The 288,358-nt window shown below is 43.3% G+C and overlaps 3 protein-coding genes and 1 non-coding gene across 8 annotated transcripts; all 4 read right to left on the reverse strand.

Annotated features, from left to right (window-relative positions):
- Nucleotides 1-12,160: 12,160 nt before the first annotated feature.
- Nucleotides 12,161-138,530, reverse strand: FBXW11 (F-box and WD repeat domain containing 11). 4 transcript variants are annotated; one of them, XM_054986807.1, is made up of 15 exons: nt 138,229-138,530; nt 123,992-124,071; nt 99,606-99,707; nt 59,614-59,676; nt 57,415-57,640; nt 36,156-36,342; nt 35,664-35,754; nt 28,000-28,137; nt 25,650-25,768; nt 21,477-21,726; nt 20,335-20,453; nt 18,687-18,797; nt 18,505-18,583; nt 16,610-16,797; nt 12,161-14,622 (listed from the first exon to the last, which is right to left on the reverse strand). In XM_054986807.1, exons 3-14 carry the CDS (start codon nt 99,654-99,656, stop codon nt 16,636-16,638), a joined length of 1,596 nt encoding a protein of 531 aa, XP_054842782.1. In that variant the 5' UTR covers nt 99,657-99,707; nt 123,992-124,071; nt 138,229-138,530; the 3' UTR covers nt 12,161-14,622; nt 16,610-16,635. The 4 variants fall into 4 exon arrangements, with proteins under 4 accessions (XP_054842782.1, XP_054842800.1, XP_054842792.1 ...); XM_054986825.1 differs by lacking the exon at nt 99,606-99,707; XM_054986817.1 differs by lacking the exons at nt 99,606-99,707; nt 123,992-124,071.
- Nucleotides 138,531-154,219: 15,689 nt separating this feature from the next.
- ETF1 (eukaryotic translation termination factor 1) lies at nt 154,220-191,552 on the reverse strand. Of its 2 annotated transcripts, none has more exons than XM_054981088.1 (11): nt 191,430-191,552; nt 191,052-191,175; nt 167,742-167,917; nt 167,520-167,659; nt 165,114-165,252; nt 163,920-164,110; nt 162,320-162,449; nt 161,095-161,250; nt 159,106-159,170; nt 158,346-158,493; nt 154,220-156,201 (listed from the first exon to the last, which is right to left on the reverse strand). In XM_054981088.1, exons 2-11 carry the CDS (start codon nt 191,135-191,137, stop codon nt 156,119-156,121), a joined length of 1,314 nt encoding a protein of 437 aa, XP_054837063.1. In that variant the 5' UTR covers nt 191,138-191,175; nt 191,430-191,552; the 3' UTR covers nt 154,220-156,118. The 2 variants fall into 2 exon arrangements, with proteins under 2 accessions (XP_054837063.1, XP_054837055.1); XM_054981080.1 differs by having other exon boundaries at nt 191,380-191,552.
- A 6,934-nt stretch (nt 191,553-198,486) lies between these two features.
- On the reverse strand, nt 198,487-218,701 carry HSPA9 (heat shock protein family A (Hsp70) member 9). The gene is made up of 17 exons (XM_054975011.1): nt 218,586-218,701; nt 215,724-215,782; nt 214,305-214,392; nt 213,875-214,056; nt 213,388-213,512; nt 212,340-212,413; nt 211,982-212,088; nt 211,133-211,295; nt 209,934-210,026; nt 208,943-209,152; nt 207,747-207,974; nt 206,742-206,846; nt 204,520-204,637; nt 203,739-203,833; nt 202,028-202,120; nt 200,681-200,821; nt 198,487-198,988 (listed from the first exon to the last, which is right to left on the reverse strand). Exons 1-17 carry the CDS (start codon nt 218,631-218,633, stop codon nt 198,929-198,931), a joined length of 1,989 nt encoding a protein of 662 aa, XP_054830986.1. The 5' UTR covers nt 218,634-218,701; the 3' UTR covers nt 198,487-198,928.
- Nucleotides 204,138-204,204, reverse strand: LOC129345968 (small nucleolar RNA SNORD63). Its single transcript, XR_008598665.1, has one exon. It is a non-coding gene; the product is annotated as a small nucleolar RNA SNORD63 (small nucleolar RNA).
- Nucleotides 218,702-288,358: the final 69,657 nt, after the last annotated feature.

Raw genomic sequence — 288,358 nt, forward strand, 5'->3', positions numbered from 1 at the left:
GAGCCTTGAGAGGGCAGAGTTTGGGGAGGGGTGGGACATCAGCTGGGTATAATGCCATACAGTCCACCTTCCAAGGCAGCCATTTTCTCCAGAGGAACGGATCTCTGTTGCCTGGAGACCAGTTGTAATTCCGGAAGATCTCCAGCCACCACCTGGAGGCTGAAACATTAGGCCAGCTTCATCTGTTCCTTTTTTTCTGTTCTTTTGGGAACTCAGTGCTTTACTCTCTTGAAAAACTTACTTTGTCAAACAAAGGAAATGTGGTTTCCTTCAGCTGTAGGTGACAAGTGCCTTGCTTGGAACCCCACCCCAGTTAACAAATGCCACTGAACAAATAAATCTTTAGTCAACAAAAAATTACACTGTGAATTTCACTGCCCTTGAATGTACTGATGGCCGTGAGTATAGGTGCCTTTAAATGGGGATTAAACAGATTCATGGAGGAGAGCCAGTTTGGTGTAGTGGTTAAGAGTGGCAGGACTCTAATCTGGAGAACCAGGTTTGATCCCCACTCCTCCACTTGAAGCCAGCTGGGGGACCTTGTGTCAGTCACAGCTCTCTCAGAGCTCTCTCAGCCCCACCCACCTCACAGGATGATTATTGTGCAGATAATAATAACACACTCTGTAAACTCCTCTGAATGGGTGTTAAGTTGCCCTGAAGGGTGATATATAACTTATTATTATCAATGGCTGCTAGCCATAGTGACTAAAGGAAACCTCCAGAAACAGCAAACCTCTGAAGACTAGTGCTGGGAGGCAGCACACAGGGCCAAGCTATAAGTGATGAATGACACAGGTTGGACCCTTGTCAGCTTCCCTCAAGTTTTGATGGGAAATGTAGGCATCCTGGTCCTGCAGCTTGGCTCTCCGACTGCTGTCCAATGGACTTTTCAACTGTCACTTGTCCAACATTCCACCCAGCTGCCTACATTTCCCATCAAAACATGAGGGAAGCTGACAAGTGTCCAACCTGTGTCATTCGTCACTTGTAGCTTGGCTCTCAGAGGAAGGCCTCGACACTCTGTTTGTTCACCCTCCAAGGTAACAGGCTGGCCACTGCGTGAAACAGAATGCTGGATTAGATGGATCCAGCAGGGCTCTTATTATGTTCTTAACAAGGGTTGCAGCCTCATGTACTGCGTAACTGTAAATGTTCCAGGGCTAGTTACAAAACACCTTCTAATGGTGAGTTATTGTACACTCTGGGTCTTCCTTAAAGACAAGATCCTGACAGCCCACCTCATACACACACTATATCAAATCACAGGATGGCATCACCACTAGGTGGTCTTTCACTGCACTGTGACATCATAGCAGCTTTGTAGTACAGTAACAAAACAGCTGATGGATTTTGCTGTCCAGGCTGGACAGCAGGAGCCGTATGGTTACAAGAGCATAATATCCAAGAATGTGTGTGATTCAGCCCTGGCATCTTCAAATGCGCTAGAATGTGAACACTCCGCTCCATTTCCTGTATTTCTTGGTCCTTAAAAAAAAAAAGCCAAAAAGCTCTGGTACAAAAAGGGGATGGTGGTAGCAGATTTCAAACATAGCCATTAATATGCAAATGAACAATTAGCTTACATAATACCATTGTGTTGTAATGGAACGTTGTTTTTGCATCACAAGTTTAGCTTTGAGAATTACAATTATTATTTTTATGGCGCCATCAGTGTCCGTAATTAAAAAGAGAGATCCTCGCCCTGAATCTCCAAGGAGCGTCAGGCAGTGATGATAATGATGCTGGGAGATCCATTAACAGAAGCAGGAACACATGAGGTTCAGTCCGGGTTTGTAGTGAGGGTTAGGCTAACCCTTTGCTGCATTTGGACTCGCCGACTGAAACTCACATCTCACACTATTTATTAGCTCTGGGATGGAAAAAGACTGGCATTAATGAGGGACATCGCAGGCTAATGAATAGTCAAGCTGGACTATTGCTCGGTCCTTTGATGCTCACAAGGCAAAAAAGTTCTAGTTGTTTTTTTCTTTTGTGATCCTTGAAAGAGCTGGATCCTGTAATCTGTTCTGCTGGTGCATGCAAGGAACAGAAACGATGAACTCACCGGCTTCCTCCTCTTTACTGCAGTCATCCATGTTACACAGCTTTTTCTTGCGGGTGGAAGGAAAGGGAAAGCCATTGGATACTCACCGTGAAGGGTCCTTCTCCTCTGAGGAAAGGACATTTTGCCCCTCCTGAAGTCATTGTCTTTTCACTCTCTTCCGCCTGACAAATTTACTTCTTGTCCTTAACATGTTTGTTCTCACCTTTCTCCTTGTTACTCAATTCTAGAGTGTTGTATTCATAATTATGACGCTATAACTGCTTTTGGAGTTGCCAAAACTGAAAGGGTGACTCCCGCTAGGAAGACAGGAAGTAGACAACTTGTTCCTGCCTCCCTGACTAGAGGGTGGGAATGTTAAACTATGTTTTTTTATCAATCTATTCATGGTTTTTAACTGTATAAACTGATGTGTTTTAATATGTTGTAATCCGCCCTGAGCCCTTCGTGGGGAGGGCGGAACAGAAATCCAAAGAAAATAAATAAATAATAATAAAGCTCTGCCAGCACCTCCCCCTCCTACTGCATAGGAGCTGACACAATATTTTTTAAAGACTGTCATTTTAATAATCTGTGTTTGTATAGTGTTTCTTTGAAGGTGTTTTTATATCGACATCTGTATTGTTTAGGTTTGTAAACTGCCTGGGGAAATATTTTTAGGCTAAATATGCAGGGTTTTTATAAATTAATAAACAGCTATGGGGGGAGGGATCCCAAAGTATCAAAGATCCAATCCTAATATCATTGTAAACAATGGCGCTGTCCTGAATAATAACTTCTCTTATATACCACTCTTCCAAACAGATTAGTGCCCTGCTCAGAACACTGAACAAGGCCAGTGTTATTATTATCCCCACAAGACAGCTGGAGGGCTGGGGGTGAGAGGCCACCTGCTGAGCTCAAGGAAGTAGTGGGATTCGAACCAGCAGAGTCCTGATTCACAACCACTTCTCTCCGAAACCACCTTTTTGCACTGTTCCTGCTCTGTTTGTGATTCATTATGATCTGGATTATATCAAGTGCCACAAAACTCAGAAACTCTTCCCTTAAAATGCCTGCGCAGCCAAACCCTTAGCATAAAGTCAGCCTCAGGCTCGTCGTGAGTGCCTGGAAAGCCTGTGACGTGTACTGGTCGGAGCGTCAAACCGAAGTCCCGATCCCCATTTTTGACATGAAGCTCCCTTGGGAGAACTTGGCCAATCACATTATCCCCACCTAACTTATCTGAGAGGCTGTAGTGAGGAAAAATGAAGGAGGGGAAAGTCACTTCTATTGCCCCTGACAGAAGTGCAAGATAAAAACGAAAGTGTGATACAAACAAATGCAATAAATGACTGTGGGAACTGGAAACAATAAAGGAGTGTGAGAACGGTTCTTGGGCAACACAAGTAATTTCTGCTGCCAAGGCAGCTTCCAGTGGATGTCTATTTTATTTCTGTTGTAGGATTTACAGCCACTGGGTCAAAACCTGTATGTATATGAGGTTGGATCCAGCCTGTTTTTCCACCCAACGTCACTCAATTTCGTCTTTACTACATTGTCCATCTCATGTGGTTTTTGTCTACTCATGGCAATGTTGAAGACAAAAGAGGCAATCAGTAAGGAACTTCACAGAAGAACACTCCTGTGGTTATCAAGTGTAATATTTCCAACAGCGGCCAGGTTTTTTCCCGTACCCCAGTAGGGGCTTTAAACTCTTGACAATCAGAGTATAGGTCTGAAATTCTACTGATGGAAATATCCAGGTACAAACATTGCCCCACCCACTAGTGCGCAGACACCCACCCTTTAGGTTATGTTCAGAATGGTTTTGAAAGGGGATTAGACAAACTAATGGAGGATCGGTTTCTCAACATCCAATAGTAGTTGAATAGAGCCTCCAGGTTCAGAGGCAGTGGATCTCTAGAGACCGGTTATGGGTATGGGAAGGAAAACGACAAGCAGGGGAGGGCTGTTATTACCTTCATGCTCCGCTTGCGGGCTTCCTTGAAATATCTGGTTGACCGCTACTGAATACAGAATGCTCTTATGTTTTTTGGTGTGATCCAGCCCAGCTCTTCTTCATTACAAAATACCTTTTGTTTATTAATTTCAACTGCATAGTAACACTTCAAAAATGGTAGCCCATCATTATAAAACACAGAGATGTTTGGAGGGTTAATTTTTAAAAAGAAAGGGGGGAAAAAACTACACATAAAAATACTGTATGCACATTTGTTAATTTGTTGGAGCGTTTCATTTTTAAGACTGAAAGCCTGGTATGTGTTCATAAAAATATTTCCATATGCTAAAGGTATGCAATTCTTTGCCAAAAAAACTGGCTATTAGAGCAGCAGGCCAGAGTGGGCTTTTTTTTTAAGGTGGGGGGAACTGCTGGAGAGACTAGGTATTCACAGAGGAACTAAACCAACCCTAACTACAGTCACCTCGCGATGACCTACAACTCCTCAAATTACAAAAATGAAAAGGTTGTTAGTAAATCTGAGGCCAATTAGGGGTTCTTTTTCCTGGAGACATGATGAAATTTCCTGAAACAAAAACTTTCACAAACTCTATAAAATATTTCTAACTTTGGTGGAAAAATAAATAACCTCCTTTTTATCTTCTCATTCCTGAGGTGCAAAGCGGGCCCATTCCTGTTTATGCAGATGGAGGGGAAACACCCCAAGAAAGAGCCAAACTGCAAGATTCTTGGCACCAGTGAACTGCAGGGAGAAGTTATTTTCAGGGCTGCCGATTTTGTTTTCTGAAGGCGGAATCGCTGCATGGGTGCAGGGGAGAAAGGGACAGGAAGAAACCATTGGGTGGAAAGATCACATAAACCGAGCTTTGATCGCAGAGCCTTAGGTTGGAGGGTCAACATGCTCGCTGCTCCATCAGAATCCATTGCACATCATTTCTCCAGGCCTCATATAAGAGGGGCAAAGGAAAAATGTGACCACAAAGCTTTCTAAGCAGATTTCCTCACATAAAACAGGGTTGCACCTACCTGTAACTGTTGCTTATCAAGCAACTGCGCATGCGCAGTTCCCATGTGGAACTGCACAGAAGACACGACGATGAACTGATCTTCTTGGAATGAAACACAAGCAAAAGTCCCAAGACTCACCATGAACAGCAGCATCTTGTCCCATATAGGGCTGCTTTAAAAGACAGAGGGTGACATACAAAATGCCAAAGAAATGCCAAGAGGATAGCCTAATAGATGCACGTTCTTCACACTATTCCCCAAACCACTTAACTAGGATTTGGGATTTTAATCTTAGTATATGTATTCACCCTGACTCGGCAGGTTTAGGTAGCCTGATCTCATCATATCTCCAAAGCTAAGCAGGGTCGGTCCTGTTTAGTATTTGGATGGGAGACCACCAAGGAAGGCGAGGATTGCTATTAGAGGTGTGTGATTCATCTCTATACCCAAAAAATACCTATTCAGTATTATATCTGGATATATCTGGCTTATTTCTGTACATTCAGGTACACCAGTATTTACATACCTGAATAATCCAGTGGCTATATTCGGGAATATCTGGTTGCAGCAGCTCACACACTCCTTTGCAGGCTTCCCAGGTAACAAGAGGAGGGAAGGAGGCAGCATTACAATGTTTGTGTATTGCTTGCTTGCCATGTGTCATTGCTAGGTATTGCTGCTGCCTTGGCATTACTAGCTTGCTTGGTCGGAGTCTGGGATTCTCTGGTTTGATATTGTCCTGATAGGATTCTCTGTTGGGCTTGCGTTGACCCTGGGTTCTGCCTGGCATCTTTGTGCCACAGGTTCTGTTGGGCTTGTAACAGTGTCCCTTGCCTTGGTTCTGGTGGGATTCTCGTTTGACATTGGTTCTAGTGGGATTCCCTGGATTGATCTTGGTTCTGTTGGACTTTGTTGATTGTTTGCATTGGTAGGCTTTTGGTCATTGGTTGCTACTGTGTGTTTGGCTAACGCTTCCTGTGTACTGGAGAAAGCCTTGGATTTCCCCCCACCCACCCTAGGAAACAATGGAGAGTGGCTGAGGGCAGCTTGTTTTAAGGGCCGGTAGAATTGGACCCTTTGGTCCAACTCACTTAGAACCTGGGGAAGGGGGTCTTTAGTGAACAGGCAGAACTAGGCTCCTGGCTTGAAAAATGCTTGAAAAATGGCCCCTCCATCCCCTCGGAAAGATTTCCGCATAGGGAATAACTGAGTTGAATATAATCAGAATTCACAATAAAACCTGAATCAAAATACTATTCCAGTATTTTAGGATCCGAATATCAGGAATACCAAATATATATGGTATTCTGGCTGCCCAAATCTGAGTAATACAGATTTTTTTAGTGCACACCCCTAGATGCCATACACAGGCAGGCAATGGCACACCACCTCTGAACAGCTCTTTGCCTTGAAAGGCCTGCTGGTTCACTATGTCAGCTGCAACTTGATGGTACACACACACACACACACACACACACACACACACACTCTGTATCAGGCATCTGACGAAGAGAACTTGATTCTCGAAAGCTTATGCTACAATAAAATTGGTTAGTCTTAAAGGTGCTACTGGACTCTTTTTGATTTTGCTAACACACACAAAGTATTCACTACTTTAGCAACTGCTGGGATCCCCCACCTGTTACAGCTGTTAACTTGCTTAAGCGTAACTATGGAATGCCTCCTGTATTTTTCTTGATTTGCATGTTGTATTATTGCATGTACTTCCTGAATTTCATAGCCCCTTGACCCTGCTTGCTGTTATCCTCCCATGCTACATAAAATGACTGCCTAACAAAGACCCACTCACTGCATCTGATAACATAGGCTCTAGTCTACCAAAGCTGGAATAAAGTCTTATTACTCCAAGGTGCCTTTATTTTTGTTCTTCACTTGAATAGGCAAGAGATCTTGAAGGACTTCACATTAACATTATCTTGGAATCTTTACAAATCAAGACTATAAGGCAGAATTATTAAACCTGTATTGCAAGCTGGGTTGGAGTCTACTGGAGATTAATTCAGATCTCTCCTTTGCTGTGATAACCCAAGATTCCCTCAGAACTGCCAGTGGTCAACCATATGCCCTAATTCCAACATGGGTGATGATACCCATCTGTTATCTCTTGACTATTCAGAGATATGATTTCACTGTTATTGTATTAATTAATATTAATATATTTGCTGATCCTTTGTCCATGAGGTTCGGGGCAATCATACATGCTTTAGGCTTCATTCTTATTCTCCCAAATGCCTTGTGTGTGTCACCCACAGTTTCATAGCCACACCAGAATTTAAACCTGGGTCCCCCTTAGCCAAAGTCAAACACACAATTGTATCCGACGCCTCCTCTTTTAAAAAGCATTGGTGTTAAAGGTTGTTGCATAACACTGCAACTATTCATTCTGTTCATTCATTGGTCAAAGTAGTATTTCGGGCTATTATGAGAGATTCAGCATTATCCGCTTCTACGCTACTGTTTGTCTTACATGAAATAAGCTAAAAAGTATCAATCAGGTTATGAATTCTTTCCACTGTGAAATTCATCTCTATTATATAACTTGAAATCAGTCATCAATCCATAAAAATACCTATTCTCACAGCTGTAGTTTCTATCCACAACTCCTTTGGCCCTTTAGAAAGCTGGAAAAAAAAGAAATATTGGTTAACTTCCAAATGTCTAGAAAGCAAATTTCTTAATATATTTCATTTATCAATGCTTTAAAAATCTCTTCATCTCCTCTATTTTTATATCCTGGTTATATCTTTCTGTTGTGAATATAAAAGCCTCAACCTAACAAATGTACATTTCAATACATCTGATTATGCTGAAATATGTTTGGTTAGTCTTTAAGATGTCACTGGACTTTTACAGTTCTGAAGTATTCCCTAAGTTAAGAAAAACATGGCTATTAGAAGTGGACGTCCTGGGGTATGTTTGGGGCACACTAAGTCCAAAATTTTGCCTGAAGAGTCTTACAGCTTGAGCGAATATTATTTGATTCTTGCAAATGAGTTGTTTGAAAAATTGGAGGGTGGATACAAGAAAGTACCACATGCTAACAGAACATGCAGATGTCCACATAAGAAGACTGAAACCACTGAACATATGATTATAGTGTCCCATACTTAATGAGTTGAGGGCTAGCTTAATCATCCCTCTACTTAAAAATATGAAAGTACCTAATATGAGAGCGCAGGTGACATGGTTATTATCAGATACAAATGACTCCGTTACTTTCTGTGGCAAAATATATAATTAAACAGCTGAAAAACAACATTAAGTAAGGTTCTTCGCATTTTAATTTCTGCTTAAGGCAATAGCCATATGAGCAGCGATAGATAGATAGATAGATAGATAGATAGATAGATAGATAGATAGATAGATAGATAGATAGATAGATAGATAGATAGATAGATAGATAGATAGATAGATGAGGGATTTTTTTCAGCGGGAACGCAGTGGAATGGAGTTCCGGCACTGCTTAAAAATGGTCACATGGCCAGTGGCCCCGCCCCCTGATCTCCAGACAGAGGGGAGTTTAGATTGCCCTCTGTGCCGCTCAGTGCAGAGGGCAATCTAAACTCCGGCGGGGCCACCAGCCATGTGACCATTTTTGCTGAGGGCAGTTTAAACTTAAAAAACTCCCCCCTTGTTCCAGCTGACACAAAGTGACATCATTGTGCGGTCTTGAGTTCCACCACTGAGTTCCACCACCTCTTTTCCCAGAAAAAAAGCCCTGGATGGATAGAACTAACCTTGCACCAATACCCATTTCCTCCCAAACTGAGGACACAGATAATTTACTTGTGATTTTAAGGGGCAGAATTTTGAGTAGCTTTGGTATCTGCACAGCAGGTGGCATAAAACATGGAAGCTGCTGTTTGTAGGTGGCCATACGCAGATCATGCATCGTTTAGAATCAGCAGCATTTGGAATGAATGACTCCTGTTTCATCTGCGCAGTCTCTGACATTCATCACAAGGGAACAGAACTTACTGGATCAAACTATAGCTCTCTTGTGGCAATATGAGACTGTGCAACATGTTTATGATCCAAATTACAACGCTCAGTTAAACACAAACAACTTGGTTTTGGGCAAGGCTGGAATGCTAGAGAAAAAAGCCATGTAGGCTCCACCATTTGGAAAGCGTCCTTAAAGATTTTTTCTTTTTACAAGCAGTCATCATTGCCAACTAAAGATCTTCATGTACTAGAATATAATTTTTCTAAGATTAACAATAAAGATGGAAAGATGTCGTCTTCAAAGGTTAGAATGAATACATCAAGTATCTCCTTTTTTAAATCATAAAATACTTTGATCACATGTATATTTCAATGAAAAATCTTTAGTTCACTGCAGACCATTGACTGCCAGGTACTTAGTTTTAAGGAGACCGTCACATTTTCAGGGAGCAGCGTGGGTAGCTTAGATCATGGTGTTCCAAAACCTGGCTTTCTAAATCCCATTCTGAATTTATATTGGATTGAATCCATCAGTCTGCTTCTATGGGCAGAAGAATTTCCCCTTGTACAGCACAACTTGCTCCACTCTCTCCTCCCACTATAGCCTAAAATGGCCCCTCAAATGCTGCATTTCAAAGGACTTTATTTATTTATAGTCTGCCTTTCTCACTGGCGCTCTAGGCAACTACACTATGCAGGTCAACATGATTAACAGCGAGAATATTCAGTGAACAATACAAGAGGGTACAGGGTTGCAGAAATGTGAAAACATGCACAAATTGGAATAGAGATGAAATATTGCTGAAATAAAGCAAAAGCAATTAAATAGGGTATATTTAACAACATGGAAACTACCTAGTAGGAGTATAACCACATCAGCAGACTGTACCCAGTAGTATACTCTACAGTCCCTTTCCCTAAGGATCTCTTTGAGCCATTTCTTACGGCACATCCTATTACTTAAGTAAAAAGCCCTCCTGAATAATGGGAGGATGCGGTGAGAGCTGGGTTCCACAGACAGAAATCCAGTGGATCCAAGCTATTCCCTGCCAGTCTTTCCTAGGCTCTTCTTACCTCTCATACCATGCAGGAATCCAATCTCTCTCTCTCTCTCTCACACACACACACTCATTGTCCCGATGATTGAGTGCCAGTGTATGAAATCTAGGGCTACATTCATATATCATGATGAACCATGGTTAATACATTTTGATAGATCCAACCTGGTAGTGCAATCTGAATGCAAATGGTGGGCACCAAAGCAGGATTGCAAACTAGGATTTTTAAACCACAGATCTAGGGGTACTTACCAGAGAACACTGGCCCTCAGAGCTACCTCACCATAGCAGTTTGGGGAAGATGTCTGCCCTGATGGGAAGTGGAAGACTTGAAAATGCTGAGGTAAATATAGAAAAGGTAACGGCTTAGAATTAGCAAAGTTGTGAGGTAAACACAATTCAAGTTTACTTCAAGATTGGAAACTAGCAGGCAGTGGAGATGCCTCATTGTTACTGTTACCAAGAAGAAAGTTCTCAAGAGAGTCCATCTAATTTATATTGGGCTGAAGGGTCAAGCTGGAGGGAATAAAACCATAGCCTGTTTTTAGTCAGCACAGTTGAAATTGCGACAGCAATTTTTTGAGAGGGCAAAAAAAAAAACCGCAGTGAAGAAGAAAGCAGGAGAAAAACTGAGAAACTTGTGATGTGGCAGGGGGAAGAGACACGCAGGAGTGTTAGCCGAGGAAGCCGTGGAGTCTCCTAGGAGCAGCACCTGGATGCCCTAGTTTTAGCAAGCCAAGGAAAAATCACCAGGTCCAGAAATGGTGCCTTTATTTTCAAGACACGTAACAGCTGAGCAAGAGTCTGACAAACTTTAAGGGATTCCCAACCTTCCTGAGCCCAGGGACACCTTTAGAATTTTGAGAGAGGGTATCGAGTGCCACCACAATGTGGTTGCTGCGGGAGAAAACCTCCCTCCTCACTTCGCAAAGAATCATATGGCAGCCATGCTGAACACAGCAAGTTGCCTTAATCAGAAGTGTGGTCCAGCCCCTGGGAGGGCAGCAAAACCTGGAAGATGGGTGGGATTCTACTCCTGAATACTTATCACTGCCTGTGCAACCACCCAGCTCCCTGGACCGCAACACTGGAACAAAGCTACCCTCTCCTTTGCAAAAGCAGTCCATGACGACAATTAGCAAGGTCACGAACTCCATCACTTTCAGCCCCTTGCCTCGTTTTGTTCTGATGCACACACAAAAGAGCCATCTATTATAAAACCTGTGGTCTATGGCTCTACTCTGGCATGCATTCCTGGCAACATTTAAATTATGTTAATTTCTGTCCTCGTATTTGTGCAGGAGCCTTTTGGGGAAGGAGGGGCTATGACTACTTTCGGAGGTGGGGGAGGGCACTAGCTTGTTTCTCAAAGAACAGAAAGAAATGAAGGAGACTCATGGAGGGGGGAGAGAAAGAGAAGGAAAGCCTGGGGAGAGGGGAAGTAGAATCACACAGTAAGGTCTGACTGCCTTTATTGCCCTGATCCTCCAGGGCCCATAGCTGCTACTGCAGTTGTGGAAAACCCTCTCATTTGAATGAAGGCAGCCAGTCACAAACGCTGCCTTACAATGGCCTCACCCACTTTCCGCAAAGCAGGGAGGGCACCGGGGGAAGTATTGGTGGGAGCCACAGCATCTGCAGGTGCCATGTTAGGAAACTAGAGCAAAGCAAACAGGGCCTCTCTGTAAGTGCTAACTTGTGGTGGAAGCTAGAGAAAGGGAAACTGCATAGCTGGATCATTCAGGAAGCCATTATTACATAGGTAACTGGGCGATACTATAATGGAATGGTTCAGAAAGATGCTTTAATACAAGGACTGTCGGCTATATTACTGCATATAGTATATACTGTCTGTTGAAGTATTATCCTACTACGTAATGTCTGCATCATTTAATATGCTGTGTTAATACTTATACTTTGTTTCAGCTTTCAGACTTCCGCAATCCCAATCCTATTACATTGCTTATCGGATGTCTCAACCTGTTGATTGCATTGATTTACACTGTGTAAATTTTGTTCAAAGAATTAGTTCAGAATCAAGACCAGTCCATTTCGTTTGTACAATTTAATAATGCTTCCGTTTGGTTAGAGATGTTGAAGTAAAATGAAGTTTAGAATTTTTTTATTAAGCACATTCCACAGTACAAAGCCTTATATCATGAACAATATCTGTACAATTCAACAGTTGTCAAATAAGCTGTTCATACACAAACTTTCCAAACAGGTAACTGGCAAACATAATTACAAGTTAGAATAAGACTATCCCAGTGCTTTGAAACATTAATCTAGCAGGAACATACAGCTGCTCAGTTATGATTAGCGAAACAAAGTCCAGAGTACAGCCAGGATCACTATCCTTAATCCCAGGGGCCGAGGTCCTCGGGGTGCCAGTCACAAACTCCACAGCTATGTTACACCAAGCACAATCAAAAGTAGTTTCGGCTGCATCTTCAAATACCATTATTTCCCATGGAAAAACATGAATTTCATCTTACACATGCATTAAAAAAGGACAGTTTTCCATAAATACCTTTGTCTTCAGAGCTGCAACAGAAAGTCTTTCATATCGCAGCTTGCATGGAGAAACAGGGAAGGGGAGAGAGAGAAGAAATCATTTCCGTAACTGTCAACCATGTTAAAATCTGAGAACATGGGAATGTGCCCTCTTGTGGATTCTATGACATTTGATCATATCCAGGTAACTCATCTTTCTTGCAATGTTCAAAAAGAGAATTTACAAACTCGATTCATAACACCTAGGAAGGCAAAGAGTAGAATACCAGAAGCAGCTCACATTACGTCTTTTAAACCTCTGACGTGTGCTTTCATTGTTAATCTGACTTGACAAGCTGGTAGGTGTGCGAGTGAAGTATCCAGCCACAGCTGTTGCACTAAATAAGCAATATTCATTCATTGGTCATTTTAAATTGGTTATCAACATTCCTTGACCCCTCAAAGGGGGAGTTGGAGAGAGAGAGAGAGAGAGAGAGAGAGAGAGAGAGAGAGAGAGAGAGAGAATGAACAAAAGAGAAGACAGGAGTGGCAGCAAAGGAGAAACACAAAACCATATGACTGAAGAAAGACAGCATCCATTCCAACTAGTGCTCCTAGATCAATCAACGTTACATTTCATTAATCAGTAATTACCAAACGAGCATTAGAAGAAGCCAAGAAATGCTGCTGCCCAGCAATAACAAAAAAAATGCAGAGATAGCATTTGTAGAGTTCATTTTTTTTTTTTTGTAGGCAAGCGTATGACTAACTTGCCATGGCTAGTCATACTTCCACAGGGGAGAAGTCCCAACCACGTGCCCCTTGGCTACCAGTTTCTCTGCATCAATGGCAAGGAACATGAATCATCTCCCAGAAGGTCACAGTGGAACAGCCATTCATCTCAAAGTCCTTATAAGCATGGCAACCCAAGGGGTTTATTTGAATGAACTTTCCAAGATATTTATATAGGCAACTTTGGCCAAAGGGTTTCTTTTTCAAGATGCTTTGCAGCTACTGCAGTGCAGAAAAATAAAAACAGAATTCATTTTTTTTTAAAGAATGGGTTTAAGAGATATTTCATCCTTTTTTTTTTTTAAAGAGCAGGGGAAATCCTAACGAATACCCTCCTTTGCACAGGAGTATTTCCGAAGTAATACATCCCAACCCCATACTGTGCCAGTAGCTAGAGTGCCTTGATGCATAAACGCTTATGCCTTGGCATCGATGTACAGTATCAGGAGATCCTGACTCCCAGCACTTGGAGGTTATGTTATGTACATTATATCTACATGCTTATACAGTTACGGTATTGAAAATGAGGCAAGCACATAGGAAGGATCTAACTATATCAAACATTAGGTGGAGGAGGACGGTTGTAGTTCAGAGTACAGTTAAAAAGAAAAAAAAACAGTGCTGTACACCTAGTTTAGATCATCTAGCCCAATTTACAATCTCTTTAAATTAAAGCAAGTTACTGGAGCAGAAATAAACTGTCATCCAAAATATTACTGAGGCATTCAGAAATATTTCTAATCAGTCCAAATGATATTCCTAGACCAAAAAAAAAAGGAAACAAAAAACAGGGTCTGAATCGGTCATGAAATGTAAAAGTCTACAGGAGGCGGATGACCTTGAAAGCAAAGCCCTGTACATTCGGGTATGTGTTTGGCACCCACATTTCACTGAGAATGTTTTTCTTCTTCGGAGTCAGATCAAAAGTGCAAAGCAAATATAAATTAGGCCAAGTCCTTCCTTGACATCTGATTCACTCCTGGAAAAACAAGCCATCAGTTCAGTGTATATGGGCAATTTTACTCATGAAGCTTTGGATCTTGCATCGCGGTAAAGGACAGACTGGATTTCTTCTACCCGGACTCAGTGAATTCCTAGTCAGTTCCCTCAGAGGGTATCACTGAGTGACTAAAGACTGGAAAAAGAGACAAGTTGAGATACAGAGTTGTGCTGCTTCGCATCTACACAGCATCTAGAACCACTTCTGACTGTAGCTGTGGCTAATGTCTTCAGGTGTGTAATAGCCAAATATCCAGTAGTTCAAAGACTGTGGAATCCTGCAAGAAGAAATGAGAAGCCTGAACTACATTCTGACTGGTATTGGCAGGTATCAGGCATTGGAGAACACAGCTACAAACTGGATGATCAAAATTCTCATTTATAAGGAGGCAAAAAGATATAACATTTATTTCAGTCCAGTACATTTTTATTCTCCCCTTTCTCCAAATAGCTCAGCACAGAATATGTGACTTTTCTTTCTCCTTTTTATCCTCACAACAATTCTGTGAGGTAGGTTAGGTGAGAGATTCTCTAAGGTTGGATGAGGCCCCAAACACAATTTATGTTTCCCTTAATTCCATAACATGCAAAAATATACAGTTGTAATCCCTTCTACAGCTACTGAATTGACTCAGGGAACAACTGATTTTTTAAAAAAACAAAAGGTCTTCCCCTTGTAGCCCTTTTATATTTGCAACTAAGTAACACATACCACTGTAAAGAAAAATTAAACATTTGTAGTTTTTTCTTTTATGTTCAAATAAAGGGATTATGTTAGATTATCATACAGTAACAATTCTTTTTATCGCTACAATAAAAAAGGAATTCAATGGAAGGCAGTAACATTTTCTTATAGCTGAGTCTGCCAGGCTTGTCAGAAGGCAGACTCATTTGGGATACTGTAAAATAAAAAAAGGTGCAGGTTACAATAATAATAGCATTCGATTTAAATTCCGCAGCAGTGGAAAACAGTGCAGAACACAGGAAGACCGATGCATGAATCTGCCTTATGCGAAGTCAAACAACAGGTCCAGCCAGAGCAAGGCTCTTTATTCCAATTGGCCGTTCTCTTCAAGGTCTTGGGCAGAGAGAAGTCATTCTGTTCCCAACTCCTGGAATCCCTTTGCAGATGTCAGGAACGGAGCCTGATATATTAGGCACGCAGAGCCCATGGTTTACTAATGAGCTATATTCCCTCCCCACTAACATATAACAACCTGCCTTATAAGGAATCACACCATCTAGGTCTACATTTATGGGTCTTCAGAAATTTTTCCTACCTGTTTGCCCAAGTTCCTTTACGTGGAGATGCTTAGTATCTTAAGCTTACATAACAGCTGCTCTACAACTATGGGAGCTCACAGAGGTTCACCTCCCAGTTAATAGTTTAGTGATGTAAGGAGGTTTCATAAAACGTGAGCATAAGCTGCAGTTTGGAAAATGTCCCCTTCTAGCTAGCAGCAAAGCGATGTGACCCTCATTCAAGACCGCCTGTTGTTGCAATTGTTTTTCTCCTCCTTGCTCCTTGAACTTCAGGCTTAAAAAGATTATCTGCACACAGGGGACAGGGCAGATGCCCAGCAATAGGTCTTACGCAGCTGGCTGGTGTCCCAACTCAAACTGCCGATCTCAGTAATGGGGGGGGGGGGGGCGGCACACAAGCAGGACTGACTTACCAGCCAAGGTAACTGAGTCCCCCACTAACACCGCTGGTGTCAATTTGGCGTAGAGGTTAAGAGCAGCAGGACTCTAATCTGGAGAACTGGGTTTGATTCCCCACTCCTGCTCTTGAAGCCAACTGGGTGACCTTGGGTCAGTCACAGCTCTCTCAGAGCTCTCTCAGCCCCAGCCACCGCATGGGGTGATTGTCATGGGGATAATAATAGTACACTTTGTAAACTGCTCTGAGTGTGCCATTAAGTTGTCTTGAAGGGAAGTATATAAATTGAATGTGTTGTTGTTGTTGTCTGGATTAAACTTCACATTAACTGTCATTCAGCCCACTTGCCTTTAGATACTGATTCAGCATCAAAATGTGATGAAAAAAAGATTTGGGTATCACCAGTATATTGATGACAATGCAGCCCAAGCCAATCAATCAGTTAAAATGCCAGAGGCTCTACACAGTTCGACACTTACCATGCTGGAAAACCTCAAAAAAAAAGCCTCAAAGAGAAGTCGCCTTATCACTGACAAGTCTGTTTTGCCAAGAACAGAAGTAGCAGCAGCAACAAAGAAGACATCCTTAGAATAATAAAGGTTTACCTTGGAGAGCAGTAAATTGCAGACTGTTATCTGGAGATGTATGTGTATGTTCTAGATGGAGAACGTGTCTCGTTTTGTGCATTGGGGGGCACATTTAAAAAATCCCAAATCAAAATGGTATCATCATGGGAGCTACTGATGATCTGAAATTCATCAAATTGGAGTCTAAAAACACGTCCTGAGTGTTCCTGGAAAATTGCAAATACTAACCATTAATGGGGCCAGAAGATTCCTCTCACAAAGTTCATACTCCAGTATTCATTTTTACACATGAACGAAATCACAGATTTAGGAGAGGCTTCTCTCTGCGACAACCACATTTGTTCCAGATACACACACACACACAAACCCGCAGCACATATATTAAAGATTAATTATAGGCCGGCATCCCTAAATGTGATGGTGTACCGAGATAGAACTGGGCTTGGATATACAGATCAGAGAGAGCCCCTTCAATATTTTATTTATAGGGCTGACAAAACAGATCTGGTGTCAGATACTAGGGACCTCAAGGACACTGAAACCATCTTAGGAAGTCCATCTCCAAGAACTGCAGGGACAAATCTGGCAATCTTGAAATAGGTAAAGAGGGGTGGGTGCAGCAGCCTATGACAGGGAAAAAACCTTACGTGGTGTGCACCTACTCCTCACTGTAAGCAATGGAAAAGCTACCGTACCAGAAATGCAATGCACAGGTGAAGTCATTTCTGCTTTTGGAAGTTCAGAGAAAAGGGGTCTTTAGTTAGAACCCCTCACAAAAATGTTTACAAATATATAGGAAGGTGCCCATCTGAAAACACCCTGCAGAAAACAAGTAGCTATGGAATTCAAAACTCTTGTAATACATTCCTATTCAGCTCAATGGGAAAACAGATTTAAGTTTACGTCTATTCATACTTCATTTTTTTTTCATCACCCCCCCCATTCAAATTGCCATTGTTATGCACAGAACAAGTCGCAACTGTGCCCGGCCACTAGAAGCTGCATTTACAGCCCGTAGCCCCAGCCCCCGATGGCTTCTCTTTTCAAAATGGTGAGCACCTCCAAGATGCGGAAGGGAAGGCAAGGGAGCAGTTTTGAAAACATGGAGCAATCTGTGGGTTCAAGTTAAAAGTGAGCACAGAGGCAAAGCCAATGTTGCTGCTGCCTCCCGTTTCCCTCCAGGAAAGAATATGATGCATTGGAAGTACTGGAGAGAGTGGTGGGAGAAGGTGAAAAAATCTTAGCTGCTGTTTGAATTCTTGCACATTTGCACTCATTCACCACAGTCTGTAATAATATGATGTATACAGCCAGAATAAAAGTATTATTAAAGCTCAAATAAGTTTCTGTACCGGCTCATTTAATACCCTCACATGAATACCTAAAATAACAAATACATGCTCTTGCTGCCCAATCCGATGCCAATGTGCATAGCTTGGCATATATCCCTTTAAAATATTTGGAGGCTAACTAAACATTAATTCTTAGCATCTGGACAAAAGGAACACATGTCCAATTCTAACTCTACACATTTTTCAAAGGCAAGGTAGCCACAACATGCAAAAACTCCCGCACGTCCTTTTTAATTATCAGAAGCCATTTCTTTCATGGTGATACCTTTAGAAGGCAGGATTAGGGATATAAAATTGGGAAATATAAAAGATTTTCTTAAAGTGGGGATGGGCGGCATACAGCATGCAGGACAATTAGAACAATCTACCACTCTGACAATGTTTCAGTGCGTTCTGAATCTAATCCTGAAGGCCCGATGCCCGCCGATTCTTCACCTTCAGTTTCATGTTGCGCCAATGTGCAAAGAATGTTGACTTTCAGTTCCACTGCCGGGTACCAAAAATAAACTCAATATTAAAACATCAACACACACAATTACGAAGTCGTCGCTGTCTACATACCACTAACGTGCGTAAGCACAGCGTACTTGCTGGGGCACGAGGGTCAAGAGCAGCTTGCAAGTCCCAAACTTTGATTTTACTGTGGAGAGCGAGTGGTGAAAAGAAAATTATTAAGATATACAAACACTAATCATCTAAGAAAGCATCAGAAATTGGAAACGGAGATCATTGCCAGCACGTACCCATCATAGGCTCCGCTTACAATCCTCTTGTTATCGAATCTGATGCATCGAACCAGTTCTTCGTGTCCTTCTAGTACTCTTAAACAGGCTCCACATTCAATGTCCCAGAGCCTTAAAGAAACATCACATATAGCTGTTCAAAGACATTCAACGGACATCTGCTTTGTACATGTTTTGCCAATTTTACCGCCATCCCAACAGATTCGGAATTCAGCCTGCGCGAATCGTTGGTTGGTTTCCTTCACTCGAAATTAAAAAGCATCTTCTGAAAACTGCTAATTGAAGCGCCGTGCAGCCTTGCAAGCAATTATCCAAGAGGCATCCTTCAGCCCTAGCTACTTCCCCTTGCTTTTCTCTCCAACAGACACAACAGCATGTCAGCACCTTCATCCTTCTCCTAAACCCAGTGGGCTTTTGAACTAAGTGCAGGTACAAGAGCATCAGCCTCTTTGAGAAGAGGAAAGCGCTGTTTGTCACCCCACTGCTCATCCGCAGCCAACTGCTACTTGTTCCAGGCAAGCAGACTTGTAGCAAATGGAAAGTCTATTTATAATGGCTGAGAAAGCCACACAGATTGCGTGTCTGTGCAAGAAACAGGAAAAACAAAATTGTAAATTGATCCCAGCTTTCTCAGTCATCTTCAGGTCAAAAGCTGCCTAAACAGTTAAGATGTTAAGTCTGCGACTGGTCAGTGTTATGTTAGAAATTTAGCTTGATAGCCTTGATTTTTTACCTTCAGATGTACATGCATCTGATATTTTTGTAGTCCACATGGTTGCTAAGTGGAACTTGCTTGGTACTCCCTCGCTTGCTCGCTTCCCTCCAGCAATGGTTAGTTCTGGCCTCTGACCTCCTTTTGTTCAGTTTCTGGGAAAGGTGAAATCCCATTCCTTCCATTTACAGGAGGGCCAGTGAATGGAAGTAAAAGGATTTCCCCATTCCCAGAAACAGCTTGAACTCACATGACCCTCCTGTAACCACTGAGACCATCATGATATATACGCACCCTATGGCAGATGGAAAAGGGCCAAGCCTCATCCAAGAATAGGTGATAGCCCAGTTCCCTTAGGTTGAACTGGCAAGGACTTTCATATAGAGTCAAAGTTCTACAAAAGGGGGTGTGACGGTCGAGGATGGACACCTGTAGCACAGTGCCACTAAAGGCAGAAGTTTTGACGACGACTGAGAAGCAGTTAGAGGAATTTTGTTCACGTGGACAGGGACACTGCAAATTGCAAAGCACAGGAATCTTCCTTCAGTACTGCAGGGGCTTCCGACTGCTCCCCATCCACCCAGGTGGATTGGTTTGCAACTGCCTAGTCTTGGGCTTTATGGTGGCTGCCTCATCAGTATGGAACAGTCTGCCAGACATCAAACAAATTCCTGCCTTGAGAGCTTTCTAAAAAATTCTGTGATGTAGAACTTGGGAATAACAGGCAGGATCTAGTGACAGCCTTCAGCTAAGACTTCCTCTGCTGGAGGAACATTAAGTGGGAGAGGATCACTGGACCCAACCAATGGGAAGTCAACCAATGGGAAGGGGATCATTGGACCCAACCAATGGGAGGGGGGATGACTGGATGACAGAGAATGTCCTTGCCCTCGGCGTTCACAGCTTTTCCCAAAGACAAACACATCTGCTACCTACCTAATAGTATTATCTGATGATCCACTCACAACAAGTCGATCCCTGTACTGGAGGCAAGCAATGCCTCGCTTGTGCCCATTAAGTGTGCGAACAAATTCACATGTGCTGGTGCTCCAGACCTGGGGGGGTATACACACATGCAGGAAAGTTTTGAAATTCTGCATAAATTTAGAAGCATTACAAATGTACTGAAGAAGAAAAAAAGAAATTTTACTGCCAGAGGTCTACCTCTTATTGTATTATGAATAGCTTATTAATGTTTTTCAGATGCAATGCTGTCACATCTGGTATAGCTTGAAATGTTTCAACACAGATCAAGACTGCCTCACAATATGCATTTTTAAAGCTGTCATCGCCATGTATTCATTCGGCTAGTTTCCATAACAGGAGGCAGTACACCGGGAATGCTAGGACATAGCTCTGGGGGAGCAGGCCAAGAACAGCTTTGTTAGAGTTACGTCCCAACATTTCCAAAGTACTGTCTTCCTGTCTTTGAGCAAGGCTATGCGTATGCCATTCCGCTTTATTCGACCCCAGGCATACCGCATCCACTGTCCAGAAAAAAAAAGGACTACTTTGCCAAATGGTTCTCTTTCTGGAATGCAGGTGCTTATGTTTTCGGACAAAGGCAATAAGACTAAACGTTGGCATTTATTTCCATATGAGCTTTTTGTCACTGCCCCCTTTATCAGTCATGTCTGAGGAAGAGAGTGATGACTCACAAAAAATTCATAATGAAATACTGTTAGTCTTTAAGGTGGAGTTTTGTTTTGCTTTGCTACAAGAGACTAACATGGCTACTCCTTTGAAATAAAAAAGTTAATACTAAGATAGACAGACAACTACATGTCTACTGCACTTCAAATTGGAGTTAATGTCTACTGTACTTCAAATTGAAGTTTTAAAAAATCATCTGGAGAGAAAAAATATAGAATGGTATCTTATGGAAATATTTAGGAGACAACAGCAATAGACCTACCCAAATGTCCTTGGATGTTATTTATTTCGGAGATGTTTATGCCACACCTCTCCAGAATCCTCACACTAACAGCAAACTTTTCATCATTTAAGAAATGCACTCGACAGTGTTTTCATAATTCCATTAGAAACGTTCAATTTTGAGGAACTTATTGTTAACTTACTTTAATGGTCCTGTCCCCAGAAGCTGATACGATATACTTGTCATCAAAGTCCACCACATTAACCGCCGCCCGATGGCCCACCAATACACGGCGTAGAGTGATATCCGTTGGTGACGCCATATCCCAAACAGCGATCGATCTGTCCTTCGAGCAGGTCACCATTAAACCGTTACTGAAGCGCAAGTGAAGCACGGCCTCGTTGTGATGGATCAGTGTGTTCAGGACTTCACCGGTGTTCACATCCCACACCCTGCCAACAATAATTGAATTCTGGATGAAGTGAAATGAAACCAAGTAGGGAACAGTCCAGGCAGCTCTTAATCTCAAGGTCACACAACCGTTCTAAAAACACATACAGACACACATGTAACATTTCACCAGGTAAATATTTTCGCGTGTTTTGTTTCAGCTAAGTAATGAGGGGTTTGGAATGTATGTTTACTGTGGTTAAAAAACTGCTGGCCTCTAAAGCAGGAAGGCGAAGAGCTGAATGGGTGAGTGAAGCCTGCTGTGCTTGGACAGTAGCTGTACCTTGGGAAGCAGTGAACTGCAGTTTTAGTTAGAGTGCCAAGGGAAAGGGGTCAGTCTGTATACTGGAGGCAGTCTGTGTGGATGTCTGTGTCTTTGTGGGTGAGAGGAGAGAGTTATTCTGTGAGTGAAGTTCTGAGAGAAGACGTCTTTTTACTTTGTGGATGAAATCAGTCTATGTGGCAAGTGCTGGAAATTTAGGGAATTCCACGTTCTTCTCTTTTGGCGGTATTTTTAGCCTACATGGCCACAGGGCAGAAAATTAGTCTTTGTGACTGGCTCTGTGGAGAAGCATTTAAAAATATATATCTCTGTTGAATCCACCTTGCTTATGAACCATTCTGAAACTAATATGCTTATAAATTGCTCTGAAACTGTTATGAATATGAACATAAATAAACTCTACTTCCCGTTAAGCAAAACGCCCGTATCTCCAATAATAAAAGATCTCTTTTTTACTTCACAGCCAACCCCACATGCTGTCTGTTCCATCACTCAACCCAATATAGCAAAGCCCTCCTTCCACAGGTCAGAATGAGACAGCTTTTGGTAGGTGTCCTTTTAGGACACCAAGGAAATCAGACAGGCAGCAACATACAGGTGTCATAAAGGGGGCAAAATGCCATAACATAAATGCCACATTTAAAAAATTAAACCAGTGAATTTAGTCAGGCAAAGAAGCGCATGCAGCCATGATGACAGCAGCTGCCATACGTCTGGGGACTGCAGATAAACTTATCCAGTAGGGTTTAAGACCTTATCTATAAAATTAGTCAATATCTGCTGGGGGGGGGGGGTGTAGACTAGTAAATTACTGGGGGGAAAGGGCAGCTGATTTTAGCTTTAGCTATATCTGACATTCTGCAAATTAAAACGTGTTCCTAACAATCATTCCTGGAGAAGAAGGGACAAGGTATCCTTGGAAGGTGGAACCTGCTGCCTTACCTCTACTTGAATGCTGAAAAACGTGAACACAGTTGACCAATACTGTGGCAACCACAGCTGTGGCAGATTTACTCCTGGGCCTAACCCCATGGTGCTGAGGCTTACATCTTAAAAGCCCAGGAGCCATATACTTTTAGAGACCACCTTGCTTTACTTAAATCACTCTCTACATTTGGTGCATAAGGCCCTGCTCTGCATATCTCCACTTCAGCTACAAGCAGGGCCTGTTGCAGTGCTGCCCAGAAGCTACGGAGTGAGTATACCACTGAGGTTAGGCAATACTCCCCTCTCCTTGTCTTTTGTAAGGGCGCCAAGATTGCCCCACAGCTGCTTCTGGCATGTTTCAATTGACATTAGGCTGATCTTTGGGACATTTTTTTAAAAAAAATTCTCTTTTCCTAGCTGGAAAATTGTTTTAGAATGCAGTGTTGCAAGTTATTGCTTTATTTTAATTTCAAAAAATTGCTTTTACTTCACTTTTTAATCTCCTGTGGAGAAAGGAATACTCCTATCCACCCTGGAAATTATGGTGCTCTTTGCAGTTTGTGCATATGAAGTGTTGCACTTGTGAGTAAGGCACTCCCAGCCTCCCAAGTAAAAGGGTTAGGGTGGGCTGCTTCCTGGGAATAGCAGGTACTTGTACCATGATGTTTGAAAAAGAGCCCTTTCCCAGCCAGATCTGCACCAACAAGAGCAGATCCAATGTTCCTTGCAACGTCCAAACATTATATGGAACATCAGAGGGCAGGGAGTTTCTTTAATGGCAGATTTGCTTTCCTGAGCCAAAACCCACAAGGCACAGCACAAATCAGCACATCGACTCAGGATGTGGTATGAAGTGTACCAGCAGTTCCCAAGAAATAGTCCAAGAACAAACCTGGTGAATACATGATGGAGAAAAAGCCTAATGAGTTCTTGAAGTCAGTATGGCCAAGACTAGCCAGTCAGAGGGACAGATTAGAGAAAATGCCATCCTAGATTCAAAACTCTTTCAGCCTTCTCTGTTTACAGAAACACTGCACCCAGATACAGTACAGTGGAAGCTGGTCCATTAAGGCAAACAAGGAAGTGCCCCACCAACTCACTAACCCCCATCCACTCACCTTTCTACTGTTCTTACCAGATGTTCAGGGGATGGCAGATTTCCAGCAATATAGCCAGTCTCTGTCTTGTTGAATGCAGCACTGAAGGCAAGGAAGTGCTGCCCTACAGAGGTAGAAGAATGCCCCCTCTCCCTTAAATCAGGCCTATCCACATCTGTACACTGAGTCCCTGATTAGTTATCGACAAGGCCTGTCAATCATTTTTTCCCCCAGAGAAGAGAGGGAAGAAAATAGTGACCAATCAGTGACACTCTTCAAAGGAGAAATTGTATGGCTACCGAAGCCTACATGAACAAGTGCACTCTCTTTTTAAATCGTCCATTACCACCACCACCCTTTCAAAATGAGTCTCAGGTGATTTTTTAAAAACACTCAATTCCCTCTAGTCATTTAGCAAAATATTCTGCTTCAACCTTTTCCCTGGCTCTGAGAAGAAGGGTGCTGGAATTCAGTTGCTGAACTAAAAGCTGGAACCTCTCCCCCCACCAGTAAGCTCCTTTGCCCAGAGAACATCCAACTCTTCAGTCTGCAAACCTATACAAGTTTACTTGAGAGTGAATCCTATTGAATACAGAAGGACTTATTTCTGATTCAACACGTGTAGGATTACACATGCTCTCAAAAACTTTTTGTTACTAGAGCATTTGAAAAAGGTTAACTCTCGAAAGCTGAAGTTCTTAAAGCCCTTTTTTTCTGGAACCAGTAACCTTTGATCCAGTTAAGGGTGGGTGTATACCCAAGGGTGAGGGAATGCCTTAGACCTCCATGTGGACAAAGGCCTCCTTGCTACATGTTGCTTTACAACATGAAAAATACGTTCTTGAGCTAGGGGGTTGGGAAGTTCTGGGCCAAAATGAGACCTGCAGTGCTCATATCCTCCTTTGTCCTACAAACCTTACTCTTCTGATTAGTGTGCAGAGTAGGTTTTGGAGGGGCATATGGCAAGATTTCTTTACTGCATTGGACAGGGCTTTTTTTTCAGCAGGCATGTGGTAGAATGAAGTTCCGGCACCTCTTGAAAATGGTCACATGGCTGGTGGCCCTGCCCCCTGATCTCCAGACAGAGGGGAGCTTAGATTGCCCTCCGCACAGCAGCGTGGAAGGCAATCTAAACTCCCCTCTGTCTGGAGATCAGGGGGCAGGGCCACCGGCCACGTGACCATTTTTGCAAAGGGCGATTTAAACTTTTAAAAACTCCCCCCTTGTTCCAGCTGACCCAAAGTGACATCATTGTGCGGTCCTGAGTTCCATCACTGAGTTCCACCACCTCTTTTCCCAGAAAAAAAAGCCCTGGCATTGGACATACTGTTGTTGCAAACGGTAGCAAAAGGAAAGGTTGCTTTAGGTTGGCGCTTTCATAAGGATCAATTGTTAGAGAACTATACAGCTGTGTTTAAATGTTTTTAGTATCACTGCACAGAACCAGACATTGTTGGCTCTGCCTATCATTATCTCTGACTCCGCCTACCACTGACTGCCATGACTGCTGCCCCATCAGCCCAATGGGTACCAGAGGCCACTGCCCAGATAGCTTTTGCTGTGCATTTCCATTACCTCAGCCTGCTTCTCACCAAACCTGAAGGTACAAAATGCTTACCTCACAGTGGAATCTGAAGATCCAGTTACAATGACTCTTTCATCATACTGCAGGCAGAGAACGGAGCCAGTATGTCCCGTTAATACTTTCAAACATTCCAGTCCTGTTTTATCCCAAACCTGCCAAACACAAAAATCCAGGTGAATTAATGAGTTAAACGGGGAGTCAACTTCTTTCTCTCAGCCATAAAGCTATGAATGCTTCTATCAGGAGAGTTGGTTTCCCTGAATTGTTTCAATGTAATGCAAAACTATGCCTTATTTCAGCTGTGGCTAGTAACGGAAATCAGGATCGAGCCTGCTGATGAACTTGGATCAGTGAATTCTGGCTGATCTTTGCCAATCCTGACTTCAGCGTCGTAATTCGATGCATCACTTCCCTCACGAAAGGCCTGACTGCTATCTTAGCCTGCCCTGTGGCATCCAACGGATGGAAAAGCCTTCCATCACCAACTCGCTTATCACTGAAACCAAATAAACCCAACCCAACAGTCCTGTCTCTGCGCCATGCCATATATGTCACTTGCAGCAGATACTGCATTCCCCCACCCCTCACTCATGTGCCTTGGTGGGTTTTTTATTCTCTGCAAGCCCTACCCATAATCCATACACTTAATTGTGTTCACACACAAAACCCCAAACCCAGCCCTGCAAGAGTCCACAGGCCCCAATACCGGTTGCCACTTTCCTAACAACCCATAAGTAAATTGGTTTAAATGCATTTTACTGAACATAAAAAGTGCTAAGCAGTAACAGATGAGAATAACAAAGACTGGATATAGGAAGAGAATTTTGCTGTGGGAAACAATGAAGTAGGAAGTTTACTTCTCCTCTACCCCTCATCCCACGACACGAGCCTGGTGTAATAAATGAATAGGGTGCTTGTGTATGGCCCTGGGAAGGGGGCACAGACAATTAAAATAGCTGGACCTCCACTGGAATTGCTTTTTTCCTATTAGTGATGCATGGAAGTTGCTTGCCTTTCAATAAGTCAAGGCAGGGATGCAGCGAGGAGTCTACAACAAGACAGACTCTGAGCTGAGGAGGGACTCTGAGCTGAAGGTAGCGTCCTTTCTGAGCTGCTCTTTCCAGGCAAATCTGAAGATGGGGCAGACATGGAGTGTCGGCAGGAAAACAAACCAGGCTTAAGCTGAGCTGCCACAGTCGCATGTCTTAACCACAGTTAAGACTAACAGAGGTTAATAAACCAGCTTCAGATCATAAGAACAGCCCTGCTGGATCAGACTGTGAACCATGTAGCTCAATATCCTGCATCACACAATGGCTCAATACCTAAATACTTCAGTATTTCAGCCTCCTCCCTTTTTTAAAGCAATTTCTAATACCCTTGGCAATATATGTGTAGTTTCTGTAGCAGTGTCAAAGCTAGATTGGAACGAGGCCGGTAGTGACAAAAAGATGACACACTTCAGGCTGCACAACTGTGTTTTTCAGCTCCCTTGCTCAGACCCCCAAATGTTTCATGCTAACATCTCAAGGACCCAATCTTCTCTTTTTTCCTTCCCTGCTATAGTCCTCCCGCCCTGCCATTTAGAAGGATACGAACTAGAGATGGGCACAAACCGAAATACGAACCAAAGTTCGTGACAAACCAGGCCGGTTCATGGTTCACCAGAGTCCATTTCTGAAGAACCACCACGAACTTTAGGCTGGTTCGTTTGGTTCATTTTTTGGTTCGTCACTGCAGACAGCCTGGCACCGATCAATCAGTTTCCTAGGCAACAGGGGATGGACCTCCTGCAGACCTTCTGCTGACCCGGAAGTGGCCTTCTGCTGTCCTGGGAATGGCCTTCTGCTGACACAGAAGTGATGATTTGCTGACCTGGATGTGACGTTTTCACGAACCAAAATGAACTGGTTTGCGAACCAGGGCAGGTTCGTGAAAGTTTGCGGTTCATGAAATGTGATGAACCACGAACCAAACGGTTCGGGTTTTTTCCAGTTCGTGCCCATCTTTAATATGAACTAAGTACATGAGGCGGGTTCTAAGTGTCAAGATTTAAATCTGTGGGACAATCTGACAGCTGTGAAAATTATATCAGTTTCTTAATCATTTGCTTTTCAAGTCTGATAAAAGCAGAACGTAACTAAGATTCAATAGCCAGGATTTTGCATTCCAAGTTGCTTGCAAGACCTTAAGTGTTCCTCTGTGGCAAGCAGGGAGATGTTCTGCTCTCGTACAATGACAGACAAGTAATCTTTCCAGAGGGAAAACAAGATAGGAAAATTCCCTCAGAAACTGCAGCCAGTTATGCCAACACCAAGTCAGACTGAGTGAGTTTGGATGGTTTTCCTTCTAGACAAAACAGAGGGACAAGAAAGTCCTTTACCTTAATAGAGTTATCTCGAAGGCCACTGATGATCTTCTCATCATCGTACTGTAAGCAATAAACACCTTTACTGTTTTCAGATCGGCACTGAATTCTTTGCAAGTTGTGCCTTCCACATCGCCAGTTAGACTCTATAGTCTGCAACAGAACAAAACAAGTAGGTGTGATGCAGAAAGACAGTCTTTCTAGAAAAATTGTTTAATTTCAGCTTTCAAAAACAGCAGAAGGCAAATGCTCAACAATAATGAACAAAACTCAGGTGAGGAAGAAATCTACTAAATAATGAACTTCTCAGCCATGGGGGGCGGGGAAAAGAGGCGAATGAATAATCTTAGCTAAGAATGCATTGTGCAGTGGCCTGTGTTATTTGGTAATCAAACAGTTTAACTTCTTGCCACTAATATTCTAAAAACACTTTAATCTGCTGTCTCAAAGAACATCCAAAACTCTGTTCATGTATTGCATCAGAGACTGCAAACCTTTTGGAGCGTGTGGATGTTTCTGGAATTTTGAGAACACTGAGTAGGAACAGCTGCCAAGGAGCGGGCACTCGAAAAATATTGGGAAGTTTCAAATAAGCGTTGTTGTCCTATAATGGAGACAGCTGTTTCTGAATGGGTGCTTCTGGCAGACACTGTCCTGGGATCTCCTGAAGCACCTCCTGCTCAAATGTGTTTATGTGTGTTTGTTTATATCTCTGTATGTTTTCAATTGTATTTATATATGATTTTAAGTGTTATTTTAATGCTTTAATTATCAGTTGTTCACTGCCTTGGGAACCGTAAGTGGGTGGAAAAGTGGTATATAAATGTTTTAAATACAAACAGCTTCTATAGTTTAGAAAACTGATATGCTCCCTTCTCCAGAGGACTTCTCACGTTGGTTCCCAAGGTAAAAACAATGCAACAATAAAATCATAAGAGCAAAAACATGTCATCATCAATACTGAAACCAGCAATAAAAAATGGAGAGTCCCTGAGGACATACAAATGAGATAAAATCCAGACGCAGCAGCCTAATATTCACTATACAGCCCCTTAGGTGAGAAACAGGCCATAAAAACAGCAGCTAAAAATGACAGAATCCTTCACCTAAAGTCGGGCTGAGGAAAATGTTTTTGTCTGGTTCTTAAAATACAATAAAGTAGGTGGCCAGACAAGCCTCCAAGTGGAGGGCATTCAAAAGGTGAGGGGGTTTCCCCTGAAAAACCCCACCTGTAGCTGTCACTTGTCTCACCTATGCACAGGCGGCAAGGGCTTGAGAAGAGGATCTCTTCAAATAGAGCTAAGTTGTGGAGAGTGCTGGGCACCACTTTTTCTTGCCTTTGTAAGAAGCGACTGAAAGAGTCTTCCTCTTTTCCAACTGACTTGTACCATTCCTGGCATTATTGTCTTTTCCACTAAGTCTCGTCTTTTCATGATGTGACTGAAGTATGATATAGCTTGGCAGAACAGCACTCTGAAATCTGCAGCTTTCTCCTACACAGCCATAAAGCTGGAATCAACCTACGGCTGGAATCAACGACTCATAAGCAGCTTTGTGTTCTAACCTTGACGGATTAGGCTCTTGGGTAGCATAAAAGTTTTATTCAGTTGCAAATGACTTCCTTTTAATTTTTAAGGTAATTAGCATGTATTCCAGAAAAGGCATAGTTTACAAAACATGAAACTTTATTTAAATATTTGTTTCCTAATGATTTAAATCACTCAAGAAAAACACCTTATACTTGATCCACTATGCATTTAATCGGTTTTAAACAGCCCTGACAGATTCTGTTGTACTCAATAGATGAATTCACCTTAACTGGTCTTTGGTTATGCATTCTGTGGCTTTCTCTACCACCCCCATCCAAATGTTTCTGACTGCCACTAATTCTGGAGGTATTGTACGCAGCAGCCAGTTCACCAAATAAAATACTAGTCAAAACAATTCTACCTATGTGTTTAGGGAGAAACTTGCTTCCCATTCGGTGCAATTTTCACATTTTTAAGCTCCTTTTATAAAGTTACCAGAAGCAAATGTGGGCTGCAAATCAAAGCAACCGGAGCGTGTTATTCATTGCTAGACCAGAGTGCTGTGAATCAGTAATACCCATGCAGGTGCACAGTTTAATTCTATGAGTAGATGCAATTTCAGAGAGACATTATGTGGTGTTGCTACTGTGGGAAAATATTTCATATTTTGGAGAATTTGTAAAATCCTCTCTAGTGTGTCAATTGCCAGTATACTGGGAAAGTAGCCACAATACACAAAAAAATATACAGCTGCACAAAAATTGGCAGGAGTAAAAACAGATGGGAGTACAAAGAAATAAGAATTTAAAGAACTAAATATAGCTGAGTGGGTAGGCGCTTTGGAGGACCATCAGAAAAGGGGGTCTGCCAAACGCAGCCTTCGTAAACACGTATCCAGTTGTTTACTATATGAAATTTCCCATAATTTATGCAGCCCCAGTGCATAGATAACATTGCCCAAATGCCAAACCAACTAGCATGCTTGCCTAACTAGCATGCTTGCTTTCCTTTTGTGCAGGTATTCCCACTGCTTGCTGCTGTGAAGTTTTGTTGTGTGACAGACAGTAGGACACTAAGATCCGAGGCAAGATTTAAAACAAAAGATGGTTTATTCGTATTACGAAAGTTTAAAGGAACATTTCAGCAGCCACAGTCAAGGAATACCCTGGCTGAGGCACTTATTCACTAGTTACCACTTGAAATATGCTTTTGCTTTACAGTTCACAGACTTTCAGCTCTTAACTGCCACTGACAGATATACAGTCTGCTATCAATCAGGGCCTTCCCTTAAAAACAGACTATTTCTGACAGGATTCTCAGCCTGAACACAGCCAGACCTTCTCATATTCAACTGTTCTAACCATGTCAGTCTACTTCATTCCTCAGACTAAACTTCATTCCTCAGACTCCTCAGCTCCAGAGACAGGCCCACAATGGTCATTCTGTCCTCTTCCTCAGGCAGAGCTCACCCCACCCTGCATGCCTTCCAAGGAAGAGCCACAACTCTGTCCATCTGCTGTCTCGCTGAGACAGGCAAGACTTGGCAGCTGCCACTACCACCTCTTCCCAAATTAGGTCTCTAAAAAGTGACTGGGTGTTACAGCAGCATTAAAACAGGCTCAGGCACTAAAAGATGCCTGGCTCTCTCTCCCTGAGGGCCTCCAGTCCATCATAGCAGCCACTCCAGCATATGCACAAGGCCTCAAATCCATTGTAGGAGATAATGCTTCTATTTCTTTAACTATTCAAACCCAGTAGTACTGGAATGGAAAGTTTCCATTGTTCATCATGCCTTCTTTTGAAGCAAGCAAATTAGAACAAAACCCTTTAAAACCCTTCCTCCTTCTTGGGACTGAAAACATGCAGTCCACGATGGCTCATAGCCTTGCTCCCTCCCACCCCCACAAGAAAACTTTAGGGGGGAAAATATTAATTAAAAGGAAACCAGAAAGCATTTCCATAGGAAAAAGAAGGAGGCACCTACCATAGATTTTCAGATATGAAAGTAGAAAATATTCTTCCTAACTGCTCACAAGGAATAAATTACGTCTGTACTAATTCAAAAGGAATAGCTAAGGAGTTGGCCCAGAATCTATGGATAATGTGGAAAAGGCCCAGAGATTTGGAGTTGAGGGGGGAGGGGGGACTGTAGTCCACCTGGCAATCTGCCTGTTCACACAGTCTGCTAATAAGAGTCAAATTGTACTACAATATTTTGGGACTGTGTCCAAGCACATGATTAACTGAACCAAAAGTCAGATTTCCACAAAAACAAGTTTTGCATACCTAAATTAAATTTCCTGGGACAAACCCAAAACTAGTCTTGCCTTTACAGGAGTTCCTAAAGCAGATAAATCTGGTGGGTCAGCACAATGGATCCAGGCGGTATCTAAAACTACTTGACCACCTTGAATGTAAAAAAGGGCTCTTGTTACAAACGATGGCTCTCCGTTATTTGCCCTTCTGAAAGCAGAGAGCAAATTATCCATTTCCAAAAGCCCCTTTGCCATAATTTGAAGCTCTAATTTCTTTCTTGAGAAGCTTGTTATCTGTCAGATTTACAAATTTGCATCAATATGCCTTGAAGGAAACACTAACCAGTAGTAGCATATATTCCCAGCCCTGTTAGTGGGCTTTAGCTTACAGAAATGCCTTGTACTTTATTGTTTTCTTTAACTGATATTCTAAGTTTGGGCAAGCTGTTTCAGACTCCATTTTAAAGTCAGGCCAAAACGTCTCCCCTCTGTTAGAAATCAATTTACTAGCAAGTGAATGTAGAAACTTCTCTTTGACTCTAGTACCGTATTGCTGGGTTTCAAATTCCTTGTTTTGTTAACTGTTTTGCAAATTATCCAAACGTCCCTCCGGCCTACTCTTGAGAGAAGTACTAATGGTCAATATTCAGTCTCCTTCAGTGGTTCCAGTCGTAACAGCTGCTTGGTGCAGATTACCTTCCTATGCATTAGTCATGGCGATTGTTACAGGCTCCTTTTTTACTCACTGGCTAAAACTACTTGTTTGCTGGCCAGTCTGGAAAGTAAGAATTCAGTCGGCTGGAAAGCTTAAATTGATCTCTTGCTAGAAGACGACTGAGGGATCTGCTGTGTTTTGCATGTGGAGCTTTTTAGGGAAGGCAGTCAATATGGCTGAACCTCCTGGCTTCTTCTCCAAGTTGGAAAAAGCCAACGAGGGTATTTTGTACAAAATGATGCAGGGCAAAGGAGAGTTCCTGTAAATAAGTCAATAAACTGTTCCTGTTGATTGGTGTCTGGCAGTTTGTCTTTTCCTATGTTTCTATACATTTTCTGCTTTCCACCCTTTTAAAATACTCATACACGTTTCTGATCTCTGTTATAATTTTTATATATCTATATAAAACTCTTTTATAAGAGTGCTGAGCCTTTGGAAGCCTTTAATACTCAAAAGTGGTAAAAAATACTTGCCATTTTTTATCTGAAAAGGTGGTGGTAGAAGGGAAAGGGGGTGTTTGTTTAGCTTTTTCAAGAATTTGGATCCTTGACTGGGTCAAATGGAAAGCTCTCTGCATGCTCCCAGAGGCTGGGACCTCCAACACAGGTCCCAAATGTTAATTTTTTTTAATGCCTCTAAGAAATTTAAAGAAGTGTATAAATTACCAATCAGACTTCTTTAGTTGTACTCCTGAATTATAAACACAAATCCACAGTTCTTTACATTAACTTAGGGTAGCTATCAAATTCCCACCCCACCTCCCCATTTATATCATAATTGAGGTCTGACCCCAGTATCTTTTTATAATCTGAGGACTGAAGGATTAAAAGACATTGCTAGAGAAGGAGTGCAAGTTACTAGTATTCAATATATCCTCAAGAATTTGCCCCACGAGAACCTTCTGGCAAGATTTAGGAAGAGGTCGCAGCAAAACACACATAGCTCTAAATAGAAAGGAAAACAGGTCTTTCAGAAGAGACCTGCAAACACAACAGGAAGGATTATTACTGGACGTATTACCCCACCAATCGATACCATCATGTCTTAATCCAGCCTTGTAGCCTGTGTGGTAGGATTAGGATCTGGGAGACCTGGGTTCGAAAGCTCACTCTGACATGAAAAGAATGATGCTGTTGTGGGTCTCCATCGGAGAGAAAAGCAGAGTATAAATGAAACAAAGTAATTTAACATTCACATGTGGCCGGTAACGGCCATCTCTGGGACAGTAGCGAAAGACCTGTTTCCTGGGCTGAAAACATATATGCAACATCTCTCTCTCTAGCATCTTTAATCTTCTCTCTCCTCTGAAGACCTTATGGGGTGGTGCATCTTATTCGCCCATCTCCTTTTTTATAATGACAACATGAGGAGGCATATTTATTGACTTTATTTATACCATGACTTTCTCCCCAATGCGGACTCAAAGAGGCATAAGGGAGCTTTGACTCTCAAGAGCGTATACTCTGAAAAACTTGTTCGTCTCTAAGCTGCCACTGGACTCAAATCCTTCTGTGAGCAGCTTAAGTTGCGAGTGTGTGGCTGGCCCAAGGTCACCCAGCGAGCTTCCACGGCACAGCAGACATTTGAACCTGTGCTTCCCAGAGCCTAATCCAACACTATAAGCAATACATCACACTGGTTCTCAGGTTAGGTTGGGGTCACCACCAAGCTTCATGGTGTTTGAACCTGGATCTCCCAAGCCCCAGTCTGACCTTCTATCCTCTACTCCAGGGGTGGGCAATTGTTTTGGTTCGGGGGCCACTTTGTGGGAGCGGAGGTTAGCGGAGGGCCGCACCTTTTAAAATGATTGCATTAATTAGTTAACTTTGCATTTCAGAAAAGGTATAAATTGTATCATAAAAATCAATAAATATAAATTAAATAAAATAGCGGTCATTTTATTCAATTTATTTATTGTGCTAATTTCATATCATCTATAGCTGCAAGCACATTTAATTTTAGAATCAGTTTAATGAGACAAATGTAGGAATGAAGGAAATGAAGGAAATCTCGGTTCAAGGTGGATTTTTCTGACTGTCTTGGCGGGCCACAAAAAACTCTGTAGCGGGCCGCATGTGGCCCGCGGGCCGCAATTTGCCCACCCCTGCTCTACTCAATCCTTCTGACATTCTATCCTCGGCACAATGTTTCCCCCTCTCCTTTGCAGTTTAAATATACTTTGGGGGGCTGTACAAGAATGGTGGGAAAAAATAACTACTCCATCAGTTTTTCTCACCAGCGCTTTTTACCTCCAGAGAAGCAAAGACGCGAACAGAAATTCTCATAATTTTAAATTATGTGAGCTCCACATACTCAGATTAAGAACAGATCTGCAATAAGTAATGTGATGGGATTGTTTTAATGTTATTTTAATAAAACCCCCAAGGAGAAGTCCGATGGTGTGGAGTATAGTGCTTTTAACATTTTTTTAAAAAAATGTTAGCAGAGCAGGTTCAAATGATTAAAGTAAGTTCTTCTGTGCTCTACATAACTATAACCAAGGAAGGGATTTGTGAACGTCAAAGCCTGCTTTGTTCTTCTTATAATAAGGCTAAGCGGAGACAGATCTTTGCTGGACAAACAACGCTCCCATGGACATGCTGGAAGGCAAAGCAATGGATATATGGGTCTTAGTTCCCCTGTAATAAATAGAAGAGACACTAAGTCCAAAACCCCGTTCAATGTACACAACTGAGGCTGGCTCTGAATTGGAGCTACAACATCTAGTCTCTTCTGCAATTCCATTATTTTGTATTTTATGACATATGCCTTGATCTCTTTTGCATTCTCTCATTTCTGAGCTTTACAGTACTGTTGCTTAAACTCAGACTGTTTGAGACTTAAATTCGAACACAGCTCATACTCAGAATTCTGTTTAAATAATTCCACAGAAACCTTCCTGAATCAGCAGTATTTGAGTCCAGTGGCACCTTAGAAATCCACAAGGTTTTCAGGATATAAGCTTATATCTTGAAATTCTTGTGGGTCTCTAAAGTGCTCTAATCCTGCTGTTCTACTGCAGACCAACACAGCTACCTACCTGAAACTTCCTGAATCAGGTGTCACTTCCTCATTTAATGTCAGTTTCCTGTCATTAAATTAAATGTTTTACAAAACCGTACCAAAGTGTTACAGTTCCATGAAAATGGACACATAAAAAAGGTGGCTGTCAAAACATACCTCTATATCTTGAATTATTTTGGGGTACAGTGATCTGTAAAATGAATTGGGAGGGCCATCTGTAGGTCTATTTTTAAACAGGTACTGATCCCTGAAAAAGAGAAGAGAGAGAGAAAAGAAATTAAAAGGTTACATTTTGCGTTCAGAAATACTGCAAAATGCATTGAAGCCAAAAATAAAACCCACAAAAAGTATGTACTGTTAAATTCCCTTTCCCATTGTAGTTCACTGAACCTCCATTCTGCTGCTGGGGGGTGGGGGTGGTGGTCAGGGGACTGCTCATAAACTGCAAGGGACTGAGGGGCCTATTGGAGAAGGGGGCTGAAAAAACTTCTGCCAGCTATGCATTTCTACTGGAGAACAGCACTATTGGGTCCAATTCCAAGAGTTTAAGCTGATAACCAGTATTGCCCAATCTAAATGTTCTGAGTGTATTTTGGGATGATCCTCTGAAAAAAAGATTGTATGCAGATTTGTTACATGGATACATACCAGCCCCTTCTTTCGGACAGTCCTTTCCAGAGTGGATCAGTTCGTACCATTCTCTCAATAAGCTTCTTCCATAGCATGCCCTCGGAAATAACTCGTTGCCATTCCTTACAAACAAGCTCTGCTGCACAGAGTGACCTGGCGTCAAGGTAGGATAGGATGTTTTCTGCTATGTGATCTAAGCCTTGCTCTTAAAAAAAGAAAGAAAGAATAGAATTGTCAGGTTGTTTTTCAAAGCAAGCTCTTCCCTGATCTGCACAACTATATTAATAAAGTTATACTACCTCTGAAGGAAAAAAAGAAGAAGAAGAAAACCCACAGCCTAAACTTTTTAAATATTTAGGTTACTAATATGCTGCCATGGATAAGAATCACCACTCAGTACATAAAATTTAGTATACAGTACTATGATAGGATACTTATGTAAAATTAAAGATATTTAAAATTAAGAGCTCTTAATTAAAAAGCACCAAGAGCCTACAGATCCAAATGATACTATCTTATATCTGGGCCTGATCCAGACAGCTACTTTCATTGCGTATAAAGCCTTGCTTGCACCAACTGAGCCTCCCCTAGAACAACAGGTCCCACATCCCTACCCATATGTCGTATCATAAACTGCTTCTGAAATCCCACTCGTTTCCAAAAGTGTTTTGCCTCATGTTACGGGAGACTGCTGCTTGGATCCAAAGCACTCAAGTGCCTCCCCATTCTATACATCACACCCTTCGTTCTTAATGCAAAAGAAATTCATCCATAGAAACTACTCTAGCAGAGGCTGGATCAGTTCAGAATCCACCTTCAACATTAAGCACCAACCCCTTCAAGCAGAAGGAATGGAAGGAACCTCAGACTTGCCATTTTTTTCTTACATGCCTAAGCTTCATTTGAAACTTCAGTAGAGGTGGGCATGATCCAAAAAAAAATACCGATCAAGCTGTTTGTGGATCCGCGCTGGCGATGACCCCAGATCACTGATCCACACCGAACAAGTCCCGTTTCCGATTGGGGATCGGGGAGGCCAAAGTGGAGGGGCGCCCACCCACCCACACACTTAGAGCAGAGGGGGGGAGTTTTTAACCCGACGATGAGCCACCTCCCCTCAGGGAGGGGACATTTAACCCGTCCCTGCCTCTCCAAATAGAGAGAGACACCCTGTTAACATTGTTTCAGCCAGCTTTTAAAAAAAAGCAGGGATAGAATCCTCCATTCCTCCCCACCCGATTTTAAAAGCAAGCAGCCAGTCTTCCAAAAGCATATTTTAAACAGGAAGCAAGTAAAACCAGGATCCACACGGATCCTCGCGGATCCTATGGTTTTTTAAATAGGAAAAACACAAATGAAACATCAAATCACATATCACAGCCAGGTCCACAGACTGAAATATAAAAAACACACATCCAAAAATATTTGGCGCTGCCACGGTGAAAAAACATGAATCTGAGACACGGATCCTCATGAATTCATATGGTTTTTACATTGAAACAAAACAAAAAGGCTGTCATATTTTAGATCTTTTGGTCCTGTTTGTGGCACTGGACATGATCTGGGACAGTATACTGGATTTTGGGTGGCCCCACTTAAAAATCAAGAGGATCCATGCGGATCCGTCCTTTTTTAGCATGTTTTTGTGCCGTGGCAGCACCACAGATTAGTGGATGCATGATTGTTTTGTTGCTGTCTGTAGACTAGGACATGATCTATAATATGACAGCCTTTTTGTTTTGTTTTGTTTCAATATAAAAATCATATGAATTCATGAGGATCCATTTAAAAGCATCTGGATGCAGCTTTTACCCACTCCCTTTTAAACACACACACAGAGCCATGAATGAGGTTTCCCCACAAAATACAGTGTTTTAAAAGCAGGTTAAAAACAGAGAGTGACAGACAGAAAAACAGCCATTCCTCCTACAAAGCCCCGTTTTTTTTAAAAGCAAAAAACATTTGGGGTGCCTGTGGTGGCTACAGAACACCCCCTTCCCCCTCCCTCCCCTCTCTTCTCCCAAATGGTGATGCGTTTGCTGGCTGCTCCGTGGTTGGAAGGAAGCCCTACTGATCAAGGAAAGCTGGGCTTCCATTCACGTTTCCAGGGCGACAGAAGGAGGGCAAACACAGCTCAGGCATTCCCCTGGCTCCGTTGCCCCGGGAATAGATTACTGGCGCCTGAGTGTCTGGATCACGATCAGATACCGATCGATCCGATCAAACCCCGCACAAGCAAACCTCCGACTGCTGGATCGGTTGCCGTGGACAGCACCGATTAGCCGGGTCCCGATGGCGCGAACACCATTATCGGGTTTTTTTTTCCAGATTGTAATGCTGATCGTGCCCATCTCTAAACTTCAGTAGATGAATACTTTTGTATTAATATGAATTCCCTGAAAGTATTAAAGTTGAATTGGCTATAAAAAGGTTATCAAGATTTGATTTTTAAAAATCCCTTCTCCATATAGGAAGGCTATGGACTTCATTTTCTAAAAAGAAATTTTCCAGGCTTTTAACTTAGCCTGCCGTAACTCTTTAGGCATATCTTTTATAACATTTTGATCAGCTGGGCTCCTCTAAGGAAAAAAAGTTTTAGACTGCTGCAGCTATATATTTTTTACTCTCCTGGCGCTTCTAGTGCTGCTACTAGTATTATTTTTTATAGTTTATTGATGATGTTTTTATTTGTTTTGATGTTAATAATTTTGTAAGCTGTTTCAGTGCACCTACAAGTTGACTGACTGATGGACAGAACTTGGTTGAATCATGATTTCCTTGGTTTGTCTGACCCTAATTCCTGTAGAAACAATTTTTTAAAAGTCAGATCCATAAAATTCTACTTGGATAGCAAGTTGAAATACCACCTTTGTTATAACCACACTGATTCAGGTGTTTTAAAAAGGTTCTCAAATGTCTTATGCATAACTAGAATGAATCTTGGTAGTAGCTAAAGCTCTGCTCCAGAGATTTGTCTATTACTATTTTACATTCACACGCCGCTTGCCTAATATAAACATCTATAAGGCAACTTACAAATAATAAAAATTCTAAACACAGTAAAACAATGAACACAAAAACCAAACAGAAAAAATATATTAAAACTATTTAAAACAAACATCAGTTGGGAATTTAGGAAACTCTTAAAAGCCTAGCACAACCACGATAAAACCAGGAGAAGCTTATTAAAAGAACCATGGGATAATTCCAGGAGATGTAATAAAACTCCAAAGGGGAGAAAGGCCCAAAAGGTCTGAGGGAATACAAACTTCTTAACCTAGAGCAAGGGTTCCCAAATTTTTTGAACTGGTAGGAACCTTTGAAATTGTGACATGAAGTGGCTGTCACAGGAGACAGAGCCATCCACAAAATATCAAAGTGTGAGGTTAGGCATAACTAATAGTAATTCTTCAACATTTCAAGCCAAAGCTTTGTTTAACCAGAAAGCCCTTTAAAATGAAAACATTGTTTAAATATATTTTCTTGCATACACAGAGTTTACCTTCCATCATTCAGGAAAGATCCATGTGCTGTGGCAGTTGCTGCTGCTGAAGCAACTTTTTAAAAATCTGCACTGCCAGTCGATCTTCAATGACCAAAGCCCTGCCTGCTTTCTAAAAACACTTGGCAGGTGCCAGGAAAGGTGTCAGTGGGTGCCATGGCGCACACAGGCACCACACTGGGGATCCGACCTAGAGCCTAAAGGCTTGTATGTTTGGTACCAGGTGAGCTTCTGTAGGAAGCGAGTTCCAGGGTTTGGGTGCCACTACCGCAAAGGCCTTGAATCTGGTGTTCAACAGCTTAGCCCATGAAAATAGTGGCATAAAAAAAGAGTTCTGATGAACACAGTTGGTGGGCAGGCTCACACTTTATCTATACCTAATTAAAGCATCTGAACAGTCCAGTATGCAAATTTGTTTTTTGTAAAACTGGGTAGTATTAAAGAGATTCAGAAGGATATCTTTAAAGAACTTGCTTCTCAGTACAACTTATTTGTCAGTGGATTTTTATTAACTTTCCCATCAAAAGTACACAGAAACTTCTCTTAGAGTTTATATCTTTCTATTTTATTGAAATAAACCCTAATCCTTTTAATTAAGTAAGATATTAGACTATAGGCATATGTTAAACTAAATCCAACTAGCGATTAACATAAGCATGCAATAAAAATTAAATCTCCTACCATTTCTCGAACGTAACTAAATATAAATGATTTACAACCAGATAATACAAACAGTGCAATCCTAAGTGGCAGGGTGGAAAGCGCATAGGGAGCAAACTAAGGCTTGCGTGGGCGTAAACGGCACTTATGTGGATGTAACTCCCCCTCTGCCGGTGCCCGCCCAAGGCGCACTACTGCAGATGGGTTGCTGCCAGCAGACACACTTGGCGGCCAGGTGGAGGTGTAACTGCAGTGCCAGGTCCTGTGCCGGCGCTGGAGGAGGCAGGGTGGGGGGCAGGCCGTGAGTTAGTCAGCATCCAAAGCCACTCCAGGCCCAGGAACATCGCCTGCAGTGGCAGAAAGTTACGCCACGAAAAAAGGAGGCATAGCCCATAGGCTGCGATTGAATGGGAAAACTCAGGCCCCTCTCCCTGCGCCCAGCCCTGCCCCTATGGCTTGAAGGAGCAAAGGATGGGAACCACCATAGGGGCCAATTCGTGTGTGCTTCCGAGATGGATGAGTCCTCCCTCCACGCACCCAATTGGCTGCCCATGCACTCCGGCTGTGCTGCTCATGAACTCAGGTAGGTGAGCACGCGGTCAGAGGCTCTGCCCGTAAGCCTCCTGCTGGGGAGACATTGCGTGCGAGGCAGGAGAGTGAGTACTCATGGTGGCAAGGCCATGAGTGCACTGGGGGGACCTGGCAGAAAATTGGGAGCACTTTACACTCACTCAAGGGAAGAAGGGCAAAGTCCAGAATGTCTGACCAAATAACGATGACCACCCAAGTCCCCTTGCAGGTTAACTGACTCTGGAGAAATGAGGCAACACTGACAGGTAAGAAGGAGCTAGGGCGGCGGTTAACCCGGCTCGCTGATTTGTGCCAGCTGCCCCCCTCACAGGAACTCCCCTGGCCGCCAGCCTCTTCAGGCAAGGTTCAGTGGGGGGGGGGGGGCGCTGGCTACCCAGTTGGGGGCTCTGGTCAGATTCCCTCAGGCGGGGGCCCTCCTGGCAGAGGATGAAGTGCAGCCGCAGGAGAGGTTGCCTGGGTATTTGTAACACCCTGTTGCTGGAGGGTGCTCAGCCCGTTGATTTTCTCCCTCACAGGCTAAGACCATCCCGAGGCAGAGCGCTTTCTCGCCAGAGGGTCATGCATCATTTGGTCACAAGCTGCACCTGTGGAGCTGCTACTGCTGCTCCCAGATGCTGCAGATTGGGTTTGGCGTTGGCTGTGTACTGGGCTGGTTCACTTGCAACACGTGTCTCTTTCTCTTACAGGCAGGTCGCAACTCGTCCGGGAGATCACGGAGCATGGCTGTTTCAGCCCCGTAATCCTCCATGAGTGCAATTCAGGTCCAGCCCAGGGAGCCATTTCCCAAGGCAGCCCGCTCCAGCTGAGGGACATTGGCAGGAAACACATCCAGATAGCCTCTGCACCTTTTCTAGTTTAATAAAATATGTGGTGAAAAACAACAAACTGCCTGTCTTTTGCTTGCTTCCCTGACATTGACAGTAGCCGCGTCCCTCCCACCCAACTCCCAGTCTTCTCACACATCCCCACAAATGTTTCCTGGTTTGGGGCTGGGATGGATGGGGTGGGCTCTGCTGCCAGGAGGAGCAGGTGTCAAGTGGTGCCCTGTCCAGCTTCCCTGCCCCTTCCTCCCCTCAATGTAACTTCAGGCAGGGGGGTGGAAAATGAAGTTTGGCCTGTGAATGTTTGGCAGGGCGGGGGGAGGCTCCACTGAGGACTTTCATTCTGAGCTACTGGCATCTGATAAGCCAAGAAGATGGTCGCTTCATGCGGGAAAAGGAGTAAGTTGCTGCCAGGAGGTGGGGGATGTGGAGCGGTATCTTCGTATCTCCAGGGCTCCTCCTTTTCACTGTTTGCAGAAGCAGGGATGGACTTGGGAAATCTGGCCTGGGGAGGGGGTGGACGATGGCCCCCGGAGCAGCTTCTCTGCTCCTGTGGACTTCAATCCACTCTGGGGGGCATTACTCCTGGACCGGGGCATGGCTCTCGAGGTCCAACCAGTGTTCTCGCATCATCATGATGCAGTGATATGTTCAAATGGTACCGCTGCAAGTCAGTGGGTGCTTTTCACTCCTTCTGGCCTCTCATGTGGTTTCCAAAGGGCATTCCTTTCACTCACTGAAGAACACACACACCCGTCTCTCTGGAATCTGAGGGCTTATCCAAAGAGCTAAATGCTGCGAGTGCAACTCTCACAGGGTCCTGGCACCTTTCTGGTTCCACTTTTCAGGGAGGGAGGACCTGTTTCTCGTGGCGGCAAGGGGGATTTGGTCTAGTCCGCAATGGAAATGGCGGCTGGACGGGCAAGAGAGTAGGTGCCCAATCCGCACCTTCAGTGTTATCTCTGCCCCCCCTCCCCGCCCCAGCAGGGAGGCCTGCTCCCTGACGAGGGGGTTGTTGGTGAACAGCGGGGATTGCGGCCTCCCCATTTGCTGTGCCCCTTGCCCCTTGCCTGCCTGTCAGAGGAGTGATGCAGCCATTGGCTGCTGTGGGCGGGGTTGTCAGGGAAACAGCAGGCTGGTGCTCTTGGCAGTGGCCACGCCTCGCCTTGCCAAGCTCCTGCACCGGCGGGACTCTCCTGCAAAAGTCCATAGGGAGCGGTGGAGGGGCGTCGCATTTACGTCGCCGCGTAGGTGGTGGCGCAGACTCATGGCTTGGGATTGGGCTGCACATCTATTATGTACTTTAATTTCCACAGACACTCAGACATACACATTTCTCACATAAATTCTTCTGCATAAGATTTCCTTAGCTAAAACCTCAGTTTTTTTATCTTGGTGACATTCTTTTATACTGAATATTTGCTAACTATAGAGACAGCTCTCAGATCTTTCACATGTGACAATAACATAAAAATGTAACTGATCATACATTTTGTATTTTTCTTCGTATTTTTTATCATGTAATGTTTTACTAGAGTTGACTTATGATGCCATTGAGGACTAGCACAGACAATATTCTTATAAAGCTTTGAAGATATTAAAAGACTACTACAAGTTAGATTATCCAATTATACTTAGTCTTGTCTAGCAATTAAAAAAACATTTGTCTACTCTTTCCCAACTACTTTTAAATAGTTGTCAAAGATAAAAAGAAGCCCTGTATTTTTCCACAACCTGCTAATGAACTGCATTAAACGTCATACAAAGTTTACAAAAATATATGTTTATAACTTGAGTAAATATATGATGATAATTAAATATCTATCATGCTTTGTTGGGTACTCTAGTCTTGAGCTGAGAGGAGCTTAACAATGAACCAGTGTTTTGAACTGCACATGGACGTGAACTGAAAGCAAGTTACAACAGTTTTAAAACTGGTGAGATACGATCCTTATACATGTGAATAGCCTAGCCATTGTATTTTAAAGTAAATTCCTGAGGCCGAGAAGGAACTGAGAGGCACAAGATCCCTGAGAATTTGAATTGTTAACGCTATTTTATTACATGGCTAGCACAGCATACAAAGTCGACAAATCCCTACAAACACAACTTGTAATTCAAAAATTCTACTGCAATTTATTATAATTTCCTTTTTGATGTTCTGAAACGGCAGTATTTACTATCTTTGTTTTTGGGTTATGTCACCAGAGACATTTATCTAGACATCTATCAATGCTACTGTTACATTTTTTTCCGAAAGACCTGCATAGTTTTTGCATTGTACTAATCAGACAAGAATACTCTTAATAGAAACTTTGCTGTCTATATCTCTATTCTAAAACTGTTCCGAGTGGATAGTCATGTTAGTCCGTAGTAGTAGAACAAAATTCAAGTCCAGAAGCACTTTTAATAGCAATAAAATTTTCCAAGGTATAAGTTTTCATGAGGCAAAGCTCATTTTGTGAGATACCTTTAAGGTGCCACTAGACTCTCATTCAACTAACGTATCACAGGGTCACTTTCGATCTTATTGGAATACATAGTACTGGACTGGAATTTTGTTCTTCCTCAGAGTGTTCCACCAACCATGAAATTGTGGTTAAACTTAAAAACTGTTTCACCTTTTCAAATACTGGGTTTAAGATTACTAGAATTGCTCTCTCTCCATCAGATGCATATCCTCCATGGCACAAGGTCTGATGTCTCTGGAGGTATGTTTACATTCCTATTCACCCAAGGAGCCAGCACAATTGATTACATAACAGTTTCATCCTTGCTCCTGTTCTACACCCTTTGTTTTGAGGCTGGCAGTAGAACAGAGAGTGATCATTGCCCATTAAGGCTCTTGCTTGGATTAGGGGGCAATATCTTGTTCTAGCCTGCCCATGATCCCTTAGATGGATCGTGGCCTGGTGTAAGGAGAATCAAATGGTCTACAGTTACACTCCGCCGTAGCTCAATCCTTGGTGAAGGATGACATTTGGTCTCTGCACCAAGAACTAATGAGGAATGGCTCTGATGTCATCAAGTGCTTTGAAGGCATAATCCAACTCCTCAAACCTCTACTCTCTTAACAGGCCTTCAAAAAGTACAATAGATTTTGGCAGAGGGTGGTTTGATCAGGACTGTAGAACAGCTGGGAAAGAAGTAGTACACTATAACTGACAGATAAGTCACCTTAAGAAAGGAACAACATCTATCAGTTGTCTCATTTCTTTAAGGCTAGCCTACAAAAAGCTCCTTGGGAGAAGTTTTACAACATTAAATTGCAATGGCTGGATTTAAGAATGGCAGTCCAAGAAAAGAGGGAGTTCCAGTTATGGAAATTTGCTTCCTTCAGTCTAGGCAGATCCCCACCCCCGCCCAATTGGAAGTTCAGATCTTTGCAAAAGACTGGCATGTTCATTACAGCCAGGTATTCAGTGCCCCCTCCATTCTGGAGAACAAGGCAGTGAGACAGACACTTGTAGAGCTAAAACACAGGAGACAGTAAAAGACAGTAACCTTCACAGTGACCTTTCGGTTTGCTTTGCAGAGGCATTTGGCTGATCACTGTCAGAGACAAGAGTGCATGCCCGCTTCATGTGAATTCATTTTGATCTAACTTCTTTTTTTGGAACTTGTATATGCTCTGATTTATATTATATTGTTTTTATCGTGCATGTTGTAAATTGCCTCAGGGACTGGAATAATCATTAAAAGCAGGATATAAGAACAGTAACGAATATTTTAATGTTTGTTGAGGTATTCAATTTTAAATTATAATAAAACATTTTAAACATAAAAAAGACAGATAGGCTTTGTCAATTTCCCCTCTCTACAGAGCCACCGAGATCGCTCCTCAGAGATTTTATTCTACCTTTGCCTCCCTGAAGGCTCTGTCAGTTTCACCTCCCCTTCTGGGAGGCAAAGATGAAATAAATAAACCCTCTAAGGAACAATCTCCATGTCTCTGTAGAGAGGGGAAATTGACAAGGCTTCCGATCTGTCTTTTAAAACTTGTCTTCCCAACTAACATTGTGTCTCCTTTCACTTGAGCGTCTTCGTGTAATACGTCTTGTGTGTTTTAGCTCGTAGATCCATCTGTCTTACCACAATGGCCTCTTGTCAGGGTGCCCAAGGTAAGAGCTCTTATCTCCTCTCTCTTCTCTGGCAAGTCCCCTGGCAAGGACCTGATCCCTCTTAAGATGTTTAAATCCTTTCCTAACTGGTTGGTCCCCATACTAGCGAAGCTGTTTACTGTTTATCCTAATTGGTGTTTTTCCCTCTGGGTGGGAACTGAGTATTGTAGTTTCAGTGAAGTAAATTGGTCCATCATAACTACTGCCCAATAGGTTTGCTGGGTATATCCTCCAAATTGTATAGTAAATATCTCTTGCAGAGGTTGGAAGATTGGGAGGCTTCTAACCATGTTAATCACCCTGAGAAAGCAGGCTTTAGAAAAGGACACGGCCAACTGACACAAAACTGACCACTGCCTAACTCTTTACCACCTTGCCCCACAAACCACCAAGGATCCCAATCAAATCTCTGTATGTGACTTGTAGAGCCAAACAGCTGCTTTTGATTCAATTGATAGAAAACATCTTTGGCAGAAATTGGCAGATACAAACATCGACAAATGCCTACTGTTTCTATTACAGGAACTTCACACTAACATCTTTGCCAAAAGAAGAGTGGGCACCCTCAGGCTCTCTAACTGAGATCCCAATTACCAGAGGGGTAAAACAAGGGTGTGTTTAGGATCCACTGCTCTGTTTGTTTGTTCCACCTTCTTTAGGCCCCTGTAAAATATCGATTCTTTTATATGCTGACAATATGGTTCTAGTGTCTCTTACATGCACCAGCCTCAAAGGTTGATACAAAAGCTAGGCAACTTCTGTAGAGAGACCATCACTTTGGTCTTAACATACTTTATATTTAAGGCAAATATAAATAAAAACTATGTTAAGACCAAAGTGATGGTCTTAGGAAAAGACCTTGTAAATTTAAGTAAACTACAGATGGCATCTCAATAGATCAATGCAGTAATTTAAAATATCTTGGGTTAACCTTTAGCAAAACTTTGTCTTGAGGGGCTCACTTGGCAGTCACTAGATCCACAGTTTGAAGAACCATAGGTGCTATTATGAAATTTTATTGTACTAAGGGGTAGTTTCTTGATTGATCCAGGTCTGAAAATAACCAGAGTAAGGCCGTCCCACAACTTTTGTATGGAGTATAGGTTTGGGGCTGGACTGATCATCTGGTCACAAAACTGGAATTCATTCCAAAAAAAAAAAATTAAGAGAATTTTGGTCCTAACCAGAGGTACCCTAGCGACCCTGATGCAGGCAGAACTTGGCTTGCCTTCAATCAGGGTACATGTCACCATGCTCAGATTCGGCAGGGGGGGGGGGGGACAAGGAATGACACTACTGGTCTACTTTGCAACAGCAACGTCTCATGAACATGTAGCAAGAGACTGCCTGGACAGTTTATTATAACCGTATTTTCCACTGCTATTCCATCTCAAATGATTCTCACAGCACTAATATTCATAACTGGGTGTCCAAGAACAATGCTTGGACAGACAAGCAATCTCTAGCTCCAAATTTTCACCTTGGCACAAACTATTTAAAAGGGACCATGCCAGAGGCTCCCATCTAACCAGCATCACTCTTCATAATCTCAGAATAGCATTTACATCTTCTCAGTTTCAGACCATGCCAACTGCTTGGCTTCATGGCTGCTATTCCTGTGAACTGTTTGCTTTGTGCTTTTGTATATGAAGTACCTCGTTTCTGGAGGATTTATCACGTTATATTCTGTCCTATCCTCTACACAGAGCCTAGAACCAAATTTCTTGCAGTGCTTTTGAAGGGCTTAAGCCCTTCCTCAGAAGCAGAGCAGCTGATTTTCCTTCATTCAGATCCCGACCCATTTGTACCATACAGAGTGTTGTTGTTTGTTTTGGCAGCTAGGACAATACGAGCAACAGTCGCTTCCAAAGGGTGTCATATTTTAACGTGAGAATTTTTAGACTTGGTTATTTTAGCACTGATATTTATTATTTATGTCTTTTTCCTTTTAATTCATTGTGCTGATAGTAATGTCCTTTGGCTATGCACAATAAACACTTTTGTACCTTTGTGCAGATGTATTAGTCACAGTTTAATTCTGTAAAAACACTCACTGAAAGACCCGCCTGTTTCAGAGAGCCATCCATTTGGACCAAGGGGCTGCTATGGTGGGCTATACTGGTGCTGCTGGGGGGAAAGCAATTTCCCTTTTAGATATCATGAACTGCTTTAAAGGTTTCCAACTCTGTTTTGTTTTTTAAAACTGTATTGTGAACTATCTTGGTGACCAGATATGCTCAGAGGGTGGTTAAAAATTAAAGTGGACAACATTTCCCCAAATAAATAATTGCTGGAAAGCCACTGCTGGGACTAGGATCATCCTGTCCTCTCTTAGAGTGACATTTCCTAAACGGAGAGTGATTTACCTGCGTGGATCTGCAAAACGAATGAAATCATAACACAGGAAGTGGCCTACAGCTAGCAGCAGTGAGACCTGGTTTTCTAAGTTCCAAACGTCACGGCATTGTGCAAGAGAAGCATATAGGTCAAAGCTTCCCTCCTCAACATCAATGGAAGCAGAACGTTAAAGTACCCACCACAAAAGCTAAGTGCCAGCAGCATGTAACCAGTACAAGTTTCCATGGTGACTTTATTAGACGGAAAGACGGAAGTGGCAATAAGCTTTTGAGAGATGACAGAAAAATTTTAAAAATGTTAACAGCTTGTGCGTTTCAAAAACAGTCTAATTTCCTTCAGACTTCACAAGCATCCTTTCTCTTGTGGTCAAGCAAAATTGGCACTGAACAGGTCAAAACAATTCAATAATCCAAAGTTAATAGCTGAAACTAAGACTTTATAATGGAAGCTAGTAGAAGCCTGCTTTCCAACAGCAACACAAAAAAGTCCGGGCACTCGGTTGCTTATACAGACTGAGATTGCGGCTTATGAGTAAGCAGACCTCAAATTAAAAACTTTTAACATCTTAGTTTCTACAGTAAATTACATTTACAGTGATTCAAGGTATCCCAATCCATCTACAACTAATGTTGGCTACTAGTACTATAATATAGGATGTTGCCCTCTCTGGCCAGTAGAAGGCACGCTAGCAAGAATTCTGATAACCCAATACAATGAATGGAGTGTTCTTCATCTCCAGTAAATTCTTTCAATCTGGAAAGACACAAACACTAGTGAAAGCAGACAAGAGGGTGGGTCCAACCAGCTTTTCTGCTGATGAAAAGAGGGAAGGGTCCCCTTCCAATTTTGGCATTACCCTAATCATGACACCTGAATAGACAAAAGCCATATGAGACAGGAGCTGTAGTAAGGAGGAGAGTTGGGCACAACTGAGTCGAGAAGCTGGCTGGATCCACCTCAACATGAACACATTGGTGTGGATCCAAAAGATCCACACAATTAGTTCTCAAATGTATTCTGGTGTTTGAACAGCTCAGAGTATTAGCAATTTATCACCGCGTAACAGATGGGGTTGTCTAGTGTAAGAGTCAGGGTTCCCACTGGGCTCTACTTTAGGAGTAGTTCTCCAGATTCAGGATTTTTAGTTGGCTGTTGCCCTCTAGCCCCATCAAAAGCCTCTTACAAATCATAGTGTTCATGAGTGTTGAGTTCCTAGCTCCAGCGTTAATAAACTTGATGAAGGACAAGAAGGTAAATAGTTTGACAAAGGGAGCTCTGACTCTCAAAAGCTCATACTCTGGAAATCTTGATGGTCTTTAAGGTCCTATGGGACCCCATTCTTGCTCTTCCATTATAGACCAACATGGCTGCCACCTGAAACTAGTATTCATACTGTAACAGTTAAAAAAAATGTTGTAACATGGTCACATGGAGGTACTTGGAAGCAGAACAATGGTCTAGAGCAATCACATTAACTTGGGAGTGTACGCCACCTTGGCCAGGGTGCTTATGGGCCAGAATCCCTCCACATTTTCGCATCCCTGGTTCCTTCCTGTCAGCAAGAAGAGATGCACCATGCACTGTTTTTGTCCTCAGTAGCCCTGTCCAAGCAATGTTACTTGGAACAGCAAAAGCAGCATAACAGCCGTGTTTCTTCCACACATGCGCAACCATTCCCTGGAAGACCATCTCTTTTCATTGGTTAAACTCTGCTGTCCTAGCTTTAAACCTGGGTAGGACTGCTGCCTGAGCAACTTTATCCAGGGAGCCCCATTTAGGCCAAAAGCAATGCATAAAAATCTATTACTATTTTTGGACCTTCTAGTTCTATCTTTTTTAGCAAACCAGTTCAAAGTCTTTTGAGCTGTTTGTTGGAAACAGGCAGGCAGTTATTGCTGCTTGTAAGTTAGAATTAATGTCTGTATTTATCTTGGCTTAACAAATCAGCAACTGATCGAGAGGTTATGTTTTCCTGCAATATTTTTTTTAGCAATATTTATGTAGAGACCTGCAACCCCTCTGCAGATGGCCCACTGAACTTCTATCTACCCTTCTGCTAAGATGTCAAAATCACCGTAGACTTGGTTGATTGACCCTGTGGTCTGGGAAGTCATGGGCTGGGGGGAGGGGGGTTACATTCTCCTGCAAAGGATCAAATTTGTACAGGAGTGCTCTCGCACCTAGACCTCCTCGAGGGTTCCCTCATACAGACAGCGATCAGGAGCTTTGACTGATAGACTAGCAACATCCCTGACTGGAAAAGATACGGTGCATTATTGTGGATCCTTCTGACTTCTTAATCAATTTAAAGAAAAGAGACTGGAAACTTTAGTTTGGCCACAACACAGCTGCCGGAATTATGAGTGGCATCAGCCACACGGAGCACAACATACCAAAATTTTTATGAGTTCCACTGCTTCTGACTTTATTTCTGGACAAAAATCAAGGCACTGGTTTAATCCTTAAAGCCCTTATACACCTTGGCTCCTGGATAAATTAGGAAGTAGACAGTCCTGTATGAATCTCTCTGTTCTATGGAGACCAGCAATAAATCCTGGTGGCCTGTGTCCCATCCAAAGATGAGGCAAACCTCTGAAGAGCTTTTCCAGTGATGATTCCACATTCACGCAATTCCATCAGAAATCTGCCAGACATGACAGCCGGGCGCTTTAGGAATGCAGCACATCTTTTTAAAACAGGCATTTACCTTTTGGACTGCTAGAGAGTCTCTAGCTGTATTTCAATTGACCTGTTTTTAGCTATTTAGATTAACAATTTAGCATTTATATAGTGTTTTTAGTGTTCAGAGTGCTTACTATATGTTGTTACAGTAATTTTACAACAGCTGTTAGTCTTAAGGTGGGCCAAAATTATCCCCATATTACAGATGAGGGATTGAGGCTAAAAGAACGGCTTGCCTTTGGCAAGATGCACACCTGTGTTGGAGAGGACAGTTGAATTGGCAGCCTCCCGACCACAGTCCATTCTTTCAACCGCTATGCCACCCTGGCTCTTAATTATGATTTAATTTTGTTTTTGGATTGTGGTCGTGTGGTTGTGAGAATTTAGAAAAAAAATTAAGAGTGAGTATTACACATCTCTACACAAAATATAGTACTAACCAGATTTTGATTAGTGATTTTTCCCCCTGCCTCCCTCTCCATGTTTCATCTTAACTTCCAAGTAGTTGACTGTTAACTGCAGCATTAAAAGCAAGGTAATGTAGAGCCAGCGTTTTGTAGTGGGTAGAGTACAGGACTAGGATATGGGGGACCCAGATTCAAATCCCCACTCTGCCATGGAAGCTCACTGGGTGACCTTGGAACGGTGACACACTGTCAGCCTAACTTTCCTCCAGGGTTGCTGTGAGGAGACTGATATAAGCTGCTTTTGGTCCCACAAGGTGGGTTTAAATGAAGTAAATAAATAAGTAGAAATGCTAGTGACTAGAGATGGGCACGAACTGAAATAAGAACTGAAGTTCGTCACAAACCAAGCCCATTTTTCGTTCGCGAACCAGTGGCTCATCAAAGTTCATTTCTGACGAACCGCAATAAACTGCTATGATTTTTAGAGCAGTTTGTTATGGTTCATTTTTCGGTTCGTCACTGCAGACAGCCTGGCGCCCATCAATCTGTTACCTAGGCAATGGGGGAGTGGGGTGGGCTTTCTGCAGACCTTCTGCAGCCCCAGAAGTGGCATATCCACAAACCAAACAAACCTGTTTGCAAACCAGGCAAGTTCATGGCGGTTCATAAAATGTGACGAACCACGAACCGCAATGAACTGCCATTTTCCTGGTTCATGCCAACCTCTACTGGTGACTGGTTCTCTCTCATAAGGGATATTTCACCATAAAAATTTCCACAGAGATCTATAATGTGATTATAGATCTTAGGAAATATAAATGTTCAGAAAGTCTTGCCTACCTGCACTAAAGTTCCCTGGAATAAGTTACTTAATACAATAGGAATGACAGCTAAAAAGTGCAGTTGGCAGGACACCAGTTAATTATTAAAATGATATAGTCCTAAGTCAACTCGGACCCCTTAGCATTGATTTGTCCAGAAATTCCTATTTTTCTATTCCCAAGGACTGGGTGGTGATAGATGGCATACATATGGTTTCAGAAACTTATGGTGTATGAAAAGCAGCTTGCAGAATTGTTCCATGGTAACAGTTGCATTATCCAGAGAAATCTCCAGAACCATGACACCCACCTCCAAAGCAGAAAAACTAACCCACTGAGCCAAATGGATGTTTTCCTGGCACCCACTTGGTTCTTGGAGGTAAGATCTGAATGATCTGGACCGGTACAGGGAAAAATAATGCAGTTGGTTGCGTTCTGGGAGCTCACTGTCTAACAAAGCGCCGAGATAATTGCAGGCAGGCACATCACAACTGTGCGACCTCAGATTGTCTATAGACATACCTGTTAGATCTCTGGGCTTGGTAGCTTCTTCCTATGTCCACACAGGAAGCAAACTATCTCCATTCTTTTAAAATGAAGCAATCTCTCTTCCCCCAAACAATGAGACGATTTCCCCCACAGCAACCATGTTGTGACTGACCCCTCTCAGGACAGCCATTTCGTGGTGGAGCTATCTATCCAGTCTCAAAATTTCAGCAGTTCCTTTGGGCTCAACAAGGTTCAGAACCCCTGAGCTAAGCAATCTCTTTGTGTCTGGCTTGGTATCCCCAGAATGGTTGAGGCAAAAAAAAAAAAAAAAGACCCATGACAAAGCATTCTGCAGAGTATGACGGGAAAAAAAGGCTTCACCACACCCTCTACTTTCTAACCTAGTTCTTTTCTGATGTTCCACAACAAAGAACACTGGAATGGAATTTACAAAAACTAACCCAGCCCTGGATTTGAGGCCATCTTAACCTAACACCTGCAATTCCAGACTCAACTTCAACAATATCTTATTATCAATGTTACACTACATCTTGTCCCAAATGTGAAGGCTACGCCTTTCATCAGAACATGCTAACCACAAAACTAACTTGACAAGAACAGACTATGCAGACTAAACATTCTACCACCATTTTTTTAAAAGTTCATATCATAATTATCACTTTTTCCACTAACAGGAAGCCAGGGACCACAACTATTTTCCATCTTCTGTGCATGTGGACAGGTGCAAAATTCAGAACGTATGGCAGCAAGTGAAAGCTACTTGAGTATAGATATAACTATCTTTTTCAGAATGTTATATTTTTATGCAGCATTAGCCAATTATGGTATTCCTTCTGGACAGCTGACAGAACAAACTGCCAAGGCCACTTATGTGTCATAATCAGACTACACAAACATATCAATTTCTTTCTTGATTTATACGACTTTAAGAGACTGCACAGGAACATAAATCTTTCTATGCCAATTAGTACTTGCTGTCAGAACTCGTAACCCAATACCGCCCTTAAGATTGCAAAACTAACCAACCATGTCACAGAAAGTGGAAACAGCTCTTTTATACATAATGCGCAATTTGCGCTGCATCCCAAAGGATCAGACAGCCCTTTAATTGCTCAGTGAGAATGAGCCTAACAAAATCTTCATAGGTTGTCATGCAGAATGTCCACTAAGAGGTCTGCAAGACAGCGGCGTGAAGCCCTGATGGTTCCCTCCCCTCCAATAGCAACACGTGACGCATTAAAGGAACTTTTCATTATTCCAGATTCTAAACACTTTATGTTAATCAAGGCAACGAAGGATAAGGCGATAAAGAGGAAATACAGCACACATATTCCTCACATTTATTTGGAAACCGGCAATCTGAAGCCTAACACATCTGAATCATGGTTTAACAAAATAAAAGTGTTAAACCATGATTCAGATGTGTTAGGCTCCAGAGGTCTTGGACTAGGGAGATATGGGGGGGGGGGGGGGGAAGAACAGGGCCGTTTCCACATGGCTTACCTGAAGCCGCGCCATGCCGCAACGTTGCGGATCGTGCCGGGGAAAACGCGTAATATCGCGTTTTCCCCGGCACGATCCGCAACGTTGCGGCATGGCGCAGCTTCAGGTAAGCCATGTGGAAACAGCCCAGGTCTGCTGATGTCTGGTGTTAGCACTACTGAGCTGGAGAGGCCCATATATTTAAGGCACATACGGCTATAGTAGAGTCTTAGACAAGAACTCATCCCCCACCAGCAGCAGCTGGAATTCACTGATGTGGCGCTTTTTTATTGTTGGACTGATTGCTTGAACCTGCAGGTTTGGAATATGGAAGGGGGAGAGTTTCTTATTTGTTGCTGCTTGAGCTGTTCCGAGTATGCAGCAGGGAATGGTTGTGGTGGCTTGCAAGAACAATAAACACGAGCAGGGCATTAATGGTTCTAGCAACAACTGCCATCACAACAGCAGAAAAGAATGCCCCCCTCCCAAATCACAGAGGTTGCTACCAACCACCCTAAGTTACAAATTTGTACTTGTAAGAACATACCTAGGGACAGGTGAAATAGACAAAGCATAATATCTGAAACAATCCTAAACTCTAGGATGCTACAAAAGATGTTCTTACACTACTTGGGATAACAGCAAATAGTCTATTGGGTGGAACACAGAATGTTTATTTTAGGTGTCCTAGATTAAACAATGAAACAGGTAACTTCTTCCTTTAAGACAAACGGTTCTATTGTGCAATATACACAAACCAGTTTACAATCTCAGGAGCTTTTAAGAAGAAAGCTCAATTTTATTTTTAGAAGAATCGCTCAATCTCCATGGCTAGGAAAAAACTGGGGTAACTCATGCCAACCATAAAACATTTGAAAGACTGAAATAAACAGAAAGGCCAGGGATTAAGAAACGAGTAGTAAGGGGTGGGCAGTGGAAAGTTAAGCAGCAGCAGAGATGGTTCAGGAAATTACAGAAAAGGAAAGACTAAGGAATTGAGTCGTGGGCAGCGCCTTGAAAGGGGAAAAGGGTAGCTTAGTAGTGGGAAAGAGATAAGGGCTCAGAAGTCTGGAAAACAGCAGTGAGAACAGAGGAAACCAATAGCAGGTAAGCTAATGCAAGACAGTGATAATAAGGGAGAAGACGGTCACCTCATGGGGTACCACTTCATGAGGAGGAGATGGGGCAGAATAACAGAGAGGTTTAGAATAACAGAATGCATTGTATCTCCTAGTCACAGTCTGTCTCAGTCTTAATTTTTAAATTTTATTTTACATTATTAACAGTCTGTCTTTCTCATTGAGATCCAAGGCAGATTACACAATATAAGTCTATATGATCAACAGCTGGGACATCCAATAAACAATACAACAGGAATGCTCTCTAAGTCCCAGGTGCATGGCTCCATAGTTATGGAAAGCCTACTGGATCCTGGTAGAAACAGTGACTTAATACCTTTGTTGGAGAGTATTCCTGGGGTTGGGGTCAAGCCCACTTGCAACAGCTGAACCTTGATGCTGGCAGTCACCAGACACCAGTGTGAAACTAGTCAGTTTACATGTGGAATGGTCTCTTACTACAGCACATCATCTCATTGCTGCTCCTACAGATCATATTTTAGAAAGAAACATTGGGCAAATACGTTGTTCTTTACTGAACCTTCTGGGAAAACACAGTACATGAAAAATCCTCTCATTTAAGAGCATCTCTGTAGGTAGTAAGTGTCCCAATGACTAGGGGTAGATAAAGCAAATCAACTCGCACAAAATATCGGCAAACTCAACTACGCGCTGCATAAATCGAGCACTAAAACACTGGAGAACCTGCTGGTGCCGGTCAAGTCCATCAAACTGCCAACTCTGATGAACTTCATTTTCCAGGCTCACAGACTGAATTTCCAAGACCCATCATCTTTTTTACCTCAGACTCTAGGCTATGAAGTGGGTACGGAGGCATTTATTCTTTTCCCCCATCTCGCTTGAGTCATTCAAAAGAATGATATATCACCCCTCCATAAAGCTCAGGGTGGCTCATAATGTAACAGAAAGAGACCACGTTTACTCAAGAAACCATTCAGCAACAACCAGCCTCTTCATATTCCCTAATCAGACAGATACATTAACCAAGAGCATATGGTCCTCAGCAAGACACTTTGGTACCAAGCCCTCAAGAGAAAAGCCTTACTTACTGGCCTTCAGGAAGACTGGTAAAGGCAGGGCCTTCCGCCACTCTGGACATCCACTACAGATGGTGGGAGAAACAGAGAATGCACTTGTACGGGCAGCAGCAGATGCAGCTCACTGCAGTGAGGGCAAAAGAGGAACGGCTGAACTGAACAAAGTTATACTGTGCTGTATTCCATGGTCCACTGTAGTTCCAAGTCCACGTCAGTAGGAAGTTCTTATTATATTAGGTATGAAATACTGAAGAAGACACCTTCTTTGCATCTTTTAATTAATTTGTGGAATACGAACCTGTGTGTGTGTGTGTGTGTGTGTGTGTACATATACACACACACGCACACCCCTACCTAAAACTAACAGTAGGAAAGGAAAAAGAACTATACCTAAATTCCCAAACTCAATAAGCTTAATCCAATCAAATTTCAGGTGGTAAAAAGAAAGGAGGAACCCCCTTTTATTATCCAATCAGGTTATGCTGGGGACTGGGGACAAATACTGTGTGGGACAGGGATTGAAGTAAGGAGAGGAACTGAACAAGACTGAGTGAAAAAGCTGGCTGAAGCCAACCAATTAACCTATCAACCTCAGGAGGCTTACTTCCAAGTAAGCTGTCTGGGAACAGGGAACTGGTCTATTTACAACAGTGGAGTCAAATCCCATGTATATTTTGAAACACACGAAGTATTTCCTTTAAACAGCCCTTCAGTTATGAGGCAAGAAACCCAGAAAAGAAATATACCTAGACTAATCTATCACAAACCAAGAGCACGAAAACTAAAACACCTAGAATAGCTGAAACAGCAGACAGCTCATTTTACTTATCCACTAGCTTTCAAAGGCAGCAAAGAGGCCATTAACAGAATGCGGCACAAGAAATCAAACATTACAGATACATGAAAACATCTAAGACACAGTTCACACTTCAGCTACAACCATCTCTCTCTCTCTCTCTCTAAAGCCTAAGCTTCAAAGGAACAATACTGGCATCCAGTGGCCACAGCAATGATTCAGACATATATGACATCAGATGACACAGAAGTATTGAAACATATAAAATCTATTGACTATGAACAGTCAGTTTACAACAAAGCCCAAATCATGTTTGCTGTATTTATTCTGCTGCATAAAATGAGACATACCTGGTAAAGCAGTGATGAAGTCCCTTTGCAGCATGGGCTTCAAGTAAGAATTAATATGTCCATGCTGATAGTGACACATTCGTGAAATAAGGTGTTCCACAAATTCAACCTGATCCGATTCAGACCACTGGTCAAAATATTTAATACATAAGTCTTTTTCCTTCTCGTAGTTTCCTTCCGATGGTCGCTTTCTTGAGACTATCACAGATGAAGTTCCATTGCTTATCTGTTTTTTTCCCCCGGAACATGAACAGAAAAATTAGGCAATAGTATCAATTCAAGTTTTACTTGAATTTTACAATGTTTTGCAAAGATTTTAATGACATTATACTATATATTCAACTAAAGAGCTTATTTATCCAACATTCATCTTTATACTGCTTTATCCATTCTTTATGTATCCCCTTTCCATATGGATGCTCTTGCTATTTTAATTAGGATGCCCCCCTCAGTTCAAGAACAAAAGACTGCATTCAACCTTATCAATAGTTTAAGATCAGGATTTCATTAAAAAGCCCTGCTTATTCATTGTTATTACATGCACTGTGCATAGTTAAGCAGTAAAATAAACTTGCTACAATTTATATTTACCACAAGAGCAAGGTACCAATACTCTGCAACCACCTGAGCTGATTTCATATGAACAAACTGCTGTGCAAGCTGTAGTTTTTTTACACAGCTAACTACACCCTGAACAGATTAAATCAATATCTGAAGAGCGTACATAGAAATTTTTGCAGACATTTGTGAATTCCATACAAATTGTTTTAAAAGATAACTAGACAACAAAATGTGATTCAGCAAAGAGAAATGAGGAGCAAAGGACAATTTCCCTTCTATTTATCTTAGCCTGCTAAAACTCTGCATGTCAGTGAGATTTGTACTCTCTAAAGAGAATTTCAATCAGTGCACCCACAGCACCACCTAGTGGCCATACAGAACTGCAAGCACCTGCCGAAGCACCATGCAATACTCTCTACAGCAATAATTAACTCAACTGTCAGCCCAAAAAAATGAAAGCGGAGTTTTGAACTTAGGTTTACAGGGCTGAAGTTAATCCACCACCCCTCCACTGTGCCATCATGCCTGGATCCCACTCCAGCTGAGAGCTCCTCTTCCTCTGATTTTTCAACTACCACTGATGGGGTCATTGGAGGGGAGGCAAGGAGCAAGCCAGGCACCCTTCCACCATGCCTGAAACTGCCATTTGTTTTTTTCCTTTGTACTACTTTGGATGAAAAGTGTGATAAAAGCACAACAAAGGAATGACGCATCAAGGCACTAGACAGTGCTATCAATTCATGACAACCCACAATTACTGTGGCTACTTTAGATCTCTCTGAAAAATCATCCTCAAACTTAATATGAACCTTGCAGCTGCTCAGCTTTATTAAAAGGTTGCACAATAAGGTAATTCAGCGTGGGTGGGAAAACTGGTCATACGGTAACCAGCCAATTCACACTGGGCTGGGATGAGTAGCAATGCCTGTCATCTCCAGAGGCCTGACACAAAGCCAAAGAGCAAGCGGTACCCACCCACTTTCCCCTGCCCTGACAGCACTATGCTATATTGCGTGACCAAGGTAACTGAAGCCACCTACTTGCAAACTTGTCTTTTGGCCTTCAGGGGTTAAGGGTGAAGCACTAAAAGTGCAGCTGCCATAAGAGTGCACTTCCACTGTTGACGTGCCTTCCAGCCAAGACAGCCAACACACCACAACCTAGCGCTGCACAACGATTGACGTGGCATGGTGTTTCATCTGCCCACTGGGTAACGGCAGGTGGCAGTATCTGTAGCTGAGCAAATGCCACTGAAGGCATGGAAACCAAAACACAATAGAAACAAGTAGCTCACCCATCTCGGATACTGATAATTGGATTACCGAAAGCCAGAAATGGCAAACTCTTTAAAACTTAAGATGAATTTTTTTTTTAAAAAAATAGCTGTTTGCAGTTCCCTAACCCCATCCTGCAGACTACTGAGAAAACTCAGCTTTGTTGGGTACACTTGTGCAATGCTAGAACTTCGGTGAGCCACTGCTGAAACGTATGGACAGGACACAAATCTAGGGAAGTTATCTGGCAGCTACTGCTCATGCAAACTGCAGAACACACCAAGAGCATCCAAAGGCATTTATGTCAACCTTTAAAAGTTTCAAAGGAGACAAAGGAAAAGAAAGGGGAAAGAAGAGGGCTTACCTGCCACAGTGTGTTTTTCTTTGGAGACTCTTCTTCATTCTGATCCTCCATTACTGAAGTGTTCTAAGAAGAGAAAGGAATATCAGTTGAATTTTCTTCTGAATATGGTTTTCAAGATCAAAGTAAATTGAAGTTAGAAAAGCAGATCAGAACTCTACTCTTTCCTTATTTTTAAGCTATATCTAAAAGAGCAGCGCCTAATTATTGACACTTGGCTATTTAGTTTCAGGTTCACCGTTAATTGTTTTAACTAATAAAAGCAAGGAGCAAAGAGACCAGAAAGAGAATTCTCTCCAACAAACAGTAGGGTCCATTTTGGACTGGATTTTCATATATCAGGATTGCAAAACTATCAGAGAGATTTCTTGTACAAACATTTAGACAGTATTTTCTTTTTAAGGCTAACTTGTAACAGAAGTCACTGAGCTCTAAACTGGGGTCTCTAAAGGATAGAGTTTATTGAGATCCTTTCTTTATACCAGAGGAGTTAGCCGTGTTAGTCTGTAGTAGCAAAATCAAAAAGAGTCCAGTAGCACCTTTAAGACTAACCAATTTTATTTTATTGTAGCATAAGCTTTCGAGAATCAAGTTCTCTTCATCAGATGCCTGATCCGAACTGGTTCCAGTTCGGATCAGGCATCTGATGAAGAGAACTTGATTCTCGAAAGCTTATGCTACAATAAAATAAAATTGGTTAGTCTTAAAGGTGCTACTGGACTCTTTTTGATTTTGATTTCTTTATACCACATCCATCTGTTTTGTGACTGGCAAACCAACCCAAAAGAATAAATTTGGAACCATTAATAATTTACAGAAACAAACAAAACAGCAAACAAAAACCGATCAACCAATTTGACAAAGGATGATGCCTGCTATTCTAGAGAACAGCAAAGACTGTAGCGGTGGTAAAACATCCCCCACCACACACACGCATCACTTTTTCAGGCATCACTTTGCCTCAGTGGGCTCTAATTTCATAGCAGATGCAGACCAGTGCCAAATCATCTGACCATCTCAAAACGTTCAGGAGGTTCTTGTACCGAAGACGAGTCACAAACCCAACCAAAGATTGTCTGGGTCTTGGGAATTATGATGGTGGAGTTTGTATTATACTCTTCCCTCCCTTTTGCAAATACGGGGAGCTGCAAGATATGAGAGCTCTGGACTGCTGAACTAACTCAGCTTTGCAATCGCCCAAGGTTGCCAATAGGCTCACATATAGCTTATGCACACGGTCATTTGGATTCTGTGGTCCAAATATTATTCTGCCATCTAAAATAAGCAAACCTTGCAACTTGTACAGCTATCCACATTAAATATATTAACTTCTGTCTGGGTATGGGACACTGCTCACAGTCACCAGAAATCCTACCCAAACCACAGGGCCTCAGATTCCACCCAGACATTGTCCACAGAGGTCTAACCTCACAGCCCTAACAGATACAACCACATGTTTTAAAAAGGAAAAGCTGGCAGGATGCTGTATTCAGAGCACAGTAATCAAATACATTTCTTCTATAATTATCATTTTCTACATAAAACCTCTTTGCGTTTGTATCAAGAACAGTTCACACATTGGTTAAGAGGTTTGGCTGCGACTCAGCACTCTACTGGTTCGAATCTCACTACTGCCATAAGCTCAGTAGGTGGCCTTGGGTCAGCCATTACTCTCAGCCTCAGCTCCCTAGCTGTATTGTGGGGATAATAACAACACTGACTTTGTTCCCAGCTCTGGTTAAGGCACTAATCTGTCTAGAAGAATGGTATATAAGTGCAGTTGTTGTTGTTATCATTATAGTAAATATAATATGTAAAAACAATCCCAAAACAACTCTAAAACCAACCTCCATCAAATAAGCGACAGCAACAAGAACAAAAAAAAAGCCAGAGGAAAAGATATACACAACAGAACTGAAGGGACAACCACAAAAGGGAAACTACTATACTTATAACTCTGCTGAAATAAAGTCTTAGCCTGGCACTAGGTGGCAGTTGAAAGCATCAGCTGAAGATAGAAGGGAGTATACTCCACAGCCCTACCTTCATGGCCCCCGACTTAGCGGGGTGGGGGGTGGGGAATGAAATAGGGCCTGTGAAGACCAAGATCTGAGCAAGTATATACAGGAGAAACCTAAAGCCAGCTTCCTGAATTGGGCCTGGAAACAAGCATGTAACTGATGTTGAACTTAGACAGACCTCACCTATGCATGAAGGACATCCCACTCCATAACTCTAGCTAACCACTAAATAAAGCAGCTGGAGGAAGTTAAACAGGGTATGGGAAGGAATTTATCTGTAAGGAACTCCACAACACAATTGTCATGAAGCTGAACAATGCTTTCTCCCCAAACTAACCTTCTGGAAACAGTTGACCAGACATGATCTGCACTGCTGGAGAACAGGGAGCCCAATACCTATCCTAGCCTGCCGATCCAGAAAGATACCACAGCCTACAATTCCTCGGGAGTATTCACTGACCTTCAATACTAATAGGAATCCACTCCTCCTGGAACATTCCTGGCATAGGTCATCCCACCAGAGTGACCTAGACTCTGTGTCCCAAGTATCAGGCTTGAAACCCAACAGAAAGGTGTCAAAGGTAGTTAATCTGCTTGTACATGACCAGAGAATATAGAAAAACTACTCTATGTAAAGCAGCTTGATTGGAGGGTATGGCAACCTATTTGCTTAAAAGGAATTGTTATTTGTGTGCTGGGGAGGGCAGGTAGCTAACATCCTACATGATACAGAACCATGTATGGAATCCCAGCTCTGGTCTGACCTGCTCTATTTCTAGATTTAACTATCATGGCTGAAGGTGGCAGCTTTTTCTACGGCAGCATCTTGGGTCATGTGAAACAATAAACTACTAGCAACAATGCCCATTGTGTGAAAAAAATACGAACTGGCTCTAGCAAACTGATTCGGCAGGCCCCCTCCCAGCGGTAAGTGGACGCTTCGCAGCGGCTTCAAGACCACAGTTGTCAGCAATGCGTCTGCGCGAGGATAAAAGATAAGTCGTCACCAATATGGTTTGCCTTTTATATAGGATTGTTCGTCATAATGAGAACTAGCCTGGGATATTCTAATGCTTGACCGTGCTCTCTCTCTCTGCACAGCTCATTAATGAAAGACTTTTGCAAGAAGCTAGTTGGTGATTACATCTCTTTCCTATGAATCAGAATGAAACTAGAGTTTGAAATTCTTGTTCGTAGGGAAGAGAGATCATAACCTGTGGTTTAGACACAGCCACAACAGTATTGTTTCCCATGGAGGGCCTTCATTATAGAGCTATACAAGGGCAGCGGGGGTGGGGGTGGGGGAATGGGTTCAAGGATTCCCCCTCTCCACAAACAGACCTGTACCTGTAACAAACCATATTTTCTACTATATATCAACTACATCACTGTGTCATCAAGTGAGTTACTGGTGTCAATTATTAAAAGCCCGAAAATTTAGGATCTCTTTTTAGAATCTATTTTTTATTTTTAAAACAGATAAAGAGGCACAGAAAACAAAGATTTTAAAAGAAAAGATTACAAACTATGCATTACAAGGACTATCAAAATATAATAATCATATAACATTTAAAATGTGTTTTCAAAAAAACAACAAACAATACTCAAGTATACTTCCTCTCCTCGTCCTAGAGAACCTCATTATTAAATCAACCTTTATTATTAAACCTCATTATTAAATCAATATATAATATATATATATTTTAAAAATACTATTCCACCAATGTTGGTTCTTGCAACAAGTTTTCAGTATTGGCTATAATAATTTAGGATCTTTTAAACTGTATCTATGCCTACTCATAACATAGTTTATATATAACGATGAAACGTTCATAAGAGGCCACTAAAGTACATTGCCTGGAAGAAGTTTCGGAGTGGATGCTAAACTGAAGCTTAACCTCAAAAAGATGGAAGGGTTACTGATGAGCAGAAGGTCTGACCCTGGGATTTAAGGCGTTATCTGTCCTGGATGGGGTTCTACTCATCTTGAAGAAACAGGTCCAAAGTTTGGTGGATGTGTTATAATTGATCCCTGCACTGCCTGACTTTGGTTCTCCTTCAAGCACCAAACAGTCAGTGCTTCCTGAGAGACTGCTTACCAAATTCTTTCTAGCTATTATGCAAATACCCTAACCTCCAGCATGGATCAATTTATATCTCACAGAAACACGTTTAAAATCTGCTTTACCATTTACTCAGCAATTCAGATTCAGCAAGGTTTTTTAAAAATCCCTTCACTTGAATTAAAAAATAATCCACTAAATTTGTATTATTTTGATATGCTACAAATCCTGATGCATTGTTTATTGGAGGTCTTTACTATCTAACTGAATTGCTTTTCATATTTTGTAATCTGCCTTTTCAGTGAGAAAGGCAGGTTATAAATGAAGATGTTAATACCAAAAATAAAGTAGATAACTCAGGTTACAGCTACATGAATTAAGTGTGACCAGGTCAGCGGAGACCAGACAGGAAGCTAACTTACAAACAAGATGAAACTGAAAGAAGATTAAAGCAGGGCCAGATCTAGGGTTGCCGGTGCCCAAGGCAACCCAAGTCCGGCCCCTCGCACTCGCTCCCAGCACTGTGTGATGATGTCACTTCCGTGACATCATCACGCAGGGCGGAGTGTGCCCCAGCGCGCCGTGGAGTTGGCTGAGGCAGCATGGGGGGCTGGGAAGCTGCCCGCGCCATTCCCCTTTCCCGCAGAACAGGGGGCAGCCGGCCGCCCACTATCCTGTGGGGCAGGCGAATGGTGCGGGCAGCCTCCCAGCCCCCTGCACTGCCTTTTGCCTACCCTGCAGGACAGAGGGCGTGCGGCAACCCACGCCATTCACCTGCCCCATAAGACGGGGGGCATCCAGCCACCCCATCCTGCGGGGCAAGCGAATGGTGCGGGCGGCCTCCCATCCCCCCGCACTGCCTTTTGCCTGCCCCACAGGGCAGGGGGTGCACAGCAAGCCGGCCGCCCCCTGTCCTGCAGGGCAGGCTAATGGTGCAGGCGGCCTCCCATCCCCCCGCACTGCCTTTTGCCTGCCCCACAGGGCAGGGGTGTGCAGCAAGCCAGCCACCCCCTGTCCTGCAGGGCAGGTAAAAGGCAGCGCAGGGGGCTGGGAGGCTGCCCGCACGTTCCCAGCGGCTGGCAGCTGCGCCCGGCGCCCCCTCCTTGGCAGCGCCGGGGGCAGACTACCCTCCTGCTCCTCCCTCGATCCGGCCCTGGATTAAAGTCATACTACTGAATCCAGTTTAGAAATGTCTACCCAACCAGATAACACACTTAGTATGAGGGCAAGATTCATTCAGTTAAGAGTGTAATTTAAGAAATACGTGTAATGTACTTTCTTGCAGAACTCTTCATGTTCTCTATACATCAGTTTGGGAAACTGTACTATGTCTAAATGTAACATTCTGTGTAAACAGGATTTCCCCCAGATAATTTCTTAGGGACTGGGCATTTTGTGAAGATAAAGGATCTAGCAAAGAATGAAAATTTTTGCCAACTCTCAAGTTCAAAGGTAAGAGATAATCAAAGTAGGCCAAATTTATACCTGGTTGATAAGGTTGAGGATACACATTCTCCTTATATTTTCAATGTCCACCCTATCTACTGCCTTCATGGCTCCTTTAAGCAGCACTTAAGTATTCAATGTATCGTTACTTTGACAATCTAATGATCCAAACTGGATATTTGAGAGGAATATTATCTGATTTTCTTTGTATGGTGTGAGATGCCTTAAAACAAGCGTTGTAAAAAATCATCCATTACAAAAACAAAGTAAAGTTGTACATATTATCAATGTTACTGAGCTGAATAATTTAAAAGATTTAATCTTGCTTCTTTTGAGAGGCTTGCAGTTTATACACATAGATTGAGCAGCAATATGCTGAAGTATTCCCTTAAAAACCTAAAGGAAGATACCAATTATCTCTGATGAACAATCATATGATATAGCAGGGATCCCTGACCTTTCTGAGCCTGCAGGCATCTTTTGGATTCTGACACAGCCTAGAAGGTAGAGCCACAAAATGGTCTGATGCAGCTTACCTTCAATCCCATAGTGAAAACCCTTGTGCAGTGGCGGCAGCTGCCGCCGAAGCAACATTTCTAAAAACCTGCACAGCCAATCAAATTTCTAATGTCCAATCAGAAGACGTGTTGGGCAAAAGCCCACCCACTGTCTAAAATCACTTTGTAGGCACCAGGAAAGGTGTCAGTGGGTACCATGTTGAGGACCCGTTATGACCTTTACTTTTTGGGGGTAGATTTTTCTTTTAATCTTCCCCTTACACCCTCTGGGTAGTTAGCTGCCACCAGGAATATTATATTCCAATATGTTTTAATTAAGTTTTCCCTTTGGTAACATTCCTAAGCGTCAGGCTTCTTCGTGGTTCTACGTGGCCCTGAGGATAGGAATGGGATATAACACTGACAGCTACTCTGGGATATAACAAAACAAAATAAATGTTTATTTTTCAAGAAGCGTATTGGTTTCATAAAAGTAGTTCTTAGTTCTTAATGTTACTTCATTTAAACTCTTTCACACAGATCTCTTGTAAGGCTTCACACACAGTTAGCCTCTTTCTCTAGGCTCTATATTTCTCTCACAGAAAACTCCTCAGGCAGCACACAGCTAGCCTCTCTTTCTCTTATTCACAGAAATATGAAACCTGCTCAGGCAGCACACAGCTGGCCTCTCTTTCCCTGACTGAGTGTCCTTCCACAAACATGCTCAGCTCAGGTTCCACACAGGTTATATTTCTCTCATAAACACTTCAACATATTCAGGCAGCACACAGCTAGCCTGCTTTCTTCTGACTGCCAACCTTTCTCTCTCCTCTCAGTCTCCAACTGCATTCACTCCGCCCACCCTCTCAGTCATCAACCAATCATATCACTCACTCATCCATCTCTTTCAACCCCCACTCTTCACCTATCTCACACCAAGCATTTAAAGACACATGCACACATTTACTTGGAATCATTACAACCCGTGATACAGCACGTGGAAGCTGGGCCCTTTTGTCTTTGATTCTGGGGTAGGAGTGAATTTTTAATACACTGCAGGCCAGACTCAAGTTCAGCCCCTCCACGGCAGTGAGAGAACGTAACTCAAAAGCTCAGCCTCTACTCCCAATCCTAATTTATTTTTTCCTAGGCATTGTTCAGATATAGTGCTTGCATGCTCCCTCTTGCCTTCTTCCTCACATACTCTTATCCCTTTTCCCCACACCCTGGTTTGCAGCAAACCACAATTTGCCGTTACATCCAAACCAGTGTCCTATGATTTGAACTTGCCCTGTAAACTAGAACTGCAAGCTACTCTTTGGGCTCTGCATTCCCAGCTTGGCTGGTTTGGATGTAATAGCAAATTATGGCTTGCGCTAAAGCTGAAAAGTCACTGACGGACTCCAGTCGCATAAGGGGAGGGAGGGAGCATGGAAGCACATGACTCATTTATTGAGAAACAGTTTGCTGATAAGGAGGAAGCGTGTCTCTGACCGGTTCCCAAAAATTAGTAGACAGGACAATTCAAGAAAAGGTTCAACTTAACTTGTGGATTTTCAAGCACAAAGCACTATGTAGAATAGTGCCAAGCTACTGTTTTCCCTCACTAAGCTTACTCTTTTTTTTTCTATATAATTTGCCTTAGGTGTTTCACTGGCATTCATATTGCCATATTCTTTCCCCTACCCTCATTTAGACTTTCCTCGTGAACTTGCCAAGAGCTGCTAACCAAACCCACACAACCAATTAAATCTACATCCTAATTGTGTAGAGATGTAAAATTCTCAGAACTTTTGAAACCACAGGGGAAGCCTCCCCCAAGTAGAAATGGGGGGGGGGGGCTGAAATATGTGCAAAACTTACTTTTCTATCAATCCTAAACTTACTGTGCTGCTTTAACATGTATAATTTAGCATAAAAATTGTACAATGGCATATTTTATTTACTGCGCATTTTTATCCAGCCTTTTCACCAAGGTGCTCAACACAGCGTGCATCACTCTCTCTTCTTCCATTTTATTTTCATCACCACCCAAGATCACACCCGGCAAGCTTCATGGCAGAGTGAGGATTTCAACCAGGGCCCCTCAGATTTAAAAGGCCTATAAGCAAAATTGCAAATAGGATCAGCACTTTAGACAGAACTGCAAACTTAGCACCCATACCTTAATTTTTTTGCCATCTGAGAGGTAGGGAAAAATAGAAGTTGAAAACAAAAATTCTTTAGTAAAGAAAAATATTTGGAGAAAAGCAGTCTTAGTCACAAATTTGAATACCAAATTAAACTTCTTAACACCAGGGCTTTTTTTCAGCAGGAACGCGGTGGAACGGAGTTCTGGCACCTCTTGAAAATGGTCACATGGCCGGTGGCCCCGCCCCCTGATCTCCAGACAGAGGGGAGTTTAGATTGCCCTCTGCGCCAGTGGCATGGAGGGCAATCTAAACTCCCCTCTGTCTGGAGATCAGGCGGTGGGGCCACCAGCCATGTGACCATTTTCACCAAGGGCGATTTAAACTTTAAAAAACTCCCCCCTTGTTCCAAGTGACCCAAAGTGACATCATTGTGCAGTCTTGAGCTTCACCACTGAGTTCCACCACCTCTTTTCCCAGAAAAAAAGCCCTGCTTAACACTAAAAACAGTAAACTCTAATTGTTGCAGACACATTATAGCATATTAACTGTTGCCAAAACTATTCACATTTCTAAACAAGACACATTCTTGAAACTCTATTCTATATGTCTACAGTACATACACACATTATCCAATGCTGTAGATAGTCTTATATTTAAAAAATTAACACTATACACTGAGTAAAATCTCATCTGGTATTTCACTCATTCCAAAAGGGGGGAAAATACTTCATAGCAGGTTTTCCATTTGAAAAACGGAAGGAGGAAGTCCTCAGAAAGAAACAATGCTTTTCTTATTTTTCTGTTTCTCCTCATAAGTCTTCACATTACTACCCTGACCTGGATAGCTCAGGCAATACTGATCTAATCAGATCTCAAAACGGAAGCAGGGTTGGTCTTGGTTAGTAATTGGATGGGAGATCTCCAAAGATGACCAGGGTTGCAGAAGCAGGCAATGGCAAACCACCTCTGTTAGTCCTCTTGCCTTGAAAACCCCACAGGGGTTACCACGTTAGCTATGGCTTGACTGCACTTTTCATCACCCACTTCATAATACTCTTGTGCTGGGCCCCTCAACACCTAGTAAATTTTCTCACCATTTCTTTAATGAGAGCTACTTATGAGCATTGGAATAATATCCTGAGCTACTCCCATCCCTCCCCACCAATGTTGTCAAATTAGTTTAGTCCTAGAAACAGAACATGGACTAAGAAGAGCACCAGATATGAAGCAATCAGCTAAGCAGCACAGAGAAAAAAATTTTTTACAAACCTTTCCTGGGTCTTTCAGGAAAGACTGCATTATGACAGCTGGACAAAGCTTCACAAGGTGTTGTGCTAGAACCAAGACTACATTTGGGAAGCACGGATTTAAAGTCTTCAAAGCCGATTATCTCCACCATGTTTTTCCTGATTTCCTTCCTGAGACTGAAGTGCTGTCCTACATCTCCTCCCACTTCAGAACATCTTTACAAAACTAGGCTTGAATTATTCTGAGCCACTCTAAATATCAGAACAGGAAACCACTAGCATGAATTAACGGACACAGTGAGACAATGCAGACCAACATGAGTCAGCCCTTAACAGTGGGATTAAGAGATTGTGCAACCTCTTTGCAGTCAAGCAGTCCTTGATGTCCTTCGCGCCCCCAGGCAGACTTTACTGAAGCTTGGTGTTACAAATGCATTTTAGCCACGATTAATGCACGGCAGGATTAGCTCAGGATCTCGGATTTGAACCTGTGTACAAATCTTAAATTAGAAGCAATGGCTTAAATTGTAACTGCATCGTCAACTGCAAATGGCATGTTAGAATGCTTTAAATGGCTTTTTACTGAGAGTAATAAGGTGGCTCTCGTTTTAAAAACAGCATATGTGCATTCTTGTACAGCCACCTGGAAACGGCAAGGAAGGTGTGGGGGAAGGCTACATGTGTGGCACATTGTGGGGTCTCCCAAGTATCATGCGCCATGTTCGTCAGCATGGAGCCCCTCATGAAGATGAGAGTAGCTGTTCTGTAAGCTATGCTCCCATATACAAAAAAATCCAAAACGACGACTGCATTTGGATGCCACTTCTAAGGGATATTAAGCCAGGATTTACACCAGCCTGGCTAGTTGCTAGGCTTGTGCACAAGCATCCCTCTTTTTAAATTCATAACAAGTGAGGCTATTAAACTACACAATGGTTGGGAAAGCACTGCAAGGGGGGGATGGGCAACACCCATACCTATCACCCCTCCTCCCCACAGATTGCTGGATCCACACAAAGGCTGCAGCATTCCGTAAACTGTGGCTGCTCCCCTAACCATTTTTAATGTTTGACAATTGTGCAAGAAGCCGATCTAATTTTAAACCTTCACCAATCCACAGGTCACAAATGCTTGTTAAATTCCTCTCTTTTCTCAGGTTATCCTTCAGCACAAAAGTTTAACCTTGGTGCTTTCATTTAAACTTTCAATAGGTCTTTGCAGATTTGTATCTCAGCAGCCTTCACTCCAGGCTATCTATTACACATCACATGCTGTGGCACAACCACTCAGAGCAGCTTTTGGCTTTCCTTCTTCCCTCCATCCCCAAAATTACTTTAGAGACTTGCTAGGCAGCATAGACGGATTGCAGTTCACAGAACACAATACAAAACCCTTAGGGAACCAGCATGGTGTGGTCGTACGAGTGTCAGACTAGGGCATCCAGATTGGAATCCCTGCTCTGCCACGGATGACCTTGGACCATCACAGTCTCTCAGCTGAACCTACCTCACAGGGTTGTTGTGAGGATAAAATGGAGGAGGAGGAGAATGATGATGATGATAATGATGTTGATGTATGCAAGTCCTTAAATAAAGAAGCAGAACAGCCAGAAGAACCTAACTAGTTCTAAAAGACCCAAATAAATATACTTTTCATTTTTAACGAAGTGCAAGTGCTGTAAGTGCAAGAACTTATAACATTATATTACTACCATTTCAAATATTACAGATCCTCCTATATATATATACCAATGCTATAAATACAGTGATAGAAAATCACAATCCATCTATACATTCAAGAAGTCTATTTGAATCCTAACACAATATAAGTATCCATGTCCAAAATTCAGAATGAGAGCAGCTTGTTTTTTCTTCTCCTTTACAGGCAGAACATTCCAGGAGGAAAGCAGACGAGGCAAAATCTCCTGGGCAGTTGGCAACGGGTACACCAGCCTTGGTTATATCCCGTTGTGCATTGCTTTTTCAAGCCAATAATGAAACTGACTTCTTATTTTGATGGTGAAATTGTGATACACATTTGGACAACGTCTCTTTAAGCCATCTGTGAATGCTTTAATGGGGAATGGTGTATATAACGTGTCGACCTCTAATTACTGTATGACCATAGGAAGATACTCACCAATGCTTGTTAGGGTTTTGTTAAGAAGGAACGTGTAAGTAATTTCTGTACTTTTAACTTTTATATTATATTTATTAACTTTGTATGGGGTTTATTGCTTGAAAATATGTATAAATATAAATTTGTGCCTCCAGGCAGTAAATAATTTGGCTTGAAAAAACAACGCAAAACGGGATATAACCAAGGCTGGGGTACCCGTTGCCAACTGCCCAGGAGATTTTGCCTCCTCTGCTTTCCTCCTGGAATGTTCTGCCTGTAAAGGAGAAGAAAAAACAAGCTGCTCTCATTCTGGATTTTGGACATGGATACTTACCTTGTGTTAGGATTCAAATAGACTTCTTGAATGTATAGATGGATTGTGATTTTCTATCACTGTATTTATAGCACTGGTATATATAGGAGGATCTGTAATATTTGAAATGGTAGTAATATAACGTTATAAGTTCTTGCACTTACAGCACTTGCACTTTTGTTAAAAAATAAAGAAGTATATTTATTTGGGTCTCTTAGAACTAGTTAGGTCCTTCTGGTTGTTTTGCTCTAGCAAGGGACTCTCTCCTTTTTGTTTGCCTTAAATAAAGAAGCTCTGTAGACTGCGGTCATGGTTGGTTCTTTTAAAAAAAAGAACACAGAACAAAAAGCCTGTCAAGAAGGAAGTTTTACAGAAACTCAGTTTCACAGAAATTTTACAGAAACCTCTAGTTTGGAGGATCTTGCTTGTGCAAAATGTGTGAGGAAATTAGAGACTTCCAATATGACTAGAAAGACTTCTCAGGGGTTTCATACATCCCTATTATACTAAGAATGCTCTATCACTGACCCCTTGTCACCAAAAGCAGACACTAACAAATATACTGATAAAAACATTTATTTCACTTAAATGTATGGTGAGGAGATAAAAAGCTGTGCAGTGACATTTATTTAATCCAAATTTTTAATCCTCCAGAATGTTCAAAGTAGTGTTCATTATTGGTGCCAACCAACAGAAATGCCAATCATGATCAGTGAAAGTTTTCGAGGCAAATCAGATGAGATCCACTTGCAAAACCAATCTGAACTAGGAAAAGGTTACAGCAAACGGATCCAGAACTAGAATATACTTAGTGGGATATTTTCATTACAAGCCAAATAATTTTAGCTTGCAAAGTTGCCTTATCGTGAACGACTGAGAAGCTCTGTTCTTACTAGGAGTGTGCGCTTTGGGTTCCCGGTTCGGAAAAAAACCCCAAACTGGGCCCGATTAGTAAAGATTTGGTATTTCTGAATCGGGGCCAGTATGATGGCCTTGATTTGAAAATGCTGAATCAAAGCTTCCCGAAGCAATTTCAGATTGCTGCAGGAAGCTTCGGGGGCTTTTTAAAGGGTGCCCGGCTGCCCGCCCTTCCACCACCATCCTACTTACCTGGGGCATCCTTTTGGTGGTGGTGGCGTTCACTGCCGCCCTGCCAGCTGCAGAGGCCGAAGCGGTGGCGTGGGTGGTGGCATTTTGGTGCTGCCTTGCCGGCTGCCAGAGAGACCGAAACGGCGGCGCCGGCGTTTTACTGCCGCCTGCCGCAGAGGCCAAAGTGGCAGCATGGGTGGTGCAGGCGCTGGCGGTTGCTGCTGCCCTGCCGGCCGCCGCAGAGGCCAAAGCGGCGGCAGCGCAGGCGGTGGCGTTCGCTTCCGCTTTGCCGGCCGCCAGAGGCTGAAGCGGCAGTGCTTGCCACTTTGGGTTTTGGGTTATTCCAGATCGTTTTGGGTTATTCCGGAAACTGAATATTTCCCCACTGCACACCCCTAGTTCCTACAGGCACAAGAGAACTTTTATTGCTCCATCTCACTGGCTGGACATTGTTTGTCCCACTAAAAAGCTGTCTGCCAATTGTTCAGGAGACACATATTTACTATGCCAAATATTTTAAATGGCAATTATCAAGACCCATAGCAGCCTGTATAACTAGAGGCAGAAAGGAAACAAGAAAACAGTGAAAATATCATGGAAAACAGGTTACAGAGTCAAAGGCAAGAGTTTATTCTAAGGTAGGAGCAATTAAAACAATCACTTATCCCAACATTTACCGAGATCTCACTCTGAAGATTCTTAGCTATAGTACAGTCATTCACGCTGATTCCTTTTGAAGACAAATGATATTTTGCTGAAATATTTGTGCATATTCTGCTTTATCTAGAATCATGATTGCTTTGCCTGAATTGATTAAGCACTTAGGGACAACCTTCAGGGACAAAGGAAAGTTAAATTACAATGAATGACATCTACATGATGATTTCCTTTAGGATAGGATGTTACAAAATCAGCAGTGCTGCTCATTCATAAAGGCTTATTCTCCTGAACAAAATGAAAACTTAGTTCTGATGCAATACAAAATCATGAGTTTTGCACTGTGTGAATGAGCCTAGAAAGAGCCCTGTGTTCACAAGCCCCCTCTTCCCATTCCCTCCTCCCCTTGTGCTCTGTGGCTCTCATCCTCTATGGCTTGCATCGAATCATCTGAACCAGGAAGCCATGGTTTGGCCCTGACAATTCAGAACTGCAAACCGCTGAACTTGCTAGGATTTTTTAAAATTGGAATATTAAGTTATCTGGCCTCCAACATGAGCCACCTAATTTCATACTGCTATGCAAATGAATGAAACTCGTGAAATTGAGGCTACTGTGTAGCTCAAGGTAAGATGCTGGATTCTTTGGAAAACCTCACCTTACAGAAGAAGGGATTTCAGTCAGCAGGGCATGACTTCCTTGCACCTCCCCTCCCAATGCAGCCAAAAATGACCCCCAATATGGTTTCTGGGAGATAGGGGCCCACTAGAGACATAAGGTAAAGTGGCAAAAGTCATGTCTATTCTATCAGCAGAAATTTCTGCTAGATCCAATCCTGAAATGGGATTCTGAGTTTGAGTACCAGAGACACATGTCTGAAAAGCACTGGGTCTCAAGACTAAATGACAGATTCTGCTCCTAAAAAATTATCTACCATCCATTTTTCTGCCTCAACATCCATCCACCAGATCCAGTTCTTTGTCCCTGCTCTCCCTCTCTCCATAGAAAACCCATCTTCCCCAGGCGGTAGTTCTTTGTCTCCCACCTGATTTTATCCCGGATTTGAAGAAGTTTCACAAGGGCTATAGAGACTCATGGAGGATTACACAGTGAATGTCCATACAATCAATAGCTGGCACATTCAATAATCAATACAACAGGTGAACGGAGCGGAAATTTGAAAAGAAGCATAAAATTCAAATACAGGAATACGGAGATGAAAGATTTCTGAAAAAAATAATAATCTGAAGGGACCCATTAAACAACATGGGAACTACCAAGAAGGAGAGTATGCGCCTTCAAAGTCAGCACTCATTAGTAATAATCCCTGTCCCATTACCAAAACATCTCTTTGAATCATTTCCTTACAGCACAGCCCTACTGCCTGAGTAAAAAAGACCTCCTGAATAATTCAGTTGTGCATAGTTTGCAGAAAGCCAAGACAGTGGGAGCTTTCCTGATTAGAGATGGGCATGAACCAGGAAAAAAAAGAACCATGCGGTTCGTGGTTCGTCATATTTAACGGACCACAAACGTTCACGAATCTGCCCGTTTGCGAACCAGTTCATTTGGTTTGTGAAAATGTCACTTCTGGGCTAGCAAATCACCACTTCTGGGTCAGCAGAAGGTCTGCAGGTCCCCCATTGCCTAGGAAACTGATTGATCGGCGCCAAGCTGTCTGCAATGATGAACTGAAAAATGAACCGCCTTAAAGTTCATGATGGTTTGTCAGAAATGGGCTCTAACGAACCACCAGTTCACGAACCACGAGCTGGCCTGGTTTGTGCCAAACTTTGGTTCGTATTTCGGTTCGTGCCCATCTCGATTCCTGATCCCTTAAGGAAGGCTATTCCATAAGGTGGGGGCCATCACAGAGAACGTGCGTATACAGGCAGCTGTTGATTTTGCCCAACTGCAAGGTGGTACTTGCTGAAGGCCCTGTTCAGATGGGCGATGTTGTCATGGCAGATCATAAAGGAAGAGGTGGTCCTGCAGATATGAGGGGCCAAGTTCATGAAGGACCTTGTATGTGATGGTCAAAACTTTGAATTGAGCCCAGTAACTGATGGAGAAATATGCATACGCCAGCTAGCTCCTGATAATAATCGTCACAATAAACAGAAGCTCCCTTAGCAACAATAATAATTGAACTACAGCATTCTGCACCAGCTGGAGTCTCTGAGTTGACTTTGAAGGAAGACCTATGTAGTGTGTATCCTAATAGTAGCCTAATCTCGATGCTACTGTGGCATGAATCCAGGTATTTTACTATTTTTCTATTTTTTCCCCCACCTTTCTCTCCAAAGATTTCAGGGTGATATATATAATTTCCTTCCCTCGTACTATCAGCAAAGCACTTTCTTAGCTTGTTAAATTTAGCTTTAGAAGGAAAATGCCATGATTTCAGTCAGCAGATTTAGGTGCAATTCTAAGCACGCCTCAGGAGCTGATCCCACTGATTTCAAAGGGACTTACTTCGAAGTATGTGTCCTAACCAGATTAACTCAGAAGCAAGTCCCATTAATTTCAAATGGAATTACTTCCCCAAGTTCACTTAATACTGCAGCTGTACATACTGCAGAGCCCCTGAGGATGGGCGGTATATAAATTGAAATATAAATAAATAAAATAAAAATAAAATATTCAGTTTCCAACACTAGGGAATATCGTGACTCTCTGCCAAGAGGCTCTCTGCCAACATTTAGAAATTGAACACAATGTAGACAGATTCTAGGTTTCTAATATATCACCTTGAAAATCTCTGAGAATCAACTATTTAATAAGGAGAGCTATCACAGCTGCTAACTGTTTCTGCCCCACTCCTCTTAATTCAGTTTGTAGTAACTGAATATACTCTTTATACCTTAAGGTCTGCCTGCTCTCATATGACCCTGCCCATTTACTCTGGTCATCTTTGGAGGCCCTGCTTCAGCTGCCCCCACCATCTGAGGCTAGATGGGTGGCAACCAGGGAAAGGGTCTCTGTTGTGGTGCCAAAACTTTGGAACTCCCACCCAGGGGAGATTTGTTCCTCTCCCTCTTTCACGGTCTTCCACGAGTGGGCAAATACTTTGTTTTGTTTAGCATTCCCCTACTAACTGTTACTGACCCTCCCCTCTGGTTATGTTGTGTTTTTATTGATTTAAATATTTTATACACACTTATATTTTAAATGCTGCTTTAATGTCTTAATGTTTTAACATTGAAATGTTTTAATGTTTGCCACCTTGGGAACCCTATTTGGATGGAAAGATGGCACAAAGATCTTTTAAACAAATAAACACTTTACTGGCAATTTTACCTTGTTAAAACTTATGCTGAAAATCTGTAAGTGGGATACACAGTTCAAATACTGTTCCTTTCCCTGCCTTAGAAATTTTGGGAAAGTCACTCTTTCAGACTCAAGAGCACATCTGTCAATGAACTAACAATGACAATTATACAAGTGACGACTGTAATAGCCACTAACAGTGACTGACTACTACTATACAAGGATGCTGGGAGAAAGAAATACATTTTGTGAGGTGCACCCTATAGAATCCAACAGAAAAGCACATCACAGCACAGATTAGGATGCGCAGCTCTTCTGATTATTACACCCAGAAGAGTCACAGCACAAAGTTAAAAGCAAACAAACCCCACTAGAAATAGATCTGGTTGGAGGACTTGGTATCATGTGCATGTTGTAACAATAACATGTTGAAAATAAAATGTAGAAATACTTCTTCCATAGATGTAGGTGGGTGTTTGTGTGAGAGAGTAGATGACAAGTTTCAGCACCAATTTATTTTCCAGCGTTTCATACCACCTTCCTAACACAGGAACAGGGCAAGAAGCAGTTTAAATACAACAGAAACCTCTGCAGTAATACAGAACTGAAATTCGAATATGGGTTTAAAAAGAAGTCAGTACCAGAAGTTTCAACTCTCTAGAAAGTGTCTTGTAACAAATTACACCTGGGGGAGGTTGATCTGTTAGACTCACTGATTTAGATTTAATCTGGTTTTTCTTCATCCTATTGAAGGAGTCCTCTGACTTTACACTAAAGAGTTCCTTTGCCCTCAAAAGGATCAGAGGCAGCATCAGATTCAAACTCTGAATGGAGGGTGACATCTTCCTCAGAGTTGGAGATCAGTTCCTGCCCTATGGTGGAATGTTGGCCCATCCTCAACACTGATAGCCCAGGAAGTGGCTTGGTGTTGACAGAAACTGGCATCGGACCAAAGGGTTAAAACTGGGTACATCACTGACTGCTGGTTCCATATGCCCCACTGCAGGCACAACACTGAGGAAGGAGCCAAAGGATAAGGAAACCACTGAGGTTGATTCAGATCTCATTTGAATGGAGACACAAGCACGGATCCAAGCTCTGACACTGATTGCTGCAGTAGCTTCTGACGCTATTGCTGGTGTAGAGGAGAGGGAGGAGGCATCCCCACTAATTCATTGTCCAAAGACTGATCGTTGCCCAACGGCCTCTGTGATGGTGTTGGTGTGTGAGGTGGAGAGATGCAGTCAGCTACTGGCATCTTGTTGGAGCCATGCTTAGATGGCGAAGAATGGCGCTGGAGTGAGACATTAGATAGTTTAGATTTCACCTTTGCTTTGGGAGAGGGAGGTGGATGTTCTGAAACACTTCTCAGAACCAATGCTGATTTCGACATTGAGATCTAATGGTGAAGCCAGGGGCATAGTTGATGGTGCATAGGCCCCTTTTTCTGTCAGTCGACCACTTTGGGAGCTGAGGGTCAGTGCCCCCAAAGCCTTCTACTAAAGGGTTGCCTTTAGACATGGGCACGAATCGAAATACGAATCAAATTTCGTGACAAATTGGGCCAATTCATGTTTCGCAAAACACATTTCGTGGGGGCCACTGTTTTCAAAAATTCATGACTTTTGGGGATGATTTGTTCAATTCGTGATGCCAGACAGGCTGGCGCCGATCCATTAATTCCCTAGGCAACATAGGCCCAGAATGTCTGCAGACTTTTTGTTGCCATTGGAAACCCCAATCTTAACCCACATAACCTTGATAGGCAGCTCTCCCTGGCAACTAGAGAGCTTCCATTCTGCCCTATACAGCAAGGAGCAGGGGGGTTTAATCCCCTAGGTAACTGAGGAGATGGGCCTTCTGTAGCATGGAAACATCAATCTCATCCCTCCAAACCCTGTTAGGCAGGTCTGCCAGCCAGTCAGAGACCTCCTGTTCTGCTCTATGTGAGCATTTCTTATATAAGGCACTGCTCTCTGCCTCGTGGTTTTCAGTTCTAGCAGATACAGGGAGAGGGAGGTCCTGTTGCTGGGATTTGGAGTGAGAGAGTGGAATTTAGAGCTTTTGGCTGGATTTGCTGATGCTTTAAAAGAGACTGAAAAGCCTCTTTCTTATTTTCAGCTCTTGGCCTTGCTGGGAAGGTCGTTGGGTGAGGGTGCCTTCTTTCTTCCACCCCACCCAACCCCAGTCTCAGGGCATTGTCTGGCTCTGGGGCCTAGCTTGACTGAGGCCTACTTTTTTTTGTTTTAAATTTCTTTGCTTATATTATTATTATTTAGAGCATTTGTTCTTGCTGGCTTGTTGGGTGAGGGTGGCTGGAGGAGAGCCTGCTGAAGTCTCCCTGCAAGTTTGGCATCTCTGGGTATGAAGGAGGCCACTGAAGTGCCCTGGGTTCTGACAAATCACGAAATTAATGAATCGTTTCGTGAAACGGGACAATTTCATGAAAGTTCATGATTCATGGAATGCGACGAAACACGAAACACTCGTTTCAGTTTTTTCGTATTTTGTGCCCATCTCTAGTTGCCTTTATTGAGCTGCTCTCTCACGGCAAAGCCTTGGGTACGAGTTCTTGGCACATTTTACAGTCTCCAACATTAAGGTCTTCTCCTAAACAGATTAGGTACAGATCATGTCTGTCAGGTTTCACCATGTTGGTACTGCATTTGGTATACTACATGAAAAGAGCCATAATCACCAAGAAATAGTTTTCAACAACACTGGGGTAAAAATTGACATAAGGCAAAGGTTCTCCCTCCATGGAGGCAAAGGATGAAATGAGGGAGGAAAATGTCTTTTCCCTCATCACGTGCTGTTTGGGTGGGGAAATGATGGCTTGCGCTGAGAGGGGAGGTGCTAGATTCTTACGAACTTTCATCTATACAACTGACCAGTACATGCATAGTCTCATGCAGGACTGCACAAAAGCCACAGAAATGAATCAGAAGTTACAACTCTTTCAAATATGCTATGTAACAAATTATGAAGATTTTGGACACATTTAATCTCATTTTCTTCCTTTGGACACATTTTGCTTGATACAAAACTGAGAATCAGAGCTCAAAGGACCACAGACCCAATCCTCGGGCCCAGATGCCCTTTGTAACCCCTACATACCTGAATTTTCTCCATAATCCATCCTGCCATTCCCTATAACTGGCTAAGTGGTCAGGCTGAAAACCAGCACTCTGCTGGTTTGAATCCCATGACTGCTATTAACTCAGCAGGTGGCCTTGGGCAAGCCACTCCTCTCAGCCTTAGCTGTATTGTGTGGATAACAACAACACTGATGTTGTTCACTGCTCTGAGGCACTAATCAGTCTAGAAGAATGGTATATAAGCACATTATTATAAACATGGAGTTCATGTAGTACAGGAAGGTGCCTGAAGAACAAATTCTACATTAGTCAGCCAGCTGTGAGAGATGTATAGGGAACAGCTTTAGCTGACCTATCTATGCAAGAATACCATAAATCTTGATGACATAACCCCCCCAGGGCTCAGCCCCAGAACCCACTTTCATTGTCAACACACAGGCTCCTGAAGCACATGAACAAGATGAAAACATGAAGAGAAAGCTTTCCTTTCACCAATGCGTAATCATACCTACCTAAATGGGCCATGGCTTCCCGAGAGTCTCCTTGCCTCTCTCTTTTTCTTTTTTTTAAAAAAGCCCTGCATTCAGCATCCTGGAAAAGGCAGGGTGTGATGGAGAATACCCTTAAGTCATAGCTGACTTATGGCGACCCCTGGTGGGAGACTATCAGAGGTGGTTTGTCATTGCCTGATTTAATAACACAACAAACCAGGGCTCAATACAATCAAAACCCAAAAGGTGTAATTCAATTTTACATATTACAAAGTGCAAAAGTGCTGCAATTTCATATAGTTGTACAAAAAAGTCATAGAATTACAAAAGTGCATCAATACAGCGTCCGTTCATTAATCAATGTACACTAATTACAAAATACACAAATCTACATATGTCCGGAAACAGTCCAATGAATTAAAGTGCAAATGCTACAATAAATGAAGGAGAAATCGGTAGGTAGGAGATCGTGCCGCCAGAATGTTGCAATGACAGTCCATACAAAAATCAATTGTGTATACAAAAAGAGCGCCGACGGGGGTTTGCAGGCAAATGTAATTAACCCGTTTCGTGAGGACCACTCCTCACTTCCTCCTGGGCGTAAGATCTTTTCGGACTGAACATAAGCGTGTCGCAGGCACAAAAAACAAGATCTCCCGCCGTTCCTCCACCAGCGTGATTCACGGACCAATTGCCTGATTTAAGGCAGGGTAGCTAAATCTATTTCAAATTGGACAAAGAGTGGAAAGAGAAGCAGGTAAGGGACGAGAGACAGACTAGCAGGGAAAATACAGGAGGCTGTTCCACAAGGTGGGAGCCACAACAGAGAATGCAAGTGTTCAGGCAACTGCTGACTGTACCCATTTGCAGGGTGGCACCTTCATGAGACTTCACACAGATGAGCAAAACTGTTGGAGTAGAGCATATCAGGAGTAACCGCCTAGCTTTAAGGTCACTGTGCCATGGATCCACATGGCCAAGCAGCCAAATCAAGGGAGAGAGCTATCTTCTGGCCTAAAAAAAGATGGAAGAGAGCATTTTTTGTGGCTTGCTACTTGAGCAGTAATGCTGCGTCCTCTCAACCAAGCCAGTGAAGGGTCCAGCAAGACCCCATCAAATGTGGGAAGCACGTTTCAAGACACCAGCCTACCCAGTCAGCATTATCTTCATCTTGCCAGGATTCAGTTATCAGTTTGTTCACCAGTAGCCATTTAACCACATCTGTCAGGAAATGGTTCTGGCCCACAGGACAAGTCTCATTTCCACCAAATGAGAGTCTATATTTTAAATTGAAGGTATATTGCCATCTATCTGACTTACAGAGGAAGGAGATTGAAGGAGACCCACTCTACCCTGGACACACCCTACAAGCGAAGAAGGAAAGACACTTTTTCTCTTCCTGTAGCAGCTTTTCCCCATCCTCTCAAAAAAGCTTCCCCTTCATCTAGGATAAGGGGTGCAAAATTTGCAGAAAGTTTTAAACCATGGGGGGGGGCATGGGGGGAGAGGGGTAGTGCTGGGGGAAAATGGCAATTTTAAGAATACAAGCGTACAACATAAATGATTTCACTCTGGTATACCTATGAAATTTGAAGGTATAAATACAAGGCTACTATTTTTCAAACAATGTTTACAAATGACTCAATATATGAAATGGAGCAGCAAGCTGCCACACCAAAAAAAGGGGGGGGGTTAAAAATAGAAACCATCAACACTGAACAAAAGGAAGCTTTTATTACCTAGGCTTACAAACAGTCTCCATTGATACAACTAACCTTATCCAGAAACAATACAAAAATGTGCAACACCTGCGTACTAGAGGCAGAAGCGGGATCGAAGTGCAAGCAATCCTGCATCTTTCAGATCACTTTCGACTGTCAGAGGAAAAAAATATACTAGTGTTTGCCTCTAGCCTAACAGACTCTTTAACAGATCACGATACTGACTTAATCTCAGTAAGTGAAACTTTTGCAGTGGTGTTTAAATCAAAATACACGGTGTCACAAACTGTTGGGAAAATTACCCACATGAATCACTCATAACGCAATACTAACACCACAACGTTAGCGGAGTGCACTGTAAAGAGTTTCTCTCTCAAAATACTGTCATCTCAAATTTCACATTGAACCACTTTTTAACAAATGCCTGGCTTCAGATACAGAACTCTTTTTCTTTCATCTCTCGTGGACGGCAGAAAACTGAAGATCTGCACAAACTGAAACAAGCTTCTGCAGCTTTTGCGCGTGAGCATGTTTCTTTCGTTGGTGCGTGTATTTTCAGGGGTCCTTCAGAGCAGCACCCCAGGAGGAGGGAGAGACTGCCCCTGAAAAGTGATGACTGCCCCCTCCCCTTCTTCCACAAGAGATAGAGGTGGTGTTTCCCTGCAAAATAACTCACTTTCATATTGTTAATGTAAATTTAGAAACAACAGGTTCTTTGGAAAAACAAGGATTAGTTTTGAAAGGGTTTCTGCTTTGCTATTCTTGTTACATTGCAACACCTGGATGCACTTCTCCAAGAATCCCTGGTGGTTGGAGTTGCAGATTTCAATAGATGGTAGTCTTTGTGGACCACAAGAAAATGCTGAGGACCAGTCTCTCTTTAATCTTTTGAGTTCTGCTCCTTGAAATTCTGTGAACTTTTGACAGAAAAATATTGGGGAAACCCTGCTGTGTCAAAGATGGAACAAACCATAAGCAAGGCGCATGCTCATTTCTATTAAAAATGTTGGAAAACTTCAGGAAAATGGAATAGATTTCCAAAAACACAAGAATACGGAGCTCTATTTCAGCAGCTCCCTTGCAAACTTTATGTTAACTGAATTCAGTCCTCCTAGACCTGGAATCTATGTGTCAGCAGCAAGGGACCTACTGAGCTACAAGCACATGGCAGGAAGAGAAGAGCCTGAATTATGACATACTGGGGGGCGGGGCCCTCCAAATTCACATGGAGTGTTGGTGAACCAACTGGGAGGGGTGGCCGGGGTGGATCTACTATGAAACTAACAAAGCTTAAGCTTCAGGGCCCCTAATCCTGGAGGCGCCCTGAAGCAACTTTTTTTTTAATAAGTGAATTTTTCAACAACATTGATGGAGGTTTTTTTAAGTGTTTGTTATTAAAACAAGCCTATTTTAGTGACAGAATCATAAGCCAATGGGCTGAAGTACTTAATACTACTGACCTTAGAATAAGCTCTAATATCCATTTCACAAGTCCTCAAAACGTCCCTGTAATTGGTCAAATTTCAAAATTCTCAGGGGCTTGCAGCACCCAACCCCCCAGCTGTTGCCCTATTGTTGCTGGCTGAGAAGGGGCTGCCATAACAATTCAAGCTTCAGAGTCCTAAAAATGTAGGTCCGCCACTGAGGGGCGGGGTGGGGGGTGGGAAGCTAGACCAGACTATGCTTGGAGGGGGAAGGGAGAGGAGGTCTCTGAACCCTCATTAAATTAAGCATAAGAACATAAGCAAAGCCATGTTGGATCAGGCCAGTGGCCCATCCAGTCCAACATTCTGTCACACACAGTGGCTAGAAATCCAGTGCCATCTAAAGGACTGTCAGTGAGGCCAGGACACCAGAAGCCCTCCCACTGCCTTCCTTCCAGCACCAAGACAACAGAGCACCACCTCCCCACAAAGAGAATACCATCTATCTCCTGTGGCTAATAGCCACTGATGGACCTCTGCTCCATATATTTGTCCAGTCCCCTCTTGAAGCTGGCAATGCTTGTAGCTGCCACCACCTCCTGTGGCAACGAATTCCATGTGTTTATCACCCTTTGTGTAAAGTAGTATTTTCTTCTATCTGTTCTAACCCGACTGCTCAATAATTTCATAGAGTGCCCACGAGTTCTTGTATTGTGAGAAAGGGAGAAAAACACATCTTTCTCTACCTTCTCTAACCCGTGCATTATCTTGTAAACCTCTATCATGTCTCCCCTCAGTCGTCTTTTCTCCAGGCTAAAGAGCCCCAAGCGCCTCAATCTTTCCTCATAGGGAAAGTGTTCCAACCCTTTAATCATTTTAGTTGCCCTTCTCTGTACTTTTTCCAGTGCTATGATATCTTTTTTAAGGTGTGGCGACCAGAACTGTACACAGTACTCCAAATGAGGCCTCACCATCGATTTATACAGAGGCATTATGATACTGGCTGATTTGTTTTCAATCCCTTTCCTAATAACCCCTAGCATAGCATTAGCTTTTTTTATGGCAGTCGCACACTGTGCTGACGTTTTTAGTGAGTTATCTATCATGACTCCAAGATCTCTCTCTTGGTCAGTCTCCGCCAGTTCAGACCCCATCAACTTGTATTTATATTTTGGATTTTTGGTTCCAATGTGCATTACTTTGCACTTGGCTACATTGAACCTCATTTGCCACATGGATGCCCACTCTTCTAGCCTCGACAGATCCCTTTGGAGTGCCTCACAATCCTCTCTGGCTTTCACCACCCTGAACAATTTCGTGTCATCTGCAAATTTAGCCACTTCACTGCTTAATCCCAATTCCAAATCATTAATAAACAAGTTAAAAAGCATTGGACCCAATACCGACCCCTGTGGCACCCCACTGCTCACCACCCTCCACTGTGAGAAGTGCCCGTTTATACTCACTCTCTGTTTCCTATTAATTAGCCAGTTTTCGATCCACAAGAGGACTTGGCCCTTTATCCCATAGCTACTGAGCTTACTTAGGAGCCTTTGATGAGGAACTTTGTCAAAAGCTTTCTGGAAGTCAAGATAAACAATATCTATCGGGTCTCCCTTGTCCACTTGTTTGTTCACTCCCTCAAAGAACTCTAACAGATTGGTGAGACAAGATCTTCCCTTACAGAACCCATGCTGAGTTTTCCTCATCAGCTTTTGGTCATCAATGTGCCCACTAATTTTATTTTTGATAATAGTTTCCACCAACTTACCCGGTATTGACGTCAGGCTGACTGGCCTGTAATTTCCCGGATCTCCCCTGGAACCTTTTTTAAAGATGGGGACAACATTAGCTACCTTCCAGTCCTCAGGAACAGATGCAGAGTTTAATGACAGATTACATATTTTTGTGAGGAGATCTACAAGTTCACACTTGAGTTCTTTCAGAACTCTTGGATGTATGCCATCTGGGCCCGGTGATTTATCAGTTTTTAAATTATCTAGCAGTCGCATAACCTCCTCTCTCGTCACCTCAATGTGACTCAGGTCTTTCAAAACCCCTCCCAAAGTCAGTGCTTCCGGAGTGGGCATGCACTTCTTATCTTCCACAGTGAAGACAGAAGCAAAGAACGCATTCAGCTTCTCGGCCATTTCCCTATCACCCTTTAGTAATCCTTTTACGCCTTGGTCATCCAAGGGCCCCACTGCCTCCCTAGCTGGTTTCCTACTTCTAATATATTTAAAGAATTGTTTATTGTTTTTCTTTATGTTCTTTGCAATATGCTCCTCATATTCCCTTTTTGCCTGTCTGATCACAGACTTGCACTTTTTTTGCCACAGCTTATGCTCCTTTTTATCAACCTCACTCCGACTAGTTTTCCACTGCCTAAAAGAATCCTTTTTACCTTTTACAGCTTCTATTACATTGCTTGTTAACCATGCTGGCCTTTTCCTAAACCTATTTGTGCCTTTCCTAACCAGCGGTATATATTTAATTTGAGCTTCCAGGATTGTAGTTTTAAATAGTCTCCAAGATTCCCCAAGTGTTTTGACCTTTTTTACTTTCCCTTTCAGTTTCTTCTTCACGTACCCCCTCATCTCAGAAAAGTTACCCCTTTTGAAGTTAAACATGGCTGTGTTGGTCTTATTTGGCAATTTCCTATTTATACATATGTTGTACTCAATAACATTATGGTCACTGTTCCCAAGTGGTGCAATCACATTTACATCTCTCACCAGGTCTTCAGCATTACTGAGGACCAAATCCAGGATCACCTCTCCCCTAGTAGGTTCTGTAACCATCTGTTCCATAGCACAGTCATTGAGACAGTCTAGAAACTCACTTTCTCTCCCCCGATTTGAACACCCATTGGCCCAGTCAATGTGTGGGTAGTTAAAATCACCCATTACAACACAGTTTTTTTGTTTAGCAGCCATCTTTAATCCTGTCATCATTTTATAATCCTCCTCTATTTTCTGATCTGGAGGGCGATAAACTCCCACAGTTAAGTTTCCATTTGGGCCCGTAATTTCAACCCATAGCATTTCCAGAAGCGAATCTAATTCAGTTACCTTCTCAATCTTCTCAATGGTGGCCTCACCATTCTATGTATCACCAACCTAAGCAGCAAACAGGGAGAGACAATTCTGCCCTCTCTCTATACGAATGAGAACTAAAAGCAGACACGGCTACTGCTAAAATGTTTACACATCAGTCTTGGAAATCAGTTCCTTCACCTCGTGTAGAGAAATGGATGAAAGATCTTTTGGACCTTGCTGCAAAAGAAAAGACAACATTTGCCCGGTGAGCCAGAGAAGATGAATTCCAGAGTAAATGGAGACCTTTTCTAGAACTTAGGAATACTAAAGCAGCAGAAAACTACTAACATCACTCACTCTCTTTTTATGAACCTAATGTTTAAAAACATAATAAAACATTTAAAAATGGAGCTGTTTAGGAATTTGCAATCCACCTGAAGTTCTGACCCAGGCATGGAAGACCACTTGCTTTAAAGTGACTATGGATTTGCTAACCTTAAGTTGGGAGCCCAAGCTAGTCATACACTCTGAGTCTAGCCTACCTCACAGGGCTGTTGTGATAATAAAATGGTGGAGAGGAGAACGATGTAACCCACTTTGGGTCCACATTGTGGAGGAAGAAGGCTATAAATGAATCAAATAAATAAATATCCACTTCCCTGAATTTTACAAGGTCGTTTTACTTCGGTACTAAAAAATTCATACTAAAAACATCCATTTATGTCCTATCAGTGATACTGAAAAAGATGCCGCTGCCATGATTTAAGGGGGTCATTTAAGAAAAAAAGACACAGTAACCCATGATTCTTTAAATGTTTCCAATATACAGGAAAACAAGGATGTCATAGCCGTTTCAGATCCAACTTTCCTGTTGTTAAAGTGATGTAAGTGCTGAATAATGTTAATTACGCGACTGCTATTATAAGGCTAAGAGTGATGTGAAAGTACCTTACCCTGCAAATTTCACTCACAAGCTGGAAACTCGCTACACACAGCAAAGTCCTTCCCAGCAGCAGTCATGAGGAAAAGGTCTCTTGAGAGAGTTACAAATAGTGTCTCATTAAAGCAACAAAAAAAAACCCAAAAGCAGAAGTAACAATTTTAGCCATCTGTGTTAAACAAAACAGATTCTGCTTAATGCTCTAACAAATATGAATGTCTGAGCAAGTCTCCAAAGCACAGAAGAATGTTACAACTCCAGGCCTGTTGTGTTAACTGAGCACTGTTTTCTTACACAGAAAAGGGGGCTAATATCAGGTTTCCAATCCAAGCTAGACTGAAGTTTAACCTTTCCAATATGCCATACTTTTTTTTTTGTTTTGGCAAACTATCAGTAAAATGAAACATTCCTGCACTATCCCTCTTTCTCAGCTGTAAAGACCAAGTGCCTCTTAAAATGCACAACTGCAAAGACTGTAAACCTCTTAAAAGGTTTAATAAACTATTTTCAACAAGAGGTTCTCTATTCGATTTATCACTTGTATCTTTCCTTAAAGGAGCTCAGAGCAGCCTGCCTGGGACTCATTTCATTTTGTCCTGAGGCTAAAAAAGTAATCTCTACCCCACAATTTCAATCCAGATTTCCCTTCCTATGGCCAACACTCTTGTCAAGCACACCACAGTGGCTCAGTCTGGTACAAACACAGAAAGAAAGCCAGCATGGTGTATGGTAAGTGTTGGACTGATTGAGGAGACCCAGGTTCGAATTCTTATGTTGCCATGGAAGCTTGCTGGGTGGACCTTGGGCCTGTCACACACTCCGAGCCTAACTGATCTCACATATCTGTGGTGAGCCTAAAAGAAAGAAGAAAATGTAAATCCACTTTGGGTTGCCATTTGGAGTAAGAGTGTTATAAATGAAGTAAATAAACAGTGCATCATAAAAAGCTCGTCTTGATTGTAAGTAGATCTGTTCAGATTATTTTAAATCAGCTCTTAGTTAACTTCATCATTCTAACTTTTACACACCCTGTTTCCTAAATTTATAGTGAAATGCAAGATCCTAGGCAACACAAAAAACCTTTTTATATATAAAAGCATCCAGCTGTGGGAAGCTTCTCAGCCTTGACAACGTTATCTTGCAAGTACAAATCACAGCAGGAGAGTTTTGCTCAGCAGCGGAACTGACTCCTCACCACTATCTCCACAGCCCAGTTACTCAGAGTTTCAGTTTGGACATCTTCCCTATCATTTAAAGTTAGAGACTCTCCCTGCCATTGCCAGAAAACCAAGTGCAAGTGTAGCTGTTCAAAAAACCACGCACAAAAAAACCCCTTATGTTTTTTTTAATTTCTGCAATGCACTATACAAGGCATGGTTCTGCATGTGTTAAACGTCTTGCATAAGTATCACTGGAGAACACTAATACCTGATCAGCAAAAGAATGTCATGTTTTCTACTGTCGGTAACAATACGGACTTAAATTTCTCCAGATAAATAGTTTTTAAGAAAAACTCCGGTATGGCTTACACAGCCCAGTCCTCTTGCATGCTACTAACTAAAAAGAACAACACATCGTAAGAAATGAAACAGAAGCTGACCTAGTTGTGTCATGCAATGGCTATGGCAAATGTAGGTCAGTAGAACACCAAACAACCCGATGTTTTACCTTACAGCTCACCACCACCTGTCACATATTCCGAAACCGAGGATAAGAGCAACTCCCTTCACTGGAAAGAGCTTTAACTTTCAAGGCACACCAGATTGCTATTTAAAAGTTTACTGTTTAAAGCAGTCATTTAAGACCAAGGTGTCAAATTACGTTCAACAGCAAAAGAAAAAAATCAACATGGTTCCTGTTTTAGAGGACCTTGAATCTAAACTAGCAAGAAGAAAAAAGGGGGAATGGACACACATTGATTAGAATAAGTAGGGTACATGGGCTAAAGAATAAAGAATGATAAAGGTTTTATGGAAGGAAACAAGGTTTCCAAGACTGAAACCACATACACACTTTATAAATAGTTCTCACACAGCATATTTATTCACTACTTTTCTCTTGAAGTGGCTTACAGCAGTAAAAAAAAAACAATCAAAAGACAGCAGAAGAAATCACACAATTTCACTAAAAGAAAACAAAAAGCAGCCAACTGCATCTTGGGACTTGCTTTGTGAATGTGTATAACCTCTATCCTTCCCCAGCTTTAAAATGTCACCACCACCCCTCTAGGCAGTCCAGGGTAGAGACACTCCCAAACCACCTACTGCTGACTCTCTGAAGAATCCTTCTATTGTGCCCCATCAACATTTCCTTCACTGTCCTCAGTTCCGCTCCCTAGTGAAACTGACAAGGAGAAGGCAAAATTGGTGTCAGTTTCCCTCTAATATCACTGAGTGTATCAGGGCTGGTGCACCTCCATGCCCTTTTGGGAAAAAAGCTCTCTCCTCCTTGGATTAGCAGCAAGGGCGGGGAAGGGAGGTGGATATTGAAGTTCCCTGCCCTCAATGAAACTGACACAGCTTCCCTGTGACCTTTATTAGTTTCACCAGAGAAAGCAAAGGAAACCAGCGCTGGTGAAACTGACATGGCTTTCCAGCTACATGAACCTGTAATACAGAGAGCTCAAGAATATGAAAAGGCATTTGCAAACAGGTATGGGCCTGTGAGGAAAAAATGGTGGATGGAGGACTCGTCGTGTGCTGCAGATAGAACACGTCTATTCACAAACAATATATCAATCACAGGAAAGTTAAAATGCAATTGTAAACCTTCTCCTTGCATGTCATCAATCTATTTAAAATCCTTCTACAAGCACTTTATAACTCTATTTCTGGCTTGTGCAAATGCAGGAGAGGAGATGGGAGGCACTTTAAGCAGTACATGTGGAATCTGTCAAAGAAGAATTTAAATCAAGTGAGAATATTGGCTTAATGGAGAGAGGCTGAGACTGAACTCGAGCATCAGGGGACAACAGGTGATGAATTTTGCACCAAGTTAGCAAGGCAAAAAAAAAGTAAGATTGAGTCATTTGAAATGTGGTGCTGGAGAAGAGATCCATGGATGGGCAAAAAAGACAAGTTCCAGATCAAATTAAGCCTAAATTCTTCCTAGAAGATAAAAGGACAAAACTGAAGCTATAATACTTTGGTCACATCATGAGAAGACAAGACTTGGTGGAAAAATCAATAATGTTAGGAAGAGGGGAAGGCAGCAGTAAAAGAGGAAGACCCAAAACGAGATTGCTTGGCTCAAAGGAAGCCACGTCCTCAGTATGCAAGATCTGAGCAAGGCTGTTAATGATAGGACATTTTGGAGGTCTTTCATTCAGAGGGTCACCATAAGTTGGAATGACTTGATGGCACATCACACACACAGAGCCCGAAAAGACGCTGAAAAGAGCAACCAATATTATCAGAGGATTAGAGCAACTGCTCTATAAGGATTGGTTAAAACTCATAGGGCTGTTCAGCTTGGATAAAAGGAGAGTTAAGGGGAGACACGATAGAAATCTATAAAATAACACATGGTGTAGAGAGAATATACAAGGAGAAGCTTTTCTCCTTCTCTCATAATACTAGAACCTGAGGGCATCCGCTGAAGCTAAGGAGTGGGAGATTCAGGGCTGATAGAAGGTAGTACTTCTTCACACAACACATAGTTAAATTGTGCAACTCGCTGCCACAGGATGAGGTGACGGCTGCCAACTTGGAAGGCTTTAATAAGGGAGTGGAGAAATTCATGGAGGATGAGGCTATCAATGGCCACTAGTCATGATGACTATCTACTCTCTCCAGTACCAGAGGCAAAATGTTTTTTTGCATCAGTTGCTGGGGAACATGGGCAGGAGGAGGCTGCTGTTGCAGCAACATCTTGCTTGTGGGCTTCCTAGAGACAGCTAGTCAGCCACTGTGTGAACAGAGTGCTGGACTACGTGGGCCTTCGGTCTGATCCAGCATGGCTCCTGCTATGTTATGTTCTGGTATCAATCTGGCCTACCTTCTGCCTTCCCATATTGAACCCACAGGGCAGCCAAGACAGCACAGGGGCACCCCACGTTCATGCTGTATGTATCCCCGACTACCGTAGTATAGCAACTGCCTACCCTGGCTGAATCAATCTTAACGGGAATTGATAAAAACTCATTTGGCCAAGATACGGAAAGCTTCCTTAGCCATCTTTCATAGTAGTTTAAATAAGTGGTAGAAAAATCAGAAAAGCTCTGAAAAAAATCCTTTGGCAAATGAGAATCTGGCAGATTACAGGCTAGTCTCGGGTGTCGTTTCTTTCTGTGGGCAAGGTGACCAGGAAAATAGTGGCAGAGCAACTCCCAGGCATGCCAGAATGATGCTTCTTCCCTGGACTTTATTTGGACTGGTTACAGGACAGAGATTGCTTTAGCAACTTTAACAACACTGGTGGATGATTTACAGCTTCACACTGACAGGGAAAATCCACTCCTTTTCATTTTTGTAAGATCTGTTTTTGACAAATCATGCCACATTCTGTTGAAGTGTCTAGAGCATCAGGGGTGACCCTGTGTGGGTTTCAGCCTTTTCTACGGAAAAGCATGGCTGAGAATTTCCTTCAAAAAGGATGATTCAGCACTGTGGGAATGCAAAAAGTCAGTAAGGAAGAACACTTTCTTTGCCACTGGTTCCCATTGTCCCACAGTTCTGCCTGGCTTGGCTTGGGCCTTCTACCAATGACTCACCAGCTGTCTCCCAACCTACTCCCATTTTAAATTAAGTACATTTAGGGAGGCTTGAGTTTTCTTTTAACACATTGTTTGAGAGATTCTGCCATACAACATCCTTTGACATTGCTGCATATTAGATTATTAATACGTAAGAAGGCTAATATAGAATTAATGGCATATTTACAGGAATGAGAGGCTCATTTCATACGAAAAAGGCAATTAGATAAAGCATCTTTACTTCCAACCTGACAAAGCCAGTTAACAGAAGTGAATATGAGAAGGGAGGGAGCTCAGGAGGCTGATTTTCCTTTCTTGTTGAAGAACGGAGGGAAGGGAGTGAACTAGAAGAAAGTGCATATTGCTACAACTCTTTTGGGAGAAAAGGGAAATAGTAAAAAAGAATGAGTGGAAATAAATTGTACTTTGCCCTCCTTGGTTTCTTTGGCTTTGCTAAACCTTAATACTTAGACCCAGCTCTTTGAAGATAGAAACATATATTGAAAAAGTTGTAAACTGCCCTTGAAGCAGGTTTTGAAAAATTATTATATCCTACCCTGAGAAATACCTCCACATACAAAAAACACAAGTTTTTAGACTACAGATATTTTAAAAATATTTTTGAATAGAATAGGTAATCATTATGCTTGCATGAGTATTAGCTCTCAGAAACAGCAGTTAACGTCAAAGGTCCAGAAACTGTGGGAGGCTCAGTAGTAAAGTCCACCCCACCACAACAGCACCGGTAATAATAAGGTAATTCCTAGGCTACTTAATGTTAACAGGTGGGGGAAGGATGAAGGCATAAAAAGCAAGACACAATGGGAGCCAGAAGTTGTGGAGAAGCAGCAGATAAGATACCCTAAACTGCAATACAATGTTTAAAAAAAAAAACAGGACGATGAAATGAAATGAAAGAAAATGAAATGAAAAGGGGAGGGCAAGGAGAATCTCAGAAAAAAAGCAAATTAGACCCCAAGCACAGGATAGTGAAAGCTAACTCAGGATGGGAGTAGAGATGTGAAAGCCTGGAAAACAACCAGAAAAAATCAGGGGACCAGTTTCTCTCCCCTTCCCACTGAGGACTCCCCCCCCCCTCATATGCACAGAGGAAAAATTAGGAAATTTGTTGAAGTAGTGAGGGGGGAAATCCTGTGAAATATTTTTTCTTTGAAAGATGAAGTTTTGTTCACTTAAGGTGCATGGCATTCAATTTTTCCAATGGATTTTGGAAGCAGTAAAATGTGCAGAGGGCATAGGATGCAACTCTTCCTTGTTTTAGCATTGGGTGTATGATTACTTTTGCTTGTAGAAAACTGAAGTGTTTATAATTTTAAATTCCATAAATATGCCGATTGAGACAATTTTATAAGCTATGTGACACCTGGTGCAATTATGATAAAGCAGCAAAACAGGTTTAGGTTTAATGGAAAATTATATATTGTCAATATTATAATGTCCATCCCAATTTCAAGGTTTTCGCCTCAAAAAACACCGTTCCCTCAGCAGCTTCACAATTTCCAGAAATTCCACATCACTTTTAAAGCCACATCTCACGTCTTAGTAAAAAGAGAACCACTCCTTCCTCCCCTCTACATAAAAAGGAGCAAAGACCACAGATAGTAGAGGAAGGGCTGTTTCCAGTTTTCTAGATAAGAAAAAAGAAGGAAGGAAGATAAAGAGACTCTGTCTACAAGATTGCACAAGAAAGGAACTGTAGGCTTCTGGTGGCGCTCTCATGAGTCTCCCGCCCCTCACCAGGGAAAAGACCTTCCTGCCACTGCAAGGGTGACAAGGCCAGCATTTGTGGAACCTGGCCCCGTCTAGTTCTCACTCTTTTACCATACACTGACACCAAAATCAAGTGTATATACTTATCAAAAATAAAGTGTATTCAAAAGCAGTGTGTATGTAACAATCATCAACAACAATCAAAGCAACGAAAACACAGTAAATATGAGCATCATCCCCCGGTGAGTCGCAGTGTAACAAAAAGTCCTTTCTCCTGTTTAAACGCTGCCAGATGACTAATTCTCTCAACTCATACACTGTGGCTCCGCCAAACTCGTGGCACTGGAGTTCCGGGGGTCTGGATGACAACAAACTCTTGGCTGCCAGTTACAGATCCAAGTGCAGCGGGTAGTTAAATGAAGAATGCAGGTGGCAACAGGCAGGGTCCAAGGGTGGAAGGAGACCCCCACCGGGGTCTCTAACACCCTACAAGCTTCCGGTGAACTACGCTTGTTTCGTGTTGACCACTTCTTCCAGGGGCGACATGGACCATCCTGAACAATATTTCTCCCACTGTCAAAGTAGCAAAAGCCCAATTCTCGTGCCTACATTCAGCGCACTGGCTAGAAGCAGCATCAGTAAAAAAGCATATTTTTTATATAAATATAGTTCGTTGTACTGATTGCCATTGATTGCCTTAAAACAAATGAAGGTTTGGGGGAAGGGAAGTTACAGTCCTCTCAGCATAGCTCCCCCTGTTTTATAGCTCTACCTTTTTTGGGGGGTGGTTTAAGTAGTGTACCCAAAATTGGTGTGTTAAGTAACACACTAATTCAGTGGCGCTATACATATAGCTAACAGATATTAATATATTAAGATTATATACTTTAATTATCAATCAAGATGCAAGATTTACTTTTATGCAAAGGGGTAGTAAGGGTTAGGGAGGGGGAGGGGAGGTGGTTTAGGAAGTACATAATTAGTATTATAATTCAATCAATAAACATCTGAATAAAATATTCACAAGTTAAGTGGTTAAAGTAGATTTAAAAGAGTAAAGAGGTAAAAAGATTGGCTTAAATATAAATCATTGTTGGTATTGTTAACAGTCAAAGAAAACATTGAAATTTAATTTTGGAAAAATAAACAATCATCTGTATAATAAGGAATATTTTTTTTTAAATATGCCATTCATCTATTTGTTAAATCTATCTTCAGATGTAATGTGGAAAATTTCTCTCATCATTGTTATGGTTATAATACTATTGTTAAATGTTAGTTTATTTGCTTAATACTAATAAAATTATTTTTAATAATAATAATAATAATAATGGTGCATCTGATATTGCATCGGCATCAAGGAACCAAAATCCGTTCCTGTGACACCACAGAGAGTATCAACAGAAACATTCTAATTCTACAGATTTCTCTCTCTCAGTCAAATGATACCTCTTTTGCCTTTCCATCAGCAGCTTGCCCAAGGAACTACAGTTGCCCCCAGGCTACCGTGCATTTCTCAACACAACTGTCACATCAGCTCACAGACATGAGTGATGATGAAAGCTAAAGGCTTGCTTTCAAAACAAATGGAATGAGATAATGGAAATTTGTTTCTATGCAATCTCTTTGCTAATCAATTCTAAATGGTCATTAACATCTCTAAACTAGAAGGTAGGTAAGTAAAACTGGCTAGCAACAGACTCCAGCTCATTACCATACCCACATATATTTAAAGACAGACTGGAGTATTTATAGTTAGTGATCAAGCGTAGATTCTACCTACAGCAAGATTTCTATGGAACTAGAGTAACTAGGATGCTGGGTCTCATTTCTCCAGATGCCCTGTACTTAAAAGCTTGCTGAACTCAGGGTGGTCAAGGAAGCCACATACATGTTGAATTTAAGGCCTCAAATATTATCCATGGCCATGAGTGAAAAGCAGTAATGGAAGAAACTATTGTGCAATAGTCAACTCCAAAATTTGATCATCTCAGAATATCATCTACACTGGTTCAATTAAGACATCACACCCTACAAGAAGTTTACCTTAGTTTCAACATGTTGTCTAAAATGACACCCATGGTTTGTGAAGAGTTTGGAAACTTGGATTGCAATAACTATGGTTTGCCGGGATGAATAAATTGATAAAGCATAGTTAAACGGTTGTCACTCCATTTCTGGGAGCCTTTACACAACAAAACTGGGAACAGTGAACAAACGGAAAATGAAAGCAGTCAAGTGTCAGGTGGGCAGCTGTGTTGGTATGTAGTAGAAGAGCAAGATTCAGGTCCAACAGCACCTTAAAGATCAACCAGATTTCCAGGGTATGAGCTTTCGAGAGTCAGAAATGAGATCCTTTTGGACCCAAATCTTGCTCTGAATGCAGTCGAGCAGTTCAAAATCATCGTTTGTGTGTATGGAGGTTCAACCATGGGGTACTCCATTAAAGCAAGCGCAAACGACAGTTTAGTTGGTATGATGTCTGAACTGAATCATTACTGTTATTTAAAAAAATGAAAAACTGCCATCTAGAGATCAAAAATCATTTCTAAAATGGTTCCAAGGTATGGAAGGGGGGAGGGGAGAGTTGAAATTACAGAATAATGCTTCAAATTTTAATATATTGTCTTTTCTAATTAAGTTAGGCAGGACATGACTAATTTGAGTATGCTGAAAAATATGTAATACCATTGATTGTCTGAACTGGATACTATATTCCTGGTGATCTCTTCTGAAGGCTACTGTTGAGAATATGATCTGGGACTACTGACAGCCTAATGTGTAGCTCCTAGGTAAAGCGCTGTTGTTTATGGGAAATAAAAACATTCCATCTATTTTAAAATGATTTTTATTGATATTTGAAAAATAATTTGTCTGAACTCTCAAATTCCTGGATATATAATTTATTTAAGGACCTTAGGATCCTCCCTAATAAAGCTGTAGAAAAGTTATTTCTTTTCATAACTTTATGGAATGTTAAATACTGTGAAGGAAATTTTTTTACTGCACTGTAATTTTCTACAACTCTAATTTTCTAATGTTTTAGTTATTTATTTTATTTTTTTATTTTATTTTATTTTATTTTTTTATTTTATTTTATTTTTATTTTATTTTATTTTATTTTATTATTTTATTTTATTTTTTTATTTTATTTTTTATTTTATTTAATTTTTTAATTTTATTTTATTTTATTTTATTTTATTTTATTTTATTAGGCTTCTATTTTTCCTCCCTGCAAGTGGACTCAGGGCGGATCACATCATTTAAAACACAACACATAATTAACATTATATAGGTTGGATGCAGACTAGACGTTTCAGCAGGCACAAGGATCCCTCCTGCTCCTTCCAATGGCAGTCCAAAATGTCCCCGAGATCCTGTTCTTGAAGACCAGGGAACCCCTCCCTCAGGAACAAGATGGGGGGAGGCATTCCCTGGGATTTTGAGAGGGGAAGAGGCAGGAAAAGCCTGCTCCATTAACTGAAACCTTTGTGCACGCGGAAACTATAATCTGGATCCAACCCACTAAAGTTCAAAAAAACATCTACACAGCAAACAACTCCATTAGGAGATGTTGGACACAGATGAAAGGATTCGTATCAAGGATACAATACAAATTTCTGATCAAATCACTATGATGCAGATTTCATCTCATACATATTTTCAACTCTGCTATAAAATGATAGTACAGGGAACTATTTAGCTTAGATATGGTCAAGGTAGTAGATAAAACAATTCCTTTGTATTTCAAGAGAAAAAAGCAGTAATGTGAAAAACTACATAAAACATACAGTAAAGATTTGACAAAAAGCCCAAGCTGAACTTCTGGCTGTTCTTCATGGAAAGGCAATTTCAGATCTGGGGAGAAACCAGCAAGAAATACCAACATGGGGCAGAGGAGGTAGTGAAGGTAAGGCTGTTGTGATACCTCACTCTTACTATATCACATACAAATGAAATGGCTTGTGTGCTGAATCATAATTGTTATAAAATATTCACCTCCCATTCTTTGATATTGTGACATGACTTTCTAAACAGAAGGTAGGCATTTCTGTAACAATTATAACACGATCACACATTGTATACATGGAGCTCTTATTTTGTAATACTATACAGAAAGAGTGTAACCAAAAAAGTATCATTTTATTAACATCCATGGCTGGGTTGCTTTACAGTTTTCATAAATCTTATTTCAGAAGAGCAAGATTAATTTGAAACAAAACTCCACAAAAGGAAATATACTGTATTTGTAAATAACATCAAGAATAATTGGAATTAAATGCTGATAGCTATGTGTCATAAAGGTTTTCTTTCTACCAACGTGTAAGAAAATCATGTAACAGGCTCTCTTTTGGGCCCCCAAGACAACATTGCCAAGCAAGACTGTACAAGAAGGAGGATGCCCATAATGTCATAGGGGAGGGGATCTGTATTTGTTTCCATTTTTAAAAATATAAGTCAGTCCCAAAAGTATGTCAACACCTGGGGAAGCAAACAAACTACCGAGTTAGAAGAATCATTACCTCCTTACTATGCGGCAACTTTAACAACCTGTTATGTTGGCAACTAACTTCTTCTTACTGTATAACAAAGGTAAAGATTAAGGTGTTAAACGACCCACCTGTACTTCTAAAAAGCCTCATACAGCAGAACCAATAAACTTGTCAAATCTAGCACGTCCCACGCATTTTGCTGCCAACAGAGAATTACGGCTTTACACCATGGGGCACATTTCTCAATTCTCTACAAATGCTGAGGGCTGACATTTCAGAGGACTGGCATAAGCAATCACTGATGGGATTTAGAGGGCAAAGAAGCCTAAGAAACCCTATTATTTGGGGGGAAGGGGGAGTGCAGCCAGAGCAAAAAGAGAAACTCCACCCATAGTTCTTTGGCTAAAGCCCCAGATTGAACAGCAGTGCTCACATGCAGCCCACAGTTCCACAACTGATAGCACATGGACAAATTTACAGGTTGCACAGCATGCAGTCTGTGTTATTCTGCTAGTTGTAATGTTCCCCCGTGCTATTGCTAGACCCATTCATTTCATGCTGTGATGCCGCGACAAAAGTAATGAAAATACACTTAGCTTGGCCATCAAAGACATTTTCAAATGGCTCAATGCCCCAAAGAAGTTATCAACCCCTAAGCACAGCTATTCAAAACACATTTTGAGCTGCCCTTTGTTTCATTCATAAAATTAATTACATATTCAGAAGTTTATGCATAAGAACTCTGGTGTACGCTAATAATTAAAATGGCTATGTAGTTTACTCACTTAAGGATTTACTGACAAACGTACTACCAAGGAGCACTTTTAAATATGAAGAAAGAATGCCAGTCTATAGTTCTTTCCCAAGCAATAGAGAGCAGATTCTAAAGTATTCATACCAAGAATACAGAGCTCACCATGTTTAGCTCTGCTATTTTGTCAAATCTAGCCTTCTGGAGTTAAGAAAATAACTGCCACAAACACACTGCCTACACAAAGCTTTTTACAATTGTCAGAAGAGTCAGAGGTCATAATCTTGTTATTTACACCACGTTCCCACCATTCTCAATTAAAGTTCTTTCATGTTAAAAGGAACTCAAGTCAATAGGGTTCTATGCCACTTCACTGTAACAATTTAACGCTGGCAAGAAAGAGCAGCTCTCCTTTCACATCTAAGCGTTACATTCTTGGGCACATAGAGGAGTGCGTGTGGGAATGCTGAGAACTCACTGGAGGAAAATTAAAGCGATATATAAATGTATACAAATCAAAATGGAAACAGGCAACATGCAACCATTACATGTGCTAAAACTTCAGGAAAACAGATAAAGCAGAATACTAACCACTTCCCCAAAGAATATACGGTCCTCTTAAGGAGGACTCCTACAGAAACCAGGAGGGGTCAATACAGAAAACATTCAGGAGACTTAACAGTTTAAATTGCACCCAGAGAGATTTTAACAATGACCACAGAATACGTATAACACATTTACAACAAGAAAGAAGAAAGGCACCTGGAGACATCTGACACTGGGCATGCTCTGCAGGCATCTCAGTGCGCACATGCTCTCTACCAGGTTGGAGCAGCCTAGCCACAAAGACCTTGGCACAGAACACTGCAGGATGACAAAAAGGAAGGAAGAGAAGAAGCAGTTAGATGCCACAAGTTACTGAACGCAGGTCACTTATTAGTATGTTGAAGTGGGTATGTATTTAGTAACCAGTGGAAAGCAACCAACAGTAGCTAACCCCACTCTTAACTGCTTAGCAAGATCATCAATCAAGGGCACAATCCGCCAAGTGCTGCTATTGCAGACAATATTATTTTAAAACCCCACAACACTGGGGCTCCCTTTTTTAAAAAATAAACTCAAGGAAATGATAACACAGTAGCAATGCTTGGTGGACTGCTCTCCAGCTTACCTAATAACTTTCATTGGTGTAACCATCTCGGTATTTATGAGCTCAGTGAGGAAATGAGCCCTTGACACTGCAGCTCGTAATGAAGGCTAATTGGCTAGATGTATAAAGACATCTCCATCACCACCACAGTAACACCGCCCACCCCGCAAAAGTTGTGTCTGGTTTCAATACGTAGGTTATGGACATGAATATTAAATTTCTTACTGCCATTGTAAAATTACACACAGTACAACAGCACATTATTTTTATTGCAGCTCAGCATAAAACCAATTAGTTTCTCCACAGCTGACTCTGATACATTCAGAGTTTCATATTCTTTCCCCAAAATGAAACCAGGCTGAATATTTGTAAGCATTTATGAACAGCCTGTTACATAGGGCTTCTGCCTGGGCAAAAAAGTGAGCCCTTTAAGAAACCCTTCCAGGAGTGAAACACGCATGCTTAAATTTAAGGAAATGCTATCAACAGGGGTTAGTTTACAACAGGCAATGAGGACTGAGAGTAATGTGTGCAGCACAAACTGTAAATGGGGAATAAAGCAGTTTAATATAATCAACAGGATATAGTTGACTGGACGTATAAACTTTACGAGGCCGCATCCCTATTACTGGTACCTACATGAAACATAAGGCATATGGTAAGTCTTGTACCATCCCTCACCGTGCTAAAATGAGATGAGTTCAACATCCATTAATGACTCATCAAAATCAGGCACTAAAGCTTAAAAATGGATCATGGGTTTACAAACTCATCTAAATAGCTTAGAAGCCCATTTCAAATTTTATTCCGCGATTTGCTAGCATGCAGCAGGTGAATTTCAACTGTAGTTCTGCCCAAACCTCCCATTTGAGTGCTGCCAACTTTCGCCCACACTACACTTCAACTGAAATTCAAACATATATAGAAGTTAAAAGGGCCATAATCCAGAGAGTTACTTGAAGCTTACCCCCAAAGCAACTGCACATGCTCAGTGGGATATTCAACTTGTCCCTGGTAAATGTCACCCTGTCAGAGAAGCTACTTTTGGGACTCCCCCAAGTTTCAAAAAGCAGACTGCTATGCTGGAAGGGGCAGGAGGAGTGGAGAAGTGGTCACAACGAGAAACACAAGACTGCTCTCTGCAGCCAAAGAGGGCCCAGCAGCAATCCATGGTGCCCACACGGCAGACTGCTGATCTCTTACTTTTTCTGCAGTTTTTTTTTCAACAACATCCCTGCACACATGCACAAAAATGGCCATAACCAAATTTTAGAGGATGCCAAGTTTAAAGGCAGGCTGAAAAGGCAACAAGGAGTTGTTGAGGGAAGGTTTACAGAACGTCTAGGCAGCTTCTCTGCACTAAAGCAATGGTGACACTCTGGCACAGGTGGTGAACTCGAGCCTCTGTTTTGTTTTTAATATTGCTTATTTTGAAGTTTCCAGGATAATGCCCAGGGGGTAAGAGGCAGCTATCAAGTTACTCAGATTCTGTGTGCACATAGGTACACATGCAGACAAAGCTGGAAGTCTCAGATGCTTGGTCAGTTGGGTTCCTAAAACACTGACTCCTAGAAATAATTTTCCAATTATATATCATGTTCACTGAAATGCTGAGATTCAGCAGCTTGTAGCTCAGAGCCCGAAGCTCAGTTAGTACAGCACTAGCTTTGCATGCGAAAGGTTCCAGGTTCAATTCCTGGCACCTACAATTAAACAGAGTAGACGATACTGGGCTACAGCGGCCAGGAGTCTGAACCACTACTACTACAAGCCACTTTGGTATAGTGGTTAAAGCATCAAATTAGGATCTGGGAGACTCAGGTTTGAAACCACATTCAGCCAAGAAAGCTTGTTAAGTGACCTTGGGCCAGTCACACACTCTCAGACTAGCCTAACTCACAGGGTTGTTGTGAGGATAAAATGCCGGACAGGAGAATGATCTAAGATGCTTTTGGATCCTCATAAACTACGCTATATACATATTTATACTTTCCATAAAATCTTCCAAGGTGGCTGCAACTTTTTTTACTTAAGGCACCCCTCCACAAAGTATTATTTTCTCCATTTTTTAAAAATGCTGATCTACCTACGGAGATGCTTCCACTGTTAAAAAAGCAAATTCCTGAATTAAATAGTCAACCGTATTGCCTTATTTTACTTTTTACTTTACTTATACCCCACCATTCTCGTCAACAGGCCCCAAGGTGGCTTACATTGTTCTCTCCTCCACTGTACCCACAGAACCACCTGCTGAGATAAGCTCGGTTGAGAGTGTGATTGGCCTAGTCAAGCAAGCTTCGTGGCGGGTGGGGGTTTGAATATTCTGGACTACTTCTAAAACACTAAGCCTTGTTATCCTGCCATTGTGATTGAGATGTGATTCACACTGAGATCTGATTGACAGCTGCCATTTATCGGGAGACCTAAGTAGGAGGAGAGAGAAGTGACTTCAGGAACAAAGCCCAGTTCTGAGTCTGCTCTCAAAAAAGAGAATTCCTAAGAAATGCCATAACCTAAATATGTTACTCTTAGAAAAGCTCTGGCTTCTACTTATCTACTTATTTTGTTAACTAGATCCTACCCCCTGCCCCATTAAACCTGATTACAGTGAGTCACAATGATGGTGAATGCACAGATGTTCCAAGGCAATAAAAGTCAAACAGTGGAAAGGAAAAGAACACATACACACTTCCTGTATCACTGGTCATCTGACCTGGGAGAAAATTCCTTCCCAGACCAAAATATGCCAGCCACCTAGTCCCTGGGTATAAACAAACTGCTCCCACTCACTATTCAGCAAGCAAATATTTATTCAAGCTATGGCTGGAACACAATTCACTATGTTGTGCAACACAGTGAGGTGGTGCTTCAGAGTGCCCTCGTCAACACCCTCAAAGACTTTCATTCTCATGGCTTCATTCCTTTTGGAAAGGAAAAATAGGCCAGGTCACCATTTGGTGATTCAGAGGTGAACAGCAGGAATCAAAATACTAAAAGGAGACTAGCACAAATCAACAGGAAGAGAACAAACTGAGCTCTGAAACATCAAATATTATTTAACCATGTGACATTTAAGAAATATGCAAAGTTTCTGAACATTAATATAAAGGCCTGGTTATATTACTCAAGGAATTCACAGCGCACTTCTATGAGAAGTTATTCCAGTCCAAACCCATTGGTTTTAATTAGCTTAGATTGTAGCGGGAGGGAGTGGATGAATGATTTAATCCCACCTCAGATGTTTACCACCACCCTGTTTTAACATTTAATTACACCTGGAAATTGCACCAGTGTTGCCTACAAGTTTTTTATCCAAGTGAAGCTAAATAAATACTTATATCGTGGTCACTGCCATCTTGATATTTATTCTATTATGTTAATTAACTAAGATCTTTATGATGCTTTATGAATTTTATGGAGCATTGTATTTATTGTTGTTATTGTGTTTTAAATGATGTAATCCACCCTGAGCCTGCTTGTGGGGAGGGCGGAACATAAATTTAATGAAACAAACAAACAAATAATAAATACTATACCTAGGACCTGGATAGGCTAGGAGAGCCTGATCTCGTCAGATCAGGCTAAGCAGGGTCGGCCTTGGTTAGTAATTGGGGTTAGTAATTGGATGGGAGACATCCGACAAAGACCATGAAAACCCCACCAGTGGTCGCTGTAAGTCAACTCTGACTTGAGGGCCGGATTTCATTCATTTTCAGGACCACTGTAAGTAACTGTTCTATCCAAACCAACTGATGAGCTTAATTTTTTAAAAACAATAAATTAATGATGATGTTATGCCACGCACTTTAATTAGAAAGCTATTCCCTAAATAATCGCATTCCCTATTTCCTTCTGGATCCTTTTAGATTGCAAGTCTTCCCAGATAATGAGTTGGCTTTTGTTTTGGCTAATGTAGGCAGTTCATGCTGGCACAAAAAAAAATTTGGATCAAGCTTTACAGACCATTTTAGTATTTCAACTCTACACACTCTTCATATAGCTAAACTGCCACATGAAGGTGCAATAAAACAAGTCAGGCCGTTAGTCCACCTAATTCTGTAGCATCTACTGTAAAGTGGCTCTTCAAGATCACAAACAGGGTTCTTTCCCAGCCCTGCTAGGAGAAACTCTCAGGGAGCTTGGGATTGTGTGTAAACAGAACAGGTTCTACACCGCTGACCTGTGGCCATTTCACCTCACAAATGAAAAAATGAGACCAAGTGGTTACAAGCCTGTAAATCCCATCACCTCCAAGTACTATTGTTGAACCATTTGTGATCTAGGAATTTTCATCCACAAAGTAAAAACAAGCTAGAAACAAAGTCAATCTTTTAAAGCTAATTAAACTCCGGCCTGTTCGGATATTCTCTCTTTAAATGCTCGGGATAACATATTCTGGGTAAGAAAATGGCTACATCCAAATGACCGATCTCCTGGCCCTGTCGTTCACTTCATGTCAACACAAGAAAAACAGGGAATGGAACAGATGGGCCCAGGGGCCGCTCAATTCCTGCGTGCAGAAAAATCAGAGAGGGAATAATCATGTCTGAAGTTATCTTCAGACATTACTTGCACAGATTTCTATTACTCTGTTTTATTTTAAATATTTATATGCCAGTTCTTAATTTTAAAAACTTCCACAGCAGGTAACAAACAATAATGGAGGACAAAATTCAAAAAGCATTTTTTAGAGAAAAGAATGGTATTTCTGCATTAGCAAGGAGCCCCAGCTCTTCGGGGACCATACAGGGCTGCAGCAGAAAGGGGGAAGCACGAAAAATCTGTTCCGTGAGCAGAACTCCACTTATAGTCCTTTGGATCCAACCCAACGTCTTGTTTAAAGTTGTGAAGGAATAAATTTTATGAGTCTAAGAAGAACCAACCTCTCAAATAATGGATGACATTTTAAAGGTTGGTGAAATACACAGATGGCAGTTCATTTCATATCTTTGGGATAAGTCACATTGAAAATATATGCAAATTGTGATTCACAGTACGATTATCTGTATATCACAAGTGATCATAGTGCTTTACAAAGCAATATACATTTTGATATTGGAAAAGAGGAGAGATTAATATTAGCATTTTCAACACAGTTTTTTAAATTAAAGATTAAATCAAAGAATCGGGGTGGGGTGTGAGGTATAACACCACCATGTAGGATAGGGGTTCTCAACGTGGTGCCTGTGGGCATCATTCCACCCATCGACACCTTTCCTGGTGCCCATTAAGAGTTTTTAGAATGTGGGTAGGGCTTTTGCCAACCATGGCTTCTGATTGGCCATTGGAGATATTATTAGCTGCAAAGATTTTTAAACATTGCTTTGGCATAAGATGCTTCCACAGGACAAGTATCAGTGTGTGACTGAAGGTAAGCTGTAGCAGCCATTTTGGGGCTAACTTCCATCCCTGTTGCAGTCATTTGGGGGCTGTACCTGTCACACTGTCAGAATTCCAAATGTGCCCGCAGGCTCAAAAAGGCTAGGGACCCCGACGTAAGAGATCTAGAAGGGATATAGAAAGGAGAATCCAGCCACATGGGGAGGGAGACTGAGCAAGTTTAAACGTAAGAAAACTTGACAATTGAGTGTGAAATCGAGTGTCATGCATATATAAAACAAACTCGGTGAGAGTGCAAAAGTACATCTAGAACACTTACCAGTATCCCAGTCAAATGAGATTCTGACTGGTACTGGAAAGATTACCATCTGCCCGGGCCTCATGTGGCCCTCATGAGAAAATCACCTGGAGCACAAAACAAAACAAAAAAAGTGGACAGATTGCATCTACCTTGGATAATAAATTCTGAATCCTCACCATACAGACACTTTACGTCGGTTCTATCAGTGCAAAGAAGAACACTTCTGGTTAATCAGTTTACAAGTAGCTCAATGCAGTTATTTTGCCTGGTATATTGGTTAAGGTACTTTAGATAAATATTAAGTCTCACAGTAGGAAAATGGCTTCTGAAACTTTAAATTTTAGAAGGTACTAGAGTATTTATGCTAGAGCAGGAGTCTCCAGTCTTTTTGAGACGGTAGGCACCTCTGTACTTCTGACACAGGCTGGTGGGCGCAACTATAATATGGATGCTATAGGAGGTGGAACTAGTCACAAGAAGCAGAGCCAACCACAGCATGTCAGGGAATGAGGTCATGCATATCTTCAATAGAAACTCTCGACATTTTAGGCAGAAGCTCTGCTTAACAGGATGACTTTCAAAATGAATGTATCTGTTAAAAAATGTTTCTTGCATATACACAGCTTACCAGAGGTCATTTCGTAGGAAAAGATCTGGAGGAACTCATTAGCATATGCCACACCCCTTAACATCACCAGAAGCGTGTCATTAGCATAACTGATTTGCATATGTCACACCCCCTGACATCACCTATCCTGGCTGTTTTGGAACCAATCCTGGCTACTCAGGGTCGAAATTGGGCCCAAAATGGCTGGAAATGGCCAAAAAGGGGCCCAAAATGGTCAGGATTGGGCCGCTGCTGAGCAGGAGAGTGATCCACCACCCGTCAGAGGCCTAATCCGGGCCATTTTGGCCCCAATCTAGGCCAAAACGGGCCCAAATGGCCGAGAGTCAGGTGGGCAGGGCCACCTGACATGTGACCTCTTTGGGGAACTGCCGGAACTGTGTTCCTGTGCATTCCCCCTCAAAATGAGCCCTGCAGCTTACCATCACACCGTGAATATCCTTGAGCGGTGGAAACTGCTGCCACTTTTTAAAAATCTGCACGACTGATCAGATCTTCAATGACGAATCAAAAGCCTTGCTGTGAAAAAGCTCCATCTGGCCCTGCCCACTTGCTGTAAACACTTGCCACTGCCAGCATCACAGTGCCCACTGGCACCACATTGGAGACCTCTGTGCCAGATCATTAATGACTGCATTAGGAAATCCTACCAGATAAACCAAGCAATCACCATCTTAATATTACACCAATAATAACTTCTTTAGACAATATAAGGCACGGTACTAAAGGGTGACAATAGGTTTAAACAATATCCACGTTTCCATCAATTTGAACAACTGCACCAGGCACCTCAACTCCACGCACAGTTTGACCCATCCCTCGGCAGCAACTACAATGACTTAAGCTCACACAAAGAGCCTGTGCAAGTCCAGTTAAATGTTTTGCTCCCTCCTGCACCATTTGTAGAGCTGACTCCTTCCCCATGTCATATGACACTGTGCTTTTGAACCCAACCACCACAACTCCAGTTCCTGGACAGTTTGCCATGCAGAATCACAGACTGCTGGTGGAGAAAGGAACATTGGCACTTACCAGGAGGGTTCCTTCTGCTCTGGGGAAGGGACGGCATCTTGACATGGGTAATTCTCATCTGTCCATCAAGGAGGCAGGACTAAAATTCTTCCAGACTTCCTGACACCTGGGAGGAGTCACCCATTTCCTCAGTTTGGTAATTCCCGAAGCAGTATCTACGCCAAAGAACTACATTAACCATTTTAGTAAACGTATTAAGACAGGAAGCAAGAAGGTAATGACACAGAAAAGCACTTTTTAAAAACCCCTCTTAAATCAGGGTGGGACAAGATGCCCTCCTTTCCTCAGAGCAGAAGAAAGCCTCACAGGGAGTGCGGATGTTCCTTTTTTGCTCTGAGGGGGAGGGCATCATGACATGGGACATCCAAAAGCAGTTGTATCCCATGTCAGATGGGGAAACCAGTCTACCTGCACCACTTGCTCGAATATCCTCCTACCAAAGGCTGCATCAGCTGAGGCAAGAGTATTCATTTTGTAATATCTGACAAAGGTCAACAGAGATGACGATGTGGCAGTTTTACAGATCTCTTCAACTGAAGCTTCCATGTCCAATGCCACATTAGTCTCAGCGCTATGAATGGAGTCGGATGTAATGCCAGGTGATACCTGACTCCAACTAGAGCTTGATAAGCATGTGAGATGCACAGCCTCACGGTCTTGTTTGTTGTTGCTCTGGACACTTTTGAGCCTTGTTGGGCAGACTCATCTTTTGGTTGGAACAGTTTTGGGTAGGATGAAGGCAATAATATTCACTGAAAGCAGCAGAAGGATGTATTGATTTTTGGACTGAATGCTGGATCCATTCTTAGGACCACTTTGTCCCCATGAAACACAAGACTTTTCCAGGAGGTAGGGCTCCTGATTCCAAGACTCTTCTGGAAGAAACAGCAGCTGTCAGGAACATTCTTAATCATTCTAATTGACCCTCTCTGAGATCAGAACAGAGGTTCTGTATAAGAGCTGACAGGAGTACATGTAGTATTTCATGTATTTTTTTTAATAAGAATTAAAAATTTTTAAAAACGAGTCACCTTCTTGTAGTCACCAAGAAGGAAATCTATGGATGATCAAAGGGTTGACATGGGCTATTTTTAAAGCAATCATATTATGTGACCGTGTCTGGATATCAAGCATCCATTAACCTTTAAATGATTGCAGCCAAGGCTGCCCCAATTTGCCTTCAATTTTGGGTCGACATCCTCTTGCCGGAGCACTGGGATTTGGTATAACATTGGGACAAACAGAACTAGGTGTTTGTATCACCTGTCAAATGCCTCTCAAGAAGAGTTATAAGTTCTCAACGTAGAGGCTCTTCTAGAGCCTAGTATGCTGCTTGTGACTCTGGTAGAACGGCCTATTCTCAAGAGTACTCCCCCTTCAATTTCCATGCAGTCAAGTGTAGCCAAGCTGGGTCTGGATGCCACAGTGGCTCCTGTTGAAGCATGCCTGGGTGAGTTGGAATCTGCTAAGAGTCTTCTATTGATAACTCTACTAACGCTGAAAACTGCAGTCTGAATGGCCGTTTGTGGCTATGCAGATCAGGGTTGCCTTTAGTTTGGTCTGTTTTATCAGCATCTTTGGTATTAGCAGAATAGATGAAAAGGCACAGATGAGACTCAGTGACTAAGGAGACACCAAAGCATTTGTTTGCTCTGCTCCCACCTTCTAGAATCTGGAGAACGACCTGGAAATGCAGTGATTGAGGCCAAAGGCAAAGGAGTCCACCTTGAGAGAATATTTACTGTTGTCCACTTGTTGCCTGCTTAGCCAGTCTGATAGCACATTCTGCTAACCCTTGATGTGCTCAACTGATATGGACTTGAGGTTCTGTTCTGAACAACACACGTATCATCTATGTGTAGGCTCAAAGGCTTGTACCAGCCTAGTTTGTTTATATGGACATTTGCTGAGACATCGCCTGTGATTGCTCTTGTTCATATCCCAGAATCTGACTAGAATCAGTCTTATTGCTCAAGAAAATTGATGCTCATCATCCTCTCTGCACGGCCCCAGGTTACTTGTGCTTGTCTTCTCTGATTGCTGCTTGCCAGCTGCTCAGCATCTTCATACGTAAATATCTGGATTATGCTGGGCTCGATGTATTCTTGTCTTTGGTCAGGTTGGAACACGGAGTTCACCAGATGAAGCCCTGTTGTAATGGGTACTTCAGAGCTAAAGGGCCTGTAGCTGGAAGGATCTTAGGAGCCACTGCAGAGGACAGGAATTAAATCTTGTGCAAGGACCCGGACCAGTCAAACAATCAGCCTCGCCAGAGTAATTAGTGTTAATGACATGGAATTTATCGGCTGCCTTGCCATGCCACAGATTTCCTAGATCTTATCCTCTAACAGGTATAGCCTGTTTCTAGGGGAGTCTATTATGACCCCAGGCGTTCTACCCATTGTGATGGATTCAGGTTGCTCTTGGTGAAGTTGATAAGAAACGCACGGCAGGCAAGGCTCTGAGGGATGAAGAGAATGCTCGTGTGTGCTTGTTATAAGTTTAGAGATCTGATCAATGGGTTGTCCAGGATGAACACAGATTCCCCTGCTGATGAAGAAGTACTACCAAGGCCACATCACCTTGATGAAAAACACTTGGTGCCATGGCTGACTTGAAAGGTGGGGCTTTGAATTGGAAACATAGGCCACTGTAGGCAGATACCTGTGGGTCTCAAATAATTCTGGGGGGAAATTCTTTATTCTCTTTGGGTTTGGCTTCCAGATTGGTCTCTTATTTCCTGCTTTCTGAGAGATCCAATGCCAACACAGATTTGGCTAGTAACTCAGTAGTCCTCTTGCTTAAAGAGCTGTTTCGGGTTGCTCAGGGGTTATTATCTCTTTCACAGAAATTTTCTGTTCTTCCTTATTGGAAGAGCTGTCTGATTCCCGAGTTGAAGTAGAAGGGACTTTCAGCAGGTCTGAGTCTCCTTGACTGCACTGGGGAGAAATCCCTTCCATTTATAAGAAGAGAAGGGAGTCCCCATCCACCTTGGAGATGAAGCCATCCGAAGTTTCATTGAATTCTCTATGTCCTCAATTGCTTCAACCACGCCACCATCAGGAGTGGGGTGGGGAGAAGTGTAAGCAAAAAGGAGGAAAGGAGATAGGCCATTTTATGTATCACCTTAGTCAACCAGGGCTGGTGCTTCAGAAAACGGTGACTGGAAGGGAGGGGAAGTATCTTTACTTTTTTCCATGGTTGTGCTCCATCTCCCTAACTGCTCCGCCATGCCCAAAAGCTCCGGGCCCAAGAGTCTGCCATCATTAATGCCTCAAAAGATCTTTCCATCGCAACTGTCCAAAGAGGCATTCTCCAAGGTGCAGTCAATTTGTGCAGCATGATCTTGTCACAGCCTCTGCTCATTCACCACTGGCCACTCTTCACTAGGTCTGCTCAATCACACCAGGGAATAGTCCCTCCCATTTTGGGGTGGACAAAACGGGTCCCCATCCTCCTAGGAATAAAGCCATCCAACGCTTCATCAAAATTCTCTATCCTCTCCATTGTCTCAACCACACCACCCTCAAAGGGGATGGGGGATTAGGCAAAAAACAGAGGAAAGGGGTATAAGGAGGAGGAAAGGAGTAGAAATAAGTAGAAAGAGAGGTATGAACATTCTTCTATTGCAGGAGCTTGCTGAGCAGTTCCTACCAACAGCCTGCTCTCCCTGACAAGGCAGGAAACAAACTGAGGAAATAGGTGACTCTTCCAAGGAGACAGGAAGTCTGGAAGAAGTTTAGTCCTGCCTTCTTGATGGGTGGATGGGACGTCAAGATACCTCCCTGTTCAGAATGAGAATATCAAGGTCGGGATTCTCTATTTTCTTTCCACTTTTGCTCTTATAATTTTCCATAGCTGAGGAGCATCTCCACAACAGATTAAAAGAGGTGCAAGCAAAAAGAAGACACAGCTTCTTTGGAAATGTGGAACTGGCTTTATGAGTCTTTGGATTGTGGACAGCGTCCCTTGCCAAGCTTTTCAGACATAAGGAAGTCCTCCCTTCCCCAACTCACCCTGCAGCAAGCCTAACTAAGCGGAAGTTGGAGGTGGGGAAGAAATGCATCTGCAAACATATAACCCTAGAAAACATGTTGTCCTTTCTGTATACTGCTTACAGTACATGGGGTCCAGTATGTGTTCATTCCTAGAACATGGATGGTCATAGGCAGCCCCTCAGAATTTTATCTCAACCCTGGTAGTTTATCAAATTTTTGTCATTTTCTGTTTTTAAGTGCCTTTCCCTTTTAGAACTAGGAGACATTTGGGTTCATTAGCATACTTGAGGGCAAATGCTTCACAACTGTAAAGCCCTTACTATTGATTGATGCTAGTGTTATTATGGAGTCTGACCATTCAAGAGGGAGGCTGTATCTCTTCTGCACTGAGACTACAATTAACATTTTTTAAAAATTATGAAGCCGTTTAAAGAACATTAGTTAAAAATGTGAAACAATCAATAAACAGCACACTTAACAAGAGCAATACTTTACATTATGTGACTATACATATTTCTGGATCCAAGAGAACACAAGAATACAGAAGAGTAGCTCCACTTCAGAGCGTAGCAGGACAATGCATTGGAAACCAAGCACTGCCAGCAGTACCAAAACATCCAGTTATATACAATAAATGTATTCTCTTTTATGAAACACATTGAAGGATTTTTTTTCTGTTATGTGTTCATCTATTGAAATGTCACAGGAGAGCTGAAGGTTGTTATGACACTTACGCACACTGTTTTCCAACCATGAAGGATAGTTTTGTTCTTCAAAGCAAGGCTATCATTTAATGAACAAGAACATTTAACGTTCGAATAGGGGAGAACTGCAGAAAATAAAAGAGACATAACGAGCTTAGTTTTTCTCATTTCTTTCCAGCCCATCTACACTCAACACACAGGATGGGATAGGTTTCACTTCTAGGATATTTTACTATTTAATTACCATTAATTTTAAATTTTAGATGCCATAACGTTGGATCACACCCAAGCATTTACCACCTGAAGACTTCTGAAAACCTGGTGATGCAGAACTATCAAATAAAAAGATATGGAAAATTGGTGGGAGGGACTCCAGCAAAAAGGGAAATTGTGTGCATATCCATCTCTTGCCTCTGTATCCACGGAACGCTAGTCGGATTAATCTCAGCGTATCTATTTCTTAATCTTCTGTTGTAGTAATGAATTAACTGATCAGCACAAAATAAGGAAAAAACATATTTTCTGTCTTTCTTACTTGGGTTCCAGCCCCCACCCCCAAGCTTTGTATGGACAAATAGCAAATCTATATTCTACTGCAGTTTTGTTCAATCTGATTAATTTACCATTCAAACTAGAGCTAATTACCAGATGAGCAAACCCCATTCGTCTCAAATCGTAACAGAATTACGAACCACAAGCACAAAACAAAATACATCTCACTTTTCCAGAGTTCCAAATTAGGTCACAATACAAAACAAGACTCTGCACATGCTTAGAATGGAACACTGGCTTGCCATGAAGGTTCCTTCTGCTTGAGAAGAAGGGAACAACACACCCTTAGAACATTTGGGGTACTCTCTTCCCATCAGCCCTTAAACATATATGTTTGTATGAGGCATTCTATTTTCCACCCCGTTCTGCACTCCCAGCCCAACTATTTTGTTTTACTAGGAATCTTTGCTGTTAGATTCAAATGTTACACTTTGTAACCTGCTTACTAGAGGTGGGCACGAACAGCAATAAGAACCAAAAAAAGCCACAAACAGGCCAATCAGATGTTCGCAAGCAAGCTGTTCGTGAGGCCCCATTCCCAGTGAACATGTGTTCGTTCCAAGCCCTCTTTGTGGCATTCCTCAGCCCTTCATAAAGCCAGACAGTCTGGCGCCTTTTAATCAATTCCCTTGGCAACATAGGCATGGGCTCTCTAAACTCTGTCTGAACTCCTTCTGGCTTGTAACCCCTCAAAGTAGGTTCCATCAGACAGTCCAGTTTTTGCCACTATGAGGATAAAGTGACATTAAAGGGGGAGACCCATGGATCATGCCTTTCCTGGCTCAAGTTCAGCTAAGTCCCAATGGGGCTGTTCTGACTCCCACAAACCTCCAACTACAATCATGTTTGTGAACATGTCATGTCTGTCGATGTTCATGAATCCCTGTTCGTGGATGGCAACGAACAACAAACATTGTGCTTGTTTTTTTCCCCCTGTTCATGCGCACCTCTACTGCTTACTGATGGTCTGATGTTACCATATTTTGTAATTCATTTATTGATGCAACATACTTGCAAACCACTTTGAACCTAGTGAGAAAGGTGAACTATAAAGGAAAATAATAATCAATATTATCCTAATCAGCCCTGGAGACAGAAAATAGATGGCTTTTCCCATCTTTGATGTGGGGAGGAATATCCCCCCTTCAAATTTGAAGACTTCTGCTGGTGTCTGATGACCCTGCCACGTGTACCAACAGAACAATCTGACTCCATTTAATAATGGGGAGAGAGATTGACATATCTAGAAAAAGAAAAAAATTCTTATAGATGGTAAAATGGATGTCGCTGCTACTTCTCTAAAGAGAATATTTCATTTCTATCCATGAGACAAACCATACTGATTGTAAAGCAATCTCTGAGCAAGACTGAGCATCAGGGTGAAGATGCTTTCTTCTGCACCATTTCACATATGCTTTCTAGATACAGTCAAAAAGTTTGGATGTTGAAGCTTAAGAGGCAGCAGCATGGTATACTTAATTGGCACAGAGAAACCTTATACTGCTAGTCCTTGCCATTCACTCTCCACGCAGTTAAGTGAATCAGCCTGGGTCTGGATGAGATATTAGTCCCCGAGTTAGCTTGCTGTGGACCACGGGAAGCTCCCATGGAGACTGAATTAACAGCACCATTAGGCTGGAAAACCATGGCCTCCTGGGCCATTGAAGAGGGGAGCAGTGTCTATCAACTCCAACTTCTTTGAGTTTATCATTTTTGGTAAGTAGGACTGGAGGGGGTGGGGCATAGAGGACTACTGTCAGCCACACCAACACACACATGCCTTCTGCTTGAGGGCATAAAGAATGAGGGATAAAAAACGCTATCCTGGCTTTCTTCTGAGATGCAAAGTCTACCTGAGGCTGACCAAAACATCATAATAGTTCAGACATATTAAGATGCTCAGTAATCATTTTCCCGATCCAGATAGCTCCAGCTGCACCAGTCTACCTGAATGTTCGAAGTGCCACTGATACATTTCATCTTCAGGGAGGAGAGGTATTTCTCTTCCCAACTCATCAGAATTGCTGCTTCCTCCTGCAGTCTTTTAGAACTTGTCCCCAACTCCTCCCCACGCATTCACATGAGTTTTTGCTGATATAGACATTCAGATGAATTTTAATCTGGAAGTACTGTAAAGCCAAGAGATCAACCCTGAACTCTAGACAGCTGATACTCTGGGTGACCTCCATCTGAGGCCAGCTCCACTGGACATGGTCTAATAGGCTATCCAACTGGAGAGGATGGCATCTGTTGTGACGTGCAGGTGGCTTATCACCTGCACAGGTTTGCCTTTGAGCAGATGATACCTTGACAGTTTAGTTTACCACTTAACATCCTGTTTCAAGTGTTGATCTAGCTTCACTCAAGTATGCTGAGTGCAGTAAGTTTCTTATCAGTGATACGAGACATAATGATTTCCGACGGTGTATTTTTCTTTGGAAAATTTTCTGCCCCACATATGTAAATATAGGTTGTTTATCTACAGCTGTTAGGACTGTTGTGCTGCAGATCAATCATGTTAAATGGGCTAAATATGGGATATGAAGCATGGACAAAAAGCACCAGTGCTTGTACCCGGTCCAGGCTTGTACATGGTGTATTTGTCATCTTTTACTAACATTAAAATCTTGCTAATATTTAAATTGCAAAATTTTCTAATTCAAACTTTTTCCAGAAAACCAGAAAACACACACCACTGCAAAGACAATAGTTTCCATTTAGCATTCGAGACTGTGCCCAGGGCACTGCGGTGATGGTTACCATCAAGGAGCCAGAAACATGTCTGCTGTCCTGGATGAAACGGCCAGTTTCACTGCTTCAATTAGCTTCCTTGCTTTGCTCGGGGGAAGAAAAAGCTTGCCTCTGATAGAATCTGTGATGGCTCAATGGTGACAAACCATCTGAGATGCTGTAAGAAGGATCTTCAGATGGTTTATGAGGAAGTCATGCTTGGACAAGCACTGGGTGATATCTTCCAGATCCCTGAGAGCCTTTTGCTTGTTTCAAGTCCTGATTAAGAAGTCGCCATATGGACAGATGGATGCCCTCACTCCATAGACCTGACACGACAGAGGCTGATCAGTTTGGTAAAGATGTGTGGTTTGTTTTGATCAGAAGTCAAAGGTATTCTGAAATAGCTTACCCTTAAGGAAAGGACAGGATGCTACACTAGGTTTAGATAGTTCTTTAGCCACAGGTGTTTGCATATGACCACAGCTGAGACCATTGCTCTAGCAAATAACTTCATAGAGCACAGGCAGGCATCTGACATGAAAGCTGCTATGCTTTCTAATCTCTGGAGGTGGTCTGGCATGCTCCTGTTCAGGTTTGGAGCACTCCTTAAAGGGTTTCCCTAAGTCATCAAAGAAATCTTGCAGCCAGAGAAATGACAGCAGACGCTTTCATAGAGAGATCCACAACTTCATGTGATTTTCAGAGGGCTGAGCCATCAGCATCTTCACTTGCTTTAAGGAAGCCGTTCCAAGATCAGAGCCAGGACATCAACCAATAGAATTGTATGTAAATTAGAAACTGGGTGGGGGAAGGATATATAATTGTTCAGCACACCCCTCATGGAAGCACAGTGAACTAGGAGCTGCTCACATTTCCTTTCTTTCTTCAGTAAAGGTAAGTGAGAAAGGAAACAGAGAACCCAGTTCCTTCATCCTGGAAACAACTTTAGGAGCTTCATCCATACTCTGTTGGGATTCCAGAAGATGGTCTCCTTTGGGGGAAGAAAGCTGCAGAATTTGACACTCTGCATAGCATGGGCAGGAACTCCTCCTGCCTGGACTGTCGGCCCTGCTGAGGGAGACCACATTCTGAAACTACTTCACTATCAGACTCAGTTCCAGAGTCTTGGGAGCATATGATGGAATCCCCTCCTCCAATCTATATGCTGAAGAAATTCAGTTATCTACTTGGAGGGATAAGACAGCCTTTACAAGAAGCTGTCACAAGTCAAGACAAGGTCTTGAATTACACCTTGGCTCTCCAGCAGTTGAGTCTTTCTGCATTGCCTGCTGTTTTAATGGGGAATGCTGGTGGTGGTGGTAGAGGAGATTCTGGCTGGCTCACTGGGCCTCTTCATAGAGGCTTGTTGGGCTTTCTTGCTGTTTTTATCGATTTTCCGGGAAACAAAATGATCTAACCAGGCTTAGAACCCCAAAGGGTGTAGGGGGAGATAAATGCTCTCCCTTCCCCTATGGAGAATAATCACTGGGAGCCACTGTTTCACTACTGTACATCACGGGTGTGGCTCTGTTAATCTTCTCTGAGCAGGGTTCAGCACTTTGCAAGGTACGTTAGAGGGCGCTGACGATATGGCACCAAGCCCCACCTTGGGCTTTTCCTCAACCATTTGTGCAGTTCAGCAGGGCCCTCCAGTTCCGTGGCTGGGAAATTATTGTTCCACATCCCCTTCTGAAGATGCTGCAGCATCGGAGCCTTCTTCCACTGATTGTGCATTGAACATTGCCACAGATGATGCTGGCAAGATAGAACAAGGGAGAAGGGCCAAAGAAACTTTAAAAAAACAACACATGCAAGACGAAGGACAACTGGAGAACAGGCACAGGAGGAAAGGAGGAGATCCTAGCCATTTAAGATATTTACGGGGAGGGGTCAACTCCCAGAACCTTTTCTAATCCATGCTCTTGGAGAAGAGACATGAAAAGAAGGGGATGGGCAATCTCTCTGCATTAGAGAGTGAAAGGGCCATCTATTCTCTGCCTTTAGGCATTAGAGTACCATAATAGTAGCAGGGTGCCCTCGTCTTTTCAAGTGAGAGGGCGCTGTTGAGTCAAGTCAGTTTTTAGCCCGGTGATGATGACTGTTCCATGAGACAGCCATAAAATACTTCTACAGTTCCACAAAACAGCAGGGCGTGCCCAGGATTCTTTGCAGACTTGCAAACAAAGGGAGTTACCCAATTCTGCAACTGAACTGTTTGAATTCTAGCAAACTTCAGAAGTCACTGGTTTGTAGCCAGGCTTTGCATTTGATTCCATCTTAGTTGTTCCCTGTAAGTCCTATTTTCTTGCTTTTTTTGGTTACGTTGAAGAAAAATTGTTTAAAAATTAAAACTAGCTCCCTAAAGCTTCCATGTGAAATGTATCTGCAGAACGTAAATGCAGTTTACATCGAGGCTTTCAGAAGCGTTTTTTAGATGATCCATAAGAATTGCTTCCAACAGCCTCAGAATGACATATTTTCCTTATGTAAATGCATTTCACACTAAGGCTTTTGGATGCAATATTTCTTGGCTCATCATAGCTAAAAAGAGCAAGAAAACAGAGGGGCTTTTAGTGGGATGGCAGACAACAGAATCTATACAAAGCCTTGATATAAGAGAATAGTTGCACAGTTGAGGAATTGCCTTACCAAATTTCAGCACTTCATAGCTGTTGCTTTTATTGTCTAAGATGCTCTGGAGTACCAAAGGCTTTGTACAGCCGTGAAAATCTCAGTGCTTTGCGCTCTCTGCATAGCTGTAACTATTAACTTATCATAAATATTCTCTCTTATAAGAAAAACAGAACTAACAGCGCATCCTAAACTTGGGCCATGCCTCATTTTAGGCTAGAGCTAAAATATAGTTTTGCCATATAGGTGAGTATTACAACTGAGGCATGTTTGTATTTTGAGCTAGACAATGACAACTTTTATCAGCATCACTACTCCCAATCAGTCTAATGCATTCATCTTTCTTCAAAGGTCATGAGCAGCTTCATTGCAGAGTAAATCTTTAACATAACTTCCTTATGCTATCCATTTTAGGTGCAATTCACGCTGGCTGGAAAGCATGGATAATGCCAACAAGGCTTAACACAGCCTTGTATGCTCCCCCACGCTTTTATGCAGTCTAAGCCTCCCATTTAGCTCTCTCTTTCCATGCCTTGCAGAGACAGGTATAGAGATCACCCCACAAAGCCCCCCAATTCCACCCTCCCCTACTGCAAACAAACAAATACAGGCTGGGAGGGAGGAGAGAAATGGAAGGCAAATAGAAATTCTCCATGCATAGTACTGAAAGCAGTTCGCACAGACTTTATAAGCAAACACAACTGCAAATATTATGTATTCTAAATGAGTAGTAAAGCAAGATGTATCACAGAACTTATGCTTTGCGTGGCTTGAGCTGAAACTAAGTGCAGTGGAGACATACAAAGTGGAAAACATGCATTTCACAAACAAGTGCAATTAACCTGACTGATGTAGTCATTTCTAGCTTATTAAGCCCATAGAAGTCTAAAGGCACCTGAAATATACTCATTTATTTGTTAAACCAATCATCTCTTTATAGCCTTCTTAATTCCATTAACACTCAAACCCAGCTGTCAGAAGGGGACATACATTCTACAGAGCACCACTTAGTTCTGCTACATCAAAACCAGCCTAATAGCCTTACTGCATGCTGCAAGAAGCCTGAGTGTATTATTTCCAAGCTCCTTACAACAAAAGACACCTACACAGCAAGCGACAGCAGTCAAAATCTTTTGCAAAGACATTATTTGCTTTAGCTACTTTGGAAATCAAGAGGAACCTGTCAGAAATCCGCTCTTGATGCAGCAAACAGGTCACTGTAAAAGGTTCTAGAATATTTCTTCAACCGACTATTTTAAGAAGCATATCTCAGGATTTGTCTTCAGAGTGTTAAGTAGAAATTTAAGAAGCAAGAGCCCACCAGACCCCAAATTTAACTGAAATCCAAGGTTATTAAGTTTGGGCTTCTACTTTTGGAATACTTGATCATAGCTAGATTTAGAGGCACTGTCATGTTTTTAAGTTCTTAAGAAAAATTTCCCCATTACTAGGCAAAGTAGACAATACTTCAATTCCATTCAATTCACAATTTTTTTTTTTGTTAATGAAGACAAAACATAAGGACTGTTCCCAACGATTTCCACTGCTATCTCCCTCCCACTTTGCCCCAATGGCTCCCCAGGAACAGACATTTGGGCAACAGCAGGAAGCAAGGAAGTCTGCTCCACTCCACTAGCAGATCCTGCCGATTACATGCCAAGAAGTTGTACAGCAATTAATCACTATTCCATTATTTGTTAATCAAGACTCATGAAATGGAATGTGAATCCAAGAGAACGAAGAGCGGTTAAATCCCAGGCTTCTATAGACAAAATGGTTTTACCGTCTTCACCCAGCAGCCCAGCTGCAGGGCTGGCATCAGCATACCCTAAGGTGGGACAGGTGCCAGGGCTCAGGGTTTCTGCTAGGGTCACTGCCACTGCTCCCCCTGTCCCAGGTACCAAGCAATGGAAGGGTTTGCAAGCGGACGCATGCACAGGAAGGTAGGAGCATGGGAAGCAAGAGGGGGGCATGGTCATGGACAGAAAGGGGTCCCAGAATACTGTCTACCAAAGTCCCCACCCCAAACTCTGAAAGTGGCCCTGCTCACCTACTAATAACAATAAAGCCAGATCATAATGAGGATTTATATAATTGATTTATTTTATTTATGTCATTTATATTCCGCCTTTCTCACTGAGACTCAAGGCAGATTACAGAGTGTGAGATTAGTAAAATCAGTAGCAAGGAAAAGGGCAGGCATCTTCACACAGTGTCAAGGACATTTCCATAAATAATGTCATAGGGTAAATGAATACAAGTTTTAAAGACATAGCATTAGCAAGGATCCAATATGGGATTGAAGAACTGCTGAAACAGAATATAAATCAGTTCTAGGACTTACATTAAACAACATGAAGCACAGGTAGTATATAGGAGTACATATTTAAAGCTACAGATAATATGTAAAGCAACATAATGGTGAAGTCTATGGTTCCTAACTCATTAGTGAAACATCTGGGACCCCTTTCTTACAATACTGCCCTCCAAGCTGAGAAAAAAGCCTTCTTGAATAATTCGGTTTTGCACCATTTGCAGAAAGCCAGGAGTGTGGGGGCTCTGACCTCCTCAGACAGTCCGTTCCATAGGGTAGGAGCCACCACAGATAAAGCTCGTATATGGGCTGCTGTTGATTTCGCCCATGTACAGGCTGACACCTGCAAGAGACCCTGTTCAGATGAGCAAAGCTGCCGTGGAGGCACATAGGGAGGGAGGTGGTCTGCAAGGGTCAAACGAACTCCATTGAAAGTGGGGAGTACAGTGTTTTTCAAGATCTCTGACTCCCCAACAAGCATCACTTCAGTCTTGTCTGGGTTCAATTTTAATTTATTTTTCAGCCATTTCACTACAGCTGTCAGGCAGCAATCTAAGATTTCTACTGCATCCTGTGGGGATCTGGATAGCGAGATACAGAGCTGGGTATCAGCTGCTTTCTAAACATTCATGCACATCACATAAATTATGCTGTTGCGACTGCAGCAAAAGGCAAGCCAGTATTGTCTTCCCCCACACTGGTGGGAGAAGGACTTTGCCTAAGACACGAAGTCAGTTTATGGCAGAAGCATGGTTCAAAACCAGGGGCTCCCCGAGTTGTAGCTCAGTCCTTCAGCTACCACTCTGTGCCAACTCCAGCCCACTAAGCAGCGAAAAGAAAAATCTTCATATGCTGAATTCAGCAGTGTGTGCATTTTTCCAAAAAATCAAGTCTGCACATTGAAAGATTCCATGTTTCAAGAATTCACAAATATTCACTCCTTGTGAACATGAACTTTGAATATCACACACAAGTCCAAGTCCATTTTCCCAGTGACTTTAAAATGAGAACTAGTCAATAGCTGCTTGTTTGTGTGTTTTAAAAACCCTGAAAACTAATGTCTTTACCAAGAATTAGATGCCACAAGCTGCAGGGCAAATATCTGCTTTTGTAGAAAAACTTGGCATGTGATAAAAGCAGACACCAGGGCAAAACGTTGAAAAAAACATTAGAAGACGTGCGTGAGTACGTTCTCCCTCTTCAGCAAATGTGGGGACATGTCCCATAACGCCCAGTCCTCCTTCTAGGCAAGGACATTCTAAAGGGATGCATCTGATGATGTGTCATTGTCACAACACTGCTATAAATTGTTTGTTCTGCTCTCCTGCAACTTCTGCCATTATAATGTCAATTTACATTTTTTTAAATTAAAAAAAGCCCATCTCAGCCAGCTTATTGCGTTTGATTCCCAGAAACGCAAATGAATTCCAAATGCAAATAAACTCCAAGCTCGAAAATTAACTTCAAGCGAAGCAGTCAATATTTAGAGAGTTTTCCAGGTCCAGGAATTTCACAAAATTCAAGGCCAAAAGGATAGGAGCAGGACTTGCTGCAAATGCTGGTGGTCGTTCAAGACAAGGGGCTTCTGTGCAATAACATGATCCAGACGGACTCAGGCTACAAGCGTCTGAAACTCACCAACAAGAGCTGGGGACTGAACAACATTCATAGGGTTTCAAAGGCTATGGAAGTGTGGTCAGTAAGTGACAAGCTGGAGGAAGCCTCACGATTCCGGGTAGAGAATGGGGAGCTGCCTGAAAAAGCAATTTCAACAGAACCAGCTCGAAGCACCAAGCCTGGAATGGAAGAACTCTAGAAAAAGCTATTAACATATAATCTAACAACTGTTAGTGTTGTTAGAATATATATCCGGGGAAACCACAGCTCTGATGGACTACTATGCTCTCTGATGACTACCATGCTCTCAACTGATAAGGGGAAATAATACTTAATCTCTAAAATGCAAGATACAGAGTAAAATCTCCAAACAGCTTTATAAAAATGTTTGCAGTCAATTTCTATCACCCTCTTTTGGATTTCTGTCTTTCACAGAGCAGACCCGAGTGGCTTCATCGTGCTCCAAAGAAATACACAATTATCCTAGATTGTGTTCTGCGCACATGTACACGCTACAAAGGCTTTTCAAAAAATCCCCCAGGTGTCAGAGCACACGGGGCAGTTTTCCAAACACTTTGAATTGACACCACCATCAAATCTCTACAAGTGTTTGGGAAAACAATTTCTCCCTTTGGCAAAAGAATAACTTGTACTTAAAATGCACTGGTGTTCCCAAGACTCAAATGGAGACTATTATAAAATTCATACACAGTAGAGAACAAGAGCAGGGAAACTACAGTAAACTGGAAGGAGTTCTCAATCACTTTCATTAAGCTAAAACATTTATTATGAAGCTGTTCCCTATGGATTTTAAAAAAAGGATTTAACCAGAAGGCAGGAGGAATGTAGGCTTGGTAGTGTGACTTTGATTTAATGCAGAGCAAAATTAATAATCAAATCTAAATTCGGAGTTCAGGAGAGCTAACTGCATGCGTCTTGCATGAAATAGGACCACATTTCAAACACAAATGAAAACACATGCGCACACAAAGTTCACAACAGGGCTAAAAATAGTTTCAAGGCAAAAAAGTGTTTCAAGGTAACATTTTTGTGGGCTAGCAAATTTGTGGACTCACAAGGCTACGTTAAAGGAAACATGTTAGTTAACAGATTCGGTGACTTCTATTAAGCAGATCAACATCTTCTGACTTTGTTCAATCCTCGCTAGAGACTCTTGCAGCATTAACTTCTGAATTTTTAAAAAAAGCTTACACAGAACCTCTTGCTAACGGAAAACAAGTACAAATGGTTAAACCTCTTCCTCAACACTTTAAAAAACTCAATTTAATTACTACAGGCATTTCAAACACGTTCTCACACTCCTTCGTTGAGCACCACCACAAACTGGTGTAATGTGAAACTATGGTTTGGCACCAAATGAATGAGCCACTTGCTTCCTCATCCCCTCTTGGGCAGCAATTTAATTAGCTGCTTTTGCTTTAGCACATACCCTACTTTGAAGTTACGTCCAACCCAGTACACTATGCTTTATACACAACCTCCGAACCAAAATGGCAACCCAGTTTGAAGCAAATGTGCAATACTTGCTTGGAGAGGGCAATTCACAGTTTTCTGCTTAGATAAAATAGCAAACTATGGTGTGGATAGAACTAACAAATTGAACCTCAGTGTAAGAAGGTGATGAGGGAGGGGGAGTGCACAAGACTCGTCTCCACTGAGCTAAGCCATGGCATGGCATTATAATGTGAACCAATCTCAAGCGTCACATTGCTGTATGTCAGAATCAAACTATTTTAGATGGTCACGTGTTTTTCCTAAAAACCAAGAACTACCTATTTGTTTATGAGCTGATCCAAACTGTGCAAATGTAAAACCTGGCCCACCCATTGCAAAGCCACAGCGCTGTCTTGTTTTCCTTTCTCTATGTAAGAAGAAAATGAGATGCTTGCAGCTACTGTCCTTGGAATTCACAATTTATTTTTCATTTTGTCAGGATATAAGATTGCTAAATTGTTTAAGCATGTGGAAAAGATGCCCAGTGAATTACACAAACTGAACAGTTCTTTCCTAGACCACGGATCGGGTTTGCTAACTTTTTATCTTTAATGTTTGGGGGAACATTATGCAGTAAAAATTTTAGTGAACTGAACTATGCGTTAGTAACACTACTTAGTACAGGGAATTTCTTACCTGAAACTCTGTTTCTGTGCTTCAGATCCACCAATCCAGAATGAATAGGGATTCGAATGGGGTTTCCTTTTCACACTTGTCTGTCAAAAGAGAGCAGCCAATCATCTTCAGCTTGGTGTATCTACTTCTTTCCTGAACGAAATTCCAATATGCACTCCTAATGTTGTTAGAAAGACAAGGAAACCTATACAGCTAGCAGGGTTCCAATAGCCATTAAATCAGATGAATCACCGGATTGGTGGATCTAAGACAAGAAACTAAATTAAAGACAAGAAATTGCACTTTCCCATACCTTGGTCAACCAATCCAGAGCAAACGATTTTACAATCATTAAAAAACATAAGCTTAAAAATAGGTAACAAACAACCACGATATATCAAATGTCCATTCAGGCCTAAGGAAGGCATTGGCTTCATCTCCAACAAGTATCAACAGTTGATCAATTGAAGCAGGCTTCATAATAGGACCAGTAGCCTAAGAGATATTTTGGCTATGTCAAAGACCTTGGTGTGCCCAGTAGGATTTTTTTTTCCTTCTGAACACCGCTCATCTCAAACTACATCTGAATTTGTCCTCATTTCCAAAAGCGATTGGGTGTCTGGAAGAAACAAGGGATTGGGTGTGCTCATGAAACACAAATGCAAAGGCTCTTTGGGTGTGCAGAACTAGTTGTCCCATGCCTAAGAGGGAAGCCTGTGGACAACTTTGTCCTCCTTTCTAGTCGTGCTATGAAGTACATTTCTGATGGGCCTGTAGAGCCAGTACAGTCTAGGCCTTCAAATTAAGTGACAACACCACTGCTGTTATCTTCTGAAAAATCTAATCACAATGACGAAGTAAGCATCTTTCTTAGTCATACTGACTAATGGCACCTTCAACAGATAATACAATGCTCCATCCTGATTCATGCTGCCAGACGGTAATGCCCCTGGCTTGAAGTAAACCAGTTCCATTTCAGAAAAGAAAATATCCTGATTTACCCTCTTGCACACATGTTTATTTAAAATGTATTTATTTAAAATTGATTTATTAACCCACATTCTTCCTGATAATTAGGACTGCCTGGTACTTAATTGTACCTTGATAAAAAAATGATCGTTTTTTTCTTATTGCCAGTATGAACTTATATTGGGAGCAAGAAGAGAACAGGAACATTAAAGCTCTATTCTGATACAGCCACATGAACAGTCCAATGACTCCCAAGTCCCCACTATTAGTGTACTAGGATAGTGGTTATCAACCAGTGAGCTGCACACCCCTGGTAGGATGCAGGATTTCTATAACACTTACGAAGAATTTGCTCTCCCTCATTCTCCATATGTCCACCTGGAAGTGTGACATGCTGTCTGCTATCTCCTGCCAAAGGTACCTGCCACAGATTATTTATCTGTGAACTTCTGGTATGCTACTAGTAATAACAGAATCCTTGTAAACATATAAATGTCCTCCTTAGATGAAAATGTGTATTCCGTTTTTATCATGATGAACCCAGGTTCTTTGATATAGTGATCGGATTTGTAGAGACTTTCATTACGTGAATGCTTGCAATGATGCTGCCTGACGAGTCTATACCACAAAGTAGACCTTCAATTGGTTTGAAGCATATTGAATCAATGCTATACACGGTCACAAGAAAGTAGTAAGACGTAGCTAACATACAAGGCAGTGCAGATGCTGGATCACTACAGACAGCTTTTAAAGGAATAGTACCTATAGTACCATCAGGTACCCGTAACCGTTTATAATTAAAAAGCCAAATTATGTTAAAATTCAGAGCAAGGGATGAACAAAGAGCTGGTAGAAGAAAGTCATTTGTATAACAGAAAATATGTAACTTAACATTACTAATAACTGACATTTTAATTAATAATCCATAAAGTTTCTGCAGCCCAAACACTAACTGTTGCAGAACCTTTATTAGAAAGTGACTCACAAGGTCCTACATTAAGTAATAAATATACTAACAGCACCCTGTGCAGTTATTTTAGGGTGCTGGCATAAATCTGTCCATGGTTCATACCAGCCACTGTTCCCAGTATCGTTTCCCCTTCTGTAAGAAGTCTTAAAAGAAACCCATTAATCCCAATAAAACTCTTTGCCTGTCTTTCACTTCACATGCTACTTACTCTAGCATTCCACTTACCCCTCCAATATACCTTAAGATAAAGATTTCATTTTCCGTTTCAAAGAAAAGCACATGTGGTCCTGCACTATGGCACATTTGGCTCTAGAGCCATAGCCTGCAGATCCCTATTATAAATAATAACTATAGTTAGATAAGTGTGTTTTTCTTCTTACTGGTTCTTCTCCAGTAATTTGTAGAAAGCCAAGAAAGCAAAAACGTCAGAACTCTTTTCAGAAGAAAAAGGTAAACAAGCTTCAATACGCAGAAGAAACAGCTTCCTACACATTTGTTGGGGTTGGAGAACGGAAAATGCTAGCACTTTTTATTTATTCCCTCCCCCCATGTTTTTAGCTGCAGTGTCTTCCCACGTGCACGCAGATAAAAGAACAAAATTTAACCTGTACAGAAAGATGCAATTAAATTATACAACTGAAGCTTCTACATTTTACAGTTTCTTCCCCCAGTGAGTTTTGTGCACTAGATTGATGCGTCCTGACACAGCAAGCAGTAGCGATAAGAGAATAAAGGAAAAGGTTATGTACTCAGCCCTCCTGCAGGCTGTCTTCAAACTTCATCAGTAAATTTGAACAGCCTTCCTTTGAAAGAGAGAGGGACGCCATTAAGTGACAATAGCCTCATTTCTATTTATTTAGATTTCTAATCGGTCCTATTTCTTTGACTGACACCAGGTAGCAATAGTTCAAGATTACTAGATGCCTGCTGCAAGAGATTTGGCTGCCAATATAAATTAATATGCAATTTCCTATTTGAGCTCACGGCCGTGCCATGTGAAACTCACCTCCCTTCAGCATTCTCCTGTGCACGTCTCATATTTCTCCGGGCTACACTCTCTCCCTAAAACCTTGTTTCCTAAAACCTCCCTCCCTGAACCCTTCCACTAAAATCTAAGCAGCTCATCCAATTGTAGTCAAAACACCGCCACATAATTCCTTATTGCATTTAAATATAAGTTATTGAAAGAGAATGAGAAATGAAGAATAAAATGTTATGTTAATACTGTCCTGGAAAGAAGAAGAATTTGTCTTTCAGTTATATAGGTGATTATAAAAACATGCATAAGCAGAGCCCAACTTATAAACCTCTTATTCCTCAGCATAAATTCCTGCTAAAATGAAAAGGGCAGAAGATGCATCCACAATGACCCGGGGTATGATTCACATCCCAGCTGTGGAAGAAGGCAGCTCTGATTCTCGAGAATCTTGTTGCTCTCTAAGGTGCCACTCATCTCAAATCCTGCTCTCCCAATCCTAAACACAAACCTCCACATGCTTTAAAATAACCATACTTGTATTGCAGGCTAAGGTAACACTGGATAGCTTGAACACTTCTACAAATCCCATGGGATGGAACCAGCCAGCCTTTTCAACCATTTTCACCCCATTCCTCTCCGTACTAAGAGCCCCCATCCCACATGGGCTTTGTATACACAGGTCCCCTGATGCTCAGCACTGTTTCTTTCGGGAGTTAGAGGGGTATCTCCTTCCTTTCTCATCAGCTTGCTTACAATCCCATAACTAGAGCAGCCATTGTGATGGCACAATGCAGTTCACAAGGTACAACGTACCACATGATCTGTGCCAATTTTGCATAAGAATACTGGTGAAACCAGTACTGTGGCCTGTCCATTGTGAGGGGGAAAGGAGGTGCAAAAGCACAAGGCTTACCAGAGGATGGGGAAAAACAGGAGAGGACTCTTGTCTTTGTGCCCTGCTTGTGGACTTCTCCAAGCATCTGGATAGCCGCTGTTGCATAGAGAACACTGGATTACACTGACCTTCGGGACAATTCAGCAAGGTTCTTCTTATGTTTGAGATATAACAATCACACAGACACACATCTGTTCATCAAATACAGCAAAACTATCCCATTCACCAGACCTTGAATTATTGCTATAATACTCAAACCAGATGCAGCCTCAGTCACAAAAGCTTATTGCACAAAGAGCAGCTTTGACAAGTGATCAACTCATAAGAATCACAAAATTGACTACTTCTATACATTTAATCCTTGATTTCTCCAATTTCATCACATATGTAGCTACTATTGGTCAAAGTAATCATCAATCAATCGCCTTGCCCTCTAAATACTCCCCAGAATATTTCCATATCAAACTGTTCTGTCCATTCCAGTATTCTCTTCCTTTTAAAATATCCCAGATGTTCATTCTTGTTTATTCTTCATACTAATATGTATTACCCATAACTGAAAGTTATTTTGTGCCGTAATAAGAGTTAAACTGGATTCTTTAACTGCACACTGAATAAGATGTCATACTGCACACTAATCTACCAGCAACACAATGATCAGAATACAAAAGTTGAATTCAGACCTTATGCTAGGATACCCTGACTCAAAACAAATTTAAAATTTTAACTTTGGTATATCTGAGAAAACAAACCCACTCAATGATAAACATTTTCTAATACTGAAAATAGTGTTTTGTTGCCATCTACTTCTGGACTTTCGAGTAACAGAATTTCATATCTATATATGTGAAAGGCAGACAGCAATGAGTAAAAATAATCTTCTCTCAGATGCACATATCACGATTAACAGCAATTATCTTGAAAAATGGCTACCTGCTAATTCCAACATGAAATCAGACATTACAACCAATAATTAGGAATAAGTTATAGAATGCTGCAGCCAGCATTTTGCCAGAAACACAGCACTAGTCACTAGCCTGAGAAACCTACAAAATGGCAGACCTGCTGCAAAATGCCTGTGAAAATTCTTTTTAAAAACCTACCATCGGGTAGTTACCAGCTATCTCTGTTTGCTGTTATCTAACAGCAGCTATCCATTGACATACAATATAGAGAAACAAGGTATTCTATATAGTGCTTGCCTTTTGAATTCTTCTGTTTACCTCTGGGCTTCAATTACTTTACTACACATGGAAAAATATTTTCTTAGATTTCTGGTAGACAGATGGAAGATAACCCATATGAGATAAAGGCATTTCAATTATTTTTCTCCATTTGTTTACACTGAGACCTTTCCATATTTCTGCTCATTTTGCTTTTGCTGAGCAACAATTCTTCATTTAAGGACACAAGTGATGAGTTTAATGGGACCCACAGGAAAGGAAAACAAAGCTTCCAGAGCCCTCCTGGCTCTACTATGTATTTCACACAGGTAAAAGGATGGTTGTTCAGGGCAATGGACACTGTCAATCATAAAATTCTGACCTGAAACAATGCAGGGTGAGTGGCTTCCAAGGTCTGTACTGTTGTGTTTATGTATTTTATTTATTTATTGTTCGCCCTTCTCACTGAGATCCAAAGCAGATTATACACCGCAAGTGAATACAATATAATCGATTGCTAGGACATTCACAGAGCAAAACTACAATATGATCAAGTTAGGACATTCAATGGAAACAGATACAATAGGATATGGTGGCAACAAATTTGAAAACTAGCATAAAGCCAAACACAGAGATGAAACCTTTCTGAATTAAAGTGCAATTAATTGACATCTTTAGTAACGTAAAACTATCCAGTAGGAGCGTATCGACATCAGCAGATCATACCCAATAGCATAGTCTATTGTCCCTTTCCCTTAGCAAGGTATCTCTTTGAGCTATATCTTATGACACAGCCCCACAATCGGAGCAGAAAGCCCTCCTAAATAATTAAGTTTTGCATAGTTTGTGGAAAGCCAGGACCACTTCAGGCACACCATTCCACAAGGTGTAGGCTAGCACAAAGAGAGTGTTTTATGGGCAGCTGTTAAGGGGCAGCCTAGGGTGGTATCTGCAGAAGTCCCTGTCCAGATAAGCGAAGCTGCCATGACAGAGCACAGGGAGAGAGGCAGTTTCACAGACAAAAGGAGCCTATGCCATGAAGGGTTTTAAATGTAACAGTCATGACCTTGAACTAAGCCCTATAATTGATGATGTGCTCCTCAGATATAAATTAATACAAATGACGAAATTTCTAGAAATGTTTCTGATGGGATTAGAGAGTCTTGGAGCTGAGAAAACTACAGCTTGGCAGAATAAGACAGGGAAAACTTAGGAGAACATACAAGTTGTCATAAACCACGAGAAGCAGCAAGTGGCACTTCACAGATTTTGCTGTACAACTGCGGAATGGGACTAAACCACTGCTTTAACGTAATTCAGAATAAGAAATCTAGATATTTACCAGAATCTAAGGCAACTCCCCAATCCCATCTCGAATATACTAATCAAACACTTGAAAAAGTTTCTTTTCAATAAGACTTTACATGCAAAAATGTGGATAAAATGAGCTGTTCGTTTAATTTTAGTCTACATCACAATCGCTAGTTGCAGTTCTAACAGAGCTCAGCAAATACTTTCAAAAGCTAATTTTAAGGGCAGAACAGAAGGCTAAGAGCACTCCACAGCCTCAGGACAAAAAAAGATGCTGTGCTTGCCTGGCCAAACTGTAGGAAGCTCCTCAGACTAACAATGTATGGTTATAATACAAAGGAATTATTTTCTGATTTGCTTCTTCCTGCTTGCCCCTATTCCTGAATCTTTAAACATATGAGCATGGGAAGCTACCTTATACCAAGGCAGGCCACTAATCCGTACTGGCAGAGGCTTTCCGGGGTCTCTGGCAGAGGAAGGTCTTTCCCAAAACTCACCTTGGATCTCAGTGAGAAAGGGAGATTAATAACAACAACAAAAATAATACCACCTGAGATCCTTCTAGTAGACATGCCAGGGACTGAATCTGGATCCTTCTCTATGCAAAGCAGCTGTTCAACCACTAAGCCATGGTCACTTCCTCTACTGTTTATGAAAAAAACGTTGCTCAGAACCTCAGGGGGTTAGATTCAGTGATCTTTCAGCAGAAGGCATTGACAGTCTCCCTGCCCACCCAGTAGTTTTTAACTCCAGGAGAGTTGATTCAGAGGACTTGCATGGAGCAATAGCCATATGGGCTGCAGTGGGGAAAGGAGCTGAAATAGCTTTCTTGCCACTTTTGCTGGTAGGTCTTGCTCTTCCGTCAGTTGGGCTACACTTCTGGAAGAAGGGAAAAATGTCATCCCCGTCTCTCTCCTCCCCAAACCCCATCGACCAGCTTGGCTATTATTCCATCTGGGTTCCAAGACACTGGAAATCAACTTTCCCGGGGTTGGAAATGGCTTCTGAGGAGAAGGGAAAGTGGGAAGAGCCATAATATTTTTTTATTTATTTTATTTACAGTCCACCTTTCTGACTGATATTCAAGGCAGATTACACAGTATGAGTCTGTACGGTCAACTTCAAAGACATTTCAATAAACAATGTAATAGGGTATATAAATGCCAATTTGCAAAGGTTTAAAATTAGCAAAAACCGAACAGAGTTGAAGAAATAATCAAACAGAGCACAAATAATTCTAATACTGACATATTAAGCAAAGGAACTACCCCGTTTACAGCAAAAGACAGTACATAGTAGTAAAGTCTATAGTCCCTTTCCCTTTACTGATGCATCTCTCTGAGTACAGCCCTCCTATCTGAGTAAAAAGCCCTCTTGAACAATTCAGTTTTGCATAGGTTGCAGAAAGACAGAAGAGCGAAAGCTTTCCTGACCTCTTCAGGTAAGCTGTTCCGTAAGGTGGGGACCGCCACAGAGAAGGCATGCACATCAGCAGATTAATGGATTCAATCCATTATGGAGTAGTGCAAATTCGGTTTATGCTGGTGATTTTGGAAGTTATTCTTTCTCCTCTAGCCAAACAAGAAATACTCCTTTTACTCCCAAAAACTTCAATGTTGCTTAAGGTGAAGGAAAGATAGAAACACCAAAAAATAATGCCATATATCACCAAACTAGCTGTGAGCATTATAAAAGAGACAAATTTATATTCTTAAGCACAAAGTTGTGAAATTTATCATTCTCACAACATCATTTAGCCCATTTAATTAATTCTCTTTCAAACCCTAGATCACTTTACTTTTTAGTACTTTCTCTTGCCCCAAACCTATAAGGCTCATCTGCATGTGAATGAAAGCAGGCTATCACACAGACACTGACATCTAGGGCAGATGCCACGTGTGCAAAAAAGTATTAAAAATAAATCCCACATCCTGGGCTTCTTATGCATTTATAACTGCAATATTGGCTCTACATTCATACCCATGAAGCAGGAGCAGCAGCTTTATATCAAAAATCCCTGATTGGAAGAGTAAGGAAACTGAATACAGGCCTTTCCCTGGTGGACTGGTGTTGTCCAAGCCAACTGACTGTTTGGCTCTGTGTACAGACAGAGATCCAGAGGAATCTATGGGCTTTGCAAGCATGTGTATTATATATGCAAATACTTTCAATCAAAAATCGGCACCTATTAAATTAAACATACATCAAGACTCTGAAGGTCACAGCTATCGTGTCAGATTAATTTTGCGTTACCCTTTTGCACAATGTACTGTAGTCCACAGATCTATTAAAATAACTCAATTGCTTCACTGGGGGGATTGTACAAGGTAAATTGCTGAAAGATAGTACATAGAATACTTACATTTAACTGTTATACTAATCAGAGAAGGAAGTCTGGATTCCAGGAGCACATAATTGAAGGCCCAATCACTGCTCTTGTCACTAAGGGTACAAGTTAGGTAGCATTACATTCAACGGCCTCCTCATTTATTTTAATGCATACTGACTACAGTAGAGAACACCAAGCACAGGGAAACAAAACAAATTGCCTTCATAGGATTCTTTAAAAGTCTGTACAATAGATGAACAAGGGTTTACACCACCCGTAAGACTGCACATTTGCAGCTCAAGTTTTAACAACAGCTCTATGGGGAGGTGGAGAGTGCCATCAAGTCACAGCTAATTTATGGTGATCCCTCCAGGGGTTTCAAGGCAAGAGGCTGTCAGAGGTGGTTTGCCATTGCCTGCCTCTGCACAGCTACCCTGATCTTCCTTGTAGGTCTCCCATCCAATTACTAACCAAGGCCGATCCTTGGGAGCTAAGATCTGATGAAATCAGGCTTACCTGGGCTAAAGATTAAAACAACACCAAACAGAAACAGCCCTGGAATATATTTTGAACTCTACGCAACAGGCTGATGTTGTCAGTCAGCACACTAGGATGCAATTCTGATAAAGAGCTGATCATATATGGAATGAGACACATTATGAGTTGTGAGAAGTGATAGCTTTGACTACAGCACTTGCTGCAGTACGCTTTGGGGGCATGCGGAAGGCATGCATCAATTTCCACCACATCTTCAAAGCACTGCTCCTGTAAAACTTGTTGTTGAGCAGGTAACAATACCTTCTAGAAGAAACTATTAGAACATACTTTCATTCATCCTTGGAGAAAGTCACAGTAAGGTACTGAACATCTACTACCATGCCAAATTACTAGACCGGGAGAAACTTGGGTTCAGAATTTATGGTTTGCCTTTTTCATGAAAAAGCCTGCAAGTTTCTTGGAGGAACACTGGTGTGAAAAACAAAAAGAGAAAGAGAAACAAAGCTCAACTTGGCTGCAAGTTTAGCATCTGTACATCAACGCCTGATTAGCAATGGTAAAAAAAATGCCTGTGGAGGCTGGCTGCTCAATTTATTATACAGGATTAGGCCTATTTTGTAGCAAAGATTTCCAGAGTGCTGTGAAATCTAGCATTTTAAAGCATACTAAGGCACTCTGAAAATTGTGGCGTGCAGTGCTCAGTTTATACATATTATGCAGACATACTGCCATATTCCAAAGCCTTCCACAGATTCATGCTCATATTTACTGATTACCTAAAGCAACAATTCCATCTAACAGACCACATTCATTGCATTTCCTGTGAGTACTAGGGGTGAAAAGGCCTTGAAAAACAGCATCACATTTGTATGATTAAAAGAGTGTCTGCAATCTAAGAGAATCAGATTAAGAACATTGTGAATGGCAATATTTTAATTGTTATGAATGAGTGCTATAAGACAAAAGACCCCAAACTAATACTGCAAGCAATTTCACCACTGTGAAGGAATGATAAAAAAGAGGTCTATCCAAACTTACTCACAAAAATGCAGCTATTCTTATAAGCAACTGGCCTACCTGGCTTAATTGAACTGTTAAACTACTGGAAATTCAATCCAATGATTTTCAATAATATTATTTGTGAGAGCTTCTTTGCACAATCTTTGAGTTCTCATTATGCAGCAGGCAATCTCCAAGAAGACCATGACAGCTCCCAGCGTTTTCTAGAAACTTCCTCCTCCTCATACCAATTTCATGACTGGGTTTTCCCCATTCTTGTAACATTTAAAAATACACCTGGGCTTTTGCCAGTACAGAACTACATGGGACTGAGGTAAAGCCATTACCGAGATATGACCCTCCCAATTCATACAACCATACTGGGGATTGAAGGAACCTTCATTCCAGTCAAGAGAGTAGAATGGCAGAAAGAACGGCTATTGGAGATCAGATATAAATGGCTTGTCCCCTTTGGAGTGGTTGCACAGAGCTCCTGAAAGGAAAAAAGCATCAAAAGCCAGCCAGTGCCCCTATGATTCAGCAAACTAGGAAGAACAACTCACATGCCAATCCTTCAACATCTGTGCTATAACTGTGGCTCTCACTGCCCAATACACAGAAATATGGCACCCTGAGAACAGACTTCCGGAAGGAAAAAGAGTCTAACGCTATTCCTCACTGTTCAACTAGAGCGTTTGACTGTGGTTCTCCGGGGCTCCAAGCAAAAGACTTTTCTACTATTCCAAGATCCAGACAGCAGTGATTTTATGCATGCAAATCCTATGCTCTAACCATTGAGCACAGTGGTCTCCAACCTTTTAGAACATAAAGACCCTTTTTTCATGGACACCCCACATGATGGTAGTTAGTACTATCAGACAGCACTACTATAGTCATTGTACTATTCCTACCCATTAACTGAGAAAGTACAGAATGACAGATCAAAATGACAATCCTTAACACACGCACGGGTTTGCATGCTGCTTGTAAAAAGTCCTCAGCTCTCCCCTCGGGTCCCCAGTGCCCAGGCTGGGAATCACTGCTATATTGGTAAAGAAATGATCGATGTTGTGAAACCTGCAGTATGAAATAACCAACAAAGCTCACAAGGAACATTGACAGTGGACAGAAAAAATAAATGCATGTAATTTTATGACCAGGCATAGGACAGAATGACTAATTTTCACAATGGTGTAAGGTATTATAATGCTGAGCCAAAATAAGTATTCTATTTTCCTCAATACAGCAGTTTGCTTGAGTGTCATTTTCCAGCTGTCAATCAGCATTTTTTTAAACATAGAAGGCTACATAGAACATGACAGTACATGTAATTCCTCTCCATCATTGGACCATTACCCACCGTGCAAACCTTTGCAGAGTTATTCCAATCTACAGCCATTAAAATCACATTAACCTACCATCTATTAAGTCAGACCATTAGTCTTTCAAGGTCAGTCTTGTCTACTCTGACTGGCAGTGGCTCTCTAGGGTCTTTCACAGCACCTACTACCTGACCCTTTCTACTGGAAATGCTGGGGCGTTCGGCATGCAAACTAGATGCTCTACCGCGTAACCACATTTCTATGAATCAATGGGTTTAGGCTGAGGTCACTCTGCACAAGATTACTGTAAGGCACTTAGCCTCATTTTTTAAAAAAATCTACATTGAGTTAATTTACAGCGATTATTACTAAATTAATTTACTTCTTATTTGCTGTAACAAGCCCTCCTTTTCATTTACCCTGTGGCCATTTTGTCTGTGTGGTTTTTCAGCAAAGTGGAATTCAGCAGCACTGCACTTGGATGTCACTAAATTATACCAAGTATGGAAAAATATTGCATTGTCTAAAATACAGCCATTCATGTAAACTAAGCCATGCTGATTTAACATTCTACGTTAATTCTACACAATTCTGAGGTGCCAAAAAAAAAAAAAGATGCGATGTATAGAAGTCGTCTCAATACACACACAGAAACAAAATTATGAAGCAAACCTAACCAAAGCAAATATTGGCTCTTCAGAGTCTTGACAATATAAATGACGCTTGTACGAATGACAACAAACTTTGGAAATGCAACTAAAGAAGAGATTCTCCCAAGCCAAAACTGAAACACAAACATGGAGAGAGGGCCTGCTCCACTAATTCAAATGGGATGGATCCCCTCACGCACTATCCCCTACAAAAATCCACTGCACCTGGGCACTTCCTTTTATTGCAATTCATCCTTTAACAGAATACACATGAAGCTGAAGCTCAAGATGATCTCCCCAAGTAAGAAAAGGGCTTTGCTGTAAAAGTAACACAACTCCAGGATTTATCAATGCTGTCTTGGGGGAGATTTCTGGTACTAAAGATTAACATTTAAAAGAATTTGAGTTGGATTGACCAGTTTGGGGACACGTCACTTGACACAGAAATACTATATAACATTAGATGAATTATTGACTTTTATATCGTAGCAGATTCATATGAAATGCATGTCATTTAAAAATCAACCACATATCTGTAACGCACTCAAACATCGCAGCTTCACAACACCTTATGAAAATAGTTTCCCTCTAGCAGCTAACTTAATTGTTCCTGGCCAGTCTTAGGTTTTAAAAAAATCCTACACTGCTATCCTTCCATAACTGCAGGCTCCGTTTACGTGTGGCTCTTATCAGAACTTACTATAACCCAAAAGAACAAGGCATCCGATTGACTCTAACAAACTGAATAACCAATTAAACATCTCCAGCTTGGTGTTTAGGTGATGATTATCAATGCAATTTCATTTAATTGTGCCTACATATTTCAACATTCAGTAGACGTTCTAATGAGAGGAGTTTCTTTGATTTTGAAATCTTAAACGTGGCCCTCCTTACAAGAAGGAAATGGCATTTGGGCAAGCGTGCACAGCAAGGTGGCCCATTCACCAACGGCCCCAGAAATCCAATACCATCAGCTTGCTGTTCACCCCAGAGAAAACTGAAGAGATCATTTCAACCTACTAGTTAAAATCAAACTGCTGAATCACCTTGATTGATTGATCAAAGCTTGCAGTCTTAAAGACTATCACTGAGTCCCCCCCCCCAAATCCCTTGCTGAGGGGGAGGCAGAAAGATTCATTCCAAAGGGGTAGGCGTGTGACGCTGTTGCCAGAACAACAAAAAAGAGTATGGTGGCATCTTTTTAAAAACCTGCAAGATTTTATTCTAGGATAAACATTAGAAGACACCAGAGTATCCAAAGATGACAGTTTCAGGTGTTGGTCTGCAGTAAAAGAGCAGGATGTGGGTCCAGTAGCGCCACACCAATTATATTTCCACCTTATGCGTTTTCAAGAGTCAAAGCTCCCTTTGTCAGACACCATCAGATGCCATATTTGTCTGGCAAATGATACTGACTCTCGAAAGCGGATACCCTGGCAATCTAGTTGGCCTATAAAGTGCTACTGGACCCAAAATTTGCTCTTCAGGAGCATCCAAAGGAGAGCGCTAATTCGCAAAAGGTTAAAACTAGACTAATTTCCCAAAACGCACAAGCCTGTATCCCAGCTTTCGCCAACCCCAGAGCACCTTGGAGGGGGGAAAAACCTAGCCTGGAAAAGCATACCCCGGGACACCAAAAGTGCCTCCCAATATCGCCCTGCTGGCTCAGAGCATCCTCCAAAGCAAGTTCGGAAACACAGGCAAATGTCACCTTCCTTCTCTTGGGGGGGGGGGACACCAAAAGGAGGGGGAGGGAAGAAGAGGCACACGTCCGTCCACCCACAGAAGCCAGCCTCGCACCTGCGCTGCCCACCACACCTGCCAGGCTTTGTCCTGGTGGCTTGGGATGCGGCCAGGCGAGGGGAAGGGAGAAGGCGGGCAGCAGCAGGAGGGGGGCGAGGCAGGCTTCCCCCCCCCCCGCCGCCGCCCCCTCAGAGCCCAGAGTTGCATGGAAGGGGCAAGGGGGGGCCTCCTTGAGAGAAAAGGGCCTCGCCTCGGGGATGCTGTGCGGAGAAGGGCGAGGGAGCCCAAGACCCGCCCCCTCGCCCCTCACTGCGGGGAAAGGAGCGCGGGCGAAGCCAGGCCTGCGCCTGCCTCCCTCGCCTGGTCCTGGCGTCTCCTCTTCTCCGCCTCTCCCTCCTGCCTTCGGGGCCGAGGCGGCTCCTCGACTCACCATGAGCTCGATGGTCTTGTCCTCGATCACCGACTCCGGCTCCATGGCGGCTGGGGCGGCGGCGGCTGGGCGGGGGGGAGGCGGCCCCGTCTTGACCCTCGCGCTCCTTTTTTGTCCCCCTTCGGCCCTGGGAGGCGGGGGAGGCGAGGAGGAGGAGGCCGCCGCCGGCGCCGACAGACCGACCGACTGACTGACTCACCTCCGCCTCCTTCTCGGCCGGAAGAGGAAGTGAGGCGGCGGCGACGGAGGCTCTGGCGGCGGCCCCACCAACGGCGACGTCGCCTCCCCTCAGCCGCAGCGGAACGGCAGCGCCGCCACAGAAGGGGAGGGGGGACTACCACTCCCGAAATGCTCTGCGGCGGCGGCGGCGGCGGAGGACTACCACGGCCGGCACGCACCGCGGCGGAGAAAGAGGGATTCGCTACCCGAAAGCCTTTGCGGTGTGTAGGGGGGGGCGGGGGTGCTTCTCTTGAAGTCTCTTTCCCGGCATGCCGCTCCCTTTTAGAACCCCCGGGAGCGGCAAAAATTAATCCGTTGTAGTTAACGGTGGCCAACTCCGAGTAGGGAAATTCTTGGAGATTTCGGGGTGGAGCCTAGGGAGGGTGAGGTCTGGGTGTCACGCCCCCTTCCAACGTTGCCATCTCCTCCAGGGGAGCTGATTTCTGTAGCCTGGAGATCAGCTGAAATTCCTGGAGATACCGGGTCCCACCTGGAGGATGGCAACCCTAGAAAGGTTTTTTTTAAAAAAATCAGGCCAGCATAAGTCCTCTTGAGTGAGAGTTCATCTACCATCTTTCTATAGCTGAACCAAGATTTAGGATTTTTATCAATGTAAGTCGAACAAAATTCGAGTCCGGTGGCATCTTTCAGGCCCAACGAAGTTTTCAAGGGTTAGTCAAAGCTCACTTCAGCAGAGCTTTATGCTGCTACTGGACCTGGATTTTGTTCTCCTACTGCAGACTAACACAGCTACCCCACCTGAAACTATCTCCCAAAGTGTATGCATCTTAAAGTCCTGTCATTAACTCAGCAAATTTGAGGCCAGTGGCACCTTACAGACTAACAAGATTTTCAGGATATAAGCTTTCGAAAGTGGATGAACACCATGGCATGAGGGAAGGAGGCTGTAAGTCTTTCCCTCACACCATTTTCCCAATCTAAAATGGCTGCTATCTGCCCCTCCTGGGGCAATTATATATTTCTCCAATGGGGCAACTAACAACTTACTGGGGCTGTTTTATATTGTAAGAATGATGGAGGGAAGAAGGCTTAAAGCCCTCCTGCTGTGGTCACAATCCAGTTTGGGCCCCCAAATGTTGCATTATTGAATGTAAAAAAATGCTGTGAATTCTAGACACGGTACTCCCGACATCGCATCTGGTTCAGCCCTCTGCCTGTCTCTTTGGATGTGATGGGTGATAGTGGATCTGCTCCCTGTAGGTGTGCCTGTTTGCCTTCACTTGCATATTCATAAAGAGACCAAATACTGCAAAGATACCATAAGTCTGTATGCGGTGTTTTCTCCTCCAAGAGGACCCATTGCAGATAATGCTGCATATAACATTCCAAAAGGAACCAATGGAGATAGTATCTAGCCGATCAAAGAAATAGGACAAATGTAACGCTACCATGATTTTACACATTAAATACTAATTAAAATATGGTGTCTAGAACAGCAAGATTCTAGTCCAGTAGCACCTTCAACGCCAACAAGATTTTCAGAGTATAGATTTTTGAGAGTCAAAGTTCCCTTCTTCAAATATGGAGGTATCTGACAAAGGGAGCTTTGACTCTTGAAAGCTTAGACCCTGAAAATGTTGTTCTTTAAGGTGCTATTGGACTAGAATCTTGCTGTTCTACTTTGGACCAACACGGCTACCCACCTGAAACTATCTACCTAGGTAGATGAAATACCTCTGGAAGGAAAGGTAGGAGATCTGTGGAATGTGCACTCACCTGGAAAGGCTGAAACACAGCTGGACAACAGGATGGTGTCAGGTGAGCCCTCGTCCCATCTCAATAGCTGCAAAGCACATGGTGAGTAGACAGCTGTCTTTCCAAACTCCCATCAGCTTCGATAGCTTTTGTTCTCAGGAGGCTAGGTTGGGTCCTTTATCAGTCCCATCATCGCGATGCAGGCTGACAGGTGCAGCTTGCTCTTCTGTGTATCCCAGCAGAGAGAGAAGCTGTCAGAAGTGCTGGAAAGGAGACATAGGCAGTTTTATGAATGTAAATACCGACATAGGTGGTGTTTAGTCCATTTGAACTCTAGGAGGCGCTGTAGTGCATTTTGTCTACTGTTCAGCTCTTATTGAATGCTTTTCTTTTCCCCTTGCCTCTTGTGCTTCATCTCTGCATGTAAATTCTTGTATTAGTCCCTGGGCCAAGAACCAAAAATTGATATATTGATATCAAGTAAGGTGGCAAAACTTCTTTGGTTTTTTTTCTGAAAGATGTATATCTATGTTATGTTGATGTAATAAATCTGATTGGTACCTTAAGCTTTTTATGATGTTATCAAGATGGGTGAAGCCAATTTTCCTACCTTTTCTAATTTTAGCTATAACTAGAGTTGCCAGCTCCAGGTTGGAGAATTCCTGGAGACAGTGGGGTTTAGGGAGAGAATGGGCCTCAACGGTGTATAGTGCTATAGAGTCCACCCTCCATAGCATCTATTTTCTCCAGAGGAACTGCTCTCTATGGCCTGAAGATCAGTTGCAATTCTAGGAGATCTCCACCCACCACCTGGAGGTTGGCAACTCTAACTTGTGAACCATGACTAATTTCAAATTTTAAAAGCACTGTTGGAAAGCTAATAAATCACCCTACAAACAGAAATAAGTAAAGCCTCTCTCTATTACCCTTTTTGTGATATAAGGTATCAGTCAATGAAAAATGAAAGATCTATGTTTATTATACGACTGCGAGTCTCCCGGTAGGGGCGGGGATCCCTTGTTCCCAGCCTTTAACTCCCCCCACAACTCACCTAGTCAGTGGAGGGAAGCGGCACAGGGATCAAGCCCAGGAGCATGTGGCGGAGCCCAATGACGTCACTTCCAGGAGTGATGTCATCACAGTGGCCACAGGAATGCTCCCAAACAGGCTGATGCTTAAAGAACTCAGTGACTCAAACCATAGGCTGCCCTTGTTTGGATTAACTCTGGGAAATCCATCGGTTTAAAACAGCAGTTTGGGCCCATGGGGAAGGCCGCAAGATTCCCTATTATCCAGTTACTGTCAGTCCTTGGCAGGTAGAATCCCCAAGTTCTCCACAGCAAACACACAGGTGTATTGGTTGAAGTAACTTTATTAGAGATCCATCAAGTTCAAGGTGCTCAGACAGCTGAATTGGCAGAAGTGACATAAATGGGGCTGGTGATGTTAGTTATAGGGAAAGTTCCCGCCATCAGGATAAGGGCCATTAAAGTTTTGGGCACCAAAGAGCCGGGGGGCGGGGAGTGAAAGGGAGAAGCTAGGTTTAGGCTAGGCAGAACAAAGAATGAAATCATCTCAGTTCCCAAGAAGGATACATTTTGAGCTGGCCACAGTCAGCCTTCAAGGACACATGCTGGAGGCACCGGGAAAGAGAAAGTAAATACTTGTGAGATAACCTACTGTCTTAACATCAATAAGAAACTTCTCATGCCCTTAGAGGGCCAGTACATAACACAGAATACATCCATGGCAGATATGCAGACAGGTATATATGATAGTTACATTGAATAAAAAACAACATGTCGATCTGTTCTCATGTACCAAACTGTGGCATATCAAAATCAATTTGTTCGTGCTATGGCTCATTTGAAAGGCAAAAAATAAGCTACAATTTTCTAATATACTTTAGTGACTGTCTGGGTCAGGTAAAGCGCCATATACCATAAACTTTTTAACGTGTAGAAAATTTGACTACATCTCTTATGCAGAGATGGGAGATTGGGGGCCACATGCCATGCAATCCTAAATGGAATCAGACATAACTGAGTCTATTGACTTCAAGGGACTTAGGAGGGTGTAAATCTGTTTAAAATTGTACTGCTTATTGTGCTTGCTGAGATACTTGTGAAAACTTCACAGGCCAGCCAAGTTCTCCTTCTTAATGATATTTAGCAAGAGTGCATATGCAGGACTGCAAGTCAGATTTGTTATCTGGGAGCCATTCAGGCATGCTGAATATGCTGTCTGCCTGTGTAAAACCACTAGCGGACTACAGATGCTAGTAGAAAAATGAAGTGGACCATGCAAGACTACCGGAGCAATCCTAAACTGGTCTGCTCACGAGTTGGTTCCATTGTATTCAGTGGGGATCCCTCTAGGGTTGCCAGCCTCCCAGTGGTAAGACAAGAACAATAATATTACCCGCGTACTTACTAACGCCTTCAAAATTTATTTTCCTATATATAACACATATATTCCTCTCAAATATATAATTAATTATTGAACCACACACACCAATAATACCCCTATTATCTGGTCAAAAACACATTCATACAGGCGTCCTTAAACTTCTTTTCACAGTTAATAAAGTGCTTTAGTGCCCAAAGTGCTTCCATAATTATTATTGCACCAGATAATAAAGTGCAAATGCAACATTAGCACCATACATACACCAGTCCTTATGACGTTATTCAAAATCCGGAGCGCCTTGTATTCCGGCCATGGGGTTTGATGCGATTTCAAAAGTTATTCCAGCCGACCATGAAGATCACAGAGTATAAGTAGTCCTTTGATATAAACCAATTTGTCTGTGATAACAAATCTTCTAACGGGTGGTCTAGATCCTTATCAAGCCTGTTTCAAGAATATCTTTTTCAAATAATACAGTCACTGGGAAAGAATACAATAAAACAATAAATATTATACAGCATGTGGTCGTAATAAATACAATACATCCAATAATACAATAGTAACAAACATAGGAACATTTACTTGAATCACATTCAATCGTATCTCTTGAGTACCCAATAATACATCCATTTCGTATGCCGTTCACTATAATTACCCTACTCACTGGGCTTTAAAGATGAAAACACCCAACCACGCCTTCCTGCTGCGGAGAGTTTCCGTTTAAAGTGATCACTGCAAGATTGTTGAATTACCCCAAAAAGCACGAAAAATCATTAGTTATATTTAAGCCTTTGGGTATCAGACTATTCAGTTTATAGATCCAGAAGGTCTCCTTCCTCCGGAGTTCCCTCAGGGCAATTGCCAGAGTCCTTGTATTTACCTTGAATAATACAGTGAATCGCATGTCCATTTCACTGTACTTTTTTTCTAGATAATGTGGCACTAATGGAGCTTCTAGTACACGATTATTTATTCGAGACTGATGTTCACTTAACCTAGTCCTAATGGAACGAATAGTACTGCCCACATATAATAGCCCACACCGACACTTTAAGAGATATACTACACCTTCCGTGCTGCAATTAACAAAATCACGTGTGGTCCAAATGTCAAGTTGTTCTATTTCATCCTTTGTCATAATCAGGGAACACTGTTTACACCTTCCACATTTGCGTAAGCCTATGGGTAGACCTGTATCATGATTCTTATTACTATGGTGTAAATCTGAATGAATGATAACATCCTTAATATTACGTGTTCTTCTGAAGGCTATTCATGGAGGAGCCTGGCAACCAGGAATATCATTAATCATGGGCCAATATTTTAAAATAGCTCTTCTGATGGAATTAGCCCTATTACTATAGTCAAAGACTCCTACCAAACGTTCCGTTTTTGCACGTTCCCTAGACGTTAAATGGTCCCTCCTATTTGTTTTAATTGCATATTGTTTTGCCATATTCAAAACTCTGTCTGGATAGCCCCATTTCTTAAAGTCCTCCTGCATTCTATTACTTTCATTATCAAAGTCAGTTTCATTGGTTGAATTTCTTTTAACCCGAAGGAATTGGCCAAATGGCAAGTTAGTTCTTAAATGCCCAGGATGAAAAGATCTATAGCGCAAGACAGAATTTTTATCAGTTTTTTTCTTATAGGGACACACTGCCAATGTGCCATAGTCTGCCCAGTAAACTGTTACATCTAAATAGTTCACCATTTCTTCGCTTGCTTGCCAGGAAAATTTTATATTTGGATGAATGCCATTCATCCAGTCCCCAAGTTCAGTAATATTTATAGTATCATCCACTACCAAAAATAAATCATCAATTAAACGAACAAAGACAAGGATGCATTCCAATAAGGGTTATTGTCAGGATTACAAAAGTAATCATGTTCTAATCTGCCCATAAATAAGTTGCTGACGCTAGGGGCCGCAAAGCAGCCCATAGTGACGCCCCTTACCTGGAGAAAAAAATCTATCCTCAACTCGAAAGTAGTTATTTTCCAGTACTATCTCCAAAAGTGATATTAAAAAAAAGGTGGGCGGATTTGGATTTTCCCTTTGTTCTAATGTTTCCATAACTACTGTTTGTGCCTCCTCATGAGGAATATTCGTGTACAATGAGGGCAGGGGAGACCTGGCACTTACCTTGAGTTCAAATGCTGCACATGCGCTCCTGGCGCGGGTGCAATGACATCACTTCCGGGAGTGACATCATCGCGCCCAGCAGCAGGTATGCTCCCACCCTTCACAGGAGCCAATATTGGCCACAATATTGGCCCTGTGAAGGGTGGGAGCATGCTTCCTGGAAGAGACATCATTGTGCCCGGTGGGAGCGCTCCTGCTGCGTTCTGGCCTGGGAAGCTTCTTGCCTCCCAGTCCCATCCCCTGGGGCCTTTTCCCCCTGTTGGTCAGATGAGTGGTGGCAGGGGCAAAGCCTGGAAGCGGGAGATCCCCCATCCCCATCAGGGGACTGGTAGCCCTATGGCTTTAGACTCTGCTGAACAACTTTCTCTCCCCAAACTCTGCCTTCCCCTGTCTCTGCCTCCCCCAAATTTCCAGGAATTTCCCAACCCTCAACTAGAGGCCTCGACTAGAGCCAGAGCTTTCTCAGTCCTGGTGGAACGCTCTGTCTACAGAGACCAGGACCTGGCAGGATCTATTCTCTTTCCACCGGGCCTGTAAGACAGAGTTGTTCCGCCAGGCTTATGGCTGAGACTGGGCCTCTGCTGGCTGGAGGATACAACATCTACCCCCCTCCCTATGAGAGCTGCCCACCACTGTTCTTAAGCTGCTGCTTCTATGTTCAATTGTACTGTTGCACTATTTGTTATTAACTGTATTTCCGCCATCAAGAAAAAGAGTGCTGCTATTTTTATATTTTTGTATGCTTTTACATGTTTTATATGGAATGTTTTAAATGTTCTTAATGCTGTTATCCACCCTGAGCCTGGTCGCGGGGAGGGCAGAATACAAATACGATAAAATAAACAAATAAAAACCCAAAGCTGGCAAACCTATAACACTCTCAGGAAAGCCATCTTAAAATTGCTCTCAAGTCAGCTCACCCCCGCTCTAAAGCACTGCAAGTGACCAGTGGCAGAAATGGATGACTCTTCTTCGCCATCTGGCCTTAGTACGGCAGCAGTTAAGCAACGGGCAGGGCCTATCTCTGTCTTTACCTCCGAAGCATCCAGATTTTGAATAAATCTAGACACAAATAAAACAAAATACATTCTAAGGCTTGATTAATTATCTTCATCATTGTTTCCTGATTCCGTTTGAGAAAAACTTGTCTCCTTTCACTACCTTTTTTCATTCTACCCTTCCATCAAGAAGTTCAGGGCGGCATTCGGGAAATGTTAGGAGAGAGGAGATACCATCTTTGCGGTGCCAAAGTACATTCCAGTGTGTTCTCGCTTAAGCCTTTCCACTCTTATCTGTTAAATTCCTTGTTTCAGTTTTAGATTCACCATGCCCTTTTTACAAGTATTGAAACTGACCATGAGCTTTTCATGGAATAAGTTCCTAAAATTACTAGGCGTCTCACAATAAAGTTTTTAAAAGATTTGTTGCCTATAGTCACACAACCGAAAATCGACAACTGCAGGAGAAAAGGCTAAGGGGGTGGACGAGGAAAATGGAGGAGGGAAGCAAAGGAAAGGGAGTATGGACAAATAGACTCAGATCCAAAAACTAGGAACAGCTTTCAGGTCAGTTCATAAACATGCTGGAAAGAACAGGGTTTTTTAAAAGAAGGAAAAGGAAAGATTACAATGAAGAGAGGCAGTTCCAAGCACAGGGAGAAGTCAAAATAAATAATTGAAGATGACAATGCTGAGGAAACAGGATATGGGATTTATGCAGAACACAAACCATCTTCCTCATCAGATTATTATCTCGCCCTTCATCAAAATTGCTCAGGGCAGCGTCCATGGTTCCCTCCATTTCATCATCTCAAGGTTAGGCTGAGAGAGAGAGACTGTGACAGGCCTAAGGTGACCCAGAGAGCTTCTGTGACAGAGGAGAGATTCAAACCTGAGTCTCATAGCCTCTGTTCCAGTGTGCTAACCTCCAGATCACTATGTCTGTTTGGTGTAGTGGTTAAGAGCGGCAAGACTGTTATCTGGAGAACCAGGTTTGATTCCCCACTCCTCCGCTTGAAGCCAGCTGGGTGACCTTGAGTCAGTCACAGCTTCTTGGAGCTCTCTCAGCCTCACTCACCTCACAGGGTGATTGTTGTGAGGATAATTATATCATACTTTGTAAACCACTGAGTGGGCGTTAAGTTGTCCCTGAAGGGCGGTATATAAATCGAATGTTGTTGTTATTATTTATTATTTAGAAGTGCAACATAACAGGCATCAGTGAGGAGAGACAAGATGGAGCGATTACATGAACTGGCTTAAAAGAAAAATAAAATTTATAATAATGGCAGGAACATGTACACAGTGAAAGGGAAACATAAAGAGCGCTATGCTATCAGAATGACGAAGTGGGAAAATGGTAAGCAAAATTTGTAACTGAAGGAAGAGAAACAGAGAAGCCATTGAGAAGAATATTTAGCAGAATCAAACATAGTAACTGCTCTGAAATGTGAGACATTTTAATCCATTCCCTCCAAACTGGCCTGATGGGAGCTTTCTGCCTGAGTTCCCAAATTTTGCTTTTCTTTATTTATCTATTTACTTTATTTAGACCCTGCCTTTCTTTCCCATGAAGACTCAAAGAGGCTTACATTGTCTTTCTGTCTTCAGTTTTATCCTAAACTTGTGATAATATATGACTGGATCAAGGTTACCCAGTGAACTTCCATGGCAGAGTAGGATTTGAACTCTGGTCTCCTAGACTCAACACTCTAACCGCTACATCACACTGGGTGTTTGGCTGATAAACCACACACACACATATACATTGTTGGCCACAAGCCACTTGTTTGTATCCCCAGAGATGGTGGGGTTTGGGGAGGGGAGGGGCCTCAGCAGGGAATAATGCCATAGAGTTACCTTCCAAAGCAGCCTTTTTCTCCTGGAGAACTGATCTCTGTTGGCTAGAGATCAGTTCTAATTCTGGGAGATCTCCAGCCACCACCTGTAGACTGGCAACTGTATTCTGTCCTAATGAACCAAGTGGAGTTAACAAATACAATTCTGTCTTGGGGTAGGGGTGGGGGGTTGCCTATAATCACTACACTGGGAATAGGGTTCGCAACCTTCAGGATGCTTTGGAGGGTGAATACTATGCCATTATACCCCACTGCTGTCCCTGCCCTCCCCAGGCTCCGCCCTGAAATATTCAGGAATTTCCCTAACCACAATCCACCTCAAAGGGGGGGGGGACCAGCTTCAAATGGTCAAATGATGACAACTGTCACTTAGAGGTCACTTCCCTGACCTCTAAGCTCAAGAAAAATGTGTTTCCTTGCTTTTCTTCAAAAATGACATCAGGTGTGATATTTTAAAAGACTTTGTACATTCACAAATCCCAAAGTCTTGTTGAATTTATTGTAGTGTATTGAATCTGTAAAAGTGCAATTCGACATTCGGTTAGCAGAGCACTATCAGTCCCGAAGTCTCTCCTCTGAACCTTGCTGTGGGCAGGAACTGTGCACAGGCAGAATCAAGTGTACCGCAAACATGCAGGTTCCTCTGATGGGCCACAGACCGCTATGCCACCAGCCCTTCCAGAACAGTATTCTTCGTTGCTTTTGGTAACAATGTGCTCCGAGTGCACTTGGGCGGCCAACTTCCAGGAGGCCTGAAGATCTCCTGGAATCACAACTGATCTCCAGACGACAGAGATCAGGAAATGGCTGCTTTGGAGGTTAGACTCTATGGCATTATATCCCACTGAGGTCCCACCCCAGGATCTACCCACAGATCTCCTGCAATTGCCTAACCCAGGGATGGCAACCCTGCACTGCACGTACGTAGAACATGAGAGAGCCGCACCTGCGTTCTTTCCAAGCGCACTTAGAGAAGCATAGGGGTGCCATTTCCCTGATTCATTAGAAATTGGCCCCAAACTTAGTGTAAGTGACCGGCTGCCTGCCCTCCCCACCATCACTCTGTCCCATGGGTAGGTCCATGCAGGTCCCTAGAGTAGCAGCAGGATACTGAGATGAAGTTCCCTTCGTGGCTCTGACCAGTGGCTTGTTCCACAGTATAGCATACCTCCTACTGCTCTATTTGTGTTTTCTGGCCCCAGATCTTTTGATCTGCTGGCCCATAGTCCTGTTGACACCAGTGAAATCTGGCTCTTCATCCTCCTGCCCTATGAGTGTGATGGCATGTGACTTCCTGTCAGGCGCTCAAAGGATCCCATACTGCCACCTAGGGGTTGACCACTGCACCTGAAAGCCAGTTCAGTGTAATGGTTAAGAGCGGCAGGACTCTAGTCTGGAGAGCTGGGTTTGATCCCCCCCACCTCCGCTGGAAGCCAGCTGGGTGACCTTGGGCCAGTCACAGCTCTTTGGAGCTCCCTCATCCCCACCCACCTCACAGGGTGATTGTCATGAGGATAATAATAACACTTTATAAACCGCTCTGAATGTGGCATTAAGGCTGATTCCGCACACATTGGATAATGCACTTTCAATGCACTTTATCAATCGTTTGAGGTGGATTTTTTGGTCCGCACACCAAAAAAATCCGTTCCAAATGATCTATAAAGAGGATTGGAAGTGCATTATCCAACATGTGCGGAATCACTCTTAAGTTGACCTGAAGGGCAATATATAAATAGAAAGCTATTATAAGGTTATTAAATGTTGTTGTTGTTGTTGTAATTATGGTTAGATCTTTGGTCTGGAAAGGATGAAGATCGCTCAACTAGATGGCCTTGGCAAGCTCTGAAACTGCCATCCTCCACCCCTCTCCCCATCTGCAACATGGGGATTATACTCCCCTACAATACAGGGCTATTGCAAGAATAAGAACTTAACGTATGTGAAGTGTTTCAAATAAACAGAAGTGTTACACAAGCTAAATTATTATTATTAACAAGAACCCTTAGAAAGTATATAAACGCAGCTCTGTTGGTGACATACTTGACTCACGTCATTCAACTGTATGCCCATGCCGGATTCCAACCATATTTTTTCAAAGGAGTTTTGCACCACTTGCCATTCCTGCAGCATTCAGCCCTAAAAATGTACACCAAGGGCCCAGCCCAGCCTTCCTAGCAGTGGTTGCCGTATGGCTCTGAGTGGTAGATGGTCTCTACATGAGCCCTGGGACAGGATTCTATGTTTTCCTTGTTGCTGATGTGGCTGCCAGAACAGCAGTCTCAATGGGGCTTCCACGTGGCAGGTTTCACTGCCCCAGCCCCCCAGTAGCAGCTATCTCCCCTTCCTCTGGGCCACAGTTTTTTTTTCACTTATTTAAACATCTGCAATTGAAAAATATCATCATACCATTAAAACCAGGGCTTTTTTTCAGTGGGAATGCGGTGGAACGGAGTTCCGGCACCTCTTAAAAATGGTCACATGGCCAGTGGCCCCGCCCCCTGATCTCCAGACAGAGGGGAGTTTAGATTGCCCTCCGTGCCTCCGAGCGGTGCGGAGGGCAATCTAAACTCCCCTCTGTCTGGAGATCAGGGGGCGGGGCCACCAGCCATGTGACCATTTTTGTCAAGGGCAATTTAATCTTTAAAAAACTCCCCCCTTGTTCCAGCTGACCCAAAGTGACGTCATTGTGCGGTCTTGAGTTCCACCACCTCTTTTCCCAGAAAAAAAGCCCTGCATTAAAACAATATGTATAACAGGTTCTTTGAATTCTCAACTTTCATTTTTTTTAAAAAAAAGTCTCTAGCTCCATTGTGGAGATAAACCTTCTCCTTTATATTGCCTCAACAAAAGGGGCTAGACTTGCTTTTTTTAAAAAGAAAGCCAGAAATTCAGAGAACCTGTCACACATATTGATATAATGGTATATCAATATAATAATATTCAATTGCCTTGTTTTTTTAAAGAAAACAAGGCCACCCCGGAGGCAGGGGGAGGAAATGGTCTGCACAGGGAATGTCATGGAAAATGGCTGTTACATAAGCAGTCTTTTACCAGTACTTTTGGGGGAAATAATTTCATACATGGCTTCTTATTCAAAAAAATGTGTTAGACTCAGAAATCTACCATGACCCCCACCCTGGACAAACATTTTTAAACTCATCCTCAAACCACCAAATCCCTACCTGAGAGCCACCTCTGCAGTCTGGCCCTTTCACTCCGAAAGCCCTCTGAGTACACCAATGAGCATAAGGGCCCTCTTCCATCATAAACCCACCACTATGACATCATGGTCCCCAGCCTGACTGTCAAGTCCCCAAAGGGGAGGTGAAATTGACATAGCCTTCGGGGAGGTGGAGAGAAAACTAACAAACCCTCTGAGGAGCAATCTTTGCGGGCTCTGTAGAAAGGTGAAATTGACTACGCTTAAACTACACTTCCCAGCTAGCATTGCATCTCCCTACACTTGATCATTCTCGTGTAAGATGTCTCATCTAGAGAGACTCTAAATATCACCCCAATTCTACAGCAATTACCCTGGCGACCAATTCACTCCCAAGCCCAGTTCAAGGTGTTGATTTTGTCTTATAAAGGCCTACATGGTTTGGAACTGGAATACCTGAAGGATTGTCTTCTTCCATGTTCCTGTACAGGAATTAAGATCACAGGGAGAGGCTCACATGATGAACCTGTTGACCAGAGAAGCTTGTCTGGTCGGGGCTTTTGAGGGCCAGCCCCATGATTAGGGAGCAACCTCCCCTAAGGAGGTGTGCTTGGCCCCCCCTCTCTGGATCTTTAGGAGGGAACTGAAGACAATTTTGTTCAGGATGGCATTTAATTAGTTATCCTACTTATTGACAGCTTCTGCATTTTTATGTTTTTTGTGCTGTTTACATTGTAAGCTGCCTTGGGCTCCCTAAGGTAGAAAGGCGATTAATAAATGATTTTTAAATAATAAATGCACATTTGGCTAGTGAATGGATGTTGTGCTTAAAATTCTTCCTCCTTTTCAGTGTGCCTGATGAAGGGTTCTGTGAAATTCAAAAGCTGGCACATTGTTACATCAGCCACCCAAGAAACAAGTGTTCATTAAGGGCAGTGCATCTTTGAAATTAATTAAAAATGGAAAACTGAAGCAGCAGCAGCAGAGCTTCTTTAGTTAAACGTGGTTAGGGAGAAGGCAGACTGTTAAATCGAGTTACCAGCTTCCCAGGAAAGAGCTTCTGAGAAAGGCTCGCATGTACAAACAACCCCACAGCCATTTGGGAACATCTCCTCCCAGAGGAAGTCCATTAGCGCTAAGTGCTTTGAGTTTTCAAATGATACTGAAGCATCACTTTTGCACACCTGCTTTGGTAATCAAGAGCTCCCTTCTCTGCACACATTCAGTTCCCGCATATGGCAGTGCCCTTTACAAGGTACAACCCATTATTTGAGAGTCAGGAAGGCTTATGACCTTGAGAAGTCAGTTACGAGCTCCATGCATCTGCAAAGGAAAAGCGTCGCATCGCCTTTTGCCTCAAATATTTAACAGCTATTCATGCCTCACAGAGGAGCTCGTGTGTTGTATTCTTTTCCCTTCTTGCAAGTTTTAAAAATTAAAATGGTGAATAAACATTGTCCCTGGAAAAGAATCATGGCTGCATATCACTTGGATGTCATTGATGTGGCGTGTTGGATGTCATTGATGTGGTGGGGAGAGGGGGGCAGGAATTGCCGGTAGCCATGGTAGTATGCAAGGAAAACGCCAAGCATCACTGTAGTGCAATAAGCACCCGCTGAAAAATATGAGTCATAATTTCATGTCAGCAAGACACCACAGTGTTGCCGCTTGTTGGAGGATACAGAGAATAGAGGCAGCATAAAGGTCAGGCCGCTTATGCAGTCACAAGTTTTTAGGTTGAAATTCTGATTACAATTAAAAGCAGTGTACAAATTCAAACAAATCTGTGCTGCCGGCTTACAGCACAACAGAAAAAGCCAGAAAATGTATTTTTAAAAACTGTCATTAATGCAGATTGAAAATTTTACTGACAGATGAGTAGGAAAGACCGTTTAGTTGCTATGAGGGCAGTGTGCAACAGTACAAGCAAGTCAGTTACGCAGAAGGCTCCACCTTGGCTTTTAGAACGGTTTTGAATTGGTGATACTTTCCTCAATCGCCTGCCTCACCACCTTTTTCCCTCCCCGCCTTTGGCTTATTCCCCAAACTTTTCCCAGCACTGTTCGCAAGTACTTCCCTCTGCCAAGTACCCTGGATTCAGGGTACTGCTTGCTCAGTGCCCTACCTACTGTCATTTATTTATTTTCGATTTTTATTTCGCTCTCCCCACATTTCCAGCAGGCTCAGGGCGGATTTTTATCCAAGCTTCCTAACACCTGACATCCTAATAATAGTATTATTAAATGACACTGTGGTTATGTATTATTTAAAAACTGGAATTAAGGCGTCGTGCTTATTTTATTGGTTGCATGTATTGTGATGATTTTACTGTTTTATTGCATCAGTGGCTATGGCTCATAGACAAATACACTCAGTGAACAAATGGACTCTTTCCCTACCACCTACACACAGCATCGTACCCTCAGGACCTTGAAAATGCAGTGCTAAAGGAAAATCTTACAGAAGGGCTAAGCAAGCATATCTGTGAATGCATCTCTCTAACTCTTAATAACTGATCTCAGGAGTAGGTAAGTATGGCATCTATTACCAGTCAGGGACCCAGATCTTACTATCTATGGATATTTCTGGTACAGACTTCGGCAGCCAGGAATGAAAAGAGAACGACAAACCATGCGAGATGGACTGTGCTGTCTTCCCAGTCCAGTTTATCTATTTCACTGTTTGTGCTCTTGGGCTAATAACAGTTCTCATTCAAACTGCTATCAGAGCGTCTGAAAAGAATGTGTCAATGTGACCTAGAAGCACCACAGTGACTAAAAGAATTAGTGAAAAGCACTGCGGCACAGCCTGCAGGCCCCATCCTTGAGAATAACTGTGGAGGGACTAGCATGCTTGTACTGCATTAAAGTCTAGATTCTTTAACAGGCCAACAAATTTATTATAGCGTAAGATTTCATGGGCGAGAGCCCAATTTATCCTTTCTGTGTGTAGAATTGTTGTCCCACTAGGAAAACTAAGGAAACCACATACTACCTAGGGAAGTGTTTGTTCCTGAGATTAAATCCAGTCCTCTTTGCGTGGCTGTGGTACCAAAGCCATTCACCAGAACTGCTTGGCACCCTTTTTCTTGCTGGGGAGAAGGTACTTATCACTGGCAAAGTGGCTTTTCCCCCCAGTATAGCCATTGAGATAAGATTCTGGATGTCAAAAGAACTCTGTCGTGCATGTTCACAATTGTTATAATTTGTTTTAAAAATCACTGAAAAGTCATTTGACCGCATAATCCACTTTGATCGTAGGCAGTCTCCAGCAATGTGAGGCTCAGCACAAAGGAATATCCTGGCGTTTTCAAGCATCGTGGACTTACAAGGCAGAGGGCCAGCGCAGTATCTTGAATCAGGTGCTGATTAACAGTCAGAGACCGCAGCATAAACCTGAGAAAAATCTGAAGCAATTAGACCAGCAGCAGCCAATGCTGCAACCCTCCCAGAAGGCAAAATAAAATCAGGAATCCAGGCTATATTCTTAAATATGGTTTAATACTCTTCTCCATTTCTGTACATCACAACACCAAGATATCACTGCTGGGAGCTCTCTGAAGAGGCTACGTAGTATGCAAAAAGGCTAGGATTTTCACCCTTGTAATGTGTTTGTGTAAGTGTAATACATATCAGTATATATTGATATACACATCAATATATAATGCAATATATATCACCAGAGATAACACATTGATTAAAGAGATACAAAAATTTGGCATCATTTCCAAACTTAAATAGTAAAAATAAAACTACAAAAAAGGAAAAAAAGGAGCTGCATACCCTAAATGTGAAACAAGCAGTATATTTTAAAAAATGTAAATTTACACCCAATTTTTTTTTCCTGCTCTTGTCATGTCACAGCAGACCCATTTACCATGGCAAAATCGAAGTGTACTGCTTCGAAGAGCACAAGAATGCTTGTGATCAGGCGTTCTGCAAACCCAATTGCACATCCAGACCCACAAAGGGCCTCTGTTAAAAGACTCTGCCCAACGTGAACACTTCTTGTGGACGATGGCAAACACTGCCTGCTTGCTGAGTTATAAAAAGATACAAATTCTATTGCTCACACTGACAGAAAGTCATTTTGGACCTCTTTAGGAATACACTGTGATGGGAAGGTATAGTTTTAAAGACAAACTCTCCCTTTGATTCAAGTGAGACAGGATTATTGGTATGATGCGCAATGTCTGCAAGTTGGGGAGCTTCTGAGCATTACAAGAGACACAAGAGTTGGAAGTGAACAGAGCTAGGCACTAAAATATCAGAGTATCCTTTAGAAAACCAGGGGAATAAAGGCAGGTCTGCTTCCTGCCTTCCACGTGCTGTGCTATGCCACAGTGTTGAAAGTGAACCTTTGGCGCCAAGCTTCTAAAAAAAAAACTTACCAATATTCTTTAAAAAACACCAAATGCTTCACAGCCACCTCTGCCAAGGATTAAGTCAGTCACATTGTGCTAGCTACTCGTATTGAAAGCCGTTTGGGAATTCTTTTTTTTAAACTTGTTGATCCATCAAGACATCTTATGCAGTCCCCAAAGCAAAAAGGGGGGGGGGAAGTATTTAAAAAGTCCCAAAACCCTAATAAAGAATAGAATCAAGCATAAGAAGCGTTAGCTTGCTTGTGGAAACTTGTTTATTGACTGACAAGAGGGAAGAGTGAAGGCCACACAACTCGCATCCCCAATCAAGCCTGCCGAGACCCTGGCACGTCAATTGCCATGAATAAAACATTCTGATTTATACAAGCAGTGCTGTTGCAATCTTATGAATAAAAATGGGTGGACTTCCCAGACCATCTGAATTTGCAAGTCACACCTGTCAAGCTGGCATGTCACTGTTTTTAATTCCTCATGCCTCCACCATCGCAGAGTGAGAATAACGGGAACAATTTCTCCCTAAGATTCTTCTGCCGCAGTCTAAGCCAAGAACGCCATGTAAATGGGTCATGTCACTGCAAAACGCAGCAATAAATTGTCTCCAATCAAAATAAGAAACAAACCAGTATAATCTTTCTATTAATTCCACCCCCCCATGAAGGTTTACAGCAGTTAATGTAGCATGAAGGTTGAAAAAATCATTTTCTTAAAATACAAGAGCAACCAATTTCACCATTAAGTAAAAGTAAAAATTGGGATTTCTTTTTTTTTTTAAATTAGTCCAAAATGGCATTATAGAAACTTAGTAGATTGCTGCTGTACTGACACTATGACAAATCAGTAGGGTTTCCTTTTGTTTTAAACCCGGTGTTTCTGGATAAAGTTCTGGAAATACTCCAATTCTAAGGCAGGGATCTGTTTTGTTTTCCATCACGAGTTTGCTCCTTGGGTTGGATGCTGGAGGGGTGAGGCACATTTTGCCAGACCCAGGTCGACTACCTAGTAGTCATCGAGGTCAAAAAATTCATCGTCTGTTCCTTGGTATTCCATGCCCTGGAAGTCCACTCGGTACCGCAAGATACCTGAAGAAATACATGTCAAAATGAGGATGTTAGAATTTATTTAAAAGAACCTGACCAAAAACCTCTCTCCACATTCATATGCTGGACTTGAGAATCTCCCTCTTCTGCTTCTACTGCGTAGCTTTAAACTGGATTAAGAACTGCAGTGGGGAGGGGGGGGGCATGGCAGAGGCACGACTTTTTAAAATTTACTGCAAGCTGTAAGGTAGAAACTGCTGCATGCAATGAATTGCAAAGTTGGCTAGGTCGCCAACCTGGCCTGAACTGGCAAGGGAGTGATCATCATCCAAGGCAACTGGAGCTGCACTTCCAGGTTCCAAATGGAGAAAATGAGAGAGCAGGGAAAGATGCAGCCGTTCACGGCAACCTAGATATGCAAACAATCCACGGAGAGGAATATAACTGACAGACCACTAGCTATATGCATTCATTAAACCCCCTCCATGCTGACCAGTAGGTGTGTATTTATTAAAGGATGTCCCTTAGAGAAAGAGCCCCGTGGCACAGAGTGGTCAGCTGCAGTACTGCAGCCCAAGCTCTGCTCACGACCTGAGTTTGATCCTCGCGGAAGCTGGGATCAGGTAGCCGGCTCAAGGTTGACTCAGCCTTCCATCCTTCCTAGGTCAGTAAAATGAGTACCCAGTTTCCTGGGGGTAAAGTGTAGATGACTGGGGAAGGCAATGGCAAACCACCCTGTAAAAAGTCTGCCAAGAAAACGTCGTGATGCGACGTCTCCCCATGGGTCAGTAATGACTCAGTGCTTGCACAGGGGACTACCTTTACCTACCCTTAGAGAATCTCACATAAGCTGCACATGCATGCAACAGGGGAGAAGTCCCTTCACACTTTGACCTTTGCATAAAAAAAAATCATGCTTGTATTTTTATTTTGTCTTTTTATTCTGGTTGGCATGTTTGCTATTTGTTACCAGTATGTTTTTTGTTTTTATTATAACCTGTCATGTGACACCTTTGGGAGAGAGGCAGGATAGAAATGTTTTGAATAAACGGGGCCCTCCTCTCCCCAGAACCAAATTTTCTAATCCTGTCTATGCTGCGCGGAATGTGCAGAGTGTGCCACTCAGTGGCCGAGTATGCAACAGCTGGGCTGCACTGCCCCAAAGTGCACTGTTAAAGAGTTTAAGTGCCTTCCTTGTCTCCGCTGTATGGATGTTCTTAACAATGACAGCCCGTTCTCCACCCTGTTTCCCTTGAGGGTTTTTTGGAAGACCATTTTAATCTCTTATGATACTGTTTAGGGTGTCAAAACATTGGATGCATCAATTAAAGACCTCTTCCTTCAATGGGAACAGGAAGACTATAGAATCTAGGCACTGCCTGCCAGCACCACCAACCATAGCCATATTTCTCTGTAAGGAATTCTCACCGATTTCAAAGCAACCCACTTCCCAGCATGCTTTCCGGGCCACAGCTTGACAGCTGTCTTAGTACAGCAACTCCGACCTGACCTCTAGATAAGAATGGTTGAAACGCTGGGGCAGTTAACAGATATGTCACTCATACACTTCTATAAGTCTGTTTTGGCCACACTCCTTTTTAAGGATTCTTTTTTTTTTTGGTGTGTGTGTGTGTGGGGGGGGGGGGGTTCCTGCATTGGCTGTCTCAAATTGCCACTTTAAACTCCTGCACGTTTCACTCAAACAAAAGCAGAGGGTGCTGCAGGACTCTTGCATTTTCCTGCTGTCTCTGCAAAATAAGCTCGGTGGTGGGTGGCACTTTCTCTTAAGAGCATCCTGAAAAGGCTGGTGGCATTTTGGGACTTTTTAAAAAATTTATAGAACAAGATGCGTCTTTTTATTTTGTTTTACACAGTTCTATTTGTTAAACAAATGTTGCAAATACATTTTAAAATGTAAAAGAAAGACTGACCAATGTTAATAAGACATTTGCCCAGCTTACATGTTCCACAAAGAAGAATGTTTTCCAGTTCAAGTGGGCTACTTTGTAAAAATGCAAGGCTGCATATATGGGGGAGCAACTTTCAAAGAATTATAAAATGGACAAGGGAAGTCAAATGGGACGTGCAGCGTATGCCACAGAGGCCACGGCCACACACAATTAGTGCTCATAACCACAAAGAGCGAAAAAACCCAATTCAGGTATGCCACTTTCTCTTTTTTTTACCTCCAATTCCACCAAATCCTTTCACAAACTGGGATCCTTCCTGTGACTTGTCCGTCACAATTTCCAACGTGGCTCCAAATTTCTTGTAGTTATTAGCAAACCACTCAAGGAGGGGCATGCTTTCTATCAGCTCGTGTTCTTGTCCAGTCTACAAAAATTGAAAATTGAAGACAAATTTGTAAGCAATGCTGTTTTCTGTAGCTTAAACTCCTAGTTGCTATGCCAACGCTCCGCCAAGTACAGAGAGACCTGCCACCAATAAAAAATACGGCAATGTGCCTGAAAAGTGGTCACAGTGATCATGTCCTCTCAACACATGCGCACACACCTGTCGACAACAAATATAAAAAGCTGAAAGATCATCAAGACAAAGTTACAGTTCCATCTTGACAAGGCCATTGTGTGCTCGCTCCATCTTTGACCTATCATGACTTCTGTGCAGTTGAAGACCATTAAATACTCAAGTAGCAAAAAGAAGAGTCACAACAATCTCCTCTGCAAGAAACCCAGCCTACTTCCCCTTGTTTGATACACTGGCATGCTTCTCCCCTGCTACACAGGTGACATGATTAGGGAATGGAGCGTAGGGCACTCCCCCCCCCTTCTGCTGGCAGCGTCCAAAACAGTTGTGTCAAACGTGATCTGCTCCATGCTCACTAGCGTGAGCCTTTAAGAAGAGCTCTCAGGCAGAGACACTGAACCTCACATCGCCAGCACCCTCCATGGCTAGTGTAGGAAATGTAGCTTTTGAAAAAAATACCTCTTTGTCTGTGAAGTGGGATTTATCCTTTTCTTGCTCTGGTGTCAAATAGAGAATCTTCTCCTCTGGTTTGGGGAGAGAAAAAAATTCAGAAAAACTTCACAAAGCAGATTACGTTGCACAAAATTCCTAACTAGAGTAAAATCCAAATGTGACTAGCACTAGGGAACAGAAACACTTTTTACGAGGAGGCATGCATTCTAGCTCAAACAAAAAAGGTCAGGCAATGCGGGCAAATACAAGCAGCTATGTCAGAAGTGTATGCAGTCTCATAACCCTTCACTTGTTTTGGAACTCAGGGACAGCCACGTTCTTTGCTACCAACAGGTAGCAGGGGAGGAGGCTGGAGAGGTTTGCAGAATAGCTCCTTGTTAACATCTGTACCTTTCCCCTTCTTCCAAGGAAGGAAGCTGGGGCTTCTGGTTTTTCCTGAGATGGTCATCCAAGTCCCGGGGTTACCCAGTGAGCTTCAAGAACAAGCTTAGTTTGCCCCGTGCTCCTGAAAAGGGAGCAAGGCCAGCCTCAGCCATGGCCCCGCCCACCCTGATACACCTTTTGCAGCAGCAGCTCTCCTGAGCCAACAACAGAGAAGAAAAGCTATCAGCACAATGAGTGACGCATTACTGACTTTAAGAGAGGAATGCTGCTGCTCAAGACAGGCCTCATTCTTGCAGTGGCTCTTCTTTCCTCCTGCCTTGCTCCTGGGAGCTGCAGCTACAGTTGAGACAGCAGCTCCTACCTGGGAATTGGGAGGGGGGTAAATCTCTCTGCTGCCATTGCTGGGTGGAAGATGAGCCAGCTCCATAGAACATATCAGCACATGTGAAAGGAGACATGATTTCCATCCCCTTTGAAAAGAAGCAGGAACCCCCCCCCCTTTTCCTACCTGTATAGCGCACAAGGACTACACATTTACTTTCTCGTGAAGATTACAAAACTGCTCAGCCAGCATGACAAGCACAGGGACCCACAGCCTACAGAGTCAGATTAAAAACTCACAGCTTTCTGGGAAGCCTTGGACATGATGCCCTTCCAGTGGGTGAATTCCTCTCTCCCACCACTCTAGCTGAACACCTCTAGCAGGAAGTAGCAGAGAGCAGCTTTTTCTAGCTCTGCCAGCCCAAAGGGGCTTAAGAATGCAAATAAGCCCCACTCCACTGGTAGGAGAGCTGCCGTTCTCAGAAGTTCTACCTCTAACTGATACAGCACTTGCAAGAGAGCAAAGAAGGCATCCTCTGCTGCCTTCCAAGGTGCCCTTCCCAAAGGAAATGGGAGAATGCCCCTGTAATAGCACTGCCTCCCCAGGCACCTCTTCCAGCAACTGAAGGGAGGGAAATACAACTAATTCAGTCCCCTAAGCCCTGCTTATGTTCACCAGAGCTATAGGGAATATAAAGAAGATACGCAGGTCTCCCTCCAGCTGCTGGGGAGAGGCAACATTTCTTCCATGCTCATACAAGACTCATCTGTGCCAGTGCTTGGAGAAGCCGAAGAGCCATGGTCCGCTCCCAGCAGAAAATGAAGGACTGCCCATTTCCTAGTGGGAGAGGATGTACCGATCAAGAGACAGGTAGGTGATGGGGCCTTGGAAGCTGCCCAACTAGGCTGACTCTTGGCGTGAGCCCCAAAACCCGGCTTACCTCTACAGTCGGGGCTACTTGCATGCATCACACTGCTTTTACGAGCATAAAATGCAAGCCACATTCAAACATCACTTAATGGTTGGACACTAATATTGAGAGCTTTCCCGAACATTGGTGAAACAAATACATATATAACCAACTGTGATAAGCGCCTTAAGACACGTGTCTTCAGGATCTGTGTTCATAAACATTTCAGGAGATGCCCTGGTGATGACGCGTATGGCTTCAAATGAACTATGGCAGCAGAAGAGAATACCCAAGATCAAAAGCAACTTAAAAGGCAATCTACATCATTATAAGAAGAGAGGTAAATGCTAACCCCATCCATACCTAACCCCATCCATACCTTCTGTGCCTTGGCAATGGAGAACATATCTCATTATATCCAGGTTCTCATAAACTATCAGGATCTCTACTGCTCCCATTTCTAAGGCTTTTAGAGTGTCTTCAACACCAAAACAGTACTTTCCCGTGTCCTGGCTGATTTCATCAAAATATCGGCCTAGTGAAAGCCAAAAAAAGGAGGGGAACAAACATTCCATGTGTATTATGAATCGGCACGGTTTGGAACAGAAGCAGTTTAATTTAGCCAACACGAATAAATTACTCTGAGACACACTGCTGATTATGCACAATATGATGGGATGGATCCTCCTACTCTTAAGCCTGAAGCCTTTTTCCTAAGGAAGAGCTGCTTAAGTTGGAGGAAGGCATCAAGCTTAGGTCAACAGAAGGATTCACAGCAATAATCACCTGGTTCATTGGCAATAAAAAGCCCTATCAGGTTCACTTGTAGTGTATATGATGGGGGAAGGCTCTCACTCCTAAAAATCACATTATTGTTTCTGATAGGTCTACTTCATGGGAACCAAGGAAGCAGTGCCCAATTAGATTCTATTTTTCTGTCCACTGAGGACAAACTGGTCGCAAGTGAATCACTGGTACCTTTCAGGAACCAAATCAAAGGTCTGCCCAGATGAAAGAGCAGCCCAGCATAGGAAAAACTATGTTCTTATTCACTTGACATTTTTGAAAGGCTCTTGTCTTTTCCTAGAACCCAATTTAGAATGACTCAGTTTCCCAAATCTAAGCCGAAACACTCACTAGGTAACTCTGCAGTTTTTCATGCTCAATATACATATGCAATAATACTGAAATTTATACAAGCTTGAATGTGTGACTAAGTATTCACTCCACTTCAATCTTGTACTGAGCCGTTTCTTTTCAACAACTTTTACATGTTCTGCTTCAAAAGCATCTGCCCATTGTACACTGAGCCACGTCCTGCTCTTAAAACCAAAGCTCCGATGAACATATTAGCCAACGCTGCGTATTTATCTGTAAGATCAATAGCAATGACACTACAACCTTGCTAATACTATACGGCAGAAGTAACATCCCCATGCCTTAAAATCACAGAATCACAGAGTGGGAAGGGGCCATACGGACCTTCTAGTCCAACCCCCTGCCCAATGCAGGATAAGCCTAAATACTCATCCATAAGTACTTCTACTGACTATCTGAGTTCATGTGTGCTGCATAAGAGGGTTAAAAGGGTAATGTGTTCATACCTATTAGTTTCTTTTCTTGAATGAATTTCACATTAGACAGGACCTCAGTGGACAATTCAATGGCTTGATTGAATCCATTTTCACCACCGTATGAGATGTCAACTAACTTTAGTACTTTGGACTGCAATCGCTATAAAAAACCCACACAAAACGCAATGTTAGAAGAGCTGCTCTAAAAGACAAAGAACGTTTCAGCACTGAGTAAATCAGAACCTCTGGACTCAAATGCTGGCATTTTGTATGGAGACAACCAACCCCCTCCCATACCTAATTCAAAGGGACTAAGATACCTGGCTTTTTCACTTTAAAATAAAATAAAATTGAAATCCAGTCTCTAAAGAAGGATAGATAGATAACTGTTTGATATCTGGGCTCCGATTCTTCTGCTTATGCAGTTCCATCCTCCACTGCGCAGTGCGGTCCTCTGGCACTGTGTGCTTTTGGCTCATGCAAGACCCTGGACTTGCATCAGCAGAAAGCGCCAGGACATACTCTGCCACCAAGGACAGCTGTGCAGGTGGGAGGTGTAAGAACTGAACTGTTACTTCTAAATAAGCTAGATCCAAATAGACTATACTGTCCGCTATATGAAAGGGTGGGGTAATTGTTAAGGAAAAAATTTCTTAAAGGTACTCTGCGGTCAGATTATGATTCCCAATAGCCATCACCATAAGTAATCAAGACACCAAAGATTGTGATCCACAAAGAATTAATGAGTTTTATTTACATAAAACCCAGATGCGGTGCCATGTTCCTACACATGCCTAAAGATCAGCCATAGTAGAGAATCTTATATACTTTCCAAAGTTAATTGTTTACAGAAGAGATAAAATTGTTATACAAAACTAGAAACAAACAATTCTTCCGAATCAAATTCTTCAGGAGACATGGCACTGGAACAGGTTGACAAGATAGTAAACTCTTGCTGTAATATAAACATGCTACATGTCTGGTGCCTTCCCAAGAGGGTGCTTATCCAAGGTAAATCCTCAAGTACAAAGACAAAACAAGAGGTCTTCCTGACTTGCAGTGTTCAGTTTTAAACTGTGTGAGAAGGAATCTGCTTACAGGCAAAAGCTTTTGCCTTCTGTGTGAAATGTCAACTCCAATAAATGCTCATACATAGGTCTTTTAGAATAGGGGTCATAGAAATTCCCTAACAGTAATTTCCACCAATTTCCTGCTGCTAACCTCCCTTCCTCCAATTTGTCTCTCGTATTGCCCCCAAAGGTCTTCTGTTCCCCCAAGAGCATCATTTTGGGAAGATTAGCAGGCTGCAGAGGGGAGGCAACGACGTTCTGTTCCACTGACAGAAGGGCCCCGAACGAGTAGAAAACTTAGCCTGGATCCTAAAAGTTTTAAGCCGCCAATCACTGCCTCAATACAAATGTGAGCAATATTTTATGAATGCAAGGAATCCAGAGGAAACGTTCCCATTGTTTTTGATGGTCAGTGCCTGCACAGTGCCTTCTCTATCCCACCCCCAGAATTATTGTACTTGTAAAATCTGATGCCAAACTACCTGCACTGGAGCATACAAATAATCAGGCATGCAAGTTCAACTCAACCAAACACTGCTGACCAAAGACACTCCACTTACCTGATCAAACATGTCTGACTGGCTCAGTTCAGTTTTGAAGTCAGCCGATCCTGCTAACACGAGACCAGCCACGTTCACTTTGTCGCCAGAAATGAACAGCTGCACGGCCGTCTCAGCTACTTTCCTAACATAGTTGTGCCGCTTCTCCATCCTCAAGCGAGCAAAACGCAAGGCAGACTGACCTCCTCTTCCTTTGAGAGAGCAGAGGTTAAAAAGACTATTTCAACAAAAGTGGGGTTTTCTAACCCCCCCCCCCAAGTGCCTGGAGCACGTACATATTTGTTAACTCACAACTAAGTCCATTCAAAACAGATCCCATGTTAAAATCTACAGGCAGCTGTTTCAAGGCAGGTTCGCGATTTACAATTCCATCTGCAATTAGCATGACCACACTGTTGTGTGAATTAGCATGAATGTGGCTAAGCTTCTTTACTGGTCATTGCATGTTAATTTAGCACCAACAGATCTCTGTCAATCTTAGAACTCCACTTAAACTTTGGTAACCCACTTCCAAGTTAAAAAGGGCTACCTCTTAGATTTCAGGGGGCCTAACCTAACTGGAGTGTGGCTATTCATAGTAATCAAGTTATTTTCAGGCCAGGACACCACTTCTTACGTATGTTGTCATGAAAATCTTAAAAGAAGAATTGTAACAATATGACTGCTGCCTGGTATATAATACAAAATTAAGCATTATAAAAATGAAGCTCCCTGACTTGTTTGGCCTCTTCAGCCCAAAGCTACAGATTCTCATCTAACTGTTCACCGATGGGTTTGATCCTATGAATCCTCCTCATTTCTGGCACTAAAAGCCTCTTATTGAGGGAAGAAGCAGAAAGCACAGCAATGTTACCTCCCTCCCTCCCTCCCCCTCCTCACTGCAGTCGCCCATTTTGCATTGTTTTTTTGTCCACAATGCCCAACACCACCCTTTGGGCACTCGTGGGGCATGCTGGGAGAAGGGACAGGCAGGAAAGATCCGCCTCTGCCTTCCGCCGGCAATTCATAGGACCCATCCCACTGTTCCTACTGGAATTCAACTGCATTCCGTTCTAACATCTCTTTTTATTTGCAAACAATAAAACAGTATCTCCACTCATCCCCTGTCATGAAGCTTCCCCTCCCTAGAAATACATTGACCAGCATCATCTCATCTTTAAAATACTCGGGGGGGGGGGGCATTCTATACATTACCATGCTTCTTTGGGAGATCCACTGTGAATTTATGCAGCACTTCTCTGGTGTTTCCTTGAAGAGTGCCAAAGAGGGCTCCACTACCATCTATTACAATAAAGCCAAACTTGCTGTCATCTGACAGTAGTGCTGTAAGAGCCTGCAAGTCAACAAAGGAAAAAAACACACAAAAAGAGGTGTTGAAATGAACCCCCGACATTCAATGCTTACAGGAATTCTGAATGCGGTGAACTGTGCTGGAATCGGCCAGGTAGCGCATTCTCTTGAAGGGATACACTTCAAACCGGGTGAACCTATTATTGTCTCATGTCATGCCTGCTGAAAGGACTAGCTAAAGCCTATTATCACTGCCCTCTTTTAATGCATGAGGTGCCTTCTACATGCAACGCACCTTTAAGCTTGCCAGTGAGAGTTGCTGCCAAGTTGGTTTAGATAACGATGTGCAAAGTAGATAAGGAGAAAGCAGACTTGATTAAAAGTGAAAGGATAAGCTCTCAAGGAGAAAAAAGCGCTTCTACTCGAAGCTCAGTCAAGCTCAAATAAAAAGGCACACACTCCTGTGAAAAGGGAAGGACCAGAAGTGATCAGTACAGTGAGGCAGGCAAACTATAAACTGGAGCCCAATGAAGACTGCATTAGTAAATGCAAAGTCTAAATTTTGCATGCTGTGCGATTTTTGCAATTAGCAACAGATGTGAAACGAGCAGCAATTGTCATTGTTGTCTTTGAACAAAAGGTGAGTAACAGAAAGATGCGCCATTAAAGTTCACAAGTTGGCACACGAGCACATTCTTGTTGCCGGCTCAGAGCTCCAATTAGGGAGATCAAGCCAGAAACATTGTTAGGAGGGTGCGACAGTCTAAGCAGTTAGGGGGTTTTGTATGCATTCACTGCTTCATCAACCACCCTGACAATTCAGACTCACAAGTGGGCTTTATGTAGCTTCAAAACAAGCTTGTCAAGCCCAGCTATCAGAAAAGCAAGAGAAATACCCGTGAGGGACCACAGACAAGGACAATGGTCTAGCAAAGCGTGCAGTCATTCTGGTGCAGTGGGTGTGTTGCATGATCATCTGGAGACACAGGTTCAGATCCCCGCTCTGCCATGAAGTTAGCTGGGTAACCCTGGGCCCTAGCGACTGCTGCCTAACCCAAAACACTCAGTTAAACCAGATGCCAGCGGCACACCCAGAGAAACAATCCACTGCATCTAAATTATTCCCTGATCAAAATGAACACGTTCATCTTTAGTAGTTACAAACGCCAATGTCACTGCTTTTGGAATTCTTTTAAATCAAAAAATCTTGATCCGTTGGTGTGGAATTAAAATTAAACTCCGAAACATTATTTTGGTCAGTGGTTTATCAAATTGTGCTTAAAATGCAAGATGCTTTTTAAAAGGACCAGGCACCTTGGAGAGATAAATAAAAGTGACAATCCTACCCGAAGGGTTTACAATCTAACAGACATGAAATAAGAAAAGGGAAGGGGGTAAAAACAGACAATCAGGAAAAGTTTGAGCAAAGAGATGAGTCTCTAAGCATTTTGTGAAGACGATGATGGATGGAATGAGGCAGATGTCAGGAGGAGGACGCTCCAATGACAAGGGGCAGCTAAGGAAAACGGCAAGCCGGGAGTAGAGAGAGCTCAAAGAATGCGTGATAGCAGCCAAGTGAGAAAACGGAATGCAAAGAAAGGGCCCGAGAACACAGCCCTTGGAAACCAGATGCTTTAACTTCATACTCTTAAGGGTGCATGTCTTTTCTTTTTAAAGGTATGGAAATCATCATCTTGCAGCTTCCACATTACAGTGCTCACCCAAGCATGCAGCTCATATGAGCCAAAATTAACTTAAAAGTTGGTTTGCCTATTTTTGCTTAAGGATCACATTTCATTACAGATTTCCATGAAAATGTCTTGCCTTCCAAAATCAAGCTTCAAAGACCTGACGGTATGAATCATGTGTTCTGTCTATAATGATGGGCTTGATATTGGAGGGCAGGCAGTGGGACTGAATTCCAGTTTCCAGTGCCGCTACCCTGCGTCACACCAGGAGAGTCCATGGAGCCCCATTTGGGTATTCTTGTCTAGTTTATGCTCTTGAACACAAGGGGTTGCGCTGGAGAGGACGCATCAGCAGAAATTCACTAAGAAAATCAGTCACACCAGGAAATCAGCAGAAGGGCACCTGTTCATGGCAGGTGGTGAAGTTAGGTCCAACCCTTGAATTGCGAGTAAATGGGGTGGCTCGCTATCACTGCATGCAAACACCAATGAAACAAAGTATGTAGTGTTGTGTGCATGCAGTTAAGAACGATACCCAGACAGAAATCACGAGCAACCAACTGAATGAGCAATGTTATGTCGGAAACCTACAATTTGTACAAAAATGCAGAATGCCTCTTACCTCTGTATGGAATTTATTATCGCACAAATACAAGGATGTATTAATTGGTTTGAAAGGTTCAAAGTCGATGTTCACTTTCTTCTCTTTTCCTTCTTCCGTCACAATTGTTCCACAGTAAACCACCAGACCATTCGGAGGTACTGTAAAGAACACAGGGGGCGACCTTAGATGATGCCAAAGGAGGCGCCAGATTACCCAAAGCGTAACCCGCAGAACTTTTACCTTTGTTATAAAGTTTTAGTCGTTGCTGTACAGATGTAATGGCGCCAAGGACCGAAAGGCGATTCACTCGCGATTTAATGTTGGATGCTGTACCAAACTCATCGGCTAACATTTTTGCCACTCGTGAAATCTGGTCTTTGGGGGGAATGATCAATGATATCATGCTGGTGCCATTGCTGAGGGGGAAGAAAAGGAAACGAAGGTTAGGCAAACAAATTCACAGGGCATGGAAACTAAAGCATGCAAGAGAACATGTATCTCAAACCTATCACACAATGCCTGGGACTCCCTTTCATCCTGCTTCACACACACACCATGCATCCTTTCTGACACACATCTCAGAGCCAGAATATGCTCCGTAAACTAGTAACCTGTGTATGTCAGGGACTGGATTTGTGCCCTCCACCAACTGACGCTAACTGCTGCACAATGTGTAAGCAGTTTCTGCTTTGACACTGTTGTGGACTGGCTCCAGGTTAAAACAGAATCATTGCTTAAAACAGGAGCAGAGAGATTTCAAACATGAGTCACAATCTCCACCCGCCCCTTGCCTACCCACTGCAGGGACAGGGCAGGAGGAGCAACTGTTGGTCCTGCACAGAAATACTGGACTTCAGACATTTTGAAGGTGGGGGAGGAAAGCATTTTCCCTCCAGAAACACAACAGATACTTGGGAGGAAACTGAAAGAGATGCGATTGTTGTATACAATATTCTTAAAAGATCTATGTTTCCAACTATGTTCTGAACAGGCGTTATCTGTCCTATTCTCATGGATTGTGGCTCTGAATACACGTACGCACTTTGCACATGCTCAGTATGTACTGTCTTTAATCATACTTCTTAATTCTGTTTTTAATGGCATAGATTTCATCGTGTTTTTATATATATTCTTATCGACCCCCCTGAAGAAGCACAGGCAAATCATGTAAGGGAAATATAACTGAATTAAATATAACTGATTTCTCTCACTGCCTTTTTTATTTTGGTTGTTGTTCTTTTGCTCCATTTTTGGCGTGGTTCTCTTCTCCTGCAATGTCAGAAAGGGCATTCTCGATTATGGCACCAAAAGTCTGGAACTCCATCTTCAGGAAGATCCATCTGTCTTCCTCTATCACTGTCTTCTCCCAACAGATGAAGACTTTTGTTTCATTTGGCATACCCCCGATATTAGCTCTCCTCCTAATTTTTTGTGTTACATTTCATTTATGCGTTGATATGTTTTCAACTGCATTATTTTATACATTATTTTAAATGCAGTTTTAATGTTCAAGTGTTTTTACGTTCCCCGCCTTGAAAAAATAATAAAAACCTACCCAATACTAGAGACAGCTGCAAAATGCTGCACTCTGTGCTACATAAGCACACACCTTAAAGGTCACTAAAGGAAGGCAGGGGAAGAGATCCGGCTCAGTGGTAGAGCATCTGTCTGGCATGCAGAAGGTCTCAGGTTCAATTCCTGGCATCTCCAGTTTAAAGGATCGGGCAGTAGGTGCTGTGAAAGACCCTGAAGAGCCACTGCCAGTCAGAGCAGACAACACTGACCTTGATGGACCAGTGGTCTGATTCAGTATAAGGAAAGTTTATATATTCAAGCAGCAATCCACAAGCCAAGATGACCCTGTACAGTTTCCGCACCAAGATGGGAGTGCCCGCAAGGTGCAAAAATGCACCTTCAATCTGAGCGTTCTATGTCTCCAGAGGAATTATTTTCACTTATTTTTTCAATGCTCACAATTTTTTTAAAAAAAAGACTTTGGGGGAAACCCAGCTCCCATCAGAAGGATGCACTGGCTGAACAGAAAAGAGACAAAGGTAAATGCAGGCACTGTTAACTACTTGCAAAGTTGATCAATTCCACCATTCCGTATTCTAGGAGAGTGTTCCTTGTTAAACTCTCTCATGACGACAGCAACTGTGCTTCACTGGACGTCATCAGAGAGGCTCTATCAGCAGCAGAGCAGTTTGCACACTCCTAATACAGAGACCTGCAGCTGATTTAGCTGTGTCAGACATACTATAAGTATAAATAGGCAAGACATATTATCGATACCTGTTTGTTATTCAACCTCTATGTAAAGCCTTTAGGAGAACTCATTCGCAGCTATGGAGTTGGATATTATCAATATGCAGATGACACCCAACTCTGTATCTCGTTATCCAGGTCCCCACAGGATGCAGTAGAAATCTTAGATTGCTGCCTGACAGCTGTGGTGAAATGGTTGAAAAACAACAAACTGAAATTGAACCCAGACAAGACTGAAGTGATTCTTGTTGGAAGGCAGAGATCTTGAAGGACATGGTACTCCCCACTTTTAATGGAGTTCATTTGACCCTTGCAGACTCAGATAAGTGCCTTGGGGTTATACTGGATCCAGCGTTATTACTAGAAAAACAAGTTAAGGCAGCGGCAAAAAATGCTTTCTACAACCTCACTCTAGCCTGGAAGATGGCTTCTTATCTTGACATGGCCGACCTGGCCACTTGGATCCATGCAATGGCAACATCAAGGCTTGACTATTATAATGCTCTATACATAGGTTTCCCATCTAAATTAACTAGGAGGCTCCAATTAGTGCAAAATGCTGCAGCTCGACAGGAGCGAGCAGGAGCATGAACATCACTCCCATCCTACAGTCGCTCCATTGGCTACCATCAGTTACCATGCTCAGTTCAAGGTATTAGTTATTATATACAAAGTTCTTCACGGCTTTGGTCCGGCATACCTATAGGACTGCCTCTCTCCCTATGTTCCTCCACGGCAGCTTCGCTCATCTGAACAGGGGCTCCTGCAGGTGCCAGGCTGCACACGGGTGAAGTCAGCAGCAGCCTGTACACAGGCCTTCTCTGTGGTGGCCCCTATTCTGTGGAATGATCTGCCTGAGGAAGTCAGAAGAGCCCCCTCTCTCCTGGCTTTTTGTAAACGATGCAAAACCGAACTATTCAAAAAGGCTTTATACTCAAATGAGAGGGCTGTATTGTAGGGATGGGGTCTCAGATGCTTCACTAATGAGTTAGGGACCATAGACGTCATCACTATATTGCCTTACATATTATTTGCTGCTTTAAATATGTATTCCTATGTATCACCAGTGCTCTATGTTGTCTAATGTTAGTCCTAGAACTGATTATGTTCTGCTTTAGTATTTTTTCTAATCTGTATTGGATTCTTTCTAATACTACGTCTTTTAAACTTGTATCTATTTTCCCTATGGTATTGTTTATGAAATGTCCTTGATACTGTACTGAAATGTACTGGATACTGATTGTACTAATTTCATACTGTGTAATCCACCTTGAGTCTCAGTAAGAAAGGCAGACTACAAATGACACAAATAAATAAATAAAACATTCCTACCTATACAATCTAACCAATATGGCACATACTACTGAGTGCTGGTAAGTATTTTGCAGTTCACGTAGTGCACACGAGACATTAAATATCAAATGGTAATGAACCATCAATCAATCCACAAAAAGAAGTTTCAGCATCTTTCAGGGCTGGCAATAGTTAGTACGAGGTTTTTCAAAAATTCCGTATCCCCATCGCTAGTTCACATGAAATAATTCTGTATGCAACCATTTAGACCTAGCACATTTAACTACCATGCAGCAAGTTAAGGCAGTTTCAGACAAAAGTCCATTACATCGGGTTGGATCCTGCACAAAGTATCTCTTCGGCAGCCTTTTCACCTTTCCCTCCAGTCAAAATGGTCCCCAGAAATTCTCCTCCTGGAAAGCAGAGGACCTTCAAGGACAATATGATGGAATCACAGATCTGCAGCCAGAAGACGACCACCTGACAGCAACGATGAATCTATGATTCAATATGAATGTATGCAGATTGGATGAGGGAGGGCATGAAGGGATTGGCCGGGTACCCTGGAAGTATTTTGCCTTCCTCTGAGAACAGAACAGGGGTCACTGGAGGAGGGAGGGAGCAGCTGTGAATGTCCTGCACTGTGCAGAGGGTTAGACTAGATGACCCTTGTGGTTCCTTCCAGCTCTGTGTTTTTAAGAAACTGAGCAAAAATTACCCCCCACTCCCTCCGTAAAAGGAAATCCTACATCAGATCCAAGCCAGCATCATTAACTGCTCAAGAATGCAATGCAAATCACACCAATGCCAGAGAAAACCTACTCAATTGCTTAGTTTTTAGAAATACTCATGACGGAGCACACTGCTGCCACCTGCTGGTTAAATAAGCAAACAGGATAACCAAAATAAAATGCAACCAAGAGGACAGGTAGTAGATCTGTATTATCTTAATCAAGATTCAGATTAACTTTCAGTGTTCTGTTGTTTCACTCCTCTAGAAATTGATCTCAGGATACTGTCAATTATTCAGAAGATTCTGGATCTTCCACTACCTTCAGTAATTGGACACTATGTGCAGAAAATTAGACCTTAGAGCACGTGGATGTGCCCATGCTAAAAAGATGCAGAAATTTAACACTGGCTGTAATTTTTGCCATGTAAATAAGTTTGGGTGTTTTATTTCTGTGTATTAAGATGGGGGGGGGGGTTGAATATTTGTTAAAAATGCAGGCTCTGAAGTAAAAAGGAGAGTGGATGGATGGGTGAGTGAAGCATGCTGTAAATAGGATGGTAGCTGTACCTTATGGGGCAGAGCGAACTGCCATTTTTAGTCAGTGCTGAGAGAAAGCATGAATTCTGTCTAGTTCTGAGAAATTCTGTCTAAGTCAAGCAGACTGTGTAGCAGCTGAGAGAGTCTAATTCCGTCTAGTACAATCATTTCTTTATGGTGAGAGAAGATTTATTGTGTTAATTCTTTGAGTGAAGAACTGAGGAAAATAGGTCTTGTTGACTGAATATGTTTGTTATTTCTCACCTCAGTGGCAACTGTGTGGAAAATTAGACTTTGCAACTTAGTCCGTGAACAAATTTAAGAATACGTAACTATTTTGAAACCACCAAGCTTATGAACCTATTCTGAAACCATCACTCTTATCAATACACGGCAACCATCAAAAATATGTACTTATAAATAAATTCTACTTCTGATTAAGCATCTGGAATGTAAGATCGCTTTTTTAAACTCACAGCCACCCCCAAATGCTGATCTAGGGTTGCCATCTCCAAGTTGGGAAATTCCTGGAGATTTGGGGGGTACAGATGGGAGCCTGGGAGATGGCAGGGTTTGGGGAGGGAAAGGACCTCAGCACGGTATAATTCCATAGAGTCCACCCTCAAAAGCAGCCATTTTCTCCAGAGGAACTGATCTCTGGGGCCTGGAGATCAACTGTAATTCCGGGAGATCTCCAGCTATCACCTGGAGGCTGGCAGCCCTATGTTGACCATTCTGCCATACTACTATCTAGAAAAAGTGTTGCACTTACCTGTAACTGTTGTTCGTCCCCACTTGTTGCACAAGCGAAGCGGCGTTCCTGCCAAACTGCGGTATTAGGACGAGCGCCCCCAGATTCCCTCAGTTCTCCTGAGTTGCTGGAGAAGCAATACAGTTAAACAACACTCACAGCAGGGCAGGAGGGAGGGAATGTGTGTCTGCACAGAAGATACATGACGAACAACAGTTACAGGTAAGTGCAACACTATTTTTCGTCATCGTCCTTCTGTGCAGCCCCACACTGGGAGTATAGTGAGCTACTCACCAATGGAGGAGGGTGTGAGTGATCAGCCAAACAGCGACTGGAGTACAGCCATTCCTACTGCTGAGTCACATCTTGCATTTATGTCCACAGAGCACGATAAACATATTGGGAGAAGACCAAGTCGCATCCTGCAGTGGTACACCTCGGAGGAATGCAGCTGAAGCAGCTTGGGCTCTTGTAGCATGTGCTTTAACCAGGAATGGACAATTTATTCTAGCTTTGCAGTAACAGAGTTTAATGGTGGAAACAATCCATCTGGACAGAGTTTGTACACTTTGTGAACACACGAGGGGCTGAGGCCAAACCGAAGGGTAGTACCGTGTACTCAAAGGCCTCACCCCAACACATGAAGTGGAGGTAATTCCTATGGCCTGAGAGGATTGAGATATGGAAGATATGGAAGTATGCATCCTTCAAATCAATGATGGCAAACCACACATTTGCTTCTAAAAGCTGGATGACCTTGGTCAGAGTAAGGATCCTGAACTTTTGTATTTTTATAAACCTGTTGAGACCTCTCAAGTCTAGAATTGGACTAGAACCGCCATCCTTTTTATCAACCAGAAAATATCTGGAATAAAAACCATAAAGAGATACTTGTAAGTCAACTTTGTGTATTGCACATTTTCTCAACAACTCAGAAACTTGAAGAGTAAGAGAACAATGTGAAGAGGAAACAAGAGGTAAGGTAACGGGGGTTGTCAATAAACAACAACTTGTAACCATTAGTAACAATTGAAAGAACCCAAGAGTCATTAGTAACAGACTCCCAAGCAACAGAGTATGGGTGCAGCCTGTCCAAGAAAGGAACAGAAGCAGAGGTGCAGGTATAGTCAGAACAATGATTTCTGTCCTTGAGATGATGGCTTGGGCGATTGTGGCTTACTCTGCTTCCCCCTCAGCCTAAAAGACCTCTTAGAGGAGTGTCGTTGAAAGGAAGAAAAAGGACGTTGACCATACGAGTGATGGTAAGAATACCTTTCTTGCCTTTGCTGGTAAGGTTGCTGATAGGCATGTTGGTACAGCTGCACCCTCTGGAAACAACTTCTAGGGTTGAAGGAGTGTTGCGGAACAATGACTCCAAGAGACTTAGCTATCTAATTGTTCTTTTTCAACTGAGAGAGTGAATCATCCGTTTTCTCAGAAATTAGGAGACCCCCCTCGAACGGGAAGTCTTCGATTTTAGCTCTTCTATCTAGGGGAAGAGCAGTGGACCGAAGCCACGTGTGACGCCTCATAACGATCGCAGATGCCATGGAGCCAGCAGTCAGCAGCATCCTTTACGGCTGTCATTTGCTGCTTATCTAATTTGATGGCTTCAGTCTGAAGCGCCTTCAACAAAGAACGTCTTTCTTCAGGGAGATCCTGAAGGTAGGTAGACATGTGCTGTCACGGAAAAAGATTATACGACCCCATAATGGTCTGCAAGTGTGCGATCCTAAAATTCAAGGATGCAGAGTAGACTTACCTCCCTACAGCGTCTAGCTTCCAGCCTTCCCAATCTGCCAGGACTGAAAGTGAACCACCTATGGCATACCTGGGCTACTTCTGCTACCAAAGAAGATGGGCAAGGGTGGTTAAAGAGGTACAGGCAATTCTGTTGCTTGAGCTCATAATACCTCTCTATTTTATGAGAAGTGGCCGGTGCTGATGATAGTGACTGCCAAATTGTCTGAGCCATATCCGGCAAGTCCTCCACCAGGGGAAAAGCCACTGATGCAGGGGATTCAGAGTACAACACCTGCAGAACTTTGATCTTGGGTTTCGACGTCGAGGTGGAAATGTCCAACTCCATGGCTCTGCACCATTTCCTCTGAAAACAGGCGGTAATCATCATTTGGCGATGTCGAGCCAGTGTCCCCAACCAATTCATCAGGGGAAGGCACAGAAGCTAAGTCAGAGGTCACATCCAACTGCGAAGCAACGTCCTCCTCATCCTGGGGGCCAGAAAATTCCGCCAAGGGATGATGGGTTCTATGATGTGGAACCATTCTAGGAACTGCAAAGGTCAGGTCTGAAGACGTTGCGAGAACCAAAGGAAAAGGCGGAGCTTTGCGGGAAGGCGTTGGTGGCACCGAGGCAGAAAGTTGGCATGAAAGAAAACCAGGTGCCGACAGGAGCCAGGCAACGAAGTCCTACCAATCAATAATGTTATCCTCTCCTGGGACTGAATGCCAGGTAGGAGGGTTGGAGGGAAACCCATCGTAGAGTGCTGGGGCCACTGTGATGGTAAAAATGGTGTTGAGAAGAGTCCAGGGTAGGTTGGTGTGGCCACTGCTGGGTTGGTTCCAGGGTGGGTTGTTGTTGCAACCACTGAGCTGGTATGGAATCATGGATCAGTTCCGAAGCAGGTTGCTGTTGAGGCTATTGCACTGGCACAGAGTGCTGCTGGATCAGTTCCGAGAAGCGTGGCAGGAATGGATCCAAAGTTAAATGTTGGTTGAGTGACAGGACCGGTTCCGTCAAGGACTGCACAAACGGAAACTCTTCATCCCCTTCATGAAGCGAAGGAGTTCAAGGAGGTGACGGAGTGTGAAGCAATTCTATAATATCCTCCTCCGGAATCACAGGTGGCGGAGAGGATCTGCCCCGTCTGCTCCAAGAAGTCAAAACTGAACTTTTCTTGTGCTTGGTCTTGACTTTAGCCTTTTTGGGAGGGGGATCCGAAGTAGCATGACCCATTTCCCTCAGATCCAGAAAGTGCTGTTTCCTAGTGTCAGGGGTCTTTCTGCTCACCAGATCACTGGCCATGGAATGGACATTCGATGGGGATTTGCCCGGAATTGAGGGCTATTTCTTCGGATCTGCGCGTTTCGGAACAGCTGATCCTGATAGTGACCAAGGAGATTGCTTTGCCAGCTTGTCGGGGCTCAACAGGGATTTCTCCCACAGAGCAGCTTTTAAGCGGGAGGCCCTATCGCTCCTGGCCTTGGGGGGTGGAACTCTGACAGAGTTTACAATTAGAGACATTATGTCCTTCCTTCAAACATAAAAGACAGAGATCATGGCTGTCAGTTTGAGTCATCTTTGTCCCACAATGCTGACATTTCTTGAATAGAGAAGACGGAGACATATCAGATGAAGAACGAGTGACGTTAGAAATTAACCTTTCTCGATGGCAGCAAAAGAAGAACTGAGGGAATCTGGGGGTGCTCACCCTAACGACTGCAATGTGGTGGGAACGCCACTGCGCTTGCGCAGTGGGGATAGCGCCCCCCTTAACAGACTTTAAGCTAGAAAAATCTCTCTCCACGGCAGGCCTGCGCGTGCACAGTCCCAGTGTGGGGCTGCATAGAAGGAAGACAACGAACTAAACCTTCCTCAAATACCTGTTAAACTGAAGAGATCTAAGGTGGAAGCCTTAGGTGGCAGCAAAAGTCTTCTAGAAATACAGAAGTCAGAGAGGCAACAATATGTGGGGGCATCACAGGAGGTGTTGGTGGGATTTGAACCCCAAAGGGAAGGTGTTCTTGAGGTAAAAATTAGAGAAAATCTGAAGATCTGTGAGGGTGGGAGAAAGAAGTGTGTTGGCTGTGACCAGGACCTTTCTGAAGTAAAGGTTCAAGCTACACTGGCTAATGGCAAAAACATCTTTGGAGACTACTGCTAACAAATTTTGTCTAGGCCCCATACAAACATGTATTTGTTCAGCGATTTACTATCATTTCCTTAGAACTTCTAAAAAATGTATGAAGTGCTTTACATTTTCTGGTATAATATAGTGAAATGAAAGGACAAACCACACCAGGCCCACCATACAGGGCCACTGTATAGCTTATCAAAATCTGTTCACCAAGTGCTCTCAAGCACGTCACTATTTTTACCACTTCACAATGGACAGTGTGCCCATGTCTACCCTGAGGAGCTTCATAATGGGTATCCGGAACAACGTTCCCCATTCTTAAGCCCAAGACCCTTCTGGTACAGCACACAGATGTTATTGTCCATAAAGTACAAGAGAGTTTAGAAAAAATTCTTATGCGTAAGAATGGTAGTATTATACCAGCTGACCACTCAATCTATGCCACCTGGGTGCCAATTCCTTGTCAAAACAAAAAAGCCTGCTTGCACAGCAGATGAAACTTGGGTAACTAGGCCACAATCAATAGGCCATGGCTGTCGCCAAGCTGCAGAAAACAGAAACTCAGATGTTTTGCACTCCACCCAAGTGCAACGTTATGTGAATTATGCCTTGTCAAAGTACAGTTTAAATCAGGAAAGGGCCAATTTCTATATTGGGGGGAGGGGTCAGCTCTGGTCTCTGGAAGCAGGATGGGAGAAGGTAGCAAATTGTGTGGACCCCTGCACAACTGAGCAGTCCCCAAAATAAATCAGCATCTAGCAACATGGCTTCAGATACAGACTGAGAATGTTCAAGAGCAAATACATATATTTACATGATGTACCTTCCTTGGAGTTTGGATGTCATGTGCAAATGTTGAATTTATTTCTCACAATTCGAAATGTTTTTTTTTTCTTCTGAGAAAAAAATTTGGGCAACTTTTACACCGTAACTTAATTAAAATTTAGTAAGGATTCTAGAAACGAGAAACAGCCCACAAGGCAGTCAGTCCAGTAGGGTAGTAGCAGTCATAGAGGCACAGTGCATACAACAGGTGCTATGCTTTGTAATCTGCTGTGAGCGTTCCCTTGAACTTGGTCCAGTATGTGTCCTGGAACAGCATCCTAAAGAGTCTTCCCTTCTAAGAGAAGTCTTGTAGTGGAAAAATTCAAATTATATTCTTCATGCCATAGAGTATAGACAAACAAGGTGCAATTCTACCACAGGCTTCTGTAAGACAAAGAACATGTCTGAAGGAAGATAAACACAAGTACCTGAAAACTAAATGGCACTATAAACTATACAGGTTTTTTAAAACCCCAGGGCAACCAGCCACTGAGAGTGTGCAGGAGGGACCCATCAGTTGCAGTACCATAGGAAAAAAAAATTCTCAGTATTCTAGCTCTGGCTGATCTCATCTAAGGCACCTAAATTCAGGCATGGTTTAGCTATTTATTAAAACATTTATACACCGCCTTTCCCTTGGGGCTCACAATTCCAAATTAAAACCATATACAGTAAAATCTTGTTAAGTCTTCCCTCAAGCCAATGCCTGCAGCCTAGGCAGCATCTCCTCCAAACTCTTCAAAAACAACAACAACGAGGACTAGAGGAATCCCACCCAAGCCTAACAGACTATTAAATCAATAGATTGTCATAAATTAGATGAAACTCAGCACTTCCAGACCCAGGGGTGGGAAGAGACAGCACTAACCATCACCTTCATTTTATGTTGTATACTATCAATAAGTACAGTGAATGTCATGCTTTCTACTCAAGCACGTATTTTTTTTCTGAATCAGTGCAAGAACATCGATCTAACACTTTTTTTCTTACAAACACTATCTAATTGTGCATACACCTAAGAAACCAATATATATATATGAAATACCATTCCAGACAACAAAATAAATTAAATGTTGTACAGACTACAACTTTTGAAGGCATGTTTTAACAGATGCCTAAATATCCTGGAGAGGCCCTATACCATTTAAGTTTTCCAGCGATTCAAGACAGCAAAATGCAAAGCATCGTACTGCTTGCATGCAACATTTTTAGTTAACACTTTGAATCTGCGATATACAGATGTCAGTCGACAGTACCTAGGGCACCATGAACACAGGACTGCGCTCAAATCCATCAACCGAGATATCCTGGCCATTCACATTATCCCACCATATGCACCTAGCAAAGAAGAGCTCCTTTATCGTTAAATGCACAGCAAACAATTTCAAAAACTGTTGCATTGAGCGCATACAGCAGTTAGTAGAGAGGAAGGAATGTATTTTAAAGTGCAGAGAAAGGGAGCAAGGAGCAGATAACCATGAAAGGTTAACACACAAAAAAGAGACCAGGGAATGCAACTTGCCAATGAAGACTGAGACATGAAGTCACCATCTAAAAGGCCCTTGGGAAACACCGAGGCTGAAGCATACTTACACAACTGTTGTCACAAATGGAATGTTGTGTGGAGACTTGCCTCTCCAATTAAAAATGAACCACACAGCCACATACATGGGGCCTGTCTCTGAAGCGGCTCTTATACCAAATGCCCTCGAAAAATGAAGCCAATTTTCCCACCATCATAATCTGTGTGTTGTGTAACACAGTCGTACTAAAACTTAAAAGACATTCTGTTTTCTAGCTTACTGGCCCAGGAGACAGAGAAGCAAAAACTGCGAATGTAAAAGAAAATGTGTTAAGTTAGCGCATTAAAAAAAGGCCAGGAAAGAAAATCATCACTTCAGAAACTGGATTCTGAAAGAGTTGCTAGCTTCATGATAGATGCCCATGCCGCCTGCCTTGACTGGAAGGGTTAAAATCGCCAGAAAGAGCAAGGAAACCGTGACTCGTATCTCAGAAAGGAAAGAACAGCAGTCTGCAGCCCTTATCAAGGGAGTTCAAAAGTAGTGATTTCATGGGGAAGAACAAAATCAAAAAGAGTCCAGTAGCACCTTTAAGACTAACCAATTTTATTATAGCATAAGCTTTCGAGAATCAAGTTCTCTTCGTCAGAAGAACAGCGCCCCCAAATATGGCAGGAAATGCTTAGAGATACAGATCATCAGCACATCTTCCCACCCCTTATTCATATGACTCATTTCTGAACACTGATTTCAAATTCCCACTCTCAATCCACTGTAGGGGCAAACCCCCCCGATTATAGCACTGACTGGCCTTGTCACAGTGAACTCACCCTGGAGGGACTCTTGGTTCTTTCCAACTGCAATGCGTTCTTCCACTCCAAACAGCCATATAGCAGACTGACGAGCCTTCAGGGCCAGGGGCTGCTTCCCTAACAGGGTATCCCTTCTTCTACCAGTCTCACCAGTGACAATCTGACAATGTTGGGTCTAAATGTATAAATGGTAAAAGCCAACTCCAGGCGAAAGGGGCTTAACTCACCAGGCATCACAATTAAGGCTTCCCAAGCACAGGCTGCTCCCAAGGTCCCGTGGATGCTTCCGGCCAGCTAGTGCACCATACTAGCCCTGAGCTAGCTGGGCCCCCAATGCGTGATGCAGCCAGCTACGTTCCCAGCCAGGGATGCTGCCTTCCTGATCCTAGGCAAGATCTAGTCCCTCCAGACTACACCCCCCCCACCCCCGCAGACTAGCCGGCTGTACCTTTTCCCAGCCAGCCATTCTCCCCACCAGCACTTCCTCCTTAGCAGGATTCCCAAGGCAAGATTTACACCAGAGGAGACCAATGCTGGTAGTCACTCCTGCCTGCCCTTTAGTGAGCCTTGGGAACCAGACCTGCCCCTCTCTTTTCTCAGCTGCTGAGTTGCCGTCTCTTTGTCTGCCCCCTGCTTCCCCCCCCCCCCCGATTTGTGGTCCTGGGAGAGTTAACACTGACTTTAACACAGAGTTTTTGTACACTATCACATGCTGTCCAGTATATTCATCTCCACCAATCGCTATAAACGTGGCAAGAGATAAACGTGGCCACACACTGTCCCTCTTCCTCTCACCAGGGCCGATTTGTTCAACCTGTTCTGCTAGCAGCAACAATTTCTCCCTGAGCAAGGAGCATTCTCCCTCATGCAGGTAGCTCTTCTGCCAGCAGAATGTGTTTTATTGTATTTTTGTCCAGGGAACATGTGCTTGATAAGCTTGCAATGCAGTACAGCTGTCCTTCTATGGCTACGGCACCTGAACTCTTAATGTTTTTCAACACAGTTAATCAAAATTACCACACACAACATCTCAGTCAAATAATGTAATTTTACATCAATGCAGAGTCTAGGAAACTATTTTCCGAAAACTGGGCTGAAATGCAGAAACAGTCATATAGCATGGTTAGTTCTTGCCTCAGAAAAAAACAAATTATTTTATTTATGTCATTTATGGTCCGCCTTTCTCACTGAGACTCAAGGCGGATTACACAGTGTGAGAGTAGTACAGTCGGTATCACACAGAGAGTAGTACAGTCAGTATCAAAGACAATTTCATAAACAATGCTATAGGCAAAGACATAACATTTGCAAGAATCCAATACAGAGTTGAAGAAATGCTGAAACAGAACATAAGAAAATCTAGGGCTGACATAGCAGCACATATTTAAAGCAACAGATAGTAAGGACGGCAACATAGTGGTGAAGTCTATGGGTGAAGTCTATGGACTCTAACTTATTAGCGGAGCATCCCTACAATACCATACCCTTTTTGAATCATTCAGTTTTGCATTGTTTGCAGAAAACTAAGAGAGTGTGGGCTCTCCTGACCTCCTTAGGCAGGCTGTTCCACAGGGTAGGGGCCAGCACAGAGAAAGCCCTTGTGCGGGCTGCTGCTGACTTCACCCATGTTCAGGAGGGCACCTGCAGGAGACCCTGTTCAGACGAGTGGGCGTCTCCTCTCTAAACAAGGTAAGATCTGTATCAGCATTCTCAAAAAGATTCATTTATTGAAGGATGAAATGAAACAGGATTTGATGTGGTTAGTGAAAAATAAGGACCCTGATTAGATAAATCCAGAGGAGTTAGCCGCATTAGTCTGGAGTAGCAAGGACTTAAAGGTCACTGTAGTTCAACAGAAACCTTTCAAAAACAGAATCCAAGGGGAAGCTGCTGAATTGGAATTCATATGTAAATTTGACTCAAGTCGGGCTTGGATTGAATAGAGACTATGAATGGTAACTGATTTCATTATCAGAAGCAAACTGATCTCATTATCAGAAGCCACAGATTGCATCTACTCCCCCCTCCCTTCTCCACCTATAGATCTGACCAGTTTCTTCATACCCTCCATGCATCTGACGAAGAGAACTGTGATTCTCGAAAGCTTATGCTACAGTAAAGTTGGTTAGTCTTGAAGGTGCTACTGGACTCTTTTCGATGAGATAAAAGAAACAAGTACCTTGATTTGGCTTTTGGCTTTAGGTCCTGTAATAATACTCTGGAAGATTATAGTGAAGAGTCTGGAAGAGTCCAGTTGAACATAATATTGAAACAGCTAGCATATACATGAAATAAGTTTTAATAACAAGATTGTTTGAGGTTGTACTGTGGATGGCTCAGAGAGCTAAGCAGCAGCGCATTTGGCTTTATAAGTGCATACAGTCCAAGGTTCAACTCCCGGCACAGTAGGATTAAAAAAGGCCCAAGACCCCGGAGAGCTGCTGCCAGTAAGGGGAGGTAACGCTGGACTGCACAAGCCAAATAGTATTTTCCTACATATGTTGTAACTTGGAAAAATCTTTCCACATGTCCTATTCATCTACTTTTTGAAAACTACTACTGCTTTATAGATTTGTTTTCTGTAAAATATTGTGTCTAATCCTCTCAAGTTGCAGTTAACATCAAACTTGTTGATATTTCATTTTTTTCATATTCCCTCTACTGATCCTCACAACAGTCTTGCAGGATTTGTTAGGATGAGAGCATGCAACTGGGCCAAGGTGATTCGGAAAGGTTCCATGAGAGCGCTAGCTCTGGGTTTTTCAGATCCTAGTCCAACACTTTAACCACTACATACTTTGTCCAGGAGTCAATATTTAAAGAGACGCTTTATTAAGCAACAAGCACTCCCCCAAATCCTCATAAATGTATTGGAACGGGAACTGTTATATTTTTACAATATGTATGCTACTATAAAATGCATTCAGTTACAGAATTTTGGCCAACTGCGAAACTTCAATGTGCACAGTGACAAATTGAACTATGAAATATGGGATTCTCAGATCTTTTAAATAATTTTTTTAGCTGTTTCAATAAACGATTAACTGCTTATTCAGAGCTCCAAGAGTCCAAGTGCCTGATCACTAGAGATTCACTTAAAATACAGCTTCTGATTGGCAGCCAGTTGTAATTACAGTCTCTAAACAGGTATCGTGGGTAGCTCATCAGAAATTAAGTATTTTTGCTGTTGCAGTACATTTTGAACTTGAGCAACAAGAAAACAGGTTTGGGTCATAATGATTTAAAGACGTTCTCTTTGGGTTTTAATAATAAATTAGAAAAAGACTGGGTTGGTACATTAGGGTGCTTATAGAAATGAATCTACGGCCGCTCCTTCACTCATGAATTTAAACGAATATCGGTGTCAAAAGCAGAGCTGTATATTTTCTTGGAACATCCCATGTTAGAGCGCTTTCGAGAGCTTTAAATCAACTGATCCAGAGGAGTTAGTCTGCAGTAGCAAAATAGCAAAGAGTCCAGTAGTGCCTTTAAGGCTAACCAACTTTGCGATTAACATCAGACGTATTCATATTTCATTTTTTCATATTCCCTCTACTGATCCTCACAACAACCAACTTGCATCTGACGAAGAGAGCTGTGGCTCTCGAAAGCTTATGCTACAATAAAGTTGGTTAGTCTTAAAGGTGCTACCAGACTCTTTGCTATTTTATGAAATCAACTGGTATCTGATTTGAGTTATATTTAGGAAACAATACTAAGTACAGTATGTTAATTTCATATGCTATATAAATCTCATCCCTTTCCAACCAAAAGTAGTTAATTAAAATTTCTGATCAGAAAAAGATTCAAAGCACATTTAACATAGTTTAATGGGGGGGGGGTGCTTGTGAGAGAGATGTTTTGAACACTTACTGGAACAGTCACCAGGGAAAAAAAATTAAGTTTGCAACTGCCTAATTTGAACAGTATTGCATAAGCATGTTATTAATTTATAAGACAATGTATTTTTAGAAATTGAGACTTCTCTGTGAAAATGTTAAGCATTGGAAAAATTTCCATTATGGAATTTTTTTTTCTGCATAGCACCTACTCAGAATGCAACAGACTGGTAATTTTCCTTGCTGTTTAAAAAAATGTAAGCTTGCATGGGGGAGGGAACATACAAAGCAGCAGACTTTTAAAACTTTTCAAGTGGCAAGTTTCACTAAAGACAACAGAACAACTCCAAGAAATGTGTGAATCAGTTCCCATGAAGTGTGATTCAAATCATTCAACTGCCAGATTCAGGTTTATGAAGCCAGAGATGATAAAAGGAGGTTCACAGAAGGAGAGAGACGACTCGATGGATTAAATGATGTTGAAAAATGTGTTAGTGCAGGAGGGGCACAGACCTCCTGTTATTAACAGATTAAAATTTCACTTAAGAGCTACAGGATTGGAAGGATCAGACTGGAACAAAGGTCACTTATTCTAACCACCGGCAGGGCGCACAGGAGTAAGAAACTCCCCAAGGATTACTCTGGACTTCCTTGAGGCAAACACAGCATATAGCTCAATGGCTCTGACAGTTCTCAAAAGATTTTGTGTTCAGACTGTTAATTATGGCTCAGGGAAGCTGTACAAAATGCATTGTTTGTAAGGTCAGGCTTCATTTTGAATGTTAAAACTGCAGGAAGCGTCAGTCTTCCCCTTGGAAAAAGGCCTCTAGGTTCTAAGTATCCAAATCAAGTGGGAAGTCTCCAAACATCTCAAGAAAACTGAGCATTTATAGGGCGGTTGGGAGGAACTTCTCCACACCAGAATCATTACTCTTGTATAGCACAACTGCGTTAGGGGGCAAGATAAGGAAGCATTTGCTGGTATAGGAACTGTTTCAGCGCTGTGGCGAGGTTAGTCTCGTTGCCTGGCCATGCCTTATAAAATGCTGAGCCTGAAGGGAATGGCCCATCAGACTTTTGGTTCCTTGTACATTATATAGTCTCTCTCTCTCTCGGCAAATGGAGCCCTAACACCAAGAACATACCTCTGGACACAGGGACCTGAACCCTAACACTCCTCTAAACAAAGTCTGAAGCCTTCCACCAACTGAAGTGACTTTTCCATTGGAAAAAGAAACACTAAAGTTGGAGAAAGGTTCCTCAGGATACCTACCTCCCAGTACAAAGACGCCAATGCTTCTAAAGGAAAAGGTCAGAAAGTGCACGCCCCAACTAACTGGATGCTCTGCAGTGCGAACACAGCTGTAAATGGTAACTTTCCTGTCTCCGCCTGAGGTAGTTTATGACCCTGAGGTTTTATCTCCATAGGTCAGTGGATCAACAGATCACAATGGAGATCAAAGTCGGGGTTGCAATGAGAAGGGGGAATTGGTGAAAACTGTCCTCCCATTTCATGACCAGGCGTGCCTATCACAAGCACAAAGAGAACTGGGGATACGAGTCAAAATAATTAATAGATCACAGAAACAAATTTGGATACGTCACTAAGTTCTAAAACCTGGCATCTCACAGTAAAAAATGTGTTGCAATACTAGTAGATAAAATGAGCTTAAAACAGAATAACGTTACTTTAAAAGTTAATTTTTTTAAAAAAATACTCTACACCGTTAATGTAATTTTCCATAGCTTATGCAAAATTTCACTTTTAAAATTGCCCTTTGGGGCAAAATTGATTTTTTTCTGAACAGGGCAGGGGAAGACGTGGAAAGAAAATGTTTGTTTAAATTTGCTTTTTCTTCCAAACGCTTCTTCATTTAGTTCCTATTTTGTCTGAACACACTTATTTCAAAGAAATCTACAATACTCTTGCAGTCAGACAAGTTAAGCCAATAGAAGTATAAGTGCCAGCACAATATGATAATTATCTGATGCTTCACACACAACATGACAACATTTGCCCCATTGCTGTGAGGTGCCTGGGGTGGAGAGGAGGACTTTATAAAGCAGATTAGCAGGAATCGCTGCTCACCAGCAATGTTCTGAAATGTCTATTTAATCTAAACCTGTGTTTAAGACACTAAGAAAATGAATTATATTGCGTGACTATTATGCATTCTGTAGCTTCACACAAATTATCCAACACTGGAAAACACCAAAGGTAAGGAAACAGAGAAATGCTTTCATTTGAACTGTGCTTTTTTGTTGTACAAGGGGCCATTTCACAATGTTTTCGTGGGTAAGCTTTAAACACTCCAGGCGAACACACTTATTTTCACCATCACTTTCTTATACATGATTTAAAGAGAGAGAGAGTGAGAGAAAGAAAAAAAGAGTGTAATGCCCTGGTCAAAAGGGCTGCTGCTCACACACTAGCTTAAACTTGCCAAAAGTTTGGTTGAAACAAAGAGTTGAACTATACTGTTAGAACAAAGGGGAGGGCACAGCTATAAAGGTTATGCAACCAGAACATTTGCTATGATGAAACAATCATGCATACCATTTGCGAGTAGACAGGGCCGAAAAGATTCAGCCTTCAAACTTTTCTCCTAGTTTGCTCTCTACACTAATAGTAGATTCTCACTTTGTACATTACTGGAAGGCAACATGTATTTATCAAAGCAATCTTGGCACAATAGAAGTGGGCCACAGGAAGTTAAGCACCACTACATCCAACATCATGGATTCATGGATGGACATGGTATCTTGGAAGCTGTTCTTACTTTAAATATGCCACAACCGTTGTGTGAAATCCCAGTTGTGGAATACTCTCGTCTACTAAAAATGTCACCTCTGATTAACTGCTTCCTGACTTACTACTTTTCAGCACGCACGCAAACACTAAATTTCATTTCAAGTGTTGGCATCACATTTTAGGAAATTCGGCCTGAAGCCAAAGCAACACAAAAGGAACTGTATGTCAACCATTATCAATAATAATCAGAGCTTCCTAGTTGCTTTCTGACAGCTATCAATGTAGTATCCAGTAAAGGTTATCAATCAATGGCAACCCATGAATTCTCATGTTAGCAATTAAAGTGTTTGGGATCCAGACAGCTTGATGTATGCATGCAGAGTGTTTGCACATGTGAAGTAGGGGAAAAACTGATTCTGCCCTCCTTCAAGAGCGCTAAACCAGAGGGGGGGGCATGCTTCAAGGAGTTTACTATCAGGGTAATGCCTCTATGCGGAAGAATTCCTGCCTCTTTCACTGTCTAACAGGACATACATTTGAACTTACAATGTGCTGCACAGACCCAAACTTCTAAACGGTTGAAATTTCCTAAGCAGCCAGTAGAAATCTAGAAATCTTTTTCTGGCGTGGGTTTAAAGTATCACATGAATACACCACTGGAGGGCAAGAAGAGCTGCTTAAACATCCCTCTGACAGACAGGTCCAGTCCCACCTCTCTCTGAAGGCTCCCAATGAGAACTGACAGAATGTCGGGAGAGGTTACAGCTGAGTTGGAGTTTCAAGCCAGTTAAGGGAAACAGCATGAGCCAGAAACTGGCTGTAAGAGAGATAAATTTGTAACTGAGAGGACTTGAAGAATGCAGAGAATTAGGGAGAAAAAGTTCCAACTGTTAAGAAGCATAGATCCAGAGGAGTTAGCTGTGTTAATCTGTAGTTGCAAAATAGTAAAGAGACCAGTAGCACCTTTAAGACTAACCAACTTTATTGTAGCACAAGCTTTCGAGAACCACAGCTCTCTTTGTCAGATGCAGCTACAAGAAAGTTGGTTAGTTTTAAAGGTGCTTCCTGTTAAGAAGCAGTGTCTTTACATATCTGAATAACTCCAATGCTGGTCAGAGTTTTAAATAAAACTCCTTTTCTAATCATCCTCTTTGGCTGACAGTGGATTGTCACAGGGAAAGGAACACATACACAAATCAATCGGGCCTCATCCCACAACACGCAGAGAGACACAAGTTGTGGCAGCGTGAAACAGAAGCAGTGTTTAGTTCCCTAACCCAACAGCTCACGGAAAGAACTGAGCTCCCTTGCCTGGTAGTGTCGATGGGAAAGAGAGCAGAGACCTGGTATGTAAAAGGGTCACAGCTCTTGTTAAATTAAATAGAGACAAGAGGAACAGTGAACTGGTGCCTACCTAACCTATCTGCACCTCAGAATCAGAAAGAAATTGTGTTTAAGGGTGAAGGGTGGGGGATCATAATCCTCTTTTCTCATTCCCAGGGTGAGGTAACAGGGCTCTGCTGTATGAAACGGCTCAGAGAGAAGCCTTGATAAAGGGGCAGGGACTGTAGATTATTTTACTGGGCACTGTCTGTTGATGTAGATATGCTCCTTCTAGGTAGTTCCATGTTTAATTGTTTATGCTTTGCTTTAGCAATGTTTAATCTCAATGTTTGGATTTATGCTGTTTTTCAAACTTCTACAACCCATACCCTACTGTATTTGTACAGTGAACGTCACAACTGGTGATCATATTGATTTGTACAGTGTAACCTGCCTTGGACCTCAGTGAGAAACGAGAAATATAAATAAATCCCTGCATGATAAATAAATGCTGGCATACTGGAAACCATCACAACTAAACTTTAATTAAATATAATAAGTTGCTAGTGAAGCATACCATTGCCTCATCTATACTACTGGGATTTAACTACAGACTTCAGAGAAGTCACAGGAAACCCTTGATGAAGGGGTATAGAATTACCAGCTCCCTTGGCAAATATTCTGCTGACCTGTCTCAAAAGCTGTGAGAGTGGACATGCACTAAACAGGATACCAAGGAAACATGAAACTAAGACTGCTTAATAATGAGCAGAGATAGTTTTTAGCAAGTGTCCACTAGAATTAGTCAATCCCAATGCTGAATGTCTATCTGACCAAGCACCAGCTAGCAGACAAGGAAGTTTTGACAAATAAAGCACCCAAGCATGGATTGCTTCCTGTTCCTTTTCCAAATTCAGGTTTGTGAGCCACATTAAATGCTTTCAGCTTACAGAATGCAAATCAGCAAGGGAAAGGCAACCAAAGTGGCAAACGCAACATTTCCACACAAAGTGGTCAGTCAACAGCTTCGCCGGGGTGCTGAAGCATGTAAAGGACAGTAATCTGGCAAGCTTTGCTAACCAGTCATCTATAATGGCCGCTGACCCCATAACTACCACCCTTCCCAAACCGCTCTAGCACATAATGAGGAGTAAGTCCTTCATTTCATGCCATGTTTTAGAGACCCTCAAAAGCAATGAGAATATCTTGCTCATTCCAAGGATATCCAAGACTCAGATAACAGAGGACTGCTCCAAACATTCTTCTCAAAATGCAAAGAGGGGGAGAAAGGTGAGATCTGTTTAACTCAGCATGAAGTGGAAGATCCTTCCTGAATACAAGACTTGAGGAAGAATCTCTCACTGTGTGCTGGGAAAGCAAAGGAAGATGGCTATGATAAAGGTATGTGGTTGTCTCTAACTGATTGGGCCTCTATTTCCAGTTACTGTCCTCTAAAACCTTGATAGTAGGCCACACCTGCCTTTAAAGGGAAACGAAAACAGTCCCAAGTAGAAAAGAAATTACTTTGGAAGGAAAAGTCCCAGTTCTTTGGAGCAAGGGGAGTACACTACTACAATAAAAAAATGCCAGTATATGGGGTTCAACTATGATCTTTAGGCAGACAAGAGAAATAGCTGTTGCCAAGCAAGCCACATCACATGACACAATGAAGGCACTGACTCAGTCACTGACATTACAAGACTAAGGAGGGCTGCCTCACCTAAGCAACTTGTACTGTAACTATCAACATCTGAGTCCAAAGAAAGGGATGGCAATGGAAAACACCAGCTTCATATGGAAAAATACAAGAGGGGAGGGGAAGGCTACACATCTACGGGTGACAGGAACTATACAGCCTTTTATATATTATGAACCCATACTTGATGTTAGTTCTATATTCACCCAACTGTTGGGTACCCACTCATGAGAAGGGAAAAAATAGCCCAGCTGAAGGTTGTGTGTGTGTGTGTGGCCACAAAGGTAGCTCTCAGAGAGCAGTTCAGGGACTAAAAATGTGGCAGGTCGTGCCTGAGTCCCATACAGAACGCCCCTCCATATTAAAAATACACAGAAATGAGGGAGAACAGAAGATTTTCTGTTCTCCATGATAGGACTCATACGCTTATGTCTCCATGTGGACACTACATCCCAAGCGATATTACAGTACAAGTCTACGCAATCTATGTCTACTAACTTCAACAGAGTAACTCTACAGAGGAATGCATTGTTAATTGTTGTGATCTTGTGCCTCGTTCTCACCGGGAAGGACAGCAACGCCAACCGACTCAAATCCTGCACTTCAGGCTTATAAAGTCCCAGTTTTCCCTCCCTCATGGTATAACCAACGAGCATACTGGGGAAAAGTTAAGTTAGAGAAAGAAAAAGGGAGATGGGATTCGGTGAATGAAAGAGGAGTTGCCTCCATTTATCTCGCTCATTCCAATGTTGCTTAAAGCTTTAAATAAAAGTTAAATCCGTTTCGATCATCCCTGATGACTAAGACCGAATTGTCTCAGGGAAAGAAACTACACACACCACACTATGACCTACATACGTGTATCCATATGCTCACAAGTGTGGAAGGGAAGCAATATTTCACTCCCTCGCTCAGGGGAATGTCTGGGCAAGGGTGGCGGAGAAGAGCACTGGGCTGAGTAAAAGGGTCAGGCTTTTTGCCAAAATAAGCAGAGACAAGACAGGTGGCAAACCTGTGACTGTCTAACCAACCTAAGAAGAGGAGAGAGGTTGTGAGCGATGGCAGCATGGGGGGTACAAGGGGGCATCTCTTTTATAATTATTAAAAAATGGTCCCCCCTGTTGGGAGGAAAAGTCCTTGGCTCGCCTCCTTCCCATTATGCATTTCCCCCTCAGCCCCAAGCAGACAGCTGTGCCCCCGAATGGAGTTCGAGTGAGAACGAGGCCTTTGGAAAAAGATTATTTCGAAATTACGGAAAGGGGGGGGTGGGTGTTGAGGGCCCGGCCGAGCCGCAATCCCCGCGCCCCGGGGCGGCCCCGTCCCTTACCCGCGCGCCGCCTCGAGGCTCTTGATGAGCTTCTTGATCTTCCAGATCTCCACGTTCCTGTCGGCAGCGCTGGGATCGTCCGCCATCTTCTCCCTCCTCCTCCTCCACCGCCCCTCCTGCGCGGCTGCGGTAAGCCAGGCAAGGCCGCCGCACGGGGAGAGAAGGCGAAAGGGGAAGGCCCGTTAAAAAGGGGGGAGAAGCCGGGGCTGCCCCGCGCCCTCCTTCCCTCGCCGCCCCGCCGCCTCCCCTTGCTCGCCTCCCTCCGGCCGGCCAGACGCCTGGCGGCTCCCGGGGAGGCCGGCCCGCTCTGCCTTCCGCGCTCCCTCACCTCAGGCCCGGCCGCCGCCTCCGCCTCCTCCCGCGCTCCGGCTCCCCTACCCGGAGGGCGGCGAAAGGGCTCCTCGCGGCGGCGCTTGTGACGTCGCTCACCGGCTTCTTCCTTCCTTCCTTCCCCCTCCGCCTCTCCTGCTCGGCCCCCTCCCTCGCCTCGCCTCTCCTCCGCGCTGCATGTGTTGCAATCACCTCACATGGGGGGATTGTGAGGTCACTTCCGGTCCTGAGACATTAAAAAAAAGGCAGCCGCCTGCCTCGGCGTGCGTGAGGCGGCGCTTTCCGGACACTTCTCCTTCTCTCATTGGTTAGATCTCCTCCCGCCCACGTTCTACGGAGGGCCGGAAACGCAGCGCGGGGCGCGGCGGGAGTTGTAGTCTCTTCGCCCCAGCCTGGGCGGATGTGCGGGACTCTCGCGTGGCGCTGCCCGGAGCGGCGCGAGTTGCGTCTGGTTGCGTCTGCTTTTAAAAGGGACACGCACACCTTTTTTGGAATGCGTGCAGATCCCACGAGTCGAAGGGTTTACCGTAGGGCGGGGTGCGAGCCTGAGCAATCCGGGAGTGCGCTTGGTTGCACGGCATTCCTGGTGTCTGAGTTCCATTAGTGCAATCCTAAAAAGAGTTACTAAACCCATTGAAATGAATGGGCTCAGACAGGAGTAATCCTAAAAAGAGTCTTAGGGCTTAGACAGGAGTAACTTTTTTTAGGATGGCACTATTTATGTAAAGTGACACACGTGGCTCGAGTTGCGCTGCGATCCTGACCACTTAGAAGCAAATCTCATTGAGTTTCAAAAGATTTACTCTCTAGGGAGTCTATATAGGGTTGCAACCGTAGGACTTTTTGAAACTTCTATCAAATGGTTTAGGTATGCAGTGTGGTAGGATTGTCAATCTCCATATGGCGGCTGGAGATCTCCCAGAATTACAAGTGATCTCCAAACTGCAGGGATCAGTTTCTCTGGAGAAAATAGATGCTTCGGCGGGTGGACTGTATGGCATACCCCACTGATTATAGCCTTTTCCACCCCAGAGCTGGCAACCCTATGATGCTCAGTCTGTCCAACTTTAAATAATTTCTTTTTGTTTTGTGAGAGCGACCGCTAAATGACTTCAGTCTGACCTACCTCATAGGGCTGTTGTGAGGATAAGATACGAGGAGTGGTGGATGGTGTTGCAAACCACTAAGGGTCTTTAGGGAGAAAAGCAGAGTACATCATCTCTCGTTCACTATTGTCTATCATGATTGGCAGCAGTTCCCCAGGGTCTCAGGCCCAGAAAAGCCTTAATACCGACTTCCTTTAAATTACAGATACCCCTGCTGAACATGGAACATTATGTGCTCTACCACTGATCTGAGGCCAAAGGATGTGACCAAAGACCCTTCAAGGCCTGCATCCTGTTTTCAATAGAGCCGCATGCTTCCTGTAAACAAAAGGTGCCTGAAGGCAACAATCCCCCCCCCCCCATGCTTGTATTCAGAGCTATACTATCCTGCACATGGAGGCTCTATCCAGCGGCTATTCCTAACAGGCAAAATCATGCTGGAGATGTTTATGGTTTTGATGATTCATGATGTATATTCCACATATAAAACTGGACAACGTTCTAGATCACCCCTGGCACCCTTTAAGCAATGCACAAGATTAAAGTTCATTCCACTGTGCAGCAAAGTTAGAATTCCCAACCTATCAATATTGCCTGCATGTTTATAAGCTTTTAAGAGCCAAAAGATGACATGGAGAATATATAAGTGCTTACAACAGGGCCTTGTCACAGTTAAACATACGTACCCCTATGATGGCTCAGTTGCATGTTGTATTGACACACCAGTGGAGCCTGCACCTTCATACCTCACACATCTATGTTTCATCCTGAACATAAGTACCATGGGATGATGATGCTGATTTATCAGGTTGTAGCAGGTTAAGCTACAATCCTGTGGATCTGCCCTGTGGCGCAGAGTGGTAAGCTGCAGTACTGCAGTCCAAGCTCTGCTCACGACCTGAGTTCGATCCCGGTGGAAGCCGGTTCTGGTAGCCGGCTCAAGGTTGACTCAGCCTTCCATCCTTCTGAGGTCGGTAAAACGAGTACCCAGTTTCCTGGGGGTAAAGTGTAGATGACTGGGGAAGGCATTGGCAAACCACCCCGTGACAAAAAGTCTGCCAAGAAAACGTCGTGATGCGACGTCCCCATGGGTCAGTAATGACTCGGTGCTTGCACAGGAGACTACCTTTACCTACCTTTAGCATACCAAAATCCAGTGCTGACTTTGTGTATATTGGCAATTGCTGGATAGTTACCAAAATAGTACTAGAACAGCTGTTCCACCAGGCGTATGGTGGAGGCTGAGCTGGGCCCCTACTGGCCAAATAGAGGTGAATGCCCTCCCTGCGAGAGGCATCCACCCCCGACCTTTCTTTTAACCAACTATGAAAGGAATCTTAATATGGTGGATTGGTGGCAGACTGAAATTGATAAACTGATTACTCCTGCGCTGCCTTCCTTGTACTTTTAAATACTTTTATTGTACTCTTTTTATATTGTTTAATTTTAAATCATTATTAATGTGCTGTTTTATAGAATGTAATCTGCCCTGGGCCTGCCAGTTCAGGGTTGGCGGAATAGAAATTGAAGGCAAATAAATAAATAAATAAAAATTGAAAATGAAGTCTTTCAGGTATATTGAAGGGGTAGCAAAATGCTAGGATAACCAATGTGCAAAGGGAATGGCAGGCAAAAACTAAAAGCCTAAAGAGCTGAGTAGTTTTACAGAAAGGGAAATTATAGAGGTGAACAGTTGCCAGGAATCCAAGAGTGAACCATGCCAGTACCCTAAAACTTTTGCTCAGGGAGCTCCAGTGGATTTTTTGTTATTGGGACCTTGTGTGTACCACTTTCTAATAAGGGACTCACAATGACCAGTGTTTGGGCTTTAGCAATTTGCATGTTATTGTATACGATGCTATCAAGTTGCAGCTGATTTGCTGACCCCATCTGGTTTTCAAAGCAAGAGGTGAGCAGAGATGGTTTGCGATTGCCTAACACAGAGATCCCCAAAGGTGCTGTTCATGGGCACCCTAAAGCCTGCTAACACATTTCCTGGTGCCTGCCCAGTGTTTTTGGAAAGTGGGCAGGGCCAGATGGAGCATTTTGAACAGCAAGATTTTAGAAGTTTTGCTTTGGCAGCAGCTGCCCCCATAGCACAAGGATCTTCGCTGCATGACTTAAAGAAACCTGTAAGCAAAAAAAGAAAGCCCTTTGAAACACAATATATTCATTTAAAAAGCAGTCTTCCTGAAATGCTGAAGATTGGCTATTTGAGTTATACGTAACCCCACTCCCTGACATTTTGAAGTTGGCTCTTCCTTCTTCAGCAGCTATTTTGTGGTTGCACTCACCACCCTGTGTCATAATTCCAAAGGTGCCTGCAAGTTCAAAAAGGTTAGGGACGCCACTCTAGCAGTTCTATAGAGGCCCTGGGGGAAGTTGAAAAGCTCTGTACCCCAAAATAAAGACTGCAGGAGCACATATACATCTCCATATTTCAGTTCCTCATTAGCAGCTGTTCCCAGCACCAGCTTCTGGGAGGCAGCCTAAAGAGGAGGTCCTCCTAGCTCCAGAATCAGTGTTTGGATGGGCAACAGCACCTGACTGGTTGTAGGGGACAGTCTAGTGAGTACAGGGCTGTGTGATCTGGGGCCATCCAAGATTGTTTGGGGGGTATAAAGGGCTTGTATCTCTTACCCAACTTTGAAGCTGTTAACTCAAGAACTGGGCTTTGTAGGAAGACCTAGTATATGTACATTTAGAGGGGAGAGTCCACTGAATATGGAGGTGTATATGTGCTCCTACAGTATTTTGGGGTACAGAGCTTTTCAACTTCCCCCAATATTTGTGTTTTGCTCTGTGAATTAGGAACTGGGAACCAACTTCATCTTTGTGGTCAACCCTGCTTCAAAGATCCAACAAGATTCAGCTAGCTTGGTTTATCCAGGTCAGGGTTTTGTATTATGAATCATGTTTGATATGTATTATTAACCATGTCAATAATCAGTATTATTAATCATGTCAATAAACAGTAATGTTTAGCAAATAGGCTGTTTGTTGATCTCTTGCTTTGTTAACATAGTTCTTGTCTTTAATTGTAAAAGCTTGCAAACAGCCGCCCCACAGTTTGATTTCATGACACCATTCCCTTCCTCCTAAATAGAAATTGCCTAGCACAAAATATATGTAATGAGCATTTAATTCAGTGAGCAACTGTACCATTCAGGCTGCGTTGTAGTTAGGACATCTGAACAAAATTCTGTTAACAGAATTTATCCAACTTTCCCCATCGTGCTATAGCCAGCAGGACTTGCCACTCCAAAGCGTTCCTGAAGGTTGGCAACCACTTACCTAACCAAAGATGCTCAGAATCTGAGCAAGAACACTTACAAGTTTTGAAAAGTATGCTTCATGACATTTTTAATTAACATTTTGCAGCAGCTGTTAATCGACATGCTGGTAGTGGTGGGAATTACAGAAGCAGGGTTGAGAATCTCTGGCCCAGTGTTTGGAATGGATGCAAGAAATAAAAGCTAGATTTACTGTTCAGTTTCAAGCTCATGTGAGGGTCGCAGGCAAATTTTTGTTTAATTGTAATTTTTTTTGTAAGGAAGGAATATTGTGTTCTTTCTGCTTTGGAAAAAATGTACAAGAGCCACTTTTTTATACTATATTGTATTTGACCATTTACAGTGGAGGAAGTAGGAATCAGCAAGTCAGAGGATTTGGTACATTCTAAAATGATTAAAATATGAACCGTTTCCTCATGAACTTTCAAGGCCATACTATTACCATGCAGCACCTTTCCTCTGCAGCTGGAAACCGGTTAAATATTATATTGGTTTATATTTTTATATGTACAGACAATAAAAGTGTGTTGACGGCCCAGATCTGGTTTCCTCTATAGTTGGTCCTTGCCTCTGTTCACTTTAGACTTAGTTGCATTTGCACGAAGACATTGTCTCAAAATCCAGAAGACAGTTAAAAGGCACACTTAGGGAGGCAATGTCATACTCAAGTGATTAAGTGGCACTCATTTACATGTAGATCAAGAAATATCAAGCCCCCCTGCCCCCCGCTGTTCATCATAACTTACTTGTTAATGCAAACATTTGGTACCAGCATCTTGGAAGACATTCCTTTTCAAAAAGGAATAAATTCCATCTGGAGGTATTCTCCCCTCCTACTTTACAATATGAAGGCACCATGCAGATGAGGAAGAGAGAAAGCTAGGTCTGCTCATACACTGGGAAAGGTTTATTTTTTATATTTTATTTATACCCTGTCCAACCCACAAATGGGCTCAGGTCGGCTAACAACCTTAATAAAACACAGTCAATCAATCAAAACCATAAAATCAATCATAATCTTTAAGTCATTAAAATAGTCCAGATGCAGGCTGTTTAAATAAATATTTGGGAGTCCGTATATGGGCATAGATGGCCAAGGGCAGCCCCAGAAAAAGTGGCGGTCTTTGATGGAAGAAGGGGGACACATGCTGGCACTCAGCCAAAGGCCCGGCAGAACAGGCCCTGCAGAACTGTAACAGGTCCCGGATCTCCAAAGGGAGAGCGTTCCACCAGGCCGGGGCCAGGGCAGAAAAAGCCCTGGCCTGGTTGAGGCCAGATGGATGTCCTTCGGGCTCGGGAGCACCAGGAGTTGCTTGTCTGCAGAGTGCAACGCCCTGCAGGGGGCGTAATGGAAGAGGTGGTCCCGCAGGTATGCAGGTCCCAGTCTGTGAAGGGCTTTAAACACCAAAGTTGAGAGAACAGAAGACCAGCCCTGCATCTGAAAATGACATCTAAATGCAAATATAAATGAAACGTAAGCTAGCTCCCATGTGTACCATTATCTCCGTTTTTATTTCCTGATGGCTAATAAAATGCCTGCGTTTACCAAGCTGAGCAGTGTGCCGGAATCAGAAAACTTAGAAGAATATAGTAACAGTTTCCTATTTCTACTTTTGTAACGAAAAAGCAAAGTTGTGGCTCTCAAGGGAATGAGCCTGGTGCTCATGTGTGAAGGGCCAGGAGGCCTTAGGAACTGTTAGTGGATCTGACCAAGGTTACTCTGGTCAAGCACATCTTGCCTCCTCTCTCTGTCTCCTGAAAGCTTGCAAACAGGAGAAGATAGAGGTAACCTCCTGCTTGGCTGTAGCATTTCAGGAGCAGGTAGTGGGTGCTGCCAGGCAAAATCCCAGTGCACCACCACATCGGGCACAGCGCTTGTCATCAAGACAGGAAAAATTAACGGGAAAGCAACTTCTCGCACATTGCAACTCGAAGAGAAAGCTCTGCCATTCCACCCTATCCCTCCCACAATCTCAGTTCACTGGTCACCTTCAAGTTAGATGGAAGTTATAACTGACACCAACTCTTGCCCCCCCCCGCCCGCTTGCCCCTTTTCACCACTCTAGTAAATCAATTCCATCACTTTTTAACTTGAGGCTTTTTTTTTTTGAGGCCCTACTTCTTAAATATAATGGTAATTTGTCCTCTAGAATTGTTAGACAGCTTCTTTTATACACTTGGGACCGTCATGGCTTTTGCAAAACTGAAATTATATAGGGCCAGATCCACAGAGGAGGCCGTCTCTGTTAACGTTTCAGATGATTACTGAATTACACCTAGGAAAGGCATCAAGAACTTGACAGTTTTAAGTCCTGAGACCGGAAGTTCCCAGCTTGCTCTGGAGCTGTCTGCGTTAATTGATGCCCTGAGCAGGAGGGAAAAAAGATCCTCCAACACATGACCTCTGCTTGAGGTCTCAGTTTTATATGATCACATCTCCTGTCAACGGCCCTCAGAAAGACCGTGAAGGCATGGGGGCGGAGGGGATAAAAATTGTACCTAAAAAGAAACAACAACACCATCGATCCAATAAGAATGACTTTATTAATTGGGAAGCTGTTTTCCTGTAAGAAGAGATGAGACACCAGCTAGAGCAGAAAGCTTAGACAAGGAGCTTCAGAGTGGCCTCATTTACAAACACAGCTACTACTAATCCACCTCCTTGGATGCAAGGATACGAAGCTTGCTGGCAGATCCGAGCGCTGAATTCAGGCCCCGTGACAATCCCTTCCCACTGAAAACAGAAATCTGTTCCCGAAACAGAGGATCCATAATTCAGGGTGGAATTAAAAAAAAAATCCATGAATCCACGCCCTAACCCGAATTTGACACGGTTTCTCAAGCCTGCTGAAATCACGGCTGTTTTCACGCCCCTTTACGGCTTGGAAGAGTAAGAGCGGCTTGAATCCTCTGGATGCACTTGGAAAACGTCGCTGGCCCTTGGGGAGCCGTGCTGCATTACTTTTAATCGGGTGATGATTTCACTAGTAGACACATCACTAATGTATACAATTCAGGAAATTATGTATAGAATACTGCAAAAACACAGTAAAGACATAAATCTGCCCACAGCTGCTCAGGACGGTCCTTTGGCTCCCAAGCTTCAGAACGTTTGCCCTCTTCCTGCTCCAGTCTATGCCGGACCGAATTATTGCTTTTCTTCCTTCTGATCTCCGGAGCTTCCAGAACTTTCCCGCTCTGATGCCATCTGCGGGGGGGGGGGGGGGGAGCACACACACAAGTTTGTTAAGCTAACGGGAGACGTCCCAAGAAATTCCTTCTAAGATAAGCAAGTGGTTTTGAATCATTCAGGAAAGCTTTTATTGCTCAATCCGGAAAACCTTGCTCCATTTACTAATTTAATTATGCTCCTCTGACACCTTTGTGAAGACTGTTCACATGGGCTTAGGTATCAGCAGCACACCAGAGTTATCACAGCTCTAAAACAGATAATCTCAGGACTACAAGCAAGATGAACAAGACAGCTGCATAAGAAAGGCAAGTAAGTCCATCCAGGCACATGGGGGTTGTGATGGAGGGCACCTTGAAGGGATGTTGCCTGTAGGCAAGCAACAAAATGGTAGCTAAAGGAACATGGCTGTGTAGAACAACAACAAAAGAAACACCTTGTGGGCAAGGATCCACAAATGTGGTTGGTTAAGTGACAACCAGGAAGCTAGTTCTGGCGACGAGCAGGCAACGCTTCCATCTTTGCACAGGCAACGATTTTCAGAACCAACACAGTAAAACCAAGTGCCTCTTTCAAAATGGTGGGAAGCTCATGCTGAGCCTTGGGCTGGAAACGCAACACCACGTGTTTGGAGTGGGGATTGTGATGACTGCAGATCATACACAGACTCATCCCAGTTCTCCCTGTAAAACCCCTCATAGGTGGCAGCAGCTACAAAGAGAGACGCTTTGCCTCTGTGGAGGAGGAAGCAACGAAGGTGAGCAGTGCTGGCTACTAGAAATTATGTCTGGCTATCAAGCCCACCCAAGAGTTGCAATGGCAGTAGCAAGGCGTATAGAAAAGGGGAGAACGCCTAGCTTTCTACCCTGAAAGGTGCAGAGATCCGTATTCCTGTAAGAACACACACGCAATCAGCATGTCGGGTGTCACGGACAGAAGGAACTCCTCTGCCGCCTTTGCACTCAGAAACAAAGGCAACTCCAGGGGCACTTTTATACTGAATGTGCCGGCAGGGAGAATGAAAACCTCGCACAACGGGCAAATCTGCTTCCTATATGCCTAACTGACCATCAGCTATCATGTCTTGTCTGAACCGAGGGTGCTCATTTTATAAAAGAACCAGCGTCATCGTCATGCAGTTATTTTCCAAGAGAGGCATCAGGGCAGCAGAAGTTTCTGCCTCCAGTCTAATCTGACCTTAATAGAAAAGCCCAAGGATGAGCACCATCTCCACTGCGTCGCCCTGCACTGAAGTCAAGGGGGAAAAAAAACATTCTCCGGTCTCCCTTCTCAGCTCAGCCTGGGAGTCCCCACCCACTGGCTCTGGCTGCCCCCAAGACAAAGATGTATGCATTTGAAGTCCATGGTGCTAAGCACAGGAAATGAGAGTGAAGCCGTGCAGCATTTTCAATTTCTGTTTTATACTGATGAAATCATATCCGGCCATCTGAAACGGTCGACTTTCAGCAAGCTTTTCAGTTGCATCGGTCACCCCTAAATTAGCTAGAGTCCCTTTTAAATATGCACAGGAAAATTAGCTGCGCCCTCCGGCTAGCCTGCTGCCATGTTTACCTAAATGGTTTCCTTTGCTCTACTGGACTGGCTGTTCCCTCTTGAAACCCGAAACACAAACACGCATTTGGGAAAGGCCAAACCCGGCTCCACCCCCTTCCCTACCCAACCAACCTGTGCGGCTTGCTGTTTTCCTACCTTTTTGTAGGCCATTTCAAAAAGCTTCAGGGATGCTTGCTGCAGGGTGGACGCTGCCTGCCTGATGTTCTCGCCCGTTTCGCTCTCTTTACGAGCCAGCAGCTCACGCATTTTTGCAATTTCTTCTCGCAGCTTGTTGCACTATAAAGCAAATGCAGATACACACACACACACATCTGTGACTGTTTCTGACTTTGGCCCAACGCATAGATCAGCTGCATAACCCACAGGGGTTAGCAAGGCACAGTGAAGCTCCAATGGTACAGCTGGACACATTAGGAGCCCCCATGGTTGGTCTCAGAGGTCAGCTTTGCCCCGCGGGAGGGGAAGGAGGCAAAGACTCCTCTGCCATAGTGCCTCAGCTAGCGATGACCTAATTCCAATAAGCAGTTGCTCCTCATCTATACCCAAGTCAAAAAGAAAGAACTCTTGAGGATTCTTGTCCTGTACATTTATTCCCATGGCAAGCAAAGATACAAGAATATGGTTCTACATCAGCCTCTGTACCCTCTGCCAATACTGCTGGCTGCATTTTGAATCCTGACACCCAGCGACAATGATGGCACGGACTGGAGAAGGTCCTGTAGCACAGGGACTGCTTTTAGTCTGAAACAGGGTCTTCCTAATCAAATCCAGTGCTGCGCAGCCATTTTGGATCTCAGTTCTGAAGTGCACAGGTATGATTGAGATGAGCTATTACGCAGCAGGTGCTACTCAGAGGCCCGACTGCTAAGCTCTACTAGAACCAAAGGGTGTGGGGGGTGTTGTGGGAACATCCCCTAGGTGTCCGAAGCCACACAGTTGCCAAGAACAGCTATTCCATCTCAAACGACACCGCTCCGTTCTAACTAAGTCATCCCTAGAGAAAATGTATGAATTTCATAATTATGAAGCCAGTTTAATGCAGGCTTTCCCTAAAAAATGTCTAATAGAAGAAAGCCCTAAATGCTGTTTCCCGAATGGAACGTTCCTTGCATGGCTTCCCCTAGCACTACTTCTGCACGGAAAGGTCCACAAAGCTCACAAGTTAATTTTCCTTGACAGTTTTCTTGGGAGAAATGTGGGTTTCTCATCTCTGCTAAAGGCCTTTCTGGAATTAAGATTACAGATTTTTTTTTTTTTTACAATCTCTCTTCCCCACAGGATGCTTAAGACTTCTGGGGATAAGCTGGAACAAACTGATGTGAAGGGTTATGTAATTTAGAAGCATTTGAATATGTTCATTAAAATATAAAAACCTCAAAAGGAATCCAAACAAGTACACGTGCCTCGGCAGGGTTATGAAATCCAGATAGCTGAACATACGATGCAGTGTCACATTACTGAAGGGCACCGGAGAATACCTACCTCATCAGCAGGGAGCTGATCTTTGAATTCTTCCATCTTGGATTCTGTATCATGAATGATTCCTTCTGCCATGTTTACAGCCTCAACACGTTCCTAGGTAAAGTAACAACTGAGGGTAAGAGACCAAGCAGTACCCAATTTATGCTCACAGCGCCCCAGATATGACAATAGGGATTACAAGACCACCTAGGACAGCAACAGGGAAGCCCTCGGTTACCCTTCTTGTCATGTTTTAAGACACTCCTGTGCTCACTTCCTAGTGTTGTCAACCTTCAGGTGCATCCTACAGACTCTACAGCAATGTACCCCACAAGTTTCCTCCCTTCCCCGAACCCCATATTCCCTATATGCCATACTCAGAATCTCCAGGAATTTCCCAGCCCAGAGTTGGCAACCCTACTGCTTCAGCAGCACATACACTCAGGACACTCCCTCCCAACATACCAATTTTGTATGCATAGAGACGTCCAGTCTCTATAAGCTCACAACTCCGCAATTCCTCCATATGACCCAAAGTGACACAGAATCACAGCAGAAATGTGTTTGCCACTGATGGGGGGCATTCCTGAACTATTCTTCTGGATCACAAGAAATAAAAAGGGCTCACCACTTCATCTGCAATACTGGGAAACTTATTAAGAAGACTCACTGACTGTTACGTTAGGAACACAAGGGCTCAGATCAGATGTAACATGAAGGGATAGTTCGCCTTAGCTAGGGTTAAATTTGTGAAAGCAGCATTCACCTCGCAGACACTCATTTGAACCCTGCTTTGCCATCGCCTCTAGCCAGGCGTCACTGTATTTGGAGGGTGGTACTGGGGAACAATCCACAACATCTATGTCCACACATGACATTATACTTAAGACTAGCCAACGGTTTCAGATTCTGATTTCATGGACCTTAGCAGGGCATAATCACTAAGACGGCTTGCATTCAGACAATCACATAAACCACAGTTGGTTTAATTAAACCAGCTGGTAGGTACTAAGCCAGACATTCTTTCATGGGGAAAAAACCTTCCAGTTTACAGCGAATGTAGTCGTTATATACTGTAACATTTGACTGTCAGTGAGCCAAATCTTCTGGTAGCTCAGAGAATGATGGGACCCGAGAACACACCCTTCTGCCTCACTTCTTCAAATCAACACTGACAACTCTGTGGCCTGAATGATGCCTGTAGCCCTGCATGGCTTTCCCCTAGTACTGCTTCTACAAGATAGAAGTCCTAGCCTTCAGAGAACTAGTTCAGTGCTCCTGCCGTTTGGTCTGCATGTCAAAGTAGTTCAAGAGAAACTCAGAACTTCAAAGTCAGGTATTTTCCCACAGCATGACAAAAGGAGGTAGGGAGATCACTTTTGCTGGAATTCTGTTATTTTATAGATGCTAGAATTCCAGTTATGATAGGTTCAACAGTCAGCAATGTTTGCATGCTACAACCTAAAAACTGAACTGCAAAAATGCGCATTCTAGTTCTTTTACAGATATACAAATACCAAGATAGACTAATGAATAAAATCAGACGTCACTTCTTTGAAGGCCCCAGTTAGAGGAAAGTTTATTTACAGGGCCAGGTATTTATGCATGGCTCTCTCTAAGGACGACTTTAGTCTGATACCCTAGGTGTCAACTCAAAAACTCCAAACACGTTAACTGTCCTGGGAATGAAGATTTCAGACAGGTGAACCAGAAACTCGCAGTATAAAGTTACCTTTCTTCGCCTGTCTTCTTCTGCATACTTCTCAGCATTTTTCACCATATTTTCAATGTCATCTTTGCTAAGGCCACCAGAAGACTGGATCACAACTACACAAAATGTGAAAATAGGTATTTTAGAGACATCTTTGCTCTGAGGGATAGCAGAACTACACTCAAGATCATTTAGTGGCACAGTTGGGTTTACCTATGAAAGATCCTATAGATTTTATTGACACAGTCCCCCTGTTTGGTCTGCCATACAAAGCAGAACATTATCCCCTCGTTTAAAGAGCCTCTTAAATAATTTGGGAGGGTTTTTTTGCTGCAGCTGATGTTTTTCAGTCATCTACAGGCACAAGTTTCTATATCCCTTAACTTCTCAAAGTGGCAGAGACCAGCTCCGCAGCCACGTGGGGCTCAGTCGGAAATCTTCCACACAACTTTTCAGAATGATGTGTTGATTGTTAACATCACAGCACACGCACGCTGGCCGGGTCCCGCTCAAAACCAAAGCGCAGGACATCTCATGAAATGCTTCAGCAAGGACCACTGAGAAGCTGAGGCAGGAAGTGCAATCTAAACAATAGCCAAAGTGCAACCAGGCAGAAGTTACGTGCCGGTATCACTTTTCTTCTAGAGCCGTATTTCTACTTTCTGGATTGCATGTCCCAGAATCTTCTTAATATCCTGCCAAAGGCCACAAACTGCAGAAGCAGACTAAATTCAGGTACCTGCAGCCTATTATCATAAATCCACCGCCCTTAATTCAAGGAAACAACATTCCATGCACTCACTTTGTTGTTCACGCCCTGTGCCTTTATCTTTTGCAGAAACGTGAACGATCCCATTAGCGTCAATGTCGAATGTCACCTCAATCTGAGGAACACCACGTGGAGCTGGGGGAATCCCAACCTGGAATCACAAAGTACTTTGCTGATAATTCACCAAAGAGGACCATCTGTTAGAAAATTTTGCTATTTGGGGCGTTATAGAGATTAATGTCTGATTTAACTAATAATTCACAGACTCAGGGTCCCACAGAAGTGGTTTTACTCAATAATTCTATAAGATTATGGAATAGATCCCACTTAGTTTTCAAGCTGAGAGGGGATTTCCACCAATTAACCTCTCTCCCATGGCAGACCTTCAACTCTCCCCACCATTCCTAGGGGTCTCCCAGAAGCATCATTGGGGTGGCATTCGGGGTTGCAGTGGAAGAGCAGAAGAAGTGGGAGAAATTATGGTTCTGCAGACAGAAAACCTTCAATCTATAGAAACTGTAGGTGGGATCCAAGCAGACTACTCCAAGATGCCCCTCGTAAACATTCTGGAGCAGCTGCTGCAAATGCCAGAGACCCTGACACTACTTATAGTGGACAGAAAACGTTCTTGGAGACCAATGCCATTCTTTAATGCAATGGCGACAACACGTCTTCAGTGTCATAAAATCTGTACAGTTTCAATTATTTGCACAGAGATCCTGCAATTTATATTCGAAGAGCCGCATTTGATAATTGGGAGGAGAAAAAACAAAGGAAATCAGGAGTGGAAGAAAAAAACAAGCAATGAAGATAAAACAGGAGAGAAGGCAAGGGTAAGGTGGTCAAAGAATGCGATGTTGAAAGTAGTGTGAGGAAAGAAGAGACTATCTTGACGAATATGTGCAGGGAAGAACATCAAGAGCCAAAGCATGAGATGACCAACGTGATACGACCAATGTCACAGACAGCATGCTTTGATAGGGTCAGGCGGGGGAAGTGTCACGGAAACTTTTGCAACAGCCAATCTACTTGTTGTATTGAAATTTAACAACTAAAATGTCTGAATCATGCTTTTTCCAAGGGAGAGGAGGGGGAGATCTCGCTATTTTTCAACTATGCCTGGTTGATTTCCCATTGTATCTTAACCTGTCTTAAACTCACACTGCACACTTTATGATGCAGCAGGCGGCCTCTGGTATCACATGTGACCATAAATCATTTACGCTCAGGCATCATGGAATGTTGTCGTCTTGCTGCTACAACCCAACATGAGGTACAATATAGGAATGTAGAAAAAGCATGTTTAGTGGTACGGGAAAAGTGAAAACTGGAACAGAAAGGGGTCCAGGAAACAAGAGTCAGATGGCAAAGGAGGAAGGCAGAGGGATTTGGTGATGGTTGGACCACTAAGTCATGAACAGAGACTGAGATGGGACTAGATCCAGAGGAGTTAGTCTGTAGTAGCAAAATCAAAAAGAGTCCAGTAGCACCTTTAAGACTAACCAATTTTACTGTAGCATAAGCTTTCGAGAATCACGTTCTCTTCGTCAGATGCATGGAGGGCAGAAGGAAACTGGCCAAATATAGAGGAGGGGGGGGGGAAGGGGGGAAGGAGGAGAGGGGGGACGTAAACAACTCCTTTGATATGGAGATGCAGACAGCTCCTTTTGGTGTGGGGATCAGTTTGCTTGTGTAAAGATTCAAAGGAGTTTGCCAGGAGGGAATTAAGAAAGCACTTTTTAAGAATAATTATAGCCAAGAGACTTTTCCCCTCGGAATGGGTGGTTCTGCATTTTCTCCACCCCTCAAGACCAGGCTACTTTGGTGGTGGAAAATGTCATTAAGTCGTAGCTGACTTATGGTGACCCCGGCTGGGGTTTTCAAGGTAAGAGATTAACAGAGGTAGTTTGCCATTTTATGCCTCTGCATAGCAACCCAGGTCTTCTTTGGTAGTCCCTAACACCTGCTGACAACCATTTAGTTACAGTAAGGAATGGAAGAGCATGCACCTCCCAAAGTGGTTTTAAACATCTGCATTCTCCAATATAGTTAACATTACCAGCAAACCCCGCCCTCCCCAAATGCTGCCCTCCTCCAACTTAAATGACTAGCCCTTAAAAAAAAAAAGGAAGTGTAATTGTGAACAGAGTGATGTCTCTGTGTAGAAATGCCTCTCAAAGTGAACACAAGACTCCGCTTTCAGGATTATTACCATACATCAACCAATAGGCTCAAGTCACAGGAAACTGACATACCAAAGTAAACTGGCCCAACAGTTTGTTGTCGCCGGCCATCTCTCTCTCGCCCTGGTGGACTTTAATCTCCACTTGAGTCTGCCCATCAGCAGCTGTAGAAAAAACCTATAAAAATGAACACACAATTTATACCAGCAGAGTCAACTGATGTGGCAATGCAAGCAAATAGGAACAAGACAGGTAACTCTCCCAAAAGGAATGGATCTTCTAGATACACACCATTGTCTATCAGTATCTGCTCTATTTTGTTCTTGAAAAGTTCATTTGAAGTCGCCTTAGACTGCGCTGGACCAAGGTCAGTACTGTGCCTGGACAAGCACAGGCTCTCCAAGGTCTCAGTCTGAGGTCTTTCCCATCACCTACTACCTGATCCTTGTAGTTGGGAGATTCCAAAAATAGAACCTGGGACCTCTTGCATACCAAGAGGCTATGCTACTGCAGCCCCTCGTCCAATCGCAAGCTTCCCAGATGAGTTAAGATTCCAGAAAATTACTTTGTATGCAATGAAGAGAACCCAGTGATCTCATCCAACACTTTTAATGGAACTTAAGCCGTGTCTGCTGCCACCATTCTCCTCAGAACGGGAGGAGTCAGACTTGGCAACACTTGGTCAATTAAGTCCTCTCCCAGTTCTGAAGTTTATATTATGGCCTGTGTGTGCCAGCCGAACTCAAAGCTCAGGAGGTCTCCTGAAGTTTACTGGGCTATTCTAGTTTCTCCTTCCCCTCCATCAGATGTACAAAAGAACAGCCTGGCATTGTGCTGCCTGCGAAAGAATGCGTTTCTCCCATCCCATGCCCTCCTGATCAGTCTTCTCAAACAGTCAGCCAAGCAAACAGAAGGAAGTACTTTGTCCCCAGCCAGTGAAGTAGTGACATGGTTCTGAAGCCTGAATGCACCAATATGAAGTGGAGGGAGAGGTCACATGGCCCTAGGGACCCCCCCTCCCAAAAGATGGAATACCAGGGAAAGAGAATACGAAGAACATTAAGAATTTTCCCTTACTTGGCTCTTCTTGGTGGGAATAGTGGTATTCCTGTTGATGAGCTTAGTGAAGACGCCTCCCAGGGTCTCAATTCCCAGGGAAAGAGGGGTCACGTCCAGCAGCAGCACATCAGTCACATCCCCAGCCAACACACCTCCTTGGATGGCAGCCCCGATCGCAACAGCCTCGTCCGGGTTCACAGCTTTGCTAGGGGCACGCCCAAACAAGTCCTGCACAGTCTGCTGCACCTGAAAGAATGCACAGCGCATACACATGCATTAATGTTATGGCTGCGGGTAACCACCAGAATTATCCAGCCGCGTCAACTGGATACAACCCACATTTTAGTCTCCAGTGTTAACAATGAACCATATATACATGACAGTAAGAATATGCAAAACCACCCTTGCATCAAGGAGGAAATAAAGCAGCCGTCTCATATGTCCGGAGAAGAAAGCTTGTGGAAGTCTGCATGGGGAGGGGGGACAGAGGTATAGCCCCTCAATCTGAAACCCTCGCAGCATCAGACAAGAGAACAACCAAGAGACAATAATGTACAAGTCCCTTGTGTGACCCCACAGCACTGAGAACTGGGAGAGATTCTTGCACGAAAACAGAAGACCACTGTGGTCATCTTCAGGGGCTCTTCTTTTGGGGCCCCTACCATCTGAGGCTAAATGGGTAGCACCCTGAAAAACAGCCCTCTCAGTCCTGAATCCAAAATTATGGAATTCGTTTCCCAGGGAGATCCATTTGGCCCCCTCCATCGCCTTCTGCCAGCTGGTAAAGACTTATCCATTTCATTGGGCTTTCCCTCACTAATCCTTCTTCCCATGTTACTGGTATGTTTAATTGTTAATGGTTTTTATACTTTGTTTTAAAAACTTGTTTTAATGTTTTTGATTGTTCACCACCCTGGAGAATCTAAGGCAGGTAAAAAAGTGGCAGAAAAATGTTTTAAATATATATTATTATTTTTTTTAAAAAAAGAGGAGCTAAATCTCTGTATAGTTAGGACAAATGAGCTGGAGAGACTGCAGAAGAATCAAGCTGGGTCATGCCCTCTAAAAGTTATGAGCTTCTTTAAGACCCACCCCTCCCCTCTGTACCCACTGAACACATTCCAGGAGCCCAGCCAAACGTCCAAAGTGCTCTTGACTGATCCCCCAAGGTACTGAAATGTTCCAGCGGCAAGTTCCATTGCATTCCCAAGTACCTTGGGCATTCTGGTCATGCCGCCGACCAAGAGCACTTCCCCGATGTCACTTTTGCTGACTTCAGCGTCCTGCATGGCTTTTTGGCAAGGGGCAATCGTCCTCTTAATCAGATCAGCCACGATCCCCTCAAACTGAGAGCGCGTCAGCTTCATGTTCAAGTGCTTGGGGCCAGAAGCATCCATGGTGAGGTAAGGCAAGTTAATGTCTGTCTGAAAGACAAGGAGTTAACGCTGAGATTCAGAAACAAGGCAAGAACAAATGGTATGTTTCTGCTGAACATCGAAAAGCGTGATTAGAATGATGGCGTCTTTTCCCTCAAGACTCAAGACCAAGGGCAAGAAACCCTCCAACATGTGGCACAACCGTGCGCAAGGTCCGTCCCCTGCCCAAGCAACCTAGGTGAGCTCCTAAGCTGCTGGCAGTGCCATTGGGGCCAGTGGCGAGGGGAAAAAACAACGGGCAGGGGTTATGCCACAGACATGCACCATCACCAGCCAGGGCCAAGAGTCACTGTCAGCACCAGGGTCTGGCCTGTGCCCAGCCACGTATGACCCTCCTCTCCCCCCTGGCCCTTTCGATTACTGGAAAGTATCCACTTTGCCTACAGTCTGCCTTTTTAGCTGAGACTCAAGGCCAATAGACTCAGTTTGCTGGGCATACATGTATTAAATCAATAAATATTCTGTGTACGGACATCTATAGGAGTCTTGTAACGCAAAACCAGATCACCCAGGATTAGGACTGAGGATGGGGTCTGCTACTTTGCAGGGGGGAAATGGTAACACGGTTTTATGAGCAAGTAAATGCATGTTCTCAGTCACTACTTGGGAGAGGAGGGATAAACCTACAACTTGTGTCTAGTGACCTCAGTGACCCTAGCTGCTGAGCATCAAGCCTGCTCCACCCAGAGATTGGCATTTGAATTGTTAATCAAGTTGTGCGGCACAGAGATCAGGACCACGTCAGCTGCAACGTAATTCACAGCCTTACCTGGACAGAAGAAGAAAGTTCACATTTTGCCTTTTCTGACGCTTCTCTCACTCTCTGGAGAGCCATGTTATCTTTGGTCAAGTCAACACCTGTCTGAAAGAAGAGATCAAACATACATTTTCAGAAACTCTGGGCTTGCGATGACAACATGTTTAAATGTGCAAACTCCACAACCCGGTGCATAGGCGGCTCTGCAGAATCAAACTTCTCCACACTACGGCCCTGAACGTATTAAAGAGCACTTTCAATTCCTCACTTTATACGATGCTCCTAACATTTCAGTGGTGTGGCCTCAAGGATGACGGCAGTTTGCAAGACTAATAACCTGATAGGTTAGTTCTCTGGTGCAATATATTAACGGAGGTAGGCTGCTTATTTTAAAGAGAACGTATAAAGATATAGCACCTGCGCACTGATATGAGTAGTCACACCTAGTCAGGTCTGGCTCTTGAACTTATAGTCCCAATTAATCAACTTTCATGCCCCTATATTTGCCTATTCACCAACATTTTTGACATCAGTAACAAAACTCAGCATGGACAGTTTACTGAAATCTAGTCGTATCTGCACAGGAGGAAGTTTGCTTCTTGGAACCACTTTGGAAGAAGCAACGTGTTCCAAGCCATGACTGCTGTCCATTCATCTCTCTTTAGCTACAGTGCCACTTTATGCTTGGTATGCTCATGGCAGGAAGAACACTGATGGGCAGGCGTTCTTTGGATCCTCAAGACCGGGAGAAAAATGATCCCAAACATGCAAGAGATGCATAAGAGTGAGCCACAGCCGACATGGCTCTCCAACACTGTGCGCCTCTCCCCTTCAACACTTCTCATGAAGAAACAGCCAGTTTCAATGCTGTAACACGTGAACCACCCCCACCCCGATCATTCATTGCACTGAAGATCCGTGATGTCATGCTGATCTTACTGATGATTCCTTTTTTGCTACATTCACTAGATGGAGCTAAATTTCATGCAACAGTTACTGGAAGGCCAAAGTAAAGGAGCAGAAGGGCTAGGCCGTTCCTGCCAAACAACTCTCAGAGCAAAAGTCCTGCTATTTCGCCAACCAAGTCAAAAACACAGTTTTGACAAATCAGTGCAAAAGTCTCCTCTTTTTCTTTCCACCTTGGAACACTTTTGTAAAAAGCTCCCCAGAGGCTTAACTCACCAGATTACACAACACACATGACTCCTTACCTCTCTTTTGAACTCTTTGACAATATACTGCAACAAGGCCTGGTCGAAATCTTCCCCGCCCAGGAAAGTGTCACCGTTAGTGGATTTGACCTCAAAGACTCCTTTCTGAATTTCCAGGATAGAAATATCAAACGTGCCACCACCCAAGTCATAGACTGCAATGCTAGAGGAGATTAAAAAAAAAACAAGCATACCTCAGTATTTCCTGAACCCAGAGCACACAAGGAGACGATTCAGGGTGCCCCAGCTTCTCCTATTAATCAGAGGCTATCATTGCCAAAGATCAGGTTACGTTAGCTTGCCTGTCATTCTCCAGTTTCTTCCCTTTACTTTCCAAGACCAATGAAGCTTCAAGGATTTCGGAGCATGTCTGCTACAATTACTGTTAATCTTATTTTGATAAGGAAACTGGTTGAAACTGGAAACAAGCTCTTATACAAACCGGTCAAAAGGCTCACTTCATCAGAGATGGCCAATGTCTTTTAACACTAGGGCTCCCATGCTTTCCATAGCTCCATGGAAGAGGCCATGTTGACCGATGCAGCCTCTGCACTACATCTCTGCTAAAAGCCAGGCTGTCTTTTGCTGCCTTCAGCAGACAAGGTCACATGGCAAAACGCTTGAAAGTTTTTAAATTCCACCTCTTGCCTCCGAGCTGCAGAAAACAGCCCTGCCGTGAAAGGCTCTTTCAACATGCTGCTACATTCAGAAGCGGCCTGCTTAGAGAACCCAGCATATTTATTTATCCGGTCAACTATGACGAAAGAAGTAGGATGCCCCAAGTTTCAAGAAAAAAGGACTAAGGCTGGGGTTTTGTTAAACGATATGAGGTTTTCGCTGACTACTTACATTTTGTCTTCGGCCTTGTCTAAACCGTAGGCTAGTGCTGCTGCTGTGGGCTCATTTATCACTCTCAAAACGTTCAGCCCCGCAATCTGCCCAGCGTCTTTAGTAGCCTTGGAGGAAAAGGGCGGCGTGTTAATCATCATCAGACAAACAGCTGGTTCTAGGCAACATCTCCCCCTCCCCCCACATCCAAATGCTTTTGGAGCAATTCTTGCAAGCAACACAGATGGGTGTGCGTAGCTCCAGCATAACGTTTCAGAGGAAGAACATGGGTGGGGCATCATTCCAAATGCACTTCTGTAAATATGTTACACTGGAAAAAGCCACAAGCCAAGGGAAGTCCAGGAGTCTGCATCCCTACCTGCCTCTGAGAATCATTGAAATATGCAGGGACTGTGATGACAGCGTTTTTTGCTGAACGCCCCAGGTAGCTTTCTAGGGGGAAACAAAAACAAATTGCATCTATTTAAAAAAAGAATAACGTTAAGTAACCTACAAGGCAGACATAATTTGGATGAGATTGTAACGAGACTTCAGATTGCCAAATGCTTTATTGCCAGCAGATTTTCTTCTTGACATGTTTATTACCTTTCCTTCTAAGAGTTCAGGCTGGCAAACAAGAGGATGTACCATTGGTCACCTCAAAAGAACCTTGCCAGGCTGAGAGATTCTGACTGGACTGAGGTCACCAAGCAGCTTCATAACTAATACAATAACACTGATTAATACACCATGTTGGCTCACTGAGTGCTCAAGATACAAGCCCACATCTTGTTCAGCATATGCTAAATCTGTTTCCCCATTTGTGCTCTGCATACTTCTGTGCCATTTTATTAACCAGGCCAGTAAAAGCAATTAAAGCTGATTCTTTAAAAATCTGAAAGCTCACGACAAAGTTTCCTCACAGGTATATTAAAAGCTGTACATTAGAAACCTTCGATGCATCATTTAATTCCAAAGCATCCCAAGTGACAGTTGTTCCATCTAACCAATGGATAATATGCACATACTATGGAAACATGGGGGGCAGAGGACTGGCAAAGTAGAGCAGGCGAAGCACTTGAAGAAACATAGCACCCAGCCCAGTACTGCTGTGTAGACTGCACAGCCTTTAATACCCTGGGCATCTAGTAGTATCTAGGAAATACAAATTTCAAAAGCCAGCAGTGAGAGCAACCTTACTTCACCACATCATGTGTACACAAGCCAGAGGTTATAGCCCCACATGGTGCAATTCCACAATTAAACCTGCCCCCATTATTACGGCTGTTAAAACTTACATATGCTCATGGCTAAAAATACAGGTTGCAGAGCATGCAATTCAAAAACCAAGGTATATCGAAACCAAAGTGCCAGTATCACCAGCATCCCTTCTTACGAGTCCAGTTCAAACACTCTTCTATACACACCTGCTGTCTCCTTCATCTTCATCAATATGAAGGCACCGACCTGGCTTGGAGAATACAGCTTTCCGTGAGCTTCCACCCAAGCATCGCCATTTGAGGCACGGACAATTTTAAAAGGAACGTTCTTGCTGAAAGCATAAACATTTCCCAAAGTTTAGGACCATCAATTCAACATACAGTGATCATTCCAAACATTTCCACCGCTGTTGTGCTTTAATCAAAGTTTTGGGGCATGCAAACCTAAAGTATGAAAAACCCTATTACAAAGCCACCCCAAAAACCTTACATGCTAAAGTTTGGTTAAGAAGCTTCAATGTTTCCTTAATTTTCTAAAAGAATGCCTAAAAAGTTCCCTGCTCATCAAAATAACAAGCAACTTGAACTCCAGGATGATATATCACAACAACAAATCCATGAATGGATCTACCACTAGTTTTTTAAAGCTGCAAACAGGACTTGAATCGTACTCCAAACAAGCAGATTTCCTTACATATCTTTCTGCACTTCTGAATCATCATATCGCCGCCCAATCAGCCGCTTGGTAGCGTAGAAGGTACTCTGCGGGTTAGTGACAGACTGCCGCTTAGCTGGCATTCCAACCAATCGCTCGCCATCATTTGTGAATGCTACAACGGAAGGGGTGGTCCTTGCACCTTCAGCATTTTCCAATACCTACGCAAGGAAAATAAAAAGAAGTGAAAAATAGCTGCAATTGGGAAAAGGCAGGACTTTGGTTGGAATGTGAAGGGGGAGCGCCTTTGGTGTGAGTGCAAGACATAAACCAATGGTAGTGAAATGCAGGGAGTGAGGCAGAGAAACAAATTAACAGAGAAGACTACAGAAGGCTGTGAACCATCTTCTAATAGCTGCAATTGAGAAGGTAGGTTTCCTAAGCTCGACCATCAAATATTCCGACTCACTTTTGCCTGCTTTCCTTCCATGACGGCCACGCAGGAATTGGTTGTGCCGAGATCAATACCAATGACTGCACCTTTGATAGCTTCTGAGCTGAAAGGTAAATATTAAGAGGCATCACAAACCAACAAGCCCCCCAAATGAGAGAATTACTGACACAGTTGACATCTATTTATTTGCTTGAGAAATGTGTCAAGTAGCTTAAGTATCCCGCTTCCAAAGCAGAAAACTAACATGATAGCTTGCATGAGCAGGGCGGGATGTGTGTGTGCTGTGTGTTTTACACCAGTAGCAGCATACTGGCTATTGGCAAATGTCACATTCCAGAAAGGGCCCGTAGATGTGTGTCACTTCAAGATGTCTTTCACACAAAGATTGCTATAGTTCAAGCAAGTAAAATGGCTGGACTGTAAGCAGTAAAAGTGCGTATCAAACAACCTCAAACGTATTTGAAAATTCATTTGAAAATTACTAACACAAATCAATACGTTAAAGGATTATAAGCGAGTTGTGAAAATCCTCTTTATCCACTGAGAAATGTCAAGGAGTTGCTGCTAATATCTTCCGTAATGTAACATGGAAGCCCTTCGTGCCATTAAGAAACACTTCAACGTTTAACTGGTCTTCAACAGCTAGCAGTTAAGCTGGGGGACCACTAATCATCAGTCGTTAATTCATATTCTCAGTAAATCAAGAGCAGCACTTTCCTTTTGGAGAAAAACTGTGCCGTAAAACTTCCACTGCAAGCATCTCCAACAATGACAAAAAAGTTCAGTATTTTAAAAGCATATTTTCAGTGCAGCTGCAAGCTGTTTTCAGGTTTCCCAAGGTGTGAAACTGCTACTTGGGGTTTCTCTGTGGACTCATTTTAACTGTTTGACCTACAGTTGAGTGTTAGTAAATTGGCATGCAGCAAACTGAGTTTTCAAATATATTTTAAGTGGTTTGACTCTGCTGTATTATTTTGATATTTTATTTTGATTATAAACTTTGATCAATCTCGTTTCATTTTAGTATGTTTTTTTGCATATGGGTATGTCTACTAGACTGTAAATAAAACAGAAAAATTAAAATGAAACATTTGCTTTAAGTTAGGTCCTTACTGAATAATTGTTCAAACTAGCTTTAAGATAAATTCAAACACAGTATGAAATACAAACAGTAAGATTAGTTCTGAACTCTTGTGACGTGCGTAGGCTTCAGCACCCACAGGACTCTGAATTGGGTAATGGTTTTTAACCTCCAACAGAAAAAAAAAATTATAATCCTTTTTTTAAAAGGTATGCTATATTCAATCTGTGACACAAGGAAAAGGGTATGTTCATAAAGATCCTCCTAGCAGCAACTTTCTTCAAACTCTCAGGCACACACCACTTCAACAACAACCATTAGTTATTGCCAACCTACTCCTCCAGAATACTTACGCATATTTCCTGCTTATTACTCCTCTAAGGATATCTTGACTTAAACCATTCCAGATAACCTATAAAACAAGAGAATCCGATAAAATACATCTTCTTCAATCGGAATAAACACCATTCTTAGGTGTTCTTAAACCACAAATATGTGCCCTCCTGCAAATAAAAGTGTAACAGAAAACAATGCTCAAGGAAAATGAAAATGCTTTCACTGTTAAATAAAGATGTGCCACGGCTTGTGTACTGATCAAGTTTATTTGAAAGCAATGCTAATAAAAACTGATGGGATTGACACACAAAACTGTAGCCTTAGGGTTGGGTTCAGACATATCAGGAAACCCTGGGTTGCCACTTAGAAGCCTAGATCATGGGATAATGGCATTCCTGTTCATTTCCTTCCCTCACATTCAATCAGCTAGTGAGATATTCTGTTTTTGCAGCCGACTATACTTTGTTGTTACATCTCAGCCAGCAAACTGGTTAACGCTTTCTGAGCAAACTGTTGTTTGCTAGTGAAGACACAACAGTAAATTATAGCTTGAGTTGAATCTGGAAAAATCTTGCAATGCATGAGATAAGACCACCCAGATTCATTCACCTAACAGCTAACTACAGTTTGCCCTTGCATTTGGCCTTAAGATACGTATCAAGAAAATGCCCCTAAGTAATTCTGCATTCAAGTGCCACTTTCCTTATCTGTTTAGACCAGTGAAACTCGGACTCAGAAGCCATAAGTGACTCTTTGACATGTGGCTCTTCTGAGCAACATTATCCAATATGGCACCTGCTCCATATTTTGGTTCCCACCTTGGAATAGCCGCTCTCAGACAAGCAGGTAAGCAGCAAGCCACCCTGAAACGCAGGCACCATTCCCAGGATGAAAATAAATGTGGCTTTTTTTGGTTACAGTAATTGTGAATGGGGCTCTCTATGGACTACCACTGGTTTAGACAATGGGATAGATCAAACCAGCTTGTCTGCTAGTAAAGAGAAGAAGGTTCCCCTTTGACTGCCAAAAAAGGTTACACAGGGGATCATGGGCACCGCATGGAAAAAAGTCTTATGCAAAAGGGGCTGTACCAAGAAATGGATTAAGTGAGATTGAATGAAAAAACTAGCTGGATTTAACCTCATATAATAAAGTCAGTACATTTAACTTTGAGAACTGTATGATGTACTATGCTATGCTAGTACACCCTCCATCTTACATTGAACACTTTTCTAACACACTAGAGACCAGTTCCAGTCCATACTTCCTAATACATGATGCCGTGTCTTACCCAACTTAGATACAAAGTGACCCCACAATCCGTCTATCTATTCAACTAAAAGGTAACAACTGCAACAATTCTTCTCCATATAGTGTTAAAGATATAAGGATTTCCTCACTACTATAAGCCACTTTGGGCTCCCATTAGGGAGAAACGCATGGTATAAATGAAGTCTTCAGAATTACCAGTTTAAAATGATCTCCTGTAGCAGCCCTGGGAAATCCCTCTCAGCTGAAGAAAGCAATAGTGGGCTAGAAAGTGGCATGGTACTTCGCGTGTTAGACTACAATCTGGGATCAAATCTCCAAAGTGCCATGAAAGCTCTCTGGGTGACCTTGGGCCAGTCACACTACCCGCTTCCTGCACAGGCTTCTTGAAATACTGGCAAGATGCACTAGATAGGTAGATGAGGCAATAGCCTGAGGCAGTACAAGGCTGTTCCATACATGATGCAATGAAAAGCAAGAGTCTAGAAGGATGGAAAAGGAGACCACACCACTCATGGAGAAGAACAGGCACATCGAGAGCTATTAAAGCTGGCAGCTATAAGGAAACTCCATGTCCAAATCAAATTGCTGTTTTGAGTTAAGAGAAATGCAGATTATGAATAACACAAACAAAAAACAGTATTTGAGAAACAGGGTACAAAAGACTTTTCCCTTGCTTTTATAGTTTCAAGAATGTAGCCATGTTGGACTGCAGCAGAACAGTAAGATTCAAGTCCAGCGGTACCTTAAAGACCCACAAGATTTTTAGAGTATAAGCTTTTGACAGCCAAAGCTCTCTTCTTTGTATACAAGTCACTTATATCAAAAGAAAGGAGCTACGACTCTCAAAAGCTTACACCCTGAACATTTTGTGGGTCTCTAAGGTACGACTAGACTTAAATCCTTTATATCTCCTTTGCAAAATTCCCCAACGTGTTAGTGGACTAGATAAATCCTATATCTGATTTAATGCTAATTTTTAAGCCCTTAGATTAAGCTATCAAAGGCTCTATGAACTGCAAACGTGAAGCCACGTGGGTGAGATGGAAGGCAGCCCTATTCGTCAGGGATCTTGTCCTTCCCCACCACCTGGCAGGCCAAGCCAAAAAGGGCTCGGAGAACAGCAGCCAAACGTCTCAGTCACCGTTAAAAGGGAGAAAAGGAGCATCCACAAGAGCCCCGTTCTCTGCTGTGGAAAAGCTTCCCCAGATTCAAGCTCCAAGGCCGGAATCCGCGACCATCGGTTCAGGAAGGCTGAAAAGGGAGAGTTAAAGAGTCCGTGAATCAGCAGCTATAACTGCTAAGTACAAGAATCGGGCGCCCTATGCGAAGAGCCTCGTGGTTTGCCTTTGCCTTCCCCCTCTCCCATCAATATCTGGCCGTCAGAGATAGACTATCTTTGAGCATGGAGGTCCCTTCAGCTGCCACAAGAGAACCTCCATGATCAAGGACAGCTTACCTCTGAATACCAAAATGGGGGGCCGGAGAGTAGGCGAAAGGTAACGGGGCTTATATCACGTGGGGCTCTTCACGCCCTTGACTTTCCCGGCCCCGGCAAGAGCCGGCCCCGTCTTCTCCCGACTTAACGTCCTCCTCCCGGCGCGTCTCACCTGGGCAGGCCCGGGAAGCAGCAGGCGGAGCCGCACGGCGCTCAACATGGCAGTGGCGTTGGCAACGAGACTGAGGCCGCAGCAGGAAACGGGAGAGAAAAGAGGCACGCGCACCCGCGGCTGCGCCTTCTGGAAGTCTCCAGCCCACGTGACCTTCCTCTATAGCTGCCTAGGATATCGCCTGACCCAAAAGCTCTCGTCAGGAACGGTGGGGGAGGAAATAGTCTTCCTGGTACCAGTTTACACACATGTTCAAATTACATATCGACTTCTAAGTGTATTTTCTTCACGATACCGGTGACAAATAGTACAAATGTCGTTGACTCAGAACAGGCATTTATTGTGGTCAGACCTGAGACGACAAGCGCTCCTCCAAGGTCGAAGATTGGAGATTGACGGTCGACGTAAAAAGGAAGGCGGGGGCCGTGAGCGCGAGTGCGCATTGGGCCTTGAAAAAAATTAATGACACCCAGTTTCGCGCAGTCGCAGTACTGCGCTCTGCTCTTGCGGGTGCGTGACTTGCAAGAGCCATGGGAGGCGCTGGGAATGCATCGATATATTTTAACGTAGCGGACAGGCGATAGAATAAGAAGGATAAATTCAAATGACTTAAAGGATATAAAATAAGTTTTAAAATGAAATAAAAAAACATGTAGAAGCAAAATTATCAGGACAAACCGCATAGGGTTGCTTTGACGCCTGAAAGTAGTACGCTGCCTGCAGCTCTTTGTTCAACAGGAGTCCAGTGGCCCGTCAAAGGCTAACATACATTTCAGCATAAGCTTTTGTGAGTCAGTTTGCGTGTACAGATGGAACTTTTTCTGTCGGTCCCATCATTTTTGCTTGAAATCAAAGCTCATCGCCAGCAAGTTCCAGATAACCAGTAATACATAACCTCTATGAAATTACTGGCAGACAGGAAAGGCCAATTTGTTACTTACCACACATCCTCTATGTGATTTTCTTAGGAACAGGTGGAGTTTTTTGATGAGTGATAACCTTGTCCCTTATATTTTACTTTACGCACAGGTGTACCCCAGCTAGATCAGACGAGGCCATCTTTCTCAGCATCCTGTCTCCAGCAATGGCCACACAGGCAGGTGTCTTGGGTAAGCCCACAAGCAAGCCCCACAGACAACAGCCCTTAGCCACTGACTGTGCCCTAGCATCTGACAAGCAGAGCCATTCTGCCCCTGAACTTTGAGGTCCCATTCAACTATCATAGGTAGTAGCCAGAGAAAGAACAGCCTATCCTTCATAACTGTGTCCCTTTTGTATCCATCTAAGAACACAAGAGTAGCTGTAATGGGTCATGCCAATGGGCCTATAGATCTCCCACTCCCAGCATTCATTTGTTGTCAGAGTTCTGTATTAATCTGGTTTTCAAAAGATCTGGGTTTAAAAAAAAAAGTTGATAGAGATAATTTTTGCACAATCCTATGTATATTGTTTGGGGTTTTTTAAAGTCAATTCAACTAATGTTCACACATATATGCTGATTGTAGGGTTGCCAGCTCCAAGTTGGGAAATTCCTGGAGATCTTGGGGGTGAAACCTGGAGAAAGTGGGGTTTGGGGAAGGAAAGGACCTTGGCATGGCATAATTCCATAGAGTCCACTCCCCCAAAATAGCCATTTTCTCCAGGTGAACTGATCTCTGTGGCCTGGAGACCTGTTGTAATTCTGGGAGATCTCCAGCCACTACCTGGAGGCTGGCAACCCTAGTTGATTGAGAAATAAGTCCACTGTGTTCATTATGATTTATACCCTGGTAAATGTTTATAGGATTGCTGCCTTTGCTTCTTACAGGATAATGCTGATTGTGGCCACTGCAGGAATAGTGATAGGGTGCCCCAGCTGATGGCACTGCTTCCTGCCCTGGGCAGTTTAGCAGTGAGAATGACTGGCCCACAGAGGGAGAAAGTACCTAATGTGGGTGCACCAAAGACATTATGCCAAGAGCTCCCAATAGACCAAAATCCCTTGTTATGATATATTTTTGGAGGGGGGGTGTCCACATTATTACTGTATACAAGCATCTCTAAATGTACATTTGGCTTTGGTTTTTAATTTGTGATGGTCCATGGACACATACCTATACCATTGGCTCATCTAGCACAATCCTGGCAGTAGCTCCCTAATGTCTCAATTGGAAGATTTTCCCATCTCTGCTACCTGAGATTTTTTAAAACTAGAAATGCTGCAGGCTAAACCTGGAACCTGCTGCACATACAAAGTACAAGCCACTGAGAGAAACAAAGGGTTGGATCCAGCCACCTTTTCCAATCGGTCTCATTTAATTCCTCTTCTTATTACAGCCACTGCCTCACATGGCATTTGTCCATATAGGTCCCATAATCTTCAGCTTATCTTTTTGATGGTTGAAAGGGATGGTTGAAAGTGGAAATGCTGGTTGGATCCAGCCCATATTGACTAATGTGCCGCTCTGAGCATTTTGTCCTGGGTTTTGCCTGTGCCTTGATACATCGGGCACAACTGAGTCAAGATAAAGCACGTTTTTGAATCCTATTGACTTCCGTGTGACAACATACACCTTCATGCAATCACATTTAAACATACGCCTAACTCTGTCATTGAGATCAATGACATTTGAGAGTGTTTCAACAGGATTTGCACTGCAGTCTTAAGCTGACCTTTCTAAGACCACTGATTTCAGTGGGCTTGGAACGGTGTGACTTTGCTCAGGAAGGTATTGTTATTGCATCACATCATTGTCAAGTTGCCATGAAAAGTCTTCAAAAGTTATCAGGTCACCCACTCATATGTATCATATGTTAGCCATAATCTGGTAGTCTGAAAGAAAATAAAACCAATTACTCTGAAGCTTCCCTGCTGATACTTAAAAGAGTCTCTCTACCCAAGACATCTGATATGTGTTTTTCATGTGTCTGTAGATGCAGTGTTAGCCAGGAAACATAGTTTAGAAAGACAGAGCTGGCAGAGATCACTCTGGAGGGGATGGATTCTCTCACAGCCCTCCACCACTTCCAGTGTCTCCCCTTCCAGAGCCTTTGCCCTGCCCAGGCTCAGTTAATTCAAAGTTTTAAGCAGCAAGGGTGGCAAGGTAAAAGCTCCGGAAGGGGAGACAGTCCAGCAAGTCAGAGGTGGCAGACAGCTGTCAGAGAATCTGTCCCCTCTAGAGCAATCTCGGTCAGTTCTGTCTTTTAAAACTATGCTTCCCAGCTAACCTTGCATCTCCCAACACTTGATGCACATGCACTCAGCTGTCTTGTGTAGAGAGACTCTTATTAATGGCAGACTGGTTTTTTTTTTACAAACTCAAGATCTCATAAATACCAAATATCTCATGAATAAACCTTATCCGGCAAGCGGCATTGCTGTGCCTGTTGAGAACGTGCATGCAGCACGCATTCCTGAGGTGCCAAGCTGCTTCAGTCATTCGTTGGGCAACTGTATTTAATAACTTTGAGGATTCGTTTCTTTGTGTCTCTTTAATTCTTTTTGTAACCTTTGCCTTTGTAACCAAATAGGGCCCCCGAGGGCAGCAGACATCAAACACTTCAACATTAAGAACCTTTTAAAATAAATTATGTAATTCAATAAAAATATATAAACAGACATAACTTAAAACCAGGTAGGAGGCCAGTAACAATTATGGAGCATTTTGTTGACATGCTCTTACAATAGGGTTGCCAGGTCCCTCTACCCTCCCGCCACGAGGGTAGAGTCCCTGGCACTTGCCTTGTGCCGGACACAAGGTCCTTCTTTGTGTGCGTGCCCCAGAATTGATGTGATGGCATCACGTCCAGAAGTGATGTCATTGAGCCGGCCCAAATCGGCCCCAAAGGAAGCGCGGGAACGCTCCCGCGGCGAGACGTCACTTCCAGAAATGACATTGCTGTGCTGGCCGGGCGAGCGCTCCTGCAGTCCGCACGGGGCCGATTTGGCTCATTTGGGGCCCAAATCAGCCCCAAACCAAGCGTGGGAATGCTCTCACAGCCGGCGTGATGACGTCACTTCCACCAGCCACCAGCGGGCACCTGGGAACCCTATCTTACAAGCACATAAGAACACGGAAAGCCCTGCTGGATCAGACCTATGGTCCATCAAGCATCCGGTTTCACACAGTGGCCAAGCAGTTACCCTGGAGGACCAACAGAGCAGAGAGGCTGAGGCCTTTCTCTGAGGTTTTCTCCTAGGAGATTTCAGTGGGGAAAGAAAAGATCATTCTGGGCCTTACCCAGCATCCCTCACTAGGTGGGGCTGCCACATTGCTAGTCAGGATTTCAGAGAGATGTGAGGAAAATCATAACCTTATAATCCAGAGAGGCAATTGTAACACCCCCAAACTAATGCCATGTAATCTCTTTTATTGTAGCCCAAATATCACAAGCTCTTTCATTCTCGTTGGTATTTTACCTTGTTAGTGGCACAAGGTGGGGACCCTGTACTCTATAATGTGTGAATAAGCAGCCATAAAACACCCCTGTTCTCACACCAAGGATCTCTATGTAAACTTTCTGTTATGAATGCGGTTTGCTTTATAAGACAAGTTTATTGCCAGGAATGGGTCATCAGACACCCGGCAGACTAAAGAAGGAGGGTGGCAGTTTTAGGGTGACCTGTAAAAAACCAGTGCAGAGGCAATGAAGCATCCACCAGCTGTTTCCTTTTCTTTGGTGGAAGATCCTGCTTCTGGCGTAGGGTTGCCAGCCTCCAGGTAGTAAACAAACTACTATAGAGAGACAGAGAGACAGAGAGTCTCTCTATATGAGAAGCCTCGGTGCATGTTTGTCAAGCATAGGGAGACACAATGTTATCAGGGAAGCATAGTTTTAAAACACAGAGCCGGTAGAGATTGCTCCTCAGAGGGTTTGTTTATTTCATTTTTGCCTCCCCGAAGGCTCTCAGTTTCACCTCTCCAGTCTAAAACTGTGTGGGATCGCAACCAGAGGGCAGCGAGGAATGGAAATGGGCTGGAGCTGTCTTTCAGAGCCAGGCTTGGATCTGGAGAGGTTATAATGGGCTGAAGTTTCCCTTCTGGTATTTCATAGCCCCTTCACGCAGCTCCAGTGTATAGCAATGTCCTGCTGCCAGCTCTGTCTTTTAAAACTGCCCTTCCCAGTTAACATTGCATGTCCCGACATGTGTCAGATGCCTCGTGTAAAGAGACTCTCAGTGACTTGGCTCAAGCATGGAGTCTCGCAGTGGCAGGCAAAGGGAGGGAGCTGAGACATGTTTCATGACACTTTCTACCTCTATTACTATACATTGCTGACAGGACAGCTCCTTTCTATTTGCTAAATTCATTTACTCTCCCATATCATACTTTATCGTATTTGTGTTTATATAAATGCAAAAGGCTATTTGTTGTTTTGGTTAAGGAACTATTAGAAAAATATATATTATTAAATATATATATCATTATGGGCATCGGCAGGCTGTGTTATAGGGTCTTATAGTGCAACCCTAAGCAGAGTTGCTCCAGTCTAAGCCTATTGATTTCAATGGGCTTAGGCTGGAGTAACTCTTCTTAGGATTGCACTGTTCGTGTTCACACAACACCGCAGCAGCAGCTTCTGTAAACTGGGGTTTTCCTACTCGTGGATGTTCTGGACAGGAGTTTGGCTCTTGCATGTTACACTGCTGATGGGAGATATCTGCTGTCCCCTATATGAACTAAGGGATGTGCAGTTTTACCATCATCATAGCCTAAATACAAAGGCAAGGGTAGAGAGAGGAACATGAAGTGAAACCCTCTCCCACCAGTGAGGGGCAGCAGTGAGCCGTTCCAAAAAACCCTTTCTTTCAGACTGCTCTGGTGAATAATGAACAATGCCAGAAAGACAACTTAATTCAAATCACTGACAAATGGCATGCAAGTATTGGCAGACTGTAATTAAAGCAAAAAGCAGGCTCAGGGGGGAGCTGTCCCAAAGCTTTGTTTATAACAACTCCGCTTTGTTGTCATTCCATTTACAGAGTCAATGCTAGAAAGAATGGATGTCAAATCTTTCAGAAAACGAGGCTTTAATTCTTGGCTCAGTCACGCTAACAGCAAAGATTGCCATCAACAGAGCAACGGGGGGGGGGGGGATCCATTTCCATGCTGCAAGAAAGAGGTGGCAATATGAAGTCGAAAGACAAGTCTACCCTCCTTTCCTTCTCCAAAGGGTTTTTCTTAGCCCAGTGATGAGCCACAAATACTTGCCCAGTGGAATAAGAAATTTCCTACAAATACCCACTATAAAAGTCAGCATGGTGTAGTGGTTACCGTGTTGGACTAGGATCTGGGAACCCAGGTTTGAATCTCTGTTACCACGGAAGCTTGTTGAGTGACTGTGGGCCAATCAGACACTCTCAGTCTACCCTACCTCAGAGAGTTGTTATCAGGGCTCATTTTGAGGGGGAATGTGCAGGAACACGGTTCCGGCAGTTCTCCAAAGAGGTCACATGTCAGGTGGCCACACCCACCTGACTTTCGGCCATTTTGGGCCCATTTCAGCCTGAATTGGGGCCGAAAAGGCCCAGATCGGGGCTGAAACAGCCCGGATCAGCCCCAATCCATTTGGGCCCCTTTTGCCATTTTGGGCCCAATTTCGGCCCTCGATGGCCAGGATTGGTTCCAAAACAGCCAGGATAGGGGTGTGGCATATGCAAATAAGTTATGCTAATGACACACTTCCGGTGATGCCAAAGAGCGTGGCATATGCTAATGAGTCATGCTAATGAGTTCCTCTAAGCTGTTTTTCTACGGAATGACCCCTGGTTGTTATAAAATGGAGGATACAATGGAAGAGGGAAGAACGATGTAAGCCACTTTGGGTTCCCATTGGAGAGAAAGGTTGGGGTTCAAATGAAACAAAGTAAGATAAAATAAAATAAGAGTAAGAAGCACAAATATCTTGCTGTAAACTATCTTGTTAAGCTTTGGAATTTGACAACAGGTACAAAGTACCATGTTATGAGCCTGGGCCTAGTGAGGCCTAGTGGCTCTGGGGAAGCCTGCACTAAAGTTACTGCAAGGCCTACATTTCCCAGGTTCCCTTTGGCCTCTGTGATTGGGTAAGAGGGGATTTGGAGGGAAAATTTGCACCATTAGGAAAATAGGGGGATGGTGCCTGAGAGAAGAGAGAAAAGGCCTCATCACAGTGGGAGGGTGTTCACTTCTAGGGAGCAGAGCTGAGGAGAGGGTCCTGCAGACGGAGTGATCCCTCATCCAGAAGGGGTGAGACAGTTGGAAGACAGTCACTAGGAGACAGTAAGAACAGTCTAGTTAGATGCGTTAGGGTATTTTAGTTTTGTTTGTTCACCAACCTTTACTATTCTCTTTAATATACAAAGTTTGAGAACCAGTTATTAATAAACCTTTTAAATAAAGTTCTTTATTATTCTGCCTGGGTCCTCATGCCTCATTTGGTCATGTAATAAATCAAACCTACTGGGAACGAGTCAACAAAAGGTGTTGGTTGGGTGCTCTGGGCTCTTTAGGAAACCTGTACCAGAGTGGTGGCAGCCTAGAGACAGCTTCCCTGGGCTCCAGCAGCTGTGACATACCACCATAAAATGGCTGACAAGATCAGAGGGTGCAACCAACCCAAAAATGCCTGCTATGGGAACTGAGGCCAGTCAGAAAATGGTGGGAGGTTCCAAGCTAAACATCTGTCTAAGATGGAGGATGCTATTTCTGAATGAGGGCCCCTTTCAGACACAAAGTGACGCCTCCTGAGCTTTTCTGAAGAACTTTCAGCTCCAATGAGGGGAGAAAAAGACAGAACAGGCAATTTGTTTTGGAGAAGAAGAAAGTTGGTACCAGAAAACACTGTGGAAGACACCATGCTTGGGATTACTGCTGTGAGACGTCTTCAGGGACATTTTTATGGCATACTTACAGTGCAAGCCTATACAGAGTTACTTTGGAATAAGTCCACTGAAGTCAATGGGCTTAGGTCCTTATCACACATTGTACAATCCATGTGTTTTCTGTCAACTCGTGCCTCTTGTTTGGCCCTGTAAGATAGATGGAGAGAACACAGGAGTCACATTTCACTCAAAGAGGCTAACGAGAGCAGAAAAGCTATTGTTTTCTCCCATGGATAAGGAAATTGCTTGCCAAACCATAGTCAAAAGAGTAATGCATCTAAAGAATAATACATCAAGTAAGACAGGTTTTTAGCAGCAAATATAAAGATATATAGAGATCACATACAGATATTTTTAAATTTTTAAAATGCTGTTATTTTTATGGAAGATGTTTGGAATCCATTAAATAACACTTCTGGCAGGCAAATCCAGTCAGAGCAATTAAACTCCATAGCAGTCTTCTCAAGGTCTCTAATTACTATATAAATTCCTGCTAATTAGCAAGTAGTTAAAATGATGGCACCATCAATTGGAGTAACTGCATAGGATTGCACTGTTAATCCTGACTGCTTTCAAAAAGTGATGTGGGGAGTTGAACTAAGATGGGGATACCTTGGTTCAAACTCTCACTCTTCTATGAAGCTCAGTGGATCCCCTTGGGCTAGTCACTATCACTCATCCTAACCTACCTCATGGGATAAAATGGAATTAAGAAAGCATATACATCACTGCAAACTCCTTGAAGGAAGAACAGGTGGAATATGGAGTAAATAATTAGGGTACTCTGCCCTGTGGCACTGAATGGTAAGCTGCAGTACTGCAGCCCAAGATCTGTTCATGACTAGACATGGGCACGAACAGAAAAAAAACCCGAACATGGTGTTCGTTGTTCGTTGCCATCAACGAACAATGAACACTGATGAACATGATCCTGTCACAAACATGTTTGTTGTTTGGGGGGCGAGGCAGCAGGCTTTCCTTCAGCCATCAAGATCCCTACTGAACCACTCCCAGAAACCCTACCTGAGCAGGAAGCAGGAAAGGTACCAATAATAAATAATAGCTTGGTCCCAGAGCCTGGCAGCAGTCCTGGAACCTGAAGGGGTAGATCCCTATCATACCACACACAAAGAAAATTCAAGCTCCAATGCACTCACCCTGTCTCTCTAACAGCAGCTGTTTCTCCCTGAAAGACAGAGCTGGGAGCCCCCTCCCCCCTGGTCTTTTCCTCTTGTAACAAATTTGGAGCTCCAGTCCACACTTGGAAGGAAGACCTGCTTATGAAGCTAAATTGGGCTTAGATTGGGGTTTCCAGGGCAACAGCAGGAGTTCAGACAGAGTTCAGACAATCCCTGCCTGAGTTGCCATGGGAATTGATTGCAGGTGCCAGACTGTCTGACTTGATGAACAGCAACAAATGAGGCCTGCAACGACCACCTGTTCATTTAGAATGGGGCCTCATGAACAGCTTGTTCATGAACAGCAGATTGGGCTGTTCATGGTTTTTTTTAGTTTGTATTTCTGTTCGTGCCTATCTCTATTCATGACCTGAGTTCGATCCTGGCGGAAGCTGGGTTCAAGTAGCCGGCTCAAGGTTGATTCAGCCTTCCATCCTTCTGAGGTCAGTAAAATGAGTACCCAGTTTCCTGGAGGTAAAGTGTAGATGACTGGGGAAGGCAATGGCAAACTATCCCATAAAAAGTCTGCCAAGAAAACATCATGATGTGACGTCCTCCCATGGGTCAGTAATGAATCGGTGCTTGCACAAAGGACTACCTTTACCTTTTTACCTAACTAGGGTACACATTCCTAAATATGAGTACTCATTTTATAACATGCTTATATGGATGCCAATCAACACCAGAATTTGTTAATTATTTTTATCTCAAATAATCGATCAAATGTAAATACATTTTTCAAAAGACCCAAACCTGAATATATGGTCCTGCTCAAGATGTTGAAAGAAATGATTTACAAGTTAATAAAAGTTACCATTAATTGCTAGAAGGAATGGCTATCTTTAATATTTTCTTTTTCATTCTGTATTACAGCAGTGCGCCAGACCCAAAACAGCCTCCAGAAAAATAGTCTTTAATGCACAGCCCCATGAATTGATCAAATGAAGTTTCCGTTGATTAATTTGCAAATTAAAATTTTCAGCCCTTACATATACAGATGTCATAAGCCTGTCTTATTTGCAATTTGAGGATAAAATTTGTTTTATGTGACCATAGCTTTCTTGTAAAATATTTTATGTGACTAGCCTCTTAGGCACCAATACTAAACTTACTTCCTTGCTAATATGACTACTCTTTCGGCAAAACAGGCAAAAGAAAAACCTGCTGAATCAACCTTCTAAAGTTCTTCAAAAGTGTTCATGTGGTTAAGGGTGAGGTAGACCATGTTATGTGTTGGATCTGGCCAGGGCAATATCCTTTAAGTGCTAAAAAGGCTATGCTGTTCATGGGATCTGCATGGATAAAAGCTACATGGGACGGGGGCTGTAGTATTCAGTCCTTTATATTTGGACTTCCCAAAAGCCGTAGGGAAAAAAATCCCTCACCAAATGCGCTTAAGAGTAAACTGTCAAGGGAGAATGGGTGGTCTCACCAATGATTAGGAACTAGTTAAATGACAGGAACCAGAAAGTAGGAGTAAATAGATAGTTCTTCCCATAGAGAAAAGTAAATAATGGGGTCTCGCAGGGTTCAGTAATAGGAATGATGCTATTTAGGCTGTTCATAAATATCTGGAATCAGGAGGTAGGCAGTGAAGTGATTAAATTTGCAGAGGACACCAAAGTTTTCAGGATGAATGTGGATTATGAAAAGCTGCAACAGGGTCTCTCCGAACTGGGTGAGTGGGCCATAACATGGCAAATGAAGTTCTCTATAAGTTCGGAAAGTACAGCCCCGAGGGTGCTGTTTCATGGGTACCTCACCATAGGCCTCCTGATTGAATCCTTTCTCTGTCTATGCTGTCCTTTGCCCAGAGGCGGATGCTGTCCTGAACTCCTAGAAGAGTTTTAGGTGAGATTCCCCTCAGACGGGTGCCCCTTCCCACAAGCTTTCTCCTCACTTTATACATTCAAAATATTTCTATCGTGGGCCGTTTCCACACTACTTATCTTCATCTGGAACGCTGAGGAATGTCGCGAAAAAACTGTGGAAGATAGCGTCTTCTCGCGTGAGTTTTGCGTGAGAGAGCTAGAAGCTGTGACTGACCCAAGGTCACCCAGCTGGCTTCAAGTGGAGGAGTGAGGAATCAAACCTGGTTCTCCAGATTACAGTCATGCGCTCTTAACCACTATACCGAGCCTGGACCTTTATGCCCCTGCTGTGGGCTTCTACAACCTTTACTGTGCAATCCCAAGCAGAGTTACTCCAGTCTAAGCTCATTGACTTCAGTGGTCTTAGAATGAAGTAATTCTGCTTAGAATTGCACTGTTAGTCAATTGCTGCAGGGGACACAATAATGAATGGACCATTGGTCTGACCTTGCAGGCATACTCTTATGTTCCATGTAAACATTAAACAGTCTAATCCTAAACAGAGTTACTTCAACCTAAACCCATTAAAATCAATGGGCTTAGACTGGAGTAACTCTGCCTAGGATTTCACTGAAAATGTACCTTTGCTCCAGCAATAAAGCCAGGCAGATTGTTTCTCAAAGATGACAGTCATTCAGTTTGCAAGAACAATAATGGTTGTCTTAATCAGTCAGAATGACAAGATATAAGGCCACTCTCTCCCGAACGGTTGTCACAGGCCCTATCTCTGTCCCTCCCCCCTCTGACACACACCCCCTCAGTATTTAAGAATCTCTTTTCCTCAGGTCAATCTGCTCCCTCCCTCATTAGCTGCCCCTGCAGAGGCACATGGCACACACACTTGGGTCCTCAGTGGGAAAGACTTTAAATATGGACTTTCATAAGCATATTTAAACAGGGGGATGGCTTTATGCCTTCATCTTTCAGTGGAAGTGAATCTTACCAACAAGTTTCACACAAGTCTGACTGTCTAGCCAGGGATGGAGGAGTCAGCCTGTTCTAGGTGGACTTCTAGTCCCCTTCAAGTAGAATGTTCACAGCTTGCAGCTTCCATTAGTTGAGAGCAGAACCACAAGTGACAAAAGGCACAGATTGGACACTAGTCAGCTTCCCTCAAGTTTTGATGGGAAATGTAGGCATCCTGGTCTTGCAGCTTGACTCTCTGACTGCTGTCCAATGGACTTTTCAACTGTCACTTGTCCAACATTCCGCCAAGCTGCCTACATTTCCCATCAAAACTTGAGGGAAGCAGACAAGTGTCCAATCTGTGCCTTTTGTCACTTGTGGTTCTGCTCAGAGACACTGTAAATGTCAGAACTTGGGGTGCAAGTCCGGAAGCCCATTCAGATGGCTCAGCAGCTCTCCCCGCCCCACAGTTGTGCGGTTCTTGCCTTAGGCTGTGTATATATACACACACTCTATTCTTCTGAGTGGCAAGAAGTTCCAGTGGTGACTGCTTATCCAGACTATTTCCCTTTGGATGAGACAGCACTAAAAACTTCTGGTGTTTTTGTAATATCTGCTTTATTTACAGGTAAGCAGGAAGATAGAACACAGATTGAGACACAGAAGCACTCCTATACGGCAACAGATCTACTCCGTATGACCAGGGTCAGCAACCTTTTAAAATTAAAGCTCAATCAACATTCAGAGCAAGAGATCAACAAAAATCCAGTTTAAGAAACTCCATTTGCACATGAAATATACAACTTCACATGACTGATAATTAACATGTGGATTAATTATAAAGTTTCTGCAGCCCCAACACTGGTTGTTGCAAGTAGAGATGGGCATGAACAGGGGTTCACGAACATTGACGGACATGACATGTTCACAAACATGTTCATAGTTGGAGGTTTGTGGGAGCCAGAATGGCTCCCTTGGGACTTAACTGAACTTGAGCTGGGAAAGGCATGATCCATGGGTCTCCCCCTTCATGTCATTTTCTCTTTACAGTGGCAAAAACTGGACTGTCTGCTGGAAGCTACTTTGAGGGGTTACAAGCCAGAAGGAAAGCCAGAAGGAGTTCAGACAGAGTTCAGACAGTCCATGCCTATGTTGCCAGGGGAACTGATTGAAAGGCGCCGGACTGTCTGGCTTTATGAACGGTTGATGAACGCCACAAAGAGGGCTTGGAATGAACACACGCTTGCCGGGAACGGGGCCTCACGAAAAGCTTGTTCGCGAACAGTGGATTGGGTTGTTCGTGGCTTTTTTTTAATCGTATTGCTGTTCATGCCCATCTCTAGTTGTGAGTCTTTTATAAGGAATAGCACCACACAAAGTCTCACAATAAGTAATAATTATACACAGGAGCATCCTGAGCGACTGTTTTAGGGCACTGGCATCAGCCTGAGCATGGTGTGTGCCTGGAGTTCTGGCAACTGTCCATTTCTCAGTTCCCATCTAAGTAGCCCCATAATCCCAATACAACTCTTTGCCTGCCCTTCCTTTTACACGCTGGTTATTCTAGCATCCCTCCTACCTCTCCAACATAGCTTAAGTTCAAGATTTCATTTCCTTAAAGGGACATTTTTTGTTCCATACATTTGGGTCTAGAGCTCTAGTTGCAAATCCCTGCAATGTCAGGTTTTCAGAAAGAAAAAGACCTTCTACACCCCATGTGGGTCAGCCAATGCAGCAGTCTGTCTGCTCTTTTCTCTGTCTCTTTGGTATAGTGGGCAGGACTCTAATCCGGAGAACCGGGTTTGATTCCCCACTCCTCTGCTTGAAGCCAGCAGGGTGAACTTGGGGCAGTCACAGCTCTTTCAGAGCTCTCTCAGCCCTACCCACCTCACAGGGTTATTGTTGTGGGGATAATAAAAACATACTTTGTAATCCGCTCTAAGTGGGCATTAAGTTGTCATGAAAGCTGATATATAAATCAAACGTTGTTATTTAATTTTAAAATTTTATTAGTGCAAAACAAAAAAGAAATAAAAAAGCAAACAGGTAAAAAAAAGAAAACAGCGCTGGCTACAAAAACACTATTAGCAAATCTATACATAGGCATCTAGAAAAGGTTTCCAAATATCTAAAAATAAGCCCATGCAGAATTGAAGTCTATATGCGATATGTTCAAAGATGGATACGTTTACAAGTTCCTCAATCCAGTGAATTGCAGGCTTTTGTCTTTCCAGTGTTGTAGTAGAAGTTTTTCAGCAGCTGTAAGCCCAAGGAGGGTCCATTTTCGTTGACTATCAGTTAAATTCCAGTTCTCTTTGTCTCTTCCCAGTGGCTGCTGTGCTTTACCTCCCCCCTCATCAGCTACTTCTCTACAGCTAGGCAGGAAGCTCACCTCAGGCAGTCCCAACAGGGCACTTGAATAAAACCATTTCCTGACACTCCAGGCTGATCAGAGGAGACAGCTCCTGCAGGTGAGGCATATTTAAGACACTCCTTTTCTCAAGGACTCCAGGCCGAGTCTGTAGACTAGAGACACTGGCAGACCCTGAACTTGCGATAGTATATGTTAAAACATTGTGCCCCCCCCTTGTTATTTTGGGTTAAAATGAGAAAGAACGGTGGCAGCAGAAAGCAAGAGCGGACACATTAATTGAGCAACCTGGACTATGTCCATGGATACATGGAATCCAGCAACATCATCGAACGGCTTAAATAATATCAGCAGTGAGGGAAACATTTAGAAATGGAATTCTGTACTACATACACTTTAAAATATGTACTTCGCCTGTTATGTAAAGAGCACCTGTTGTTTGTGTTGACAAAACAGCAGATACTTTCTCATTGGCTTGGACCCACTGGTAATTTCCGCTGATGGAAGAGAACTCTCTCAGCACAACTTCTTTTGCCTGCCCCCTCCTGCTGCAGCCCAAAATGCACCTTCAAGGCTGATGCTGTGAGCCTGGGGACCCCCAGGTACCCCCATAAGGGGTGAGGGAGACCAAGGTTTGCCTTTAGAGGAGTAATCATGGACACCCTCCCGCTTTTCTTTGTGGAAATAGTCCAGCAGATCCAAGCTTTTTTGCTATTCAGATACACCACCATTGTTTATTATATCTCTTACTGCAGGTGGACATTTGGGTTGTATCTTTACCCATCTTTGGTGCATTCACCAGAGTATCCTTTTGTGGAAAAGCAAAATACGGCTACAGCCTGATTAGATTACTGCAATGTGTTCTGTGTAGGTTTTCCTCGAGACTATTTGGAAACGTCAGAATGCAGCTGCAAGGTTATGAATTGGTACAGATCCCTCGGAACTTTGAAAGAACATTGAAGGCTACTTGTTTGTTTCTGAGCACAATTCTGAACATCGGGTTTTTTTACCTTTAAAGCACACATTGGTTTGGGAGCAGAGGGTTGGGTCCCACAGTACATCCCTGTTAACAGAAGGCATTTCCATCAGTGGAAATGTTACATTGTAACTTGGTAGGGAAAACAAGAGGGGGATCCAGGCCTGGGGGTGGGGGATTGCAAAATGGGGGGGGGAGGGAAGAGCAGGGGTGAGCCAGAGTGAGTGGTACAGGAACAGGGGAGTGTGGATGCCACTGGTGTGCCACTTGCTGCTTCTTCCATGGCATGGGTGCGTTTTTGTGCCTGCATATGGGCGCATTTTCATGCCTGCCTGCAGTTGCTGCTGCAGTCCTGTGCAGAGAAGGAACCTCTTGAATAAAACCTCCTGTTTCAAACAGGACAGCCTCCACATTTTGGCCCAGGTGAGCCTCATCTCATCAGATCTCAGAAGCTAAGCAGGGTCGGCCTCGGTTAGTAATTGGATGGGAGACCTCCAATGAAGACCAGCGTTACAGAGGCAGGCAAAGGCAAACCACCTCTGTTAGTCTCTTGCCATGAAAACCCCACCAGGGGCCGCCATAAGTCAACTCTGACTTGAGCGCCCTCTCCTCTCCTTCTGGACACAACACTGGACAAGCCCCCTTAATAAAAGCACTGCATATACTCCAATGGATCACAAAATGAAAGCCCTGCATGCCCTCATTTTAGCCCGGCTAGTCTTGCTTCTCAAGTGCTGTGCCAGTTCTAAGCTGCCTAATGTCTCTATCCACCCCAAAGTAAGGGAACAGAGCAGGGGCTGTCAGGATGGGCTCTTGCTTTGTACATGCCACTCACCTCACACAGCACTGCTTGCACCACCGAGAGCATCAGGCAAGTGGAAGGAGGAAGGACACAAGGACTTTTTAAAGCCCCCCCCCCTCCTTCCAGTCATGCCTGATGACATCCATCATACTTGAAGGGAATTTCAGGAGTCTAAATAGAAGGGAGAAAAATAGAAATGCTGACAAAGTTGGACTGAAGACAGATGTAATGCTTAAAGAGAAGTTTCAGCAGATTGTTCACACAGCATGAGCCCCGTTTCCTCCCAGCTTCTCAATTTGCATGACAGATGTACACAACAGTAAATTGAACGGTTGCTTAGCCATCAGTCTCGCCCTTCTTCCACATGCTTCAGGCAAGCCTACCTGCTGTTTGTTGTCCCTTTTTTCCCCGGTAAATGTAAAGCACCACAAACCCATTATCTATTCTCTCTCTGCCTTTCCATTTTAGAGCTCAGCTAATGTTTTTAGAAAGAATTGCAACATAGCACTTCAGGATTAGGGTTGGTGACATCACAGCACCAGCCAATACGTGCTGCTCACAGGCAAATCTTCCCTATGGCAGTCAAAGCTGTACGTGTGTGTGTGTGTGTGTGTGTTTTGAAGGTTACTGAAGAAGTGCATGTGCTGACAGGCTGGTCAATGGCTCCTTTGTATGCACCCTTGGAGACCTGACTGACGTATACTAAGAAGCCTGAGGAACAATCACTGTAGATGATGATGATGATGATGATGATGATGATGATATATTTGATTTATATACCACCCTTCAGGATCACCCACTCAGAGTGATTTACAAAGTGTGTCATTATTATCCCCACATCAATCTCCCTGTGAGGTGGGTGGGGCTGAGAGAGCTCTGAAAGAGCTGTGACTGACCCAAGGCCACCCAGCTGGCTTCAAACAGATGAGTGGGGAATCAAACCTGGTTCTCCAGATTAGAGTCCTGCTGCTCTTAATCATTACATGCTTGCAGGTGAGAAGAGAGGTGGTTCTTTATGAGGGGTTTCTCCCCATTAATGTCACGCAGGATAAGAACATAAGGCTAGCCGTGCTGGACCTCTAATGGTCCATCTAGTCCAGTATCCTGTTTCACAGCAAGGACCAACCAGATTCTCCTGAAGCTCATGAAGCTGCCTTCTGATGAGTCCAATCCTTTCCAGGGTTTTTCACTTTGCCTCCTGCATAGTCCTTTTAAACTGAAAATGCTAGTAGGGACTGAACCTGTGACCTTCAGCATGCAAAGCTGTGACATGCAGCATAAAAAGCCCTGAGCCATGGCTCCATCCCTTGAAACGCTGGGATGCCTACAAGCAGGGCACCCAGTCCAATCTGTCTTCTTCTTTTGCCGGCTGCCAGCATTGGCATTGAGAAGGTTCCTGCACTTGGAGATGGCGGTTCCATTTAGTCATCAGTTTGGTGTAGTGGTTAAGAGCGGCAGGAGTCTAATCTGGAGAGCCGGGTTTGATTCCCCACTCCTCTGCTTGAAGCCAGTTGGGTGACAGTCACAGCTTTCTCAGAGCTCTCTCAGCCCTACGCACCTCATAGGGTGATTGTTGTGAGGGTAATAACACACTTTGTAAACCGCTCTGGGTGGGCATTAAGTTATCCGGAAGGGCAGCATATAAATTAAATGTTGTTGTTGTGGCTGTTGCTGTTGTTATGATGGCTAAAAGCTATTGATGGACCTGGCCTCTATGGAACTGCCTCGTCCCTCTTTGTTAAATCAGCTAAACTAGTGGTCAACATTACATTCTGTGTCAGAATTGTTGAGCCAGTAGCTGTGTTCCCTCCCTAACTCCTCTGCAAGGATGTTTTCTCCACTTCCACGCATGGTAGAATCAGCATCTCTGACCCACTAGTCATTTCTCTGGATTTATTATTAATCCATTAAGAAGTTTTATACAGTGCACTTTCATTGACCTGCTCAGGGTAGCATGCAAAGTAAAACATGACGAAAGCACCAAATCAGCATAAAATCATTAACCGTTAATGAGCATAAAAAGAGCAAAGGCATTTTGCAATCTGAAACGATCCTTGTAAAACAGTCTTCAGAAAGGATGCCAACCTCTAGGTGGGGGCTGGAGTTCTCCTGGAATTACCACTGATCTCTAGACAACAGTAAATTCCCTTGGAGCAAAGGGCAGCTCTGGAAGATGCTCTATAGAATCACACCCTTGCTCAGGCTTCCTCCTGCAGCCTCCCCAGGCTATGTTCCCAAATCTCCAGGAATTTCCCAACCTGGGCCGTTTCCACACTACTCACCTTCATCCGGAACGGGGCGCAATGTCGCAAAAAAAAATGCGGAAGATAGTGTCTTCTTGCACGAGTTTTGCGCGATGTCTCGCAAAACCCGCGTGAGAAGACGCTATCTTCCGTGTTTTTTTCACAACGTTGCGCCCCGTTCCAGATGAAGGTGAGTAGTGTGGAAATGGCCCTAGAATTAGCAACTCTAGCTACAGGGAAGAAATGTTTGGGGTTGCGACTTAAAGGAGAGTAGGGTAAGTAAGCTTTCGGGGGGGGGCATTCCTCAAGCAAGGTGCCACCACTGAAAAACCCTGTCCCTGGTCATCTACTCTTCATGGAGTACTGCCCCCACAGTTCAAAAATACCAGTAACATTCAAGTTTCCAAACTTTCAAATTCTGATCATGTGAATTAACTAAATTCAACACACAGGAAATTTGGATGTGCTTCCAACAGATTGTTCATTTCTACATCCTGATGTCAGCTTACAAGAATTGATTTCCTACACGGAGCGGATGAGAGGTGGCTGGGCATTTGCACAGGCCACTGTGAAAGGGTAGTCTTGTGAATAAGTCTTTGATTATCTAGCGCATGGCTTGAGACCACATGAGAACACTAATCTGTTTTCCAGCTTACAATAATGTGGCCGTTATGGTTTTAGCTAAAATCTAGGATGCAAGCCAATGTAAATGGGCTCGTCCTCCCCACAAACTAGCTGTCGCAACGTGTGTGTCTAATGAATTGCACTTTCCTGACCAGTGCCTGGAGATACTTTGTTTGATATATTATGTCAGCTGCGAATGGCATATTGAGTCCAGATAGTAAACGATTTCTGAAAATAAGTATAGCATTTTATGGAGAGAATAACCCTATGTGACAGATGCTCATCTATTTCAAACAGGAAAAAATTAAATTTAGGTAAACTCCATCAGGTTTTTCAAGCTTAAAAATATCTTCTTTTTAGCTACCATTTTAGAAAGGGTTTTTCATTCTCACACTGTAGTCAACAAATATATGAACATTTTAAAATGAAACAGCGGTATAATGATGTTATTAGGACCAACAGAGAGTAAGCTTTTGGCGTCACCAGGACAGACACTAGGCAAAACAAATTGATCTCTTCAATCTTTTTTAAAAGAACCCAGTGCTTTTTTTCTGGGGGGGGGGAAGCAGGGGGACACGTACCCCTAAACATTTTGTGAATCTAATGGGAGAAAGTAAACATTTTAAAATGTTGGAATTCCCTCTAAACCAACTCCAAAAGTATTATTATGGCTATTTATGTGATTTGTTAAGTTTTATGTAGTGTATGTTGGCAACAAAGATGTTTAGTTATATTTAAACTCACTAGGAGCGCTGTTCATCTTTGAGCATCGAACACGCCACCGAGATTGCTGGCATAATCGGTGATCATTAGGGTGCATACAAATACAAACAAGGCTTCTCTAAGCCACTTGGAGCTCTGGTAGTTGGAATCTAGCATGGTGATTGGTCAGTCTTGTTGCTACCCCCCGATGGCGGCGACCAATTTGTGTATTTGTGTACATTTTGCGCAAAGAGTGCAAAGAGTTTGCCTATACCAAAACTCTTTGGTTGTGTGCACTTGTCACTATAGAGGGGTTTGGCTGGCAATATTGATACCCATAATTCTCATCACCGACAGTCTTCTGACATCATTTCCTTTCACGTTGTTTCTGTGAGGTAATGCATGTTCTTGGTAATTTTGTCCATTGACTGCATTTATTTTTTCTGATTTGAACTATAAAATGGTGATTTTCTTGAGTCAAACTGAGAGTACCCTTAAACATTTTTTTTTAAAAAAAGCACCGAAAGAAGCTATTGAGAAAAACCCAAGTTCACAGATTGCAAGAATTGTATTTATGTAGTAGATATTTATGCATTACTTTTCTTCCCAGTAGGGACCCAATTCAGCTTCCAATGTTGTTCCCTTCTCCTCAGTTTTATCCTCACAACCCCTGTGAGGTTAGGCTGAGTGAATATGACCAGGCCAGAGTTGTCCAGTGAGCTTCCATGGCGGAGTGGGGATTCAAACTTGGGTTTTTCGGATCCTAGTCCGACTCTCTGACCACTGCACCACGCTGGCTCTGAAGATGGAGTCTTAAGATGGAGCAGAAGAGGTAGAGTATTGACTTACATAGGCCGGGCCATGCCAGATGCAAAATGATCTCACTTGGCATGAAGGCTACTGTGACTGAGATACCATGGCAGCTCTCCCATTGACAACTGAAAAGCCAGAACTAATTTGTTTTGAAAGCAGAAACGTACTGGGCAGGATAGCCTCAAGGTAAATTAATGAAATATATCTCTTCCTTGAAATGACAGCTCTCATCTTAGGAAGGCAACTCTTAAAATGATTCAAGTTATTCGTCCTTCATTCCCCCAATCACACCTGTACTTAAGTTTAGGAGCATCTCCTAAACCCTATTACCAGGCCCAACTGAGGAGGGAAAGAGAGGAGAGTCTTTGGCATTCACTACAGGTTCAAAGTGGGCCTTGCATTTAGACCCTAAGCAATTCAAATTAGGTCTTGTTCTGGGTGGGGGGGAGCCTTATTTTGTTTCCATGTGTCATTTAAGGGCCTTGAACATTGGAAGGGCCTTTCTGGACTTATGAGATGGCTCTCTTTTGTTTCCTTTACTCTTTCCTAGCTTTTCCACAAATCCCCTTGCATCAAGGAACAGAACTATTTACTTAACCATATGGAATGCTTCTCTTTGGGCATAATCCTACAACCAGGGTATAAAATGCCCAACTCTGGCTTGGGAAATTCCTGGAGATTTGAGGGCAGTGCTTGGAAAGGATGTAGTTTGAGGAGGGCAGTGTTTGAAGAGGGGAGGAAATTCAACAGGGATGTGATGCCATAGAGACTGTCCTCCAAAGCTGCAGTTTCTTCTAGAGACGAGCACAAACAGAAAAAAAACCCCAAACATGATGTTCATTGTTCGTTGCCATCCACAAACAGGCACTCAGTCACGAACACTTACGGGCATGACCTGTTCACAAACATGTTCGTGGTTGGCTGTTCGTGGGGGCCAGCAGGCTCTCCTCCAGCCATCATCCAAGTTTGGTCAAGATCCCTACTGCACCACTCCCAGAAACCTGACCTGAGCAGGCACCAGGAAAAGTACCAGTATTAAATAATAGCTTGGCCCCAGAGCCTGGCAGCAGCCCTGGAACTTGAAGGGGTAGATCCCTATCCCACCACACACAATGAAAATTCAAGCTCCAGTGCACTCTATCAAAATGCCAACAGCAACTGTCTCTCCTTCTCCACTCTCTGCAAAAGCCAGAGCTGGGAGTCCCTTTCCCTCCTGGTCTTTACTCCCTTGTAACAAATTTGGAGCTTCACACTTGGAAGGAAGACCTGCCTACCAAGCTAAATTGGTCTTAGATTGGGGTTTCCAGGGCAACAGCAGGAGTTCAGACAGAGTTCAGACAATCCCTGCCTGAGTTGCCAAGGGAATTGATTGCAGGTGCCAGACTGTCTGGCTTGACGAACAGCAACAAACGAGGCTTGCAACGACCACCTGTTCGTTTAGAATGGGGCCTCATGAACAGCTTGTTCTTGAACAGCAGATTGGGCTGTTCGTGGCTTTTTTTTGTTCGTATTGCTGTTCGTGCCCATCTCTAGTTTCTTCCAGAAGAACTGATCTCTGCAGTATGGGGATCAGTTATAATTCAAGGAAAACTCCAGGTCCACCTTGAGATTTGTAACTCTAGTAGCTCAGCAAGTAATGCCAGCGTAAATTGAACATACATTAACACAGCATTCCACTGATACTACACTAGTATACAACTAGGATTGCCAACTTTGGGTTGGGGAATTCTGGAGATTTGTATTAGGAATTTAGTTGCATTTCATTTATGGTAGCAGCAGAGTTACTTAGTCAGAAGCGTTTAACCCCAAACGTGCATTAACTAATCTTCAGACAAATTGTAGAAAAATAGAACTTACAGTTTTATTGAAGTAGATTCCATCCATAGCAATATCTTGGAGAAGAGGGAAAGAGTCCTAATCTAAAGGGTTGCTTTTCCTCTTACTAAACTATGGCTTGAGATTGTCAGCGAGCTCAGAGGATCACATCTTCCTCCTTGGAAGACCTTGAGGCAAGAGAGAGAGATCTTGCAAGAGGCACAGAGACAGAGGAGGAGTCAGGACAGAAGCGCTCCCACCTCAGGCAAAGAGAAGCAGCTTACTTAGCAAGAATTATATATGCACATCTACAAATTCCAACAATTTGGAGGTGCAGCCTGGAGAAGGCAGAGATTTGGCAGGGAGGGACCTTCGGAGGGTATAACGCCATAGAGTCCATCCTCCAAAGCAGCCATTTTCTCCGAGGGAACTGATCTCTGTAGTCTGGAGATGAGTTGTAATTCCAGGAGCCCCACCTGGATTTGGCAACTCTACACCTAGGGCTAACATGGGTGCAGTGATGAAGGGTCCAGCGAAGAGTGGTGCGGGGGGCGTGCCAGGGGACACGTGAGGCTGTGTTGGTATCTTAAGCTTTCTCAGCCCACATTGTGTCTGTGTGGCACAACATTACATTTGGGAAAACATTGTTGGCAGTATAAACACTCTTACTGAACTCAGTCAGGCTGAAAAACAAAGTGTCTCCATTAAGGCTGCCTTGAGTGAGAAAAAAAAAGTCCTGTCCGTTTAAAGAAGCTTAATGGGATGTTATTTACCTCCATGCCGTGGAAAGCTTCAACTGTCCTTCTCCACACAGCCTCTATTAAAGGGGAAGCACATTTTCCTCCAGGCCTGTTGGCAACCCTACCCTCTACCTGCCTCTTATGACATCAATGCTGCTGTCACATAGCTTAGGGATACCAACTAAGTCTGCAGTCAGCCACAGCTCTCCTATATCAGCTCCAGCCATGACACTCAGTTATTTGATTGATCTCAAATAATAGGGTGTGATGCATGCTTATGTAAGCCTGTACCGAAAAAAGGGTTTGGGGCCTAGGACCTAGGTCTAATTAATAGACTGCAGATACTTAGACAGACCAGACTAGCAGATAATGGATATGTACCTAGGTTTGTATTAATTTGCATGTTTAGCAAAGGCTCATGGGGCATGTGTTGGAAAAGGCCACCATAACTAGGAGAGGTGGTATAACGCAGGACTAGGCTTGCTGAAAAGACTGGAAGGGTAGGTGGAGTGCTGAAGCTAGTGTTCTTTGGAAGGCAAGGTTTGTTTGGGTCTAAGGTCACAGAGCTGAAACTGCTAGCTGCGAAGAATTGAACACTTTTCCATCGGAGAACAGCAGTAACCGGGAAGAGCTGAAGAAACAAGGAAGAGCAAAAACCAAGAATTGCTGACAGCTGAACTCTTCATCGACTACCTGAAACCAATATCCTAGTACAGAGCTGCCCCACTTCATCTTGCCAGGAGGAAAAGGGAACTTCTCCTAGGGCAACAAGCAAGCTCCAGGATTCGTACAGCATCTTCATAAAAAGAGTCTTCTTGTTGCAAAGCTGCTCCAGGCATAGTCTCTGGCCAAACCCACAGTCCTGTCTACACCCTCTACCAAGTGGATTGTGAGTAGGACTCTGCTCTGAGGTCACTGGTTAGTGAACCAGTTTTGATAACTTTGGGAACGTTTTCACAGTTGTGTTCTGTTATATTTAAATACATTGGATTTACACTTATCTCTCGAAATTGAACGTGGCCCTCAGGACTCTGGGGGTTAATGATAATATTCAATTTATATACTGCCCGTCAGGACAAATTAATGCCCACTCAGAACGGTTTACAAAGTATGTTATTATTATCCCCAAAACAAAACACCCTGTGAGGTGGGAGGGGCTGAGAGAGCTCCTAGAAGCTTGTGACTGACACAAGGTCACCCAGCTGGCTTCAAGTGGAGGAGTGGGGAATCAAACTGGTTCTCCAGATTAGAGTCCCATCACTCTTAACCGCTACACCAAACTGGTTACACTTAGAACACACATGGAAAGGTAATGGGAACTCTAAAGAAACAGCACTTTTCACTAGTAGCCAAGGAGCAGAACATTGTTACAGCGTATTGCTAACATTAAAGTTATTCGGTCTTAGGACACAAACTTTCACCTGGACTTTCCCGTCCTCCCACTCTGGCGTGCAAAGACTATACATCCCACACAGTTAAGCAAGGGAGGAAGATCTTCAGTTTTAAACTCTACACATCAACCCACCCTGTGCAACATATACCCATGAGCTGCTATTATTTCCACTGCAGGGAACAGCATCTCGATAGTGAGTATTTTCTGTAGGAAAAAGGCGTGTGTGTGGGAAATTAAATACTGTTTCTTCCCTAGTGTGTCTTTTTTAAAAAAAAATCCTTGGGAACAATAGTGGTAAAAACAACATAGAACATGTATTTCTGCCCTTAGGATTTCCCTTTAAGAAGATCTTACATCTAAATTTGGACTTTAATTAAACTCCACAAGTGTTCCAACTTCAAAGAGCTCAGTCTGATTAGCCAAAGTCTCTGAATTCTAAACAGAGTTCTCAATCTGTTGAAGTCAGGCGGTTGTAAGGTCATTAACTCTGTTTAGGATTGCACTGCAAACCAGTCATCTAAAATGAAAGTTTGGAAATCTGACTTATTCCCACTACCCCTGTTCTCTTGTGGGGAAAATTCCAAATAATGAATGGCATAATAACTTTATTTGAACCAATTTGTATATATATATTTTTAAAAACCACTAAATAGTGACTTTTAAGGTCACCAAAACTCTTCTACAAACAAACAGAAAAGGTTAAACCAAGACTGGTGCAAAAAGATTTGGGAAACTCACAAGCAATGAGAAAAGGCACCACTATGCGTATGATTGACATGTATGTTGCATCTTCCCCCAGCAAGCTTGCAGTTGTTTAAGCAAATCCCAGCCTTAGATAAAAAGAAACTTCCCATAAGCCTTCCCTAATGTTTTGTGGTAGTTGCTGGGCGACGACACAAAGCAACTTCTTTACAATGCAACTTCTACACAATGCAAGACTTCATGGACTTGGTTTGCATAAGTAGCAAATCACTTATAAAATATGTACATTAGACAGCCCAGATTGGCAAAATGGACATGGTATTCACATTTAAAGATCAAAAACAGTTTGTTAGATTGACCCCAGGAACAAATTAGTAACTGTCAGAACAGATGCAGTGTGTTCTTGTCAGTTTCTACTGATAGGGTGTTCTGTACAAACAATATTTTTCAAACAATCTTCAAGGAGAGGCCCATATAGAACATGTTACAGTAGCCTAATCTGGAAGTCGTCCAGCGTGGATGACAGAAATCAGATCAAAATAGTAAAGAGTCCAGTAGCACCTTTAAGACTAACCAACTTTATTGTAGCATAAACTTTCAAGAGCCACAGCTCTCTTCGTCAGATGCATGAAATCAGAAATCAGATCTCCATCTTCTAGCAGCAGGTGTCAGCCAAAGGGAAAAAAGTGTCAGGGCTTGCCGCGACTGCCGCTGGGCGTGGCACTGGGCGGTCTGCTCCTGACATCACAGGGGGGCCAGGGATTCTGCAGGACCCTGCTCTGTGGAAGGAGGGGCGGTATACCTCACCCAGACTCCCTCTCAGTCCACTCGCTGGCCTGCTCAACCTGGCCTGCTTACCCCCTGCATCCTCCTTCACCTCCTTCCAGAACTCTCCCCCAAGCCTCCACCCTTGCATCCTACTGCTCTCACTCCACATGATCACTCCTCACTCACACCCACCACCTCAGAGCTCTTCCTAGCCACCTTATATAGGGCTTCCTTTCCCCGCCCCGCCCTCTTTCTAGGCTTGTGCCATCTCCTGACTTGGCCCAGCTGTGCCTTCCCTCAGGTGTTTCCCTCCTACCACTAATCCCTTCTTGGCTTCCTTGCCTTGCTGGCAGGGTGGGATTGAATGCAAGCCATCCCCGGCTGAGGTCTCCTTGGCCTTGCTCATGAGGAGCTGCCCCAGCCGGCTTCGGTGCTGCTGAGCCTGCCTGGCCTTGCTCACGAGGAGCTGCCCCAGCCGGCTTCGGTGCTGCTGAGCCTGCCTGGCCTTGCTCACGAGGAGCTGCCCCAGCCGGCTTCTGTGCTGCTGAGCCTGGCTGGCCTTGCTCGCGAAGAGCTGCCCTGGCCAGCTTCTGTGCTGCCTGTTGGTTGATGCCGGGCGGGGCTACCCATCTCCTCCCCCAGAATGCCTGTGGCAGCTCCACCTGGAGGGGCTTGGCTCCTAGCACCTCCTGAGCCAGGCTGCTGTCGTCTAGCCAGGGTGTGGCTCTGGGCTGTAGTGGCTGCTTCTCCACCTTGGAAGGTAAGGGCTTTGTTTGGGCTATTGCTGTGTCCCTATTCCCCCTGCCTTGGCCCTTTTCCTCTAGCCTGCTTAGCCCCCTCTCCTCCCCCTGGGGGGTGGGACTAGCTGGCTTCTCCCTGCTCCCTCCAGCCTTCTGAGGCTTTGGCCTTTCTCCCCTTCCCCCTGGAGTAGGCAGGTTCTGGCTCTGTTTGCCAGACAGAGCGGTTGAACTGCTGTCTCCCGGCTGCCCCCTGCCGCTGCCTGTCAGCAAGTCCGGGGGCTGGGCTGCTGACCCCGGACAAAAAGACCCTCCAGGTCGCAGGCACCATATAAGAACCAGCCAGCATGGTGTAGTAGCTAAAGTGTTGGACTCGGACCTAAAAGATTCCAGGTTCAAATCCCCACTCTGCCATGGAAGCTTGCTATGTGACTTTGGACCAGCCACACTCCTGCAGCTTAACCTCCCTCTCAGGGTTGTTGTGAGGATAAACCAGAGGGGAGGCCAAATGATGTAAGTTGCTTTGGGTCCTCATTGGGGAGAAAGGTGGGGTATAAATGAAATAAAATATTAGTAGCAGGCAGGGCTTTTTTCTGGGAAAAGAGATGGTGGAACTCACTGAGTACCATACACGCGTGCACTTCGCATGTGCATGCTCCCAGGACTGTGTAATAGCATCACTTCTAGGATGTGAAGTCATCGCACAGAGGGAAGCCACCCCTGGGAGCATTCCTGCAAGGGGGGGGGAGTTTAAATTGCCCTCCCTGCTGGCAATTTAAACTCCTCCCTTGCTCCAGCTGACTGGCACCAGTCAGCTGGAGCAAGGCGGGGATTTTAAAGTTTAATGGTCACTGGCCATGTGACCATTTTCTAGAGGTGCCGGAACGCTGTTCCACTGTGTTCTGACTGAAAAAAAACCCCTGGTAACAGGTTTATATGAAAAGTAGGAGAAAAGGTTTTTTAAATCCGCAGCCCAAAAGATAAAATCTAAGGTGGTACTGAATGAGGCTGTTCTGTGATTCCTGTTATAGTTTGGCATACTGTTCTGTTTTAATTAATTTTAATTAACCTTTACACACTGTGATAATGGATTTAACTGTTTATTAGTCGATGTTTGGTAAATTGTGACGGCCTATGGCTATAGACAATAAACTCTTTGGAACCTTTGGTTTTTTAAATCATCAACATGCAGTTTCCTAATGCATACCAAAAAGTCGTGCTTGAAGCTCCTGCCTTTGCAACAATGAAATTCTGGCCAGTGCTCTCGTATACTACATTACTTCACAATGCACAGGGATGCGGAAAGGTGGACATGGAAGAAGGGAACAATAGAGAGACATTTCCAAAGTTCTCCTCCATCCAAATTCTCCCTGGTTTTTCAAAATCCAAATTATGTTGTTTGTTTGTGAAATGGAACAAAGACATTAGGACTCCTCCATAGCTATGTTATTGCTTTAAAAAAATCAAGTTTTGTATGGAGCCAGCTCCATGTGTAATCTGCTGCAGTATATAGTGACACAAGCTCATAGCTTCGTCATCTACATTACTGATGTGCAACTACGTTGGTAAAACACTGAAAGGGGAAAGCAATGATTGTTTGCACAGCTGCATCAAGATTCTTTTTGTGTGATGTTAGAGGACTGTGGAAGATAGTGTGGGTGCACTGGTGAAACACAGCACAAAAATAACTTTAATACAACTTTCAAACCTACAATTGCATGAAGGTTGCCCTTCTGCAGTGTTTGCTTAATGGACACATTCATACCGCTAATTAAATGCAAACCTGAACGTGTTTTAAACAATTGGAAGGAACTGAAAGGCATTAATGGCATACAATCAAATTCTGAACCGAATGAATTTTAGACTCCAGAAGATGTTAAATGCAGCACAGAGAGAAATTCTAGGATTAAAAAAAGGAACGGGACAAAAGAAATCTATTTGCCTGTAGAGCAAAGGGAAATTAGACAAACTAAAATGTAGGAAATATAGAAATTCAGCCTTGCTATTAAACATACGATACAGATCCCCGAGCGACCAGCTCCGTGACTTCCCTTGCCTCTCTGCTGGGAAATAAAGGTAAAAGTTTAACTCCTGCATTGAGATTCATGGTGCCTACAATCTGGGTGATGATAACTGAATTAAATATAGAAGTTCCTATCCTTTGTTTTAGGTTTAGAAAATGCACCAGGGAAATTATCTGCTCAGAGCTTCAAGGAGACGATCGTATCCTTGCCATAAGCTCTTTGACCTGTGAGAAGGGAGCAAACCAAAGAGAGAAATGGGAAATTTAAAACTACTTTTTTTCTATTTCGGAGAAGTCATTTAGGATGCTGTTAATGCTGAGCGTTTAAAAATGTGGGCCCATATTGATGTCCTCTCTCGGACTTGCTTAAAAGCAGTCGTCCCTATTCACCCTGGCAGGTTCTACCCCTTTATTAATTATTCTTTCATTTTAACTGCATTTAAAATGTGTTTTAAAAGATCTAATTATTGGTCTCCCCCCCCCCGCAAACTTCAGGAACCATAAGCGCATAAATCGTGTGACATTGCTGCCTTTTCACGTGTCCTGGGGGTTATATACTGAAGACAATTCAGACACCTCTGCATAATGAGATGAGAGGCGTGTAGATTCCTCCCCCCCCCCCAAAATCCGGTCCACAAATCATAAATCTTCACTTAATATGCAGGTGGTGTTAGATGCCAGCTTCAGGAAAACTGATGTAGTTGCCAAGTTCATGAATGCTATAAATCATTCATGCTAAGATAGACTGCAATTGCTTGGACCTCTAAGACAGATCAATTTCAAGGTGGTTGCTTAACACACAAACCTGCTCTTTGCTGATTGTTTATACAAATATATCTTCCCATTTGTGGCCCTCCCCCTTTCCCTCTCTCAAGCTGCTCTTCTTTCTCCCGGAGAAGAATCCGTAACTAATGACCCCCCCTCCCGCTTTCTATTCTCCAAATTCCATCAGAAAATACATTACCAAACACATAAAATCTGTAAATTTGTAATAAAATGAACCTTGTAACGCTCAGTTAATGTGATTCGGGTATCTCAATAAATCTGGAGACAGGTGATTATTAAAAAGTTCAGGACTTCTTTTTCTTTTTAAAAAAATCGGGTCATTTTTGACACGCAGCATTTATAGGTCATTGACATTAATTAAAAGTTTGATGACCCCCGAGAGGATTTTGTTCCCCGTTCGAATTGTTATCGTTCGGAGGAGTATCAACTCGGATAGCAATGGAGGATGCTTGTGGCGGAGGGGATGCTGCTACATTCTTTAGACATCCAAACACTAATGAGGCAGTTGGATTAATTACAGTTTTACAATCCTGCTTCTATCCATCCATGGAGCTCAGGGCTGTATACATTTTCCCTTCTTTCATTTTATCCTTGCAGCATTAGATTGCAGAGTATGACCTCATGTTTCGGCACCTGTTAATACTCATTTAGCTTACCTACATCAAGGTAAACACAAATGGGGCAGAAGGGCCTTTGCGCTGGCAGCATAGGTGTGAAAGCAGCTTGCCCACAGAGCTGGATCTATGTAAAAGCTAAGGAACCCACCATTTAGGGTCTCTAATTATGAGGGGCCTCTAAACACAGATGAATTACTAGTGTAGCAGTGCAACCCTCTGCGGTAAGCCTGCATGACCCAGGTGGCATTGCCAAGCCTCTGTAAATACAGCCAGGCCGGATGTCAGGTGGAGATACCACCTGGAGGGCAACTCAAAAGAATGCTGGCAGCCCAAGGTGGGGTCCAGAAGCTTGGGGGATGAAACTCTCCCCACTATCAAAGCACCAGGGAAACTGCCACAGAGCCTAGGGAAGAGAAGAAGGGCAGTATGGCCACTGCAAAAGAGCGGGAGTGTGGGACATGCCCGGACAGTGGTACAGGGCAGCAAAGCCAGAACCACAGCAGGAGGTATGCAGGATAGCAGCCAAGGCTGCTGGTCAGAAGCCAAGGGACACAGCTATAGATGGAGGGAGGTGGTTTCATCTTCCTTCTCTCCCCTATAAGGCAGGGGACCCAGACAGGATCACTGAGAAAAGGATATGGCCAGACAGCCTGTGCCTACAGGTGAAGTGGGTGCTGGGATTGTTCTGAGGGGAGAGCTGGGTAGAAAAGGTCAAAGAGGAACTGAGAGGGGTCCCCTTGCTTGCAGCAAGGTTGCCCCTGATCTGACCTCTGTACCATGTCACAACTAGACATTCTTACAACTACCACTTTTTGGTAAGGTTGAGGGGCCTCTTAAATTTAACCTGGTTGGTGACTGTGTGAAACAGGATGGCGTAAAGATGGGTGACCATTCTGGTCCAGGAGGGCTCTTCTTATATTCCTACAACATAGTTTAGGGCCACAGCTGGACTTAATCCAACCTGGCTCACCCGCTTCACTTGAAAAAAGGGTCAACCTCAGTTTTGCTGAACACAAGAAGGCAGCTCTGGAGCACCCCTCAGAGTTCTTCAGCAGCAACCAGTGTCCCTTCAAAGAGATTCCATCCTCTGACCTCCCCCTTCAATTTGAGCCCCCCCCTCGGTGATCCTAATAAGTAGAGATGGGCACGAACCGCATTACGAACTTCAAAAACCCACGAAATCGGCGATCGCGCGATCGCGATCCGGTGATTTGTGATTGTCCATGGCCAACGAACCAGCGTTCGGGAGAGGCCTGGTTCAGTGCGTTCGGCCGCGGTTCAGGAAGCCAGACATTCAGGAGCCAGCAATCAATTCCCCTGGCAACGGAGCTGGGGGAATGCCTGAACTCTGTCTGCGCTCCTTCTGTTGCCCTGGAAACCCGAATGGAAGCCCAGCTTACCTTGATTGGCAGGTCTTCCTTCCAACCATGGAGCTGCAAAGTGGTTACAAGTTGGGAGAAGACACCCAGGGGAGGGAGGGGGAAGGGGGTGTTCTGTAGCCATGGGCACTCCAATCTCATCCCTGCAAACCCTGATAGGCAGCTCTGACGGCTAAACACAGACCTCCTGTGTTGCTCAATGGGACCTGTGCTTATAAATAGCTGTGGGATCCCAGGCTGGGTTTCACTTTCAGCGAGCAGTGGAGTGGGACAGAGCTGTTGCTTGCCACTTGCTAGCCTTTGGGGAGAGAGAATGAGAGTATAATTGAGTTTGCATTTTTGTGGGAGTTTCCTGGGGGCCTTGGATTGGAGAGGGTATAACTCCAAGATCCCTTTTGCAATCTTGTCCAAACTTGGGTGATGGCTGTAGGAGAGCCTGCAAAACACTCCCCAGGAATATGGGCTCTCTAAGTGCCACGGGGGGTGTTCTGCGCCCTGCGAACTGCGAACTGGTTCGGCAACAGAAAATGTTTGTTACGGTTTGTGACTTCGGGATCGTTGTCAGCACCGAACCACGAACCGCTGGTTCATTAATTTTTTTTGGTTCGTGCCCATGACTACTCATAAGCTATACTGCAGCTCTTTGTTATAAAGGGCTGAACAAATGGTTCGTACAGTTCTAGGGTCGTTATGAGGCCGGTTTGTGAAGGCATTTTCATGACTTCAGTTTAAACTACAAACTGGGCTGAGAATACCAACCCCACCACTTGGTGGTGGAGAGTGCCATCAAGTCATCGCTGACTTATGGCAACCCCTAGTGGGAGTTTTCAAGGCAAAAGACTATCAGAGGTGGTTTGACATTGCCTGCCTCTGCAACCCTGGTCTTTGTTGGAGGTCTCCCATCCAATGACTAACCAAGGTCAACCCTGCTTAGCTTCTGAGATCTAACAAGATCAGGCTTGCCTGGTCTATCCAGGTCTGGGCATACTTCTGTTTATGTGCTCTGAAATTAGAAGATTTTGACTATATTCTTGGGAAGTTTATTTTTTGGGTCCCTTACAAGAACTCCATACTTCTCACAATAACCCTCTTTCCCTTCATTCTAGTGAGAGTCCAGAAATGAACTTACCCAACATAGACCTCCCCCCAGCCTCTGAGAATGGGAAGTGGATGGCACAGGTCAGCAGTGAAGCACAGTACGCTCATTAAACTCTCCTTGGCCAGAGAAATTTCTGCAACATCTGTCTCCTCTCCCCACAGTGACACAAAGTGAGGCTCAGCAGACAGAACAAGGCAGGAGGCTGGGGGGAGGCTTTGATTCAGCCCTATTCAAGACCCTCCCCCAAAGCCCCTGCCTGGATTGCCCCCTTGAAGTCTTCTAAACAGGGGTCTGTCACAAGGTAGGGGTCCTGGACAAGAAACAGTCTTTGAGAGAAGCCATGCATTATAAAGGGAATACGCAAGCTTCTTTCTGAAGTTGCAAGCCACTCTACCAGACAGTTCTGTGGCAAGACTAGAAAAGATGGCTTCTCTCTCAGTTGGTAACACAGTTTGGGGCTACATGAGGTCCGACAGATTTGTATAGCCACCCCTGGTGTTTCTAAAGTACATCTTGCCGGTGAGGGGCAGGCAGGGGGCTGGAGGATATTTCATGGCCAGCACCACAGATGCTGATTCCTTGGAACAGAGTCACTGGGCTGTTGCTAAAGATGCCAAAACTCTATTCCCTATACAGTCATCGCTGTAGCTACAAAGCAATGGAAATGGGACCGCTTCAGCAGAAAAAATGGAAGTCTTTGGGACATGATCCAGCCAAAGTTAAGTACTTCTAAGTGAGCGCTGAACTTTCTCAGGTGAAGCCAACATAGCTTAAAAATGCTCAGCTTTGGCTGGATTATTCTCTTCATTAAAAAATGCATTCTCTGTGGTAAATTGGTTAACACTTTTGAGACAGTGGAAGCAGGGAATTCAATGATAAAACAAAACAAAATAGCAAGAATCCAGTCTAAAATGACACTCTGATCAGGCTACAAAGATCTGTGGAGGGGCTGTTTCACAGTAGAACCTCTCCTTTGCATTCACAAGGTCCTTGGTTCAAATCTTGACATCACCAGTGAAATGGATCAAGCAGCAGGATGTGAAAGACCTCTGCCTGAGACCCTGGTGAGTCACTGCCAGCCAGAGTAGACAGTAGTCTCCTAAACAGACCAAATGTCTGACTCAGAAGGCAGCTTCCTGTGTCTCTGTGAGACTTTCAGTGCAATTCTAAGAAGAGTTACTCCATTCTAAACCCATTGACTTCAATGAACTTAGATTGGAGTAATTCTTCTTAGGATTTCAATGTTTGTATGTAAACAGGTTTCTGCAAGGATGGCGCTTGCTGGATCAGGAACTGGGGGCATAAATCTGATGCACATCCAAGCACCAGAATGTGCATCAGATTGCTGCCTACATTGCATTGTACTGTTTTTAGCAGATGTGTATCCCAATGAACATTTCCATATGCATTCTGGCATAACTACATACCATTTGAAAGTGTAACTGATGTTGGATCAAAGCAGGAAAGCAACTATTTCAGTACTTTTAAGAATGGAAAATCTTCTCCTCCAACATCAGATTTACCAGGTTGTCTACCACTGCTATGGCCCCCATCCTCACTCAATGGAGTAGCAGAAGCAAAACTGAGGAGGGGACAATATCACAGTGTTATGTACCTGGAAGTGATGTCATGGTGTCACACAACACTCTAGGAATTTCCCCAATCTCTATGGTAAAAACCATACAGATTAGGGAAATTCCTAGACAGTCTCATGACACCGTGTCCCCCAGTCTCTTGCTTTCAAATTAGACATGACCACGAACCGAAAAAATTTAATGAACCGGCAGTTCGTGGTTTGGTGCCGACGATGAACCCAAACCAGCGAACTGCAATGAACTTTTCCCGTTGCCGAACCGGTTCATGGTTTGTGGGCATCAGAACAGCCCCCGTTGGAATTAGAGATCCCATATTCCCAGGGAGTGTTTAACAAGCTCTCCTCCAGCCATTACCCAAGTTTGGTCAAGATTGCAATAGGGATCCAAGCTCCAATTAAACTCTCTCTGTCTCTCTCCCCAAAGGCTAGCAAGTAGCAAGCAACAGCTCTGTCACACTCCACTGCTTGCTGAAAGTGAAACCCAGCCTGGGAGCCCACTGCTTTTTATAAGCTGAGGTCCCATTGAGCGACACAGGAGGTCTGTGGTTGGCCGTCAGAGCTGCCTATCAGGGTTTGCAGGGATGAGATTGGAGTGCCCATGGCTACAGAACTCCCCCTCCCCCCTCCCTCCCCCAGGTGTCTTCTCCCAGGTTGTAACCACTTTGCAGCTCCGTGGTTGGAAGGAAGACCTGCCGATCAAGGTAAGCTGGGCTTCCATTTGGGTTTCCAGGGTGACAGAAGGAGTGCAGACAGAGTTCAGGCATTCCCCCGGCTTCGTTTCCAAGGGAATTGATTGATGCTGCCTGACTGTCTGGCTTCACGAACCGCGGAAGAATGCACCAAACCGTGCCTCTAATGAACGCTGGTTCGTTGGCCATGGACGGTCACAAACCACAAATGGTGGGCTCTGAATACATAGATGAATTATGTTCATTATGCTGATGAGGCGAAGAAGCGAGGTGTATTTAGTTTGCATGGCAGAGATCCTTTGGTCATGTAAATATTGTGCAGGTGTGTAAAGTGAGAATGTGTAGATACTTTGCTCAAGTTGCAGCACAATTGAAATGATACATTGACCCTATGCAAAGTTCTACAGAGAAGCTCTTTTCTCTCACCAGCTTCACATTTAAGTGCCAGAAATTTCATTTAGAAAACAGGCCAAAAGCTCATGCAAAACAGCCGAGATGTCAAATAGTAAATAACAAACACTTGCAAAGAGCTGCTAGAAAATTATCATGAGTCACGAGTAATTCTGAATGTGTAAATGCAAGAAAATTACACATTGTAAACAGGAAAAAAATAAACTAATGGAGCCAATTATTCTGTCGAAAATGATGCAACTGCATGAAACAGATGTACAATGTATCTCATTCGAAACATGGGAAAATAATTTTACTTAACTTTCCCAAATGATAAGCTAAAGTGCTGCAGAACAGAATGTGGAAAAGCTCTTGTTAAGCGCTTAAGCACTTGTTTGGTTAGAAAGAAGTTGACCTTTAAGTCAACAAATCCACTAGACTGATTAGGAAATGCAATCCTAAACAGAGTTACTGTTGGGGAAAAATTTAATCACCTCTGTTTGCCAATTACGAGGTCCCCCTTCTCTCCTTGTCTGAATAAGATTTGAGCAACGCCCAGTTAGAATATAAAGCAGGGGTGGCCAAACTTGCTTAATGTAAGAGCCACACAGAATAAATATCAGATGTTTGAGAGCTGCAAGACATGATGCATTGAAGTGACTTCAGATGAAGAGGGGGGTTGGGGGAGTGTCCTGAAAGTGACATCACATGGAAAGAAAGAAGGAAGGAAGGAAAAAAGGAAAAGGAAGGGAAAGACATGGAAAGAAAGAAGGAAAGGAGGGAGGGAAAGAAAGGAGGAAAGGGAAGGAAGAGAGGTAAATAAACTGAACTAAAATAAAAGGTATGGCCATGGCAATACTCAGACCTCTGGGAGCCGTACAATATGTCTAGAAGAGCCACATGTGGCTCCCAAGCCACAGTTTGGCCACCCCTGATATAAAGTATTCACTGAAATGTACATTTGACACTTTCAGGAGAGTAAGGCAATTTCCACACGTTCTTATAGAGATGTCCTACTCACGGAATGCTGGAGGTGCCTCCATTTGAAAAACAGTTGTAGGCTTTTTGGTTTCCATTTTTTTTCCGGTGCCTTTTCTGGGACCGCAGGAAAGTGCAGTTCCAGAAAAGGCGCCAAAAATGGAAACCAAACGGCCCACAACTGTTCCACAAATGGAGACATCTGGATTCCTGGAGAAAAACTGTCAGTGTTCCGTGAGTGGAACGTCCCCATAAGGACGTGTGGAAATGACCTGTTGTTAAACTGTGGGGCTTACTTCCACAGAGTTGTAAATTAATTAACATATGTAATACATAAATAAAGATGGGCAAGGAGGCCTAAGAAACACATTTCCTTCTGCATTCAGATGTCCGATAGAAACTCTTTTACTGAAAGCACAAGTTTTCCCATCCGTCCTGGTTTAATTTCATATCACCAGAATTCATTTCATTCTCACTTTTGTATGAGCTTATATTTGCCCATCTGTAACACTTTGATAAGGCTTTTAACAATCCTTCTGTTCTGGTTCTTTTCTCTCCTCTCTCTCCAAGGCTCCTCATTTATTACTTCATAAGAAGATTGGTTTCCACAAATGAACAATTTTTAAAGACATCTGAGTTGGTAACATCAGAAACTTTCAAACTACTCTGAGACTGGTCCTGGAAATAAAATCGACATTGGAAGTCACAGAAGTAATTTTAATGTGGCATTTAAGACAGGAAGCTGCCGTTACAGAGCCAGCGAGGAATGTGGGAAGCATTTGGAAGTTAAGAGGCTCACTGGGTTTCTAGAAATTGAAATAAAACATTCAGAGAGATTATAGATGAACGTTTGCTTCGATTTCTGCCTGTCCCTTTAGCAAAAAGTCAAGGTTGCAGAAAAACACTGACTCTTTGGGGGGGATTCTTGATCAAATAGTCTTCTTCAATAGCTTTTTTCTTTGAGTATTAAGCAGCTTTTGTTAAGTGCTGTACCGATGAACACATTATCCATCTTACAGAGTAACTACACAATATACCTGACACATATTGATTCATGGGGCACAACCAGACTTGCAGTTGGCCATACATCACCACGTGGAGCCAGAGAAAAGGGGAGGAAGGCCCTCCTGCTGCCCTTTCTGCTGGTGAAAGTGGGGTGGGAGGGAAACCAGAAGCTCTGTCTCCCCTCATGCAGTGTTCCCTCACAGCACTGAGTGAATGAGCGCTTTTTAAGGCGAGTTCCCCAATGTACGTCTGAGGGCCAAGCTACACATGACGAATGACACTTGAACGGCAAGTGGATTGAGTGGAGGGCAAGTGAACAGGGAGAAATACACTTGCTGTTCAAGTGTCATTCGTCACGTGTAGCTTGGCCCTGAGTGTAATTCCACCAGTGACCCAACATGAGTTGGCCGTATTGTGTAGTTTGACCCTGTGTGTGCATAGGAGTTGGACTGGATGACTCCCCCGCCCCCCCCCGTTACTTTCAGCAGAGCTAGCTTCAGCCATTTTGCTCCAAAAGACCTTCCTGTACTTTCTTAGCACTGCTGTAGAGGACTGGATAATTCCCATTTCAAGATAAGTCAGTTTGTTCACTGCTGAACACCGTATCTGATAGAAACCAGTGGGGGAAGATTAGCTATTGTAAACATTGTCATTCCAGGTAGCTGAGCAGATGGGTAGGTTTTCCATTTCCATATAATATGGCAAAACTACATTGTGTGTGTGTGATAACTATTCCCATATGGTGGAAACTGGATACAGACCGTGGAAGTTCTGAGAAATGAATGAATGAAAAATAACTTACTTTCCTCATGGTTGGGCTAAGCCCACCAGAGTTTGAAAAAGAGCATGTATATAGCTGTGTGGTATAGTGGTTAGGGTGTCAAACTAGGACCTGGGAGATCCGAGTTTTGATCCCAGCTCTGTCACGAAGGTGGCAGGGTAACCTTTAGCCAGTAACTCTCAATCCAGCCTATCTCTTGGGTTGTTGTGAAGATATAACGGAGGAAGAGAAAACAGTGTGCACTGCCCTGAGCTCCTTGGAATACGGATGGAGTAAAATGTACTAAATAAATACATAAAATATACAAGTGATCAGCATCCAGAGGCCCTAGAGGCCCTTAAAATGACAACTCTTCCTTCCTGTGGCCTGAAACATGTGAGATCATGATCTTTTCTATTGGAACCTGGGAGTGTCTTGGGTTACCAAGCCTGCACATTATAATCCTGGGATGATTTGCAGGTGGGCATGGGAAAACTGGAGCATCATACAACACTCAAAGAATTTCCTCAAATCTCTATGGCAAAGACCTAAACCAGAATTGAGAGCAGGCAAAGCAGGGGAGAACCAGAGGGGATGTGAGGGTTCCATGGTAGGCAACCTGGTACACCTAGCCATGCATATTTTTAATAATTATTTTTAGTTTACCCTGCCTTCTCAATGGGAACCCAAAGCAAGTTTACATCATTCTCCCCTCTTCCATTTTTCCTCACAACAACATTGTGAGGTAGGTAAGGCTGAGAGCATTTGACTGGCTCAAGATCACTGAGCAAGTTTCCATGGCAAAGTGGGGAATCGAACCTGGGTCTCCCAGATCCTAATCTGTCATTCTAGCCAGTATAACACAATGGCTCTCAGAATAGTACCTCAAGGCTTGACTACCTGTAAAACATGATACGTGGCAATGTCCTCGCTGACAGGCCAAACGCTTTATTGTGTGTCACTTCCTTACAGAGGTGGGCCAAACAAAAAAAAAATCACACTGCATCAATGTTCAGATATCTGTACTGGCTTTTTATTGCATTCTGGCTAGACTTGCCAGCACTAGAGAAAGGTGAGTGGACTGCCACATATCAGGCCACAAGCACCCCTCAATGTGTGGCAGAAGAGCCTCATTGACCTGTGAGCACTGCCTCTTCTTGCTCTCTGGGGTGTCTGTATCTGGAGATTAAGCAGTGGTGGTCCAACTCTCCACCGGGCATGAACCACCCACCTGGTTCCCACCATTTCTCTGAGGGGCTTTCGCTCCTTCTGTCTTGTACTCGCTGGTATCACGTGGCCTTTGTGGGAATTGCCCACGGAGAGGCCCAAGACTCACCGCTACCCTGTGTATGCTCTGAGCCCTGCCTCAGTTTCCTGCTACTCAGCACCTGGTTACCACAGGGACTGCTTGCTGCTCTTGTATACCACTGGGTGATCAACAAACTGCCAACAGACCACCCTCTTTCTGTGACACCCATTTTAAATACTGTCAGCAGTGGAAATTTATGTGATACAGAGAACAGCTACCAGCATTTACACATTAAATGCAAAACATTAATTTAAAAAAAGGGGGGTGGAGTTCACACACCTACTTTTAAGTACAGCAGCAGATTTCAGCAAGGGATCCCAAAATAAATGAGTAAAAACACAATTTTTCTGTCCCTCCCTCTGTATGTGTCTTAATTAGATCTGTTAAGGCACGTTCTCAAACATAGAAAGTTCCAGCTTATTAGAGCATTCCCATACTTTTCAGTTGGGGTCCAGTCCTCCAGCCTCCACATGGCCAGTGACTGCTGCTGCCTGCAAGGGGACAGGTCTCAGTTCCTTCAGCTTCAAGTTCACCGAGCAGGTCAAAAGTTCAGGTCAGAGAGGCTTTTCCTGAAGCCATAGGAAGAACCCCAAATCTCTGTCCCTTCTCCCCTCTTGCAAGGGTCAGCTTTGAGCAGAAAGTGGAATCTGTAGAATTAGAGTCCCAGGCTGGGTGCTGCTGAGAAAGCATTTGCCTTCCCCTCCTACCCATCTGTTCTTAAGAGACATTTTTTAAACTGGGGTTGCAGGTTTTGCTACAGTCCAAAGCTGCAAATAAAAAGCATCCCTCCGCAAGAATAAGCCCTGCTTTTCATGAAACGGGCAGTGAAAGGTTGAGGTGATCTTTAAAAACAAAAGGCTTTGTAGGTATTGACAACACACTGTGCCAAATAGCTGCTTATAGGTTTGTCAGAGACTGATCTAAATGTTCAAGTCTCCGCTTCTTTTTTGGAGTCTCACAGGAAATGAATAAAATCTCAGGGGCCAGAAATAACATAGGGGGTTGCCAACCAGGTGGGGTCTGGAGTTCTTCTGGAAATACAGTTGTTTTCCAGACTACAGAGATCAATTCTCCTGGAGGAAACAGCAGTTTTGGAGGGCAGACTTTGTATCACATCCTTGCTGAACTACCCCCCTTTCCCAGACTCTCCCCTCCCCAGTCTCTCCCACAAATCTCCAGGAATTTCCCAAGCCACAGATGGCAATCCTAACAACAAAGCATTAGGATATTTTCATCTTGCCTTGACAGCATGTGACATTCCATTTGCTCCTTCTCTTTCATGTCCATCAGGTAGGTTCTTCCATCTCTGGGGTATCAGACATAGCCATGAGCCTTTCCTACCCCAGCCTTACCATGGGACTTCTTCTGCCCCCAGTGGAACTGTTAAACTCCATCCCCTGCCATGAGGCAATGCTCCTTAGGCCCCAGACTCCACAACCTGCCACCCAAGATTGGAGCCTTAGGATCTTAGCTGCTAAGAGCTCACTCACCATCCTGAAAGATGCCCAGAAGAACATTTCTGAAGCACACGTTCTTCTTCTGAGCCTGAAAAAAGGAAACATTGTGATGGTGAGCTGAAGTTACCTATGGAAGTCATCTATGTTACTCCACATACCAGCACTAGAAATGCAACAAAGATTGGCATCTAAAGAGCCAGTGTGATGTGGTTAGAGTGTTGGACTAGGATCCGGCAGACTCAAGGCCGTTTCCCCACGCCCTTAAAGGGATGGCCCACTCAAGGAACACTGGTGACATCTCCATTTGCAAAACGTTTGCAATCTGTTTGGTTTCCATTTTTTGGTGCCTTTTCTGTGACCGCAGAAAATGCATTCCCAGAAAAGGCGCCAAAAAATGGAAGCCAAATGGCCCACAACCGTTTTGCAAACGGAGACGTCTGGATTCCTGGGAAAAGCCACCAGTGTTCAATGAATGGGCCATCCCTTTAAGGGCGTGTGGAAATGGCCCAAGTTTGAATCCCCACTCTGTCATGAAAGCTCACTGGATGACCTTGGGCCAGTCACACTCTCAGCCTAACCTACCTCACAGGGTTATTGCTATGAGGATAAAATGGAGGAGAAGAGAATGGCATAAGCCACTTTGGATCTCTATGGGGGTGGGGTGTCATGGACTGGGCCGGGCCAGCCCAAGCAGGGTGGTTCAAGTCCAAACCTTAATGCCAGAGTCTGAGGGGAGTTCCAAGAGCTAAAGCCAGGTCAAACCGGTGGTCAGAGCACGAGATAACACCAGGAGCGAGTCCAGAGTCCAAGAGCAAGGTCAGGCACAGTCCAAGGTCAGTTAACCAATAGCATCAGGCGCAGGCGCGCGGTCCACAGACCGTGGAGTGGTTGCAGGCAAAAGACACATTGCTTCCATGCCCAGCAGTTCCTCCAGACTGGCTCTTATAGCCAGGTGTGGTTTTCAGCCAGCTGCTGGGGCTCCATCCTGACGCTACTCATCGTCACTCTCCAGCAGCTGGCGTTGGCTCAAGAGGTGAGCACTGCGCCGTCTCTCCTGCAGTTCCAGTCTCTGGCGCTGCCTGCGGCGTTCCTTGGGCGTGGGTGAACCTGGGGGGGTGGAGGCTCTTGGCTGCGCTGCACCTATAGAAGTCTCTGGCTGAGCTTCTCCTGTGGTATTGGAGCTAGAGGGTGCTGGTGTCTCAGCTGCTGGCTGCAAGCTCTGATCAGCCAGCAGCTGTTGCTCCTGATTGCTGGCTTCTGCTGAATCAGGGCTAGGGCTGGCTACACAGGGTTCCTCTTCTCCTGAGGAGTCCTGGCTGGCTACATGAGGCTTCTCTCCTCCAGAGGAGACCTCACTCTCAGACTGGGCCATGACATGGGGAGAGAAGAGATGGAGGAGGGGAGAAAGAGAGAGAGAGAGAGATACCACTGTCCCTGTTACACATGGACAAATAGCAAGTGCATAGAATGCATTTCCATGAGTGATTCTGCACACGTTGGATAATGCACTTCCAATCCTCTTTATAGATCATTTGGAATGGATTTTTTTGTGTGTGGAACAAAAAATCCACCTCAAACGATTGATAAAGTGCATTGAAAGTGCATTATCCAACGTGTGCGGAATCAGCCCATGTATATCTCATGGGGTGGACTATGAGCATTTGTCTGCACAAGAGAAGCATTCTATCTACTAGTTAATGCTAGGCTAAATTAGCTCTGAGGACCTCAAAACAGCAAAGGATACAAGAGAAAACGGCCCAACAAAATCCCAGGCCTCTATTCAGTGAGAGCTCTATTCTCTACTATAATTTCATTTCATTTCTCTGTGTTTATTTGTTTAGTTAGAAAATGTCTATGCCGCTCTCCAGAACTTGCTTGAGGCGGCTCACAGCTGTAGCAATAAAACAATTCCAACATCTCAATAAAAATGATACAAACACGTAAGGGCATAAAAGCAAAAAACAAACAGAACAGTGAGCGGCTCATGCCATTCGCAAAAGCAGCAAGATCAGGCCGCCCACAGATGAGACAAAGGCTCTGGGGACTGTGTAGCCGTGCATAGAGATATAACTTGGTAAATGAAACCAAAATACAAAACAGCTTTCTCTCCCATGCTCCAGAAGGTACAGAGTGTAGAAAGCAGCTGAGAGTCAGTTGAAGGGGATGGATGAGGGAGGGGAGATATGAGGAAATTACATATTATTTATTCCCTACAGCCCTGCAGTTGCTTGCAGCACCAAAGATCCTTGGTTTAGCGATTAAGAAGTTCCTCTGTATTGGCTTTCACCCTTCTCATGTGTACCAGATCTTTTCAGCCTCTGGCCATTGTGATTAAATAGGACAACTTTCCTCTTTCGCATCCAGTTTGCAAGCATCTAAAAACAAACATTAGGTACTAGTTCTATGGCGTTGCTTTCCTCTTGTGTAATCTTCACTTATCTGAGAATTTGAGGTTAGTGATAAGTCAAGGGAACGGATTACATTTATATGGTAAACTGTAACTTTGATAAACTGATAGAGGGGAAAAAAAAGAAACAGCTTTATAGGAATTCTAAGCAGAGCCATCTCTGACAGGAATAAACAATGAGTGCTCTTTTGCATAGATTTAGGAGAGTTATGGAAATGAGCTGGAGGAGTCAGAATGAAGCTGAACTGGCACTGTTTGTACCGGTGGGTGGTTGCTTCCCGCTCCATCCCACCCCAACAGATTGAAGATCAGCCTTTAATACTGATAGTATAGACACTGAAAAATGAGATAGGCTGTTTATCCTTTACAGATCATTTAAATGTTCCCAAGCAATTCCTTCCCAAAATATGGTTGCAATACCTGAGATAGTGTCGGAATGAAAATCCTGCCTTCTAACTAGTGGTATTTTTTAAAAAAAATCTTTAAAGAGTAGTTTTTCATCTTTGGCTGTGGAGAGGTTTGACAGAGAATTTATTGCATTCTCCTCCTAATAAAATGTGATGTTTTTATTGTACTTTTGTATAAATGTACATTTATTTTTGAATTATGCCAAGTGACAAGCACTAGTCATGGTTGAATAGAGAATAAATCACATTTCTGTCTCACTGTCTCCAGTTTTCTAGGTCTAATTCCTATGCCAGAAAGTGACTACTTTATTGACTACAAGGAAATCTGCTCACGCCTTCTGGTGAAAGAAAGTAATCCTAGAGTTAATCTGTTCCTATTAAAAACTTGAACCTCATAGTGCAGACATATCAAAGGATGGACCAGAATTCCTCTCTCTCTGGCTGTTTCTACACACCCTTAAAGGGTAGGGTGTGCACTTCGGGTTTCCTATTTGGGTAAAATACCCGAATCGGACCCAATCCGTAAAGATTCAGGATATCCTGAATCAAAGCTTTCCGAAGCATTCATAATGTTTCTTTAAACATCAACCCACTCCCAGCCCAGGCCCTTTAAACATCAACCCACTCCCAGCCCGAGCCCCAGCAGCCTGCCGCCCAGCTGATCACCCTCCCTGACAGCCAGGTAAGTGGGTGGGGATGGGGTGGGGGGTGGAGGGGTTGCCCCGGGGGGGAGAGGTGGGGGGGAGTTGCTCCCTCTCACTTAGGTATGCTCCGAATATTTACGAAGCATACTGAAGCAAGTAAAAACACCATAATTCCGAAGCGGCTTGCTGCTTCGGAATTATGGTATTTCTGATTCCCCCCCCCGCTTCGGGTAAACCCAAAGTGGGAAACTCGAATCTTTTCGGGCTACACACCCCTATTAAAGGGACGAACCACTCGTGGAATGCTGGCGACATCTCCATTTGCAAAATGTTTCTGGGCCATTTGGCTTCCATATTTTTGGTGTCTTTCCTGTGACCTCAGAAAGTACATTCTCAGAAAAGGCACTGAAAAAAATGGAAGCCAAATGGCCCACTGCAACCATTTTGCAAATGGAGACTCTGGATTCCTGGAGAAAAGCTATCAGAATTTGGTAAGTGGGCCATCCCTTTAAGGGTGTGTGAAAAAAGGCCTCTGTGTTTCTCTCTCTGTCCTTCAATGCCTCTCCTCTCCCTACTACAGAACTTTAAAGATCATGGGGGCAAGGTGATTGGCTTGCAGAAATCCAAGTATTCCAGTATTATCTTTCAAGCCATTTAAGTCACTGATGTCCCATTCAAGTTAGGTGGAATTTATTCAAAACTGTTCTATAGTAAATGATTGCATCCTGACTTGCTCCCGATTTTTGTGGATCCTGAGCAAAAGCCCCACAGCTGTTCCTCCTTCCCACATTGGTGTGGTACAGTAGAAAGCCCCTAAAGAAGTAATAAAAGAATAAATAGTGTGCTTGGCAGGGTGCTTGTGTGACTCATAATCAGTGGCATTATGGACACTAGCCAATCAGTGCTTAATAGAAAACAGGACAAACTGCTTGAAACTGTTTTGGGAGGAAGTTACTTACCTAGAAATCAACCAGCAAGTGCTCTCCACTTTTTTCTTTGCTTGTATTCAGAATGATTTGTGCCTATGAATTGAAAGTAATAGTAGTAGACAGAAGGGACTTGCTAACCAAAGATGTGCGTGATGCAGAGTGTCAGGACATACAGCTTGGCTTGCCTTTTGCCCACTGACAGCGAGTAAACTCTGGCCTGACCCTCAATCCACCATCCTCAATGATTTGAGGAAAGGAAGAAAAAATGGAGGAGGATTAGCATTGATGGTGATGCTCAAGGAATTTCCCCAGATAGTAAAGATGATAGCAATTGGAGGGATGCCTTCCTAGACCATTGCTCAGAAGTGACATCACACACACACCCTCCTCTCAGCACTGACATCATATCCTCCATGATGCTCTAGTAACTTCCTCATATCAATGGTCTTTACCATAGAGACTGAGGACATTCCTAGAGTATCGCAGTAGATGTGATTTCACATCCCCTAAAACTCTACCTTTCCTCTGGCACTGCCCCCCAAGCCTCCCAGAAGTTTCCAGCACAGAGCTGGCAACCAGACTGATTTCCCATTTATTCCATTGCAGTGGTGAACATCACCAGGAAGCGCCCTAAACCTTTAGAGGCATTGTGCTCCATTTGTAAGCTGCAATAAAAGCCACCTTTCAGGTTGATTCCAAGAATTATTTTCTGTGGTGTTTGTTTCCATGTTATGGTTTATAGGAGTAGAAATGGATGAAATAGGGTTGGGTGGATGTTAAGATTTTTCCCACAGGATTTGGTGTGTGTGTGTGCGTGCGCGCTATAAATGTTCATGTATTTCCCATCTGTTTCAGACATTATACATTTTGTCTCAAGGCATGACTGCCTTATTTGTGAAGATGCTGTATTTACTCAAATGCAAGACTAGCTCCCCCTCCCACAATATGCCATACAAAAAAAAGAGGAGGTCATCTTACATTTTCATACCAGTTACAGTTATGTCCAATAATAACGATTTTGTTGGGTACAACATTTTTAGAGGGGGGTTCTTACATTTAAGGTTGTCTTCCTTTTGAGCAGGGCTTTTTTTCAGCTGGAATGCGGTGGAACAGAGTTCCAGAACCTCTTGAAAATGGTCACATGGCTGGTGGCCCCGCCCCCTGATCTCCAGACAGAGGGGAGTTTAGATTGCCCTCCACGCTGCTCCAGCGGCACGGAGGGCAATCTAAGCTCCCCTCTGTCTGGAGATCAGGGGGTGGGGTCACCAGCCACATGACCATTTTCTCCAAGGGCAACCCACTGAGTTCCACTACCTCTTTTCCCAGAAAAAAAGCCCTGCTTTTGAGTAAATATGGTGTTACATTTTTGAGCACTAAAAGCTCAATTGCACAATGAAACACACTCCTTAATAGCACATCTGTTGTGCTATGGTTGCAGTGTGGAACGTGGTTGAGTGAAGCTCTCAGGTATCTTCAGCATGTTATGTTTAACTTTGTGAGATTGTAACTTTCTTAGAGACAGTCCCTCCCTTTTTTTTTTTACTTTGAAAGTGTAACGGAAAGAAGAAAATGAAAAGGCCCATAATGAGGTCATGCTTTACTTAAAGATTCAGGTTTGCAGTCTGGGAGTACTTTTGGATACAGATTCCAGATTCCCAGGTGCCAGCAACTAACCACATTATATTCCCCTCCCTTCTAGACCTCTCAGTAGGACTGCCCTTGGACTAGGATTCCCAACACTGCAGAGCAAATTTCAAGAGATTTGGGGAACAGTGCCCGGTGAGGATGTGTTATGTCTTCCAGGTGATACTCTAGGCGCTGTCTCCTACTCTCTGCGGTCTTTAACATAGAGACTAGGGGAAATCCCTAGAGTATCACTACATGGAAGCCATTTTTTCTCTTGCTCTGTAATTTCCCAGGATTGGGGAAAAGGGTCTGGGAGCAAGTAATTCCCTGCCTGAGCAGGTAAATGGGAGGCCTACCTTGGATACCTTTGGAAACTTCAACTGGGGCAAAATACCACACCAGACTTTTGTCTGGTGCAAGCAGAAGGAACAGTATTTCCCCAATATTGAAACAGCTATTCTGGTTGCCAATTTGTTTCCAGACTAAGTTCAAGGTGCTAAGTTCAAGGTGCTAGTTCTTACAGTACAATCCTAAATAGAGTTATACCATCTAAGCTCACTGAGATTGGTTGGCTTAGAAGGATATAGCTCTATTTAGGACTGCACTGTTAGCCTTTAAATGCTAAACACTTTGACTCCAGGGTATTTCTGGGTCTCCCGACTCCCAGATGAACCCCTCTCCTATGTTTTAAGATCGGTAAATAAGGTTCTGCTTTGGGTTCCATTATGCAGATAGGCCATATTTGTCTTCTAATTTTTTTTCATTCTTTGGAGGTTGTTTATTTCACTGTTACACATTTGTTGAGCAGTAGTGTACTCCTGGCCAAATTTTTAAAGAGAAAATAGTAGCTCAGTTCTTCTCCTCTACAGCATCACCATAGCAAGACTATCCCCCATCTGTTATGTTCAACAATAACAAAAACGGTATTGTGCTATTGTCACTGAAAAGGAATTATCATACAATGACTCTGATGATATTGTGGCACGCTTTCAAGGATTGCACAGGAAAGCCTTACAAGATAAAGGAAGCAAGAAAGAACTTAACTTTAAAAGTGTCTGACATTTTATGGAATCCGTCTTCCGCTCAAAGTCAACATATTCCCCAGGGCTATTTTTAAAGTGTTTGCCTTCTACAAGGCCGCGCAGAAAATATATGCCGGAGCCAGCAATTAATTTCCAAACTCACATCTTCGCACTAAACTGTGTAGGCTCACATCCTCTTCTTGAAAAATGCTTTCGCAACAATGAGGATGATGTGGCAGGAGGTGTCAGAAATATTCTGCACTATCAGGGTCATTATAGATGTTCGCCAGGGAAGCAGAGAGACAACAGAATCTGGGAAGATGACTTGGGATGGAACATTGCCAGATGGTCTTCCTCGAAGATAATGAAGAGGACAGTCATTAAGAGAAAGAGAGGGAGAATTATTGGCATCCTTACAAGAAAATGTCTAGGGCAGAAAGTATTAACCTTTCAGAACAGAGGAACTAGCTTGTGTACAGCCAAGTTTTAGCAGGCAGTTTTTCATTCTGACCTGAAGCACTATGTAGGAACATAGATTTGTCTACATTTCCCCGTTCAAACTAGAAGCAAAATGGCTTGTATTACTCTAGTAACTCCGTCACCATGCTCTTTCTCTCATTCCGTATCCGAACCCCACCCTGAACCTCAGAACTGGCTCTCTTTGATGGGGGTCAAATCGGTAGGTGTGGGCACCAACATCTCCTCCTACGCACCCCATGGCAATGCAGCAGAAAGTTCAACTGTTTGAATGTCCCATGCAAAAAAGTCAGCTCCTACAGGGGGCAGCGACCAAAGCCTGTTAGTTACAGATATGTGTACTTCCATCTTGCTACCTGCCAAGCTGCTTCCTTGTTGTCCCATAATGCAGTTTCCAGGCTGACTTCCTGCTTCTTCCCAGTACTAGGGTTGCCAACTGCCAGTTGGGAAAAACCTGGAGATTTGAGGTGGGGAGAGGAAGCCTGGAGAGTGTGGCGTTTAGGAAGGGAGAGACCTCAGCAGGTTTTAATGTCATTGACTCCACCTTCTAAATTAGCCATTTTTTCCACGGGAACTGATCACTGTTGTCTGGAGATTAGTTGTAATTCTGACTTTTGAGAGATGTCCAGGCTCTACCTGGAAGCTCACAACCCTGCTTCCCGCTCTTGTCTTCCTGCCAGCCATGCAGCTGCAAGCTTATAACTTTTCTCTAACTAATTTAGTAATGTAACTTCCTAAATAATTATTTTATTATCTTTAGCTGCCAGGCCACCCAGCAATGTTCTTTTATAAACAAAAGCTCACTCTGCCACCATCACCATCTCAAGCAGTCATCCAGCTCACGTGGTCTGGAAAAAAATTTGCTTCAATCAGTTTGCATCATGGGCATCTCAAACACACAGGACCCCAGCACAGATAAACTGGGAGGAAATGAGTAATGGAACAATCCTATATATAAGGTCAAATGAGTCCAGGAAGGAAATTCCTGGACAATGGGGAGCAGTGAAAGGAGGTGGTGGAGTTTCAGGAGGGAGCTCAGTAGGGAAGTGATGCCATAGAATGGCTATTTCCTGTAGAGGGACTGATTTCTGTAGTTTGGAATACTGGAGATATTTGTTAGTTATTGCATCAAAGTTGCATAGTCAGGAGTTCATGGAATCATGTATAGTGAAACACTGTCCAAGTCAGTATATTGCAACAGATAAAACATACTTTTGTTGAAGCTAATTCACATTCACTTTCATTCTTGTAGGAACAGAAGAAACATAGAACCTAATAACACTATTCCCTATTGTAAGTGACCAGCTAATCTGGCTGAACATGAGTGGGAGAGTGGTTGTTGCCCTTGCAAGCTTACACAGGAGAGCTCTGAAAAACCGTCTTGCTTCTTGCAAGACCAGTAGAAGAGAGAGAACAAAGGAATAAAAAGAGGCGGAAGAAACAAAGAGAGGCTTCTGACTGAGAGGCATCACACAAATACAGTCTGCTTCTAAAGAAAATATATATAGCATCCCCTAGTGTCCAGGCATACTGAGAGTTGAACCACATGATACGAATTACACGAGACCGAGCAAGTGTCAGTGTCTTACCCCAAATGCCTGTGTCCGGCATTCTATTGATGAGCACGTGTCTTGGTCCAGGCACGCATTCAAAATTTTCTGCTCCAGTGTAGCTGCGACGGCACGTGTACACGGTCACAATCAGTAAGTCAGCAATGCAGAGCGTCTGTATTTCCTGTATCTCCTGCTTCCTATCTGTGCAAAGTGGAGATGCATGATGGGATATCTTGGAGGTACACGGAGAAAACCTGTGCCACCGCGAACACAGGTTCGATGGAGGTCCTGCAGTCCTGGCGCGTGTAGTTGAAAACAACGTTGGAACACACGTAAGTAAGTTTTTGTGTCATTCGTGTATAATTCGTATCATGTGGTTCGGCTCTGAGTCACCTCTGTTCCACCGGCATGGAGATCTGTTATAATTCCAGAGAACTCCAACTGCCACCCTCCCAGAGGTTGGTAACCCTAGCTTGTGTCTTTTAAGCACAAATGGCCAGAGAAATCTGCATACATTGTTTAGTATTGTAAAATCCCTACTTCTATAAACATTGTAAACTAAAGGAATTGCTAGTCAGGAAGAACAATAGTGTGACGAGCTTCAAGGATAAATTAACTGCCCTTGAAGACAAAGTGTAACAGCTGGAGCTGGTCACATAAGACACGACAACCCCATCTGTTTCCAACACACTCTTCAACACAAACGGCAAATGAATTAATTGAAACGTATCTGGAGTAGTCGAGTGTTTTTTGCAAAGCTAGCGTAATTATGATCAAGGAAGTGGCTGAGAGGGCAGGGAAATGAATTGTTTTCTGGGAAGTTCAGATAATTTTTAAAATCACATGGCTATTCATTTCTATTTATAAGGCAACAGACAACAGCAATTGAAAATAATAAAAAATCAAATACACCATTTATCAAAACAGTCCAAAATGCATTTAATCAGAATTCTTCTATCACCATATTTCACTTTTTGATCACACCCTCATACAATAAAGGTGTTTATTATGAATTAAAGCAAGAGGACAATGAAAAAACAGAGAATAATGTTCCTTGCTGGGTTTTGTGTAAGCTAGAAAAGACTTCAACATTAGAAGGAAATTTTCAAGATTAGCGCAGCCCATGGTTCTGATAATTTGAAGACTTGTCCATGATGAAGCTTCCATACTTGGGACAACCGTCAATCTGCTGATGAAATTTCATTTCTTATTAATTATCATTATAATTTATTCAATCTGATTGAATGTTATTTATTCAATTTTATTCAAATTCAACCGTCTCTGTCCATCCATAATAATACAAATTGCAGTCTTGGGTAGCCTTGGGGCCCTACTGGGAAGAGAGAGAGAGGTTTAACCCTTCCACCTTTACTCAGTTTAGCTATTAGGTATATAAATTGAAATATAAATAAATAAATATTTGAAACTGGCTCTCCCACTCTTACATGTTAAATTGAAAATGGACTGAAGCTAGGGTTGCCAGTCCCCTGTTGGGGGCGGGGGAACCCCTGCTCCCCCTTCCCCCCCACCACTCAGCTAGGAGGTGGGGGAACAGACCTCCCAGAGCACACTCCCAGTGTGATAGGGATGCCAAGACCCCCTATCGTTCCAGCAGGAGGGAGGGACCCAGTGCTGCTTGGTGTCAAAATCGGCCCACTGAGAAGTGCAGGAGCACTTTCAGAGCCAGCATGATGACGTTACTCCCAGAGGTGATGTCGTTGCACCACCCCAGGCACCGCCTGTTTGGACAGTTCCCCCACCCTTCCTCCCCCACTGGCCAGGTGAGTAGAAGCAGGGGGTGGATGGTGGGAGTGGGGGATCCCCCACTCCCAGGGAGGGAATGACATCCCTAAGGTGCAATGATGTCACTTCCAAAACATTCTTTAAGAATCAGCCTGGCTCAAAGCATAGGAGCATTCCCGTGGCCTGTGCAATGCCGTCACTCCCGGAAGTGCTGTTGTTGCATCAGGAGTGCATGCATAAAGGCCTTCAACAGATGAGTGCTAGGTTCCCTACTCCTCCCATTGGGAGGGTAAAGGGACCTTGCAACTCCTCTCATTTGTTTCAGCCTTGTGTTAGTTAATGGTGGGTAGCCAAGTTGGTCTGCAGTAGAACAGTAGGATTTGAGTTCAGTTGCACTTTAGAGACAAACAAGATTTTCAGGGTGTAAGCTTTTGAGACTCAGAGTTCCCTTCTCACTACAGATGCTAATTTCTGCTCTAATCAAGCTGCATTGTACCTTTACATCCTGATGCCCTCCCTTGTAACACCTTGCCCATCTTTTGGCTGGGATATAAAGGCTCAGGGATCTCTGTTCCTACTTATGTCTGAAGAAGGGAGCTCTGACTCTCAAAAGTTTACAACCTGAAAATCTTGCTGGATTCTAAGTTGCCACTGGACTCAAATCCAGCCTCATGCTGGGATCTGAACCCAGGTTTCCCCATGTATGTGACCTGATCAGCCATGTTGTTAACAGTTTAGAGAGGGAATGATGGGTTTTTAAAGAGCACATCTTTTAAAAAGCTAATAAGAGCATATAAGTCCCTAACCTGGATGGCCCAGACTAGCTTGATCTAGTCATATCTCGGAGCTACGCAGGGTTACTCTTGGTCATCTCTTGGATGGGAGACCTCCAAGGAAAACCAGAATCATGACACACAGCCAGACAATGGCAAACCACCTTTTTTTTCCTGAGAGCCAAGCTACAAGTGACTTTTTTCACATGGAGAACACTTGATTGTTTTCACAAGTTTTCCTGGGAACGGAAGTCCGAGTGTCCTTCCCCTCTCTGTTAGAATTGCTGCCTGAAGAGCCAGAGAAAGCCGGCGGCAGCAGCAGCTTTTGCAAATCATTCCTCCAGTCACAAGCCTGCTGCTCTGGAGAAAGCCGCCATGTCGGTGAAGCTCCCCGGGAGCAGGACGCCCAGGGAGAAAGTAGCAGCTGCCTGCCCCCAAACGATCATTGAGAGCCCTCTTGTCCAGCAGGCTTGTGACTGGAGGAATGATTTGCAAAAGCTGCTGCAGCTGCCAGCTTTCTCTGGCTCTTCAGGCAGCGATTCTAACAGAGAGGGGAAGGACACTCAGACTTCAGTTCCCAGGAAAACTTGCAAAAACAATCAAGTGTTCTCCACGTGAAAAAAGTCACTTGTAGCTTGGCTCTCATACCTTGAAAAGCCCAGCAGCAGTCACCATAAATTGGCTATGACTTGATGGCAATTTCCACCACCATCAAGAGCGTGTAGGCAAAAACAAATAGAGTTAACAAATGGAGGCTAAAAGGTTATAACTCACAAACGACTGGTCATCTGCAGGGTGTGATTATGTGAGGAAGTGGCCGTGTAAACTTTCCCCCTCTGCTATCAGTGATGTTTGGAAAACGGCATCACTGTTCATGGCGAGGGGGAATATGCTGTTGCTCCCTTCAGATGACCAAGAGATCACGCACAGTGGGTGAAGCCAGCATGCTTGCACCTGTTCTCTCTCCCTGTGCGTTAAGTGAATGTGCAGGACTGTTGTGTATACCAGGCTGCTGTGTGTATCGGGTAACTATGAATGGGCTTATCAGGGCTCATTTTGAGGGGGAACGCACAGGAACGCACTTCCGGCAGTTCCCCAAAGAGGTCACATGTCAGGTGGCCCCACCCACCTGACTCTCAGCCATTTGGGCCTGTTTTGGCCTGGATTGAGGCCAAAACGACCCGGATTTGGTTTCTGACGGGTAGTGGATCATGCTCCTGCTCAGCAGCGGCCTGATCCTGACCATTTTGAGCCCCTTTTTGGCCATTTTCAGCCCCTTTTTGCCATTTTGGGCCTAATTTTGGCCCTGAATGTCCAGGATTGGGTCCAAAACAGCCAGGATAGGTGATGTCAGGGTGGGTGGCATATGCAAATTAGTTGTGCTAATGACACACTTCTGGTGATGTCAAGGGGCATGGCATATGCTAATGAGTTATGCTAATGAGTTCCTCCAGCTCTTTTTCTACAAAATGACCCCTGCTTATCACTATGGCCTTGCCTAAAGTGACACCTTTGAAAAAAATAACCTTTTTTTTTTAATGACAGTGAATGTTTCCTCAGCGAGAGCTCATGTTTGGACTCTGTGTTCTGGAATAAGAATGAGGAGAAAGTGAACTTTCTCCAAGGGGGAAAGGGCAGATGTGTGTGTGAAGAAACAGTTGACAATTTGGAAAATTGCTAAAGATGCTAGGCCTCCTGATAGAGGGGAGATCGGCCAAGATCCTGTTCTTTTGCCTGCTGGTTTTTCGGGCACCGGCAGGAAGAAATGGGGAGGGACAATGGAACGTCCACCGTTGCACTGGAAAGATGACATTAGTTCTGGCAAAAACAAGAAGCTATGTCATGGACGCTCTAGAATTAACCTATGGTAAAATCATAGAGTTTTGTAAATTTTAGAGCATCTAATGACATCATTTCTGACACCCAGTTTGGTGAAGTGACTAAGAGCAGCAGGACTCTAATCTGGAGAACCGAGTTTGATTCCCCACTCCTCCACTTGAAGCCCGCTGGGTGACTTTGGGTCCGTCACAGCTTCTAGGAGCTCTCTCAGCCCCACACACCTCACAGGGTGATTGTTATGGGGATGATAATAATAACATACTTTGTAAACCGCTCTGAGTGGGTGTTGTCCTGAAGGGCGGTATATAAATCGAATGTTATTCCTGTTATTTAATTGAAAGTGACATCAGCATGCTGGTACGCCACCTCACATCCCAGTTTCTCCTGGGGTTCTTGAATTTTGGGACTGATGCTACTTAGTCTTGAACTTAGTAGTGAATTTTTGAATTATTTGAAATCTGATGACTAGCTGTTTGTGTGTGTTTAAGATTTCACGTACTCACTGCTAAAAGGTTCTTGAATCCTTGAGTAGCTCCACCAGGCATGCAACAAAGTCCCCTTCAGGTCACAACCAAAAAAACCATAGGCCGTCTCCAGACTTATACATCATTTTTAACATTAAAGCTTGAGCTACAAACTAATAATCTTGAAAAATGGTTCTTGGGTTTGCTAAGGGCAAATTCTTCTAAGGAAGACCTCCATTGCTTCTTGAAGATCAAGATACAAGCAACTATGCAAGGTGGATTTGGAGAAATGTAAGCAACATATCAAGATGTACAAAAAGAGCTGTGAAGAAGGCTAAGTCCTAAGCCAAGCTGAATAAGATATTATTCTTTGATTGCACTGATCTAATGGTTGAAACAGACTGAAGGTCGCACATCCATGTTCCTTGCAAATTGCAGGCACAGTCTCAATTTGTCTTGGAGCCATGCACATGAGGGAGAGTGCATTTAACCCTTCAACTTCCAGTCAGTTTCAGTAATCAAAACCAGTCCCCCTGATTTATTATCAGTATTTTAAGGAGGGAAATGTTTCCCCTCCCCCTCTCCCTTGGGGAAAAAATATGGGTACCTGTAAGTTTTTTCCATCAGGATTAAAAGCATCTCAGGTGTAGAGTTTTTTTTCCCAATGAGAAAATTGTGGGGGAGGCAAGGGTTAAAATTTCCTTTTCATCTCCCAGCTATTCTGCTCCTTGATAAAAACCAACCCATAGGCTGCATTTGCAAAAGGGAAAAAAATGGCATTGAAAATAAACACAGTAAGAAATTGTAACGTGTAGTCAAGCCCTTTGTGAGAAACGAGGCTTTGGCAGAGCGTTGCTCAGGGACAGGGCAATGGGTGAGATGTAATGACACATCATATGAAAATGAGGTAGACCATATTAAAGATCTCTTGAGCACAGAAACATGAATGTCGGGCAATTTCCTATTTGATGCCATAATTACCCAAATCCTTTCTGGCCTATTTGTGCTATTGAGCAAATGGGAAGCCATTTATTTGGAATCCAGGCTAGGTATTTATGTGCTGCACTTACCCATCAACACAAGGAGAGGCTGTAACGTTCTCGGCTGTTAACAAAGGCAATTTCCAGTTGCCAGTTTGTCCGATCTGATTTTATTTGATTTCAGGGGATTGACCAACATCCCTCCTCCCGCACTTGCAGCTAACCTTGACTGCACAGTCATAATTTTGACAGCATCAACTGGAACTAGACTAGTGTATCTCGTAAAGACCGTTTCCACAATGTATACAGCCACCAGCTTTGCTTTATGTCCTGGTTTTACTTTATTGCCCAGCACCAGATATTGCCAGCAAGATCAATAAACTCTCTTGTGTTGGCCACGTCACCTTTTTTTTTTTTTTAATGATGTGAATAAATTGTTCTTTTCCTTGTGATACGTTTTGGCCTAAGCCTATAATCAAGATGTTGCTGCAGAACCATTTGTGATCAGGCCAGCAGATGGCGCAATGTCAGTGCAGAAACTTTCCTGCTAAGGGTCGCCTTAGATATTATTTCAGCACGACTGTAAGGACCACTAGAGAGTGACAGCAGGATCACACCTTTCTAAGAGCATTTACTTCAATGTGACTTGGGGCCAAACTAGACACAATGCTTTTGCACTGCATGTGCAGCTTCAAAATGGGGCAAACATCACCCCCTGGGCTGTTTCCGCTCAGGAAAGCGGCATGGGGGAAGAGGTGGAAGCCCCTCTTCCTGCACCCCAGTCCCAATCGGACCCCTGCGGTTGTTTAAAAAACAGCTCCCTGCAGCTGCTGCGGGGCTGCAGGGGAAGCAAATGTGGTCCAGGCAGTCACTCCCAAACCTAATTCCTTTAAAAACATCACATCTAGCTTGGCCCTTGAGGGTTAACTTTGCTTAGGACTTCACTGCGCATTGTTGTCATCGTTGCACCACCAGCCTGCAAAAATTTTACAACCCTGTCCAAAGCAAAGCAGCAGCTAAGTCCACAATCCTGCACAAAAAAAAAAAAGAGCAGGTCTTAGGATACTAATGGTGCAATATCTGCCAAACGAAAGTCAAGACAGATTTGACATTCGTTACCGACGTATCTACGGGAATGTCTATCACCATATGAGCCCCGGAGGACTCTTCGATCAGGCAGGAAGCCTCTTTTAAGGGTCCCTGGCCCTAGGGAGGCCCGCCTGGCGTCGACCAGGGCCAGGGCTTTTTCGGTCCTGGCCCCGGCATGGTGGAATGCTCTGTCTTACGAGACTAGGGCCCGGCGAGATTTGCTAGCATTTCGCCCGGCCTGTAAGGCGGAGCTATTCCACCAGGCATATGGCTGACCCCAGGTGGTGCCCCCCCCATTGGGGGGGGGTTAAATCATATGCCCTCCTATGCAGATGCAGATGCTGTTGTCCATACTTGATACTGCATATATTTGCTCTGGAAGAACCGCTGTACGGAACGCCAAATCCAATTATGTGCTGCTTCTTGATTTATGTATATGTAAGTATATGAAATGTATATATTTGCATAGTTGTAATTTTAATGATTAGATGTAGTGTTTTTAAAGTTTTAGTGATATTTAATATTTTGTATCTTTGTTATCCGTCCTGAGCCCGCTGAAGCGGAGAGGGCGGAATATAAATGTAATAAATTAAATTAAATTTAAATTAAACTGTAGGGTATGGTATATCTTGGGAATGAGCCTGAGTCTGATTAAGGAACGAATGAAGAAAGTTTATTCAGGAACTACAACTCTGATAGAAAGCAGAGAAATAGAATAAATACTAACTTAGGGTTGCCAGCCTCCAGGTGATAGCTGGAGATCTCCCAGAATTATAACTGATCCCCAGGGCACAGAGATCAGTTCCCCTGGAGAAAACAGCTGCTTTGGAGGGTAGACTCTATGGAATTATACCTTGCTGACATTCTTCCTTTCCCAAAACCCTGCTTTCTCCAAGCTCCATCCCCCAAATCTCCAGGAATTTCCCAACTTGGAGCTGGCAACCCTATACTAACTATTTGGTGTAGTGGTTAAGAGCGTGGGACTCTAATCTGGAGAACCGGGTTTGATTCCTCACTCCTCCACTTGAAGCCAGCTGGGTGACCTTGGGTCAGTCACAGCTTCTAGCTCTCTCAGTCCCACCCACCTCACAGGGTGATTATTGTTATGGGGATAATAATGGCATACTTTGTAAACCACTCTGAGTGGGTGTTAGGTCATCCTGAAGGGCGGTATATAAACCTGATATTATTATAACTACCTCACTAAACAGGGAGAGAGGGCCTTCCGGGAAGAAACGCGAAGTAGCCTAAGAGTACCAATCTGGAGACATGCAAAAAGGACAGAAGAGAGGAGGAAAGAAGGATCCCACTCTGCCAACTATCTAAGAGCCAAACTACAAGTGACGCCTGACACAGGTTGGACACTTGTCAGCTTCCCTCAAGTTTTGATGGGAAATGTAGGCATCCTGGTCTTGCAGCTGTAACGGAGAGCCAAGCTGTAAAACCAGGACGCCTACATTTCCTATCAAAACTTGAGGTAAGCTGACAAGTGTCCAACCTGTGTAAGGTGTCACTTGTAGCTTGGCTCTAACTGTCAGACCTGCTGCCCCCTGCAGGTATTCTGTGTCTTCTGCCTTCTCTGTACACAAGACATTGTATTTCCAACATAAACCACTTCTTCCTTTAAGTCGTGGTCCTTTTCTTGTTACCAAACAGTTTATTTATTAATGCATTTTTAAAATCCCACCCTTGCTCTAAGGAGCTCAGGGCAGCATACATGGTCGCCCCCTCTGTCATTTTATCCTTGCAGCAATGCTGTGGTAGGTTAGGCAGAAAGAGAAGGACGGGCCCAACGTCACAACAATAATGTGGGTTTTGCATCCACGTTTCCCTTTTCCTGGATCAGTACTCCAGCCATTGGATCACATTGGTGCAGCTATCCTACCTTTTTAAAAATTGTACAAAGCCTGTCTCCCATTTATTAAGGTTAACATTTGTTGTTATAAGGAAGCACATCAAACATTAAAAACATTTCAACTCCCCCCCCAAAGGTGCACCGCTCCTTTCCTATCCCATGAACCTGCCTTATACTCAGGGCTTTTTTTCTGGGAAAAGAGGTGGTGGAACTCAGGACTGCACATTGACATCACTTTGGATCTGCTGGAACAAGGGGGGAGTTTTAAAAAGTTTAAATTGCCCTTGGCGAAAATGGTCACATGGCTGGTGGCCCCGCCCCCTGATCTCCAGACAGGGGATTTTAGATTTCCCTCCACGCCAGTGGCGCAGAGGGCAATCTAAACTCCCCTCTGTCTGGAGATCAGGGGGCGGGGCCATCGGCCATGTGACCATTCTCTAAGTACCGGAACTCCGTTCCACTGCATTCCATCTGAAGAAAAGCCCTGCTTATACTGAATCAGACCCTTGGTTCATCAAAGTCAGTAAACACCACTCAGACTAGCAGCAGCTCTTCATCATCTACAACTTGATCTTTAACTGGAGATGCCAGGATGTGGGACTTACAGCATGCCAAGCAGATGCTGTACCACTGAGCCACGCTCCTGTCCCAAATTCTGATTCTACAAATTGAGCAAACTGCAGAAAGTCTCACAGCTACAAAAATAATCATACAGCACTTAAGCTTACAACGCATCAATTGGCCTGTGTTTTTCCGGTGTTGTCCTTTCTTGCTTATGATTATCCACATCTCTGAGAAAATGTGCCTCGTTTCCCAATAACTTGCTCTTCTTTTGAAATCTATTGGCGGTATGCATTAAGTCAATCAGTCTCTGCATGACTGTGCCTGTCAATGCTTATTTGTCTATTTACATGATTTTAAGCGGGTTTTCTCCAAAGTAAAATCCAATGAGTTCAGTGAGACTTGCTTCCTAATTAAGTTGTTCAGGAGTGCTGTCTTAGGGAGTCGGTTCTTCCAGTTTTGAGCTGCACGTTGCCGGGCAGCAAGCAACAAATCGTTTGGAGGTTTTGGTGTTTAAGAAACACATCATGTTTCCATCCACTATTCAGCAGCCTTAGGTACTGGACGGAATAGCATGACTCATGATTTCCTGTATTTCATCAGCTTTTTCCCCAGAACCCTTGCACAGCGCCACCAAGCATGCATAAAGGTGCCCTGGTTCCTGGCACCTGATGTGTTCCATTTCCTCTCTTACTGTAGTTGTATAGGAGACACATATCTACTCATAATTTTGTAGGCAAATTCTTTTAATTAAAAAAAAGAGAGCAAGATAATAACTTTCATTGGACTAGAGCAGACCCTGGGCAGAAAGTGACTAGGGCCCCCTCCCCTGCCTGCCACCATGTCCCCACTTGCGCCTCCTTGTCCACATCTGGATCCTTTCTCCACCCATTCACTCTTTTTTCAGCCCTCCTAGTGCTCGCATATCCTTCCCCGACTGTGCCAGCCAGTGGCACATGGACAGCTGGGAGCATCGCTGCTGGGAATGTTGCTGCTGTTCACCTTCTACATGTTCTTCCTTCTACAGTACTGGGCAGTGTGCGTGGCCAGGGGTGAGTTTGGTTGGCGGGCTCGCTAGCAAGGAGGTGGGCATCAGGGAAGTGTATTATTATTTATTTATTATTTTAGGCTTTTATTCCGCCCTCCCCACAAGTGGGCTCAGGGTGGATCACATCGTTTAAAACCACAATAAAGATCACGTTTCCATAAAACCAAATAAAACTTTTAAAATTTAGTCAACATTGTATACAAATAACTAGAACAGATGGCAACAGATGGTAATATTAACTAATGTGGAAGCAGGGTGGTGGACGACCTAGTTGGGAGGATTCAGATCGTTCTCTTCCTTCCCTACCAGGCCAGTGAGGGCAGTGTGGCAGGGGGCATCACTGGAAGATCTGGGACTTGGCAGCCACCCCACCTTAGGGTATGCCAACACTGGCCCTGATTGGGACCAATCCAAGTGTGTAGAAGTAGTGAGCATGCTTGCAAGAAGTAGTGGCCCATACAGTGGTTCATTGGGAGGACTCCACCATGGAACAAACAAGAGGGTTTGGTGCTGTCATGATCTGGCTGTGCCAGGAAGGCCTAGCAAGGCCTCAGAAGCCTATTAGCAGTGGGAGTAGGCCTGCCTACAATTCCCAGAAGCCCCTGGGCTGTTTTGGCGCCCTTTTTGGCCAATCAGAACACGGGGGCTGGTGCTATATAAGTGCGGGAGGGAAAAAAGCCTGGGGTCTTTCTCCCAGGGAGCAGGCCAGAGGAGGTTCCTGCTAGGGGGAGAGGCCCTCAATTCAAATGGGGCCCACATGTGCCTAGAAACTGAAGTTCCAGGCCCAGAACTCCCAGACCACCTCTGCCCATAAGGCGTGTGGGGGAACAAGATTACTTTGTATGATTTGTCCCTCAAACTGCCCCAAAGACTATTGAACAAAGGATCTAAAATTGGTTACTTTCCTTTTAAAATATAGTATTTTGATGGGGAGGGGGTGGTGGTTAGGTGGATTAGCATGCCTGCCTATAGTTTTGATCTTCTTTTAATGTGGTGCTAAGTGATACGGAAGAGTTCTCTTTCTGCCAAATTCGTACCCTGTTATATCAGTTTCTTTTTCATTTGCAATCCCAGCCAAATAAATTGGTAAATTGAAGATATTAGACCTTTAGAGCCAATCCCCTTAATTCCAGCCCGATATTCAGATCTTGTAGGGTTACTATCGGTCCCTGTAAACATTTGAGAAGAAATAACAAGATGACAGACTGGTAAATATTAGAACATTTGGGGTCTTATCTTGGTTTGATTTTATGTAGTAATCCTTCAAAGGAGATAAATGGTGCTTGCACAATAGCATTCTCAAACTTGTCCATCTTGTCCTTGATACAAATACTAAAAGCTCTTTCTTCCTATCCAGGAATAAATAACAGGCGGGAAATAAAAGAAGAAAGTAGTGAGAGGCCAGGTGTTAATAATTTTTCCACTTTCCCAGACTTTCAATGTGCTTTACACCATTGGAGTTTCTGTGTCTTAAACCCACCTTGCTTTCCCCAAAGGGATTTTAAAAGAAATATTTCCCTCCTCAATCTCCCCTCTGTTTACTCCCAGAGCACAGAAGTGGGCCAGGCCTATGGGAGACAGGAGGACTTTGTAATGTGTATGTTGGCCCCGAAACCAGCACCCTCTATTCCAATCAAGCATTATTTTTCACTGTTTTATGTAGATATTTATTCTGGTAATATAAGCAGATGTTAGGTCCCCTCATCTTGCCTTTATCCACCAATCATATTTTTACCCCGCCTTTCTTCCAAGGAGGGCTAAGGTAGCATATATGGTTCTGTTTTCTGCCGTTTTTATCTTCACAACAACCTTTTGACGTAGGCTAGGCTAACTGGCTCAACGTCACCCAAGGAGATTTGTGGCAGAGTCGAGATTGGAACCCAAAGCTTCCCAGCCCAATCTCTACATCACGTGGACTGACAAGAATAATCTCTGTAGCTCTGTTACACAGAGGCCTTATTTGTATGAATCTGCTTGCCACCCCCTCAGCAACCTCTCCTCACGGTCCTCTCCCTCTGAGTGGTGAGAAGAGCTTGAGCCAGTTCACGGGCCTTGTTCACATTAGCCCTGGGGTTCTGGAACTGCCTTCCAGTTGAGGTTAGGACGGAGTTAATTGGTCTAGCCAGACTTCAAGAAGGCAGACATGGTAGTTTTTATTTAAGGCTTTTGTTAGAAACTGGGCCGGTGGAGTGCATATTGTCAATTCTGCGTGGGGTAGCCAGCCCTGGATAGGGAAATTCCTGGAGATTTGGGGGTTGGAGCCTGGGGAGGGTGAAGTTTGGGGAAAGGAGGGACCTCAGCGCAGTATTATGCCATAGAGTCCAGTCCGCATTCCAAGGCAGCCATTTTCTCCAGGGGAACTGACCTCTGTTTCTGGAGATCAGCTGTAATTCTGGGAAATCCCCAGCCACTACCTGGAGGCTAACAACCTCTGGGCAATGCTAATTTCCACTTCTAGACGTGGATCCACAGGAGTATTTGCACAGATGGGTTTCTAACCATGAAACATAACTTTCCTGACTCCCCCCTCCTGCTGCAGACCAAAATGCCACTTGAAATTTAGAAAGTGTATTTGGTACGTCTCCAGAGGCCTGGTCAAAACTGCTAACAATAAAATAGAGATAAGAACAAATCAAATTAAACTAGCCCTACCAGTAATACAACCTTCCCATGAAACTTAACGGTATACAAGAACATAAAAGCAAATCAAAGTGAACATCAAACAGACTGATACGGAGATCAGATGATGAAAATACTGAAACAGGTAAAAGGTGGGATAACACTTCAGTCAAAAGCCTGAGCAGACATCAATGCTTTCGCCTGCCGCCTAAGTGAATTCCAAAAATGGGAGCCACCACTAGTAAGCCTTACCTCATTTTCCCACCTGGCTCACTTTTATGGTCTGAAACCAGGTGGAAAAGAAGGATTTCAACTGGTGAGCTGGACGTTAACTACAAGAGGAAGCAGTCTTTCAGACACTCTGATCCCAGATTGCTTTCGGCTTTAAAGGTAAAGAATCTGCATCTCCTGATTCCTCAACTAAGAGCTGATCGGCCTGAACCCAAAAAAGCCATTCAACCATCTCTAAGCTCAGCCAAGGATGGTAATGGTATATTGGTGTGCATTCAAGCACCCATATTCATGTGAGCGCTTGTGCATGATGATGTGACAGCACACGACACATCAGTCTTACGACTATGCATCCATTTCCATGCAATATGCTTTGTGGATGTAGAGCAGTCAGGCTTAGGAAATGCCATGCCTGCGGCCACAGTAATTGATCCCCCTTACACAGTGCTAGCATTTTGTATTAAAAGACCTGGCATTAAATTTATGCCTTAATATATATATGTATCTAATAAGACTGAGTTAGAGTTGCTGTGGGAACTGTAGCTTTTTCATCTCTCTTTTTGCTGAAAGCTGTTCCAGAAATGATGCTCTATTATATCTGGCTGCCAGGTGACTGCGTTGTTAATCTTTCAACGATGGATGGCTGATGAGGGCCCGATGGTACTGTCTTCTTGTCTCTATACCTATTTGATTATATGGCCCTGATCACCGTTATTTTTAAGCACCCCATCTGGTTACGAAGACGCAGGCAAGCATATTCAAAAGTCATAAAAAGGCAGATATTTGCAAGGATAGGCAAAAAAGAAGGGAAAAGATCCTATTCACATTCATTCCATTTATCAAATCCTCCCGTATTATTATACACATGCATTTAATTTTCGGAAAGTTAAAAACTTCATGGACAACCGATTTGGCCCCAAAGACAGAGTATTGGATTAAGGCTTAGTTTCAGTTTGGATTTTACTAGAAAAGTGTCAGCCGTACTTCCTCAGCTGCTCAACGCAACGCCCAGTTTATAACACTTGCTGCCATAATGTGCCCATCTGCAATTCAATTCTATAAATTTTCTTAATGTTATCTTCTACTGCGATTATTGCAGCCCATTTATCTTTTCCTCTGAATGGTTTCAAGACTTAACAAACTACTTTTGCAAAGCCTGCTTTCAAAAATGGGGGAAGTCACACACATCCCTTCCCACAGGCTGCCTCTTTGAAACAGGGAGCTGCTATTCCACCCCACAGAGGCTGTTGATCTCAGGACCAAAGTCTACATGACATTTTTAAAATGCGTTATGTCTAGGTTTGCGGACCTTGACTCAGTGGCCACACATCAGTATGAGAATTTGTTTGTCAGTGGTGTGGGGCCGTGGTTAGGACAAGAGATGAGCACGAACCACAAAAAACCCCGAACCATGACGTTCATGGTTCGAGGATTTTCACGAACCACGAACCACAAACTGGCACGAACTGGGGGCAGTTTACGAACCAGTTCATGGTTCGTGGGGTTTAAATGCCCCTTTCTGGCTGCTTAGCAGTAGCAGGGAAAGGAGCATTTGACAGTTTAAAGGGCCCTTTCCTGCCTTGCAAGTGGCAGGTCCCCTTAAACTATCAGCTGGCAGGCAGCAGGGGGGCCTTTAAACTGCCCAAACCCCAGCCCCCAGCCCCCCAGCCCCAGCCCCACACTTACCTTGCCCTTTGGGCCCGCAGCATCCTCCCCCTCCTCTTGCAAGGGGCGGGAAGGCAATTTTTGGCCTCTTCCACCACTGCGTGGGCCCGCAGGATGGCGGAGGAGGCCGAAAATGGCCTTCCTGCCCCTCAAATGGCGGCCACGGTGGCCATTTGAGGGGCAGGAAGGCTGTTTTCAGCTTCCTCCACTGCCGAAAACGGCCTCCCTGCCCCTCAAATGGCCACTGTGGGAAAAGTTTATATGGCCATTTCCCCAGGGAAACTGCCCCTTTATGACCCAAATGAACCAGTAGACCAGTTCGTAGAAGTTTGTGGAAATGAGCTTCCATGAATCACTGGTTCGCGAACCATGAACCGACCTGGTTCGTGGGGGTTTTTTTGGTCATCATTCGATTTGTGCCCATCTCTAATTAGGACCACAGCACAGAGTTGAAAGGGGGTTTCAGTCTTCCCCTGTGCCATTTCATAACCAGAAACAGTCCTGGAGTTGCTGCTATCTGCCCCACTGTGGGACTGTATGTGTACCGAGGGGCTACACAGGCAGTCTCCATTGCAGCAAAGAGTGCTCCCTCAAGCTTTTTTGGGTCAGGGAAACCTCATGGTGGAGAAGGCTGACACCCCTTCTTCCCCTGTGCCATATGGGTCCCCAAATTGGGACCCTTCACACTTGGGGAACGTCTTCTTCCATCTGTCTCGTGCCTGCCTGAGTCAAAGTCAGGTTTGTGGACCCCTGATGCTACATATTAAAAATTATAACTGAGGTTGCCTAATGCCTACTTATGGCAGGAGGCCTGGCAATTCGCTTTGATGCCCACTGGTGCCTCAAGCACTGGCAGGAGAAATTGGGGAAAGGGAAAAGGGAGGGGGAAGACCTGGCACATAAGCATCACAATGGCAAGTTGCAATGTTAGCTGGGAAGCTGAGTTTTAAAAGAGAGCAGAGGGCTTTGTTAGTTTCCCCTCTCTCCAAGGCAGCAAAGAGGCGAAGAGGAAATAAACCTTTTTTTTTTTTATAAATTTTTTTATTTTCATAACTACAAAACACTACACCAGACTATCACAAGGAAAGGGGAGAGGGAAGGGACAAATGGGGGTGGAAAAAGAAAAGGGGGGGGGGAATGAACTACAAACACTAAACACTACACTTCAATGTTTCCCTTCATACTGTCATAATACAAAAATAGCTCCATAGAATAATGATGGAGTGGTTAATCATACAGAGAATAAACATTTCAAATTCTGATTAAACTTTCCTCCCCCTTCTAGGTCCCGGACGCAATTCTCTCTGTGCAACCGCTGTTGCGGTGCTCTCCTCCTCCTCCTCCCCCCCCCCTCCGGCTCCTCCTTTTCTTCGTTCTCGGTGCAGCAGAGTTCTGGGTTTTTATTCTCAAAATCCTTTAGTTGATCTTCTGATAATATCTTATAGGCCTGATCTTTATATCTGAACCATATTCCTTCCGGGAATAACCATTTGTACTTTATTCCATGGTCCCTCAGAAGAGCTGCAAACTTTTTATATTTAAAACGCCGTTTCCGGACTAGAAATGGAACGTCCTTCAAGATCTTGACTTTCAAACCATAAAGTCCAAATCCGCATTGTATGAGTTATATAGGATGGTGTCCCGAATCTTTTTAGATGAAAAGTCAATAATGATCTCACGAGGCAACTGTCGCTTTGTTGCATATTTTGAAGAAGCCCGACGGACCTCCAAAATGGCGCTTTTAACCTCTTCTTTAGTCGTCCTCGCGGGTGTCGCCAGTAGGAGGAAATAAACCTTCTGAATAACTATCTCGCTGGCTCCATAGAGAGGGGAAATTGACAAAGCCTTCCAATCTCTTTTAAAACTCAGCTTCCTGGCTAACATTGCAACTCCCTTCATGTTTTCCTCCTAGTGTAATTTGTCTCTTGTAGCTTAGCTCTCAGAGCCAGCATTTTGTCCCCCTTTTCTGATTGTCATTCCCTCTTTTTGCAATCACCCTTGATTTATATCATGGTGGTGCCCATGGTTCATAGTGATCTTGCAGTAGCCTGATTTGCCTAGAGGTGCCTGGATTTTTTCATTCTACTTGGTTCATGTTGTTGTGATGCAGTTTGGTGTAGTGGTTAAGAGTGTGGGACTCTAATCTGGAGAACAGGGTTTGATTCCCCACTCCTCCACTTGAAGCCAGCTGGGTGACCTTGGGACAGTCACAGCTTCTAGGAGCTCTTTCAGCCCCACCTACTCTGAGTGGGTGTTAAGTCATCCTGAAGGGCAATATATAAATCGAATGCTTTTGTTGTTGTATGTTTTAATTGCATATTTTTATTGGAAGCCACCCTGAGCCCCCTTGCGGGAAGGGCATGTATAAGCTGAATAAAATAATAAATAAATAAATAAATAAAATGCATATACATATGAAGCTACCTTATACTAAATCAGACCCTTGTGTTGCCTAGATGGGACTCCTTGTGAGTAAGAAGGGTAATTAGTGACAAGGAGGAGGCTATACAAGAGGAGTAACAAAGTGGGTTACTCCACCAATTTTTAAGAGGGCCACTCCCCAAGGAGACTAACGAGATGGGTGTTCAAATAAAGAGTAATTTTCATTTAAAGGGGAAAAACACACACACAAAGTAACTTTCAAGAATACAAGATTCCCAGGAAAAGCAGTGGTGAAAGTGCAATGGATTTGAAGGATTTTCAGGTGATAATTACCTACCCACAAAAAGGAGTAGTCCATGAGGAAAGAGGACTTCAAACAGCCATCGTTCTCGACCAGGAGAGCTTAGGGAAGGAGACTCTACGGGTACAGCGCTCGGATCCAAAGAAGTGTGCACGATTTGAATGGGGCAAAGCCCAGGTTCTTATAGGGCTGGGGAGCCCCCTCAGTCATTAGGACAAAGACCTTTAAGGTCACCTCCTGGGAATGACAAAGGTTTGAGCACCTTTGATTGGTGCTACCGGGGTGGGACAAAGGAATCAGATAGGGTTCTCCTTGTGCTTCACAAAGAAACGGTTGCTAATTAATGTTCCCAGAGCTTGGTTAATGAATTTAGACTCTTGATTAAATGTTCCCAGGAAGGAGTTACAACATTATCAGAGCTGATTAATGGCCCTTGATCAAAGGATAGGATTAAAATCACAGAAGAGAGGGGAGATAGGAATGTTTGGGTGGTGACTCCCAAGTACCCTTATTGTCCTGATTGCACATTCCACAGCTTGGAGGGGTAGGAGACAATCATGCCCAGTTCTCAGCATTTGCATTTATATTCCAGGCATGACTCACACTCCCGGGCACGACTCAGCAATGCTTTGCTCAGCTGGCAGGGACTCTAATGTGAATTAAGGCGCATCAGCTCCAAGGGGCTTGTGATTTTTATATCACAAGCAGCTCTTAAAATGGCAGAGGCCGGGGTCGACTGCTCACACTTGGTCCATCAAGATCAGCATTGTCTACTCAAACTGGCAGCAGCTCTCCAAGGTCTCAGGCAGAGGTCTTTCACATCACCTTTTACCTGAACCTTTTAACTAGAGATGCTGGGAACTGAACCTGGGGCCTTCTGCATGCTATGCTCTCTGACTGAGCCACATACCTTCCCCTTTGTTTGTCTTTCCCTTTCCCCTTTTGCCTGAAGCACATCATCTTCTTCATAAATAGACACAGCATTTCCCCCCCCCCCCCCAAGACTCTGGCCACAAAGGTGGCCAACCCCTGATCAGATTCATTTTCTTATCCCACTCTTCCTCCACAGAACTCAAAAGCAGTGAACACAGTTCTCACTTCTTCATGGATTCCAACCAGAATACCACCAATGCCTGGCCCTAGCCCAACACTGTACCACAATGGCTTTTCCAGTATATCCCAGGCCCTTTGATTTGTTTCTTTGCTTCCATTGATTTATCTCATGGCAGGCTGAAACTGACATGATGGCTTAGTGGCTAGGGTTAGATTAGGATCTGGGTTCAAAACTCAACTGCACTATGATGCTCACTGGGTGATCTTGGGCTGGTCACTCTTGCTCAGCCTCACATACTTCACAGGGTTGTTGTGAGGATAAGCCAGGGCTGGGGAAACCATGTACGTCATTGAAGTAGGATAATAATGCACTGGACAGAGAGAAGCTGTTTTGCGATATGGAAATCTGATCAAGTTTTCATCCATTCATTTGATTCCATGTTTCATTCACTCAGCCTTCTGCTTGAGTTGTGAATAGGGTTGCTAACAGCCTACAGGTAAAAAAAGTCTTGTCCCTTTAACAAAGGTTTCATGCTGTTTACTGGGTGATATTCTTTACTTCAGTACCATGGACAGCTTTGCCTGCCCATTTCTACCCGATAAAGGGGCATAAATTTGGCCCAGTATCTACCATTGAAAAATGTGGTCCTGCTAATAGAAGTCTCAAAGGACGCTAATAGTAGCTTCTAATAGGTCCAAGAAGGAAGCTAATACAACAGCTTCTTGAAGGTTGCTTAGAGACGCAGCCTTCGGAAAGCAAAACAAAAAGGAAAGAATTTCTGCTAATGCAGGTTCCCCTTCATTGTGATGAAATATGATTTCCTCCAAAATGCTTACCTAAGTAGACTGCTGTGAGCATCTAAATGGAGCTCTGATGGTTTCATTATTAATTCCCTTTCCTACTTTCTTTAATTTGCAAAAATGTGCATATTATACAAATGGGGTCTGCAAGACTTGGAAGGGAAGTTCTGTTTGGTAGGAATTGAATCCCACTAGCCTTCTCAGGTCTAAGCTAAAAGTGACGAATTACTCTTGAATGGCAAGTGAACAGACTCACACGTATTCCTCCATGTTCACTTGCGCTCCACTTGTACTCACCTCGATCATCGAGTGGAGTGCAAGTGGAGTGCAAGTGAACAGGGAGGAATATGTGTGAGTCTGTTCACTTGTCATTCAAGTGTAATTCGTCACTTCTAGCTTGGCTCTCAGATGTAAGCCAGCTAAGAGAGAAATGAACTTTGTGCCAGGCTCTAAATGACAGCAAAGAAAGAATTGCCAGTTCCATCTCCAAGAAGAAATGGCTGGTATCTAATATGATTGTTAGATCAAAGCCTCCATTGTGGCTCTGGCCGCAACCATAATAAAAAAATACACCAGTTACTGTTGTTCCTCTCAGGATCTCCCAGTCAAATTGATAGCCAGTTTGGTATAGTGGTTAAGAGTGCCAGGACTAATCTGGAGAGCCGGGTTTGATTCCCCACTCCTCCGCTTGAAGCCAGCTGGGCGACCTTGGGTCAGTCACAGCTTCTCGGAGC

The sequence above is a fragment of the Eublepharis macularius genome, chromosome 1 (genome assembly GCF_028583425.1).
Source record: "Eublepharis macularius isolate TG4126 chromosome 1, MPM_Emac_v1.0, whole genome shotgun sequence".
Taxonomy (NCBI): Eukaryota; Metazoa; Chordata; class Lepidosauria; order Squamata; family Eublepharidae; genus Eublepharis; species Eublepharis macularius.

Excerpts from the sequence above, each read along its gene's own strand:
- FBXW11 (XM_054986807.1), bottom strand. The coding sequence starts at position 99,656 with ATGTGCGCACTGAGATGCCTGCAGAGCATGCCCAGTGTCAGATGTCTC. Across the intron at positions 59,677-99,605 it reads CCAGTGTCAGATGTCTCCAG|AACACTTCAGTAATGGAGGA; the intron begins GTGCCTTTCTTC and ends TTCTCTTCTTAG. Across the intron at positions 20,454-21,476 it reads CTGGGGACAGGACCATTAAA|GTCTGGAGCACCAGCACATG; the intron begins GTAAGTTAACAA and ends ATACCCCCCCAG.
- ETF1 (XM_054981088.1), bottom strand. The coding sequence starts at position 191,137 with ATGGCGGACGATCCCAGCGCTGCCGACAGGAACGTGGAGATCTGGAAG. Across the intron at positions 161,251-162,319 it reads TCAAGAAAAGAAACTAATAG|GCCGATATTTTGATGAAATC; the intron begins GTATGAACACAT and ends GGCTTTCACTAG. Across the intron at positions 159,171-161,094 it reads CCATTGCCAAGGCACAGAAG|AGGAGAAGATTCTCTATTTG; the intron begins GTATGGATGGGG and ends TCCCCAAACCAG.
- HSPA9 (XM_054975011.1), bottom strand. The coding sequence starts at position 218,633 with ATGTTGAGCGCCGTGCGGCTCCGCCTGCTGCTTCCCGGGCCTGCCCAG. Across the intron at positions 214,057-214,304 it reads TGGAAGGAAAGCAGGCAAAA|GTATTGGAAAATGCTGAAGG; the intron begins GTGAGTCGGAAT and ends TTCCTTGCGTAG. Across the intron at positions 204,638-206,741 it reads TGTTGGGCCAGTTTACTTTG|GTTGGGATTCCCCCAGCTCC; the intron begins GTATGTCAGTTT and ends TTGTGATTCCAG.